Raw genomic sequence first — 221,564 nt, 5'->3', positions numbered from 1 at the left:
GGGACGGGGTCGGCGCCCGCGGTCTCTTGCGCTTTCTCCCGCCGCCCCCTAGAGGGGTGTGGGCAGAGGACGCCGGAGCCCTGTCCATGGTGCGCCGTGGAGCGGCGCGCCCTGCCTGGCTCTGCGCTTCCTCCCCCAGGTTGTGCTCTCCAGCCTTCTGGCTCGCTCCCTTTCTCTGGCTTCTTGGCCGCCTGGGTCCCGTCTTTCCTTTCTCCTTTCTTGGGTTTCTCCTTTTGTTCTTTCGTCTCCTGCTGGCTTCTCTCCCCTCCCCCCACTCGCCAGTCAGCCCTCCTCGGCTCTTTCCCGACTCTGGGGTTTCAGAACTATTAGACTAGTTGTTTTTGGCCTCTGCAGTTTTGGGAAGTGGATGGAATTTCTTCTTACTGGGGGAGGAGACCCGTCAGTCACTTGCTGACAAAAGTATCTCCTGTTATAAAACCGGCCTTTATTCTTGGAGTGCACACTCCTCATTCTTGAACCTCTCGTCGCTTCATTTATTGTTTCTTCTTTTCAAATGGGGTTTGCAGAAGAGGTTAGGCTGAAGGGGAAGAAGGAAAAAAAGTGCCACTTCAATTGTTTGAAGTCTGGGAGAAGCCAAGATAAACTTAGGAATCCTACGGACAAAAGACATTTTCCTTGTATTTATTTATATTTTTTGAACAGGAAATGTAGATCAAAAAACTCTTCTTTTTAAAAGTATTAATTTTGAACATCATTGAGTGGTCTTACAAATTTACAAGGAACTTTCAATAAATTTTCAGAGTGTGAGTCCATCAGTAGATGGCATGTTCACTAACTTTTTGATCTGAAAGTAAGTTTTAATTGAATACCGTGCGAGCAAGTTGTTGGTCATTAATACCATGGGACTAAGTGTGGTACCGCGGGAGCAATCCCATTTCCTCTTAGTCATCCGCCTTGAAGTCAGGTGTGAATTTTGGAAGGCGTTTTCTTTTTTGAGCGTTTAAAAACATAGCATTTATAAACGGCAAATAATGTGTTCATCTTTGCATTGTATTTCCTTTCTCAGTTTCTTCTAGGATGTTACCTTGACTTTTGTAAACCCTCAGTAAAGGGGAAATTATAACTCTGTCATCAAGTTTTTTGGCAATCTTCTAATTCATAGGTGCAAGTCAAACAATAACATTGAATGATTTGCAAGGTCATTAGGAGTGGAAGCAGAGCAGTTTATGCAGCATGAGTTTTAGGGTTAAGTGCACCATGTGGACTGTACGACTGAGATTAGAAATGACTTTTTGCTAATGGCCTGCTTTACACACCAGAATAACAAAGATCTATCTGCAAGGTGAAAATGGCCCCTCTGCAGTCATCTGCTATTAAAAGTCTAGTTTTTGTTTTGTTTTGTTTTTTTTCTTTGTTTTTTGGTTTTTGTTTTTTAAGGTCAGATTAAGAAGACAAGAGTTTTAGGAAGGAGAATGAGTAGGTTACTAGTGTAGATACAGAGCAATCTTATTTTTTTTTCAGACCAGTCAAAAAAGAATGACTAAATAATCAAAAGGACTTCATACCTTTGTGTTTAAACTGAAGTGTTTCCTGTTTTACTTTGAACATTTTTTACTTTGAGAGATTCTTTATTAGTTTAGTTATTCTATTAGATTTACATGATTCTAGGCAATTTTGCACATTGCGTTATTCAGCCTTAAGATTTTTCTCTATTCTTCATTTTAATTTACAGCATTAGCATTGTCCTTTACACTAAAAATGGAAAAGCAGAATTTGAGCATTAAATTTCACCGATGAAGGGATATCACAAAGTTATGACAAGCTTTCCTTTTGAGGTATACAAGTGACTTTCAAGTCCTTAAATAGATTTATCATCAGACCAAAAAAAAAAAAATCAATTTTACTTTTACTACCTACCCAGTAATTACTAGGTAAGAAACCTGTTTTGTTTTTCTAGTTCACATTGTTCTAATTTAAATTACACATGTATGGGTTATGAAGTATCAAGGACATCACCTTAATGTTTATAGATCTTCTGGATTCTTGATTTTATTACATAGGTCCTGCTTTCAATCCTGGGTGAGGGTATATGAAAAAAAGATGCATAAACCACATGTGATTTTTACCTGTTAGGTGTATAGACTTTGAAGAGATTAATATTCAACACATGAAACATATAAAAAGAAGCTTTATTTTAGGATGTAGAAAATCAAGGATGCAGTAATCATTTTAAGTACAAAACAGATTTATTCTCAGTGTTTATTTGATTTTCATGTGCCTTTTTAACAGCTTCTTGCAAAAGAAAGTAAGGAGAATTAACATAGTTCGTGTTCACAGTTTATTCTACTTAGCGGCCACAGTTATGGATATCTCTGCCCTTTTCTTATCTTGTAGCATGTGGTCATAACTCATAGATGGCACATTGCAAACATACTAGGTATGACCTGAAAAATAATAATTTGTGTGTCCTATGATATTTTATCTTAAAATATTTTATGGATATATTTTAAAAGTATTCTATATATGTAATTTTTTAGGCCCCAGTTGCAAGTTCAGAATTTACGTACAAATGGTACTTTTTGACTTTCATACCTTCATGGAGTCTGGTCTGACCTTCATTAAAAGTTGGGACAGATTTTAAGAGGAAGTTCTTTTTATATTGTATTTTTTACATATAGCGACGAAAGTCTTCTTGGAACAGATTATTTGGGTGACAGTGTTTTGCACCAAATGGTCCTTAATTTCCTTTTTCATTAAAAATTTTCAATTCTTAAATCTGTTATGCCTCATTAAGCTTTAGGGTTATTAATCAGGAAATGTCAAGACTTAAAGTAACAGTAAATCTTGCTTTAAAATGCCTTAAAAAAATCCTGAGTTCACTCAAATCCCCATCCTGTTTTCAAAGGGATATTCTTAAGTTAGAAGAGTGATTTTTAAAGAAAAATCCTAGCTGTTATTTAAGAAATGTAATGTTTGTGTATATACACTACCGTTTTGCCCAAGTTAACATTATTCAAATTTGTTCTTTTGGCCCAAATACAAAAAGTAATCAGGTTTAAGCACTGCACAGACTTGTGGTGAATTTTGTCAACCATTTAAAAATTACATAGAATTGGAATTTGGATTTTGTCATTTGAGTATTTCCTATCTGCCATTAGTATACCTTCTAGAAACCTAAGTAAGCATTTTCAAGTTGGGTTGAGAACTATAAGTTGAAATGTAGTTTGTATCAGCATATCATTATGCCTCACATTTCTGTCTTTTTTTTACCAAAAACTTATTTTTGTTTCAATTTTTTAGCAAATTAGATCAGTTAATTTGAGCAGATGCTAGTCTTCCTGTATTTAACTAAATGTAGATAAGTTTTAATTAAACAACCCTATTCATGCCAGGGAAGAGGTATATACAGATAAATGTTTTAGTTAGAGCCATATCTTCTCCATAGAGAAAGTGGTATGTTTAAAGTAGTCAGAAGAAGGTGAATTCCTGAACTAAATGGGATCTTTTAGAAGATTTGGATTTAAAGATTACAAACTTGTGTTATCACAGAGTTTTAAAAAGAAAATTTAGGTTATAAATACATGCTTCTCAGTTCTTATTTCTCGTTACTCTCTTTCATACTCTGTACGCTTCCCTGTCTGAATTTCCACTGTACTCCCAGCACAGCCCCTAAGCCCTTGGATCGCATGCATATGTATATGTGTATATATCTATGTATATATACACACATATATACGCTATATATACACTATATATATGTATACATACCTTTATGTATATATATACTCTATATGTATGTAGAGGATTGCTATCTACATACGTGTCTACTGCAACATTTATCACAGTTTAGCATGAAGTGTCAGTCAATAGCTAATTGATACCTTTGTGTGTGTGTCATCCAAGCTGATTTGGGCACCAAAAGTATAATAATTTTGTTCTGTGCAAATAAGCTGCTGTTACATAATGTCAAGGGCAAAAGCTAGTGTCAAGGACAGAAAGCCTGGGGTTCTAATCCAGTCCAGATGTAGTTTACTCCCTTAAGCTCTCATGACCTCATTTTCTTCAATAGTAAAATATTGGGCCTGGTTGGAGAAGTTGATCTCTCAGGGGCTTTCCAGTTCTATGACTCTTGGAGCTGCTTAACAATATCCCCCCAAATGATTCCTTTACAAAGACTTTGGAATGACTTTAATTTTTAACCTAAACTGGAAAGATCTTCATATTAATCAGAGTGGTAGAATGTCATTTTTGAAGGTCATTAACAATAGTTTATTATATATGCCAGGTTAGACATTATCTGTATTTTTTATCTGCTTGACTTTGAAAAATATTTTTCTTTCATTGGATATGTTGTGTCTACCACTAAAAGTAAATTATATTTTTGTGTTAGACTTAAAGGAAGGGAAAGTGTGATACTACTTAGAATAAAAAGTATTCCTTTTATTCCATTTGTACTTTTACGTTTGTTTGAGAGAAGAAAGCTTCTAGGAGAACCATTGAATTGAGTGATATGGGTCACCGCTAAAAATATAGCCCATTGACCTAGCAAGTCCTTCACTAGTTATTTTTCTGCAGATATGTCTGTATTCATGATGTACACCTGAAGTGTTGTTTATAATTACAAAGGATTGGATTTGTTGAACTCTGAATGTCATTAGTGGGAACCGATTTAATAAATTATGTGTAATATGCAGTCAGATTTGAGGACCCTTATTATGTGGAATAAAGCATTTTAGTTCTAGTTCCAAGGCAAAAATAAAGATGGTTAAGCCACCCGATATTTTGGGCATAGTCACACACCTAGAAAACCTTCAGAGAAGGGCAGCCAGAATAATCAGTGGGATCTTAAGGGTTCTAAACGAGGAGATACTGGACAAAGACCAGGATAGAAGTTATAACGGAATAATAGAAAATCAAACTGTGTGACTAAGATGAATATGACCTAAATTAACGGTAGAATTCCTAAAGCTGGGTTGAGAACAACCTGTAGCAGGTAGCGGACTGAGCTATGAGTAAGTCCAAGTGAAGATTGGGCAAGTTAACGGTTAGTTAAATAATAGATTAGTTTCCATGTTGGGTCATAAAATGACTACATTGTGCTGAGTTATTTGTGCCTGAGAGACTTGTTGGTTAAACTATTGTAATATTTCTTACATTCCTTTGACCGAATATTTAATATTTTATCTGTTCTGATGGTGAAAGTGTGGTCTAAAGTGTAGTCTAAAGACTTTACTGCCATCTAGAACTTGAAACACATAACAAATGTAGTAAAGGACTCAGATGTTTTGGTCTGCTGTCTTGATTAAATAAAGCGATTTAACTTTGGTTTTTCCCAGGTAGCACTGGGAGAATTAACTGTGTAATGTCTTCAAAGCAGCTTGAGCTATTTAAAAGGAAGTGCTATTATAAATACAATATGGCAGTCACATACAGAGGTGCTTGGAGAAGTGCTTGATCCATGATTAGTTCTTAAGTTTTCTTTTACAAAATATACCTATGATAACCAAAATAAACCAGTAAATACTGGAGGAATGATATATACTTCTGTGTATTGTAATTTTAATACTCGTTTTTATGTTAATTTATAAAATTTACTTGACTATAGTATACTTAATATATATTGTAGTTTTAATATTTGTTTTTGTGTTAATTAAAGGCCACCTGGATGGCTCAGTCAGTTGAGCCTTTGGCTTCAGCTCGGGTCATGATCTCACGTTTGTGAGTTCGAACCCTGCATCCGGCTCTGTGCTAACAGCTAGGAGCCTGGAGCCTGCTTTGCTTTGGATTCTGTGTCTCCCTCTCTCTCTCTCTGCCCCTCCCCTGTGCGCGCTCTCTCTCTCTCTTTCCCTCTCTCTCTCTTCCTCTCTCTCAAAAATAAGTAAACATTAGAAAAATTTTTTAAAAAATTAATTACTTAACTATCATGTTTGAAAATATTTGTACCCAGATTTCCTTCCTCACATTCTGATAAAATGTTTAATGTTTCAGTGTATTAGTAAAATAAATTAGTAGAACAAAAAGGTTAACTAAAGGGGCATGGTTTAGAATCTGTATTATTCCAGAAATTGCTGGAAATAGAAATGTGAAGTGACCATATTTCTCCCTCTTATTAAAGTAAATTTTTAGTTTATTCAACTTTCTTCTGTTGCATTAAATATTGAACTTTTGTATTACTGCAATCAGTAAGGAAGGCCCTTCAGGTTTGTTTTCACATATGTAGTTCTAAGACCTTTCACAATTTTTTTTATGATTGTCAGTATGTCATTCATGTAACTCAGAAGAGCGTATATACCAGAGAAAACCATTGAAACTTTAGGTATTTGCTGCCACATCTTCAGATATTTATTTATTTATTTATTTATTTATTTATTTAACGTCTGGTGGTACTAAAATCCTTAAAATAAAATATTTTTAATTTCAGTGAAGGAAACTAATATATTATCTCATTAATTATTTCTATATACCTGGGAGAGAGGTGGTTTTATTCCCATTTTAGAGTTGTTGAAAGTGGAACTCAGACAGTTTGAATAGTTCTGTTGAGAATCCAGAGTAAAGCTATATCTGTCAGAGTAGATAGAGTTTGACTGCGAAGTCATGGTTTTCTCCCTATTTCAGGGGCTGGGACCCTTCTCATATGGTACTCAAGGAATGAACACCATATTAGAGAGGAATTTCGATTTTTCTTTACTGAGTTGATAAGATTTTTTTTAAATTGTCACCTTATGAGTTATATTTTCTGTTAATTTTGACCTTAAATATTTTTATTTATGTTGGCATCTGAAGCCCAAATGTAATGCTTGGTTAGGGTTTTCACTCATTTTTAAAATATGTTGTCTTAGAGAAGAAGAAAATATAGAGAAAAGATTCATAATCAGTTTTACAATATTCTTCAAATTGTCTTTATCAGTAAATAATATGCTGATAAGTGCTCAAAATAATTTTTTATGGATGAATCCTGGAACTTAAAATATTTCGTAAGAGTCTTCTAGAAGACCTCAGGCTAGCATGTTTTTTCTTTTTTTCGTTACTACTTTTTTTTAAGTGTTCTTTTCTGTGCAAAAAAAAATCAAGAGACTCCAAGTTCTGAAATATGTTTAAGTGGCACATTTTCCATGTTTGAAGCATCTGAATTACTTTTTCTCCCGCAAATGAAGTTATTTGGGGTCTTTTAAAGTCTACATGTCCACATCCTAAAAGGACCTGCTGTAAGAGATTCGTGTGACTGTTTTGTAGAGGGATCTAGTACAGATAGGGATTTGTTTGCTGAAGAGAAAGCCTAGAACTATTTGGTTTGTAACTTGACCTTGTAACTGGGCGGATACAGTTGGCTTGACTATAACCTCCACCAAAATGTTGGTTGGTTGACTGGGAAGCTATTAAGTGAACTTTGAAATAAATGACTAAAAAGCCATTAATTTATACTAAGTTAAAAGGGGACATAATCCACTCCCTCTGCTTAACATAAATCTTTAATATAAACTAGAGACTGTGACCACTTTAATTTTTTTTTCTTTTGTTGTCTTAATTGGTTAACACAAAAAAGTTCAAAGTCTGAAGTTCATTCTTTATGGCTTTCTGGTCCAGTAAATAAAGAAAAATGTGTTTCATGCAGCCAAAATATTACCTTTTGCAGATCCTTTGGCATCTGCCCCTAGTGGAGTCCCATTTGGTTCTAACGTGTTCAAAATTAGCTTCTCACGTCCTGCTTCCGTTGTACTTCAGGGAATTCAAAATTCAGATTTGACAAACGTAAATATACACGCTTTAACTTTATGGAACTATCAAATGCATATAGAAAAGTGCTCGTATTGGGGTGCCTGGGTGGCTCAGTCAGTTAAGCGTCAAACTTCAGCCCAGGTCATGATCTCAAGGTTTGTAAGTTCGAGCCCTGTGTCCGACTCTGTGCTGACAGCTAGCTCAAAGCCTGGAGCCTGCTTCGGATTCTATATCTCCCTCTCTCTGACCCTTCCCTGCTCACGACTGCCTCTCTCTCTCTCTCTCTCTCTCTCTCAGAAATAAATAAAACATTAAAAAATTTTTTTAAAAGTGCTCATATAAGTAGGTAGCCTGCTGAATGTCCGTAAATTGAACATGCTATTGAATCAGCACCCAGTCAAGACACAGCATCCCCAGCACCGCATGAGTACCTTCCTCCAATTTTAACCATCTTCGGATGCTGAGTATTTACTTGACTTCTAGTAACATCTATTCTTTTTGCTTATTCCTCATAGAATCTTTGGACTTTCTAAAATCATATAGTGCATTCCCTTTTGTGTCTGACATCTTCCACCCAATTTGTAGAATTGTCCATATATATTTGTGTCATCGTGTTTTAATGGTCAGAAATTAGGAAAGATTTGTGGATGTTATGGAAATGTCCAGGAAGCTAAGGAAGTTGAACATAGATTAAAAAAAACAAACAAACAAAAAACCAGCAATTGTTTCATTGCAACTAAAATTTGCTTGCTTACTTCTGGTTTGTCAAGCCATGAAACACCTTTTGTGGGTTTTCCTACTCAGATTTCTTCTGAAGTTCTTGCAATTTTAGCAGTATTGTCTAGTCAAAAGCCAAAAACATTTGGAACTCAGTAAGTTATCGCCTCTATAGGAGGAGGATGGAGGCAAAGAACTAAATATCTTTTTGATTTGAAGTCTTCAAGCAGAAGGTTTGGGTGTTAACAGATTCTAATCTTTCAGTGATACTTCTTAATACCTTCTCTGAGCTTACTAGTGACCCACTTCTCAATGAGGTCTTACCCAGATTTATTCTTAATTTAAAAAAGGTTAAATTGATGGGTTATAATGCCACACTCCACTAGTTTTCCAGCTGTTTAGTGCATCTTTGGGTACAGTTGACCCTCTTTTGTGTTTGTATAGGTTTTTAAAGGTCATAGAGGTTGTCACAAAGGAAGCAGAGAGCCATGTTTATCCCAAGATCTTTCTTTCTAGGGACCTTTTCTCTCTGTTTATAATGGTTCCTTAGTAGATCCAGATTCTAGGTGGAGAATTCCATGCATATTGATGAGGACTAAAGAATCAAATTCCAGAGGTAAGGGCCCACCAAGGGTTTGTTTGCTTCAAGGCAATTCTAATTTATTTACATGCTTACACATATGGACTTTATTTTACAGGATTTAAAGAGATTGCACTTTTTGCGTGGCCTTAGCTTATTGATATATAATTTGCAGTTCACTTGTGTTTTGCCCCTACACATAGTTTTTCTCTCATTAAAGTAATTGTTTTTGTACAGTATTTTTGTTTTTGGCATTAAATTTTATTTACAGTTCTGTCTTTTCTGTTTGACAAATACTAAGAACATTTGGGGAAAATATCATAATCATTGATTTAATTTACAAATTGATTTATAATTAACTGTTTTGTAAATGAAACAGATATCCATGATTTGGTTTAGAGTCTTCCCTTTATTTGAGGCTGTCTCTATGAAGCTCTGTTTAAAGGGGTATACTCGTATATTTAAACGTAGACAACAATGGACTGTCTGCAGATGGCGTATAAAATTTTATGACCTAAAATAAAGACATCTTGGAAAATAGTGAAGTTATTTTTTTAGTATTTGCATTTGTAATAGATATTGTCCTGATTCTTATTTCTTATTTTCCAAAGTCTTGGTTCTTCATGTATATATGTATATATATAAATAATATATTTACATTATGTTTATTTATGTGTATATGTACACACATACACCATGCACACACATATGATGTGTTTCTGGACTTCTATTCTGGTATGTGCCAATATATAAATTGAGACCATCCGCTTCTGAACACAGTCTTCTCAAACCTCATGCTATGTCAAACTGTATTTATCAGTTTATATTTTCACATTTAGGTATTTACTTACCTGAAATTTCTTTTTGTATGTGGTATGAGCAGAGGGAGTCTGGCTTTACTCCCCCCCCCCACATAAAACACATACACCGTAACACATGAGGAGCTGTTATTTGTCAAGTAAAATTTCTCCATCTGAACTGAAATGCTCCCTTTAAGTTTAACATTTCCATAGACTCTTGGTTCTTGTTCTTTTTCTTTCTAATTGTACTGATTTAGTTGCCTAGAGAGGCAGTGAAGCACAGTGGTTAAGAATGAGGTCTCTGGAGCTCATTGACCTGTGTTTGTGCCCCAGTTCTGACACTTGGTTGTTATGTGAACTTAGACAACATGGCATTTTTATGATTGTATCTATCATAAGGTGTTTATGAAAAGTAAGTGGGCCAATATATATATATATGTATATATATGTATACATATAGATGTATACACATCACTTTAAAAAGTGCTTCCATATGGTAAGCAAGGTATAAGGTCTTTAACTAAAGACTTTGAGGCATAGTCATTACCACTGTTTTATACAAACACAGTCAAGAGATTATTTAATTATTTGAATAAATTTGAGCTCTTGAGATGTTCAAAGCTTTGTTCTGTGTTCACTGTTACAGCCAGATAATTTGTAACTCTGCACCAGTGTCCCTTAGACCCCACTGGAAAGCCACAATTAAAGTGTTTATATTTTAACATTCCTCCTTAAATTCTAACAGATGCTGTCTAGGCTGATAGGATTAGGGAAAGGGGTTAATATATACGGAATGTTACTCTGCCAGCAATTTGATTTGGGAATTACAAGTAATCGAACAGAGGCCATTCTGGTGTCTTTTAGGTCTGTCTCTTTGCTTCTGTGATTTAATTCTTTAATGTTCTGATATTGATGTGTGTGTGTGTGTGTGTGTGTGTGTGTGTGTGTGTTGAACTAGCCTGGAAGCAACCAGAAGGAGTTACTGATCTCTGAATGCTTTTAACATGATGATGAGGATCTACCTAACAGAGAGGAGGGGGTTGAAGGTACTGTTGGCTTGATACTGCAGCACAGAATCTGCAAAAACAGAGTCATTGTTTTTGTGATGCTGATGATTTATTGGTGATTAGATGCAGGAAATGTTACTTTTAACTCAGTTTCATCCTATCCTAATAATAATACATCATTTTTGAGTAATTACTATGTTCCAGGCACTGTTCTAAGTACTTTAAGTGTATTAACTCATTTAACTCACAAAGAATTATACTCATTTTATATATGAAGATACCAAAGCACGGATAGTTTAAAATAAGGTGCCCAAAGTGACTTCGTTAAGGAGAGGAACTAGAATTCAAATGCCAGCAGTCTGATGTCAGAGCCTGTGTTCCTAGTTTTGGTATCTATTTGAGTGCAGGTAAAAAAATTAAATCAGGATTTAATTTAATTTAATTTTTATTTTTTAAGTTTATTTATTTACTTTGAGAGACAGAGAGGTGAGGAGGTGGCAGAGAGAGAGAAGGAGAGAGAGAATCCCAAGCAGAGAATCTCAAGCTGTCAGCCTAGAGCCCGATGAGGGGCCTGAACTCATAAACCATGAAATCATGACCTGAGCTGAAACCAAGAGTTGGATACTTAACTGACTTAGCCACCCAGGCACCCCAAGGCAGGATTTTAAAGTTTATTTATTTTGAGAGAGAGAGAGAGCGAGCAAGTGGTGTAAGGGCAGAAAGAGTGAGAAGAGAATCCCAACCAAGTTCCATGCTATCAGAGAGGAGCCTGACTGGGGTTTCGATCTCAAGAACTGTGAGATCATGATCTGAGCCAAAATCAAAAGTTGGATGCTTAACCAACTGAGCCACCCAGACTCCCCTGAAGTTCCATCTTTCAGAAAAACCTTTTTTTGTTTTAAAATGTGGTACATGTAGAGGAGTATATAAAGCATATATGCATAGCATAAAAAGTAATTAAAGTACACAAATATGGTAGTGTAACTCTCAGACTAGTTAAGAAGTGGAATATTGCCAATACCTTGGTTGTCTCCAGAATATGGTTTCCATTCCCTTTTTCCCCCCAAAGGTAACCACTGTCTTCATTTTTCTAATAATTATTCATTGCCTTTCTTTATAGTGTATATTCCATATATATATAAGAAGAGATATGTTTATGTAAATGTATATAATGCATTTATGCATAAATGTACCATGCATATGTGTGTATTTATGTGTATTGTGTGTATATGTATATGTACATTTATCCAAAATGTATTTCTTGTGACTTCTGCACAGCATTCTGTCTGTAAGATTCATCCATTTGAGTTATGCAGCTATAATTTGTTCATTTTCACTGCTCTAGGGCATTGCATGTTAAGAATATGGTAGAATTTACGTATTCAACTCACTGTTGATGGGTTTGTGTGCATGTGTTTGCAGAATTTTGCTACTATGATCATTCTTGCCGCCTGGGCGTTAACTGTCAGGGATACTCCAGGACTGTGTTTCTCAAACTTGAGCTTGTGTAAGAATCACCAAAACTCTATTAAACATAGATTCCTGGCCCCACACCCTCTGAGCTTCTGATTCAATAAACTGATGGTGAAGTCTGAGAATTTGTATGTCTAGCAAGCTCCCAGGTGATATGAATTCTGGACTGTTCTGGGATATGTACCAAGAAGTAGAATTGCTGGGTTGCAAACCAGACTTTTCCAAATTGGTCTACCAGCACCACGTACGCATTTCTGTTTTTCCATAATTCTATTTATGTTATAGTCAGACTTAAATTTTTTTTTTACCAATCTAGTGGACTACATAATGATATCTCATTGGTTTCCATTTGCATTCTCCTGTTTACTAATGAGTTGAAGATTGTTTTTATATGTGTTTTGGCCTTTTTCTCTTCCTTGAGGTGTCTGAATGAATCCTAGCCTGTTAGATGAAGTTTGTCATTTGTCTATAGACTGGCCTTGCTGTTACTGCCTATTCGTTTTGCCTAACATTTTCAGTCATGGCTCATGTGTTGTGTGGTCAAGGATTGTGAGCCTTCTTGAAAGCTGACTAATGTAATTAAATCTAATATTTGCTGAGTGCTAGGCCAAGCCCTTTACCTGCATTGTCTTCTGTAATCTTCACATCAGATAGGAAGGCATTACCATCACTATCCATTTTACAAATATCTGAATGAAGCCTGACTTAACCCATTCACCCAAAGGCACACCTCTAGGATATCGCCAGTGGGGACTTGAACAGTGTTTTGTATTGCTGTTTAACAACCAGTTCCTTGGAAGTCTGCAAAGAAGACACAGCAGGAACAAGATAAGTCTATCTATTCTAGATTGTGAAGGTTGCAGCCTGGAAGAGGGTTTGGACTTTAGAATCAAGATTAAGGATTTCAGTTCCAGGGAGCAACTTTGGCCTTAGGAATGGGAAAATTTAGTAGATTGAGCCAGAATTAGGATAGGCTACCATGGAAGTAGGCAGTTTCTGTTACTGGTCACATGGCCCCATGGTGGTGATTTTAAGACATGCAAGTAACTGATGAGTGGTTGACAATTCTATGATTGCCCCTTTTTCCTGACTTCAAGCCCGCTTGGCCCAGCACCGTAGTCCCCAAGTAATTGAGAGGTACATGTGACTTTCTGTTCCCAGCACCTGGGCTACCCCAAGCACTTGAAGAGACTTGCTTATCTGCTCTCAGACCTTCAGTGTTCAGCCACTGTGGTGGGCTTGTGGCCCTGCTGGTCGTATAAAGATGTTACATAACCTGGCCTCTTTTTGATCTTTCAGCCTCAGCCTTTGAGAATATTCAGTAATCTTGAGATTTTTTGTATGCAACTTGGGTGGCTTTGAAGAAACCTAGTACATAGTGCTTCTTACCCTTCTGAGTTCTGGACAAATAAGACAAAACAGTCAACAGATAGCCAAAATACAACCTTTAGTACTGATGAAGACAAGGGTGGAGAATGTGGATTAAATGTGTATGATCTCCGAATTAATTCCCTCCTTGTCTCCCATCTTCAACAATCCTGGGTGAGGGCCAGCCAGCCTCCTACCTGGGGTCTCTGTTCTTGTAAGTTCACCTGCAGCATAACGATATCTACACTGTGTAGGCAGACTGGCTCCCAACAGAAAAGAGGTGATGAAGTTACTGGACTCTGTATCCCCAGTTGTTTCACACAAACCTGCCAGAGAGGTCAATATAGGGCAGGAATGCTATTCTAGTGTAGCTTCCTCTACTTCGAAGTAGGGAGCAAGGGTTCCACTAAACCTTCCCCAGATTTTAGATTAACTGTTGAGTTTATGTTCTTAACCACCAAGCATGTGCTCATCTGGAAGTGTGGTGATCGCCCATGGAGAGGGAGATGGGCCTCTGTCAGGTCAGTCTTACTTCCAACCTCACAAGGCCTTAGAAGATCAATAACTTGGCTTTTTTAAGATCCTTTAAACCTAATGAGGCATGCAGGATGATCATAGCGGTAGTTGCACAGCCTGCAAAGTTAGAAGGCAAACCCATCTGGATTCTAGAAGATTTTTCCCAGGCACAGTTATGACCCCACAGCCTGTCCCTAAGTGTCCCAAAGACCATAGTGGAGAACCCAGGATATCTGAGAGAAAGACTCACAGTGGGTGGAGAAAACCTTTGGTTCACAGCCTTACTCAAATGCAAATCAGGCTAAGTCTCTTGTCTATAATCCATGACCTTTTAACAAAACAGAGTTCAAAGGGGGAAATGAAGACTTAAAGCTGTTGAGTATGCTGGAGGAGAGTGAAAGGCACCTCAGAGAAGAACAGGGATAGCCACCGCCTTGCACATAGGTGATGTATCTCAAATGCCACCTTTCTCAAAGATAACCCAGAATGCATGTGGATCCACTCTCTCCAAGCAAGTACAAAGTCCTGAATATAACCTCCAAATGGGAACCTCTCCCTGATGAGTTTTGGTTTGCAACCAGCACAGTCAGCCTCCTGTTTTACCTTTCCCTGTGAGCCCCCTGAGACTGACAGCCTGGTGCTGTCACCAGTGTGGGCTCTGTCGGGTGGGTGGCTGTGGGACATAGAGTCTTGGGAGCAGGTGTTTTCAGTCTCTTGCCACTTGCCATGGGGTTGCTTTGGCCAAAAAGGCCATCTGCAAGGCAGGATTTCTCCCTCACTTGTAAAGAGAGTCCAGACCACTTGGTGGAGGCTGATCCTTGAGCCTGTGGACCAATTGTGAGAATCCAAGTTGCACCTTCATTTGCCTCTGACTGCAGAACAGAAGTAGAAGCGGCCAATACAGTGCTTCTTTCTAGACTAATTTCAAGTGAGAACTTTGATAGGGCTCTGGAATTCAGTGTCTCTTAAAAATAGCAAATATTATTCTGCTCAATAGTCTAGACAGTATGTGTTGAAATAATCTCCTTTTTCTGTGCCTCATCTGTCTCTGCGTATTTAGCAAGTGGCCCATTCAGAAGTTCTGAGCTGCATCAAGCCTCTTCCAAGGCCAAGCTGCAGTGGCCCTCACCCTAAAGTGTTCATCATTTGGCTAAGGTCACCACATGTCCCGCCTCTTTTCCAAGATCCTTGGCCAATAGCCTTTACTGAGGTCCACTGTCTTCTGCTCTGGGCCCTACCTCTGTAAACAGCTACTTTCCTGGGGAATAACCACCATAAGTTGCGGTCACACAGCAAGATCAAAATACCCTGTGGTTTAGGAATTAAAGCCTCTTGATGTTAAAAGCTACCTGCCCAGCTATAAAAACCAGCCACACTGCACAATCAAGGCTGCAAACCATCAAGTTGAAAAACATGTAGGGCCATAGTAAAGCATCCTTTCTCCTCTGCCTGGGACCCGGTACCTCCATGAGTATTTTCTTCCCCAAAGTTAGATTCCTTTCTTATTATTTGCCAACATAGATAGTACACCAAGTGGAAGTCTCTGAAGGAGTCCAATAAATAAGACCTCTCCTCCTGAACCCATTTCTAAACCAAGTGAAATATAAGCCAGCAGAGTCAACCGTGGGGAAAGGAAAATATCACATGGTTCTGATAAGGGCTGTGCTGAAAGGTGTGGCTTTGGTGAGTTGCTATAGGGGAACTCCAGAATTCCACAAACATGTGCACTGAGATGTAGGCAGTTCTGGATACTCTTCCCTGCCCCCACATGCTGCAGGGGACCTGCGAACTCCCAGCATGGACAATGAGATCACCACACTTGTTTTTTGTGGGCCTGTGACTCCCCAGTGGGAGGAGTAGGGGACAGGGCTGGGCACCAGCTGCCCAGATTGTTCCTTTGAATTCAGCCTTCAGTAAGTTTGGTCTCTCTTTCTCTCTAGGGTAGTAGGTCACAGACTTCTTGGTCTCAGGATCCTTTCACACTTAAAAAAAAAATTATTGAGTGCCCCCATGAGCTTTGGCAGTGTGGGTAATATCTGTTGGTGTTTAGCAAATTAGAAATTAAACTGAGAAAATTGTATATTTGATTCATTTAAAAATATTAAACCCATTACATATGTAACATAAATAGCAATTATTATGAAAAATGGCTGTATTTTCTAAAGCAGAAAAGTGAAATCTGTGGGAAGAGTAGCATTGTGCTTTTATATTTTTGTTAATCTCCTTAATGTCTGGCTTAATAGAAGACAGTTGGATTCCTGTATCTGCTTCTGCATTTACTCTGCTAAGGTATCACACATCACCTAGCCTCTGGAATATTTCCACTTTACACTTGTGAGAGATTGAGAGTGAAAAGACAAATAATGTTATTTTATTATGAAAAGAGTTTCTGCCATTTCGGATCTCTCTCCTGGAAGGATCTCGGGGACCCCTAGCGTTCCCTAGATCACACTTTGAGAACTGGCACTCAGGGTAGGACTAACTGATGGAATGAAAAGAGGTGGGAGTGTTAAGAGTTCCTTCCACATGGAAAGAAGTTCTGGAGGGGAAAAAGCATTTCCCATCTGTAGGTTACACAGTGAAACCTTCCAAATGCCAGCCTTGAATCAGTCACCAGAACTATGGGGGCGGGGTGGTGGTGGTGATGTGCTAGTCTTCAGCTCCTGAGTTGAGACCGGAACTGATGATATTAGCTCCGTAACCTCTGAGTTAGCATGCAGGACTCGTGGGTTTACTTCTTTATTGCTTCACCTGTTAGAACACTGCTGGATGGGGTGCTATGGGAGGAACGAGTTCAGGAATGACTTTGAACTCTGATGTTATTGACAGTGCCCTCTTCTCACTGCAGCACATTTCTGGAAGCTGTGCTGTGAATGTTATTTTCTCACAAGAATAATGGTATAATTGGGTTGGGTTTATCTTATCAAGGACTCAGAGTTAGATAAATCATCACTATGGGCAGCTATTCAAATTAAATCAGAGTTATGGGGACTGGAAACGTCTGTAACCATTTTTAAAAAGTGAAACCATTAAAAAAAAATGAAACCACGCTCTGGGTTTTATGAAACGGGCCTAATTGTAGATGAATACAAGGGAGTCTGGAGCATAGGAAGTGCACAAAGAGTCTGTTACTGGAGACTGTAATTATTTCCTCATCAATATTGCCTACTGAAAATTAATATACTCACCATAATATGTACTTGCTGATAATTTTCCATGTATACTTTTAGAAGAGTTGGAGGGGCTTTGATTTGGTAGCTTAAAAGAACAAGATGTTTATGCAAGTTTCAGCTGATGTCTTTTCCTCTCCTAATTTTTTTCCCTAGTGTACAGAAACATTGGAATTATTTTACTGACAGGTATCATATCCTATCAGAATCATTTGAGAATCATTTTAGGAAAAAATTTATCATGGTAGCAGATCCACTCAGTCTTAATTCATATAGGACAAGTTTCAGTCCTTAGCCAATCAGGTATTCTGTGTCAGTATGTGGTTAGTTTCTGATGTTTTTGTCCTTGACCCAGCAGTGGTTAAGGTGGTCCACAAAGCCATTTGGTGCTGGTTTGACTACCATCCCTAAATTTTTAGGCTAGTTAAGTGACCTAGGGCAATTTCCTTTCAGTTTGCTTCCATGCCTGCAACATGGCACTATTCTAGTACCTTCCTCATAGGGTTGTTGTGAAGACTGTTGAGATATAATGCCTGGAAAGACTGAAGTGCAGATCCTGGAACATGGTAAGCACTCAATAAATATTAGTAATCATCAATACTCGGTATATGTAATATACCCAAGTTGATTATAAACACAGTCTGATGCTAAGTAATACACTACTTGATATTTTGAACATCATATATGAGCATATTGCAGTCTCTGGTGAGTATAATGAGTTGATGGGGCAAAATCAATGTAAGCCAGGACTGGTTGTCCCTACTGAATTGCCTTAGGCACTTGTGGAACTGTTAACGACAGTTTAATTGCAGAACCCCCAGAGCCACTATCTCTTGACAGCGTTAAACTTTCACAGGCCAAGTCAATCAGTACATGTAGTGTTGCTACCCATTACAGTAAGTCCCCGACCAAGACAGTTGGTCAACTCATCTGTGTTTTGGGATTCCGCTCCGCAAAGCCTTGATGCCCAGGAAGCCTCTTCTCACGTGGCTGATGAGATAGGAGATGGCACAGGTCTCAGGTGAACTTGGTGTATGTTTGTATGTGGTCCTCAGCTTTGATAGGTTCCGTTTCTGAGAAGTTGACCCTCTACGCCACGTTTTGTATGTGGAATGCAGAGTTTTGTCCATGACGCGGTTGGACTGTGGTGCTGTCCGCTGGCTGTGAGTTCAGTGTCAGGAGAGTTGTCAGGTCCCTGGCCAACATTGACGCTGTCATTTGACTATTTGCCATTACAAGAATGAACATCAGAAAAAATAAAAGTGCCGATGCCTGAGATACTCAAGGACCTATCCTAATAATCGAATTGAGGCCACGATAGAAACCACCAGGTGGGTCACAGGGGGCACTGTGTGGCCTTGATCAGGAGTTCCTTGCATCTAAGCTAGTCTGGATTATATCACGAGTCTAGAAAGAGTTAAAGGACCAGTTCATAATGCTGGGTTCTCCCTCCAGCGTAGTACCTGGCAAATCAAAAATATCAAAGTGCAGGGATAAATTTCTGCACACTTCAAGCATGTTTCCAGGGATATGAAATTCATAGTGTCATCAGTGGCATGGCTGACAGAAAAAAATCTTGAAGGAGTGGCAGCAGCTCTTGAATAGTCTTAATGTAGCCTCCAACATCATGGGTGGAATCCTGTGAAATGTAGAGAATCTGGTAAATGTAATTGTCTGGTGATAAATTGGATTAAAAAATAAAAAATTAGTCATGCGGAATTGGTTGTCAACAGTCCATTATTCTATTACCCTGTACCCCATTAACCATTTAAAAAATGTCTTCACTAGTTGTTCATTTTTGCTTATAGCATTTGGAAGATCTAACCCCATAATAGAAGTATTGTGGTTTCCTCCCCTTTCCTTTCCCAACATTGCCACCCCCACCCCACAAATCACACATCATCAGGAAAAGGGTTCCTCTTGTTTTCTTAAAAAAAATTTTTTTATGTTTTATTATTTATTTTTTGAGAGAGAGACAGAGACAGAGCATGAGCAGGGGAGGGGCAGAGAGAGAGGGAGACACAGAATCCAAAGCAGGCTCCAGGCTCTGAGCTGTCAGCACAGAGCCCAGTGTGGGGCTTGAACTCACAAACCACAAGGTTGTGACCCAAGCCAAACCAAGCCGAAGTCGGATGCCCAATTGATGGAACCACCCAGGCGCCCCTATTTGTTTTCTTTTGTACACATTTGTGAATGAATTTTGATTTGTCACTTTGTTTTCCTCCAGAATTCCTCCTTCACAAAATGCTTTAAAAATATTTCTTAGGCACTCACATATCAAAGAGATAAAAGTCTCCACCACAGAAAACAACAATATCATAATAATAGCTAACCCTTGTTTTGTGCTGAATCAGGTATTATATTTTAGATTTTATATGCTTCACAACAATCCCATGAGGCTGATACTCTAGTAGTAGTCGTCGTCGTCATAGTGTAATAATAGTAGTAATAGCAGTAGTAATCGTGGTAGTATAGAGGAAGAAGCCAGGGTACAGGTGAACTTCTGTCACTTGTTAAACTCACACAGGTCACATAGGGAGTGGAGACAGGGTTTAAACCCAAGCAGGTTTACTCCAGAGCCCTAAGTCTTAACCACTACACACATTACTGCCTTTAGTTCCATAAAAAGCAAGGGAGAAAAACAAAGTAAGAGGAGTTTTCAGCCTTGTTGACTGCATGTAATAATCTACTTCACAGAACTTAAATTGTTACCAGATTCTGTCTGTAGAGTATCTGGAATGGAAAAAAATGAAGAGATTGATGCTGTGAGGGAAAACATCCAGTTGATTAAATTTGATAAACCAAGAGAGCCTGGATTTTAGTTAGGCAGTCTTCAGAGCCAGAAGAAAAGATAAGATTCTGTTAGGTTTGGGTTGCTCTCAGATGTAAAATTTTTAGCCAATAATTGTAGATAATCTTGATCGGGAAGAAGATGGAGAGGCGAGGAGACAACATCCACTGTGGCTTCAGTGGAATATTTAAAAGCTCAGATTGAGGAGTGACTTGCTGGAAATTGGAAAGTGCAGCCAGTGACCGAGGGGCCTATAAAAAAGAACCACGATAACAGGGACCTGAAAGACTAGTGGACTTAGTGCTATAAAGCTCACAGTATTGAGACTACTGAAAAATTTTAACGAGAACGAAAGTGACGTCATTGTGAGTTCAGGACCGGAACAGATAGACTAATACTAAGAGGCGAGCAGTACTCCTCAACTCCTATTACACTTCTGTCCTTTCTAGGCAAGGAGGTCGATCTTCATCCTGGGAAGAGTAGAGCAAATACTTGTAAGAGGAAATTGAAACTCAAGATAGGTGAACTGATTGTGTGAGAGCACAGGGCGGCTCTGAATGAGTTCAGCTCCTCTGGCCAGCATGAATTTCATCCTAGTGGGCCAAGCGGACTTTTGCTGCCTGCTTGGAATCTTTGACGAATTGTGGAGGAGAGGAGAATCAGTAAAGGATCAGGGATGGGATAATGCCCCAATTAAATGCAAAGGGAAACAAAAAATGAGGGAAGTGTTGTTTTCAGAGAAAAGAATAGAGAGCCCCATGCTGACCTGGGGCAGAACTCTGGAACCAGTTTCAATGTTCACATGTCCACGGTAGCTAGGAGACAGCATGGAATTGTTTAAAGCAGGAAAAATAATTGTTTCTCTATTGCTTTTTGTTGCTAGGTTATTAGACTCGAAGGCTGGGGCAAACAGGTATGCTGTGCCTGGAGTCCAGAAAGGTTTCAAGAGGTAGATGGGGGCCGGATGTGTGACAGCCGCCTGCACCAGTCCTTGTTAAGTGTACCGGTTTACCCGTCACATGTGTTGAAATTCTGGGTTAGTGAGTCGCGGTTTGGACCCAGAAATCTGCATTTTAGAAGAATGTCCCAGGTTACTTGCCATGCTGGAGAGCAAGTTTGGGAACTACTGAGCTGTAGGAGACGTGCCGTGAGTTGGATTTATGTTGTCATAATAGTGTTAATACTGTGACTGACAGCTAGCGCATCAAATAACCATGTGCCAGACACTATCCCAAGCGCTTTACACATACTATCTCATTTAATCCTTACACCTGCCCGATGAGTCTGTGCTGTCTTTATTGTCCATATTGTCTAGATGGGGAACTGTGTCGTCTCTTGACAGTCTTGGGCAGTCTAGCACTTTGAGAGTCCGTGCTCCACACCACTCTGCTAAGAGTCCCTCTTAAGAGCCTGGCTCAGGGCCCCAGGGTGGTGGGAAGGGTGATGTCTGGGCATGCATCATACCCTGTCTGTCATATCAGAGTAGTGTCTTTATGAAGACATTAGGGTGCCTCAGACTTTCTAGATGCAGAGAGCTGGAGGGGAGATGACTAAATCTAGGTGGAATTATTAATTTATCACCATCATATCTGGGAAGATTAAATGTAAATTGCTGCCCCTTGGGGCCCAAAATCAGCAACAAAGATACTGGAAGCCATGACTTAATCGTTTTCCAGTTAAAAAGATCAGGGTTGTTTGGGTTGACTACAAGCTCAATATAAATCAACAAGCCTTTGTCTCTGTGGCACCTTTTGCCTGGAATGCCCTTTCCCACTTCCTCCTCCTTCTCCTGGCAAATTTTTAATCATCTTTAAAGACAGAGCCTAAATGTCACTTCAGCTATGGAGCCTTCTTTGATTTCTACAGGCAGATTTATCATCCCATTCTTTCTGCTTCTTTAGCACTTTGTTCCTGGTGTTATAATTTTGCGATTATCTTTCTTAGTTTGTGCCACCCAAGTTCACAGTCACTCAGCTGGAAACGTGGGGGAGGGTGTCATTTCCTTCTTCCCTCTCCTCCACCATGAATCCCTGCCATCACTAACCCTATCAGTTTTAACTCACACTGATAGGATCTGCCCCTTCCTCATTCCTGCAGCCCCTGTCCCATTCAAGTCTGTGTCCTGACTTGTACCCCAGCTGTCACTTGTCACCTCACCCCCCACATTTTCCCACAAAGCATCAGAGACTTTTCTATCAAATGCAATCTGCTTGTGCTTTAAATCTGTGCCTGGCTCTTCATGGCCAAGAGAATAACCTCAAGCCCCCAACCATTTATGATCTAACCCTGTCTAACTCTCCAGCCTCAACTCTTGACTTCCTGCCTTGCTTCTTGGACTCCAGTGACACTGAACTCATTGTAATTCCCCGGGCAGTGTGCTGTTTCTTGCTGCCTTGTTCCAGCTCAACAGTGACCGCCTGGGATGGCTTCCCACCAACCCACACTGCCTGGCTACTCCTGGGTTCTGCTTGGGAGGCCCCCAGACCCCTGCCCTGGGTTCTCTGTATGTCCCTACCTCCTGGCTGCCACTTTCTATTGCAGTCAGTTTTTATTTTGCTCTAATGTTAAGCCTTGAACTTCTTAAAGGCAGTGAGGGTGTCTCATTTCCATTGGCAAATGGACACTCTGTACAAGTTTCTGGAAAGAATTGCACTGTATTTGTTCTACTTGGAAAGACTGTAGGGTTCGCATCATACTTCTTCCTCTTCCTGGATGTGAGGTCTTGAGTATCTTAACACTCCTCTGAGTGAGAACCCATTTGCACATTTCTAAAATGAAGATAATTTCACCCCCCACAAGGGACTATTGTGAGAATTAGGTGAGATAGCAATGTTCTATAACACTTAACACACTATTACAGGGATTACAGATGACACCCCTGATGCCCATTTTTTTTAAAAAATAATTTTTTAATTTTTTAAAATTTATTTCTGAGAGAGAGAGACAGCGTGAGCAGGGGAGGGTCAGAGAAAGAGGGAGACATAGAATCTGAAACAGGCTCCAGGCTCTGAGCTAGCTGTCAGCACAGAGCCCGACGCAGGGCTCGAACCCACAAACCGTGAGATTATGACCTGAGCCAAAGTTGGACGCTTAACCAACTGAGCCATCCAGGTGCCCCGAATTTTTGTATGGTCAAGAATGTGTTGTATGTTTTTAAATGCTTTTAAAACATCAAAAGAAGAAAAATATTTTTGATACTTGAAACTGAAATGAAAATTAAATTTCAGTGTCCATATGTAAAGTTTATTTGAATTAATGGAGCTGTGTTCATTCATTTCCCAGTGTCTATTACTGCTTTTGCATTACAGCAGCAGAGTTAAGTTTCAGCAGAGACACTGTGGTTTGTCAAGCCTCAAATGTTTACTGTCTGACCCCTTAGAGAAGAATGTTTGCTGATCCCTACCTTATTCAAATATTTGGGACATGCGCGTGATTCACCACCTCCCCCATGCACCACAGAGAACGGTTTGAGGAGAAAGTTTCTATCTTTGAACTTGACCTTCCTCATGGGTCCAGCGGACTCATCCATTAACAGTGAGGCAAAGCTACAATGGAACTGTTTCAGTTTTCAGAAAAGGTGGATGTTCCGGTAAGAGTTTGGTGGACTGTTTGAAAAGATGGTGGACTGTTTGAAAAGATGGTGAACTTTCCACTGCCAGGGATGTTAAAGGGTAGATGGACCCCCATTTTTCGTGAGTTGCTAAAGAATAGCGTGTCTCCCTGGTGGCCCTATTGACATTTTGGGCTGGATAATTCTGTGCAGTGGGGGCTGGCCTGTGCATTGTGTGATGACTAGAAGCATCCCTGGTCTTCAGCCCCTAAAGCAAGTAGCACCCTTCTCCCCAGCTGCAGCAACTGAAAATGTATCCTTACATTTCATAATTCTTGGAGCCCGTTTTTAAGGAAACACATTATAGAATAACAGGATGTTATGTTATGAATCCATTTTGTCTTAGGGAAGAAGAATTTAGAGAAGCTTGGGCTGTTTAAGATGAATAGGAAGATCTCATAAAGTAACACATGACCCCCGTGGATATTTAATATTGGTAGGCAGCTGTTAGAGATGTGCTTTAGACACATGGTATTAGAGATTCTCACAGCCGCCTTCTGCAGGTAGGTCCCCTTTCCTAGATGAGGAGACGGAGCAAAGGCGTTGGGCAAAGGATAACATGTTAAGGACAGAAATTCCCTTCTCTGAAATAAGGTGGAGACAGAAACTCAGAAGTGAACATTCCCAGCATTACTGACAGACTTGATTCGGCCTTGAAATTCCATTCCTGTGGGTTTGGATGAGGAACACGTTGCTGCTTATTCTCCTACTGTAGGGCAGATCCACCGGAAAACAAGAGACTAGCTGTGGAGCTGAAAAAAAGTTTACAGTTTCCCTCTAGTCTTTAGACTTTATTGATCTCTGAGTGTTTGCGTACACACCTGCCCACTGCCCTCACCCCATGTTGGAATGTGACCCCTGCTTACTACACGCCGCCCATTGTTGGCCTCTGTTCTGCTGCCCCTGCAGAACTCTGCTCCCACCTACCCTGGGTTGGAGGCCTGCCATGGCCTCCCTCTGCAGAAGTCTGGTCTGGAGATGAACAGGCCAACTTCTAACCCATCGGTGGAGCACAGATTTCTAACACCTTGGGCCATTTTACAAGTGAACCGGGGAGCTCCCTTTCATCCTTTTGGTTAACCAAAAGCAAAAGCTTTCACTTATTGAATGCCTGTCCTTTGCCAGACCTGGTGCAAGTGCCTGGATATTTCCAGAAGGCAAGAATCAAAATTAGCATCCAGTGTCCCTAATTTCATGGGTGTTGGAAGCCTGAATCCTGATATCCACTTAGGCTTTAATGTTTTCTCCTTCTTATTATGAAATACATAGAGCATACAGGATAAGTAGAGAATAATATAATTTACACCCATGTTCCTGTGCGTATCTTCACATTTTACTCTATTCGATTTAAATTATTTTTGAAAGAAATGAATTATTACAAAGAAAATCAAAGCCACCTGTACGACCCTTCCTGACACCTTTCCTATTTCACCCTCCCCCGGGTGGGGTAGTCACTGTCCTCAGTTTGGTATTACCACTACCTTGTGTGTTTTTATATTCCTGCTTGATGTATGTCAATAACTTCACATGATATTAAACTTTATGTATAGAAATGGCGTCATCAATCATGGTTTAAACTTTTTTTGCGAGATTCATGCTGCAGAGGGTACCGTCTTCAACCTGAGAGTTTGGAATGTTGCTTAAATAGGTTTCTGAACTTGCCTAAAAGTAATGGTCATCCCAGGTTGATTTATAATTAAGTTTCTATTGCAGGCTTACATGGAAGTTAAAGAAACTCTTTGTTTTGAGATGTAACCCTGGGGATAAATGTAGCTCTAATTCTTCATTCTAATGCTGTTGCATGTTCATTTTTTTGGCGGTGGGAGAATTTTGATGGACGTTTAGTTAGTCTTTGGGTCCCACTGTTGTAACCGTGCTGCTGTGAACATGCACATTGACTGGAGCACCCATAGGAAAGTTTCCATAGGAGTATACCTACCGTGTAGGCAAGGATGTATCCAGTCATCTGTATTAGAATTTTCCAGATTGCGCTCCGTTGTGCCTGTGCCAGCTTCCACTAACACCTGTGTGAGGGGCATGGCTGCTCTAGATCCTTGACTTGATGTAGTCCTTTCTTGCACACGACAGACTAAAACTGTTTGCTAGTTTGGAGGGTCTGAACTAATATCTCACCGTGGCTCCTAATACTCTTGTGCGATTAAATACTATGCAATATTTAACGACATTCAAATGTACTTTTTCCTTTATTTTCCCAGATCTGAAAAGACTAGTTTAAATGTTAGATTAGTGTGGATTATTATGGCTTTCGTATTTGCAAAACTTCTCATGCATAATCCTGGTAGCCCTTTTCATTATGAGGCTGAGCTGTATCGCTGTGACAGCAGCTTTCATGCCTCTCTCTTTCCAGGGCTTCCCTTCCTCCTTCCTCCCAATTTCTGATTCTCCTCACCAGTGCAGATTGCTTCTAATGCTAGCCCTGCCAATACTGCAGTCCCTCCCTCTGTCAGCTTCTGTACGCTCTTCCTCCTCCTGTATTTGGCTCCCCGTCACTGCAGGGTGAAGTTTCCTATAATTAATGTCAGCACTGCACAAGTCCTATTGAGTGCTGTGATGATGTCAGTAGGGCTGGAAGACATAGTGAAACTAACTTGGTGGGGTAAGTGGATAGAACTTGGTATGATTGAGTTTTAGTCTCACTGGGTGTTTAAAGGCGTATGTGATAACAGAGAGGAAGATGATAAGAGAGACTTTCTAATTTTTTTTCCTTAAATAGTTTATTGTCAAGTTGGTTTACACATAACACTCAGTGGTCATCCCAACAAGTGCCCTCCTCCATGCCCATCACCCCCTTTCCCCCTCTTTTTTTTTTAATTTTTAAAGTTTATATATTTTGAGAGAGAGAGAGAGCACAAGCAGAGGAGGGGCAGTGAGAGAGAGAGGAAGAGAGAGAGAATTCCAAGCAGCCTCTGCTCTGCCAGCACAGAACCTCATGAGGGGGCTCAAATTCATGAACCATGAGATCATGACCTGAGATGAAACCAAGAGTTGGATGCTTAACCGACTGAGCCACTAAGGTGTCCTGAGACTTTCTAATTTTTAAGTATAAAAAGGAAACATAATTGTATTAATCTTTATTTATATTTTTAATACATCCCTGCTCTTCAAGTTAGAGAAATATGTGCTTTTGATTAATTTTTTTTCTTGATACAGAATACCCTATATCCTGAAGTATGTTGTAGTTTTGTTTTTTAAGTAACAGAGTATATTGAAACAACTTCACAGAGAATTCTATGAGGATATAAAAATCTGTGTACTTGAACGTATACATGTTTCTTGGAAAGTTAAGATGGCAATGGTGATTTGTGGAGCCTGCAAACTACTCGGCTGTCCCCTACCCCTGGTCCACTTGATAATTCTTCAGTCACAATGACCATTTTAATGGAAATGTGCGGTCTTTAGAAGAACCTCAAGTGTATTATTTCGATTTTACTGGACAGGACAAGTGGGATTTGTTTCTTCTACTTCAGTTATCAAAAAGATTAACCCTTTGCCCTCTACATTCTAATTGTAACTGTTCGGATACAAAGGGGTTGTTTGTACAAGATAGCAGAAAAATTGCGGCTTTATGCCAAGTGGAATGTTTCTGAGTTGAAGGAGGTAGCAATCATTGCACACATTTTTTTCTTGTGTTGCAGGCGTCTGTAGAGGCTTCTGGTGAAGTCGCATTATGCAAGACTGGATTTCCTGAAGATGTTTACAGTGCAGTCTTATCGCAGGATGTGCATGAAGGACAGCCTCTTCTCAATGGTACTATCTCAAAAGATATATTTGTACATACAGTGTCTATGCTCTTGAAACAAATTAGCCATTAAAAAGTCTCTAAATCATCTCTACTGTATAACAAGTATGAATTTTTCACAATCACTATAATGAGACTGTAGGGACTTTATTTTAGGATTACAGAAGAGCTTATGAATCTCTTATGTACATAATTGGAAGGCGCCTAATCTCTTGAAAACTTCAGAATTCTTCCATTTTTAATTTATAGTAGAAACCATAATGCAATTAATTTTTAGTTTTTCTGCACACATTTTACTTATGTTGACGAATATTGTTTGCCAAACATCTGATTCTAATAGAAATTATTTACAGCAAAAATTCATTCAGTAGTTTGAATTTAAAAATAACTAGGATATTAACTTTGATAAAACACGTCAAACTTTAATATTCAGCCAAATTATAATAAAGGATCTACCAGGATGTCTTGAGGCAGGAGCGTGAGATCCATACTTTTGTTTTGACATTGTTGATAGAAATTAACTAGATGGCAAATTTAGTTGTTAACTTGTGAATTTCAGATATAGACCCGTCTCCTATTTAAGTGTCGACCAAATTCATTATGGTTATCATGCCATTAAGTCTAGATAAAATCTGAAATAAAACTTTGAGTATCATAAACAAACTTGAAAGCCCCTTCCTTTATATCTAATTGAAAGCAAATACAATTTTGGTTAGTAGTATTTTCATGGACTTATTTATCATTACACAAAATGTCATTGAAATGTGAATGCAAAAAGAATTTATTAGTAGGTTGTATTTAAATTGTAATTCCCCACAAATCGTGCATATCTCTAAGGCTGTTTTAGAGAGCTCTTTTTAGAAAAGCCATGCAACCTCGGCTAATTAATTTACACAGTACTCTACCACACAGCCTTAATTGAAGTGTCTCTGTAGCAGTGACAAACCTTAGTGGTATAATACTTAAGAATACCATAGACAGAGGACTTTGAAATGTAAATGGCCTCTTAGCTACTAAGGTTCTTTCGTGCAGATTATCATTTTATTTTCATTTCTATTCTAATGTGATTTGCTCACACCTATGTGATCTTTCTGAAGTTGATTTTTTTTAAAAGACGTCTTTCTGTTCTTGCCTTATTACGTGATATTTTAATGAGTAAATGTTAAATGAGTCTGTCTCAACACGGAATTGCTTATCTAGTGGGTAATGGTTGACATGTTAGAGGCTTAATTCAAATCAGAGTTTTACTTACCATGAGCCTTGGAGTTCTTCCATGCATATGTCATTTTCTTAAAATCTGTGAATTATTACGTGGTATCCTAGGGCCTATGGGACCTGTAAATATTATTTGAATTCTGAAAAAATAATCATGTTGATCACGATTCTCTGGAATAACTCAGCCAGAGAAAAAATACCAGTGGAATTTATTGAATTATTGCAGTGTTTCTGGGATTCCTTTTTAAATGGATAATCCTTTCTCTTAGTGTCTTTTCCTAAAAGCTTGCTGAAATTTTCTGGTTACAAATCAGCACATGGTCTGTCATTAGAAACCACTGATTTAAGATGAAGTACATTGGCATGTTGAATGGTTTTGAAAATGAAAGCCTTTTTTTCTAATTATTAGATAATGATGGTGAGGGTAAAAATTGGGCACAGTTGCTTGCCAGGGTCTTGTTAGTATAACCTAGAAACTGGGATTTTGCTAAGTTGTAAATATGAAAGATTGAAACTGCTTTTGACTTTGTGCTCCAGCCATCGCTGAGACAAGTGTGTATCATGGTCTTTGATAGAACTTCTATGCTTTGGTATGCCCAACTGTTACCGTCGTGATCTCTTAGCCTTGTTTAAAAAAACTGTTTCTCTCATGCCACACCATTACCTTTTTCCTTGTCACTCATAGTATATGTTAAAGGACACCAGTATCTGAAAGCTTAAAACATAAAGTTCAAAGTATTGATTAGTAGAAAAGACTGTTTTGGAGTGAGGAAGAGAATTGACACATGCTTTTGTGAAATATCCACTTTTTTTTTTTTTACAAGAGTGTTGTCACCAGTTAAGTTTCTTTGAAGAATTGTTATTTAGAAGAATTCTACATTTTTACTTTTTCTCTTTTTGGAGTCTTTAGTGGGATAATGATCAAAAGGTGCATCTATACCCTGAACCCGAATACAATGCCATGGCTATGCTCATGACTTCTGTGCACTGAAGTTTGCTTACCTTACGTATTTTAAATCTGAAAAAGATCTATTGCTAGGCCAACCAGAGTGATCACTTTTGCCAGGTTTTGTGGTTTATGATGTTTAAGGAAAGAAGCAATAGTCCATAAGATGCATGTAAACAGTTTTCTAAGGCTTTTGCCTCCTGGCCAGTTCTGCCATATTAAAATTTGCTTTAGAGTCTGAAGGCTTACTGAAACCATAATTCCTGGCTCTTGATGCCTCCTTTGATTTCTTAATGATGACATTCTGGGAGAAGGGAGTCCCAACAATATGTATAGCATGGTTTCATAGGATACATTCCTGACACAGCGGACCTTGTACAAAAGCTTAACATTGTGGTGTACTAATGTCAAATGGCGATTATTTTTCCAGCCAATAAAACAACATAATCTTTGTGAAAGTGCTCAGAAAACATCAAGCGTCAGATGAAGATAGAAGGTGGTATTAGTTACGTTAGTGAAGCTAGGTCGAAGACACATGAAACTATAAAAGCTGTGCTGTAATGTGGAGAGCATTCTCCTCTCTCCATCTGCCTTTTGAGTTTTTTGCTGTTGTGATGAACTTTATAGAAAGAATGGACCCAGGGAACTAATACTTTCTCTCTAGTTTCTCTTCCGGTTGTCACTGATACATTTTCTATAAAATCATGAAGAAGACAAGTGTATTTTGTGGTCAACCTTTACACTTCATGTTATATACCATGTTGACTATTTCCACTCTTTTGAAGATGGTCCAGTATTTAAAAAATGGCTATATAGGCCTTTGTTCCATTTTGTTAGCAAGACCAGATTTTGCTTAACTGTGCCTCTATTTTTGCACTTACAGGTTGTTTCCAATTTTTCTCTCTTAGATATAGTGCTGCTGTGGAGATTCTTTTTTAGAGAACTTTGATTTTTCTTTAGGGATATTTTTTAGTGGGTTTTATGCTCAAAGGTAGAATTACTAGGCCAAAGGGAATGCAGAGTATTGACTTTTTTTTCTTTTTACATTTTTGCAGGACTCTTCCTTCCAAGGCTCAGAGTATGTTAGTTCTTTGCTACATCCTCATGACCATTTAATTTTATAATGTTTTTCATATTTCTATTTCCCCTCAAGTGGAAAACATTTCTTTTTTATCCCGTGGTATTCTCTGTGTTTGCCTTTATAAATTGGGATCACTTTTAATATGTCGAGGGACTCATTTTTACCTTGCATTTTCCTGTTCCATTTTAAAAGCATTTATTATCAACCTCCCTCATTTTACAGATAAGCAAATTGGAGCTCAGAGAGATTATATGCTTTTCCTATGATTATGCAACTTTTTAGATGGTTAGCTGGAAATCTGGAATTAGAACCCAGGTTTCCTGATTCCTAATTTAATTCTGATGATGGCGATGATTAAAAAAACAAAACAAAACATTATGGTATAACTGAGGAAACAATGAGAGCTAATGAGAACTCACCTAACTGGCCGAGTATCTTGTGACAAGTTTATCTTAAACCTGGTATTCTTTATTTCCACTCCGCTCCATGACTTATGTGTTACCAGCCGTATTTGGGAATTGGTGACTATAAGGCAAACGAAGCCCCCTGTAATTTAAAAATACACTTCAGTTATTGTCACCATTGGTATTTTGCACACACCTGTTTACAAGCAGAAAAATTTAGGGCTTTGGAAAATAATATTTAGTCTCTAGTATTTAACTTCTACTCCACTGAACTAGAAAAATCTCTTGTGGTAGCACATTACCTGAAAGTAAAATAACTGCAATCATAAATTTTCATTTTGTCCCCAGCAGTGTAACTGACACTATGAAATAACCACCCCATGACATTGCAGAGAGGAACCAGGCTGTTTTTAGTATGGATGTCAAGAGTGATTTTCCTGTGTGTTGTGCATTGGTGGTCTGCATGCTTAGACATTTTACTAAGTAAACTCCTCCAACTCTGGTCAACATAAATAGCAACCTGCAATTACCAAGAATATTTTCAGTAATCCATTTATACTCACCAACTCAGGGCAGGACATGATGATTATTTTCAAGTGGAGGGAATTTGATTTAGATTAGTTTACTTACTGATTGAGGCTTGTCTGCATTAACATGCTCTGAGGAAGCTATAACAGTACTAAAATATTTTTTTATTAGTTTAGCAGGGCTTTACAACTGCACTACTTTTTTTAATAACATGAGTATTTTTGTATGATATGTGTTGCTGATTGGGGAAGCCATCTTTATTTCAAGTAGTTCTCTGTGTTCGAGGCTTGTGTGGAGTTCTTATGAAAACCTTGGCTCTGTTTTAATTTTTTTAATGTTGATACATATTTTTTGTTATGAATGTGTCAATGTTTTTAAATATTTGAAAGGTAGGTTTATAAATATCTTGTTTCTTAAGTGCACCACCCCCTTGAACTTGGATTTCCAATGGTTGTGGGAGAAGGCAGTAAGTACTGAGATTGTTCTCTGGGATGTTATGATAGGCTCTAAGGAGCTACGAATGAAATGCAGCCATGTGGATTGTTAGGGGAGGACACCTTGTTTTAATACTGTGTGGCAGTAATAAGATCAACGTAAGAACTAAGAAACTTCATCCTTGTCTTCATCATATCAGTTAGACTTTATTTAATACTTGGAATTTTTAATACCCCTTTTGATGTATTTTAGGTCCATCTTTCTTAATGTAATGCTGCAAACCAAGATAAGCCAGTTTGGGTGGTCGCTTTTTTTTTTTAAATCCTTTTACAGTTATTTATAGCCGTCAGTAATTTGGAGTAGCTGAGGCCTACTCTCTCAAAAACTTGCAACCAGGACTGTGTTAAAGAAAGTAAGTCACAGTTCACATATGCAAAAACACTGGCAAGCAGGCACCCAAATGGTTTAAAATCTGTCGTCCTAAGAACAGAGGGACCCTTTCTCACTGTCCTTCTAGGCTCTCTAGTAAGCATCTAGTGGGGAGTAGAAAATAGACATGGGAACTAAGTAAAATTTACTGTATGTTAGATAGTATAAATGCCATGGAAAAATAATGCAGAGAAGGGAACTAGGGAGAATGTGTGGTTTTGCAGTTTAAATAGGATGTTGAGGGGAGGCATCACTGCATAGGAGGTAGTTGAGTAACAACTGCTGTTGGAGATGGTCCAAGAGCTGTAAATGTCTGGGGAAGAGCATTCAAATTAGAGCAGACATCAAGTGCAAGGGCCCTGAGGCAAGAGTGTTTCTAGAATGTTGGAGGATAAGCAAGGAATCTGGTATGTTCTGTTTGTGGAGAGAGGAAAGGACCAAGCAGTAGAGGGGGAGATAACGATGAGATTAGACCAGTAATGGGTCACATTGGGTAGGACGTTGTAGACCACTGTAAGGACTTTGGCCTTGACTAGAAGATAAAAACAACAACAACAACAACAACAACAACAACAAAAAACTATTGGCTTTTAGTCAAGGAAAGGCATGATCTGACAGACAAAATAGCATCATTCTGACTATTGTGTTGAGAAAAAACAAAGGGGATAAGAGGGGACGAGAAGACCACTTAGGAGACTAGTAATAATATCAGTGAGAGACGATGGTGTCTTGGACCAATGTGGTAACACTAGAGTTAGGAGAAGGAGCTGTTTTCTGAATATTTATTTTATTTTTTTAGTTTTAATCTTTTAAAAAATATTTATTTTTGAGAGAACAGGAGAGGGAAAGAGACCAAGTGCCAGCAGGGGAGGGACAGAGAGAGAGAGAGAGAGAGAGAGAGAGAGGGAGGCACAGAATTTGAAGCAGGCTCCGGGCCCTGAGCTGTCAGCACAGAGCCCAACGCAGGACTTGAACTCATAGACCATAAGATCATGACCCGAGCTGAAGTCAGATGTTTAACCAACTGAGCCACCCAGGTGCCCCCTGAATATTTTTTTAAATGTGTATTTATTTATTATTTTGAGAGTGAGAGTGAGAGTGAGAGTGCAGGTGAGCCGGGGGAAGGGACAGAGAGACCAGAGAGGAGAATCCCAAGTAGGCCCCATGGAGTCCAATGCAGGGCTCAATCCCATGAGCTGAGCTGAAATCAAGAGTCAGACAACCAACTGAGCCACCTAGGCACTCCTCGGATTCTGAATATTTTTAAAAATAATTTATTGATGTGGAATTCATATAAACTGAAATTAACCATTTTAAAGCAAACCATTTAATGAAACTTAGTACATTGCAATGTTTGGCAGCCACCACCTCTGTCTAGTTCCAAATCATTTTCATCGCTTCAAAGTAAAACCCCTTATCCATTAGGATAAGGCATGTGTCATGTGTCATCTATATATATTATATATATGGTTTCCAATCTGTCTGTATTTNTTTGACTGTAAACTATTTAACTATTACTTATTCATTAGCTGATGGGTGTTTGGGGTGTTTTCAACTCTTGGCTGTTGTGAATAGTTAGTGTGAACATGTGTATACATACGGTTTTTTTTTTGAGTACCTGTTTTCAGTTCTTTTGAGTATATACCTGGGAGTGGAATTGAAGGGTCATATGGTAAATCTATGTTTAACTTTTTGAGGAACTTCCTAACTGTTTTGCATAGCACCATTTTGCATGTCCACTAGCAGTACACAAGGATTCTGATTTCTGCACATCTTTACCCAAACTTGTTATTTGCCATTTGCTTTGACTGTAGCCATCCTAGTGGGTGCAAAGTGGTACCTATTTGTGGTTTTGATTTGCATTTCCCTAATGACTGCTGATGTTGAGCCTTTTCATGGGTGTCATATGGGTGTGTTCTTTGGAGGAATGTCTATTCAAGTCCTTTGCCCTTTTTTAAATTGGATTGTTCACTGTCTTTGAGTTGTAGGAGTTCTTTATATATTCTGGATACTAGACTCTTGACAGATACATGATTTGCAAATATTTTCTCCCATTCTTTAGGCTGTCTTTTCACCTTCTTGATTATGTCTTTTTATGCACAGAAGTGTTTAACTTTGATGAAGTCCAATTTATCTATTGTTTTTCCTCTTGTTGCTCTTTCCTTTGGTGTCATAGCTTAAGATGGGGCGCCTGGGTGGCTTAGTCGGTTGAGCGTCCGACTTTCGCTTAGGTCATGATCTCGCGGTTCGTGGGTTCGAGCCCCGCGTCGGGCTCTGTGCTGACTGCCAGCTCAGAGCCTGGAGCCTGTTTCTGAGTCTGTGTCTCCCTCTCTCTCTGACCCTCCCCTGCTCACACTGTCTCTCTCTCTCTCCTAGAATTAAGTAAAAATATTTAAAAAAAAAAAAAAAAAAGAATCCACTGCAAAATCCAAGGTGATAAAGATTTGCTCCTTCTTCTAAGATTTTTATGGTCCTTAGTTCTTATGTTTAGGTCAGTGACCCATTTTGAGTTAAGTTTTGTATGTGATGTGAGATGGAAGTCCTAGTTTATTCTCTGGATCTGTTTTGACAATAGAGCTGGCAAGAGTTGATGGCTTGGATGAGTCGTGGGGAAACAGAGTCAAGGATGACTCCGTGATATTTTGCCTGAATCCTGGGAAGGATGTTAGCCACTGTGATGGGGGAAGATCAGGAATTTGGTTTGAATCTGTGTAGATGAATGTTAGAGATGTCGGCGGGGGGAGGATATTTAGATGTAGGTTTGGGGTTCAGTGGAGTAAACCAGGCTGTGGAATGGGGAGTCCAGAGTGTATAAATAGTAAGTAGAACCAGGACCCCGGCTGAACTCACTAAGGATCCCCATGTGAGGAGGAGAAAACCAACGCAAGTAAATAAATGGTTTCATATCAAGAATTTGAGCCCTCCAGTGTTAGGAAGTCAGAATGTAGAGGCAGAATAGAGATAGAAAAAGTGACCAGGAAGGTAGGATAAAAATCAGGAAGGTGTGGCGTCTTCAAAGGCATGTGAGGAAATGTTTTAAAGGTAGGGCTTGATCGTCTGTGTCCAATTCTACGCTGAAGGATCAACTTGGATGAGGACTGAGAATTCACCATTGATTCTGCAGCCCGGAGTAACTGGGCTCTTCGATTTGGGTGTGGTCAACAGTCAGGTGGAGGTGGATGCTGGATACAGATTGAGTTTTCCTTTAAAGGGAAGAAGAGAAGTGGGTGATGGTTGGAGAAAGAAGTGGGGTCAACCGAGGATATTCTTTTACAGAAGGGAGTGACAGGTTTGCAAGGGGACGCACAGACTCCAGTAGCGAGGGAAATGGCGATGGTGCAGCAGAGAGGAGGAGGAGCTAATTGCTAAGACAATGTCACGGAGTAGACGAGAGAAATGAGATCAAGTGGGACTTAGAAACCTGTGTTGACGACAAGCTCCACAGATGTTTTTTATGTACCTGCATTTGGGAACCACTCTAACACATTCTGTTGAGTCACTCCTAAAATGGTTTAAAATCCTTCATTTCAGCTTGATGATTTCATGTCAGCAGAAGGCTTGCTCTACAGAAATGGCAGATAGGATAAAAATGAAACCCTTGTGGTGTTCGATGATGTAAACAGTGTTTTCATTGCTGTAGCATCCTTGACAGATGGTTATCCAGTTTCTGCAAGAATACCACTGCTGCTCCCTCCCCCCAAATGAGGAGGAGATCACTCCCTTACAAAGTCTGCTCCGTCTTTGGAGAGCTCTAACTGTTAAAAAGTGGTTTCTTAAAAAGTTTAACTGGAGCATATGTTCCTAAAATCTTTACCCACTGGTGCCTGTCTCGTCTTTTGGCACCATAAAGACCAGCAAGTACATTCTCTTATGCTCCCAGGTCATTTATTTCATCACTGTTTCATTCTACACGTATTTTCACACGTTTGTCATCTGTCAGGACCTTTGCAAGGATCAGGCAGCGGTGGTCAACAAGACAGGCCAAATCCCTGCAATAGGAACTGAACACATAGAGAGGCTTCAGGTACCTGAACACACTCACCTTGGTTCCTTAGACCTTTGGCACAGGCTGAACATCAAATGGTTTCCTCAGCGGTGCTCAAGCATTCTGGTCTACTCCTTCTTTTCAATAGAGGAAACTGAGGTTCCCTCCACCACTGAACTCAGATCTTCTGTGTCCTGCCCTGTCTTCCTGCCATTGAGGTGGATGCGGCCCTTTCAGTGCTGGCCCAAGGTGGCCTTGGCAGTGTTTCCTGTTAACTCATTCTGTTGGCCCCTGTTAAGCCTGTGGTTAACTAAAACTCCTGGGTGTTTTTTCAGATGAACTGCTTACCGTCTTGCACTTGTAAAAATTGATTTTTGCACTCACATGTTAGACCTATAAGTTGATTCTTTTTTCAAAAAGGCCTTCGTTTCAACATCATCTGGAGACCCCACTGGCAACCCAAACATCTAGTAGCCTCAGAAATCAATGCCAGTACATACTTTAAATCCTCGTTTGAACAAAGGGTGTACGATAACATCTACAGGTCTTCAGATGACATAAGCTGCCAAATCGATGGAATAAACCATACCCCCCGCCCCCCTCAACTTTAAATTGTTAAATGACCAAAAAGTGGTTGATGAGTTTCAGCCTACAGCATCTTCAAGAGATGTGTTAAGACTATATTTCAGCTCATGGCCTATAATTTTCTTAAATAAGATTTCTTAACATCAGGCGATGGAGAAAAGGCCTATTGCAGATATATGAAGGTATAAATAACAAGGGATCTAGATCATCCCAGTTACTGTTTCAGATTCCTGCAGAAAAATGAATTTCATTAACTTTAACAAAAAGTAAAAAATCATCTATCTTCAAGAATGCATATATCTTTTAAAGCACATCTAACTTGTTACAAAGTCTCTATTTCATCTTGAGGATTTTTATGTCAGTAAATGATTGTCCCTTAAACTTCTGAAACAGAGAACAAAGGTGAATCAATCCATCATGATGAATCCATTACATTTTCCAATGGAAGACAATTTTTTTTTCTTTTTTGGTGGGAGAGGCCTTCAATAACTTTGTATTTTGAATCCTGTGTCTGCAGGAGTTTAAAGTTTTCTTTTTTAATTGTTCCTTGTTAAATCTTTCATAGATCACTCTGGTTGGGATTTACCCACTTGAAGGGGAAAGTCTCTGTCACCTTGACCTATTATTTTTCCTTCTTCAATGTAGATGAGGTTCCTTTCACAGATGCTTTATGTACTATCATTTTGAAAAAAAAAAATTCTTTTAGGCTTTGTTTTCCAAGTGGAATCATCTTTGATGCTAATATTTCAATATCTGAATTATATGAAGAATGAAATTGAGGGGCGCCTGGGTAGCTCAGTTGGTTGAGTGTCCAACTTCAGCTCAGGTCATGATCTCACAGTTGGTGAGTTCGAGCCCCACATCTAGCTCTCTGCTGTTAGTGCAGAGCCCGTTTTGGATCCTGCCCCCTCTCTGTCTCTCTCTGCCCCTCCCCTGCTCACGCTCTCTCTCTCAAAAATAAATAAACGTTAAAAAAAGAATGAAATTGAAAATACCAGCCACTTTTGAAGACATGTGTCCTTACACCAGGACATGCATCCCCGGCGTCTTCTTGTAAGAGCAGATCATTCTTTAGGACAGGGCATCATTTCATCTCATTTTGAGATTTCTAGTAGTGTAAGGGAGTATCCCTTTAACAACTGAACTCACCAGATTTTAATCGCATTGCCTACTAAATTGATTGTTACATGGTTCTGTACTATTTATATACTTTTATTATTTCCAGTTTAACTTTTGTTCTTAGTGTCTATATTAAAAAGTACAGGAAATAACTCTTCTAGAGTTCTCTTGCTTTAACTTTTTTTAAAGCCAAGATCCTTGGTTTTCAGATTTTGGGGTGATTGAGAGTTGCCCTAAGGGGAGCTTGTTGAAGTAGAGATTCCTGAGGCTGACCGCCGACTTTAAGGTCTTAGTCCTGAGTACATGCATTGCTACCAGTGAACTCCAGGTGATTCTAATAAAGGTAGTTTTTATTTTCCACCAAACTAACACAATTGGGTTCAGCATGTATTTCCATGACAGAAACACAGATATGATGGATTTTTAGACATCCTGTACTTGGAGGTTGTACATTACCGCTTCTTTCTTGTTTGTTTTATTTTGTTTTGTTTATATAGAAGCCCACTGTTGATCTTTGGACAAATATTACCTGCATTTAGAATAGTCATTGATTGGGGTGCCTGGCTGGCTCGGCCAGTTCAGGATCCAGCTCTTGATTTTGGCTCAGGTCATGATCTCACAGATTCTGAGTTTGAGACCACTGACAGTACAAAACCTGCTGGGGATTCTCTTCTCTCTCTTTCTCCCTCTCTCAGCTTCTCTCCCTATCTCTCTCAAAATAAATAAATAAACTTAAAAAATAATATAGACATTGATAAAAACCTTTGTTTATGTTAATGATTGATCAGAATATATCTTTAGGCACCGTTATTACATTTTTGTTTGTTTGTTTTTGTTTTTTTTTTTAAATTTTTTTTTAATGTTTTTTATTTATTTCTAGGAGAGAGAAAGACAGCGTGAGCAGGAGAGGGTCAGAGAGAGAGGGAGTGACAGACTCTGAAACAGGCTCCAGGCTCTGAGATGGCAATCAGCACAGAGCCCGACACGGGGCTCGAACCCACGAACCGCGAGATCATGACCCAAGCGAAAGTCGGACGCTCAACCGACTAAGCCACCCAGGCGCCCCCATTTTTGTTTGTTTTCAAACATCTTGACATTTATCTCACCAGATGCTCAAGTAAGGATACTAGTAAATTCTAGTATAAGTGTCAGTAAGTGGACTAAGATCCTGGACTGACCTGGTTAAAAAAATTATGGCAAAGAAAATGGCTCATAAGTTCTACTTCCAGGTAATTCTTTGTGCTGAAATCTCCTTCTTTCTCACTCCTTCAGTTACAGATATTATGGCTTAACTAAAGGCATTCCTTTCTGAGGAGAAACACCGATAATACTGCATTTGATTTTCCTCTGACATCAACTAGCCTTCCTAAAGTTCTCCTTTCATATTGGCACTTGACTTTGTTTACCAATTTGTTGAATTACATTTTAAAACCCTGCAAATAAGGGCCAGTGAATCATGACTTGGTCTTTTATTTAAGAAATTCACTTTAAATAACTATTCCAGATTAGCAGGTATTAGGAACCTAAGAAAGCATTGATATGGAAGTTTTCAGAGCTTGGGAAGTCTTTGTGTTCTATACATTTATTCAGCAAATATTTGGTGTAAGGAAGTCAGTGTGAATTTCCTTGGAAAATGTCAGTGTGTGGCTAACACTTATTAGTTGTGGTAGTGGGGAAAACAGTCATAATCTGTTGGAATCATTTAAATTGTTAATATTTCTGCATACATTCTCCCTTTGGTTTTAAAGGACAAAAAGAATGGGCCACCTTCATGAAATGATCAGAGAAAAATCTCAACAGAGCTGGATATTTATTCTCCTAATTCCCTTGTGAAATTAAATCCTGCAGATTTTTACATTATGCATCTATGTAATTATTCCTTCAGTTTCATCACTTAGATCTGCTATGGCATCTTTTGTTGACTTGTCATCTATTCTGTTGATGCCGAAGACATTTAGAAAAGTATCTTGTTGCATTTATGCATAGGAAAATGGTCCTTTATGAAGTAATTACTCAGACTGATGAAGCTCTAGCATAGTATTGTTGCTCTACTAATGGTTAGCAAATTAGCCACTAGCATGAATCATCCGACCCTACTAGGGCCCCATTGTCAGAGGCTTGATAGTCTTCCATTTCTTTTTCTTTTTCTTTTTTTTAGTGTTTATTTATTTTTTAGAGAGAGAGGCAGAGTGAGTGGAGGAGGGGCAGAGAGAGGGGGACACAGAATCTGAAGCAGGCTCCAGGCTCTGAGCTGTCAACACAGAGCTAGATGTGGGGCTTGAACTCATGAGCAGTGAGATCATTACCTAAGCCAAAGTTGGATGCCTAACCAACTGAGCTACCCAGGCACCCCCAATAGTCTTCCATTCCAATGTCCTAATTGTTTAACAGATCTCAAATAATAATTATAATTAATCATTTTCCAGGCAACCAGATAAATAAACGAGGCAGTTTAGAACAGATGCATCCTTTGTTTGGCTGGTCATTCATATGTGATGTCTAGTGATTTCAACATGGATATTTCATCAATGCTACATTGAGATTTGTAAGAATTGCCTTACCTTTGGCATTTACATTTTTTTCATAAATGTGTTACTTTGCATAGCCTTTCATACTTCTTCAGAAATTTAGTAAATTTTATTTAGCTGCTGTAAACTCTGAATCAAGTAGGACAAGGGAGTGCAGCGGGGGTGTGGTGGGGGACATTTCTGTTTTCACATAATGAAACTGAGTTCATGGAGGCAAAGTGATTCACTCAGACTCATAAGATTAAAGAGTGGCTGCATGTGATCTAGATATTTTCTTCTGATTTCTGTCCACTGTGCGGTCCTTTTCTTCTAGCCCTTGAGGTTGGTGCTTCTTATAAATGCTGGTTAGGATGAAGCATTTCATGCACCTTCCAACTTCTCATCCCCCACTTGCCAGTACTCTCTTGCTTGTCTGGGTTTTTAAAATCCATGTTGCCAGTACATATGCATTTGATCATTCCCTCCCCCCCCCAAGAATGATCACAAAACTTTGCTCAATTTCCTTGAGATATTAGTAACTGCACCTAGAGTTCTACCTTTTCTTCTACCCTTTTGGACTCTGGACATTTTATGCTAAATACTCTTATGCCATGAATGTTTTCTACTCAAGAAATAGCAATTCATTTCTATGGAGGATGATAGAAGATGAAAGTTACCCTTGTGAAATGGCATCTTGGTTTTGCCAGACACAGTGGCTAACAGTTAACTGGACATAGATATAGAGCTGATGCCTCTTATTTGCCCTCAAATACTTGTGAAGACCTGGTCTCTGAGAACACTAGGGAGAACCAGAACCAGAAGGCTGAAAAGAAATAAGTGACTTCACGCCCCTAGGGCTCCTGGGTGGCTCAGTTGGTTGAGTGTCCAACTTTGGCTCCAGTCATGATCTTACAGTTCAGGAGTTCCAAGCCCTGTATGGGGCTCCCTGTTGTCACCACAGAGCCCACTTCGAATCCTCTGTCCCCCTTTCTCTGCCACTCCCTCTCTCGCGCTCTCTCAAACATTTGAAAAAAAGAGAGATTTCATGGCCCAATAATAGTTGTTTTTTTGTTGTTGTTGTTAGTTTTATCAATTGACTATATGCACCAGGTCCTTAATAAAATGGCGGGGCAAAAGTGGTAATATATGTTATAGGTAAGGAAATTCACAGGTAAGCAATTTTAACATGATTTACAAAAGGCATACTTGGCAAGTGGTGGTACCAAGAGTTGAACCCAGGTCTGTGTGATTTCCATTCCTGTGTTCTTCCTGATATACCATGCTGTCTTCATAGGGTGTGCCTGAAAATTCAGGTCAGTGAAGGACCAGATCTGACAGAGATGACTTTTTGAGCTAACTTTGAAGAAATTGAGATAGATAAGGAGGAAAAATGGATAAGGGGTGTGTGTGTGTGTGTGTGTGTGTGTGTGTGTGTGTGTGTGTGTATATTGACATGGGAGGAAGATTTTTACTGGAAATTAGTTCCCCAGAACGTAGACTGATGGGACCAAGTCTTGAAGGTCCTGGAGTGAGGGATCGAGTTGGCTGATGAGCTGGGAGTCATCTAGAGCTGGGAAGGAGAATTAGGCAATTAGAGATTCTGGAGAGGACATTATGGATGAAGCTGCCTTTAAAGGCTTTAAAACGTAGGTGAATAATGTTTTATGTGAAGTCAGTTATTCATAGACATCATGGTGGCCTCTCCTGAGATTCCTTCCTCAATTGCTCTTTGGGTATCTACTCCTGGAAACCCCACACAATTCATAGCTTTAGAAAAAACTTAATTCACCTCTGGTTCTGGGAAGAGACATCATAGTCCTTGTCCTCTGACCACAATGGAACTCTTTGGAACAGTGAACTCCAGTGTAAAGAAATACTGTTCCTCTCAACCTGTCGATGTTGAGATCTTCTGCCCCCTTCTTCCCCCTGCTCTCTTACCTGCATCCTTTTTTCCTCCATGGCTCTCGCCCTCTCTGGATGGGGAGGAAATAATGCCAATAGTTCTTGTTAGTCATCCATTTCCAGGCAGACTGGAGAGAAGAAAAGAAACATGGATGCAGTTACTGAACAACGGAATTAATATAATCCAGACCTTTTCTTATTCCTGGACTTCTGGTCATGTTAGCTGATAAGCCCCATCGATTGTGTAAGGCAGCATGAGATAAGTTTTCTGTTATGGGCAGTGAGTTGCATCCCAGCTGATAGTGGGTTTTGCTGAAGGTCTCAGTCAGGATGGGAACACAGACTTCATAACTTTGGGGGAATGAGAAGCTGGTTTATGTGGTTATGGCCAGAAAGCAGAAAGATCAAGGTAGAGAAATGAAAGGTATTGCTTTGCTTAGGGGTCTGTGGTCTTCTGCCATGCTAACTGAGATACTGGTCATTTCTGTAAGGTGGGGACTGTGTCACTTATTTATCCAGTACCTCCAGTGCCTTGCGCAATTCCTGACAGATCTTGGCCATAGCACTAGTTGACAGATTAAATGAATGAATGAGTGTGAACGATAGTTTGGAGATTTACTAAGAAAGAGGAAATGAGGTCAAGGAGAGTAACATCTATTGTGGGCATCATCTGGAAATTAAAAGAAAACTGAAGTGCCTAGTAATTTAGAAAGGTAAAAATGAGATAATAGTTTGTGAATTGGTGGAAAGTATTTGGGAAAAAGGAAGTTTTAACGAGTCTGTAGATTCACACTGTGTGGGCTATAACAAACCGCTTTGGGAACAATTTCTTTATCCTTCATTTTTTCTCCCTCTAAATGGACCAATTTTTTTCTAAATGTGTTCCAAAATATTTTCATTTTCTTATAAGAATACATTGTAAGATAGAACAGAAAGAAAAATTAAGGGCTTTTTCTAGGTCAGATCTTAATAGAAAATCACCATGGCAGTGATTGATGTCGCTATGTGCAGATTCTATCAAAGTGTTCCTGTAACTTGCCTAGGTGGGAAGTGAGGTGCTGTCATTAAAAACACACAGTGTGCTTGCATAGGGACCTTGTGATGATTGTCTCACTCCTGTGGCCTCTTTTCTTACAAACTAGGGGTTCAGAAGTCTTTCAAAGTGTTAGATTTTTAAAAATTCACAGAAAATTCACTCTCTGAGAAATTTTTTCTTTAGCTCACTTGGGATGCTGTAACAGAGTACCATAGACTGAATGACTTGTAAACATTAGAAATGTATTTCTCACTGCTCTAGAGGCTGGGAAGTCAGAGGTCAAGACTCTGACTGATAGGGTGAGGGCCTCCTTCCTGGTTCATAGAGAGCTGTCTTATCCACTCTGTCCTTACATGGTGTAAAAGACGAAGGAACTCACCATTATTATTTAAACATTTTATTTAAAATATTTGTTTTTTGAGAAAGAGAGAGAGAGAGAGGCAGATAGTGCACGGGGGAGGGCAGAGAGAGAAGGAGACACAGAATCCAAAGCAGGCTCCAGGCTCTGAGCTGTCAGCACAGAGCCCGATATGGGGCTCGAACCGACAAACCGTGAGATTATGACCTGAGCCAAAGCTGGATGCTTAACCAACTGAGCCACCCAGGTGCCCCTATTTTTATTATTTTTTAAATTTAAGGACACTAATCCCCTCATGGGGGCTCCATCCAACCACCTCCTAAAAGCCCCCCCTCCCAATGTCATGTATCAGGGAATAGGTTTCAAGATAAGAATTTTGGGTGACCACAAGTCCATGGCAAATTCTTAGCAGAAAACATGCATTTCAGTACTTTTGAAAAAAACAATAATTATATAATACTAGATGTGTTAAAAAGGGAAAAGAAACTTAAAAGGAAATTATCACTGTCAAATAGTGTAGAATTTAGAATATCTTATTTGAATTATTTTGTGTAGGTCATTCTGTCACAAATTAGATGGTATTTATTGGTCCAAAATGACATTTGCTTCCTCAGGGGCACCTGGCTGGCTCAACTGGTGAAGCATGTCACTATTGGTCTCGGAGTTATGAGTTGGAGCCCCATGTTGGGTGTAGAGATAGTTTTAAAAAATAAAATCTTTAAAGCAAACAAAACAAAACAAACACAAAATGACATTTGCTTTCCCAGAATCTTGGACTGGTTTTTGTTTTGTTTTGTTTTGTTTTGTTTTGTTTTGTTTTTTGTTATCTATCTGGTTAGCTGAGAAAATGGTATGAAGGGCTGTTTTTAAAAATAAAGATTCCAGGAGCACCGGCCTTCAGCTCAGGTCATGGTCTCACGGTTTGAGGGTTCGGATCCTTCATCAGGCTCTGTGCTGACAGCTTGGAGCCTGGAGCCTGCTTCAGATTCTGTGTCTCCCTCTCTCTTTGCCTTTCCCCCACTCATGTTCGCTCTCTCTCTCTTTCTGTCTCTCAGAATAAATAAACATTAAAAAAGTAAAGATTCCATTGAATGGATGAGTGTGTATGCTCATATACATGTCTGATTGTAAATTTGTAATTAATTCTTAAAGGAAGCTTATCAAAATTTGGGGATTATTGAAGTCTCAGCTTCCCATGGAAATTTAATTCTTTCACTATTCTGGAGAAGTCATTGCTCTCACAGTCAAATTCCACTTTGGAAAATATTGGCAGCAGTACAGCTCTCTGTGCCCCAGAGGAGGTAACACAATTTTAGACTTCAGTCACTGGGGATGGAGCCCAAATCCTCTCCGAAGTGGCTTCCTGGAAGAGGCCTGCTCAGCTGCTATGCTCATATCTTGAAGCTCTCTGTTGTCTCAGGACTTTTGCCAATTAATTCTGTCTCGTAGACCTTAGCTAGGCTTGGTGTGATTACTTCACAGGTGTCCTACTTGGGGGGTATATACCCAGTCTGTTAGAGAATGGTTTTCAAATTCTTATGAATGGGAAACATTGCCACAAATATGTTTCACACTATGATTCTGTATTTACATATGTGTGTATGTATGTATGTATGTGGGGGTGTATACACACACACACGTATGTATATGTCACAAGACAATGCATTTACCCTTGACTGTGACCTACTCCATTTTCCATTTCATTTGAGGTGATACTAATAATCTTTTGTTATATCTGCACTTTGAAAAGCATTGCATTTACCCTGCATCCTTGGATAGAGGAATTACTCAGTCTCTGAGTCTCCAGAAATGTTTCTGTCTCTTTTCCAGCAGAAATTGGTCTGTGATAACTGCCTCTGATGTACCCACCAGTGCCCATGGTCCCTCTGTCAGCGTTAATCCAATCCAAAATGGTCATAATGCTTCTAACTAATTTTATTTATTGGACTAACTAACTTTATATATTGGACATCGTGTACTAGATATGAAAGTGGTTTTGCGTGTGTGTGCATTAGCACCTGTGTGCCACACAGTCATCCGTTAGGTGTGAGCACTATGATTGTAGATCTAATTTACAGATGGAAAGAGAAGTTTACTCTTCTGCCATGGAAGTAGCAGAGCCAGACACTATGCTTCACACCACGTTATTCCAAATATTCTGCCTTCTGACCTAATAACACTTTTCTTATGAAATTCTAAAGTCCTAAAAATGGGTAGTAAGAAAGTTATGTAAATTATGATTACTGACATAATATCATCATCATTCAGTTTTTATAGTTAATACTTTTGTGGCCAGGACTGGAGTCTTAACTGAGGTCCATCTGTTTTACAAATCATTGGCTGGCCTTTGATTAAGAAAAATAAAGTTTTGATATATTATTTTCTGTTTATGCTTATCAAAGACATCAAGGCAACTTCTTTCACATATTCTCTTTTCTTTCACATTTTTTTTGATAATTTTCACAGTGAAAGTATATTTTCTTAAGTTTTAGATAGTTTTTTAAATGCAAGTAATGTTTTGTTTATGAGTTTAAAATCTTGGCAGCTGTGATTTAAAAGTATTAAGGTGATGGACGTAAATTCTTTTTAAAAGAAAAATACCTTCACATTAGGAATATGTCAGTTTGTATTTAAGGATGTTTTGAAAGGCAAATTATAATTTTCAGTGGAGTAGCTATTAACCAGATCACACAATGGCAATTCTAAAGTCTGTCTGCAGGTGAAAGGGACAATAATCCCATAATATTGTGATGCCTAGTTGTTTCGAGTGAAGGATACATATGAAACCTGTGTATAAGAGTCTGATGTCATTAGCGATGAGTATGACCTGTCCAGTGTAGGCTGTATGTGAAATTAGTTTACAGATTATAGATTTACTTTCAAATATAAACAGAATGGCAATTCAAGATAGGCTTTGATTTGTACCACTGGTGTGTCTGCCAGAACTGAGCAAATAGTGTTGTGTTGAATGTGTGGCAAAGCTCGATCTATTTATTGTGTGTTTGTGTCCTTCTGTGGGAGGCAGCCTCGTTAATAATGGGGGTAACGCTACACCCAGCTTTCAGTTAGCTCCTTTAATTTATGAATGCTATTGAAACATATTAAAATAACACTATGGATATTATAGTTTAGCAATCAAGGTTCTTTGAAGGGTACCCAAATATATGAAAAATAAATATATGTACATCTGATATTTTAGCCACACACTTATTACATTGTACACATAGAGATCTTGATGCATAATTTGTGAAATAATAGAAGTGGTTAAGATTATGAGACTTAGTTACAATTTAGAAAGTTTTCTAGAACCTAATTATATATTCTGGTGTGGCCTATTAATTTCCTTTTATTTTAAATCCACTTTAATTTTACATTTGATTGTGGGAAAGAAACAAAAGACTGATGAGTTTCTTGATAATAGTTGTAAAGCATAACAAAAGTATAATAATAAGTTGCATAAACTCCATTTGGTTGTTGATGGTGTACTCACCATATTGTTTCACTGTTTCCTTTAATCACATGTCCTCGGAACAATGGCGGTGTCCCAGGATGGCAGCTAACTAGTCATCAGTCATTTCTTTGTTTTTTCATTTATTATCTAAAATATTTGTCACTGAGCAGTCATTTAGTTTAGCTGTGCAAAATATTTGAGGGCCATCCTTCTGGGCTAGTGTCACTTAATACTTTGATGCCTAAGCACATAGAGCTTTGCACTATATTAACCATACAACTAGCTGAGTTCATGTGTAGACAAGGAAAGAAAGAGGAAATGTTACACATTTTTGTTCTCTTATGAAACAATTTCTAATTGCATGTGAACTGAAATAGCCTTGAAGGACTATTTAGTAGGGCAGTGCTATCTCCAACCATAGTAAACCCCAGTTTTTTGCAGATCTAGTTCTATCTATATATTTATAGAAGATTTTCTTTACTTGGCATTATTTAAGCTACTGTCTTTTAATCAGTCTTAGTGCTCTGTTAATATATTATTTGCCTTATTAAAAAATGGAAGGAGAGTTAGTTTGATAAGGTTATATAACATCTTAAGTGTAGTTTTGAATACATACTGAAAACTTGTTGACTGTTGTTCAGGATAAAGTATTTTTCCTATACCTTAGGGCCCTGCATTGTTGGTTGCTTCCCAAAGTTTAGATAGGGCTATGATAACCTGTCACTATGGCTACCAGAATTTAAATTTGCTGTTATTAAGGGGAAGCTTATAAATTCCCAAGCCACTCAAAAGTTGAATCCATCAACTAAATCCTAACTGCTCCTCTGGGAACTGGAGGAAAGCCCTGTAGATTTTTGTATTATTTCCTCCATACCGATTTGGTGGATTTGGATGACTTGACAGGTTTTTTTTTTTTCCTATACAAAAGAAGATGATTAATAAGTCACATAGCACTTGTCTTTTTAAAAAGTTTCTAATAATGTAATTCCTCATTAAGCTATCTATCTCTCTCTCCTACTGCTGCTGGAATTCTTTATGCAAGGCAGGTATTGTGTCTGTCTCCTGCCCAAGGACTCACGATGGGCCTAAATGGGCCCACAGTACCTTGAGGAGATAGTCTAGCCACCTACTGTGGAAGACCCTTTCTTTCAGGATCTGGCTCTGGAGCATACCTCTGCAGTTTCTTTGCCCCTTAGCCTGGACATTCTGGGCTCATTGTGTTGATGGGTTCTGGCTATACCATTTGGTCACATTGCCCTTCTTTGCAGGTGCTGATCTGCGTCTCCAGAACCTACTAGCTCCTTCTGTCCACCTTTCAATTCTAACGTCACTTTTCCATACTTAATCTTGCAGTTCTGTCAGGATGGCTTCTGTCTTATTCACATTTCTTCTGTCTCCTGTATCCAGCACAGCACACCCAATAATCTTTGAAATCAGTGATGGATATCACTCATTCTCTTTTCAGATATTCAAAAATTGGGTAGATTTACCCAATAGTAAGATATTTTTCAAAGGTAATTATTTGTAGACAAAGAGATTAGAAACCTTCTGACTGTATTTTATATTTATGTCAGTGTACCAAGTTTGCTTGAGTTCCAGATACTGTTAGGGGGCTTTACACATGCTATTTATCTTAATTATCATAACAACCAGTTGGGGTACATTTTATATATATTTGAAAGTGCTTGAGTAAACAGATTTAGAAAAAGCTAGAGAATTTGCACGAGTACCCGGTTATTAATATGTGGAAGATTCCATGTTTTTTTCAAAGGCTACATGCCATCATCTTCAGGCTAGTGTGTATACTATACTGAACTTTAAAGAAATGATTCATTTTGATTTTTTAAAATTTACTATGTAGTCATATTACCTCCCCCAGTTACTTTATTTAAATCTTATTTCATATTTCCACTTGAGAACTATATATAATTGAGCAAATAGTTAGGATTTAAATATTATGATTATTATTATTTTAGAGAGATTGTATGCATGTGTGCATGCACATGAATGAGGGAAGGGTTGGGGGGAAAGAGGGAAAGAATGAAAATCTTAAACTGGCTCCACACTCAGTGTAGAACCTGACATGGGGCTCAGTCCAATGACCCTGGGATCATGACCTGAGCCAGAAGCAAGAGTCAGATGCTCAATAGACTGAGCCACCCAGGCGTCGCTAGTTTTGGATTTCTAAGGTCCATGTTTCTCAAGATGATGACAATCTTCAAACTAAAAATATTTGACCCGTTTTAGAAGCATAGGCATCTAGGTATTTCCCCTAGGATAACAGAATATGGCCTTTTAACAACCTCTTTTTATTTAATATGTACCTTTGTTCTGTCAGTCTTAGCAGCTCCAAGTGTTAGACAATGCAGTTGGCCATAGATTCTAATTCTTTCCCGATAAAGATACTATACTTAAAGTAAGTTGTCATTTTCCCCTACCATTTTCAGTGCAAACTTAAGGGAAAAGATTAAATTATCTTTCATATTTTCTACATCCCCCAAATATTTCTTAAATGTAAATGTATGTATTTGGTAAGCAGGAGCTGTGAGCTCCAGGTTGTACATGATACCCAAGATTTAGTCCCTTCACTTTCCTTCAGTTTCCTGAGGATAGTAACAGTCCCTATTTTACATGCCTGTTAGGATGAGTAAATAAGTTAGTATCTATAAAGTCCTTAAAATAATGCCCTCCACATAATAAGTGCTAATTAAATATTCACGTTGATCATTTAGGACTTTCTTCTTCGACATCTTCCTTTTCAACCTGAAACATTTTCTAAAGTGACTTTAATAGTTACATTTAATACAGTGATATATCAGGGTAAATACGTACACTTTTATAAAGGAAGCATTTGGGTTCACTTCCTCATTACTGCCCCTTCTCAATGGATTTCTGCTTAATCCCGGCTCCCTTTTGAAGAAGAAAATTAATTTAAATATAGTCTTTGAGCTTTACTGCCTTCCACCTCCTGTCTTCCTTGGAATCATTGCTGGCAGATACTAGTTCTTGTATTCGCTGTATTAATTGAGCAGCAGCAGCTACTTTATTAATTCTAGGTACTTTGTAAATATTGGTTAAGTGAATCAATGGCTGAATAGTAATATACTAGGTTTCTGGCTTCTTGACCTTCAGAGAAAGGAACTGGAAGAGTTTTCTCCTCTGTGGTGTACTGAAACATAAATATTAAAGTAGAAATCTCTCCCCTCCTCTTCTCCAACTAAAATGTCCCTAATATTTGTGTAACAGCTATGGCATTCTCCTGATAAAGTAGACATAAAGATGTTAGAATCTAAACCCTAGGCAGTTTTTGAAGTAACTAATATCTGTATCTAATGGTGTTTTCAAATAATTATCTTAAAATTTTAGAACAAACCTAGTGAGTAGGCAGTGTCTGCTCCTTAATACTGAAGCTCAATGGCATAGCAACTTGGCTAAAATACTGTATTCCACAGCCCTTTGGAGGCTAAACCAAGAGCTGGATTGCATTCAAGTTTGGATTCAGTCCCTGGGCTGTTTCCCCCGCCTTCCTCGCCGAACTACAACCAATTACTTTATTTCGTTAAATGAGTCATACTTGAATCATTATTCGTCAGTGAGGTTGAAAAGACAAGAAATGTAGGAGAGATTAATGTAGCGATTTAATACCGAATCATTGCCATCCTCGCTTTTAAATACCAAAATTTTGGAGTAGCATGGTGGAGTAATAATGAGTAAGTATGGTAGTAGGTCAGAGTACTTAACCCTTTGAATTTGGAAGGAAGGTGGAAAAGCTTTCTGGAAATTTTCCCTTGGCCAATGTTTAGAAAAACAACTAGGTTCTCCTTTTGTTTGCTTTAAAATCAAGAACTTCTTGAAAGTGTAAAGATGAACAGTAACGAAATTTGGAAGCACATGCTTGGCCTGTGTTCCAAAAACTAGAATAAAGGGGGGTGGTTTCTCTTTTTCTGAGAGTAGAGCCTCCTGTAAATTTTGGCAGCATTATTTTATTGTAATAAGATCAGTTTGCAGCACATTCAGGCTTATTTTGAATGAAAATTGAGTTTGAAGAAAATCATGTTCTTCCAAATGAAAATGAGCAGATGTACAAAATGAACCTTAAAATTAATCTTGGATTTGCCCCTCCTTGCATTCGGCTTTTTACAGTAATATTGAAAGTGACAAGGTGGGGGAGCCGCTGCGTATTTAGTGTGAAAAAAGTCATCACGGACATATTTTAGGGGTTTCAAGGGAACAACCGTATTAAGGAGACGAAATTGCCTTTCTGTTTAGAAATATGTAAAGAAAATATTCCTCTTAAAAGTCACTTTACCTTAAAGTTACTATCATGTCATTTTTAAATCTGAGAAATCTCTGAATTTAACACAAGTTTTATCTCCCTGCCTGTTCTCTAACTGAATGCTGTCTATTATTTTAATCATGTTAATCTACTACTTAGTGTAAAATGCTGCTCTGTGGCTGGCCAAGAACAAAAGTGCTTTCTGTTCTTCCTTCTTCAGTGAACCGGCTTTCACATCGTACGCGGTCCTGCAAACAGTTAGGGGTTTAATCCAAGCTGATCAATACATTTAGAACCCTTTATTTAGTGAGATCAATACAGTGTAATGAAGTCCGTGTTCCAGTTCCCTTCCACGCATCACTGCCGGGCTAGGAAGGTGTCTGTTTTCCTGTTCTAAAGCACAATCAAAATTATGGTTGAGGGTTTTTTTTTTTTTTTCTCATTACCCAGGACGGAGCAGCACTTTTGAGCCCCCTCCGGGCAAGCTCCACAGAACTCACTCCCCAGTCCTCCAAAATAAGGAAGGAGGAGTGAAGAGAAGCCATGTGATCCAGGAAAGAAAAATCAAGTATCAGCAAAATACTGTTTCATTTAATATCTATGATTTAATCACCTAAGATGATTGGTGCTTAATGGTTTTGACTAAAATCTTTCGTGTTACAAAAGTATGCCCACAGGTTAGCAGCGTGGTTGTGGGAAGTATATGGATTATTGAAGCATTGGAGAAGTAATCTGTCAATTGTCATTTTAACATAGATTCATTTATATGCAGCATGAATAAAACAAATTGGAATCTCTCGTACTTTCTTTTTGTGCCTTTATGCTTTGTTCAGGATTTTCTCTTAATGAGACTTTTTAATACTTTACATCTTAGCCTTAAAAGCCTCTATGTATTTGGAGTAGTGTTTTGGAGTATTTGGGGTATCATTTTCTAACACTTGTATTGAGATAGGCAGCACTGAGACGTGAAAATCGATTCCTTATATAAGGTGCTAAAACACAGTTTGTCACCTTGTTAATCATTATATCTTCGTATGTTTTTTTTTTAATGAATTCTCATCATCACCCAGAAATGTCTTAAGATTGTTTTCGTTGAAAAATCTTATCTCATTGCAGGTTGTCCTATTTATAAGAATTACTTATTTTCAGTAGGAGATAGTTAAATCATTAACATAAGGCCTATTGAAGAATTTCTGTTTTTTAGTTTCTAGTTAAGCATTGTAGGACAATGTTTATATTCTTAGGCAAGAATAAAGTACATGACTTCTAGTGTGCTAAGAAGAGTTCTGTTTAAGGAAGTTTGGAGAAAAAAAAGGAAGAAAGTTTAGAGAAATCTCCTTATAAAGTGTTGATTTAAAAGTTTACTTCTCAGTATCTTATAATTAGAAATCTTAACAGTAATAATTTGTAGTCAACCATATTTGTAAGATGGAAGACTAGAATTCTAAACTTGGAAGGAATTTGGCAAATGGCCTAGGCCCCCTTTCTTCCATGAAGTCCATTAATTAAAAAAAAATAAAAGAAAACTTAGCTAACTTAATTTATGATGACTTCGCTAATAGAGTGGTATGAGATTGTTAAAATACTCTCCTTAAGAAGAGACAACGTAGAGATGAGTGGGAAACAAAACCATACTTGGAAAAGAGGCAGCACCTTTGAGTAAAAACACTGTGGTGCAAATACAAATGTAAATAGTTATGCCCTCTGTGAGCTGCCTATGAAATCGTGGTGCTGAGTGCAAACATAGAACATGGAAGTATTTAGGGACCCCTGAAGGAGCAATTACTTGTGTCTGTGTGGAGACTCGGGAAAGCTTCCTGGAGGCATGGCAGTTGAGGTTGGCCTTAAAATGTAGGCATGAATTAGATGAAACTAACTGGGATTTTCTGCTTGGCCTTTGTTGGGCATGAGGTACCAGAAAGCCCATGATTTTCAAGTAGAAGTAGAAGATTACTGATCCTGTTACCTAAAATAAGGAAGCATCAAGACCAAAGATCAAGAGTGATAAAGGAGGACCATTCAGCTCTTCTGGCATTTTTAGTAATAGATCTGCTGAGCAAAATGTGTACAATTCCTGCCCATTCTCCTCTACACACCTCTGTACATATCACTTGCACCCTTCTTGCCCTCTATCCCACTCTGTCCTGCCGTCTTCTCTGCTTGTGATTTTTATAACCCAGGTCAAATGTTGCAGCTTTGTGTATCACCAAGGGAATAGGTGCTCTCATGCCCCCAGTCCAACCCTTTATGGTTTACCACACTAATGTGAGTGTGGTTTTGTTTTACAGCACCCTAGTGACCTTGTTTTTCTTGGTAACCCTAATCCAGGGCACTGAATCAATACTCAGATTTCTGTTGGATTGATGAAAAAGAAGAAAGAATTCTGACTGTTAGAAAGGTAACTGAGGGGAGAACATCCAATTGCTGTGGCTTGGACTAGAGTTGGAGAAGAGGTTCGAGAATCTAATCTATAGTTAGAGTTGGCACTTTGAGGCTAGAATCTAGAGCAGGGAAAAAAAAAAAAACAAGAATGCACAGGACTGAATCATGAGCCCCAAATATGGAGCTGAAGGAGATTGGAGGGAACAACAGAAGTTAAGGACAAGAAAATCTCAAGAATTAAGGAATGGCCAAAGAGTTGAAACACTGCAGAGGAGCCAAGAAAAACGAGACATAATGAAAAGGTTGTGTTCCGTGAAGGCTCAGTCCTTGAGGCCCCTGAGAATAGTGTAAATAGGGTGGTTAAGATGAAAATACGAGTTTCTGTAAGAAAACATTCACATGTTTTCACATGTCATTTGTAATGATGTGCTGTTCAATGTCGTTTATTTAGGTGTTTTCTATTGACCCTTCACCTCCGAGTAACCAAAAGGCTGAGGATTTTTTGTGGTCGTTTTTAGTTGATTGAAAGCAGGTTGTTGAGTAAAATATATTCTAGGTACTGACTACTTAGGTGAAACTGCACAGGATAACATTAGTGTTTCACTGCAGTTTCCATGGATTTCTTTATTTGTTCTTGACTTATAATGAGCCTGTTAGCTATCAGCTGACTTGGTGCCTGTGGGTACAGTTGAATTCCTTGAGTGAAAGTTTACACTCGTGGCCAAAGGGGTTTTCTCTTGAGAAGGGCTGAAACCTTTGATAAACAATTTTAATTTTCTAATCAGGAAATGGTTCTCAAAGGAAATAAAAACAATAAGACAACTTCATGATTGTCTGGGTGATATCTGTGTCCAGGGATGACCTGTGTATGTGTCTGAGTATTTCTTCAATACTGTTCTTTCACTTTTAGGTTACAATTTAGGACAGGATAGATGGGGTCGATGAAGTATCATAGGTTTTCTGTCTGACTTGGGCATAAATCATGCCTTCCTTTTATATCTATCTCTTTTATATTACTGCTCATCTGTCTTCTTTATTATGGTCGTGTCTCATCTTGTAAATACACACAGACTGTCTAGCCATGTACTGTTGGATGAAATATCAGTTTTGGTAATAAACAGGTGTATGTTTGTTTTATGTCTATGACTATATAACAGCAAAACTTTGGGAGAAGACTAAGTGATGCATACAACTTACGTATCGAAATCTGTATCTTTTAAATTATTGAATATTCTGTCAGTTCTTCGCTCAAATTCTCAACTAGTCATATTTTAAAGCATCCTGTGCAGACGAATGCATTAGGGAGATCGAGTTTATGAAATATGTTGGGCCTCTGAAAACAATTGGGACCTATACACACACATAGGACAGATGTGCGTATCTGTGTCTATTGTTCTCATTGTGTACGCGTGCATATGTGTGTGTGTGAGAGAGAAATTATTTAGTCAGAGTACTTAGGGATAATTAAAAAGAGTAGTTTTTCTTCACTTGGTTTATGAATTAGGTAATAACACAAATTTGGCTTTGGGAAACAAGAACTTGAAATAACAATAACTTAGGAAAGAAGCTTATTTCTCTCACATGTAATCACCTGGAAGTCAGCATTCAGGGAAGGTAGGGTGGCTTTCCTCCATGAAGTTGTCCAGAGATCCAGGCTCCTTCTTTGTTACTGTTTTGCCTTCCTAGAGTGATACTCTCATTTGCATTCCAAGATGGCTAATGGTCAAGTTCATAGTCCAAGCAGCTGAAAGGCAGAGAATGCCCTTTTTCTTTATAGGCATGATCTGGAAGTTGCACATATCACTCACCCCGGCATCCCATTAGCCAGAGGTTTCTTAGGAGTCACAACAACCTAGATAAATGCAAGGAAATGAATTCTTTATTCTGAGCTTCAATGTGCCCAGCTAAAAATTCTTTTGCTTTAGAAGATGAGAATGGATATTGAGTTACAGTTCTGTCCTAGGGCACAAAAGAATTGCTGTATATAAATAGCACATGCCATTTTTTATACTTGCATTATTATAGATCACTTATTGAATGTCCACTCAATATTACTCAATACTAAGGCATTATTGAATGGTTTATAAATTATGCATAAGATATCTCCTTTAATTGGAAAACTTGATGACCTCAAATTCCAGAATTTTAATCTCTGAGGAATTTGGTTGTGTGGAAGATGGCACTTAATTACTGATGGAGATCCATTTGTTTCCTAGCAGGTTAAGGGTGGTCTGTGTCTGATTATGCCTTGAATATTGCTTTACTTATTCATTCATTTCAGTTCTTTATTAAGCTCTCTTAAATGGGGTCCTGCAATCATGACATACACAATGAGTTGGGCACAAATTCTAAGCATTAAAGCTTTTACAAGTGTTCATACATCCCTGTGAAAAGCTGGCCTTTCAACAATGGTGGTACCTGGTAGAAATCAAGGGAAAATTGTGCCAAAGTCTCTTCTTTATTATTCTGAACATAATCCGCTGTAGACTTCATTTTGTGGTGGGAAACTTAGGATTCGAATTCTTTATGTATGTTCCTTGGATTGTTTTTTGGTTTTGAATTTTCTGTTGATTATGAAGTGGCCCCCAGCGCCGTCAGTCGGTCTTGTCAGGGAACAAGGAAAATAACTTTATTTATATTTATTTAAAAAGTGATTTTCAGGATTTGGAAAGTTCCTTTTTTTTTTTTTTTTTTTTTTTTACATAAAATGTTCTTTTAGCTAGTATTTATGCATACTCTCTTTTCTTAAGCAACTCAGATTTAAAATTTTCCTATTTAATTAGTCTATAACTTGTGTCCTTTTGGAATGGTCTTTAAGAGGTAAAAAGCTCAGGGAAGGGGAACTCCTGGGTGGCTCAGTTGCTTAAGCATCTGACAGTTGATTTCATTATCTTGTACTTTGTGAATTCAAGCCTCACACCAAGCTCTGTGCTGACTGTGTGGAGCCTGTTTGGGATTCTCTCTCTCCCTCTCTCTCTGCCCCTCCCCTGCTTTCACTCTCTCTCTCTCTTTCAAAATAAATAAATAAATATTTTAAAATATATTAAGAAGTTAAGAGCTGTGGTGCCTGGGTAGCTTAGTCAGCTGAGTATTCGAGAACTCTTGATTTCAGCTCAGGTCATAATCCCAGAGTTTTAGGATTAAACCCCACATGGGAGCTCTGTTTTGAGCATGGATCCTACTTAAGATTCTCTCTCTGCCTCTGCTCTTCTCCCCCCATTGCACACCCTCTCTTTCTAAAAAATATTTTTTAAATAGTAAAAAGATTGTTGTAATACATATTAATGGGATACATCAATAACCATTAAGGCGTTAAGCCTTCCTTAGGTATACTCTTTGGGTTTTATTGTTACCTCAAACATAGCAAAACCTGATGTGACCTTTATACTGCTCACAACCAGAAGTTGGTGCACACACACACTACTCATCAAACCTTAAATGCATAAAACAACAGCAAGAGAACACTGGTTCACCTAATTTTTTTTGTTTTTTTTTTGTTTTGTTTTTTTCCTGTCATTCTTTAATGAGAACTTGGAACTTCCTTCCTTCCTTCCTTCCTTCCTTCCTTCCTTTCTCTTTCTTTCTTTCTGTTTTCTTTAATGTTTATTTACTTTTGAAAGAGCCAGAGCACAAGCAGGGGAGGGGCAGAGAGAGGGGGAGACACAGAAGCCAAAGCAAGTCCCAGGCTCTGAGCTGTCAGCATAGAGCCTGTTGTGGGCCTCAAATCCATGAACCACGAGATCATGACCTGAGTCAAAGTCAGATGCTTAACTGACTGAGCTGCCCAGATGCCCTTATTTATTTATTTTTAAAGATTACTTGAGAGAGAGAGAAAGAGAAAGCATAAGCAAGGGAGAGGCAGAGAGAGAGAGGGAGAGAATCTCAAGCAGGCTCTACCCTTTCAGCTCAGAGCCTAGCAAAAGGCTCAGTCCCATGAACTGTGGAACCATGACCTGAGTCGAAACCATAACTAGAGTTGAAACCAAGAGTCGGGCGCTTACCTGACTGAGCTACCGACGTGCTCTGGAACTTGTTTTATTTTTCAATGGCATTCTTTTGAAATAGGTTGATCATTTTCTTTGATTACATTAGAACAATGAGGCCTAAAATTAATACTATTGAAAATCACATATAATAATGGTACCTGGCTGACTCAGTCTGAAGAGCATGTGATTCTTGATGTTGGGATCGTGTGTTCAAGCCCCATGTTGAGTGTAGATATTACTGAAAGAATAAATAATCTTTAAAAAATCCTGTATAATAGCAGATGGAATACCTTTCTTGGCTGTAAACATGTGTCAGGGCATGTGGCACAATCAGCATTTCTTCTGAATCACTTTTTCCCTCTCGCATTTCTCTCCTTTTGTTTCTTACCCTTCTTCCAACCTCAGTCTACTCCTATGTCTTTTAACACAGAGGTGTGTGAATATTAATTATCATACAGACAGTCTTGAAAGACTTTGTTTCATGACATGGGTAGAATCATATCATTGAGAAAAAACAAAACTCAACAGACAAAAAACAGGAAAAGAAAATGACTGTGTCGCCCCCAACTTGGTAGGAGGGCAGATGAGGTTTAAATAAGGATGGAGATATCACATCACTATTCTTTGCTTTTTTTTTTTTTTAATATATTAAGTCAAACAAAGTGCTTAGGTTAAGATATATGAAAGCTCTGAAACTCTGTTCACCACCCCCACACCTCCACCCCAGGATTGCACATATTAGTTAGATGACAGACAGGTGACCTAACCTGCTAGAAAGCAGTTATCTCGGAGTCTGGAAACTTGGGTTTCAGGGCCAGCTCAGCTACTCACTTCAGTATAATCTCACCATGGCATGTACTCTCTGTGGGTGCCTCGTTTATAAAGTGTAGGACTTGCACTATGTGGTCACTTAGATTCCTCTCAGGTCTGTGATTATCATTTTACTGGTCATCTTAATCTTAAAAATAACACAAAATAAAACAAAAAATATCTGCCTTTTTTTAAAGCCATGTTCTTCTACAAAAGCAGGATTTGTGCACAAGTCTGTGTGATTCATCTGAAGGCTGCATAACTTCCTTGATAGTTTAAACTCTCCATGAGTGGATTTTGTGACCTAGTGATGTCAAGCCTCTCAGTCCTGGGGTTTCAGTATGGAGCCCTTTGTGTATTCTAGGAGCACTTCCATAGAGTCTCCTCAAACCAGCTCTTAAGTGAAGCTGTTGGATGAGCTTGGTGCGTTCAGCCCTGCAGTTGAGAATCCTTCCTGAGTGAGGGACCAGCTGGCCAGCCTGAAAGGGTATCTCTGACTTCCTGACCTGCTGGTTGTGAACATTTGTCCCAGTTGTGGGCTTTTTTTTTTTTTTTTTTTGGTCCATATTCCCCTCAGATCCGATATCTAGGCATATGGACGTAGTTTACATAATTTGAGGTTGGTATTTCCAGTTTCAGTTAATCTTGTTTAGACCAATTTCGTTTTTACGAAGAGGTAAATGGATTTCTCTTTGTGTGTCATTGCTTCCCCTTTTGTTAGTAACAATTTTAATTTCAGGGGAGTATTAAATATCAGCATGAAGTACATGAGTAAGATAAACAAGCCACTTCTCAAACTTCAGAAGTTAGAAGATTAATTTCAAATACACTATCATTGGTACAGCAGGGAGAGTATGAAAACCAGATTGTGAGAGATGAAGATGTTTAATGAGCCCTACCCCGCCTATGGAAGAGTGTTGACTCTCTCATGTAACGCAGTTTAAGGTCTGGTTTGGTTCATGAAGTCAGGAGTTCAGACTTGGAATCACTTTAACATTGAGTGTCTACTGTCACACGGATCCTGGGCTTAAGATCAAAGATAAATCGGGAAATAGCATGAAAATCCCTAAGAAGAAAAAGAGTTGTTTGGGAAAAGTGTGTAACATACAGTCTTTGTTATTAATTGGTTTTATAGAAAAACCTTGAATGTCAGTGACCTTTGGTAACATCTTGGTTACCACTCTGACCTTTAGGGAGTTCTTTCCAAAATAGGCCCATGGCAGATCATTCACTCTCCATTTAAAATGGTGTAGTGATAAGGGACTCCCTTCCTACTGATCAGAAAATAAGTTCAGGCCAATAACATAATTTAAAACATAATGCAAATATATCATCTACTATCATTCTTCTAGATACTCAGGTTTCAAAGTCATCTGGTCCAAAAATTATCTGATTATTAAACTCTCTCAATAGTGATCTCTCCCTAATAACTCATCCTTTGTAGGGTAGCAATCTTGGGTCATCGGGATTTAAAAAGGAGTAAAATTTCAGAAAAGTTTGCCTTGTGGAGACTTTTGCTTGGGTTTCTCAACCTAGGTATTATTGACATTTTGAACAAGGTATTCTTTGATGTGTTGGACTGTCCTGGGCACTGGTGTTTAGCAACACCCCCAACCTCTACCATTGCTTGAGATACCCCAATTGTGATGCCCCAAGAATATCTCCAAAGATTACCAAAAGTTAGCTGAAGGGCAGAATCACCCACATTTGAGAACCATAGCTTTAAGTAAACAATTGTCATCACCATTTAATACCAGAAATACTATAGTAAAGGACAAGCCTTCTGAAGGAGGAAAGGATGGAAACTAACAAAAATGCACTATTGAAATTTTATGAGATTTCTTGAGTTCACTTGTTTTCGTGATACACGTTTGACAGATCTAGACCACGTTGTATAGGGTGAGGTGGAGTTCAGATGTCCCACTTGCTTTGTCACTTTAAAAAGGTCATCGTAGGAGCTGGCTCAGTTGCTTGAGCATCTAACTATTGGTTTCAGTCAAGTCATGATCTTGTGGTTTCATGGGCTTGAACCCCCATGTCGGGTTCTGCACTGGCAGCACGAAGACTGCTTGGGATTCGCTCTCTCTCCCTCTCTCTGCCCCTTCTCTGCTCATGCTGTCTATGTCTCTCAGAACAAATAAACTTTAAAAAAAAAGTCATTGTAAAAATTCCTGTTCACTTAGGCTTGCTTGTGTAAATGGAAGTAGACATTTTAACAGCAGTTACTTGACTTTGGAATATCCTGGGAAAACTGGAAAGCTGGCCAGCAATTGGTTGTTGTGGTGCTGGTGTGGTTCTAGTGAGAGCTATAGACTGGCTCCCTGGTGACCATCAGCATTACACAGCCAGAGGCCCTGATATCAGGAGATCCTCTGAGAAAGATACCAGTGACTGGTGAGAAGCTTTGTCACCAACCAGTGGGAAATGCTGACCTGTGTTTGAAAATCCTTAGGTGCTGACTAATTTGATTTCCTCTCCCAAGTCACAGATGGGTGCTGAAGTGGTCAGCCCCAGAAGAGCATGATGATTCATATTAAGGACACTCCTGTGTCTTCCACTTTAGAGGGTGTGAAGAATAGGGCAGGAATTAAAATGATATGACTCATGCCCCCTTCTCCCGTGGCATTTCTTACGGAAGTGACCTGTGGCACATAGTGTATAGGGAGATCTTTGACAGGAACTTTCTATAAGATCTTAGAGTCACGATTCCCAGGCTTCAAGTAGAGGCTGAAAACTCCTGACACAAGGTTCTTGACTCAGTGAATTTTAACAAATAAGACACATTCCCCATCAGCGACAGTGTGGGGGTGGCACTCTCCCCTTAGATCATCACTTTGAATCATCATTTAGGACTCCCTGTTATTCTTGGGGATTTGTCATATCCTCAGCTGGATTAGGCAAGATAATGGTTGAGAACCACTAAGGGCTGAGACGTTTTTGACAAACGGGTGCTAACCTTAACACTGTTCATTGCAAGATATTTTCCAAATATTTGCTTTCCTTTATGAAGGCAGCCTACAATTTAGATGGAAAGTATTCCATTGATATTTTTAGAAGACTGGAAGACAGACAGACTGAGCCAAAGGTTCCAATGTGCCAAAGGTCATGGCATATTAATAACAGATTCAAGGCCTCAAAATTTAGAAGCCACATAACTAAAACCTCTCATGACATAGTAACCTAAGTATTTTACTGATACCAAATCTAGAAAATGTCAGCACTGAACTATAGCTTGATAGGTGAGCCATTAGTAAAATCATCCTTGACAGCTACATGGCATAGAAGTTAAAGCAGAAGAACACAGTTTAAATGAAACGAAAGCCCATTTTATTGTTCCTCAGTTATCAACAAGTCATATAAAAGCTTAAATGATCCAGATATGAAATATTTAATCACTTATTTTTTTTCTTATTGAACACAATGTTTCTCTACAAATGTATGTTGGAGAATCAGTGGAAAAAATAAATTAGTGGGTGAATAAACAGGCCTGGAATAAACTGGAAATGCCTTTGGATCTTATCCCACCTAACATCTTAATTGTTGGAGCAGAGGATAACAGTACTAAATGCTATGAAATCTGATTTGTTTCCAAATGACTGCTCTTGTTTTACATAGTCTTTTCCCTTTTTCGATATACTGTCATTTTTCCTTTGTTTTTTTAAGAGGAAAATGCTTATCTTCACTATGTTCCTTTGCTATTAGTATAAACAACTCAGTCTTCTAGGGAAGGTAATTTATATACGTTAGAGGTTATCATTAGAAGCTTGGAGGAATATATAGCAGTAGTTTTCCATATTCCCTGTCTTGTTTTTTAGAGCTAATTCAAAGTTAGTTTTAAAAATCATGCTCATTTTATACAGTGTTCCAAGCAAGAGGATTCCATATAAATGCCTACAGTAAAAGTGTTTCAGGCCCAGTAGCTATGAAGTTCTTTCTAAAGTCTAAATTTAAATCATTCACATTTTGTTTATGCCTAATGTCTCTCTCTCTGTGTGTTACCTTCCTTTCCTTCTTAGGCAGCTCAAGCAGCAGAGAACGTTTGTGACACGTCTTTGGTAAACACATACAAATATTGACACTTCTGCATTCCAGACAATTGTGTATGTATTTCACTGTTCTGTTCAGTGTGATTGCCATCAACCACGTGTGGCTTTGGAGCATTTATAATGTGGCTGCTCCAGATTTTGAAGACTTGAGTACAAAAAATGAATATAAAATGTCTCCTCTTTATCTTAATTATTAATTGGAGTGATAATGTTTTAGATACGTTGGGTTAAATATCCTATGCTATTTAAATTTTTTTTTAATGTTTATTTCCTCTTGAGAGAGAGACAGAGCTCAAGCAGGGGAGGAGCAGAGAGAGGGAGACACAATCTGAAGCAGGCTTCAGGCTCTGAGCTGTCAGCACAGAGCCCAATATGAGCCTCGACCCCACGAACTGTGAGATCATGACCCAAGCCAAAGTCAGATGCTTAATCGGCTGAGCCACCCAGGCACCCCAACTATAATACACTATTTAAATTAATTTCACCAACTTCCTTTCACCTTTGTAAACTGGCTGCTGGAAACTTTAAAATTACACATGCAACTCATATAATATTCCCATTGGGCAGCACAGCTTTAGACTGTGTATGCTTAGCACCCAAATTCAGTATTTTACTCAAGGCCTCAAAAATACAGGTGGTGTTGAAAGAATACTTTCTTCACGTTCTATGACTACTTCCCTGTACTTTTACTGACACCTCTAGCAGTCTTAAATTTTAACACAAAAAAGATGTATATATTTACACAATTTTTTGTTGTTCATTCTGCATATTTGGCCTCCTTGATTTTCTTTCCTGTGTTGTCTCTGTGCCATTGGCTTTTCTTCCCTAAGAGAATTAGTGGACACACTTTGAATGTCTGTGTATTGTTTGCTTGCCAGACTGAAGAGATAAGGGGTCTTAAAGTACGGGCTTTGATCTGAGGTTTCTTTTTTTTTTTGATCTACTTGTTTGAGTTTGTAAACCTTCTACTTTGAATGTGGGCAAGGATCCTCAGGAAGTTGTGGGTTTTTTTCTTCTACTTCTTTTAAAATAAATCCTGAAGTACAAATTGGAGAGCATTTAGAAGAGGTCTCATACTTTACTTCATGGAAGTAAAGGTTATTGAATATTAAAAGATGACCAAATGAACATTACAATTTAGTCTTAAGAAACTTTATTTTTTTTTTTTTAAACCAGACTGGTAATTTCTTTTAAGAGTGTTTGCAGCTTTAGTGAAGCTCTCCATAAACTTTGCAGACTTTTGTGGAATCCATCACCTTGGTGCCTCCTTCAAAGGAATTTGGGTCTGGCCTCTCATTGACCATTTGGTGTCCTTACTGCTGAGGGCTCCATGGAAGGCTTTTCTGCTCAGTAAGATCACAGTGTGGAATTCTGCAGGCCGAGGCACCACTGACCCATTTGAGGACAGCGAGTGCAGAAAGTCAGGTTTTATTTTGGATCAGCGCATTTGTCTGTGACCATGGGGCTGAAATATGAAACAAACCAGCTCTGGAGACATGGCGTCTTGCATTCACAGTGGAAGAGATTAGACAAGTGGTCGGCTAGTGACACAGACATGATTCATGCTCTATCTACTGATGACGAAACTTTCCAAATACTTTCAGTGTACTGATAGTACATTTCTTAGATGCTAAATATATCTAACTCTTAACAGCTAATTGTCAGGCTCATTGTCCGTTACCCTTAAATGCTAAGGTCAAACTGTCCTTCTAGTTTTGTGGGTATAAAAATATGTATGTGTGACAGAGGCTGGGAAGGCAAATACGTAAGACATAAGCGTACACTTATAAAACTTGGTTCGCTTAAAATTTTGAAAGCACTCACTGTGAATGCAGTGAAGCTATTGACACTATTCGTATTGCTTATTCTTGTTCAGCATGGAACAGAATCACAGAACTTTAGGTCTGAGGGGAAAAACTCTAGAGATCATCTCATTCAAGCTCTTTGTCTTTCCATGGTGCCTATTAGTAAGCTGGGTTTAAAGAAAGTAAACCCGTACGGGGCACCTGGGTGACTCAGTTGGTTAAGTGACAGACTCTTGATTTCATCTCAGGGCATGATCTCATAGTTGCGGGATTAAGCCTTGTTCTGGGCACAGAGCCTACTTAAAATTCTCTCTCCCTCTCCCTCTTACCACCCTTCTCCCCTGACCCCACTCACATGCACACTCTCTGTCTCCCTGAAAATAAAGAAATAAAAATAAAGAAAGTAAACCCCTTTTTCACATCTCTGTGCTAAGGGACAGCACAGGTTAAGCCAAAATTTGAATCTCTAACACTGAAGTGTAGTGTTCTGCCTGCATTTGACTCTTCTCATTCAAAAAGTTGCAGGCGGACCAAGACATCTAAGAACTCAGTGGTTTTAATTTCAAAGAAACAACACCTGCCCCTCTGACCCTCAGTTACTTCATTTATGAAAAGATAGGTCTTGGTTGGATTATTCCTGAGGTTCTTTTTGCTCGCACAAATTATAACACAGAGTTGTTTCTTTTTTAAATGTGGACAGTGTTATTACCTCAAACACATATGCTTTTAATCTTCAAAAAAGCAACTTCTATTTCAAGGTTATGTTAAGTAACATCCAAAATCCAGATGAAACCAAAGAGAAAGGAAGGAATGTGAGATTGGGCCGCTGGGGTGGGGATGAGGGGCACACGTACACGTGCGCGTGCGACTCACACGCTCTGACGCGTCTCCATCTAGGTCAGCAGGCAGGCTCCAGGAGGGAGGGTGAGGCTGAGGCCGACCTGCCGAGGCTTTGAGATTTGATAATAGAAGTCCTGCTCTGCTGTTTTCTTCCCAGGCAGTGTTTGTCCTGCCTGTTTCCAAGGCCTGTAAGTAGGCCAGGCGAGCCACTGAAGAACCTTGGGAACTCATAAGAGAGTTGATAGGAACTCTCTTCCCCTTACAGAACGAAGCAAGAAGGCCCACCTTCTGTGACTCTGCCCAGACTGTCAAGATGGGCATGTTCGTTCTTTATCATCCTCTTTAATTTCTCTGCCACACTAACCCAGTTCAGCCTGACTTCCTGGAGTCCTTCTGCTTCTACAAAATGGACCTTGGAGATAGTGTGGCCAGGTGAAGAGAAGCCACAGTTTGGAAAATAGCGGTTGGGGTTCTGTAGCCAGCTTTGTCTGATGCAGCTGGATTCCTTTGGCCAAGTCCAGCCACCTCCCTCTGGCCTCAGTTTCCAATGCAACCGGCATAAGCATAGACTCTTTCCCGTTGAACTCGTGATATAGTAAATAACAAATTCGCCGTAGCACTTACTTTGCACATTTACTTCATGTTTGTCACTGTCCTTTTGACAGCAGAAGGGTATTGTCGGGCTACCATTAAGTACCTCGAGAGCATGTAGGTTCATTATCCCTCTCCTGATAACCTCCTGTTGCTTAGGGAGGTCAGCCCACCAGCTTGTAGAGCAGAGTCATTATTTTAGGATTGGGGAACAAAGGTGAAGAAGGTTTATTCTCAAGAAATAATTGACGCGGTGAAAGAATGTGGCTGGTTGAGAGTCCCATGTACGGAAACATGTTTTTATGTGAGTCTTTGGCTGGAACTAAAACAGAGTAGAATTAAACAGAGGACAATGCTACACAGTGGAGATAATGGCAGAGGTCCCCATGTGTGATTAGTACAGTGTGTGCGTGGTCTTATTTTATACGTTAACATGGGCAGCATCCAGTCCATAAGTCAGGAAGGGAATAAACTCCTAAGGGCATCAGGTTTATTGTCTTTTGCCTCTTATCTCAAGAAAGGACACCATATGGCCCTGTATTTGTATACCCTTGCCATGACTATTCCTTCTGTCAAAAATGATCTTCTCCAGAATATGGTATGTAAATTCTTGGCCAATCATTCAAAAAAGGAAGGGAATTGCATTTGTTAACCAGCATTTTCCAAAATACTGTTCTGGCCTCTGAAAAGAATTAATGCCTCCCTATTAGCGTTGGCACCATTTCTGTGCTTTTAATGATAATAAGGCATAAAACATAGTTTTATAAGCATCAGAGGAAGCTTTCCTCCTGATTTTGTGATTATCTAGACATGGAAGGTTTTTCCCCCAGAGTTTCATATTCCAAAGTAGGGAAAAGTGTCCAGGAGATTTTGACACCAGTTATTTGTGAAATCACCTTGAAGCTAAGACTTGGTTCTGTCTAGAATAATATCGAAATCTGTAATAATAAATCCCTTCCCAGTTCTTAAGAATAACAGTCCAAAATGTCTCGTTTGTATGTCTAACTCAAATGTTGTTTTCTTCTTTATTATCATCCTTAAAACAGGATGTGGCCTATATATTCCACTTTAACTTTTCCTTATGCTCAGTGAGCCTTTTTTCTTAAATGTTTCATGAACTGTGTAAGGAAGAAGAAAGTATTACTGTTTACTTCTAAATATGTGGGAATATAGGAATTTTCCAACTTAAAACTAGATGGCATTCCATTTTTTATTTATCAGTTCTTTGTAAAAGAAGTTTTACAACTTCTTTTCTGTCNCTAGTCTACCAACACGCTATGTGTTTGGGGGCATAGTAATTTTGTTTCTATGGAAAATTTTCTTAATTTGTATTGGGCATTTTAAGAATGAAATCTTTTGCTCCTTACTAGCTCCGTTAATAGGCATTTGTAGATACAGTATTTATGTCATTAGTTATCTAATTATTTGCCCATCACATGGTAGCCATGGTTCAGATGCTGGTTTAATAAGATTAATCATAATGCTTTTAGTACTGGAGAAGGTGCCGTCATGTTGTCAAAGTATTATTTAATGTTTAATGTTCTGAACAAAGCCTGATGACGTATGAATGGATTTGGATTTTTTTTTTTAATCTGCCTTTCTTGACCGGTCAGGTAAATCCCCCTTCTTGTTAAGGTGAAGAAAATTTGGGAAAAGTTGTTCTAATCTGTGACCTTGTTTTCTTTGTTTTTTTTCTTTGTTTTGTTTTTTTGTTTGTTTAGAATTACGTCTGATGTTTTCACAAAGCAGAGTGCGCACCCATAGAATTTAGCTAGTTAAACCTTCTGATAATGTGCCTAATGTGAAATCACCTTGTGATTTCATGTGCCTAATGTACGGTATTATCAGAGAATGAACTAGAGTTTATAATTTTGTAATTGAGGTGTGCATATATCGGGACGCATAAATGCATTTCGAAGACTTCGAATAAGCTTTATTTTCTGGAATTCTTCATTGGGCAAGAGTCGTGTTTGACCGTTAAAGGGACACAAATGTATCTTTGAGCAGCTGCTTGATTAAAAGCTGAGCCCCAGTCTGTCAGGGTGAGTTAGAATTGGCCAGGGCTCAAGTGTATGTGATTGCCTTTCATCTATTTGCTATCTCAACAGATGGATGTGTTTCTTAGAATATTTGCAGTTTGTCCTTCAACAATGACTAGCTATACCAATGACTATAGATACTATTGACCAGAGTTAATGATGCTTTTCTGTAGATGTTATGTTTCCCATAGTAGTTTTTAAATTTATGGATCAAATAAGCAACTGAGAGTTTTCAGCACTTTTTCAGATCTTTGGAAGTTGTCTCCAAAGCCTGATCCAAGGAAAATGAGGCCATTTATCTTTCCAGGGGTTTCCATGCCCTCTCAACACCTATGTGTTAATGGGATAAGTAAGAGTGGTTTTCACTTCTTGAAACCTAACAGGCTATCAAATGGAGAGGGGAAAAAATGGAAAGGTTACTGCTTCCTCTGTCTATCAGGTTTTATTATGGAAACTGTTCACCAGATAATTGGGTTTAATTTGTAACAGAGGGGAAGATTTGTATTGTAAACCAGAAAGTTCTTTGAAGATAAATCTTGTCAGTAGCTGTTGGAAGGATGCTGGAGGAAGCCTTGATATATATATATTTTTTTAATGGCCTGGAATGAGTGTTTTTCTTTCTTTCTTGTTTTTTATTTTTTATTTTTAAGGTTTTTTTCCCCTTTTCTGCATTTTTGCTAGACTCCAACGTGTTAGTGGGGCCGGAAGGTGATAATTAGTAGTCCTCACCTGATCTTTCTTTTGCAAGCTGGCTAATTAAAATCCATAAAAACTTTTACTTTTTTTTCCAAAAGGAAACATAACTTCTTTTGACATCTGCCTTTCTGAATACCTGTAGTCTTCCTGCCACATTCTTTGTTTTATTGACTCCTTCTTTATATAATTGAGAAGAACTCTAACGTGCTTATTTGTAACTCTTCAATATTAGGGGACATAATCCTACTTGTAAATACCAAGTTTGTACCAATATTAATCATTAATATAGCATAGCGTATGTATGATACTGCTATTAAGTCATTTATTCAGCTCTTCTATTTTTTTTATACATTGGACTTTTCTTATTTAGTCATGTGTCATTTTAAGTGTCCTAGGGAATAGTATTCCTACAACCTTCCATATTACAGTACACCACGGATTCAGCAGTTTTTATATCCATCCATCTCTCATTCCATACTCTGCTATCACCAAGAATCAACAAATCTGTCAACATTTCAAACTCAGTATCAGTAGGTTTTGGGTATGGTTTGTTGTAGATCTAGGCTCATTTTTTAGTTTAAGATACTCTGCTTCAGATAATATGTTATTATTAATATGTTATTATTGATAAACTTTGATTTTATAATCTAAAATGATGCTAGGTTTTTTATAAGATATTACAACAGCAAATTACTGTAGTAGTACATTCTATTGTTGCTCACTTTTAATTGTCAGAGCATATTTTTCAGTTTTATTGTTTCCACGTTTTTCATCATCTAAGACAATATACATCATAGAATTGGTAATGAATGTTTCATTTGTGTGTGTGTGTGTGTGTGTGCATGTGTGTTTTCTAATCAGCTGGGTTGGCTCTTTGTACATAATTTTGATTTTTGTGATTAGATCCAAAATAATTTTAAGTAAACATGTTTCACTAGATAAACTAAAAAAAATAATTATTTCATACGACCTATGGTATAAATAATAGAATTAGAGATGCTAAATTCAAATTATAAATTATTTTAAGGACTTGAATTTAATTTTTATTAATACTGATATATAAGATACCATTATATAGGAAAATAGTTTTAAAAATAACAATTTACTTGGGCGCCTGGTGGCTNCTAGAAATAAATAAAAATATTAAAAAAATAAATAAATAAAAATAAAAATAAAAATTTACTTTAGCCAGAAAAAAAGAGTATATTAAATGAGACAGAGACTACAAAACTCAGAGACTCAGAGGCTTCATCTTGTGGGCTTCCTCACTGTTTAATAGTTATATGTGACATGATTTTTTAAAAAAATCTATATATTTATAACTGTCATGAGTAATTCCTTAGATATTTTTCCCCCAAATGGAAAAATAAGTTCAGACCATCTATCTTGGAGGAAAAAGGACCGTGATAAATCGATGCCCATTAGATACATATAACTAACACTTTCCTACCCCACATTTGCTGATGATGACTGATGGCAGGAAATAAAAATTTTCAAGAATCTCATGTTCAAAATCTCAGAGCAGAGAACTTGTGAATAGCCCCGTGAGTGAAGTAATATTATGAATATTATTCAAGAGCATGTATGCTACTCATTTCCTATCTATTACAATCTGAAGTGATGGCTTTTACAATAAATTCTTAGCATGAATCCACATAGTGGAATTTTTTTTTTCTGGTGGAGTCATGAAGGGGTTAACAAGTAATTCATTTATATCCAAGGTTTGTTTTTAAACATCTTTATAAAATAGGATACTTTGGCTATAATAACACCATTAGTGAATGTGATTGTACTTTTAATTAAGAACTCTTCATTGAGCTGGGTGCATATTTTTCTGAATTTGAATTTTTATTTTAGAGTTCTGTGACATAGGCCATGCCCTAGAGGTTAGAAGAGAGGAAAAAAGGTTTATTGAATGACTGATGTAAATTTGTTCTGTGTCAGATTTAACTTATCTTCTAAGATTGGAATAAAAAAATAATTTTTATACTTTAAATGTATATAATTGATGGGTTCTGTTTAAGAGTTTACTGTATTTTGTTTGATGAAAAGCTTATTTTGAAAAGGATACAATGAATTTGGAACTATTCCAGAACTCTCTCAAATTCATACTTAATAATTTGCTTCATTCAGATTTTTTTTTTGATTGACATGCTATCCCCATGTTGTGTTCTGAAATATCTGAAATCACAACATCTTGATAGAGTCTACTCTATTTTTGAATTGTTTTAAATAGTAACTTTAACATTTGCATTAATTGAAAAGTACCTTGTCATAACATTTGCTTTGTGTCATGAAAGGTTATCTATATTTGGAAGTAACATTTTGGTAAAAGGAAGATTATGGAATATTTATGAACTTTCTCTCTCACAGATTCATAGGTTATTAGAACAGGATGGAACTTTAGAGCTTTGCAACCACAACCTTCTCAGTTTACAGCAGAAGGAAATGAGGTCCAGAGAAATTAAATGACTTGCCCAAGGACACACAGCTGAAGTGTTGGAGAAGAACGACTATAACCCTGGACACCTGGGTCCGGGTCAAGTATTTTTATCATCAAAATTTTGTTGCAGTAAAGTAATACAACTTTTCAAAAGATCATGGAGTAAGGGACCATAGAAGGGACTCATTATTATTTTAAGTATACTTTATTTTGGTAAATTTATTTTTGCATCTTTGTATATGTTTAGGTGATTAATTTTTCCTATTAATTCATTGTGAATTAATTACAAAAATGAGAATAATTATACTTATTCTTATAACCCAGTTTTAGGACTGTGGCCCTTAATAACATCTTCATAATGGGACCCTGTGTAAAACAGTTTAAATTCTTAGATTACTTCATGGTTTTTCAAAAACAATTATTTGAAGAAGGATGCAAGTTAAATATGGCCTGTTGATGCCCCTTGATTTCAAGATGGCAACAGTTTTAATCAATTTTCATGTAACTATTTTTTCATGTAACCAATTTATGGTATAGAACAAATACCTGTGCACTTTTAATTAACTTTATTTCAGCGAATTTCTTCACAAGGAAATGTTTGGGGAACCTTTTAATGAGTATATATGGTAAATATTTTCATAGTCTTAATATAGAACCAACAGAAACTCTTGATAACATTATTTATAGTCTTCCTTCATTATAAATCTGTTTAAGTAACCAAAATCAATAATATAACCAACTGGAGTTAACACTGATTGTTTTCTTGGAGAGGCAGACAGGAAGAAGTCATAGCCAGTTGGCATTCAGAAGGTACTGCAAGAGCTCAGTGCCACTGGCCACAGCTGGTAGAGTTTGCCAGAAAAAGTGCTGTTCCAGCTTCTCCTGGGCCATCAGTATTCACAGTGTGCAGCCTGTTTTCTTATTATAGAACCAAACTTTTTTTTTTGAACTGCATTTTAAAATCCTGTTGATTTTTTTGGGGGGGGGTAGGGGTCTATATAACTATGATAATGAGAGTTTATCAGTTGAGCTTAAGATCCTTACTTATATCACTCATTCACTTTTTTAATTGCTATTTACTGCCAGTATCTACTGTTAAGTAACTGGTGAAAACGGTGTTCTTTCTAGGCAGGTAATATTTTGATGATTATAGTCAGTTCTGCTGTGTGTGTGCATGCACATATTTTACCTGATTCAAATTTACACTCTGGATTTTTTTTTTTTTTTAATAATCTGCAACGAGTTTCAATTGCACTGTGAAGGATTCTTGGGCATTCAGCATTACTCATTGTATACTGATAGTCTATTTTTATACCTTATGTTTCCCTCTAATTTGCATTTCGGTTTCTCAGATAAGTAGTTTGGGGCTACCGCCCCCACCCCTTGTCACCTAGCCCACAAATAAGGCAAATAAATAAGGCCTATAATGACATTAATTCACTCCAAACCATCGGATAAGTGTTAGGATTTTCTATATTTAATTTACATTAAGTGCCTAAACTCTTGACTTAGAAAGGCAAGGGGATGATTTGCATTTTCATTTAAAAAAATAAATACTCTGCAATTGCCCTTCCCCAAGATACGAACTACTGTCATTCTCTCTTGGATACTCAGTGCGGAAATGGGCCACCTCTCCTGCATAGGGGCTGGATGTATAGAACCAGAAAGCAAGAATATTGGTTTTCTGGTTAAAACAAACAAAACAAAACATTTCAGAAAGTGATTCTGCAGAGACGGATCAGAAGACTGTGCTTGATGTGTTCATTTCTTAATTCTTTAAGCACTTGGCTGTCAGTCACTTCCAAACACAGGGGATTTCATTTCTTCATTTAATAAAGTAAGAAGAATGATAATAATAACATCTTTTCTAATACAATTAACATATGATGCTTTGGTTTATGGAAAACATAACCGTTTCCCCCAAAGACAGAGAAGAACCACTTACTTTTACTCTCTCTTCTCACTGGAAAGTAGGCCAGTTTTTTAGTAAAGGTGGTTTCAGCCCCATGATAAAGGTGAGTTGACTTTTGGGCATTTCTATACAGATGGCCTGAGAAAATGGGAACATGCTTTATTTAGCTTCTCACCCTGCACAGCCATTGCCAGTTTCCTCTTGAGCAGTTTGAGAAATAGGAAGATATGTAGGTAAAAATGGAGAGGACAGAGGAAAACTGAAACAGGTGCACAAGTGGCTATTTTTAGCTTTGACAAGATATTCATAATGGCCAAAGTTGGAAGTCTTTTGAGGATGAAGTATTTTTTTTTTTAATTCTACGTATGTGGAATCCTTAAGCAATCAAGGAAATTAGAATAGAAAGCCTGTTCCGCCTAGTGCAGATTTTTGTAATCTATTGTGTGCTTCCACATATGCCATTTAGTTTCCTGGATTCCAAAAAAAGATTATTCTTGCACTTTAATCAATTCTTCCTCTTTTTAAAACTCTGCCTCCCCAAGAACTATTTCAGGTAAACATAACATTTTACTGAAATTAAATTGCACATAGGTATTAAATAAACCGGGTGAGATTAAACTCCCAAATGTGTTATGGCATATTTGTTTATAAATCACAGGTGTGGTTCCAGTTAAGTCTCCAGGTGGCTTTTGGAGAAATACAAGTTAATAGGGTGCTGGTGAATAAATGGATACAGGTGCAAATGACTTGGAAGGGCAGGAAAATGTACCACTAACTTCATTATGATAGATGAAAATTAAGTTGTGTATGGTTAAGAGAGTCACACAAATAGCGACAGGGGTCATGTGACATGGCTAGGGAGGTGGAGGTTATGTGTGTGTGCATGGAAAGCCCTGGGATGCCTGGAACAAAAGTTTGGGTATATAAAATATTAAGTGGGAAACAAAGTACTAAGGTATTCTAGATAGAGCGTAACTGGAATTAACAGTTTTGATGAATGAATGTTCATCACAGAAGTTAAAGAAGTGAAAGTTTCCGTTGTATCAATCTGGGAATACTTCTGCTTTTGCTGGTTAAAAAGCCATAACTTCACAGATGTTTGAATTTTAGTATTCTTTGGCCATGGTGTCTAACATGTGAGCTAATCTGAAGGTCATTCCTACCTTTGAATACTCCAGAATATTCAAAAGGATCTAAACCTGTTTCTTCTCTGAAATTGCACATCTTTTTTCTTACTATTTGTTTCCTTTAATATCACACTGCCTCTCAAATTTTCTTACATTTCCATGGCCTCTTTTTCCTTATCAAGGAGATATTCAATATTTATATTCCATTTCATATCTTTATTTGTATTTATTTATATTTAATATTTATCTTCTTTCCTCCCCAACTCGTTTTGGCTGGTTCTGCCTTTATAAACTTCCGTCTAGTGGCTTTTTGCTAATTGCCTTTATTTTTACTGTGTTGATAATAACTTTACAGATTTTATTTTATTTTATTATTTTTTAAGTGCTTATTTTTGAAAGAGATATTTTGAAAGAGCACCATGCATGAGAGGGGGAGACAGAGGATCTGCACTCTCAGTGCAGAGCCCTGATAATGGGTCTCGAACTTAGGAATTGTGAGATCATAACCTGAGACAAAGTTGGACTAACTGACTGAGCCACACAGGCTCCCCAACTTTTCAGATTTCAATTGATGTAAAAGTTTTTGCTGAAATCCCATGACTGATGATAACCTCAGTGGTATGAATGCAAACAAAAAAATTGTGATACATCATCAGTATTTTGAAAATGAATTGTGTAGTCTACTAGTAACAAGTTTATTTTCTTTTAATCTGATATGTGCACCATAGAATTAGCAAGCTTTCTTGATTTGCACTCCTTTTAGTACCTACTGAATAGGTACCACCAGTATTTAGGGGACATGGTTAATGTCAAGTCAGAAAACTCTCAATATTACAAAATGCTTAGCACTGTAAAGTAGTTCCTAAAATATGATGGAAGCATCAAAATTTAAAGGATTTTGTTCACAATAATCTTACTCTTATCGAGAAGTTAGTAGGTTTGGGGCGCCTGGGTGGCTCAGATGGTTAAGCATCCGACTTCGGCTCAGGTCATGATCTCACAGTTCGTGGGTTTGAGCCCCATGTCGGGCTCTGTGCTGACAGCTAGCTCAGAGCTTGGAACCTGTTTCAGATTCTGTATCTCCCTCTCTCTCTGACCCTCCCCTGCTCACGCTGCCTCTCTCTCTCTCTCTCTCTCAGAAATAAAACAGTAAAAAACATTTTTTAAAAAAAGAAGTTAGTAGGTTTGCTGTCGGAAATTTGAATAGATAATCATGTATTTTTTTAACAATTGAAGTTTGTTAAGTTTACTTTGAAACAGAACATGAGCAAAAAGAAGAAAATATCTCACGTGGCATACCTACGTAGCTGCCACCTGGAGAGACTTCTGTTCCTAGCTGAGTTATACCCATCCATTTCTTCCCTGGGTTTGTGTATACGTATGTACAGTCGATCTTCATTACTCGTGCATTCCCTATCTGTGAATTCACTTAGTCCCTAAAATGATTTGTAACCTCCAGATCAGTACCTGCAGCCCTATCAAGGTCATTGGCAGACATGTGCAGAGGGGCGGAATTTTGAGTCACTTAGCACATACTGTCCCATCAGGTGTCGAACAAAGCAACACTGTTTTCTTGTTGTGGTTCTCATATTGTAAATAAGTGCCCTTTTTGCTGTCCATTTCATGCCACGTTTTCACATTTTTTTGCATGCTTGGTTGGTGATTCCATTGTTAAAAATGGCTTACAGGTGTACTGAAAAGCTGCGTAGTGTTCCTAAGTGCAGAAAGGCTGTGATGTGCCTTTTGGAGAAAATACAAGTGTTAGGTAAGCTTCACTCAGGTGTGAGCTGTAGTGCTGTTGGCCATGTGTCCAATGTTAATAAATTAACAATATATCTTAAGGTGTTTTGAAACATAAACAGACATAAAATAAGGTTATGTATTGACTGGTGATGAAAATATTGTCACCAGAGGCTCACAGAACCCTAACTCTGTTTTTCTCCTAGGAGCAAGACTTAAATATTTTGAAATCAGCATTTGCCATAACTTTTCAGAACGCTACTTCCTTGGACAGTGAAAATCAACTTTAATTTTTTTCTTTTTTCTATTATATGCAATTCTGGAATAAACATTCTTATAGCATAATCTTGATCATCAGATCCATGATTATTTCTTCAGGATAAATTTTCTGTAAGTGAAATTTTAGAACACAGAAGATGCAAATTGGGACTTTTGCTGTTTGCAAGATTCCTTTGTGACCTTTCTAATATATTCCTTTCTAGTTTTCTTTTTTGTCTTCTCTTCTCTTCTCTTCTCTTCTCTTCTCTTCTCTTCTCTTCTCTTCTCTTCTCTTCTCGAGAGAGAAAGATAGTGCTACCAGGGAAGGGACAGAGAGAGCAAAGAGCGAGAATCCAAGCAGGCTCTGTACTGCCCGCACAGAGCCTGACGTTGGGCTCAAACTCACAAAGGGAGAGATCATGACCTGAGCCGAAGTTGGATGCTTAACCATCTGAGCTACCCACGCGCCCCTCTAATATATTCCTTTCTAAATAAAGTGAAATTAACAATAAACTATCCATTTTATCAAATTTAAAAAATAGGAATTTGAAAGAAACAAAGTTATTTTAATCTTTTATCCCAGTGCTCATTTATGGCAAATGTGTTTTAATGTATGTAGCTGCAGTGCACTGTTTTTCAGATATTAGAGGGAATTATAGATTAGATAGATAAGAATGCACTTGCAGGAACCGTTAGGTTTCTTTCAGCCCAACTCCTCTTTTTTATTCATAAAGTGGGAAGCGGACTTGAATATTTTCTTGTGAATTCAAGTTTTTAAAAAGCGCCAAACAACACAGCTTTGTTTTATTATGAATATTTTAACCCATAGGTGTAGAAGATAACTCAGACTGCTCACTTCCATTTCCAACCCCTCTTTGATTTCTTAGTCCCAGCTTTGTTTCAAGTATCTAAATTCACTGTAGGTACAGATATGTAAATGAAGGAGGTGCACCCCACTCTCCTCACTACCAGTTAGAGCAGGTACTTGAAGACCCTCTGCTGAGATCCTCATCCTCCTCAGGAGGAATCACGCCTCAGGAGGAATTGAGCTGAATGCTTGGAAATACAGAGGTTGGCGCCCATATTACTTACTTCCTGCCCTGTTGCGGATTCAAAGAGGTGGCATGTGTGCGAGACGTTGAAAGATGACTTATGTTCATGGGGAAAATCATCTAATGCTATAAATTTGCATACTTCTACTACATTGGCACGTTTTTAATTTTCCTTATGATTTTTCTTGAGTAGGGAGTGCGTCTAGCTGATCCGTTTATTTTTAGCATTGGTGCTACAAGAAAGCAAATGTTGATTTATGCTATTTAATTCTTATTTACAGAATACATGTGGCATTTCATAGTTTGTACATTTCCTCTTAACAGAGTCTTTGGTTTGTTTTTGCAGAGCCTTTGTGATCATAAATTATCGAACACATAATATTAGATTTTGTCGATATATTTAATTTGTTACCATTCTTCCCTAATGATCATTTTGGATTTCGTTCTACTTTTTAATTGTGACATATAATGCCAAATGAGCAACATATTGTTTATATCTTTTTTTTTTAAATTTCTTTTGGGGGTATTTTTAGTACATGTATTCCTAAGAGCAGAATTACTTGGAACTACTTTATTGCTTTTGTCATGTGTTTTTATATTGCCTTCCAAAAATGTGTTGCTAATTAATAGAAATCCCTACAAGATTGTGTGTTATGTGTGGCATATTAAAAAGAAGAAGAAGAAGAAAAGAATCCTGCTTTCTTAGTGGCCAGAAAATGGCATCTCAAGGTTGCTTTAATTTATATATCTTTGATTACTAGCAAGGATCTATCTTTTTCTAATATTGTTTACTTTGGAATTTTGTCTTGTATAAAATCGTTGTTCATAATTTTTACCCAACTATTTGCCCGAAGAGAACCTTTTTTTTTTTTTTTTTTTTTGGTCACAGCTAAGATCGTTCCATTCTTCGTGGAGTGATTCCAAGTTAAATATGTTCTGTGTATGTAAAATTTAAAGCTTGTAATGTGCAACTTTCATAGGCCCACTAGTACAGAAGGAATAGCACCTCATGTTATTGGGTTCTCCCTTGGATGTAGACACTTGAAGGAATAAAAATATGTCAGAACCACCCTCGTAATGACCTGTGAAAGAAACAGGACTGGTACAAAGTACAGAATTCCCAAAGAGTTTGTTTTCTGACATGGGAATGCCCCCCAGTTATTCACAGTAGTAACCTCCTATGCTTCACACAAATTCATCCCCCCTTCTTCTATGCTGTTACTGTACCTCTCCATTATGGGGCTTACTCCCAGTACATTGTAATTCTTTATGTGCCCATGTTTTCCCTTCTGGATTTCTCTTAAGGAGTGGAAACCCAGTCAGATTCTTTTTTTAATTCTTCATGCCTAACACATTACAATGTATTCCCTCCTAAGTGTGCTTATTCATTCAGGAGGCACTTACTGGATGTCTGAATGTTGTCCTAAGCTTTACTGGGCATCGAGTATATACAGGTGAAAAAACCCTGGGCTCTGTAATCTGGCCAGATCATTTGCAGCAGGGGGAAATTTTAAGTCCCTAAGTAATTAACAGTGTGTGAAGTCTGAGTTTAGAGCGTAGGATGGTTGTTAAGCACTAAAATATATGGGTTGAGACACCTTAAGGCTTCAGTGATTGGGAATTATTGGGAAAAAACATGTAATAACATGCTGCAAATTTTTTAAACGTTATTTTCTCTAACTTGAGAAATTTTTAGTTAAATTGGCCTGGCCAATGGTAAATCCCCACCCTCTTTCATTAAAAACTTTGCCATAGGAATGTAGTATTTAAAACTGGCAGAGATCTTAGAAATCATCTATTTTAAAACTCCTTTTTACAGGTAAGGAAACAAAACTTTAAAGCAGTTGTGACTTTCCCCAGCCTAGCTGAGGTTCCCCCCCAAAAAAAGAAAATATTTCAAAAATGTAGAAGGATATATTTCCTCATAAATATGATGAGAACTTTATGCACCTCTTTGTACATTTGAGCCTGTGAGTTTTTAATCAGATCCAAGAAGGGTTTAGATTCACCCCTATGTGGGCTATAAGCACGTGTCTGGCCGGCCTGCCCCATCTCACTTCATCCTATATGTGACTCTAAAAATGCTTCAGGGATCTGGGAACTGTGGTGTTCCTTACATTTGTATGCTCTTTGATTTTTGGAAAGTCAGATTGAAATTTGCTTTTGGGGTTTATTCTTGATCCTCTTTGTGACAGAGATATCTATCAATTACTACAGGGTTTTGAGCCTTTGTTTTTCAATATAATATATAATATGTAAAGGGATGAAGTAGAAAATGTCAAGACAATTGTATTAATCATGCAACTGGCTGGCTATGCTAGTGTTGTTCCCAATGTTTTATCTGAACTCGATGGTCAAGTGTTTTATTGTTTTTTGAGAACAATCCAGTGCTTTCTTTTCTTTTATTATTTGCTTAGACTTTAAAAGATAAAAACAAATTTATCTTAATCATACCAGACAAAGCTAACGTGGCCTCCATATGGGATTACAGTGGTGTAAAGGACAGAAAGAAACCTTCAAAACTGTGTATTATCTCTTCACTGCATTATAAGAATTTAAAACTGCCACCTTATTACTTTATTTCATGGAAACTCATTCATTTATTACATGGAAACTTTTTCCACTAAGATGAGGGCTCTGGGTCAAGAAACTCCACGTAGCATCTTCTAACTTGGTCAGTGTCAGACACTTTTATTCTTGAGTACTTCTCGGGAATATTTGATTTCCCTGAAATACCAAATTTTATATATATGTGTATTTTTTTTCTGGAGGATGAGGTTCATAGCATCATCAACTATATTCTCAAAGCTGTCCTTGAACAAAAGATGATGAGGAGAGCCATTGCCCCAAACTCTGATGCAGTAACGAACAGTACGCCATAACTTAGGAAATGACAGCTTTGTTGTCACTGTCTTTTTATTTATTTATTTTTTTAAATATTTTTATTTATTTCTAGGAGAGAGAGACAGCGTGAGCAGGGGAGGGTCAGAGAGAGGGAGATACAGACTCTGAAATAGGCTCCAGGCTCTGAGCTGGCAGTCAGCACAGAGCCCGACGCGGGGCTCGAACCCACGAACCGTGAGATCATGACCTAAGCGAAAGTCGGACGCTTAACCGACTAAGCCACCCAGGCGCCCCGTCACTGTCTTTTTAAACAAGTCCTTCAGAATGACAGAAATCACAGTTCAGTGTTACCTACACTTGTCATTTTCCTAATACTGTGAAAATTATTCAAATTCATTAATTGTTATTGGAAAGAGCATGTAACTTAGATGGCGGGAGCGTGACCTCGGTTTGACTATTGACTGATTCCACTTGATTGCTAAGAAAACTTGTTTGTTGGACCTCCTCCTTCACTGTTAAAATGAAGGGACTGAGATGAAGATTTCTATGTTTGTGTCTTTTTCTATAATTTCATTCATTCTATGGAATATAAGTAAAATCAGAAATAAATACTAGAAGTATGATCTTGATACCACTTCGGAATTATGGGTTTTGTCTAGCTTTGGTTTCTCCAATGATAGGGTCTCCAACAAAAGAATATTATACATTAGGATTTTCAATTGATCAGTTTCTGTGAGGTTTTACTATTTTTACATGCTTGTATTTTTGTTTGTTTTTCTCTTCTGATCAATATTTTATTCCCATTTCCTGAACATAGGGCTATTAAAGGAGTTTTGATATGTGGATTGAGTGCTGTTTAATGACACTGAGCTTCTGAGTGGTGATGACTAGAATTCATGTGTCCACCAGTTCCTCTGACTTATTTACATTTCATTTTGTAATAATCATTTCAAATTCAAACACGAACATAATCATTCTCTCAATTTAAAACAGGCTAATAAAAATTTTTAAAAAAGGGGAAGGTTATAACACTACTAGCACCACTGATTGTTAGTTTGGTATCACAGTCAGTAATTTCTTTGACTTTCTCAGTCTTCTTTCTTTCCTTGGCCTTGGAGTTGAAGAAATAACATTGGGCTGAAAACCTTAAACATTGTAGAGCCATTCAGAAGTTAAGGGTTAATTTCTACTTAGTAAGGATATTGTGGGCCGAATTTGCCCCCCACCCCACCCCAAAAGTCATATGTTGAAGTCGTAATCCAAATACCTGAAAAATAGACTGTATTTGGAGATAGGGCCTTTACAGAGGTAATTAAGTCAAACTGAGGTCATCAGGGTAGGCCTTAATCCAATATGACCTCAGTCCTTATAAAACAAGATAAGGACACAGCCAGACACAGGGAAGACCATCTGAAAATATATGCAAAAGATCATCTATTAGCCAAGGAGTGAAGCCTCACAAGAAACCAATGCCACTGGCACCTTGACCTCAGATTTCCAGCCTCCAGAATTGCGAAAAAGTAAATTTCTGTTGTTCAAGCCACCCAGTCTGTGGTACTTCGTTATGGCGGCCCTAGCAAGCTAATGCAGGGGACCTTGTTTAAAGAGTGATTAAAACAGCTCAGTTAATCAAATGAAAAAATAGATCTATCATTTTCTTTGGAAACAAGTTTTTATTAATGTCGCTTCCTCATAATCCCTTTGAGGGTGTCCTAAAACCATCGGTATTTTGTTAATTAATTTTCCAATGGCAGTTCCTTCAAACAGCAGATCAGTAGGTTGTCTTTAAAGTATCTTTTTCTGTGAAGCTTCAGGAAACCTATACTTTGAAAAATAATTTGAGTTAATCATTAGGATTAATTGCTTCATTTCCATCAAAATACTATATTATCTTCTTTGATGTTAATAAAAATTAATGAGTTTTCCCCCCAATACTTTATAAAAGCATATTGGAGGGGTTGTGAATTGTTTGCCAGACAGACTGAAGGACAAAGTCTAGTGGCTAACTGAACTAGAGGGAATTAAACCCAATTAGTTACAAAGTAGGTGAAAGGTGTCAGGGGGTGTTTTCATTTTCTCCCTGTTTCTCAAAGTAATTTAAGAATAGTGGGGGGAAATGAGGGAAACGGGGAAGAGTGCAGTTTTATCACCTCTGCTCTCTATTTGGTCTCGATGTCAATTTCTGGTAGGACCAAAACAAAACAAAACACAAACAAAAAACACCTCTTAGCAATCATATAGGTATTACAGAAAACAGTACTCTTAAGTTTACTTTCTTCTTTTAGCTTCATATCAGAGTATATCTAGATCCTATCATTTTTACAACTTTGTCCTGGAAAATATGGGAAAGTCAGCCTATGCTGTTAAATGCAAAATCAATGTAAACTGCCCAGAGGACTAACATATTGGGTATTAGCTTGTAGAGACAAATGCTTTTTCAGTCCTCTTGTGATTCTGCCGCTATTGGATATAGAAATTTAAGGCTTAATCTCTATTATCTCAGTGTTCTAGTTGTAGGCAGAGTGAAAAGGAATAAAAGAACTGTTTCTTGCCTTCCCCAAACCAGAATGATACATGTTGCATTAGAAATATTATACTAGCTTCTGAGTGTTTTTAGGCCTTGATAGATACAACATTCTGCAGTACAATAAAAGAAAATTTGTCTTTTGCCCTGAAGTTATATTTTTGCTTTCGTTAAATTCTTATCTACCAAAGATTAGAAGGAGAAAAAAAATGTATACTATTCCAAGAGTTTTCTGGAATGCAGAAGATACTCTAATAAATGTGCACAGGGTTTACTTTTGAGTTTTGTCAGCGCAGGAAAAATGCACACTTTGGCAGGAAGGTTGTGGGTGTTACCTACGCCGATCTTTACAGTTACTATCTAGTGGAAGCTTGTAGACCTCAGTGTTGCCGAGTCAACCATGTTGCTAGCCAGTGGTGTGACCTTGGGAAGATGGTTCAGTCACCTCTGGCCTTCAGTAGTGACGTGAAGGAAGTGGATGAGATTTTTCGCTCTTTAAGGGACCTAGAATTATTATCTAATTATAAAAATCCATATGTCAGTTAATACCCCACATTTACCTCTGTTCTTCATATTAATTTAGATGTTATTGAGATCAGTGTAATAAGCATGTATGGGAACACACACCGAACTTAAAGAATTTTTTTCATTATACATGACCTTAGTTGACACATGCTCTAAAGAATAATTATTAAGATGTCGGAGGTAGTCCACAGAGTTATGTGTTTTTGTGTAGTTTTGTTTGTAAATTAAAAATTAGTACTTCTATTCAAACAGGAAAGGAAGAGCCAGACTAATTAATCCCTAAGACCCTTACGGCTATGGCATTTAATAATTTTTTTGAAGCATGCTAACTACAATTTAGTTTGTTATCACTGAAACCTCAAAGATATACTAAAAGAATATAATCAAAGAGTTTGTGAAAGCACAGTTTATGGTATTGAAGATTCTCAGTCTACCAGACATGGATCTGAAATGCGGAAAGCTTCATCAGGACAGGAATTGGCTGTCTTGTGTCCTGCTATATTCCTGGCACCTTTTAGGTACTGTGTGCTCAATAAATAAACATGTGTTACTGAATGTATCTCTTAGAATAAGACCTGGTAAGAGTACTAATCATAATTTCAGCTAACCTTACTTTCTCTAATCTTTCCTTAAAAAAAAAACAAAACAATTATAGATCTAACCGAATAGAAAATCAATAACTTGGATTTAACCATGTGCTTTAGAAAAGATTATTGGCCTTGAACAAAATTGTAGTTGAAATTGTTTTTAATTATTTCAGTAATTTGATGACATTTAAAATATTACTTTATTTACAGACTAACAATTTATATACAAATTTTTGGGGAAAAGAGATTGTGAAAAACTAGATATTCCTAGGTAGAGAGACTTACTAGCCATTTAAAACTTTCCTTACATCTTGGAAATGCTGTTAACTATAATTATAACATGAAGAAATGTATGCAATCGGTTATCCTTTCCAAGTTGAGACTGAATATTATTGCTTGATTTTTCTGTGGTAGTTATTATCTCAAAGGACATTTATTATATTTTGACTTCTTTATTTGAAGTCCTAAATTTTTTTTCCAGAAAGTTATCAGTTCTTGGTACCCTGATCTGCTTGAAGTCAAAATAAATTAACTTTATTTGGCATTTAGGCTTTTGTACAGTTAGTTTCCTGCAGTTCTTTATTGTAAAAGCTCTTTATTATATATTCTGAAGCGTATAGATGGTTTTGAATGGCAAGTAAAGGGAAAATACTTCAGATCTGTTGTCAGACTCCGTTCTCTTCTCTTTTCTGTGTATATTCAGTTATTAGAAAGAACCACTGAATAAAACTAGGCATGTAGATTTTTATTTGTTGGCAAAGTTCTTTCAGAATAGTATTTTGGAAGTTATAATACTTAAGTATAATAATATATATATATGTGTGTGCGTGTGTGCGCGCGCGCTTGTGTGTGTGTGTGTAAGTCAGCTCTAGTTTTTTTCTCTTTGAATTGACACTTTATTCTTTGCCCAACACTTAGCATAAAATTTGTGCTTTCTCTCATGGTACACAGTGTCTGCTTTCATTCTTTTTTCACTTACACTATGAGTTGTGGTTATCTTTTGATAAGTACAGACAGCCCCCAGTTTAGAAACACTTGACTTGCCATGCGAAGGTGACCACCATGGAACACCCCACCCCCACTCACCCAACCCAGGAGGAATCCTTCCCCACCACTGGGGGTGCTGTGGGTGCTGGAAATCTTTATTCCCCTGTCCACCCACTTTGGGAGGTACCCAGCTCACCAGAGCCCTCTAGACCAGACCTACACCAAGGACATTCATTCGCCATGACTCTGCTTGCCTTCGGTGCATGAGATGGAAGGCAATGTTGTGAGGTCTCTCGCGCTATAAATTCACCGTGCTGCCCTAGATTAGAAAAGAATCTCTGAGCTTGATTGGAGACATCCCCATGAGTTTTCAGTTTAGTCTGGAAAAACTTGTGATTCAAATGTCAGATTTATAAATTAACTATTTGCACGTTCAGGGCTTCCTATGTATGGCTTATTTCTGATAATAGATTTTCACTCTCATTGTGCAAGGACAGTTGTTTAAAAGTGCCTACAGATATTCTTATTTATATACTCAAAAATGTAGATCGTTTTTTGAGTACCAGTGTACTCAACCTCCCTCCCCCTATAAAATTATAGAAAGAAATTCTACTTTAATCTGATGTGAAGGTCTCTTTTTTCTTTAACCTATTTTTGTCAGCTTAGCATTATAAATTAGTTGCTTCTTACCTATTAAGCCTAATTAATCAAGGTAGCATTTAATTTTCTCTGACTTCCTGTCTGGTTTAATATTTTTGCCAAGCAGCCTAGTTACCAAGGAGTCATCTTTCCATTTTGACAAATCAGTTATATCTCCTGAGGAGCTTATGTTTGTAAATTTTATATTCTATCCTCTCTAAGGGGGAGGAAAAAAGATGAGACAAGCCATAAAAATCTTGAGTACTGGTAGCCTGCATTTGCCTGGCCTTCTGTGTAAGGCAGCTATTAATTTCCCTGTCCAGGGCTCTCATAATAAAGGTTTGGTCAGCATTATTTCCTGTTTTCTTTTCTTTTTGATTTTTAGATTGGAAGAGAGTAGAAGATAATGACAGTTATGTGGTTTTGCCACATTAAAAAATATTATATTAAAGGAATTTGTATTTGGGTATGGAAGTATTTGAAGTGTAGAGGGAAGATTCTTTTTTTTCTTTTTTAACCCCATGTAATAGAATGATTGAATGAAGATGGCCCCAGGAGTAAAAACCCAGTGCGTTGAAATGGTGTCATTGCAGGAGGGCATAATACCAGTGGCGTTCAGACCCTGTGGGTTATTTGTGTTGGCATGCCTGCACGTATAGAGGGCATTTTAAGAATACCTTGGCATGTGAGAGAGGCAGAAGATGCTTTCAGTACTTTATCCTGGTTACTGTTTCTGTTAGAACATGTGCTTTTGCTTTCTTCAGGCAGGCTTGTTGTGTTTACATCATTCCATCTTTGTCCCTCCTCGTGGCATGGGGAGAACCGCTTTATGCTTTACCACGCTTCTCTTCACACAGATGCACAGCCCTTTGTGTGCTTGGCATCAAACTTGTCTTTCATCCTGTCTTTTGTATCTTCTGCAAGGAAATTGATCTCATAAAGAATGCTATCAAATTCATCAACTGGCAAAAAATATCATTTCAAAGTATAAGGAAGACACATAAAAAGGATGCAATCGTAAACTTGACTGTTTCAACAGATCTGCTTAGCAGAAAGTATTAAATCTGCCTCGCATGCCATTAAATCACTCTGGGCATAACTAGCCAAAGAATTTCACAATGTGGATAACCTCCAGCCCTCTGACTGTATGCAAAGTAGGAGGCCTGAATAAGAGCATTGTGTTATAAAACCTTAAGCTGGAGGGAGACTAAAAAGCCCAATCTTGCTGGTTATTTTGGACATTCAAATGCTGTCTAAGAGAAAAGAACTCATTATGACTCAGTTCCGTTAATTAGACGTAAATTACCATCTTTTGTCCGATACAAAAGAAGGTAAAGGGAACTTTGCAAGACCAGAGGATACAGAAATTCTAATGAGATGAGAGCATGGGCTGGGAAACTGACCGAATACAAGGAGCCATTGAACTTGAGGCAAGCCCCTAGTGTGGCTTGTGTATGAGCAAAAAGCAAAAACATACATTTGTAATTGTCCAGATTCATATACTATTTAGAACTACGGGCAATGTCCCCACATTGCTATAGAATCCTGATTCTGACAGGATGTGAAGCTGACCCAGGGAATTTGCTCTTCTATTCCTGATTACACTCCGAAGGTTTTTGTTACGTACACAGTCTGTTCTCAGTGGTAGATGAAAGGACTCAAATGCGACTGATAAGTAAATGGACCTTTCACTTAGAGACAATAATGGCTTAATAAATAAAGGAAATTAGCAAAGTTTGACCAGGAGACTTAAGGAATTAAGCAGAAGTAGACGAATTGTTTAAGCATAACAATAGCCAGAGACTTACAGAATTCTGATGTTGGAAAGGACCGTGGGGTAATTCTGGAACTGAAAACGCTACTTCATTAGGCTAAGAAAATAGTAACCCCATTAATCCCTTCTTTGGAAATGTATAAACACATTTCCTTAATTGCATCAACTTCTCAATTGCAAACCAGGTTGTTCCAGAGTAAATTTAGCTTCACTGTTTCTGCCTGCTAGAAAGTTGAACTTCTTCCTTGTGTTTGGCAGAAATTAACATGGTCTCAAAGGCCTTGTAGTCTGGTCACTAAATATCATTAGTTTCTAAAACAAGTTTATAATACAGTGGTGAACACGTCTCCCTGTAGATGATGCTTGTATTACTCTTTGAGAAGATGGGCACAGTAGGAGTTTATAACCTGTGTCTTATGGCATTGACTGCCATGCTGTTCACATGATCCAAATGCTAATGTCATAGCATTATAATTATGATATTAAAAGAAATTAATCAGTTCATTCATTCAGTTCATTGCATATGTATTAAGTCCCAAATGCAGTGTTTTGCAGTAGGGATTGAAGGATTGTGATGACCCCTGTGCTGGGAAAAGGGATAGAGAGTACAGGACCAGATTGAGAAGAAAGTTCCCTCAGAAGTTTGACTTTGAGACGCCCGTGAACATGGCAGCATCAGGCTGTGCCAAGCAGAACACTGGCCATAGTTTTCTGAAGATGGAGGTTAAGTCTGGGCAAATAAGTTGAGATCTAGGAGCTGCTAGGAGGGACTTGTTTGTCTATGCCATGTGGTGGCAGATGAAATCATACAATGTAGGTGAGAAAAACCGGGACACGGGAACGATGCCACAGGGAATGAAGATATAAAGAGCAGGTGGGAAATTAGGAACCTGAGATGGGAAATGAAGCCTATTCAGAGAAGCAAGGTGGGAATAGGTAGACTAGATTATTGTGATCACTAGGTAGGAGAGTGTCTTTTCTCCGCATGTTTGAGTTATGGGATTGTGCGTATCTGTCGATATGTGTGAGGTGTATGTGTAGGGATGAGTGCAGAGACTGACCGTTAGAACTGCATGAAGATAAGGCCTGGGGAGAAAAATGACCATTTTTGAATAGGTTTATGTCTTAGGTACAAAGAAAGTGTAAAGACAGAAGCTGAAAAAGGAAAGGCTGCCTCTAGCTGAAGTCAAGATCAATGACACGGTTGGAAGGCTAGCCAGGAGCAGGTAGAAGACTTCCAAGTGGAGTCCTAGAATTAGGAATGGATGTGGATATTGATAGGTTTGTAAGATGAAGAGAGGGGAATTGAACTTTGACCATGATTGATATCCTCCATCTTCCCAGGAGACATACGATCTTGACAGATGAAGTTACCTATAGGTTGAGGGAATGGAAGAAAGAGGGATAACAAGGACAAAAACAAAATCATAGATACTCGTTACTCAGTGAAGACTCAAGGGGTGTATTGGAGCAGACGCAAGGTTATAAGATGTTTTTCCAAAAACGCTCAGGATCTCACCTGTGGATAAGAGATTGTGCTTTTGCTCTATAGATTCCAGTTTTTGAGGCTTTGCTAGGGGGATGAAATTTGAAGGATCAGGCCAAAATAGAACAACTATTTAGCTGGCCAACTAGCTAGCATGGGTGGCGTGGTGTGGGTGTGTGTGTGTGTGTGTGTGTGTGTGTGTGTAGTCTATGTGCTGCACTGTCCCCTTGCTTTCTCTGTGAAGTAGTATTGCAAGTGGCATCCTTCCTATGTGGCTTGGAGAAACCAAATAAGCAGAGAGATTCTCTGGCAATTTTTAAATGAAGACACAAAAGCAACTTCTGGAATGTTGGTGTCTCTTACTGTAATTCTTTGGTAGTCCTGACAGACTTTTGGAGGCCCTGCTAGGGGAGAAGGAGTCTGGGAAAAGTGGTGAAAAGTCCTGGGGAAGTGCTGAGTGGTGGGGACCACAGAAGGGTGAAAAGAAAGCTCCAGTTGGATCAACACTGTTGGCAGGTCACGGGTGGGACTCACAGTGACCCTACTGCTAACTCTCGAAAGAGGCCCTATTTGTGTTGTCAAGTGGAGTGAGAGCTATCCTCTGGTTCTTGGAGGGCACCCCCCCACCCCCGGGATACTGGACAGGAAGCCCATGCTGGGAAGTGCAATTCGGGATGAGGGCGAAGGAGAAGCAGGTGCTATGCAGTGGCCAGGAAAGGTCCAGACTTGGAAGGCGGAGCTGCATCCTGTTACATGAGTCTTCCTGTGAAAACAAAACAACAAAGAAACTACAATAAATGATGTGAGAAAAATCCCTCCCACTTTGTGGGACTTTGACCTCAGTGACTTTTTGCAAAACTAGCCCGATTGGTGTCCTTAGAATTCAGAGTCGGAGTTTAACTTTTGTCTTTAGTGCTGCTGGCCAGTTTTCAGGTGACATAAAAAATGTTAGGCACTGCCTTGGAGTGGTATTTGTAAAGGCTTAGAGGCTAACAGGTATACAGAGAAGTAAATAAATAGGATTCATTTATGCTAACTGCTAGCACTGACTCGTGTATCGTTGGTGGTTGGTAATTCAGATTTGTCAGACAAAAGTCTTCATGGCTGATTTGCTTACCGGCTACCCAGGCAAGCTTCAGATTATGTGTGAGCCCAGCTGGGGACAGCTCTCTAAGCTCTGCAAGATTGCTCCGCATGACGGATAGACTTAGAGCTAACTAAACCGAAATATATACCATCCCACCCCCTGTAAAAATGTGATTGTGAGGAGTTGATCACTTATGCCAATGTCATATGTCCTTCGAGTACTGAATTTAGCACAGTGATTGCCAACCCTTGACTTTGTGATACCTGTGCCTGCTTCCATTTGCCTCAAAGAAAATCATGGTTTAGTTCATTTGCCTATGCTGTGTGTATGTGTATTTTCAGTCAACTTTAAAATGTATCATGCCTGTTAGGAATGAATGAGAGAGCACATTGAAATAAAAGTTCGCTAAGGTGCGCAGACACGGTGAGTAAACTTTGCCCTGAACATAAGGATATCTGGGTTCTTGTTTTTGTTTAGCAACTAACCGGCTTTGTGACCTTGGGTGAGTCACTTATATCTGGGGTCTTACTTTCTTCACCCATAAAGTGATCTTTAATTTTCCCCCGGTTTTTAATAAATTATGATCCTTTAAGTTGTGTTTATAAGATTTTGAAAATTATTTCCCTTGCTCTTTTCTACTTAGGCCAAAGTGGTCCTGCTTTTTGTTTTTTCTTTTTTTTTTTCTCATGGTGCAACAGTACATATGATCAAACTGGATAATCCAAGTTTGTGTTGGGTCAAAGTGATTCCTTTTCAAATTCTTAGTCTTTTCTGTACTGTGTGACTTTTGGCTATTTGTCTCTTCATTAGCACCTCCAGCAGAAGGTGAGCAGGGACAATAAAATATGAAATTTAGGCAAGATCCTGCTGTAGTCTGAGTCCTGATACTGAAAATGAGTTTCTTGGGGGATGTTATCTTTAGTTACTTAATTATCCTATCTGTGTCTCCAGGAGCTAATTGAGGGAATGGCTTTGCAAACCGATCAACAGCATCAGACATGTTTTACCAGACCTTCTCCCGTAGGAAGTCCACAGGCAGGAAATTTAATATCAGCATTCTTTTCTGCTCGGTTGGCATAAATTGTTACTAGCTTTTAGGCTGCTCACGAAGTATTTTTAGACCCCCTTCGTTTAGGCCACTGTGAACAAGAACAAACCTAACCCTGTGGTCATAGACCGAGGTGAGAAAGAACCTTGTAGTTGGTATAGACCAGCCCTCCACCAGTGCTGAGATTCTCCCCTTAAGACAGGAAGGTCACTCCTCTTTTTTCCCTGTGTCCTAAATAATGAAAAAAATTTAAAACGTATTTGCATTAGATTCAAGAAACTAAGTACAATTAAGAAAACAACCATTTAAGGAACAGCTGTGTGGTCATAAAACAACATGTGTAACACCCTATTTTATGATCTAATATAAAGTAGAATTAATGAGATGATAAGAGTTGCTTTGTGAATCTTTGAACAATTTGTAGGAAAAAAATATAAATTAATTTCTAGATGGTGGTGCCTAATAAAATCCTTAGTATGACAAAAAATACTTAATAGGATTGTGATCCACTTTGGCTAGTCTACTTCAATTTACATGATGAAGCCTCCAGAGAAGAGCTATAGCCATGACTGTTAAGTATTGGTTGTCATTTTAAGAGCTCTCTTAAAACTCTAAGGTGACTGTGATCTTTATAATAAAGAAGTACAAAATATTTAGATCAGTCATTTGGTTACAGTAAAATTATCAGTAGTTCATAGCAAGATCTTACTAGGCTATCATCCTACTCTTGGACTTGATTATGTTATTCAAGGTGCTGATACAGGAAAACGTACTATTTAAAGAGATGAGCATGAAGAAAACTAAAAACTCTGCTTATGCTATGTAGGTACTTTGATCAAATGACATACCCCAATTCTAAAATGTTTCACCTTTGGCAAACCTTATTCACATATATTTCAATACCTTAATGCTGAATTATATGTGATGTTCAATAGCCACTAAGCCAACCATTTAACCATGCCGACAGGTGCTGATGCTTGTAGCATAGAAAATAATTAATCTTACAAATGCAGCGTCATCATTCTTCAGGAAAGTCTTATGAGCAGTACTGAAGCCAGATGGTATTTTCCTCATGAAGCGCTATTCTACATGGTAGTGAAATAATACAATTAATGTTGGACTTGACTCATATAATGGAGAATATTTACTTTTGCAAGATGATCTAAGAATTAAGATTTATACTATTGGAACTTGTGAAACGTTAGCAGATAAAATACTATAACTAGTTTGTTAAGAAACGTAAAAAATGCCTGTTTGTGAGGAATTCCTTATACGTTTAAAACATTACCTAAAAGTTAACATCTAAGCTCTTTGCTTTTTGAAACAATCACTTTATTTTTTTTTTTTACAAATAGTTTATTGTCAAATTAGTTTCCACATAACACTCAGTGCTCATCCCCACAAGTGTCCTCCTCCATGCCCATCCCCCCCTCCCCCCCACATCCATCAGTCCTCAGTTTTTGTCAGCATTCAAGAGTCTCTCATGGTTTGCCTCTCTCCCTTTCCCCCACCATTTCCCCCCTTCTTCTCCCCCTTGTTCCTCCGTCAAGTTCCTCCTAATCCTCCTATATGTGCAAACATATGATATTTGTCCTTCTCTGCCTGACTTATTTCGCTCAGCATAACACCCTCAAGGTCCATCCATGTTGCTACACATGGCCAGATTTCATTGTTTCTCATTGCCATGTAGTATTCCATGGTATAGATAAACCACATCTTCTTGATCCATTCATCTGTTGATGGACACTTAGGCTCTTTCCATGTTTTAGCTATTGTGGAGAGTGCTGCTATGAACATTGGGGTACATGTGCTCCTATGCATCAGCATTTCTGTATCCCTTGGGTAAATTCCTAGCAGTGCTATTGCTGGGTCATAGGGAAGTTCTATTGTTAGTTTCCTGAGGAACCTCCACACTGTTTTCCAGAGGGGCTGTACCAGTTTACATTCCCACCAACAGTGTAGGAGGGTGCCCGTGAAACAATCACTTTAAAGGCTCTTCTCTAGGCTTCAACACTAAATGCATCTGTGAGTATTTCTTTTGACTAGTTCTGTACAAAGTGCTTCCAGATGCAAGATGGGACCTGACCTAGAGGAATAAAATATACCTAAGGAGAATTACTTGCTTAAGTAAACAGCTAAGAAACAATTAAATGCTAAATTGTTAGAGATGAAAGATACCAGAAAAAGAGAGATTATCCTGACCATAAACGGACAAATAGCTTCTTGGGCTGGATCTGGAATGATGAGCATATGCATGAGTGAGTCCTCTGGTGGACAGGAAATCAGGCCGGGCCTCACATTGGCCTTTGCTCAATTTGTCCTTTGCTCGTTTAGTCCTTTACCCTTTATTACAAAGCTGCTTGCTTCTAGAGTAAGAAGACATTCAAAGAGGAAGCAGTGGTTGAGTAGAAGACAACAAGGGTCTTCTAAAAACAGCCTGTGTTTTCCTGGAGTTAGTAGGTGCTAAGCTTATAAGGAGTCTGTGCATTACTGGAAATCTGATTTAGGTATGAAGCATTACCTTTCTGATTACTTTTAAATATTTTTCCTTGTATTACAAGGCATGGAACATCCATGTATTCAGTGATATCAAGCCAATTGAGTGACAGAGAATTGAGAAATTTCCTAATTTACTGTATCATACTTGGGTTGGTCATTGGGTTAAAGTTTAGCATGAACGTGATTTCACAAATATGCTATATTAGATGAACAAAGTAACTTTGAACTCATGAAAATTTGTTTCGGCATTCTTTAATCAAGGTTTCAGGGTGTGTTTGTTTGTTTGTTTGTTTTTAAGTGTTTCCTCTGTTGTCCTGCACTAAGTTCATTTCTGAAAGATCTAATTATTACATTTGTGGGATATAATCTAACAACTTCAAAATTTAGAAAGGGAGGCATTTTACAGCACAAAGCAACTAGTTAGAATTATAAACTTGTGTTTTAACATAACTTCTGTGAAAATTTAATCTCTTTTTGAATAAGAATAGGGGATATTTCAAGTTGTATTACTAAATGGGAATAAAAACCAGGATTTCAGTGTTCTGGTATTATTTGTGGTTTTCAGAATATCTGAGAGGCCCAAATGTCTGTGTCAGATTTCAGGTAGTGACCTTCAATATTCATTGCTAATTTCGCTTTTGCCTTAGAGCAAGAGTCGGTTCGGTTTTTGCTTTGCATCAGGGTCTTGTCTTTCCTCCACCCTCTGGTAAATTAATTACCAGAATATTCTTCTGTCTCTTTTGAATATCAGCCCTGCGTCCCCTTTCTGAGGAATCTGTCATTCATCACTGAAAGCTCTCAGGGTCCTTGAATCAGACGCTAGGTAATGTCATTCTGGAGAATTTCACTTTGCGTATTAGATGTAAGAAGGTATTTTTCTCACCTCGAATTTCCCTTTGCTAATTTTTTTATTACTCATAAAATAATGGGCCAGTTTTTAAAAATGAGTTAGGTCCCTATGATCATGGGACACATTTTCTCTGGGGAAAAATAGTCACTTTTCAAAAAGACTACCCACTGTATCTGCCTGCATTAAAGTCTCTGTCATAAGGCATTGCCCTAGTAGTGCAGGCCTGTGGTTTCAGGACCGTGTCCTGTTTGACAGAGCTGTCTCCTTCTCAAGGACGTGTCATTTTGCCTTTGAATTAATAGTCAGGCTGGAATTGGGAATCTTTACCACTTTAAAACATTGACCAGAACATCTTTTCTTTTTCTTCTTCCTTTTTTTCTTCATAAATTGATCCTACAAAGAAAAAATTATCATTCATTGGGATTATGAAACTTAAATCTATGATCTCTGAAGAACTAGAATACTTTGCATCAAAGGAAAATGCACAGCTATAAAAACACAATTGGTGGGGTGCCTGGGTGGCTTAGTCGGTTAAGCGTCCGACTTTCGCTTAGGTCATGATCTCGCGGTTCGTGGGTTCAAGCCCTGCGTCGGGCTCTGGGCTGGCTGCCAGCTCAGAGCCTAGAGCCTGTTTCAGTCTGTGACTCCCTCGCTCTCTGACCCTCCCCTGCTCACGCTGTCTCTCTCTCTCTCTCTCTCCTAGAAATAAAAATAAAACATTAAAAAAAAAACCACACAATTGGAGAGACCCAAATAAAGCTGAATATGTATTTTGATTGTATACAGACAGGACTCAGACCTACACAAGAACGCAAAATAAGTAAACCCTCTGCTATGCCTCTGTGGTGTAAAATGTCATTTTCTGGATATATCGCCATGTTTTAAATACTAATGGAGAAATTAAATCATAGAATAGGATGAATGATTAAGGAGCAAGGGTATTTATAATCTAGAGCAAGGATGAAAAATGTTGCTCTTCCCCATCTATGGTTGATGAGGAGGAGAATGACTTTTTGATTACAGCTTTATTTTGAGAAATTAAGCTAAGCATAGGCGGGAGCCTTAGGTAAGTAAATGTTAGACAGTTTTAATTATTTATTTAGTACATATTTGTAAAGACTTACTAAGTTCCCAGATGCAACGATAACTAAGAAACATTCCTATAAGCTTAAGGAACTGAAAGACCATTAGTAAAACCAGGTAAGCAAATAATTATAGTATAAGGTGGATTCTACCCTCTAATTGGAGTATAGGGAAATGACGTTATTCATGTCCAGAGCAGTATCAGCAGGGATGATATTCAGTCTTTTTTTAAATTTCTGATTTGATAATATATTTCTTTATAAGTTTTCATTTTGTTCAATTTGAAGATTTTTGTAAATCTCTGACATAATTCATTCATTTAATATTTATTCCACAGATTATGGCTTCTGCCATTATAAATAAGCAGAATTGTATGTTGTTACTCACTGATTGGATTTTACTACCTTTAACATACTTAAAACAGCAAACTATATGGCCAGTGTACCAGAAAATGATAATTAACTAAAATAGGAAAGATAAAATTAACATGTGTTGCCAGTTTGACTGTTTGATGCAAATAGCACCCAGGTTTCATTCATAAAATGAAAAGATGGATAGATGCTTTTGTAGAATGTGATGATGATGATGATGATGATGAAGAAGAAGAAGATAACGATGTTGGTAGTGACAATGGTAAACCTTTATGAAAGGCTAGAGAGAGCTACTATATGGAGTTCTTCTCGTGCATTAACTCAGTTAACGTTCACAACTCTGCTTTTTCATCTATCAGTGATGGGCAGAAGATGGTTGGTTATAATTTTGTGAGTGATCTGATGAACGAATCAGTGCTTTCCCTAAAAATGGTGTTTCTCGAGCTTGAGAAATAAAAGGGCCCCTTTCAGTGAAAATTTAAATTGTATCCAGTGGTCATACATGTGCAAAATATGAAACTAGTTAAACCTTTCTAATAATATGTCTCATATACTTGTAAAAGCAAAGTAACTCCAAACATATACCAAAAGGGATGCCTGGGTGGCTCAGTCAGTTAAGTGTCGGACTTCAGCTCAGGTCCTAAACTCACGGTTCGTGGGTTTGAGCCCCTCATCGGGCTCTGTGCTGACAGCTCAGAGCATGGAGCCTGCTTTAGATTCTTTGTCTCCCTCTCTGTTTGTCCCCAACTAGCACTCTCTCTCTCTCTCAAAAATAAATAAAGATTAAAAAAAAGAAAAGTATACCAAAAAAACCCCAAAAGCCATTAGAATTGAAAGAGTATTGATTCATTGTCCTGGATGAAGATGTTTTGTTGAAATTATCATTGCACACAGTATGCCGGTATTATGGTAGGGAGTTCAATATTCTTATGTATTCATGTGTTCTGTGACGGCAGGCTTTTCTTACTGCTTTCCTTATTCAGACCAGTTCAGAACTTCATACAATGTGGTATGGCATCATTTCACCTTTGCTCAACCAGAGTATCATGCACATATTAAGTTCACTTTTCCATCCCTGCCTTGTATCTTTTTGTGTATGTGGACACGAGTGGGCATCATGTACTCTTGTTAACTTCAAAGATTATCCTATGAATAAAAGCAAAAGTTTAGTTTAAAAATTCCTGTAGAGTGAGAATTTGTGGTTTCCGAGAATCTGTTGGCCACTTGGCCCTGCCCCTCCTCCCTGAAACATGCTAATGAAATTAATGCAATGGAAATAATAAGATAATGAATGCCTAGGCGCTGTGCTTAGCTATTTATATGCACTATCTCGTTGAAACTTGCAGCAGCCCCAGGAGCTAGGTAGTCTTGTTATACCAATTTTGTAGGTAAGGACATTGAACCTTGGGCATAATAAATAGATTCCTCCCAAGGTCACATGATAGAAAATCAAACTGATTTTGCACCCAGGTGCTCTCATTCCAGAGTCTCTAATACCCTCACCAGAAGCTTTATATCTTTACTAATTCTATAAATATGCATAGTGTAATTTCTAGTGCACCAGATACGAGCCCAAATGCGTCCCATGTATTATAGTCTTAAGACAGTCTCAGCAGAGTGATACTGTCATCTGGCTTTAGAAAGGTAGGAAGGCTCAAGGTCACCCTTTTAGTAACAGTCCTCCCCACCCCTTAAAAGATATAAGCATTTCAGAACTCATAAGGGGCAATTTTAAAAGCAGAACTTAAAATAGTGTTTTCATTTTCTAGAGTTTCAGGAGCTTGATTTATATTTTTCAAAGAAAAACAATCAAATAAGAGCTCCTATATTTATATTGATTTTTTAAAAATAAAAACTTTAAAAAATGTCATTCGAAAACAGGCCTGTTAAGCTTTTTAAAGGCCTCCATTGTATGTGAACCTTGACAAAGGATATGAAATAGCCTTGTGAAATAAAGTTCTCTACATTAAAAACATTTTTGGTCAGCAAATTTTGTGGCAAATTTATTGATGCAGTAAATATTTCATTTACTAATAGGCCTATTTGGGAGAAGATTTGTTTACACTGGAGAACTGGAGGAAATGCAATCCAAATTACAGGCATAATGATTCTCATTGATATTCTTGCAGTACCCTCTAGCTTATATGCATCTATAAAATCATTATTTTTTTGAAAAAACAGTCTGTGTCACCATCTATATAATTTATGTAAGATTATTGACAATTAGTGTACTCATAGCTCAGATAGAAATAGGAACTCCAGGTGAGTGTGTCTATGTGAGTATGTGTGTATATAGGTAGACACATACACACCTAAGTGTGTCACCCACAGATCCAAATAAGGTTCATATGCTTTTGAACATTGATGGATTTTTATTTCGAATTTATGATAACCACTAATGTGGCCAAATACTGTAGTACTTTGCAGAGAGCAGAAATTATTGCCTTGGCACAATTATTGAAGGTCTTTTGATTACTTTTGTTTGGAGAATAATGCGTTGTAATAGTAAATACATCATAAAGCTCAGAAAGTCTCCCTGTGTTACACGTGAACATTTCATGCAAGTCTGTTGGTTTGTTTTATTTTCCGTCTATGTCATTTGGATGTGACCTTCTAATCTGTCTCATTACTCAGAACTCTGTATTAGTGACTTGCTGACTCCCAGAGGAATCTGATCCTTAGCTTGAGAGGGACAGAGTCCCGGACCTTGTGGCCTGGTAGAAGTAGTGGGTCAGATGGACATGTAAGAAGTACCTGGTTGCAAATTGTGGTGAGGATGGAGGCCCGTGCCGGGTGGGGTCTTCAGGGTTGAGGAGGCCTTTGTCAGGTGGGGATGAAGATACGGAAAAGGAAGATAGCTGCATAAATCTAGATGCTATTCAGAAGCTGGAAGGCACCAGTGTGGTAGTCACGAAGGCCACTATGGGGGGAAGGTAGGCCATAGCTGGGGCAGGAAAAGGGCTCTTTAAACAGTTCAAAGACATTCAAATTAGGAAGCCCTGGGACGCACCCACACTCCAGAGACAGGTTGGAGGAGGAGACTGATAAGAAGACACAAAAGTGGGAGAGGAACCTGACAGAGTGATAACCAGAATGATAACTGAGAGCCAGGTTGGTGAGGGGTGGGGTGGATTCCAGACGAAGGCATAGGGGATCTGGGGTGTCAAATGTTGCTGTTTCTTTCAAGAGGTGCACTCTACAGTGTCACTGACTTTAGCAATTAGGCGGTCATTGGTGGCCTTATCCAGAGCGACTGCATTATCCCTATTGTCTGCTGAATTCCTGGGATCGCAGAAGAGGAACTGTATGAGAGGAAGTCTCATAAATGTAGTCATTTCTTCTAATGATGGTGGAACTACTATAGGCACAATTATTGCCACTCTCAGGGCTATTAGTGTCATCTCTGAGTGTGAAGAGTAGCCAGATTGTGGACTGGAATGAGGAGAAATGCTGGAAGAAAGCATTTATCCAGCTTCTTCAAGGAAATGGACAGTGTACATGGGCTCATCTAGAATACTTAAGTGACAGGATTTATCTTAAGTAGCTTATAAACTAAATTACTTGGGTGGGTTGCTGATTAAGAAAATGCATGCCAGCTTGTCAGAATGCCAGCGCTTTGTTAATTATTTAGCCATAAAAAGGGTTTAAGTCTTTTCCCTGCTTTCGGGCTAATGGGAAGATAAGAGGTGGCGGAGGGGAGGGTGGGTCAGAGCCCTGCTGTCCAGTCCCAGGAAGGCTGAGGTTGGCCTTCTGTCCTCTGTTTCTGTTGTGGACTCATGGTGATGGAGTGACAGTGGACAGAGGTCCCTCCCGCCTGCCTGCCTGCTCCTTGTGCTCACTCACACTTGGCCCCTGTTACCTTCCTGCTTTGTCCTCCAAGGAGCTGAGAGTGACCTTCCAGCTGGTGCACACCTGCATTTTTGCTCACTAGCATTTTTACTCTGTCCCTTTAGGAAGCAGGAGAAACATGCTTTCCCAATTTCTTCCTCTTACTTAAAAGAAGAAAAGGAGGGAGGGCGAGGAAGGAGGGAGGGGAGAGGGTGAAAATTGGCAGAAAACCTTGCAAGAAAATGAGTTTGACAGATTTGTTCAGTTTTGGATCTCTCTCTCCCTGTTTCCCAAATCTGTCAGAAAAGCTAAGGCCCTGCCCCCACGATGAATAAAATCCCTAAGGCCACTGTCTGAAAAGAGGGGAGATACACATCATTTTCTCTCCAAATTATCAGAGGAAGATCCATGCAGACAGAACCAAGACACAAATCATTATCTTCAAATTATTGGCGGGAAATCAAATTAATGCTTGAGGCTTTAAAATGGGTGGGCTAATGTGAAGGAGAAAAAAAAAATAATTGAAAAACAGAACGTCTCATGAATAATAAATAAGTAAAATCTAGTTGTAATTTAATCCAAATCCTACCGCTAATGGATTGCTTGTGATTAGCAGTGTGGTATGCTTTTTACCATTTCCTGATATTTCACCTCTCTACCTCTGCTGTCTCTCCTAAAACATTTATCTTACGACATTTAATTACGTGTTTATGCTTTGTTGTCTCCAGTTAGCCTGTAAGCTCTGTGAGAGCTGGGACCAGGCTTAGCCCGTTCCCCAGTGCTCTGCTCAAAGTAGGTGGTCCAGAAGGTTCTCGGGTGCGCCAGAGAAAGTCACGCAGTTTTATTTTGCAGAGGTTGTCTGATCTAGCGAGGAATGGAGGCTAGACTAGTAGTACTGTCTTCTCAGATGTGCTGACTCAACACTTTCTCTCCACATTCTGTCCCTGGCTGCTTTGTGCCCTGGTTGATTGTAAGGTCCTGCCGCCTGACGGAACAAGCACCTGGCGTGTAGTCAGGGAAACCCCAGTGCAAATCCCACCTCTGCCCCACCCCAAGAAGGCACTTTGCAGGTTTTGCTCACTTTTCCCAGGCTTGGAAATTAAATCCGGTAATTATACCTACCTCTTTCGGTCCTAAGATGACTCAAATAAGATAATAACCATGAAAGCACTTTATAAATGATAAAGGCGGTAGTTGTAGTTGGATTTGTAAGAGGGCAGAACAAGAGCTCCAGATACTAGACTTCCTCTGCAGCTTTACTCCTGGCAAGATGCCTTATAGAGACAGGATTTTATGTATTTGTATGGACGCTTAGCATAAATTTTCTTGGCCTCCAGAACTCCTGCCTGCTTCAAAGCCATGCCCCCAAACCACACCCTGATTTCCCCCCATATCTGATCCTATGCAGACTGGGTCAGCTGTCTGGCTGTTCCTCCTGTCTCTTATTTGCCTGACCCACCCCTGCCTCCTGAGCTTCCTGCGGTTATTGATGCACTGGAGGCCTTGAGGTAGATCTTTACTTCTTTGCATCGTTCTCTGTTGGGAAGCTGATTACGTTACAATTTTTATAGAGTTCTCAGAGAAATGGAACCTTGAGGGCTATGGATTGTTCAAGTGGGGTTGAGGTCTAAGCAACTAGTCCTGGAGATATGTCCAGATGAGTTGAAGGGTCAGGGTCAGCACTGATTACAGCTCAGGCTCATTTTGGTGGTAACTCCACCTGAACATAATCATGGTCAGTGCCTTCCTGTGTCTCATATTCTGTTGGGGCAGCTGATTTCTCCTGTGTGTGCTGTAATAACAGGTATCAAGGAAGCCTGTGAGAGTCCAGAGACTGGGTGCTGATAATCTACAGGTGAGATATCAAAGGTTGTCTTTTATTCTTATGATCTCAGGGAGGAGTGTGTAAGACAATGCACATGAAAGAGGCTGTGGTACCCTGGAAAGTAGCATTGAGGTGATTTGTTGTCACTCACACTCTTGGTTCTGGACACGTGAAACTCAGAATGGAAAAAATGGGGTTACTATTATAGAAAGAAGACAAAACGAGGAGAATAGTTCCTTTGGGAAGAAAGAAATTCAGTATCTATTGCATAGGCGTAATATTGGAGGTTCAGAATACAATTGATTCTTTTTCCCACTTAAAGAGTAATCATATAGGCCTTTTCAGATTCTTGCCTCGAAAAATTTTGAAGATTCTAGATTAACAATACAAGCAAAGGTTAACACCATAGTGTCATCATATTTCCAAAATGGCATATACCATTCTGTACTCTAAAGATAGGTATACAACGGCGTGCATCTGAAGTAATGTGCATTTTCCAAATTAAAAACAAAAATGTGTCAAGATTACTGTAATTTCAAAGTGTTGGAACCGAATGAGTTTTCATAATGGTTCTACTTCATAATGGTAAATAAAAATATCCTCAGTCACTTGTAAGTCTTCATCTTGTAATTAAGGGAGAATCCAGGATAGGCCCCTTGTGTAACTAACATGTGTAACAATACTGTGCCTTTCTATTCTCCAAAAATAGTGAAAGAGAGAAAGAATAAAGATGGTTTATTATATGGTAGGGAGTACACTTGCCCTTTTCTTATTTAATCAAAAAGGTTTTATGTTATTAAATAGATTTCAGACTCAATAGTGTTTTACCAGCATAGCACCTATCAGGTTGTTGGAAATTAGTCTCAAGCTAATGGAATAGCATGGGATCTAGTTCACCTTGATGGGTAAGTTCTTGGTTCTGCAGCTCTTCTTTAGCTAGAGGGCATTTCTTGTCAGCCTTTCTGGGACCAAGTTTAGTCTTAAAGCTGCTCATACTGATTGATAGTAGCTAATGTTATTATCTTTATGTGTCGACATTAGGTGTCATAACCTTGCCTCAAGACTCAGTGAAGCTATTCTGGTCATGCTGTTAACACTTCTTCCACTCTTAATATTGGGTTATCTGTATCATCTGCGTATGAGTAAATTCACCTTATCTTTCATTTGTTGATAAGTTTTATACTGGTCAGGAACATTTATCTGTGTGTCTTCTCAGACTGTTCAAAATGTTCTCTGTAGTGACACTATGAGTGTTTGTATGTGTGCATTTGTTAATTTTGCTCCCTTAGAGCTTCAGAAATACATACTGATTACTAGCAGGTTAGAGTCTCTGGAACATTCCTTTATGGATGTTAATAATGTTGAGACCTTATAGCTAGCAACTCTAGTATTTTGATTCCCTCTTTATTTTACTCTTAGCTTCCAAAAATTAAAATGCTCTTTTTTAGTGCTTGGAGACCAGATGGCTTCTCATTGCCCCTCCATATCTACTCTCAGCTCCAGGAGGCTTACCTGTATGACTACATAAGTAGGTTCTTTTGCCCTCTGTATCTAGGTGGATTTAGTCAATGAAATCCTTGGCTGAGGTTGGAGGCAGAGAGCAGATGAATCATGACATGTATTATTCCCCCTTCAGTGGTATAGCTTTAGACCATAGCAGTGCCGTTATACTACATTTTGGGTTTTATTACACTTTATTTGGATAATTCTTTGCAATGCATTTTGAGCATCACTTTCTGGATTCCCAAAACTTGAAATTCAAAAATAACCTTTATTTCACATTAACTAGAGAATCCATCATTTCATAAATGAGGAAAATGATACAAGATGGTGGGTCTTGCTCATGAATACTACCACTGGACTCTCAGGAACATTTAGTGCATCTTTAATGTTGAACAGGAAATAAATTTCTTTACTGTAAGGACAGTATACTTTCTTGAAAGAGCTTGATAGGATGAATCTCTTTAGTCAAAAAAGTAAAACTAGGTAAGAAATACTAATTTTTGAACTAAGTAAAAAACTAGTCAATTTGAAGTAACTCAAATATCCATCAGCTGGATGGATGGATACATAAAATGGGGTATGTCCATCTAATCTAATATTATTCAGCCATAAAAAGAAAGGGAGTACTGACGCATTGCTACAGCATGGATGAACCTTGAAAATCGTATGCTAAAGTGAAAGAAGCCAGTCACAAATGACTACATATCATATGATTCCATTTGTATGTAATGTCCAGAATAGGCCTGTCTATAGACATAGAAAGTAGATCAGTGGATGCCTAGGGTTGGGTGGTAGGGAGTTGTGATGGGGGTGGTAAGATAGTTGGTGACTAAGAGGTATGGGGTTTCTTTCTGGGTAATAAAAATGTTTTAAAATTGATTGTAGTAATGGACATACAAGTCTATGGATATGCTAAAAACCATTAACTTGTATACTTTAAATGGGTGAATTATATAATATGAGAATTATATTTCAATAAAGGTATAAAAATGGTGTCACTAAAGATAAACAAAAAACACACACAAAAAAACCGAAAACATGTATATTGCATAATCAATAAAAGTTTGAAAATATTTGCTTTCAGATTTTGTGAATTTTTAAAATGTTTCTGATTATTACTACTTCCAGGAAGTATATAAATCTATGCAATCTGTTAGTTCATTCATAGAGTTTGTTTTCCTCTCCAGCTTATGAAGTCTTGTTTTCATAGGTTTGTTTGTTTACGAGGAGAAAGATCCAAGTAGAAAACTAAATTTATACAGTGTTCTTATTTTAGAGCTTTTATTTAAAGCGTTACTTGAAATTTACTTTCGGTTTTTATATTTTGTGGGGCTTACCAGTTCTTTCTTATTGGAGGAGCATATACATAAATATTGCAAGAATTGAGTCTTCTTCTGAATGCTAAATGTGCTCATATTGTGGATTTCAGATTCTGACAATAAACATTTGTGTAACTTACAGATTAATTTTTTTTTACCATCTGATCCAATAGTAAAACTTACCCTTTGTACAATTCAGATTCAAGCCGACTATAATAGAAATCATTATTCAAAGAGTAGAGTAGTTCCAGCTTTTCAGTGACACCTAACCTAAAAAGAGAATTAGTAAAATGGTTTTAATTACATGCTTGTCTGTTTGATAGGCAGTAAGAAAAAGAGAGTTTTGCCTTTGAAAAGTGAAGGGGTCTATTTGGAGAAGGGGGTTGTCAATACAATTCCATGCCTTGCTATCAAGAATTATTCCAAAAATTGTTGATGCATTAAACATAAGAGCCTTTGTTCGAACTCTTGCTCTCAAGGTGGCAACCTTAAAATCTAAAAATAGTCTGATGAGAAACCTTGGTTTTACTTTAATAATGTAAAACCATGTGTCTCTTTATGAAATATCTGCATTTATGAAGTTCATCTGTAGTTAGTTTTGAGGATAAAATTATTTTCTATTTAGAAGGCATATGCTAATGTTAAGTCTTTTCTTTTTCCTGTGTGCAATTCAAATACATTGTCCAGTTCAAGCCAGTTGAGTTATAGTTTTTCAGATAAACATTTTGAATTTAAGAATAATTACTATAAAAGCAGTGATTAAGTACTTTTCACATGGTTGTTATCAAAGAGAGTTGTGACATAAATTGACATCCAAATCCTGGAACAGGAGGCTCTCAAATAATTGAATGGACAAATAGTGAGAGTGGGGGGGAGGGGGTTGATAGCCTGTGTCCTATCACACTCCACCCCCGCTTTTAACTAGAAAGCTCTGGGATACCTTTTTTATTTCTTTTTTTTTTGGTCAGATTGGGTACTTATATGAGTGGGTAATCATCAGAACCTAGAGAGAGTGAAATTTAATCTTTTGATTGTCTTCAAACCCCAAGTCCAATATTGCCTATTAAGAAAGAAATGGTGGGGGGCACCTGGGTGGCTTAGTTGGTTAAGCGTCCGACTTTCGCTTAGGTCATGATCTCGCGGTTCGTGGGTTCGAGCCCCGCGTCGGGCTCTGTGCTGACTGCCAGCTCAGAGCCTGGAGCCTGTTTCAGTCTGTGACTCCCTCTCTCTCTGACCCTCCCCTGCTCACGCTGTCTCTCTCTCTCTCTCTCCTAGAAATAAATAAAAAAAAAACATTTAAAAAAATTTAAAAAAAAAAAAAGAAAGAAAGAAATGGTGGTGGGTGTCCTGCTTTTCTGAGTCATTAATCATTTCATCACCGAGGGGACTATTATTGGGGTCTTCCTATACCTCTGAGATCACCTTGCTTATAGTCTTCTACAAAATTTAATATTGGAGAATTATGACAACAATGATAATGAAGACAGTGGTGATGATGATGATGAATTAGGCAGGATGATGATATTGATGAGGACCACAGTGATGGAGGAGTAAGAGGCTGATGTAAGATTTCTCATAATGTCAGCACCCTGGGCAAACAAGGATCCGATTCTACAGCAAGTGACCATGGGTTTCCTTAGAGGTTGACAATGACTGGATTATCCATGTAGCAGCATTCTTAGCCCTTGAGCCAGTGTCTGAGAATGTAGAACAGTAATCCCTTTTCCATATTAGGAGATAGAAGCATTTGTAGTTGAAAATAGCAGTGCTTTCAAAAGATTCCTCTACTGCATTTGCTCTAGAATGGATTCTTCTTACCATATAACTCCAGTACCTTTTTTGAAAAGACATCTTCTGTAATCAAAATGTTTTGGGTACTCCTTAAGCAGCCTACTACCTGCACCCTGGTACATGGATGTTATGTTGTATAGGTAATCAGTTGTGAAGCCTAATGAGTTGGGGCCCTTGCTTAAGATCTTGGCTTAGATCTTGTCACCTTTCTGACAATGAAGTGTCAGCAGGTGATAATCCCCTTGGTGATTGAATTTCTGGCTCACCTCCCAAGAGCTCTCTTTATAAAAAGGCTGAAGACTGTTGAAATGAGCTACAAACTGGGGCAGTCACTGCAATTTATAGTTTTTTAGTAACTATTGAGCATAGCACTTGAATTGTCGTGTACCTTCATTTGCAACATTCTTGGGTATGAGAAATCTTATGGTGAGCAGCTGCTGGGAAGGAAGGGGGCTGAACATTCATGGTTCTTGGAGAAGACAAGTTGAGGGGATAGGAGACAGCAAAAGTGGGTTTATCAGGAAGCCGAGGAAGCCAAAAGTTTGTGGCCTTTCACTTTTAGGCCTCAAGTGATGGCTTTGCCAGGAGTTACTTCAGAGCCTCCTAGGAGGGAAAGAGAGGCCAAGTTGTAATCTGGAAACACTTCTGGTAAATTGCCCAAAGAGATCTCAGGAGAAAGAAACCCGAATCTCTCAAGGCTCTAGTAATTTGCGAATTTATCTTCTCATTTTAAGTAAATATTCACTTTAATTTATATTTTGCACCTTTGTTAGATAGGGTTCCAGTTTTCTCAATACTCTGGTTTATTTGCTCAGCACATGCATTTATTTGTTCATTTTCTTCAAACCACCTCAGAACTGGGGGAGTTTTGTTTGTTTTGTTTTAATTCCTTCCTCCCTCCCTCCCTTCCTACTTACCTTCTTTCCTCCCTTCCTTCTTTCCTTCCTCCCTTCTTCCCTCCCTCCCTCCCTCCCTGCCTCTCTTTTCTTGTATTGGCACTCTTCTTGTTTCCCTCTTTACAGGCTCTGATATATCCTCATATGCTGTGATTAGTGCTGCTTAGAAAAATTGCTAGTTTAGGGATGAGGGAAACTGTCCTAATTCCCAGGAATTGCTTCCATACAAGTATCATCTGCAGAGATGGGGTTCCTTTTGACACAAGAGAGGAAAAAATCTCCCTCCACCCCTTTGTTCCCTGACCCCCCTCCACCGCCTTTGAGAAATTCATAGTTTTAAGAAATCTCCAGATGTTTCTCATCCAGACATGTCTGGAGAAATAAATGAAGGACAGCATATATTTTAAGTTGTTTTGGCTGTTAACGCCTCTAAGGCAGGCAATAAATATTATATTACTTTTTCCTTTGCCTAAGTCGATCTTAACGATAGAATAAATTGGGGCTGCTTATATGCAATATACTGTGCTGCCAGTGATTTTTGAAGATTGTAGAATATAGATGGTTACCAATAATAATCTGAAGCTCCTTTAGGAAGAAAATGTAGAAAAGCCAGTTAATGCTTTTTGAAGCATGAAAGAGGGTACTTTTGTCTACAAATCCCAGGGATGTATAGCTTAAACGCTGTGAAGTTTTACATACACACAGTTATGCTGTCAGATGTGTCCTAGCCAAGTAAATTTGTCTCTGTAGACATCCTGCTGCAGATCATTACTGAGTTCAGGCTTCACTTTATGGCTTCCTAAAGCTCTAGGCCTCCTGCTGACATTTAGTTTTGCATGTAGATGAGAAAGGAGCCCCTGTGAAAAGTTTTTATTAGGATACGTTAATGATGCTTTCATGCTCAATACAATGGGTGAGAGAGATATGCTGTAGTGGTGGGTATGTGCCACCATAAATAACTTGCTAGCTTGCCCCATTTTTNACACACACCACACCACACCACACCACACCACACCACACCACACCACACCAAATAATGACTATGCTTTAGCAGTAGCATCTCCAGTAAAATGATTCAGATCCAANATTTGGGGGGGGGGGGATTTAAAGTATGTTTTAAAGAAGAAAGAATTTTACAAAGCCGTATGCTTTTATTTTTCCCAAAATCACCATAAAAAGACTTAGGAGGGCCGTGCAGTGCTACTCAAATCTAATAGTTAAGTAGCTACTTTCTAAAGGACTGTTTATTTTTTAATATGCTATTATAATATAGTTTTAACAGTCTGGGAGACTGTTAGACTTCAATGAAAGATGCATTTCACAATTTGTGTTGTTTCATTCCATTTTTCTGAATGCTGTACCATTAAAATTTGAAAAGTTTTTATATTCACATCTGCCTGATTTCGTGTTAATGTCATGAATATTTGCATTATTAGCACAGTTGCATGACAGGAACTACTTGATGTACAGCATCAGGAGCTGTTGTAGAAATGGTTTTATAATTTTTAAAAAGCCTAGGAATTTTAACAGTTTTCATCTACAGTATGCTTTAAAAATTGTGAAGGCATGCAAAATGGAGACTCGGTTGACTCAAGTTGAATACATTAGATTAAAAATTGTGGTCAGTTAGTTGAATAAGTTATTTATTTACTGTTGGGAAAGTTTAAATGAAAGTAGATTCTTTCATTTAAAAATTTTTTCAATGTTTTTATTTATTTTTGAGAGAAAGAGAGAGAGAAAGAGAGATTGAGAGAGGTCGAGCATGAGCGAGGGAGGGGCAGAGAGAGGGAGACACAGGATCTGAAGCAGGCTGGGGCAGAGAGAGAGGGAGACACAGGATCTGAAGCAGGCTCCAGGCTCTGAGCTGACAGCAGAGAGCCCGATGCAAGGTTCGAACTCGTGAATCATGAGATCATGATCTGAGCCAAAGTACTAAGCCACCCAGGTGCCCCATAGATTCTTTCATTTTAGTGGACAAGAGCGTGAATAGAGCCAGTAGTCTATCCTATTGCATTATATTACCTTCCTTTTGAAATATTGAAATATTTGTAGCCACATTTTAAATTTTATCTCACTTTATTTTTTAAAATGTTTTATTTATTTTTGAGAGAGAGAGAGGGGAGAGAGAGAGAGAGTGAACGGGAGAGGGGCAAAGAGAGAGGGGGACAGAGGATCTGAAGAGCAGAGCCCAATGCTATCAGCACAGAGCCCGACATGGGGCTCAAACTCACAAACCATGAGATTATGACTTGAGCCGAAATTGGACACTCAACCAATGGACCCACCCAGGTGCCCCCACATTTTAAATATTAAAAAGAAATAGAAACATGGCTAGAAAAAAATATTAAGTATCACTTGTTTATTGCAAAGAACAAGGCTGTTCATTGCAGCTGTTTGTAAAATTTAAAGACAGGAACAAACCAAACCAGTTCCCGTGAGTTGGGAACTGGTTGAATAGATTATAGTACAACCATCTGCAGATTAAAAAAGATCGAGAACTATCTATAAACTGCTGTGGAGAGATTCCTCCCATAGCATATTAAGTGACAACAACACAGCCGAGGAAACTGTACTTAAATCAGCAAGACTACTATTTATCTAAGGGAGTGTGTCTTGTGGATTTGACTCTGGAGGTGTGTCCATATTTTACTAAGTGTAAAACAAAACCAACAAAATGAAGACAACCATTAATGATGAAATAAACAAACTTCATTGTATAAAGCAGTTGCTGGCCTAACCAGTTACACAGAGAATCATTTCAAATCAATTTGATTGTCTGTCCTCACTGGGATATACTCTGAGATCTAAAAGAAAGAGGCAAAATATTAAACTGTCTCACTGTTGTATTCGGTAGTCATGTTACTCTTGGAAACTGTTGTCTGTGTGTACTGTGGAGGTAAAGCAAGTGAGTAGCCATGATTTTGATTGGGAGAAAGAGAAAGCAGGTGGATGAGTAAGATCAGTGCCATTGACATCCTGACATCCTGACAACCTGAATTTGAATGACTAGTATCCAAATGATTTTTTTAAGTTTATTTATTTATATACCTCTCCTTTGAAGATGCCTGAAAGCAATGACCGTCTAGTAGCACTGAGTAGCCCTGAGGTCCATACCGAGGTTCAGCGGAAGGAACCAGGGCTCTTTGAAGAAATGGCTGATTCCATGTCTGTGACAAGAAGTGTACTAGGTGACCTAGAACATGAACATCGTGTTGCTCTACCACACAGCAGCGGAACTGTCCGCAGTTACCTGTTTTATCAAAAGGTCTCTCCAAGTTGGGTCAATGTGGGCATTAACAAGGTTAATAACTGCAGTGGAAAAGAAAAACTAATCCTTTTTGGTCACTGTTTTGAAAAGTGTTAAATAAAAGGGAAATAATGTACTTATATTATTTTTTCCTTAATGAGTATTTCATGGTAGCCCTGGATATGAATAGATGATGAACATGGGCTCTTTTTTATAGAATTATTATTGCAACCAACAAATGAAGAAGGAATTATAGAAATCCATCATCACCATCTTGCATCTTTTGTTGAAGATAACCCTAGATATTGGGTCTAGGCAATGACCACCAATGACTAAAGGAAAGAAAATCTAGCATGTCCTCCTGATAGGAATACACAACATCATCTGTGAAGTACTTTGCACCTTCCCCCAACTCTGCCAAAAAAATAATAATAACCCTGGATCTGATCAAATGGAAATTTGATTATTGATTAAATATTAGGTAATTTTAATGAATTATAGTTTACTTTTAGGTGTGGTAGGTATTACTATCTTAAAAATGTTTAATACTTAACAGTAAAAAAAAAAAATTAAGGTCCTGGGGTACCTGGGTGGCTCAGTTGGTTAAGCATCTGACTTTGGCTCAGGTCTTGATCTCATGGTTCATGGGTTTGAGCCCTCACATTGGGCTCTGTGCTGACATTCAGGGCTTAGGGCCTCCTTCGGATTCTGTGTCTTCCTCTCTCTCAGCCCCGCCCCTGCTCACATTGTGTGTGTGTGTGTCTCTCTCTCGAAAATAAATAAACATTAAAAAAAATAAGGTCCTACTAACTTGCCTGATTATAAATGAAGGCAATGACTAATTTTTAGAGTTTTCTGCATTGCATAGTGTATTAATTTGCTAGGGCTGTCATAACAAAATACCACAGACTGGGTGGCTTAAACACCAGAATGGTGCTTTCTTATGGTTCTGGAGACTAGACGTCCAAGGTCAAGGTGTTGGCTCATTTAGTTTCTATTGAGCCCTCTCTAAAGAGAGAGAAGCCTGCAGATGACTACCTTCTTGCTGTGTCCTCACATGGTCTTTCCTCTGTATGCCTGTACATGTATCTCTACATTTTCTCTACTTACAGGGACACTGGTCATACTGGATTAGAGCCCACCCATATGACCTCATTTTACCTTAGTTACCTCTTCTCTCCAACTACAGTCTTTTTCTGAGGTACTGAGGGTTAGAGTTCGAACATATGAATTTGAAGGTAACAAAATGCAGCCGATCACACATGAAATAGTGACCCAAAGGAGAGAGATTAATTTTTTAAACTACAAAAAATAAGTCAGTTAGTTTCAATGAATTATTTCTTGATGCTGAATGAGTAGAAACACCCAGAAAACTTCCGGCCACTTCGTCATGGCATGTATTTTCACTTTCAGTGCTATACCAGTTTCTGCTTTGTTCCCGTGTGCCTCCTTTCTCTCTTCTTTCGATGCATTGGTGTCACTGAAGTTTGAACATTAATTAATCACTTTGAAACACTTCTCTCCGATCTTTGGAATTTCTCTACCTTTCCATATAAATACAAGTAAGACCTTATAGAGAAGCAATCCATTAAATAAGATGTTAGTTTTTCTTCAAATAAATTTAAAAAGGGGGTCTGTTAGAGTTCATCTGTGTATGCCTTTTAATGACCATGAACCCTGAGAAATTTAAGTTAAACCCAAATTTAAGTAATGATTTCTTTTCCTTTTTTCTGCTTAATTACAAGACTGACGTACATATTGATACCATGTCTTCTCTTAGTTAGAACTCCCTTACATAAATGGCTTTCCGTGTGTAAGAAATTGAAAATGGAAATTATTATTTTACTAATCACTTTTTCATTTCTTCATTTTTCCTTTTGGAAAACAATTATAGTGTTGGGAAATAGAAATAATTTTCTCTGTAAAATACATTATGATGGAAAAACAGACTTGCTTTAAACTTCATAGATTGGTGATTCTGTGACACCAGGCAGTAATCATGAATTGTATCAGGACTATGATACCATTGTGATTCTCTAAGAAAGTGTTCTCATTTTTTCAGACGCATACCAACACGATGGGGATCTGCTTTAAAGTACTTTACACAGTAACAAAAAAGGGACAGAGAAAGCGTACATGGTAACGTTCTAGTAATTGTCCAATCTGGATGATCCCTAAGAGTCCATGAACACTAATCTTTTTATGTATTTTGTAATTCTTTGCAGAAAAAGGTGCAGAGTTATCATTGTTACACACTGACTTCATAAAAAAGTACATAACAGTATTTACCACATTGCTGTGGTTGAGCCATATGATTTGTTTTCCTGTAGATATAGAGGCCTTCCTAACAGGAATCAGCTAAACGTCTGCTGGGAAGCTTAGCTCATGAAGAGTCTTGTGTCAAGGGCAGAGCAATTCTGCCCCTGGTAGGAAGCATTTTTGAGTATGATTCACCTATAGGCGAACATCAAATTATTCTGTGGTTTTTTTTAATGTTTGGTGCTGGATATCTTAATTTTTAAAAGTCAGGTACTCCTGATAGGTAGTGGGATGATTCTGACATTGAATGTATCATCTTACATGCAAGTCCCTCCTTTTACTTTATAGACCACGTTTCTAAGGATGAGCAGACATTTTTAATTGCAAGCCTGGTATTACTGTCTGTAGAGATAATATCACCCTATTAATTATGCAGAAGTTATTTTTGTGTATGTGCATTTGGCATCTTCCCAAGGTCATTGATACTCCTCAACATAATATCTAATTTTACCACATCCTAAAGTTTTGAAAGATCTTTGCCCAGTGACATGTTTGCAATATCTGGTTTCCACTACCAAGAAAAGAAGTAGCCTAACTACCCTGACATATTAGGAAATCTATCTGACAAAAGCTTTTATGAGCAACAGAAATATTAACAGAAATAACAGTTGGAAGGACTCTGCCTTAGCATCTTTTAAAAGCAACCTCAGGGCACCTGGTTGGCTCAGTCGTTAAGTTTCCTACTTTGGCTCCAGTCATGATCTCCTAGTTCGTGAGTTCAAGCCCCACATTAGGCTAGCTGCTATCAGTGCAGAGCCCTCTTTGGATCCTCTATCCTCCCCCGTCTACCCCTCTCCTGCTCATGCTCAGTCTCTCTCTCACTCTTTCTCTCTCAAAAATAAAGGCATTAAAAAAATGTTTTAAAGCGACCTGAAGAAGGTGCGCCTGGGTGGCTCAGTTGGTTGAGTGTCCAGCTTTGGCTCAGGTCATGACCTCGTGGTCAGTGACCTTGAGCCCTGTGTTGGTCTCTGTGCTGACAACTCAGAGCCTGGAGTCTCCTTTGGATTCTGTCTCCCTCTCTCTCTGCCCTCCCCCTGCTCACGCTCTGTTCTTTGTCTCTCAAAAATGAATAAACATAAAAAAAAAAAACTTAAAAAGCAACCTCAAGAAAAACATTAGTAGAAAGTGTTCATAGTTATCGATTTTTAAAATATGCCTAGGGTTTAGAATCGGGAAAAGAAAATTATTTGAGAGCATTAAGTGTTTTCAGTTCTTAGCATGACTCAATTAGGAATATACCTAGTTAGAGAGATGTATGTTTAAATAAAAGCAAACCCCAGAAAACAACTCTTGATTTTTCTTTTGCATAGTCCCTATCAAGACTGAATTACCTAGGGGCGCCTGGGTGGCTCAGTCGGTTAAGTGTCCAACGTCAGCTTGGGTCATGATCCCGCAGTTTGTGGGTTCAAGTCCCACGTCGGGCTCTGTGCTGTCAGCTCAGAGCCTGGAGCCTGTTTCAGTTCCTGTGTCTCCCTCTCTCTCTGACCCCCCCCCCCCCTCTGCTCATGCTCTGTCCCTCTCTCTCAAAAGTAAAATTCAAAAAAACATTTTAAAAAAAGACTGAACTACCCTAATGGTCAGAGATGAAAAGAAAGAAACTTTTTTTTTAAAGTACCCTCTTGAGCTAAAACTTATGGCTTTCTTAGGAATTTTCTAGGCTCTCCTCCTCCTCTGCAAGAAGAGAGCTTTCAGGCATCCCTAGAGGCCTCTCTTTGTCAAGTGGACCATCTGGGAGCGGGAACGGGAGAGCTATTTCAGTACCAGATGAGTCCCTACAGAGCAACAAAAGTGAAAAAGACATTATATCTCCTCTATGCAGTTGGCGCGTTCCTCCGTTAAACATTTTTAAATAGAAAAAAAAAAAAAACTTTACTGAAATATGGCAAGTATTAGGGAAGCACCTACTTGAAACCTGAGCTGCCACCTATTAACTCTGTGGTCTGAATTACTTAACCTCTGTAAGTCTTGATTCCCTTATCAGTAAGGGGGATAAAGTTACATTATGGGAATTGTTTTAAGAGTCCAGTGAATAGAAAGTGACTGTTTTAGTGCCTGTGACATGAGCCACAGTATTTAATAAATGGCAGCAGCTAATTTCTGTGGCTGTTGGAAAGGTTGGAGGAGGCAAAACTGAGAAGGTCCACTTTTACTAAGGCTTATAGCTGTACCGAATATTCTATCAGCAATAATGAAATCCCTGTGCTGTCATTTCCTCCTATATCATTTACTTACTACATAGGCACAGTATATGATGATATGTTAGCGACATCATTATTGATACTGCCCATCTCAGTTAGCTGTTGCAAGAGGGATGCCGCGTAACAAACCAGTCAAAACTCAGTGGCTGAAACAGCAATCGTGATTCTTGCTCATGTATTTGTGGACCAGGTAGGGCTCAGTTCATCCAGGCTGGGCTTGGATACAAGTTGCAGCCTGAGTTTAGATGTGCTTCCCCATTCCCTTCATCCTCCCTAACTAGTGAGTAGCCAGTATACGTTTCTTTGCTGGGTGATGACATCCTCCAAGAAGGCAAGCCTCACCGTACTAGCACATTTCAAGCATTGGTTTGAGAACAAGACACACTGGCAAGCCTGACATCAGTGGAATGGTAAAGTATCTTCCCCAATAGGGGGAGGGGGAAGCTAGTGAATATTTGCCGTACAATAATTCAAATTATTAAAATGATTTCCATCATCATAATTATTAATTGCATCCAGGTTACATTATATTGCATCTCCAAAAGCAGTGAGCGGTCTGTAGGATGCACCTGGGAAGGTTTTTAGTTTTTGCTAATTGTTTACCTTTTGACATTTAATGTGCATGTGGCCTTGTCACGGCTATTATTCAGTGATGAGTTCATCTAGTCACTTAGCTTCTGTGTGGTCAACACACCGGGCCTGATGAACAATGCATATAAAATTTTTAAAGCACATTGGTCCTTCTATGGTACAATTAATAGTCTAGTCAACTGGAGGATGTTTTCTCCCTGTTTTATCAATACGCTTTATCCCATCTAACTTTCCCTTTCGTCCCTACCACAGTGTGTATTTGTACTGTTCATTTCATCTCTGTGTGAAGAGTTTCCCTTCACACGGAAGGTAGAGTTTCAGGAGCGTGTTTAGCATCGTAACAGGTGAATTGTAAATCACTGTATAGCAATTGGTGACTGCTGTTTTGGTGTGAGCACTACATGCCCACAGCGTGTTTTCCTGTGTTCATCACAGAGGAGGCTTTGGAAAGGCATCCACCTTGCTGCTTGGATTTGCTACTCACCACTTTTAAGTGCTTCTTTTTTCCGGCTTTTCCTTTTACCTCCCCATGACCCCAAACAAATCAATCTGAAGCCCTCTGGTTGAAAACTTTTCCAATGTGTGATGTGACACTGGCAGAATCTTTTAAAGAACTTCAGTGTATTCCTCTGAACATGCAATAACTAGGGGGTCAGGCAATGAAATGGCGCCTAAACAGGCACGTGTGTCTGCTGGCGTGTGGCAAGTGGACAGACAAGATTTGTCCATGTACTTGTATGCAGATGGTATTGTCTGTTTGCTTTTTTTTTTTTTTTTTCCATACAGAAGTGGGAGGCCAGGGCTGTTTCAGCTACCGTTGATGAAACCCCAAGCCTCCCAATGTCTGATGGCAGGCTGCTATTTCACGCTCTGCCGTTTTTGTTTCAGCAGAAAATTTAGATGGTTGTTTTTGCTGGCAGTGTGTGCCTCCTCTGAAGTGCGAAGACTGCTGCATTTAGTTAGGGGCCTGGCGTTCTTTGCTTACATTCACATTCATGTCATGGTTATGGTGCTCCAGATTTATTAAACAGAAACACCTTCGTGTGTGCACTGGGAAATAGCATCATAACATTGCAGTCTTGAAGAAATGCCAAGAAACTTTAATGTCGGTCTCTAGGTACCCACTTGGAAGGCTTTGGGGGCATTTGACCCACATTACGTATCAAACACGGTTATTCTTTATAACAACCAGAATCATTATTTATCACTGTGTGAGGTACATTTGTGCGGGGTTGTGCCTATGTATACACATTTCACGTAATGAAATCTCTGCCCATAATTTCAAGTGAAAAGCAGGTAAGTGAAGCACAGATGTGATGGAAAATTTTTACTTCTGCTCCCCTCCTGTTTTAGTTTTTAGTACTATACACTAAATAAAGGTTAAAATATATCACAGTCCAAACTTACCAAAGCCTTATTCTTCACATGGAAACAATCTGTTTATGTCAGTATAAAATCTTTTAAGATAAGAACTTGAATAATCAGGTGAAAACTTTTTCCCCCCTTTCCTGATACCCACTGAAGTCAAGTCTAACTTGGCATCAGAAGGCAAGTTTTTTTGTTTTGTTTTTCCTTTATTTTAAAGAGGTAATCGTTAAGTATTTCAGTCTTTCGCCCGAATGCTTAGCAGGCCGATCTTAACCTCTAGTCTTAAAGCATCTTGAGCTGTAAAATGAAGAGCATTCTTGCTCAGCTATGAATACAGAGGACCAAGGCTTTCTATGATAGATATCTAACTTTTATCAGTATCTCATACCTTCTTCACTCCTAGCAAGCTTCTAGGTATTTAAATCTCAGTGCTTTTTTGTAACCCAGTTGCTCTTCCTAGGGAAGGGATGGTAATTTGTTTGTGAACTGCCTGGAGCAGGGCCAGTCACAAGGCCACAGAAGATCTGAAGTATAAAAGGATCCCTGTAGGAATCACATCAAATACAATCATTTGGTTTCTAACACATCCCAGTAAGGCATGATGCTTGAAATACATAGTCTTCCTTTTACAGCCCTTCCCCTTGATTTCACAAAGAAAATACTGTGTACCTGCCTTAAGGCTGCTTTGAAAGGAGAAATTTACTTCTCCTTAATCAGTCATGGCTCCTGCCGCTTGTATCCATTTCTCGAGTTCAACAAAAGTGAAATTTTACGTGCAAAATTACCATTGTAATCTGAGGGGAGTTCGTTGGAAAGTCCAAAGAAGTTTTTAAAAGATTACTGAAGTTAGAGTGTGTAGTATCTAAAAATCTATGAAACTGTCTCTCTTCTTTTCCCTTAGCTTAAATTGATTAGTTGAAAATTAATGGATACATTACATCAATTTTATTCTGGTCTGTGACAATATGTCACAGAAGATCTGTTACTTAGGCTACATCCTGCATGTTTGCAGAGCACTTTTCTTAGTACTGAGCCTCACATTACAACTTAATTTGATTCAATAATGTAAGATTTTCTTCAAAATTGTGATTTATATTTATATCCTTTCCCACCTGAATCACTTTATGTCAAAAAAAAATCCTGATATTTTGGTTTCTGACATCTTTACATATACTCTTAACATTTTAGTATGGCCTAACTGTCAACATTTATTTTAAGTTTATTTATTTATTTTGAAAGAGAGAGAGAGTGAGTGAGCACTGGGAAGGGGCAAAGAGAAAGAGAGAGAATTCCAAGCAGGCTCAGTACCATCAGCACGGAGCCCAACACAGGGCCTGAACCCATGAACTGTGAGATCATGACCTGAGCTGAAACCAAGAGTCAGAAACTTAACCAACCAAGCCACCCAGGCGCCCTTAGCTATCAACATATTTGAAGAAATCATTCTCTATTTTAATCCTCTATTAAACATTCTCCCAGTGCATTTTTGTCTCCCAGGTTTCTTCTAAACATTTCATTACTCACAAAGAAAGTTATGTGCAAATTTATTAAGGTTGCCCAAATTTCCTAGTAATGCAGAAGATATACTATTGGTCACAAATTATTAGACAGTAAATAGTAAGTTATTTTCTGGTGTTACTCAGTAATGCATCATCCTTAATTATTTAGACTTAAAGCATTTATAACTCAAAGTGTCGCTTATCGGCCATACCTATCTTACAAAAGTGAACATTTGACTAAGCCCCTTCTGAAACGTGTCAGCTCCATCACATACTTGATTGCCTTAAATAGGGTATTCTTAATAGCTGAGACAGAATGTTTTCATAATTAGTAGAAATCATTATCGCACTTAGCATTTGCTATACTGTTGTGGATCCTATGAGACACCGAATGTCTACAAATTCTGAAACATGCTCTGAACTTTGCTTCTCATTCTTAGAATTCAACTTGTAAATACCCTCCCCTGTCTCTTTCTGTTTGTTACCTTCATTTATTCAGCAAGCACATATGAAGGGCCTGCTATGTTACCAGGCCTGAGCCGAGTTCCTGAGCCTCTAAAGGAATAAGGCCCAGCTTTGCCCTTCGTCTTGGGAAAATATAGACACAAGCATGTGAAATACAAGTGGGAGTGCTATGACGGAAGTATTCAAGGATTCCAGCTGGAGCACAAACATGGGGGCGGGCTATATCAGCCGGGGCCTCGTGAAGAAAGTGATCCTGGAAAGATGGGTAGCCACTTGCCAGGCGCTGTAGCATGGGCGTTCCACTCAGATGGATCAGCATGAAGAAGGCAAAGGAAGCGTGACACAGTTTGACGGGTGCAGGTGGATTTGACTGGAGTTCACTAGCAAGGCATGGCCATGGCCACGTTGTCAAGGACATGTGTAACAGTCCAAAGAGTGCATCTTCATTCTCTAATCAATGGAGAGCTATTAATAGATTTAAATTTCATCAGCTTTGAGTTTTAGAAAGACTTACTCATTAGCTGTCGGGAGGGTAAATTTGGTGAGCATAGCAGAGGCAAAGTATATCTGTTAGGAAGTTCTCCTTGTATGCCTGATGAGTGATATAGAGGATCTGTGTGCCAGAGAGAAGCAGAGAGAATGTTATCTAGAGGATGATAAAGGTGAAAGTCCACGGGATGCGGAGACCAGCTGGGTGAGGCAAGATTCTAAAATTATGATACTTGTGGCTCTGTGACCAGCAGATGGGATGACACTTCAAGGTAAGGGATATAGGAGGACCCAGGATGTGAGGAATATGGATGTTAATTTTTCTTTTGTATTCATTTAGGATATGAGGTATGTCCATGTGGTAAGGTCATATAAACACTTAAGTCTGTGTCTCTGGGTGGCTCAGTTGGTTAAACATCTGACTCTTGGTTTCGGCTCTGGTTATAATCTCATGGTTTCATGGGTTTGAGCCCCACATTTGGGCTTTGTGCTTGACAGTGTGGAGCCTGTCTCTGATTCTCTGTCTCCCTCTCTCTCTGCCACTTTCCCACACACACACACTCTCTCTCTCTCAAATTTAAAAAAAATCAAAACATAGAAAATAGTTTTCCTGTTAAAAAAATTAATAAATCTGTGTCTCTGAATCTCAAGAAAGAGCTTGGGTTAGAGAGATAGATTTAAGTCATAATGAAATAAAAACGGTTTTTATTTATTGAAAACATTCCATGTTCTAGGTGATTATGTATATATATATATGGGTAATATAAATATATATAATAATAAGTGCATACATAAATATAATATAAAATTTACATATTTATTATAGTTTTTTCAAATCTTTGATGTAACTCTATAAGAACAAAATATTATTATCTTTATTATATTAAATAGAGTAAGTAAGGCTTAGAGCAATAAACTTGTGCAGGTTTCCATATCTAATAATTTGATGATTTGGTTTGATTTACATTGGATTGCAAACATATCATTAAAATAATGTTCACTGATATTTTCCAGTATCATTTTTAGTAAGAATGGGAAGCAAGGTATGAACATGGCGGCACACTATATGTACACTAAGACTGGGCTTTGAAAAAGGCCAATAAGAGTATCATACGGAGAATATTGGAATTTCACTTCATCTTATTGGCAGTAGGAAACACTGGAAGTTTTCAGCAGGATGATGAGAAAAAGGGAAGTGAATTAAAATGGGCCAGTGGGAGGGAATGTAATATTAATGTTCTTTTGGTTGCAAGTAGCAGAAACCAACCTAAGCAAACGGGATTGTTTATTGGAAGAATACCAGGAGAGTCTCAGAGAAAAAAAGAGGTTAACAGCCAAGAGTGGAGCAGTTTCTGGAATTTCCCCTTCAGGGTGCAGCCAAAAATTAACGCGCTATCAGCGGGTCCCTGTGTTTCTGTATCTCTGTTCAAAATACCAAGAGGCTGAGAAACAGATGAGCAGTGGAGCCGGGTGGGGGCCTTCACTGCTGATCCTGTCAGTTGTGATCATTCACATGTAAACATGGCATCTCCAGGTCCCACTTTTGACCTTAGGGAAATCATTCCTTCTACTCTTGACTTGAATTGTTAAAAAATGATATTTTGCAAAGGTGATGACCTTAAGAATAGTGCTCTTGGGATATTTATTTTATGAGGAAAAGCCATGAAATTTGAAGTGAAATGAGATGTAATGAAAACTCAGTGCCATCATCCACTAAGGAACATATTTAAGGGCCCTTAAAAATCGCATATCTCCCTCAGCTTCTCCAGATCAAACCTGTTTTCCAGGTCTGCACATTTTTTCTCTTGAGTGGTAAAGAGCTCTGAGCATCCTTCCATTCCTGTGTCAGGTCTAGTTTCCTGCCAGAAGTCACAAGTTCTAATTACTATTTTTTTCTTATCCTTTAATGGAAAATGGTGAAATCCTTTCATTTCATAGACTACAAACAGAAAGAAGGCAAGATTATACGTTAAACCCTTAATTTCCTGTAATAACTTGTCTTTTTTATTAATGCTTATTTGTTTTTGAGAGAGAGACAGAGAGAAAGGGGTGGAGAGAGAGGGAGACACAGATTCCAAAGCAGGCTCCAGGCTCTGAGCTGTCAGCACAGAGCCTGATGCAGGGCTCAGACTCAAGAACTATGAGATCATGACCTGAGCTGAAGTCTGGTGCTTAACCGACTGTGCCACCCAGGTGCCCCTATTAACTTGTCTTACAGTGTAAATGTTACCTTAATTTTTTTTCAGTGTTGTCTGTGTATATATTTTTGTTTTGTTCACTTTCTGTATCCGTAGGGCTCATAGCAGTGCCTATACATAGTAGGTGCTCAATCATTAATTGCCGAATGAATGAGTGAATTTATAAGACAAGTGAAATGACTTGTCTACTTGTTTCAACACAAAAATTAGAAAAGAGTTTATCAAAGTTTAAGATCTGCAAATGCTTTGGGAGTGTTATGTCAGACTGTCAGTGCAAGGCACCAACTCTAATACTGTCTATAAAGAGTGGGTTTAAGTATCAAAAGTTCATCTTAGATGTCACCTGAGGCAGGGTAACCATGAAATTACCAAAGAACTTTTAACCTAAGATACTCTTAAAGTAAAATAATAAAGCATTATTCCAGTAAGTCCAATGTTAGGTTATTGGGTATTATAAAAGCAGAGTATATTATTTATGAATAAACAGAAAAATATCAGTTGTTAAAAATATAATACCCACAATTTTAAAATTTAACAATAAAATGTATTAGCAAAATTTAAAAAAACATACGTTGTTAATAAAAAGTGCTTATTAATAATTTGGTATGCCAGATTTACCAGTGTTAGCTTTCATGTTCCCAGTTTTTATGGTGATGAATGTCTTCCTAGGACAGAACTATTTCTCAGTTCTGACTACAAAAGGCATAACAAAAGTTAAAGACAAGAATTTAAAGGGAAATTCAGGGGGTGCGTGGGAGGTGCCTGGGTGGCTCAGTAGGTTAAGCGTCTGACTTCAGCTCAGGTCATGATCTCAGTTTGCGAGTTCAAACCCTGCATCTGGCTCTCTGCTGTCAGCACAAAGCCTACTTCAGATCCTCTATACCCTACTCTCTCTGCCCCTCCCCTTCTTGCACTCTCTCTTAAAAACTACATAAATAAATAAAAACATTTAAAAAAATAAAAATAAAGGGAAAGTCAGGCACTTAGGCGGCTCAAGTCAGTTGAGCATCTGACTCTTGGTTTTAGCTCAGGTCATGATACCATGGCTGTGGGATTGAACCCTGCATTGGGCTCTGCGCTGAACATGGCGCTTGCTTAAGTTTCTCTTTCCCTCTCCCCGATTCTAGTGCACGTGCTCTCTTTAATTAATTAACTGATTGATTAATTCATTCATTCATTTTTACAAAGTCATTTCTTGTTTTAATTAATTGTTTCCATCAACAAATTATATTTAAAAACTTTCAACTATAAGATAAATAAGGTCTGAGGATTTAATGTATAACATGGTGACCATAGTTGATAATATTATATTGTGTAATTGAAAGATATTAGTAGAATAGAACTTATTTTCACCAAAAAAAATGCATGTAAATGTGTGTATATAATATACCTATATGTGGGTCATATCTGTGTTTATTAACTGGATAGGAGGAATATTTTTACAATGTACACATGTATCAAATAATCACGATGAACACTTTAAATACAGTTTAACAGTTTTGTCAGTTATACCTCAGTGAGCTGAAAAAATTATATTTAAATGAAATAAGCATACAATTCGTAAGGAACTTGGGAATATTTCAATGGAATGTATACTTCCACATATCATTGTTTTAGAAAATAAATGTATATTTTTAAATTATTTTATTCATACTGTTAGTGGGAACTTTATAAGTTCTTTATGAACTACAAGAAAATATGTAAAGTGTAGTATTGCTGACAAATGCCAGATGGGCTCCACTTCGCATCCAAGCCTTGTATCAATTCAGGAACAGGTGTCAAAGTGACAGGGAGGCAGGTCACATTGCTTCTGCAATGGCTCCTAATTCTGTTAAGAATGATTCATGTATAAGAAGGAAGGGAAAGAGGTAGATTGATCTCTGGGCTAATTCTATTCCTAATCTCTCTGAGCCTGCTAACAGTGTTGCTTGCACTGCTGTGGCATTTTTTCCTGTTGTCATGGACACTTATCCATTGAAAACACACAGACGCCTGCTGACTGTCCATTTTTTCACATTGCCTGGTGAGTCTTGGGTCTGATTCAGGCTTTGATGAAAGTGGAAAGTACTCAATAGAAATTCATTCTTCTTATTTCATGTAAAACTTGATGTGTGATTCCAGTGAGAAATTAAATGAATTCTGATTTTTTTTCTCAGAAATGTCAAAAACAATTATGGAGCCTGTGGGACCAATGGATACCTTATTTTAAGTAGAATGGGCAGATGCGTACTTCAGGAAACCACTCTTATAAACGTAGGAATTAAAATGATACTGTCTCAAGAATGCACAGAATGATAATGATGTCATTATTTTATTAACGTATAATCTAGTCCAATTCTTAAGGGAAAGACATTTTTATTCATCAGGATATTAACTTATGGCCTCCTCCCCCATAACTGAAAGGCAGTGAAGCATTTTGAAAATGCATACTAGGGGACGCTTGAGTGGCTCAGTGGGTTAAGCATCCAACTTCAGCTCAGGTCATGATCTCACAGTTCGTGGGTTCGAGCCCCGCATCGGGCTCTGTGCAGACAACTCAGAGCCTCGAGCCTTCTTGGGATTCTGTGTCTTCCTCTCTCTCTGTCCCTCCCCTACTCATACTCTCTCTCTCTCTCAAAAATAAGTAAAACATTAACAAAAAATTTTAAAAAGAAGAAGAAAATGCATACTAAGCTTTGGATTCACAAAGCTGTGTTTAAATACTTCTCTACTCCTGTGTGACCTTGGACCTCTACTCCTGTGTGACCTTGGACCTGGTACTTTATCTCCCTGTGACTTTTTTTTTTCATCTCTAAAATATCATCTCCCTTTTATAGTTGTTCTTCGGATTAAATGAGATAGTGTATATAGAGGCATATTTGACATAGATGCTGAGTCAGTGGACCAAAGATCTTTCTATATGAGAATAATGAGCTAAAATCATTGGTACTTGTTTGTCCTTCAGGATACTGTGAGTCTCTGGAGAGCCAGGACTGGAGCCATCTGTCTTGGTATTCTGTGTTTAATATTGCTGCACTTAGTAGGACAGCATTTACTGCAGTGAGGGTTTGCAGAGTTCTGCATCAGAGCTCAGCTAGATTCTGTTGATTCGGCCTCTACTTCTACTGTTTTCTCTGCTTTCTGCATCTGATATTTTCCAAGCAGTCACCAGGTTTGCTCCCTAAGGATAATTTTGTTCCTGACACTTTTGTTAACAGATTAAAAACTTAAGAGTTTTTGTGTTGAATGTTGTTGTAGGAGTACAGGTTTTATCAAGGCACTGACCTAAGAAAATTAACGTGATCTGTCCATCACAGAATTTTAGCTGCTTGGAAGAGAGTTAATTATTTTGCTGCTGTGGTGGGCCCTGCCCCCTTGGTACTCAATTTTTGGAATACTGCCATACCAGAATTCATACTTGGCCTTCTGCTTCTGTGAAGGCAGTTTTGAAGCTGTTCAGGTGCTGTAAAGCTCTCAGGTAGTAAGTGGTCTTATTGCTTTCCTGGTCAGACAGCTAACATAGTGATATAGCTCGCTGTGCTAACAAGCAGCATCTTAACTATATAACAAAGCAAGTGGAAAGGACTAGAGTGTGTCACATTCTTGCTTGGACGCTTAACTCCAAACTCTGTGCACAAATGCTCAGTCAACTATCAGTCAGCCTCTCTGGCTCCAACTAAGAAAACATTTATTTATTTCTCAGTAATACCATTTTAAGATATTATCATAATAAAAACCACCTACAACTCTTACTTATGTTTAATTGGTCAAAAAGAGATTTACTTGTGTTTTTGGCAATCAGTTGTGGCCAATCTTAAAACATGTGTTGTCATCAGAATATAGTTTAGAAGACGTTGTCTCGTTGTTGCTTGTCTCCACACTCTCCTTTATTTGAACCATACATGTTGACGGACCTTACCTTTGCTTCACAGAATCACTATAAAATGCCAAGATCCATTTCATAGTCACACAAGGCTCTAAATTTTGCAGAACTGCTTATTCCCACAACTAGTAGAACTGGGAGAAAATTATCTTTACAAATTAGTGGTGAGAACTTGACAAAAAAACACATGTGATACAGACTGTGAAATCCAGACATGGCAGTGATAGAGCAGAAAATAGGTAATTATAACAAGCCAGAGCATAAATGGGAGCTAGAAACCCATCATTATTTGTAGTTCATTTGGTCCCTAATAATGGTAGTTTGTTCTCTTTGACAGTTGTGGGACCTGGGCAGGTTGCTTAATCTCCCTGAGCCATAATTAATCCATTTATAAAATGGAAATATGAGTTGCTGAGTCGCTGCCTACTTGGGTTGATGCGAGGATCAGAAACTATCATGTCCGTGAAATCATGGAAATATCAACACCAGTGTCTTAAATCTAAGAACACATTGGAAGGCGCTCTGGACAAATGCAGCTAGCAAAGAGTGCCTATGTGCCAGTATGCCTAGAACTCAAGCAACTGACATCCCCATGCATCATAATGTCCCCATCCTCCACCAGGTCCCAGAATGCTCAGAGGACAGAAATGTGGATTCATGTGAGAAGACAGTTAGTGTAGGTTATGGATCTACCAGAGGCAACAGTCAGTGACCTCACTCCAGTGACTTCAGTGAGATAAATGACGTGTGTGTCTTTGTCATGGGACTAAGTGCTTCTCCAGGGATGGCCAGTGGCGGTCCTGCATGAGTTCTCCACACACCCTGTGTTAGACACTCTGAAGATGCATAATTCATTTATAAGTCATTTTATTTTAATTTTTTAATGTTTATTTTTGAGAGAGAAAGAGAAAGAGAAAGAGACAGAATATGAATGGGAGATGGAAAGCGACAGAGGGAGACACAGAATCCAAAGCAGGCTCCAGGCTCTGAGCTGTCGACACAGAGCCTGACGCAGGGCTCGAACCCACAGACCATGAGATCGTGACCTGAGCTGAATGAAGTCAGACGCCTAACCAATTGAGCCCCCCAGGTGCCCCTATATCCCCTACATAAGTTTTACTGCTAAATTAAATCAGCAGTTCTGACAAACAATCTTTCACAAAACTATTTCCTCCTTCACGTTTAATGCATTTCCACTCATCTTTCCACTAGTCAGACTCAGACCACTGGAATCCTTTTTTAAATTTCATTTTATTTATTTACTTTGAGATGGAAATAGACAGCATGAGTGGAGGAGGGGCAGTGAGAGAGGGAGAGAGAGAATCCCAAACAGACTCCAGGCTGTTGGCACAGAGCCCAAGAGATCATGACCTGAGCCAAAACCAAGAGTCGGACACCTAACTGACTGAGCCACCTAGACACCCCTAGAATCCTTTTGGACTTATTTGTCATTCATAGGTAGTCCTCATCCTTATGTCAGACTAGTTATCAGTTCCTCCACATTCTGTCTTCACACCCCCTATGGGTATATGTTTCTTTTGAGATTCCTGTTTCCATCACTCTGGCCCAGATCCTCCATTCAGGCTCCAACGCTGACCTCTTCAGTGCTTTGGCAGTCTTTGGGTTTTCATTCATGTTTCCAGCCTTTATGTTTAAGTTAGGTCACGTGTCCCAAAACACCACGTGCACTTCCCTGGCCCAGAAGCCCTCAGCATCTTTCTCTTAAATGTTTTCAAGTCCTCTCTGGTATGTCCATACTAAATTTAGAAATGTATCTTCCACTTCTTATGTGAATTATATTTTAAGCATTGACTGCTTTTTGCCTTTCCTTGGACATGTCATCCGCCCTCATTATTTGGCTCAATGTTATTCCTCTACTTACTGGAATCCCCTTTGTTCCTCTCCATGCCTCACAAAACCCTCCATGGTTCAGCATTGTCTCCAGAGTATTTCTGTAGACTTTCTCGCGGGTTCCCACAATATTCTTAGGCTGTCCTAGACTGTTTATTGCGTGGTGTGAACTGGAAAGCTAATAGTTGAAAAGGGGATGCTTAAGGACAACACAATATGTGACAAGCCATTATAAAAAGTAGCTGTACCCTCATGGAGGAAGTCTATCTGAAACCCCATAAAGTTTCATGTGGTGTGTTTAATGTCTATCTGGGAGGGAAAGTATCCTTTAAGAGTCTTATATCTGCCCATTAGCAAAATTTAAGGCACATTTTGCACTTAGAATATCTTTCATTTTACATAGGGTGCATTTCCTTAATTATGAAATTTTGTATTTTAGCAAGTATTCGCAGATATATTCTCTTGACATTTAATCTCAAATCTGTACCCAATTTAAGGTATAAAACCAATGACTCCTCACCAGTCCTAATTATCTTATAAGCACTTTGAGATGCTGCTGGGTACACAAAGCACATTTACTACCGACTTTTTATTTAAGTTGCTTCTTTAGAGAAAGCCAGGAGAACAACAGATTTTTTTTTTTTTTGCATAGCAGATTGCCAAATAATAGATGATGGATAGTTATTAGCCAAAAAAACTAGAAAGAACACGAATCTTAAGGTAATCAAAAGGGAGATAATTGTCCAACTAGAAATGCTGTTTTACCCCCTAAGAGTTTATTCTTATGTTGTATTTTGTTTTGCAAACAGACAAAAGGACCCGCAGAGCTCAGGAAGGTTTTGTGTTGTTCGAGGTTGGGGGCAAGAATTTGAAAGGGATCAGTGAATCAGATATAATATGGGCTCTGTTTGAGCCACCCAATCTCTGTTTTGCTGACGGTCAGTATTCCAGTTATAAAAGGCTGCATAGGCATTTCCGTCAGCTCAAAAGAACTTTATCCCTGTTTTCATTCTGACATACCTATTATGACTTTGTTCACTAAGCAGAAGGAATTATGGGAAATGGAAACTCGATGGCATGTTTTTATTAAAGACCGATGTGTGTATCTTCACTGAGAAAGTAAAGAACCAAGCAGAATCATATGTTTTCCTTTCAGGTAACAAAAATCGCCTTATTTATTCCCTCCAACAGTGATTTAGTGAAATTGGAAAACAAAGTAGCATAAAATGAGAAGGCTTATGTACAAAGCATATTTTTGTATTTTAAACATTCAGGGATACTATGAATTTCCGGTACTCGAAATCAAACTAAAACATAATCACAAGAAAACTGTGCACATATATTCTATGGGGGCAGGAGTGGTGGTTTAAGGAAGAAATGCTTAAAAGTGGTATTTCCACTTTGCCTTCTTTAGAGTGGTAGGTTTAAAGAATTGCACATTTACATTTCAAAGTAAGGTACATGTTTTCAAATCCAAGTAGCAACACTTCGCAACGCACTGCATTTATCCCTTTCCATATATTCCAGACTAAGTCCTGAACACTGTAGGTCAATTAAAATTTTACAAAGCAAATATTTTTGTGGTTACTTTATACCTCTTGTGATACTCTGTTTAATCATGTCATGAAGTGTCAACTTTAGCTTTTAAATTTCTTGGGCTGATTTCCCTAATCCCCACTCTGTAGCTCTTAGTTGTAATTCACATAATTTGCTAGAGAAATTTTTAGATGAGACTTTCACTTCTTGATGGTAGACCACTTGCTCTGTTCACTTTTATATTTCTAGTTCTTCTCCCAGTACTCGTCTTGTAGTAAGACATATTTTCAGGCAGAATATCACGTAGCTACAGAAAGGAACCTTATAAAGTAAAAAACATTATTACTGTCTCTTTCAATTTCAGTTCAGATGTCTCTCTTTTCATAGATCTAATTTATTTTAAGTGGGATTACTCTGTCTTTAGTTGCTTAAATGTGTTTAAGAAAGTGTCCCATAGTTCTCTTTATCAAGATCTGCTTTGAGCTTAGCAGATTTTCCCAAAAATAAAGTCAAACTTAAAAGTCCTTGACTGTGAGTCATCTTTAAACAAGAGGTCTATGGTAACATAAAGTAACTCTACACGTCTGGAAAATGAAGGTTAACCTCATTAATTTTGTTAAAATTTGCCAAACTTCAAGGGATTTGAAACCGCCTAGAAAAACAATAAGGTATTCAACAAAGTTGCTCGTTTTAAATTCTGCACTATAATCCATTAAAGAATTATCAGAAGGTACTGTGTGCATATAAAATAGGCTGTTTAAAAAAGATGACTTTGAACCTGAGAAACAGAATGCTACTCATTGGAAACCAAAGCTTGCTGTGGAATATTTACATGTGGCTATTATGATACGAACTGAATAGAGGATGCTTCTCTTGTAACAATCAGTGAGTTTATTTTATTAGAAATGTTTATATGTTTTAAAGTTTATTTATTTATTTTGGGGGGTGCAGAGAGAGAGGAAGAGAGAGAGAGAATCCCAAGCAGGCTTCATGCTGTCAGTACACAGCCAGACAGAAGGCTCAATCCCATGACCCTGAGATCATAATCTGAACCGAAATTAAGAGGTGGATGCTTAACCAACTGAGCGACCCAGAGCAACCCAGACACCCTCCGAGTTTATTTTGTTAGAAACTTTAAGAACTAAATATGATGTACAAAAGTTAAAGGAGCACGTTTTCTGTTGTAACTTAAGCCTGGAATATTCATGTTGGCTTTCTGGTCATGTATCACCCAAGGAACTTTGTAGGTCTTCAGTTTGTCTTCCGTGAAAAACATGTACGCCATCAAGCCTGGAAACGTCGGAGATGGTAGCCTTAGTTCTCTCAAGTGCATAATTTTATTTTCCAGAGTTACAACAGTTTTGTGCTCCTTACTAAATAGTTCTAAAGAACTATTCCACAGAAGTTTGAGTTTACCTTTCCTCATTGACATTCAGTATTTAAAGGGGATGAGCCACAGAATGTGTAGTTTGAAATACTGGTAGTATCTTTTGATCATCAAGATTTGTACCTGTTGTGACACTTAGTGCCGCAGTGACTGAAATCTGTTTCGTGCAGAGAAGGTGCCTGGTCTGTTCCAGGAGGAGTTGTGAGCTTCTTTTCTTTTTTTCTTTTTGTGAGGACATACAAAGTTTAGTGAAAGAAAAGCACCTAGATTATAAATTACAGTTCATTAGCACCGATGTAAATTGTTAACCTATTGAAAAGAAGAGTGACCATTGAATAATCGCAGTGAGTTTTATCACTGTACCTGTTGCTACCCTTTCAGTTGTAATTACATGGAATGTGATATATGGACTTTAACTTTGCTTTGGGATTTATAGCTTTTTAAAAACCAGAGAAAAATACATGAGAAAAAACGTATTCCTGTGTGAATTTTCTTGTCCTTTTTGTCCAGAGAAGCCATTATATTTTAGTGAAAAGCTGGTCAAACAAGAAAAACAAAAACAAACCAAAATAACTTGAGTACCACCTTCAGTGGTGATATTAACTCTGGAACTTGTTATGATACCAAATTTTAGATTATGTGTATGCCATGTTTGTATGCTGTAAAAGATGTTAGCAGCCACCCAGTGAAACTCCCTCACATTGCAGCTGAAATGAAAATTGAAAGCTGTTTAGCGAATTATTCAGTATTAGTAGAACCACAACCAGAACTTAGTTTCCTGGCTGTAGTCCACTGCTCTTTTTATTTTTTTTGTACCAAACAAGAACAAAATAATAAAAATCTCATTATTAATACCATTTGTTCCTATTTGAAGAAAAGCACACTATGTCAGACTAGTTGAGGATATAGTTCAATTGAGTATAAAATGATAATGTTTTATTGAAGATTACTTATAATATACATGAGATTAGATTGGCTTTTATACAAGCAGATTTTTTTAGTATCTTTTAGCTTCATTAATAATTCATCTCATTAGATAGTAAAGTTACTTCTGTATTGTACTCTAAATTAAAGTGCATATTTAGTGCCCCTGTTGGTTGGACTATAATTTATACAAAGCATGCTTATTATGTAATGAATCTGATTTTTCGCTGTGACTTGTGGAATCAATCCCATTTCTTTATAATCACATCTTGCATATTATATTGTGTGTTTTTGAATAATTCTTGTATCTAAAAAATACCACTAATGGTCTTCCTCATATAAATAAATCTTAACCCATGGATCAGGAAAAGCACAAATACTAAGCCTTTGTATAAAAACTACAATGACATTTAAATTTTAATGCTTAATCTTACTATCAGATATGCATGTTACACACATACATAGATACACACACACATATTCAGTCCCTGAATTCTGTGAACCAGTTCATGTGCATCGGTAATTAGATCTTTAGTTTGTGCCTATGCTGACTTTTCTTCTTCCAGCCTAATGTATTTCAGTCTACCTGGAAACTGCAGTTAGAGACTTTAGTCCATAAGTATTCCTCCCCCACAGAGATAATATATCCTACAAACACTATGCCAAACAAATTTGTCCCAGGAAAAAACCCTTTATACTCCTCTTTAACAAAGGCACTGAGTGAGAGACAGTTGTGATCCACGTACTGCTCTTACACAAACACCGATGCCTCTGTCAAGGTGCCATCACTGCTGGGTTTCCATGCCCCATTCATGCTGAGGCCACCACCATGCCCCTTTCTCCGTGCAGCCTATTGGAATCCCACGCTTCCTTCTATGTTCAGATCAAAAGCAGCTGCCATTCCATTATGTCTTCAGTGATCCCCTTCCTCCCCATTCAAACGTACTTGTCAAGAGCTTTGGCTTAGCGCACCTTATTATATATTGTTTTACTTTACTATTAGTTATTGAAGGCCTTTCCTCCTAAATTTAAACTCCTAGAGATTGGGGACCTTGGCATATCCATCTCTGTATTTACCTTAGACGACAGAGTGGGAACTATTTGGTTATTTTTCATTCAGTAGAGGCACTTCAACAAAAAATGGAAATTTCCCTTGGTCCTGAAATATAGTGGGTGCTTCCTAGGCTGTTGCCAAGAACTTCAGACAGCTGTGTCACCACGTTCAATGTGACCAGGTAACTTAACACTCTGTGGCCTTTTGTTTCCCTCCGTGTAAAGGTCAGAAACTATGGTACAAACAGGAAAAGGGGGGGAGAAAGTACATGAAAGTATTTGTCTCATTGGAAGTGATATCCAAATGAGATACTAGATCTCACACATTCTGAATCCTGGACTCCTGACTTAGCAACAGCGGTAATGAATTACATGGTTGACTGCATACTCTGTTCAGAGTATAGTGCAGAGCACTCTTTTCACGTTTATGTGTAGATCGACAGACAGATTCACACATACATACAAAACAAGTTAATGTGATATTAGTAACTTTTGCCATTGGATCTGAGGAAGTGGGTGCAATGCCCACCTTTGTCCTTGGTTTTCTTATATCTAGAGTGATGCTATACACATTCTCATTGAAGCAGGATTATAACTGATGGTTGAGATGCTGTGGCCACAAGTTTATGTTAATGGTTACGAGGCCCCAATCTTGAGAAGACCTAATATACGTATGAATGAACACTGGCTCAACATTAGACTGTTGTTATCGTTGACGTTGACCTTGTCCTTTACTACTGAAGAGCTGGTTGGAATTTGTTCATTCCTCCTACAAGTTGTCGAAATCCAGTGTTGTTTGAGAGGCTATGTGATACGGCAGAGCACAGACTCTGGGTGAGCCGTAGCATCTCAACCATGACTGGTGGTTAGATCAGTGAGTAGATTACAAATATCAAAACACTTTTGTTTGCTGCCTCTCTATTTGCTTAGCTCTTGCTGAAATGTGTAATATGCCACACCCTACCCTATGCATTCTGTGATTCATATCACTTATCGCTAGTCAAACCAGCTAATTAATGAAAAAGGGTCTCACATTCCTTTTATTCATTAATTGGTTTGAGTGAAAAAAGTCCGCTCTAATTATCCATTGCTACCAGTGACGTGGAAAGAAACAACAAAGGGAAGAAAGTTGGGAAAAATTAATGAAAGGTAACTTTAATAATAAAGACTATAAAAAGACCAATAAACATTTTTAAAAACATAGAGCTGATAGGACCTTTGGGTTGATTCATTTGGAATAACATAGGAGTCAAACTCAACAACTAGACTTGGGGTCTGAGCATTTGGGTGAGGGGTGACACCGTTAACCATGAAGTTAATTATTGGGGGCAGGTGTGTATCAAGAGTTGCTTTTGGCACTTGCTTATTTGAGTTGCCTTTTACATATCCTAGTGGAGATGGCAAGTTGAATGTAGGAGTTTAGATTTCAGAACAAAATTTGTACATACATATTTGATAGTCATCTTTGTGTGGGTGGTTTTTAAAACCTTGGGGCTAGCCGAAATCCTCCAGGGTGAAAGTGTAGAGAAGTAAAGGTCCTGGGCTGAACCCTGAGACATTTTTAGAAAAAGAGAATGGTCCGTAGGATCTAGAAAATCAGAATGGTCCGTGAAGTTAATTTGATGTTAGATTCCTATGTCCCAGGTGCTGTACCAGTCTTCCTCTTACATTCAAGCCCCTTTGCTCCACAGACGCTGAGCTTCCGTGGCTCCTGCTTACTTCCTATCCAGATGACAATTTACATTAAGTTTATTTCTGGTCTACTGGGACATTCATCGGTTTTTGAGCCTGCCTAGGTTTTACATCGTTTTGCTTTGTTTTAATATATTTTATTATTATGGTTGTGTATTTGGAAGTAATACACCAAAAACACAGACCCTGCCGCATCATGCTATCTGGAGCCTCCTTCAATGCCTAAGCATTTCTGCCTGTTGTTGGTTTTTATATCCCTCCTTTTAAAAGAGTAATGTTTTTTTAAAATGAAAACAAATATTTAATAAGTCCTTCACTATTACTGCTAGGTGTGTGTGTGTGTGTGTGTGTGTGTGTGTGTGTGTGCGTGCGCTTCTGTCATTGCCCCATTTATTTACATCTATTGTTTTACTTCATTTTCATGCCTCTAGCAGTCAGGTATCTAAGTTAATTTTTTTTAAATAACATTTTAATATATTATCCTAAACCATTAGTATTGCTGGGGCTTTTAGGCAAAAAAATATCATTCAGACTAGTCTGCTTATTGCATCTGCTTATCAGCACAGGTTAAGGATATTGGTTTAGCCTAACTCGATTTATTGTAGCTAATACATACGGATTGGGAAATGGTAAAGTTGGAAGTAAATAATAGGTGCACAGAATATTTGCCTTGACATCATCACAGTTAATGTAATGAAAATCCTTTATACGTGCTCATGTGTTTTCATGAGGTAAATGAAATGTGCAAAATCTTTATCTCTATAAAATTTTAAAGATATCCTGACCCTTCATAGGTGTACTTAAGAGCTGGACCATGAGTGCTGTAGTGGCATTTGGGGAGGGGGAGGGATGAGATTATTGCTCCTAGACACAACACTCATGCACCTCCGATGTGTCTAGAGAAGTCACACAGAGTGGAGCATACGTGAGATGGCCATAAAGGTACAGTATATGACAATTAATCCCATTCATTTTGATACAATTAATGTGAATGGTAAAATAGAAGTGTAATCATTTCTCCAAAAGAAAATGTCAACCCATTAATGAGGATAAGGCTTATTAGTGGCATTGAAGCAGCAGATTTTTGCCTGGCTATTCAGACTGCCGAACTGGTGTGTTCATAGAAGTAGATGTGTGTTTCAGGCTGTGATAGAGGGAAGAAGACTTTTGAAGAAGATTTTTTTTATTGTTTGTTTTAAAACAAGCAACATTTTGAAATAATCCCAGTTCTGGACACAATAATAAAAATTTAATAAGTGTAACATATAATTTCTAAATATAAGTAATTGGCATTTAAAAAGAGTATTACCCCACTTCAGTTTTTATATGTTTGTGTAAATCATAATCTTTAAATAGCCCTTTATTACTTTTCTGTTAATGTATCAAAAGATCATAGGTCATTTTTTTAGTTGTGTGTCATAGATTACTTACCCTAGTTTTCCTCATGGTTATACATGACAGTTCAAAGTGAGTGGAGGTGGACCTAAGAAATACTATCTGTGTAGGTTGTTAGAAGAATACTTTGTGCCTCTGGAACAGCTTTCTAGGGTTTATACAATAATTCTCTAAAATGTTGGACAGTGAAGGGGCACCTGGGTGGTTCAGTCTGTTAGGTGTCCAACTCTTGATCTTGACTCAGGTCTTGATCTCACAGTTAATGAGTTTGAGCCCCATATGGGACCGGCTCCACGCTGGGTGTGAAACCTACTTAATAAGTAAATACATGCATACATAAATAAAAAGATAAATAAATAAAGGTGGACAATGAGTTGCTGAGATAATAATAACAGGATGGACTATTTTTGGTTATATGGTGATATTTCCCAAGTAGAAATACATTAATTGAATTCATATTAGAATTGATAATTGCCTTACTACTTAAATTTTATTGTCAACTTAGGGATTTTATATAATTGTTTTTAATAACTCATTCGATTTATGAAAAAAGTAGTAACATTGATGAAATTTTTATGGAATCCTGCATATCTTAAATACTTAATACACATCATGTTCCGAAAGTATAGGCAGCCTTCAGAAATAACGTGTTTGTGATATTGTGTGGGTTTTCGTATAATTTTGTTATGTTTGCATAGCTTGTGTTCTGTAGAAAGCCCAACTTCCCTGTTTATACCGTTCTTTATAGTGGCTGGTGACCTGGCATATCTTTTGAGGGGATTGGCAGTAATAATTGGGAAATCAGCTTTTCAGCTATGAGTTATGTATTATTATGGTATCTTTTCAAGAGCTTTTTAAAATACATTGTTATTTCTTCATATATGACCATGATCTTTTTCTCCTAATAGCCAGTAAAGGAATAAATATTTCTTAAATTGTTTTACGTATTTAGGATGAAACCTTATACTCTATTTTATAACTTTACTATCAGCAAATGGTTTTGGATTTAATAGTGTAATAGTTCAATGGATTTTAATTTCAGTTAATGTGGTATCATGTAATACTGGTAGAGCTAATTTGGTTAATGAACATTATCTTCTATGTGCCTCTTTCTTTTATTCAAGTTTCATGGAACATATAACATCCTTTTGTTCCTTGTCATAGTAAGCTGGGCATTCTGGGGAGACACTGGCTCTTTCTGGTTTCTGTGGAACATTTGGGGACTGCATTTTCGAAACTGGTGTCGACACACAATTAGTTTAGTTCCCCTTTTTCCTTTTTCAGTGGTGTTTTTGAAAACTCCAATTAGCAGGAACCTTTGTTTTCAGTAAATGTTATTGAGAAAACTCTGTTTTCTTTAAAAATTAACAAAAAACCTGTCACAAAAATTAGGAATTAAGATTCCTTCTTTGTTGACACAGTAGCCGATAACTAAATTTAGGGGAACTAAACTGCATTAAATTTCAGAAACTAATAATCATACAGTCGAGAAAAGAAATTTCTACACGACCTGCGCTCTGTCAGAGTAATTTAATTAGAGGTAGTGATATTTTAATGTAATTTGTTAATGGGCACATTCTGCAAAAGAAGAATAATTCTGTTTGAGCACTGATAATTTTATATATTTTAGGTGCAGTCTGCCAAAAAGGGGGGGACGGGGTTCATTGAATTTCATGCATAGAGATGCCTGGAGGAAGAATATCAATGAAGTGAAGAACAGCTTTAAATTTTCTAAGTTATTAGAATGCATACAAGAGAATGCAATAATCTTACTGCTTTTCCAATAGTTTAATACATAAAATTATATACATATCATTATCGGACTACTGAATATCTAAATTTCATATTTTTAATGTCATAATCATTTTCTATATCATTCCTACTGCATGTTTTGATTTTTTTTCAATTTCACATCAAAGAAGAATATCATCATAGCTCTGTTCCTTTCTTTCATTTGCAGCAACTTGTATACAGAAGTTCATTAAATATTACGTGACTTTACCTAGACAGGAAATGAAATAACTCCTTCTCTAAGAGATTTCATTACATTTTAGAGAACATCATAATAAAACTTTTCTCTTTTACTGGGAAAACACCAAGAGTTTTAGGAATAAGAAATATTTGTTTTATTTTGTTTTGTTTTAATTAGAGAGAGAGAGAGCACGCCTGAGTGGTGGAGAGGGGCAAAGGGAGAGAGAGAAAAAATCGTAAGCAGGCTCCACACTCAACACAGAGCCAGATATGGGGCTTTTTCCCATGACCCTGGCATCATGATTTGAGCCAAAATCAAGAGTCGGACATTTAATCAACTGAGCCACCCAGGCTTCCCAAGAAATACTTTTATTTTATTCTACAGTATGTTTGATTCCAATTTATTTTATTTTATAGACACTTCACCCTAGTTCTACTGTACTGAGAGGGTTTTAGGTCACTGGAGGTGAGGTTACATCAGACCTGATAGACTGGAATGTGCTGCAAGAACAATCACCTCCAGTCTTCTGTGCCTAACACAAAAAGACAGCAATTTCTGTTTCACGTGAAGTCCATTTTGGAACAGGTGACCCTCCAGAAAAGCTCTCTATAGGGTGGTTCACTCATCCTGGGAGTTTCAGTCTCGTATTAGCCACATTTAACACCTTCTTTCATAATCGCCACTGCTGGGAAATCGCCTTCTTTCATAATCGCCATATCCGCTTTTAGAGGCTTCTGCTGAGAAGGGATGTATGTCACTTCAGTCATCAGATTTATTGGCCAAAGCAAACCATATAGTCATAGCTAAGGTCAAAGGAGATGAGAAATGTCATCTTGCTGGATGTCCAGGAAGGGAAGAAAAACTGAAAATATTGGTGACCATTAGTAATGCCTGTCTCAGCCTTACTATTTCAGAAGTATGGCAAAATAAATCAATGTTTCCCAACCCAGTGTCAAGAATGGGGTACAGTTGTGCTACAGGTACACATGGTTGAACTTGCTTATAATGTTAACAAATATGAAGGCATTTTTATAATAAAAGAGTTTGCAACACTTAGCATTATATTTGAGTGCTGTTTTATGGCTTTCTCTAAAAACTTACTGACAAGTTTTTATTATTTTTATCATTTTCTATTTGCCTGAGTAAGACTTGTGTAGACCGAAGTCTACACATAGTATTTCCCCAGATCTTCTTATTGATCAAGAATTCACCAACAGAGCTAGCACCACTGTGTCCCCTTTCCCATGGAATCCTCCTAGTTATCTGGTCATACTTCTGAATGTTTGTTTATTGTTTTATTTTGAGAGAGAGAGAGAGAGAGAGAGAGAGAGAGAACACACGCACGCCAGTGGGGGAGGAACAGAGAGAGGGAGACGGAGAATCCCAAGCTAACTCCATACCCATCGCAGAGCCCGACACAGAACTTGTGAACTTTGGGACCATGACCTGAACCTAAGTCAAGAGCCAGATGTTCAACCGACTGAGACACCCAGGCACCCCTTCGTAAATGCTTATTTATTTATTTTGAGAGAGAAGGGTCGTTACTTTTCTATCGTTGTGTTTATCCCAAGTGAAGACTTTGTGTGACTATTTTTTTGCAAGTATTAGTTTAGTTATCTTTTCCATTTCATGTGCTTGTATTTTTTGCTCATAACTTTCCCTGTTTAATTCTGAAAATAGAAGGTATGCATAAATTTTAAGGTACCAAAGAATTACTAATTTTATTAATTTTCTAAATTATTATCTCTCCCTCTTTTTTTATTTTCCTCTTTCTACTTTTGCTAATTTTCCTTTCTTTCTATTGGATTTTAAGGTTAACAATTAACCAAGTCTTATTTATGATGGAAATCAATAATTTCTTTTTGATTTTAAGAATTAATGTGTGGGGCACCTGGGTGGCTCAGTCAGTTAAGCATCTGACTTCGGCTCAGGTCATGATCTCACAGTCTGTGGGTTCGAGCCCCACATCGGTTTCTGTGCTGACAGCTAGCTCAGAGCCTGGAGCCTGTTTCAGATTCTGTGTCTCCCTCTCTCTCTGCCCCTTCCCTGCTCACGCTGTCTCTGTCTCTCAGAAGTACATAAAACATTAAAAAAATTTTTTTAATTAAAAAGAAGAATTAATGTGTATATATTGTGTTAGAGTTATGTAGGTTTTTGGAAACAAATCCCTTAGAATTAAGTTAGCTTTATTTTCTGGACCTAAAAGTTACTGAATTATTAAAGAGGACTGTTGTTTCCAGAAATTGGTTATTTTCAACATATTTTTTGATTATCTAGAAATATAATGGGCATATTTTTGTACACTTTGTATACCTTTTAAATGAAGTGAAAGTGTATATTCCATATTCTAATTTATAGTATGTTTAATTATTCAGACTTTTCGTACATTTATTTTAAAGTACTTTAAAAATGCAGAAGATCTTTTACATTATGTATATTATATATACTTATTTGTATGTCTTTTATTTCATATAATTACATATTAATACAGTACATTATATATGTATACCTTCCGTGTATATTATGTTATTTTACAAATGAATTTCTAAAACTGAATATGCCACAGTCTGTTTTTAGATGTCATTTTTACATATGTTTACTTTCCCAACCCAATGGATAATCTGGGATGAAAGCTAGAAAGACTTCAGAATCACAAGAACCCCCTCAAATGTGTAAGATATTAATAAGATAATATAATAATGATTTCCTCAGAGGGACAACTGGGTGGCTCAGTAGGTTGAGCATCCGACTCTTGATTTCAGTTACGGTCATGAGCTCTGGGTTGTGAGGTCGAGTCCTCTGTTGGGCTCTGTGCTGGATGTGGAGCCTGTTTGGGATTTTCTCTCTTCCTCTCTGCCCCTTCTCTGCTCTCTCTCTCTTCTTTCTCTCAAAATAAATAAATAAAGATTTTTTAAAAATGAGTCCTTCAGATTGGGATTCATATCTTCTTATAATTATCCTCACACTTGGTCTAAACATTTTACTTAATGCAAAGTGATCAAGTGAAACTACACGCAGGACACATTTTGTAGTCACTGTATCCCCAAACAGCCATTTTAGGCAGATGAGATTTTGAAGTCTCTTAAGCAGAAAGTAGGAACATTTTTTATGAGATTGAGTGCAACGCTATATGATCAAGCTCTTAAAGTTATTTATAACATTTCACATTAAATGCTTTAAGCCAAATGCCTTACACAAATGTAGAATTCCTTGTTTTACCAGTCTATATATCCCTCATCGATGCTAGGAGAAATAGAAAGTGAGCTACTTTTGAATAATACACTTAGGAGGGGTAGTGAGGACATGTCACACATCGTAATGACCGCACTAGTCAAAAAGATTATTGAATCAAAATGGTTATCATTATATGTCGATGACTTTAAGGAATTAATAAATATGTTAGTTAATAGCAGTGGTTAGAATCCTTGAAGAATATTATTTATTATGAAAAAAAGCAAACTTCTATAAATTATATATTCAAGGAGACAAATATTTTACAGCAAGATGTTAAGCAAATATTATGTGAGGCCAATACTCTCACCCTGATGCTGTGAAGGTTATAAAAGCTATAAATGACACGGAGATAGAAAAACCAAAGAGTTTAATCTGAGAATCTCAAGATTCTGTTAGTTTTACTTATGTAGAAGCTCTTGTACCTAAAAGATTGCTCATAAATCTTCTATCCACATAAATTGGAATTATGAAAATAAATGGCTATAGCTCTGTGCAAAGTTAAGGGAATGCCATATTTGCAGATCTCTACCAAATACACAAGCTATCCAAAAGACCTTTTTTTTTTTCCAAGGGTCTGACAGCTAATAGAAAAATGATTGTGTGTTTGAATGTTGTTCACTGCAGATTTGTTGAAGGAGAGTTATTCACTTGAAAAAATAGCTTACTTAACTGACATTTTGGAGCACCCGAATGAACTTAATTGAAAACTGCAAAGGCCGTGTAAAAATATTACACACAGTCACAGAGTTTATGGATTTGAAGCAAAAATTCAACCCCAGAAAAGGATTAAAGTGATTCATTTGTGGTATTTAGTTGGTGTTATATTTTAAAACCTAGAGAAAAATTATTGAGACGATGAGAATATACCATACCTGTGTATTCTTGAAGTAAGCTCTATAATTATTTGAAAATATTAATATGAAAAAAATTTTTTGAAAAGGTTTTGCATTTCCACAAGGAATTTCAGTGTCATATCTGTCAGTGCAAGAAAAGGAAGGACCATGAAATTTAATAAATGTATTCCTCATGGTTCATGACAAGAAAGAACTTTCTGTCAAATGGAGAAAAAGTGATGAATTCGTTGCTATCATTTGCTACCACCAACTTTTGTAAGTAAAAGCCTTCGTTGCTGGTAATTATCAAGAATTTGATATCCAAATCACAAAACTTTTTGTAAAACAGATCTTCCTTGAAAACAGGCTCAAGTTTGTCATTAAGGATTTTTAAAGTATTTTGGAAGCGTTATGTATATTGAAGTGTCAATATGTGTACTAAAATTCGATATTTCCATTTTCTTATTATAATTATGTGTTAGAAAGAAAATGTAATGACCTTTCCCGCCAAGGTCCATATGGACATTCCTGCGCTACCTCTACTGGACCCCATTGTACAAGTGCGGAGAGCGTTGGTACACTCTGAAGTGGCTACTCGAGTGTTTCAGGAAGAATTGTTCCTCAGATTGAAACTCAGTAGGGGTCTGGGGTGACCTAAGTAGATTTTTCAGATTTGTAAGTGAATTCGCCGCTGGGTAACCATTCTCCGTTGGAATCTAGAAGTAAAATCACCATGAAAATCCCTGCTGTTGAGACAGCTCTCCGTACTTTCCCAGCTCTCATTTATTCATTTAGATGTTAAGTTCATTAATTAAGATTGCTTTTTGCCTGTGGAAGAAGAACTTTTCTTAGCACTGTGAAACTTTCTGTCTTCTTTAGTATGCCTTCAAAAATAGCAGTGATTGTGGAAAAAAACAATATTAAAGGCAAAGGCGTATTTAGGCTCAAAAATATTTTTGCAGTGTTCTTTTATAATTGTATTCCAAGTATGGTGTGATGTTTTATGTGAGCAAAAATTATAAGCCATATGTGAGCATTTTGCACACTTTCATTTACATGGTTTATGCAGTGCTATTAAGTGGTAATGCATTTAATATATAAGATCTGTGGTTTCCTGTTAATATTTTATAAAGACATTATGGCTTTATGGTTAGCATTAATTTGAGACATTTCTTTAAGAGTCAAAAAGTACTTTAAAATAATTATTTCCCTGATATTTAATTTTGTATTAACCATGTTAACAAAGTTTTATGTAGGCTAGAACACATAACTACGTATTATGTATGTAAACTATGCAATAGCTCTAATAATAAACTTCTTGTTTAATATTGTAATATTTTTAGCCACATTTAATTGTGTATACAGTTGTTTTAAATTTGAATAATCTCGTGGATCAAGCCTGTTTTTTTAGTTGTCTAGGAAGTTTATTTCCTTCTACATTATGAAATTCAGTTGTTTCTACTTGAAGTTTTTTGAGCATTTAAGCAAAATTAATGTTTTAACGTAAGGAATATTGTTCTGTCAGAAAAATATTTCAAGTTCCTTGATTTTTTTAAATAACAGAATTTCTGCTTTATTACTTGTGCCTAGTAAGAAACCATGACTTTTGTGAAACACCACCTCAATATCTCCATACCTAAGGTATTTATGTCATGTATCGATTCAGTTCTGTAACTCCAACTAATACCACTTTGAGGCAATTCACTGGAACTCATGCTTACAAGAGACTGAGGATATTGACAATTTTCCATTTCTTTCAAATATCTAATAATATAGTAGGTTAGATCATCACCTGTAAGGAAGTTTTCTCTATTATTAACATCGTGCATTACTGTGGCACATTTGTTGCAACCAATGATACATTAAGAGTAACTAAAGCCCATAGTTTACATTAAGATTCACTCTGTGCTGTGTAGTTCCTTGAGTTTTGACAAATGCATAATGTCATGTATCCACCATTACACGATCATACGGAAAAGTTTAACTGCTAAGGATATGTTTTAATTTAAAATAAGTGTATCATCACCTTTGCTTTAAAATCCTTTATGTTAAAAAAGTGATTAAACTGATTCATGTTTTGGAAGATAAAAGTTGAAGGTTGTATTATGTTATTTGAAATTCTTTTACCTACCATTTATCAGAACAGGTTATTTTTTAAAGTTTATGTATTTTGAGAGAGGGAGTGCATGGTAATGGGGAGGGGAGGAGAGAGAGGGAGAGAAGGAGGGAGAGAATCCCACACGGGCTCTGCACTGTTGCAGTGTGAAGTCCTACTCAAGGCCCAAACTCACAAACTGTCAAACTGTGAGATCATGACCTGAGCCAAAACCAAGAGTTGTATGCTTAATCGACTGGGCCTCAGGAGAATTTTTTCATAATAGGAACACTTTGGTTCCAGCGAACTACTTATTTCCTAACGACAGTAACATGCCTATGGTATTTGCCTTATTTTCCTCCTCTTTAAAGTGAAATCTGAAATCTAATTTTAATAATTAAGCCCTACCCTTTGAATATTTCTTTCTTCCTTTCAAATGGCTTCTAACCACTCTCCTTTTTATTTTCAACCAGTTTTTTTGTACGTATATTTCATCATAGTCCTCCTGAAAACTCCTTTGTAATGCTATAAATTATAAGTAAATTTAATTTATAAATGACATGAATGCTGTAATTAAGATTCTATAACATAGCTGTTTTCCACTATTGTTTTTCCATAATCCTCTTGAGTAAGTTTCAGTGCTTCACTCAAGAAGAGAATTTTGTCAAACTTGAGAAAATATGCATAGCTGCATATAAGTTGTAAGTGGAACAAAATAGTAGACAATAAACAGTGACCAGTGGTTAGAAGATGGAATCCATGGAGGGCACCTGGGTGGCTCAGTGGTTGAAAATCTGATTTCAGCTCAAGTCATGATCTCATGGTTCATGAGTTTAAGCCCCATTTTGGGCTCTGTGCTGACAGCTCAGAGCCTGAAGCCTGCTTCAGATTCTGTGTCTCCCTCTCTCTCTGCCCCTCCCCCACTCATGCTCTGTCTCTCAAAATTAAATAAAAACATTAAAAATTTTTAAAAAATGAGAAATGGAATCCATCCATTTCCCATTGTTTTAGACTACACACTGCATGGTTTAAACAGCAGAAACTTATTTTCTCAGAGTTCTGAAGGCTTAAGTCCAAGATCAAGGTGACAGCAGGTTTGATTTTTCTTGAGACCTTTCTCTGCTTACAGATGGCCACCTTCTTGCTGTATCCTCACAGTTTGTCCTCCCGCAGATCTATACCCAAATTTCCTCTTCTTGTAAGGACATTAGACATATTGAATGAGCTTTTTAAATCTTTTTTTAATGTTTATTTGTTTTGACAGTGCAAGCAGGGAAAGGGAAGAAAAAGAGAGAGAGAGGGAGAGAATCGCAAGCAGGCTCTACACTCGGCATGGAGCCTGATGTGGGAATGGATCCCAAGACCCTGGGATCATGACTTGAGCCAAAATCAAGAGTAGGACACAACCCAGTGAGCCACCCAGGTGCCCCTTAAATCTTAATTACCACTTTAAAGACCATGTCTCCAGTTACAGTCATATCCTAAGGTACTGGGGGTTAGTGCTTCAACATATGGATTTGGGGGAACATAGTTCAGTTCATAACACCCATTAAAATTGGTAAACCTTTTAATTTGTGTGACTTGAAAACAGCAAAATGTGGTTGTCATTGATTCAGCATGTCACCGTGCACCAGGCACTCCTCATGCGTTAACTCAAAACCACAGGATGAAATCAGGACTAATACTTCACCAAGAATTTTTTCAGTTGGCAATGGACATATTTTCTGTTAAGGTGGTGTTTCTAATAGTTGAATGCACAAAGGGGATTATATAATGAAAAACATTTCTTTAAACCTGAACAATCCCCCGCCAAAATGTTACTTAGTTTAGTATTTGAGCCAGTGCAGACTAACACTTATTTTTAAAACCCAGAAGTATTTAATAACAGATTTATTAAACCAATTCACGTTTGTTATAGGCTAGGAGCAGAGGTGATAGAAAACTGACTTTATTTTTTTTTTACATATACATATATATTTGTTGGCTTCTTGACATTAATTCAGCTCTTTTTTAAAGTGTAATTTGCAAAAGCTTTACAGAGGTGGCTGTTGGGAGACATTTTTGTTTGTTTGTTTATTTTTACAAAATAGTTTATTGGAAAACTGACTTTAAATAACTCACCTTTATGCAGTTTCTGTCAAAGTGTGTTCCCCAGTGTCAGACTCTCTGAGGTCAACCCCTTCTCATTCATAGGATGTGCGGTGACCCTTTATAGGAAAAAGAACATTTCCCTTTCTTTGCTAGTGAATTTTTCTTTAAAGGCCTTCATTCCCTTCCCTGCATCATTGTGACACCTGAAACCAAATAGGTGGCTGAGTACCTATTTAACAGAATACTCAGTCATTGTAGCAGTGAGCGTGAATTTCCATCTTCTGCCTGCTGCACCCCACACCCCACCTCCAGGGGCACCAGCGACCCCCCTCTACAGGCGTGTAGGCTCCACTCCAACTTAAGGACTTCTTTTTAATAATACACATTACGTTGGTACATTTGGAGATCCAGGTATGACATTGTTCGCTTCACAGGCATTTGTTAAGCCTCTTTGTCACTGCTCCACATTTATTGTTTACTAAAGGTTTAGGTTTCAATCACTTACGCGTCATGAATGTAGTTAGATTCCGTTGTGCTTTTGCAGAAGAATCAGTAGGAGTCAGACAGCCATGGGCACAGATGGCTCTCTGAATTTGCTGTCTCCATTTCTAGAACAGAAAGAACAATTGTCACTTCAAGAGGTTCTTGCTAAGGCTAAAGTAGCTAACCTAATCTTCAGTATCTTGTTCAGTGCCTGGCATGCAACAAATATTAATTCATTTTCATTCACTCCCAGCAACCAAATCCATAGTCCACTTATTTAAAGTTCCTGGGTTTTGTTGCAGAATGCTGTTGCTATAGCAGGGTGGACATATTTCTAAGTTTCCCATCTATTTTCTGGTTTTTTGAAAAGTTGTAAGACGTTCATCTGTACAACTGGCCTGTAAACATTAAATGATCATTTATACTGTCTCTGTCATTGCTAAGTGTCGTAGGAAACAAAAGAACCGAGACTCACTGCCAGGAAGCCAAAACGAGTTTACAGTCTACTTACAGAGAGAAGATCTAGTCACATGCAACCATTACTATCTAGACATTATTTATTAAAATCATGATTGTAATAAAAATAAAGTGCTAACATGTGCTTCTATGGACAGGGAATGTAAAAACAAATCAAAGTTAAAATAAATTAAAATTCAAAATGTGAAGCCTTCCCAAGTGAGGGCATTGGCTCATCTTCCGAAGGTCTGCTAGGTGGACCCTTTAACCCCAAATGATGACCTGGCTCTGGAGCTGGGGCATAGAGAATGGGCGGGAGGAGCTTTCTAGAAAAGGTGGTGAGTGTGGGGTGTGGGCTGCAGTGAGATGGGGGAATGACTGAGAAATCCGACTAGGCAGAATATGTCTTAGAAGGTGATGTATGAAAAACTAAAGAGACCAAGTACCCAAGAGTGAGAAGAGCATTGTACGCTAGATGAAAGCGTACATATAATATTATGGATATTAAATGAGGAGGAGACGTGACTAAGCAACAGAGGTTTAGTCTAAGAATAGATGCTCAATGACCTGGAACAGGGAGAAAACCTATTGGAGGCAGATACAAAAATCCAGGTGTGAAGTGATAATGATACACATGCTAGAGTGGTAAAAATGAACACACAGAAAAAAGTGCCAAAGATCTCATCAAGATTCTATGTTTTTAACTTCATAAATGCCTTTTTTTGATATCAAAAGGTACTTTTAGGGTTGCCTGGGTGGCTCAGTTGGTTAAGCGTCCGACTTCTGCCAGGCCATGATCTCGTGGTTCCTGGGTTCAAGCCCGGCATTAGTCAGGCTCTGTGTTGACAGCTCAGAGCCTGGAGCCTGCTTCGGACTCTGTCTCCCTCTCTCTCTGCCCCTCCCCTACTCGTGCTCTGTCTCTCTCTGTCTCAAAAATAAACATTTAAAAATTTTTAAAAAGAGAGGTACTTTTATACAAGAAGATGAGAAAAGTCTTTCGTTTTGCTATCTCAGCAGGCTTCCCCCAAAACAATTTTACTTTTCATTTTGTCTTTAATAAAAAGATTAGAAGTTGATGGCACTGTTCTATAGAAGAAATCTAGTTTTTCACTTTTAAATCACATGGCAAGTAAGATGGGGTAAATGAGTATCTTTTGGGATACTTCTACTCCAAAGACAAATATTTTGGCTTAGCATAATTTAGCAAGAGATAAAACTTTTATTTTGAGATGTTTGAAAAACGAAGGATGATGTATGTGGGACTATGTGGGAAATAATATATTCAGTAGTTAAAGTATTTTATTTCTGTTATCAAGGATTTTATGGTTACTAAGGGAAATAGCATGCATGTTATTTCGCTGTGATCTTGTGCACATCTCAGTGAATTTATATTAATGGAAACAAAAGAACTCCTCAATCTGTATGTGGAGTGGGAGTTTGGAAAAATTTACTTAGATCCTTAAAAATTCAAAAGGTAGTAGGTATACGATTATATTTTTTGATGTGTACCAAGTTTTTTAAAGTTTATTTATTTATTTTGAGAGAAACCGAGAGAGTGCAAGTGGTAGAGGAGCAGAGAGAGGGGAGACAGAGGATCCCAAGCAGACAGCCTGTTGCGGGGCTCAAACTCAGAAACCCTAAGATCACGACCTGAGCTGAAGGCACACGCTTACCCAACTGAGCCACCCAGGAACCTGTAACGTGTACCTATTAATTACTTTCCAAAATGTATCCTCTGTAATTGTGTTTAGGACATAACATCACATGTGTACAGAAATTTTAAAAATGTTTTTTCTTTGATCCTTTCATGCTATTCCAATAGAAATTTCCCTCATAAAGAATGATTCCAAAAGAACTGATCTTCCTTAGAGAATATTTTTGTTATTTTATAATTTTATTTTGGCTTAAATATGTATGGTTCCATGTTTCTAAGTAGGTAGTATAACTTCTGCGTTGTTATGCAATGAGACATAAGCTGATTGACATTGCTTTTAAGAAAGCATTGATTTTTTTTCAATTTTAAGACATTAAAGATAAAGATAAGTTACTAAAATCTTTTTTGATATTTTTATTCTTAATCCATAGGTATTTTTAGTTAAAATTTATTTTGAGATATATCTTTATTTTTATTTGCTTGAAAATTTATAAATTGTTACTGCTTCATAGAACTATTCTAAGTGCCAAGAGGACTAGAGATTGCAAATTATTCCCCTTTTAATTACTACTAAGGTCTTGTAATTTTTGAGCAAAGTGGGCATTCAACATTAATCAAAGTAATTGCTTCCTTCCTTAAAGAATTTATTCAAAAATTATATATGAAGACTATTTGCAAGATATACAAGATAGCAAAGAAAATTTGTTCTGAAGTACCACTCAGAGTGAATGTCAGGCATGGCTATAAAACTGTGATGGTAGAGGGGCGCCTGAGTGGCTCAGAGGGTTAAAAGCGTCTGACTTTGGCTCAGGTCATGATCGCACAGTTCATGGGTTCGAGCCCCACATCGGGCTCTGTGCTGACAGCTCAGAGCCTGGAGCCTGTTTCAGATTCTGTATCTCTCTCTCTCTCTCTGCCCCTCCCCCCTCAAAAATAAACAACCATTAAAAAAAAAAAAAAGGCTGATAGTAGAGTTCAGATTACTACGTGAAGACTGAGAACAAGGGTTCTACCTTCAGTGACTGTGGAGCTGGGACCTGAAGAATGAGTAGGAGTTTGTTAGGGAGTAGCAGATGATGGCATTGAGAGGCACGGGGAGAAAAGGCAGCTATAGCCAAGGGCTCAAGATCCAGGGAAATGTGAAGGGAGGGGGAAGGCTTTGGAACAAGGAGATTCTGGGGTACAGCTCGGCCCCACCATCTGTTATTCTCTAGTATGAGAATGCCTTTAATAATGTAAAAATAAAACTTTTGTGTTTCATGCCTGCTAAAACCGAAGCGGGTCACGGACTTAGTTAGATGTTGTGTCTCTACCTTTTATCATCACTAGACTTATATATTTATTATCTTTTACAGTAAAGTTCAGCAACTGCAATGGAAAAAGGAAAGTACAGTATGAAAGCAGTGAGCCAGCAGATTTTAAGGTGGATGAAGACGGCATGGTGTATGCCGTGAGAAGCTTTCCCCTCTCCTCCGAGCATGCAAAGTTCCTGATATATGCCCAAGACAAAGAGACTCAGGAAAAGTGGCAAGTAGCAGTAAAACTGAGCCTCAAGCCTGCCTTACCTGAGGATTCAGTGAAGGTAGAGTATCCAAATAATATCTTCAGAGTCATGTTTAAAAATCTGATTTATACGGTTTGAACGAAATAGATACTTTGCTTTAGACGTCATCTTGGCCAATGCTTGAATATTTATCAATTTCAGTCATTTCAATAGTATTTTGTGGGTTTTTTTAATCTTATAAGATATACTAAATATATATTTAAGCTATCTCAAATTGTGTTTGAAAGGGTTGTTTATACTTTGAGATTTAGAACTTAACTTAAAATTAGAAGTAGTTGTTTGTTTTAAATTTTTCGGGAGCTTTACAAGCTGTTAAATGTAGCCAGAAAATAAACAATTCTTTGCAAGATGTCACCAGTCAAGTGTATTAACTGGGATACTCAGTAGCAATAGAAAGCATTTCTAGCTAGAAGTACTGCATTCATGTCTGGCCCCTGAATAATCAAATTGGGGAGTATGAGTTATTTATACTACTGGCACAACTTTTAGGAATGATATGCTCCCTCTGGTGGAAGCTGCTGTAAGCCATGATAAAATAAATAGATACACTTCAACAAAAGTACAATTTGATTAAATGTGACAGACATTTATTGAGCACTTACTTTGTATAAGTCACTATATTAGGAATTTTTAATAAGACACAATAACTTCTTCAGTAAAGCTATGATAATGTTATTAGTTTCTGAATTTCTATTTCATGTTAAGTTAATTTGAAACAAATGACGGGGCACCACCATCATCTATTTTGAAGTCCATAATTTCATGAAGTAGAACTATTACATTTTATGTATTTATTGTAGTTTGGGAAATAGGAATACACACATTCACTTCTGCTGGTTCATTGTAAATGTACTATACACACCCATAATCAAATATGAAAAAGTGTATCAGTGGAAAAGATAGCATTTTTCTCTTGCACCAATGTTTGACTTTCATTCTATGAGATGTAATTTATTAATCTATTAACTGTTAAGGGGAATCATGTCATTTGGGGACTGTTAAGGGGAATCATGTCATTTGGGGAACAGAGTGAGAAACTGGTAACTAATTGAATGAAAAAAATGCTTTTGTTGTTGATGGTTCGCTGTGGTCCAGCAAACCAGCTTGGATATTTGCACTGAAGCAGCAAGGGCTAATGGCTAAAGTGCCTACAGATATAAGGAAAAACAGAAGAAAATGTTGACATCCAGCAGAGATTAATACCCAGTGTGCAAAGTGGGTCATCTACAGCATCCATCATGGCTGACATAGGTTTAGAATAATTACAGCATTAATTCTGTGGGATTTAATAGGGTCATAAATATTTGAGACATGCCTTAGCAGTATGTATTAAACTTCTCCTGGAATTCAAATTATATTTTAGCACATCAAGATCTAAATTTAATGTACAGTAGCACATTACCTGAACTGTGGTTTAAACTAATGAGAGATATATAAAAGGGTACTATTAAATTGTGCCCAATATTAACTCCTATCTAAGATGGTTTATAGAAACTGCAAACAGTTTACACAGCTGTGCTACATAATAAATTGTTTGGAATTCAGTTCTTTAATCATCATTGTAACCCCTAAATTTTATGGTGTTTTCTATTATTGTAATAGAGGGATGAGGAGAGGGCCTCCAGGCATGTTTTCTTGTTCCTAACCGTGAGCCCTACACTGGCAGGTATCCATTGATTCTCCTGTCCTTTCAGAAAATGCTTTTTCTCGTACTCAGCAATGTCTTGTTGTATTTTAATGCAAAGGAATCACAGGAAATTGAAGAAATAGTATTCCCAAGACAAGCAGCTAAGCACAATGGCCACCTACAAAGACAGAAGAGAGACTGGGTTATCCCTCCAATCAACTTGCCAGAAAATTCCAGAGGACCTTTTCCTCAAGAGCTTGTCAGGGTAGGCTAGCACAAGTTTAATTGTCTCCACGGCCTGTGTCAAGTGTACGTTAGAAATGCTTTTGTCTATTTTATCACAAGATAGAGTTAACAACGTGCATTAAAAATATACATTTATGTGTGGATGAAATGTCTATAGTGTTGCAGAAAGCCTCTTTTTTTTTTTTTTTTTTAATAACCTCAGATTATTTATAGTAAGAACTAGCTCTCTCTGGGTCCCCTGCACCGTGGACAATGGAGTTTGTTGAATGTGTGAATCCATAGCCCTAACTCCAACATGTATCCACACCCATACCATACCCTTTCTCACAACACACATACACACCTTCACTTCCCTGTCTGAGAGCCATGCTCTCTGTGATGATCTTTGCCCTCTACAGATAGCTTTTGAGCCAAAGAAGAAATAAAGGGACAATCATTGCTAAAAATGCCAGCACTGAGTGCATTTGAGAGTTCTTTAAAGAAAAAGGAAAATGACCTCTGATACCATTAACAGCATCCCTGGGTCCGTGCAAAAACATAGGCTTTTATAAATCTGAAGAGTAATTTTTTTCCAGTTACTCTAAATGCATGCCATCAGATGTAGCAAAAAAGAAATCACAGATATTCATACATGTTTAGTAAAATTAACAACCCACTATTTATTGCAAAAGGAAAAAGGACAAAGTTATTGTACATCTGTTTATTAGAATGTACATGTTTGTGTGTGATTAATTTGGCATTCCAGTACCTACTTACTGAAAGTTGCATTTTTAATAAGTCATTTATTTGTATTGCATATTTTATTTTAATGCACATTATAATTTGATTTAGCAATGAACAACTTAATCCCCAAATACAGGTTTTTTTGTTTTTTTTTTAATTTTTCTACTTTAATGGACAATGAGCCGAATGAGAATTTTGTCTTCAGAAGAAAATGAATAAACTAGATTCTGCTACTGGGTTAAGTATATTTACCTAATACATAAATATCTGTTATTATCACCTGCCAGGATATTGCCGGTGGCCTTTTCTCTGTGCTATTCTTCTTCCCTTTCTACATAGCCTATTCCTACGACCGTTCACCTATAAACTTATTTTTCCTGAGAATATTTATATTTGGAGGGGAAAGCAGTAAGTCTATCATGGGTATAATTTTTGAGAGTATAAAAATATATTTTAAAATCCTTTCTTGTATGTTTCGGTATTTAACAAAGAATTTTGAGTAATAGGTGCCAACTTAAAATGACATGGAAAGTTTGGGTTGTAGTGAATATTGTCCGTATAATACAAGTGCAAAAACCTGACTTCCTAAACTCACTATAATATCAGAGTTCCCACATAAGGCTATTTCACACTATGGCCTACACAGTTCTTTCTTCTCCTGATACAGAAAGGTAAACAAGTTTTACTTTAATTAAATTGGACACCTGTTCCCATGTTAAGTATTCTAACCCACAAACTCCCTGGATTGAGTATGATTCTGTTTAAACACTGACACTCCTTAATTTCGACTTCTTACACAGTTCCTAGTGAGTGTTCTTTTAGATGTTAATGTTTCCCCCAGTCTTTCTGGTGCTAGGTGACATCTCTTTTTGAAGCCTATCACCAAGAAGCAAGGATGAGAGAAACAGGACTGGTTTTCTGGGAAGAGATGCTATAAGTTTGTAACTAAAAAAGGGCACGAGGTGTGACATGCCCTGTCTCTGATAATGAGCTCATTTAGTCTCTAATTTAATAATATGATTGTCTTCTTGTTCCTCAGATCAGGTCCGATAGAGATAAAAACCTTTCACTGCGGTATAGCGTGACGGGGCCAGGAGCTGACCAGCCTCCAACTGGTATCTTCATTATCAACCCCATCTCAGGTCAGCTGTCGGTAACCAAGCCTCTGGATCGTGAGCTGATAGCCCGGTTTCATGTAAGATGTCAGCCAGCTGATGATCTGTTGTATTAATACTCTTCTGACTGTAGAGTTCAACATTTGCCTCTACTATTGGTCTTCATGCTTTGATACTGAGAGTTTTCACACCAGAAATGCACTTTGTAGCCTTTTCAATTTGTTGTAATAATTTTACTGTTTTTATAGACTTGATGTGTACCTATGATAAAAAAACAGTGCCAAAGCAGAAAGTGAAATGGCCTAAAATCTCATTACCCTTTGCAAGTCTGTGTGGCTAAGGACTTAAAAGAACAAATTTACATGAAGGAAGTCAAAATTGTTGTGTATAAATTATATGGAGAACACTTTTAATGATTGCATAGTATTCCATTAAATGTATAGACTATGAGTGGGGCTTGATCTAATGAACTATGAGATCGTGACCTGATCAGTTATCAAGAGTTGGACGCTTAACCAACTGAGTCACTCAGGTGCCCCATCTTACTATATTTCTTATGTTCGTTTTTATGTTCTTTATTTTTTTGTTTTATTCATTTTCTTACTGGGTTATCACAAGTTTTTATATATATATTTATATGGTCATATTTTTAAATATAGTATATGTATATATTTGAAACTGATTTTTAATCATTTTAAATATTAATTGTGAGTATTTTGAAACTCAAGGATTGCCTAATATTAATATAAATTTCAGGAAGTATTTTTCATTTCTCTTTTTTTTTTAGCCATGCTTGCATATTTCCCAGAACAAGATTTCAACCATTTTTTCATGACTTTAATTAGAAAACTAAGTCTTTATTACTTCTCCAATTTCTGCATGAATAACTAAAACTTTTAATGAAATTATCATTTTTTAGACAGAATGTATGCACATTGCAAAATCTTTTCAAATAATGCAGTATTAATAAGAAAGTAAAAAAGATTTGTAATCTCAGTACATAGAATCAACCTTTTTTTTTTTTTTAACACTGGTGATATGCTGCAAGATGTTTTTCTTTGCATAGATTCATAAATGTGTTTCCTTGAAATTAGCATCATTCTCTGAAACCAGCTTTTGTCACTCAGCAATCCTAATAAGATTTAGCATCTTTCCAAGTCAGGAAATAATTACCTATTTTTCTCATCATTTTTGATGGCTTCGTATTATTTTATTGAATGAATGTAATGTAATTTAACTAATTACCTATTGGTAGATATTAGGGTAATTTGGTTTCTTTTATTTTATTTCACAACTACAAATAATATGACAATGAACACTTTTCTGTGCATTTTCCCATATATCCTTGGAAAAAATTCCTGAAATTGGAATTATTTTCATAAATATTGTGAAATCGTTCTCTAAAATGGTCGTATTTTTTTGTACTGCTGGCCCATTATATAGGAGATATACTTTCTCCACATAATTATCAATTTCCGGCATTATTTATTTATTCAGTATTATTTGCAAAATAAAAAGCATTACCTTATTGCTTTAAGTTGCCTAAGTTCTTTTTTTTTTTAATTTTTTTTTAATGTTTTATTTATTTCTAGGAGAGAGAGAGAGAGAGAGACAGTTTGAGCAGGGGAGGGTCAGAGAGAGAGGGAGTCACAGACTGAAACAGGCTCCAGGCTCTGAGCTGGCAGTCAGCACAGAGCCTGACGCAGGGCTCGAACCCACGAACCGCGAGATCATGACCTAAGCGAAAGTCGGACGCTTTAACCGACTAAGCCACCCAGGCGCCCCTTAAGTTGCCTAAGTTCTAATCATAGTGAATTCCCTACTCCTGTTCTGTGTTGAATGTTCTTTTGGATTGTTTACCTTTTTTTCTTACTGTTAAGAACTTGTTAACAGTAAGGAATGTTAATATTTAATTTGTCCCATATTTTCCCCTTTTGTTGTTTGTTTTTAAACTTATTAATAATTTTTACCCCACTATAGTTCATGATTCTTACATTGTAAAATTGTGTTTTTCAATTTTATCATACAGTCTGGTTTTACAGATGATTATTAAAAACCTTCTCTACTCCAAGATATTAATCCACCCAATTTTTTTGTATTTTTTTTTTTGCATCTATATTTTTAACCTCTGTGGAGTTTATTTTACTAAAAGGAGAGAGGTATATATAGACCTACTTTGTTCTTCCTTTAAATAAGTTGTCCCATGTATTGAATTCCCAGTATTCCCAGGGATATATCATCTACACTTAGTCATTCAAAGCGTTTTATTCCACATATGTATGTGTTTGTTTCTAAATTCGTACTTTGCGCAATAACATAATTGTTGAATTTGCACTTATAAAACTTTTTTAAATGATTGAAGTTTTGAACATTATTAAAATATTGATATGTAGAGCTTAAAATAAAAAAAAATGATATGTAGAGCTTAAAAATAAATGAAGGTTACTCAAAAAGGGGGGCGGGGGTCACCTGGCTGGCCCTGTTGGTAGAGCATCCAACTCTTGATCTCCGGGTCGTGAGTTTGAGCCCCACCTTGGATGTAAAAATAAAACAACAGTTTTTTCTGTCTTGAATATTACTTAACACTCCCTTCTTCCAAATGCCTTGATTGTTTCATCAACCAGTTCTCTTAAAATCCTTAAGGAATATATAATGCTAATGCTTTTTATATTGTTCTAAAGGATTAAGAAAGAAGTAAAATGTCCAAACCTTCCATAAAAACAAAATCTCATTATTAGGGGAACTTGATAAAGATATCACATGATAGACTAGTCTTTAATTGGACTAGTCTCAATTTATGAATATAAATAATATCAATACAGAAATTCTAAATAATTCTTCCTGAATAAATTCTCATTATTTGAACTCCTGTCGTTGAGACCAAGAAATAAATATTTCACTTCAGTTTTGGGGTAAATTCTTGCTCTGCAGATTCTTACTACTAGCACATAATTAAGTGACACTCATAAAAAAAATAGAATCAATTATAGAATTGCAAGAATGTTTCATTATTAAGAATCTACTTATGTAATGTAGATTCCTTCACTTAATTAAATAAGTGAAGGAAAAAATGATTCTTTTTATTAGTGTTGAAAGGCAATAATAAAATTTGCATTGCTCCATGTATTAAATAACTTCTAAATTAAGAAAAAGAAGATATGTTGATACTTCTTTAACTTGATGAAGCCTATCCAACAAACAGAAACCAAAAGGCAGCACCACATTTAACAGGAAAACCACAGAAGCATTCCAGTTAAAAAGAAACAATTCAATGGAATACTACACAGCCATTGAAAAGAATGTAATAGATCTTTATGCACTGGATTAAAAGATTTTGAGAATATTCTGCCAAGAGTAACCTAGTGACTATATTTATTTAAAAAGAAAAAGAAATAAAATATTTAGAATACCAGTAAAACTGAAAACTTAGGCTTGGGAGAACAACGTCTTATATACTCAGGCACTTTTAATGTTGATGAGTGACTTTACAATTAAAAAAACAAAACAAAACACCTAGTGTCAAAATTCCCTATGTGTACTTAATTCTTTCTAAGTTCTCTTCTGTTCTCTTAATCCCTATGACTACTCTGTGCCAGTACATTTTTCATTATGCGGACTCCTATGTACGGATTTAGCAAAAGGATTTGGGAACTGGACAGGACTGCCTTTAGATATGGGCTCTGTCAAGAGACAGAGCAAAGTTACTTAGCTTTTCTGAATCTCAATGTCTTCACCTTCAAGTGCTTATCGTTTCTGTCTCACTCTTTTGTATGTGGATTAAACGAGTTAAAATCCATAAAACTCTGAGCACAAAGCCTCGCAGATAGTATTTGTTGGCTTTTTACTACTGTGTCTATCCTGGTCATACGAAGTTTGGCTAAGTTAAAGTTTGATGGGGAAAGTAGCTTTTTTTTTTCCTTCAGTTTCTCTGTACATCCTTGCTATTTTGGTAGCGCAGTGATTATCTATTTTATCTTCTCACTCGAGACATAAATCTGTTAAGTAGTTTTGTCTTCTAATTACTTTTGCAGTTGAGGGCGCACGCAGTGGATATTAATGGGAATCAAGTGGAGAACCCCATTGACATTGTCATCAATGTTATTGATATGAACGATAACAGACCAGAGTTCTTACACCAGGTTTGGAATGGGACAGTTCCCGAGGGGTCCAAGCCCGGTAAGTTGGAAAACGGAGATTCAAGAAATGCAGTGGAATACAGAACTGGTATATAAGCAAAAGAAGGAGAAATCATGTGAGCCTTGTGGTTCATGTTATTTTCTTTCACGCAAAACGATTTTAGGGGAAAAAGAAGGCAACGGGAAAAATCCCACCGAAGAGAGAAAACACTTCCCACCTTTGAAAAAGCATGCACTGCAGTATTTTTTATTCTATTTTATAGGATCCAAGAATTCTTTCATTTGGCTGTGGTTCATAAAGTCAGTGCAGCAAAAAGTGAGCACCAGAATACCAGGGGCTTTCTGTTCATAAAGTACAGATTTTATCATATTAGTTGGAGCAGCACGTGAAGCACAGTGGAGAGTCTGAAAGGGAGTTGGCATTCCTGGGGCCAGGCAGTGAGGTGAAGCCAAAAGCAGAGAGGAGGCCTGGAGGCAGCTGCAACGGCTGCTGTGGACACACTGGCTGTTTACTTGGGCATGACCCGAATGTCTTCTGCAGCCTGAGCTTTTCAGCTCAGTGTCATGGAAAAGTGTCCTAGCCTAGAAGCAGCAATTGCCAAAGCTACCCACCATTGTGAAGTAGTGTTTGACTAAGATTCTTGATTCCTGTACTGAGAACACTGTAGATGTCAGAAGAACAAGGCTGGAGAGGAGGAGGGCAATTTAGTTTGAAAAACTAGAAAATCCATTCATAGGGAGATCGGAAAAGGAGAGAAGATTTCTCCGGGCTTCCTGAGATGATTTGGTGTCAGAGGGACTTAATTAGCTATATTATTATTATCCTGACTTTGTATTTAAAAGAGCGTCAATATTTAAAATTGTGCTACATATTACCATTGTATTCTGTAGCAATTAATACTGGTGGCTCTCTCATGCATATGCTAATTTATGGGTATAACTGATATGCCTTAAATTGGCATTTTTTTCTTTTCTTTTTTTTTCTTGAATTGGCATTTTTTTTCTTCATCAAATGCACTTGTCTGTATCTTCAGGAAGGAAGAAGAGGTGGGGGTGAGGGGAGCTTCAGGGGAGGACAGGGCTGTGTGGGAAGTTCAACCATCTGTGGCTTCTTCTGAGTCACATTCCAGAGTAGCTTTCTTTGGTATTTTAAAATACTATACAATCAAAGAATATTAAACATATCCTTACTAAAACACAAGTCTTTCACACATATCCTAAAGATAAAGCTTTTTTACATGCGGAAATTTGGGGGAGGTTAATCATTTATTTTTTCCCTCTATTATTTCTAACTAGTAGAAAGTACTGCTTCACAAAAATTGTCCAAAATAAACCATTAAAGAAATATTTATTATGCATTTGATCATGAATTTCCATTAAAGCCCTCCTCCCTAAATGAAAGACGCAGTCTTCATGAGAAGTAAAGATGCTTCATGCATATACTTCTTGTGGTTGTTCTGTAAGAATCTTGATTTAGACTGCATTGTAATCAGTATTTTGGTTCAGAATTCTGGAATGTATTTTTTTGTTTTAACCATTCATTTGTTCATTCAACAAACGTGTATAGAGTCTGTGCTGTGTGCCGAGCACTGTTCTAGCACTATGAGTAACAGCTCTGGCCTTACTGGAGCACAACACATTCTAGTAGGGGAGAAGCATAAAAGCCAACCAAGCAAGAAAATACTCAAAGAAGTTTTAAAAAATACTAACAATAAGGGCATAGAGGTAGCACATAATAAAAGCGTCTTGTTTAGAGTGGCAAGGTCTGAAAAGATGAGAATAATGTGATCAAGCCTTTGTGAATTCTGGGGCAAACACGGTGCCATGGAGAGGTTCTAAAGTAGAACTGGGCTTAGAGCACTCATGAAGAAGGTAAATTAGCGATGGAAAAATTTACATTCCAGTTCTTCTAAATTTCCCACAGAACAGACCTTCCTAGGCAGTAACTACTTTGCTCTCTGCTTCTAAATTATACAATTTGTGTAGCTAGTTTGAACTTATTTGGTTCTGATGCTTTGTAGATTTCCTTTCCAAAATATCTAATAAGTTGAAGTCCCTCAGTTTGTTACAGTGCTCTTGTAATCTCCTAGGAAATAATGAACCACAACGCCAAACCCCCATTCAATGTACCAAAACAGTAATGCATGGAATGATTCCTTATGACCTGAATAAATGGAGTGTGCCTCGTTATGCACACAGCTTACTTTCAGAAAGTGACTCAGGCATTGAGGAGAATGATGCTCACCATGTCATTTCTGATGTTACTGTGTAGCAGAAGGAAATATGACAAAGGAAAAGGTTTCAGTGGTCATAAAATATGCTGCTAATAGAATCTATATTATTATTTGCACTTTATATGAATAAAGGTCTGAAGTGATCCTTTGTTTGAGTCATATAGTGAGCTTCTAAATTATGGAAAAATTGAATCTTTATAAATGTATACATTTTTAATAATTTTTCTTTCAAGTATGTAAACCATGTTTTATATTTTTTAAAGTGAGTACTGTTCTTATGGGTAGCATTTTTAATCAAGTCTAAATGATTACATGTTTGTTTTGAAGAAGTAAAATGAAGATTGATCGAAAAGGCAAATATACCGTTTAGGAGTATCTATTTGGGAGACCGACGTGAAGGGTGACCATTCATTTTCCATGTATACTGTGTCTAGGGACATACGTGATGACGGTCACTGCTATTGATGCTGATGATCCAAACGCCCTAAACGGGATGTTGAGGTACAGAATCCTGTCCCAGGCTCCAAGCACCCCTTCGCCCAACATGTTTACAATCAACAATGAGACTGGTGATATCATCACCGTGGCAGCTGGACTTGATAGAGAAGTAAGCCAACCAAAAACTATTTGAATTTGTTTTTAATCATAAAGGTACACGGTATCACATGCAGTTTATCTCCAGGTAATAATACATCCACAATATAATTCGATGTTAGTTTTTTAAAGAACTCTTGTGCTATTTTCTGCCGAACTTCACATTGGTTAAATGATGTATGCTTACTGGATAAATCATTGCTAGGCTATGTAATAAATAGTGTGCAATTGCCTAAGTTAATCAGCTATATCTGGTATCTAATTTTTTTTAATTCTTGGCATTTTCTCAGTTTTCCCTTACATTCAAAGGTATTTGTGAAGACTTAAATTAAAAATCATGCCCAAATGTGTGCATGAGTTTAGGATAATTTTTAACATTAATATCTTAAGAAGCTACATATAACATGTGTGTACTGGGGTGTTCTCTAGCCTCTGTGGATAGACTGGTTTACCAGAGGAGATTATCCCCTTTATTAAAACTTGCCCCTTAACTCTAAGTTTAACTTACTTAACAGGATTGAAGACTAGCAATGGCGTTAATTCCACTGGCAAGGCTTTAAAGCTGTAAATGGAGAAAAACAGACTTCTGGCATAATTTTTGTTGAAAAGGCATAAAATGTTGACAGCACTGAAATACCATGTAGTGTCACAGTGTGAGAGGGCATGCGTATTTCGGTTAATTCCAAATGTTCATCTCACTGTGACAGACCTTAACCCACTATCGTCTTACACACCTCTGAGTTTCTTTGTTCATGTAATTTCCTTCTACCGGGAATGCCTGGCACCTTTTTCTTGATCTTGAACCTCCCAGTTCTTCGTGTTCAGTGTAAGCCCCACTTATATCCTTTCCTGAAAACTATGTCCCTAATGAATCTTTTACACTCCTTATTCTGTTCTGCCCATTTTTCTTAAGAGATTCTCAAGGTCATTATGGACCATCAGTAGTCATCATGTGAGTGAATTATCAAAGTGCTAACTCATAGACATTTGTGCTTTGTAGGTTTCTGGCTGAGCCAGCTTTTATAGTAATGTGACCTCCGATTGTCTATGTCAAAAGGAAACATTATACTTACCATAATAAATAATATTGACAAGGATTTTAGGAGTTGGTTTTTATGATGCTTTATTTGCCTTAGCATTCACTTGAATTGGATCGAAGGGAACATTGATACTGCAATTAATTTTATACGCAAGATGGTGCTAGCAGAACCTTACTAAAGTAGTACGAACAATTGAGATCACTTTATTCACAACTGAACTGAGCTGAGAGCCTTACTTTCGAGTTAGATGTATGCCTGTTACATTGCACCTGTTAACTTCCAGGTTTCAATGATTCTTTTTCCAGGAATCTTCTAGGTTGGAGACGGTTGAAATTTAGTTTTTGCAATAGTACTTTTAGTTCAGTGATATGTAGAACATGTATGTCTTTTCACCTCTCCTATTACCGTAGGAAGTGCAATTCTTAAATGCCAATAAACTTAGCGCATGTGCATAGTTGGTATGAGAACCTGGGGTATTTTTTAATATTTTCTCTGGAAAATAATATTTTCTCTAGAGTGCCAGGTTGTGCACATTCTATGTAGGCATAGCTCATCCCCCCCAACACAAGTATTTCTCTTTCATTCACATTCTTCATTGTGAGATATAGAAATAGGTCTTCATCTTGTGTGTACCCAGAAGTATTCTTATCTCATTCAGCCTGACTGTTTCATGACAAGAAAGAGGCATCAAGGATTAAAGATAGTTTTACTAAAGCAGACCGACCATATTTAAAAGCCAGAGGGACTGCATTTAGTTCAGAGAATGGAGGCCTGAAGTCCTACCATCACGTGGTTGAGTTTATGTTGCGGTGGACAGAAGCAGCTAGGCGCCACCCCCTGATGAAATGAATGTGGAAATGGATTTGCAACGATAGAATCATGTGTGAGCAATAGCTTCTTGACAGTGAAATTATTAAACACAACAATGAGTTACTAGGGAAAATTATGGAAAATCTTCCATTTCTGAACGTCATTTAATAGGAAAAAAAATGTATCTATCTCAGATGGTTTATGGTAATTCTGCCTGAGGCCAGGGATAAATTACTCTGACTTCTTCAGGCTTCGTGCAGGCCTGAAATTCTTTTCTTTCTATTAGAATTCACAGTTTTCTTTCTGTCAAAAATAATTTCAGTTGTCATTCTCCCAGGATATATGACACCTACAAGCGATTGAACTCCTAATCATTGAAATGCTTTCTGAGATTCAGTTTTTTATTTTACTTTAATCTGTAGGTTTAGAAAAATATCCCTTCTTCAGGTTTCCAGGCCTAACGTGGTACCTAGTACATACATGCCAGTCCTCAGTGTTTTATCTCCACCTCACTTCTTGTTGGGTCACTCGGTGGTGCCTATTCCCGGCATTTTCTTTTCTCCACTCCTTTCTCTTTATGTCCATCTCCTGCCCTTTTCGGGTAGGACTACTGAGGACTCACGCTCTGCTTCAGGAGGTGTGAATCCCGGCATTGCCCATTATGGGCTCTTGGACCTTCAGTGTATTAACCTGAAACCTCAGTTCCTAGATCTGTGAATGGGGCCGATACTATGACCTCCCTCGTGGGATGGTTGCAAGGGTTATGTGACACGAGGTATAAAGCACCCAGCACTGTCCCCCTGTCGCCATCATCAATCCAGCCTCCGCATCTACTGAGTGGGCGCTATCGCTTTCACTCCTCCTCCTCATTTTCTCTTGGCAAAGAAAGAATTCTACTTCTTGTTTTCTAAGCCTCCCTGTTTTCACGTGTGCTCTCAGCTACATGTTCTCCTGCATTCCGCTGTCTTGGTCTTCCCTTCTCTACAAGTTCTTTTCTACAAACCCCACAAATTTCTCTATCTCTATAAATATGTTGTGTACCCCTCTGGTAAAGCGGTGCTCCCTCACCCATAAGATGACCTCAGAACCCTTTAACATGGCGCTCCAAGCACTCTATGACATTGGCCCCAAAGCCGCCTTTGGGTCTAACCCCCTGGTCTTCCTTACCTCCTGCTGAGGAACAAATAATGCCCAACACTCCTACAACCACCTCCTTGTACAAATCCGAAGCTCTGTGTTCTTCTGTTCCCATTGTTTCCCCCTCCTGCAGGTTTCCTTTCCCATCTCTGTACAGCAGGATGATCCTCACTCTTTGAGAGTCAGTCCTCAACCCCTTCCTGGGCTCCCATCCGTAGTCTCTGCATTCCCTGAGACAGGCAAAGACTATGTTACATAGACAATATATCTGCCTTCTGGCTCCCAGTATTTGGTGAGGCTAGTGTGTGCCTTTTTACCCTAAACAGGAACTCTGAAGGAACCGTCACGTTCCGAGATTTTCTCCTTCATTTCAGCACCACGCTCCTCGAAAGGAGCCCACATTCATGCTCAGCTCCCACTTCTTACTTGTCTTACTTCGCACCACTCAGGATGCACCGTGCCATGCACATAGTCACATTTTCTTGGAGGACCCTACTACAGTGGAGCAATTAATGGTACAGACTCTGGAGTCCAAGGGACCTGGATTCAAATCTTGTCTATGCTGCATATGGCTGCGTGTCAGTGGGCAAGGTCCCTTACCTTCTTAAGTCTTGGTTCCTTATCTGGAAAATGAGGATTAAAAAATCCACCTGCCTTATGTGATTTTTGTAAGGACTGAAGATAGTGTATAGTGCTGAGCAGTGTGCCTGGCACATAATTAATACTCAACCTCAATAAATGTTATTTTTTTCTCATCAAAGCCCTTAGAACAATGTCAGCATACAATAAGCATTCAAAAAACTTTTTTATACCCCAGGCACACCAGGTTGATGGTGCCATCAGCCCCATTTCACAGATGAAGGAACTGGGGCTTAGCATTTAAGAATTTGAACAGGACCACCAACCTGTACTTATCCTCTAAGTTCTCATAACATTATTACTTCACAGTTCATCCAAACGTAGTGCATCCAAAGCAAGCTATCTTTCCCTCAACCTGTGATTCCTGATCAATATCCTATTTCATGGGACAGTATCACCTCCCCAGTCTCCCAAAAGCATGGTCTACTTGCCTTTACCATACACTGCCATCCATTTACCACCCACTGCCAACTATCCACTGATAGGTTCAGTTATCAGGTTCCTCTCATTTTGCCTCCAAAATATCTCTTGTATTCATTCTTCCCTCCATACTTTGAGGACTAGACTGGTTTGGATGCCCCAACTTCACTTCTTCCTACTCTTACTACAGTTGCTTTGTACTGAACCTTTAGCATGACCTATCAATATCAAGGCCATCTCTGGGTTTGTGCATTATCTTATCCAATTAAATACGACATCACCAGGCATCCAGTAGACCTTCGTTAAATGTTTGCCACATCAAATGACTGAATGCTCTTCCTCATTTGCTTATATCACTCAGTTCAGTGCTTCAGAAGTGCACAGGTATAATGATTTCAGTTGATAATGTAAGGGAACCTCTAGAGAAAACTAGAGACCATAGTCTTTAGATATTTCTCCATCAAGTAGAGGAGCCAGAGTGCAAGGATTATATTATGTTTATTTTTAAAGTTATACTTATGGTAGGTGATGCTGGCTTTCCATTTACTGTTCTTTTATAATATTTTTTTTTAAAGGGAGTGAATGTCAAGATAAATGTTAAGTGACTCATGATATAGAACTATGAGGATATGGCAGCGTTGGGAAGATGGTGTATGAATCACTGCAGTTTGGGAAACTGAGCTACTTTATACTCCCAGTATATGATTCAATAAAAATATAATAACTACCATGTAAATAAGATGCTTTTTTCCCAAACATGGAATGATTTTTATAATGTAATACAAGGCTGAGGGTTTCTCATTCATTCACCCATCCAACCACCAAGTCAAAAGCATTTATCACTGCTTGCTCTGTGTCAGGCATTAGGCCGTGACACAAATGTTGACAAAGCAGGGCCCCTGAGAAGGGGTGTGTATGTGTATACATAGCCAGGAGGACAGACATACGGACCAATAGCAGCCATATAATACTGGAAACAGTGATAGAGATGTGTCCTGGACAGGCCAACAGCTCTGCCTCCAGAACTTTCAGAAGTCATCTAAGGTGACTTTTCAGCTTCGTGTTTGCCAGGCTCAGGGTGAAGGAAACAGTATTCAAACCCAGAGTTTCTCACTCAGCATTAGCACCCTTGACATTTTGGATCAGATAAATCTTTTCTGTGGGGCCTGTCCTATATATCACAAGATGTTTAGCAGCTTCCCTGGCCTNCCCCCCTCCCCCCCAATTATGACAACCAAAAATGTGCCAGGAATGGCCAAATGTCCCCTTGGGGGACAAAATTACTTCAGTTGAGAACCACCTTTCTCACCTGAAGGAAATGCCAGATGTAGTGGTGGAGTGTCACAGTAGGCACTTGAAAGTAATTACCAAAAGCTCAAGGTGTAGGGCAAGTGGATGAAAGACGATACAAAGCTTTGGTAAGATAGGTGAGTCACAGGGAGAGAAGGATGGATAGATAGCAAGCAGATGAGTCAATATTTTACCCATCTGGAACAGGGAGTAAGGAAACATTTTTAAGTAAAAGCCCCTGGATCAGATGTGGGATTGAGGATGGGAAGTCAAATTCTTATGGAATCTAAATGTCAGTCATTCAGAACCAGATGCCCAGGACTAAATTAGTCAAGAAGCCCTAAATAGTTTGGTTGTCTAAAACAGGCTGTCATGTCTTCCTTACTAAATGTAAGAACATTTTACCAACAGAGCATATGAAAATGGAGATACTATTATTTACCAAGTTGGAATTCTTTTATTTGAAGAGACATTGTATTTTAGAAATAACAATGGTCTTTTATAACTTAAGGATTCTAAAGGAACTTGAAGCAGTAGGAAATTTCATGTTTTAGCTACTGATCCCAATATTTCAGCTCAGTAGAAAATTGTATATATTACTTTTACATAATTTTAAAGTAAACATTATAATTTAAAGAGTAGACATTACAAAGAGCTATGCGGGATTACAATATCTGTGTGGGATTTTTTATCTTTTTTAACCAAAAAAAAAAAAACCCAAAAAAAACAAAAACAATTTTTTTAAATGCTCATCTGCTTCTGCAAATAGCAGCTAACAGAAATGGCATTTGAAAGTCATAACAAATTTTTATTTTCATGATTTTCAGCTGGGAAGCTGAACTGAATGCCCTACAAAATTCTCTCACTAACCATGAGAGGATTAAACTGAAATGACACTTGATTGGGAAAGTAAATCATTGAGAAATATTTTAGCCTACATAAGCATTATGGTGAGGTGCTATGGGCTAAGAAAATTTTAAATGGTTCAAATAGCACTATGCCTTTGTTTCTTTTTTCTTTTAATAAGTATGGTATTTTCTTTTTTAGGAAGACAAATAAGTAAATAACTGTTAGAATTTGGTATTTGGGTGGACAGAGACTTAAAAACCCAATGTGTGGGCTTTGGCTTTTTCTCCTCCTCACTTTTTCCTTACCCTTCCCACTAACAACTAAATCAAAAGCTACAATTTGCGTCTGCTCTAGCCAAGCTCCAGAAATTCTTTAAGAATGGCCATTCATAATGTTAGCTATATTTAGAATCAGAGAAAACTGTACTTTGCAGTGACAGTTTATTTTTGTATGAAGCAGTGAGTTTTGTTGTTCAGAGTGTTTTAACATTTATGAAAACGATCTATGTTTTTTATCTGTGTTAATTTCCATGGAGATTTCAAATGACTTTAGAAAATCATTTTAGTTAGATTGTCCTAATATAAAGTATATTTGTCAGCTAGTGCTGTAGGCTTCTCAGGCAGTCTCTAGATATTCTCTTAGATACAGTGCAGCTTAACTTGGCTCCCCTTTTAAAAATTCAATTAGCAATTTGACAGCAGTGATACTTATTTGGTAATAATCATGTACATGCAGATGTATCTATATCCATCATAGGTATGTGGACACAATGAGTATTAGGTAGAAATGGCATTCTGTTGAGTATGCAACTATTAAGTACCACTGTGTTCCTTAGTTATAACGAAGGACATAAACCCTTTAATTAAGTTTTAACTTCATTTAAAAATATATCTTTTCTATACAGTTGTGAACAGTATGTACTAATGGGAAGTAGCAGAAAGTCTTTTATGAACCCTTTTAAATTTGAGAGAACATATGTGAGAATATATTCTTAAAAAGCATATATATGTGTGTGTATATATATATATATATATAACCTGTAAAATAAAATATATGAAAGCATATATGTATATGTGTATGTGTGTGGGTGTATACTCACAGCTTTCAAGATTTTTCATTATCCTAAACTGGGTAGAAAGTAACATAGGAGAAAGTAAACACAAACGAAATGACTTGAATGCTTGATCACAGTGTTGCGAAGTTCAGAAGAGAGGGAAAGGTTGAGACCAGATGGAAAGTTTCAGCTTCTCTGTGAATTCACACATCTGCAATGCGGTCTTTTATCTTTTCCACAAATAGCGGCGAATATACAGTCACATCTTTCTAGACAAGAACCAGACCTGTGCTTCTCAAGTTAAAGTCCATTTTTTGGGAAATTTCAAGTAATGCTAATCAGAATGAATGATGCTGTGCTTTCTGTGTGTAATAAAGAGTGATTTACAAAACAGTTGCTATGTCTTCTTGAGGAATTAGTTTCATGTAAGGTGTTATCTTTTTTGTCTTTTTAGAAAGTGCAACAGTATACATTAATAATTCAAGCAACAGACATGGAAGGCAATCCCACATACGGCCTTTCAAACACAGCTACGGCTGTCATCACGGTGACAGATGTCAATGACAATCCTCCAGAGTTTACTGCCATGACAGTAAGTACAGACTGCCATTCACAGAAGTTAGGGCTGTGGTCCATTACTGAAAAGTTTTGTCATGAATAATAAATGCGTTAAATAGAGGTGTGACTTGCTTAACCCAATTATAGACTGGCCACTCGCTCAGACGTTTTCTGTCACCAGGGCTTTTAAATGAGGTACCTCAGTAATCTGTTCCCTCCTAGTCTCCACATCCACTGATGAAGTGGTTGAAATATGCTACTTGGAAGAAGTGGCCTAAAAATGTGCTGTTATAACAAAATGTTTATAAGTATTTTGAGGTACATGAAATTGAATAGATGTTACATGACTGATTTATGCAACTTTGGCAGCATACAGATATTACCTCTTGAGTAAAATTATTTCCCTCAGACAAATCCTTTTCTCCAACCCTGCATGAATCACCCAGAGACTCACAAATGGACACTAATTTTAATATTAATGAAACCATAACATGATTTGGAAGAAATTTTGTCTGCTGAGAAAATTTATAGTATTTTTAAAGTCAAACATAAATGCTGTGATTACCTGCATTACTGATTTCCTCATTGAGGGTGGGTAATAAAGATTTAATGGGGCAGTAAAATCAGGGCAGTGTGGTCAAGACGCACTGTCCTTCACCGGTCCGCGTCACTCCTCTGACTGAGGTTTGTTTTTCTTGTAGTTCTATGGTGAAGTCCCTGAAAACAGGGTAGATGTCATAGTAGCTAATCTAACAGTGACCGATAAGGATCAGCCCCATACACCCGCCTGGAATGCCATGTACAGAATCAGTGGTGGGGATCCCACAGGGCGATTTGCCATTCAGACGGACCCGAACAGCAATGACGGCTTAGTCACTGTAGCCAAGGTAAGTGCCGCTTGGGTCACTGATCTCTCTGACAGGCCCATAGTTTATTATTTAGTCGTAGGGTTTTTTCTTTTTCTTTCAAACATCTTCAAATCTGGAATTAATCTATTTTGGGAAATCACATTTGTTATTTAAAAAAAATTTTTTTAATGTTTATCTCTGAGAGAGAGGGAGAGACAGAGCATGAGCAGAGGAGGGGCAGAGAGAGGGGGAAACACAGAATCCAAAGCAGGCTCCAGGCTCCGAGCTGTCAGCACAGAGCCCGATGCAGGGCCTGAACTCAGGAACCGAGCTTGAAGTCGGATGCTTAACTGACTGAGCCACCCAGGTGCCCCCATTTGCTATTTTTCAGTTTCTGTTGAGGCTAGGTTGAGGCCAACAGAACTGTTCTCACAATATCACTGGAATATGATTGTGTTTAAATCATTCGGGGTCAGTTTTAACATTCTGAAGATAGGACTGCCCTCCACAGTGTTAACTGTGAGTGCGGGTAGTGAGGTAGCACATCCTGAAGTATTAATGGATCACCAGTTGATAGCTATTAGGAAAGAGGCCCCATGCCTAATTATTCTCAAGTTGCTCTTGGAACATTGGCTCGGAGAACAAACCAAAAAATACCACAAAAGTAAAATGTGTTGCATAGGCAGGAAGAGGACCTACATCATGAAAACATTGTGAGTTTGCACTGCTGTTTTCAAATGCTATATTCAAGACTTTAAGAAATTGGTTCTTCTGATCTTTAATTGTCAAAAACGAAACACACTGAGTGCTGGAAGGAAGGGGTTATTAACTGCAAGTGTAATAAATACGTAATTGTAACATAAAATGTCTTTAAAGTGAACATCTCTTCGTTCAAGCCCCCCCAGTGAAGAGATGCGTTCCCTTGCCTCTCATCCCAACACTGTAAGTGAATCCAGATGTGGGTCTTGCGTAGAAAGGTGCACCGAGGTGTCAGTTGCCTAGAATCTTATGAGTGTGAGTAGAAGGGGAATTTGCCCCAGGAGGTGGGCGTTGAATGTTTCTCTGAACACCCCAGAGCCAGATCGGGTGTTCAAATCCCAGGTCAGCCTTTGATAGTGTTGTGAGCATGGCAAGTTGTTGAACCTCTCTAAGCCTCAGACTCCTCATACAGAAAGTAAGGAAGATAATAGTACCTAAGTCATACTATTCTGAGGCATACATACACTTTAATATGCATTTAAGGACAAAACTCTGCATAAAAATATTAGGTCGTGGACTTCTCATGCAGCAAATGAAACCACTCTAAGGAATTCTGTCTTACTTTTTGTCTTCTCCACTGTCTTGTCTAAAATAATTGACAATGGGAAGTTGAATTGGTGATTTTAGAGCCATAGAAAAAGAAACTATGTATTTGAAGGTTTGAGTGAGTGGTCTAGGTTAGGAAACTGGTGCAGTTTGTGCTAACAATGTGGCTTTCTCATTAGCTTCCTTCTTAGACCATCTATGACATCATGAGAGCTCTCTAAGCTCATTTTCAAATTAAGGCATGGTAATACTTATTTGCACCTCCACTAGAAGATGATCAGGGGAAGTCAAGAGTGAAATGAAAGTCCAGTCTGATCACTTGACTCCTGGTAACTCTTCTATTGACAGTAGGATTCAATGGAACTTTGGAACTTAATGTTTATACTATGGGTTATTTGTGCATCACCTTTATCTAGAGTGTTGTTGTTAGAGCTGAGATTTTTACAAACCAGTAGAACACCTAAAATTCTTTTGGGAGACAGCCAGAGTTTTAGTTTGCTAAGTAAGGAAAAAACAAAAGCAAGACAAAAGCCCTTCTCCCTACAAACACTGTTATTTTTTGTAAGTGTGTGTGTACATGTCTTTAAAATGTGTTTCAAATTACAAATGATAGTTTTAAGTAGAATTAAGTTTTTGCTTTATGAAAAAATCAAATTCTAATGGTTTCTGATTTTGGTTTTGGTTTTTTGCACTTCATCACAGATAATAAAAGCTTTCTTGGATGAGGTGTGGTTTTGATACCAATGTTTGAGAATATAATCTAGACCCTTGGGTTCTCAATTGACCTCAGATTATTTAGCATTTTTAGTTCACAATGCTGTTCTTAAGGATAATCAAGGTTTTAGATGTAGCTGAATAAATGTAATCAGTGCAATAGTAATATGCATTATTTTGTGAGCATAAATCTTTGAAGTACCCAAGATTAATAAATATCTTATATAAATAGGCTCAATTGTGATAAATATTTTAATCATTGACCATGCTAATGCATGTTTTCCAGAAATTTGAGAGGAACCTCTGGCGTTATGAATGAAAAATTAATGTTTTGGAAATGGAGTCTTAAAGAAGAATTAACTGCAGAATGCAACTATTCTTATTTCCTGCAAAAATATGGTTTCCTTTTTTTTTTTCCAGCCAATTGACTTTGAAACAAATAGGATGTTTGTCCTTACTGTTGCTGCTGAAAATCAAGTGCCATTAGCCAAGGGTATTCAGCACCCACCTCAGTCAACTGCAACCGTGTCCGTCACAGTTATTGATGTGAATGAAAACCCTTATTTTACCCCAAATCCCAAGGTCATTCGCCAAGAGGAAGGCCTTCATGCTGGTACTATGTTAACAACATTTACTGCTCAGGACCCAGATCGATACATGCAGCAAAATATTAGGTATCAGATGCCATTCGTAGCATTTTTAAAAATTTACTTTATGTTCTATGCTGTGCATACAGTGTACTTACATTTGAATGAAAAATTTGAACTGGAACCCAAATCACTTACGACAAAATTATTTTTAATTCCTTGATGAAGCTTCCTCTCAGTAAATAAATCAACGAGAGCATATTAGATAGGAAATAGAAGAATGGATCTACTCATGTAATTATTTGAAGAAAAAAATGTTCTCTGCCTCTTTCCTTCGTCCACCCCTTTTATCTTTTTATATTTCATATGAAGAAAAAAATGTTCTCTGCCTCTTTCCTTCGTCCACCCCTTTTATCTTTTTATATTTCATAATAATTTAGCCTGTGCTATTATACCAAATAGCACAAAAAAGTTTTCACTGTAAGTAAAGAGGGGACTCTCAGAAGCTGTAACATTTATCCCTTCTGCACATGTCAGGAAAAAAAGAAAACTCATGCCAAAAACAAGATATAAGAGCTAATTATTTTTGCCTCTTACCTGTACAGTAGTTCTAGGACTTATAAAACATATCTGTAAAGATTTCCAACCTCAGCACAATTTAATTTATCCTTCCTGATGAGGGAGTAGATTGTTGGCAGAGCACAGCCTACATGACTATTATCCATTGCTGGTGATGATAATTTTTTAAATTAGCTCATATTTTATTTAACTTCTTTAAAAACTGCTGCTAGCAGATAATTGCATATCTTTCATATTTCTCTATACATTGACATCAAGATAGAGAAATAGCTCATTAATAGGCATATTGAACCTCTACCACTTTTTACCTTTCAAAACAGGATATTTTTTCCAATCTGTATATTGGTTATCTGAGCTTGAAAAGCTTATTCTCTACCCAGAATAAAAAAGGAGTTTAAGTTGATAAACCTACAGCTACATATAAATCTACTTTATATAGACTCAGATGGTGGGACTTTCTTTGAAGAGTGTAGTTCTGAGGTTTGGCCCTGTGGGGAAAGTCATGATGGGTATAGGAATGTAGGAGTGTCCCCACTGTGACCTCATCTCCCCTATGATGCATTGGTAAATGTTTTGGGTGTGTTCCATGATAGAAAATTCAACTTCTATTTATAATGTCTCTTAAGTCCTATAGATTAGGGCTACTGTTTAATTAGGAGGTATAGTTGAACTGTTTTATTGGGATCATTGTTATCCATTAAACTAGACAAGAGACAAGAGTTTAACCACTGCAACAGAAAAACTTTTCCATGTTAACACTGTATTTTCAATCAGCACCTACAAAAATGCAAGTTAATGGACTGGTGACATAAAATATGCTTTCTTTTTTTAAGTATATTACAATATTTAAACTTACTAAAGCTTTCCTTTTGTAGATACACAAAATTATCTGATCCTGCCAATTGGCTAAAAATAGATCCTGTGAATGGGCAAATAACAACAATTGCTGTTTTGGACAGAGAATCACCAAATGTGAAAAACAATATATATAATGCCACTTTCCTGGCTTCTGACAATGGTACGTAATTAAATATGGTCATCGTATTACCCAATATGTTGTTAAAGAGAGTAGAGCCTCATCATGAATGCATCGTTAAGAAAAAAGCTTTCCTATGAAACCCAAGTGACTAGAAAACTGACCTTTACCAAGCCAAGGCCCCTACTTCTAGTTTCCATTTCTGCTAGGTTTTCTCACATAGTCCCTGTCTTCTGTAATGAATGTTCCCGACGTCCATACGCCCTTCATGGTGCCTAGTACTATGATGACAAACCTTTGTAGTTCTTCTGCCCTACTACACATTGATGCCTCATTGCTATAAGTTGAGGATAGCCTCAATGCCTCCATGGCCCAGACACTGTTTTTTTGAGGTGATCCTTTTACAGCTCTTATGGTCAGCCTATTTGCTGACATCAGTTGGCCTGTCTCCAGCGTTTTTTTCTCTTTGTAATTCTCTGCCTCTCATCTGCCATGGCCTAGGTAACCCTTAATTTCATGCACAAATTGAAGTAAGTGAGTACAACATGTTTTTGTGTGTTCTTTGTACCATATAGTCTAGCACCTATTTTTTCCTTTCTNATCTTCATCGTCTTTGTCTTCATCTTCATCATCTTCTCCTTTTCCTTCTTCTTTTGGTTATATAAGACAAAAATGACCTACATAAACCTGGTGGTGGATTTGTTTTGCTTTGTTAGCTCTCAATATGACGTGTGTTTAAGAGTGTAAGCTTTGAAAGTCTGCCTGACTGCTTGGATCCAGACTCCAGTTCTACCAGTTTCTAACTGTGGATTAGCAATAAAATTTTCAGTATGTTCAGTTTCCTTTTCTATTTTATTTTTTAAGTTTGTTTATTTATTGAGAGAGAGAGAAAAAGCACGTGTACTTTAATGCAAGGGTGAGGCATCAAGAGAAAGAGAGAGGATCCCAGCTGTCAGTGCAGAGCCCAACACAGGACTTGATCCCACAAACTGTGAGATCATGACATGAGCTGAAATCAAGAGTCAGATCCTTAACTGATTGCACCCAGCTATCCCTCCTTTTTCTCTTAAACAGGGATGGTAGCAACACCTAAGTCATGGTGTATGGAAGAAGATAAAGTGGCTTGTACACATAAAGTTTTTTAAACGGTGCCTGACATAAACACTCCAATAAATATTTCCGTTATATGTTAATAGTTTTAAAACTGGATCATAACCATATTTTAGAGTCATTTAGTGCTACACTGTGAATGCTAGCATCTCATAAAACTAGCAGGCTTCAGTTTGGTGGTCAAGAAATGCGTTTGAAAAATGTTACCCATCAACACTTTTGATAAGAACAATTTCTGATGGACCTTTCTGAATCTTATATAATAAGATTCAATGAGAATATGATTTATTCTAAATCTACATGGTGTGACAAGCTAAAAGCAATAGTTCTTATCCTTTCTAATATCAGACCTACTGTTCAAATATTTAGACTTGAAATGTAGTAGGGACAGCTTCTGCCACTGAACATCAGAGCACGGCATCAGTGTCTATTTTATGCTCTCACTGAATGTAAGGCATAGCTTTCCTCCATGAAGGAACTTAAAGCGATATATCTTGCGCTATTATGTTGAGATGTAAAGGGCTATAAAATTATATGTATGAGTGTTGGTTGTGAGTTACAACCAGATTTGTCATTCACCAAGGTGTATTTTTTTCTAATTGAAAGGGTGTTTAGTATGCGAAAGAAGTAGATGGTTGCATCTGTGTAGCTATGATGCTTTGCAAATGTACTTGACTCTAAACCAAGGCTGGATATGGAGCCCCTTAATGACTGGGCAAGCTCTTATTCTTCCTGTGCCTTCATTTCATCACTGAGAATTTGTTTTTGCAGTTGCCTCTTCTATAAAGTTGTTATGAGAGTCAAATAATATTATATGTGATAAAGAGTGTTGGGGCGCCTGGGTGGCTTAGTCGGTTAAGTGTCCGACTTTAGCTTAGGTCATGATCTCGCGGTTCATGGGTTCGAGCCCCGCATCGGGCTCTGTGGTGACTGCCAGCTCAGAGCCTGGAGCCTATATCGGAGTCTGTATCTCCCTCTCTCTCTGACCCTCCCCTGCTCATGCTGTCTCTCTCTCTCTCTCTCCTAGAAATAAATAAAAATATTTTTTAAAAAAAGTGTGAAAGATCTTCAAACCATGGAGTATCACAGAGCTCCTGGTGCTATGGTCATCATTAGAATATTCTTCACAGCCACCTTGTCCCTACTTCCCCCACCCCCATTCTCCCTGCTCTCAGCACCATCTGTAGCCTCAGACAGGTCCATAGAGATTTCTCCTTGCCTCTTCCTTAGCATATATGTGTGCCCCTTTCTAGTTGCATGTTCTTGGACAGGTCACTTTAACCTCTGGGTCTCAGAATTGTTATTTTAACATATTTTATATTTCTATTCTACTATATTTAATGCCTACTATATAATTAAATTAAATTAAATAATTTTGTCACTATAAATAATAATATTATAAATACGTTTAATCTCACAGAGGCTAAATTATCACAAAAAGTAGTAGAGAAATCTTTAGGGTGGGTTTGGGTCAGGCAGATCTATCTTTAGTAGCAACTGCAGCACTTACAAGAGCGTGTGACCATGAGCAATTTACACAGACTTCGGTTCCCAATCCGTTCAAAGGCACTTCATAGGATTACAATGAAATAATGTATGTAGAGCAGCCTAACACTTGGTCAGGCAGGTAGTTGGTTGATCAATAAGTGCCATTTCCCTTCTCCATGGCATGTCTTCCCGAGATGAGGTATATGGGTCTGTGTGACCTGTAGATTGAATATTTCATAGCTGTGTTGAAGCTTTACCATTTCTCTTCTCCATGGCATTTCTTCCCAAGGTGAGGTCTATGGGCCTCTGTTACCCTTAGATTGAATATTTCATGGCTGTGTTGAAGCCTTAGAGGCATTCTCATGCTCTTTCATGCATATGTCTTGGTCCTCCATCAAAAGAGTAAGGTCCACAAGATCATGAGCCCTGCGTTCTGCTTCTCTTGTATTCCCCACAGTGCCTAGCAGAGCGTGGTGTGCACAAGGCCCAGAGTAAGGGACAGGAAGGGCAGGGAAGGTGCAGAAGTACACTCTGCAGGGGTAGCACGTATTGTCACAGAGCTCAGTTCTCCACCCCAACAGCGACAGTCGTCCTAGGAAGCAAGAAGTGGCCTTGTTGGAAAAACAGTGTGCCAGATGCTGTGACAACTAGATTTTTTCCAGGGTTATACAACAGTAAGGGCAAGCAGGCTAGAAGTTTGGAGAATTCCACCGTAATGGAGACTCATGGGAAAGAATTGTTCAGCGTTGGTTTGTGATTTTTCTCCTTTTAAGGAATCCCTCCCATGAGCGGAACGGGAACTCTGCAGATCTATTTACTTGATATTAATGACAATGCCCCTCAAGTGTTACCTCAAGAGGCAGAGACTTGTGAAACTCCAGACCCCAATTCAATTAACATCACAGCACTTGATTATGACATCGATCCAAATGCTGGACCATTTGCTTTTGATCTTCCTTTGTCTCCAGTGACTATTAAGAGAAATTGGACTATCACTCGGCTTAATGGTAAGAACAGGTTAATTATTTGACTGTATGTGCAGTTGAGAGGTGTTGAAGCTTGATATGAAAAGTTAATTTTAGGTGCTTTATAATCTTATCATTAAATATATTTTTAAAGCTACTTAAAGTTAAATAAGATACTAAAAGCTTCTACAGCTTTAAAAAAAAAAAACCTTTACAAGGCAGCATAGTTGTATTGCTCACTATATGCTGTTAGTAGTAAATGCAGTTCTCGAAAATTTTGTGTATTTTTACCATATTATGTATTAACTGTCAACTGGTGGGGTTTTTTTCCCCTCTTTTATATAGGTGATTTTGCTCAGCTTAATTTGAAGATCAAATTTCTTGAAGCTGGAATATATGAAGTCCCAATCATAATCACAGATTCGGGCAATCCTCCCAAATCAAATATTTCCATCCTTCGCGTGAAGGTCTGCCAGTGTGACTCCAATGGAGACTGCACCGATGTGGACAGGATTGTGGGTGCAGGCCTTGGTACAGGGGCCATAATCGCCATCCTCCTTTGCATCATCATCCTGCTCAGTGAGTATTTGTATTGTCTCTCGGACTTTATTTGTAATGTTTTCTATTTATTTTGAGAGAGAGAAAAAGGGAGAGCACAAGAGAGGGGTAGAGAAAGACGGAGAGGGACAATCCCAAGCTGACAGTGTAGATCCCGATGCAGAGCTCAAATCCACGAACTGTGAGATCATGAGCTGAGTGGGAATCGAGAGTCCACTGCTAACCAATTGAGCCACTCAGGCGTCCATGTCTCTTGGATTTTAAATTCTTTTCCCACCTAAAATGTTTTGCAAAGTAACTTTTTGCTGTTGCCTTTCGAAACAATCTAATCTCTCTCTTCACCTCTGAGCCCATTCTTGCCAAATTGTATGTGGGGAGGCAGGTCCACTTCCGAGTGAGAAAAACCCTGAGCACTATTTGAAGCACTTACATATTTGCAGCAAACCCAGCCGGCGCACCCTGTTTCTGGCTGTTTTCTGGCACCGTGGCTTGGTGAGCTGTAGCAAACTCTTTTCATGGGAAAATGTTAGATGGTCTTACCAAGTTTGAGCACTTACGATTTGAATATGAATTTATGGCACTGAGTTGATGATTTAGGAAAATAAGTATATTGCTTTCCTTAGTTTTCCTTTGTATAAAGCACAGTCAGCAGCTAACTCCAGTCATGCAGGGATCAAGGTATTTGTTTCTGAAGGGCTACATAAAATAGTGAGATATTGTACTTCATACAGCACATTTGATAATAGAAATGATTACACAGCTCAATAAATTATCTGTCTTCAGAGCAAATCTAGATTAAGGAATTGCTCCTTCTTCAGACACTTTGCAATCTTTGGTTCAATGGAATGCAAGAAATTAACCACTGGAAAGTACTTTAGGAGCCCCTTCTAAGCATGCAGGTTAAAAGGATAAATTGCCTGGCCCTGTGTTTTATTGTTAAATAGCAGCAGAACTTAGTTTATTGTGTGATCACGCTACGCACCAATCACTTTCTTGAAAATGTTGGCCATTTCTTTTATGTTTTCTCCATTTACAAGTGTTCTGGTAATTTAGAATTCTGTCCCTTTATTCTAAGCAATTACGGTAGAAGCCTGAGCATTTTTTACTTCCTGTGTGGAGACTACTTTAACTATAATTTGAAACCTGCATGCTGTACTAATAATCCACTTGCTAGATTTAGCCCTGGAACAATGGCAAATGAGATCATGTATCTGGCTTTAAAAGGAGGATATTTACTTTTATGGCCAATAATAAAATGTGCTCAAATAGGAGTCATTAAATCTCTTGCTTCAGGATGTAAACTGATATCCTCAGATTTTAGAGAGAATGCACTCCTCAATGTGCACTTAGGGATATGTTTCAATTTGAACCAAAATGTGGCATATATGCTAACCTTATGAGGAAAGACTTCGACATGATGGACTTTGGCATGAAGAAGTGATTATGGCATTTTGAAGGAAAATGAATTGGTGCTGATTTGAACATCAACCCTCTGAAAGATTCATGGTGCCAGACCTGGCACAGAAATGTAAAGCCTGAAAGCCTAATGTTATTTCAGTGCTCCAACATATCTTCCCGTCCACTTCTTACTTGAAACATGCAGTTTAAGAGGAGCGGGAATGCAGAGTGGTGCGGTAGAAAAGTACAGCCTTTGGGAGCCCGAAGTCCTTGAGATCCAGTTGCTGATCCAGTGTCAATTTACTCCCCAAGTCGTCCTGGCAAGCACTTACCTTCTCTGGGGAGTGCTGTTCCCTCTTGATTTCCGAGGGTATAGTGATGGCCCACCAGCCTCAGTGAAATAACAGTTACATAACAAGTAGCAATTTAACTTACCATTGTTTGTTGGTTTAGAATTTACAAACCGTTATATTAGGAGTATCCTATCCTCCAGCAAGCAGAAGGGAGAGAAGGAAGTGATTCTCATCCCCATCTGTAAATGATACTGTTGAGGATGGACACTTAGCCAGTGAGTTCACAGGGCACCAGGTTCTGGAACCCAGGATTTCACTCTCAGTACCCAGTGCTTGGGTCCTGCTTTGTCTTCTCTCTGTTCATGGGAGGCCAGAAAGAAAGAACACAGAAGAAGCTGCATGACAAGCTTTTGACCCATATAAGTATGTTAGTAGTATTAAAGTCTATTATTAGAAAGGTCATGTTTTAAAAGTTATGCCATTATGCTTTTCTTTACTCGTTTTCTCTCTAGTCCTCGTTCTGATGTTTGTGGTATGGATGAAACGTCGGGATAAAGAACGCCAGGCCAAGCAACTTCTAATTGATCCAGAAGATGATGTAAGAGATAATATTTTAAAATATGATGAAGAAGGTGGAGGAGAAGAAGACCAGGTGAGCTATATTTAAACCTTTAAAGTGGAATTTTGTCATCAGTTAGTTTCAGTGGTAGGACAGATGTTAATACGTGCAGTAAGAACATGGTATCAAGGTTCCTTTGCTTATCACATTATCAAATACTTGGTGGGAATTCTTCCCTAGGTGTGCTGCACATTTCTTGAATTTTTTTTTTCAAAGTGCCAGATGTCATTATATTTATTTTGTAAGAAAATCACTAACATTATTTCAAGGAGCTAGGATTTAAACCCAGTTTCAATTATACTACTACTAAAAATGTTTCCCTTTAATAGAAGTAAAATTAATTTCTACAATGGGATTTATACAGTAAGAGCACAGAAAATCCATTTTACAAATGGTTACCAAGTAAGTTCCATATTCCAGATACTATGGTCCCTGGGGATAGAGAAGTGGGCAGACCCAGCAAGTACTTGCCCTCAGGAGTCTTATATTCTTGAGAAGTATTTGAAATTAAAGACTATAATTTCTAGTTCATTTTTGTATCCATAGTGTCTTTCATGCTGCCTGACTCATAGTAGCCATTCAACAAATGGTGAAGTTCCCATCTGGCTGTAAAATAATGTGAACTTCCGTATCACTGTGTACCTGAGGCACTGCATACAAGTTCACAGAGATGAGAGTGATCAGTAGGTGAAACACAAAGCTCTTTATGTGTAAATTTTAGGTATTATCCTCGCTAACATTTATAATGTCTGTATCACATGCCAGGCATTCTACTAAGTACATTATATGCTATCATCTCTTAAATCTTTGAAACCTGTGATATTATTCTATGAATATCTCTCTACTTTTGTGACAGAAAACAGAGCTAAAGATGATTGGGCTCTCATAAACAAGTAGGAGGTGATAGACGCAGGATTTGAATCCAGGTTCGTCTGGACTAAACTAACTCCCCTGATATAGTTCCTCTTGCAATTACCTCGAAGATACTAATGTAATCCATAAGAAATCACCATGACAGGCATTTTTTTAGGTTATTATCAAATAACCTTTGATAATTAGGTTATTTCCATGTACAAATGTAACCTTTAGGGCAGTGGTCAAAAAAGGAACCCAGAGGAGCACCTGGGTGGCTCAGTTGGTTGTGCATCTGACTTCAGCTCAGGTCATGATCTCTCAGTCCATGAGTTTGAGCCCCGCGTCAGGCTCTGTGCTGACAGCTCAGAGCCTGAAGCCTGCTTCGGAATCTGTGTCTCCCTCTCTCTCTGCCCTTCCCCTGCTCACAGTCTATTCTCTCTGTCTCAAAAATGAATAAACGTTTTAAAACGTATTAATAAGTAGATAAGTAAATAAGAACCCAGAATTCTTGGGTCTTGGATCATTATCAGTAAACTCAAATGTACTTTCTTAAATATATATGTGGACATTTGTGATAAGACTGTTAACTTGAATACTGTGTGGACATTTGTGATAAGACTGTTAACTTGAATACAAGCAAATTTCGTGAACATATTTTCTCTTTGCTTCCCTACTCATTTGAGGAAATAATGTATCACTTTTTGTTTTACAAAGCAGTTCACATCCTTGGTGTGTTTAATTTCTATGGCCACCCGTTAAGAGTTTTCCATTTTACATTTGTAGCAAGTTGTGTGATTTGCTCTCAGAGTTTGTAACTGGCAGAGCCAGAACTGAAACCCATGTTTTCTGATTCCAGATTCCATGCTTGGTTTACGGAACCTCAACTCTTGCATTTAGAAGAGATGCTTATTAAAATACGTTGAAAACTTGACTCATGTGTAAAGCTGCTTTGAATACTGACTAATTAAAGTGGCCCTATAAATATGCCTCAGGGTTTCTTGCTTATAAATGTCTTCAGATATTAAAATTCATGTTTGGCTTAATACTTAATTAATCTATCCTTTCACTTTCCTGAGCTATATTCTAGATCAGCAAACGTGTATTGATCACGTTATCTCCTAAATCTTCCATTTTTGGTATTTTATTTTTCATGTCATTGTGCATAATTTTCTAGGCATAAATCTAAACCCAACTCCATGAAGCTTTGGTAAAAATAGTACTAACTGGAAGGCCACCAGTCATAATGGGATGGTGTGTATAATTGGAGGCCCAGAGGCAAGAGTCATGATCATTCTCAACATCTGAGTTTGGACCAAGGCCTCCTGAGCAGCCTCTCTTTCTCCCTCCTCCCTTCTAGTTCTTTTGAGAAATTGTTTCATGAGGTTTTATTGTTGTAGCTATTTTACGAAAGACTGACTTCCTTTTTGACTTTATCCAGATAGACTGAGTCTTGAGATCAAATAGTCAAAGTTACCTATTGCAAGATTTATTAAAACCATCACCATAAATCTTCAGCTTCTTCTTTTACTGACCTCTGAAGTTTCCTTTGCCCCCAGCCAAGCTCTTAGGCATGAATGTTTTGTTTCCTACTCACTGACCCAGTAATCCAAAGATTTTTCCGGAACTTTCTCTATATTGTCTTCTGTGTCTAATATATTTAGTACTGGTCTTCCAATGGTATCTTTTGGTAGCCACTTGGTTCTTTGGTGCCTCACTCATCTAGATCAAAAGCTTCTGTCCATTTGGGATTCTGTCTTATGATTTCCATTTGCAGTCCTCATTATAGGAAGCTGTGAGAAAATTACATAGCAGGCTTTTTTTTTAAATTTATTTATTCATGCTGTGATTTACCTCATAAGAGCAGAATGAAATATGCCTTGTAAGAATGCTACACCAAGGGTACTGTCTCCTCTACCTCTGAAGTAGTTCATGAAGTCCATTTGCCTATCTCCACCACCCAGGCTACTGCCTTGACTTAGATCAGAATCANGTGTGTGTGTGTGTGTGTGTGTGTGTGTGTGTGTGTGTTGGTGCATTTCTGTTGGTATGTCCTCGGGGACTGGAATTTGTGTATCCTAGAATGTGTCTATGTGCAGCTTTAGCACAAACCCGCCAGTTTTCCGAAGAGACAGTGCCGGTTGACCCCTCCCCTCTCCATGGTGGTGCATGAGCGTCCTGTTGCCCTACATCCTCACTAGCACTCGGCTTTTTTCAGTCTAAATTTCAGCCGCTCAAATAGTATGTGTCTCTCTATGATCTAATCAGAGTGTTCTTACTGACTGATTTACCATTTTGATCTCCTTGTGAGGTTTCTGCTTGGCTTTTTTGTCCCTTTTTGTATTAAGTTGTCTGCCCCTGTCTTATTGATCTGTTGGCGGTCCTTATATATTATGGATGTCATTTCTTCATCAGATAGATGTATTGTCAATATCTTCTCCCATTCTGTAGCTTGCTTTTTTATTCTCTTAATGGCGCCTTATGATGAATAAAAGTTTTTAATTTTAATGAAGTCCAATCTATCAATTTTATTCCATTATGGTTAGTCCATTTATGTCCTGTTTAAGAAAACTTTTTCTACAGAGGTAATGCGCTCTCCTTCCCAAGCAAAAATAAATAAATAAATAAATAAAACAAAACAAAGCACAACAACTTTATGTTGTCCTCTTGAAGCCTTATTGTTTTACCCATCACATTAAGTCTATGATCTGTCCCTTATGGATTATTCATTTGGTATAAGATATTTATCAGAATTCTTTTTTGTTTTTGTTCTTGCTATGCAGCACTGTTTACTACAAAGGTGCCCTCTCCGCTGGTCTGCAGGGCGCCCATCAGAAAGCAGGTTGTTCTATACGTGTGGGTCTGTGTGTTGGCTGCCTGACCCCGCGCTGTTCTACTTGCTCTCTGCCTGTTCTTGGGCCACTACCACCTGTTTTCATTGTGTCACTTCACAGTGTCTTCATATCTTCTTGTATAAATTCTCTAACTGGATTTAACAAGATTTGCCTCAACGTTTTTGGTGGACTTTATCAATTACTTTTCTTTTTTTCCCTAAAGGAAAAGAAACCCTTTGTTTAATACTCTTCTTTATGGGGTGCTTGGGTGGCTCAGTTGGTTAAGCATCTGACTTCAGCTCAGGTCATGATCTCATGGTTCTTGGTTTCGATCCCCGCGTCGGGCTCTGAACTGACAGCCTGGAACCTGGAGCCTGGAACCTGCTTCGGATTCTGTGTCTCTCTCTCTCTCTGCCCCTCCCCCACTCATGCTCTGTTTCTCTCCGTCTCAAAAATAAATAAACATAAAAAATTTTAATACTCTTTATTATTTTTAGGTTTTTTTAAGTTTATTTATTTATCTTGAGAGAGAGCGTGTGTGAGCAGGGAAAGGGCAGAGGGAGAGAGAGACAGAGAAAGACAGAGAGAGAGAGAGGAAATCCCAGGCAGGTTCCACACTGTCTGCACAAAGCCCAAGGCGGGGCTCGAAGTCAAACAATGAGATCACGACCTGAGCCAAAATCAGTGGTAAGGCACTAGCCACCCAGGTGCCCCAATACTCTCTCTTTCTTTTTCCTTCCTTTTTTAATTTTTTGAATGTTAATTTATTTTTGAGAGAGAGGGAGGGGGCGAGACAGAGGATCTGAGGCAGATGTGGGGCTTGAACGCACAAACTTGTGAGATCATGACCTGAGACAAGGTCAGAGGCTCAACCAGCTGAGCCACCAGGTGCCCCTCCCCAGTACTCTTACTTTCTAAGTAAATTTAATCCAAAGACTTCTCCGTTTTCCAACTAAGATATTATTGATTTAATGTTTTTCTTTATTTGAGAGAGAGAGCATGAGCAGGCAAGCGGCAGAGGAGAGGGAGACAGAGGATCTGAAGCAAGCTATGTGCTAAGAGCAGAGACACCCATGCAGGGTCATGACCACAAGATCATGACGAAGTCAGACACTTAACTTGAGCCACCCAGGCACCCTGTTATTGCTTTAAATCTTATGCTCAGTTCCTGAGAAGTTCAGTTTTGTGAAATACATTCTATTTCTATTTTTCATAATTCACATGTGACTCCCTGTTACAAAGTGTATTTATTTTTTCTGAGTCTAGTTGATACACAATGTTACACTAGTTTCAGGTGTACAACCTAATGATTCAACGAGTCTGTACGTTATCACGTCCAGTGTATCTACCACCTGTCACCATTGGTCACTGTTACCTCATTGATTGTATTCCACATGCTGTGCCTTTTATTCCCATGACTTACTTCTTTGTAGTGTGCATTCAGCCTTTTTAGCAACTGAATATGATTCATACATTTTTATTAGTTTTGGGGGGCACATATTATCTCTTTACAGGAGTAGGTCTCAGAAATGGGATTACTGCCATGTTACACTCTCAACAAGTTTTAATCGATTTTTATTACACATAGGTAGTATTTTACAGACAATGTGTGCTGCCTCAAGATGTGCATGGAGACTATGCCATACCAGGCAGACGTGGCTCGTCGTAATCAGGCACTGGCCTGCCCGATGTCTCAGCTGGACAATCCCAAAGAATTACCAGCTTGTTGAAAGGATGGGCAGGTCTCAGAAGTTAGTTGAGGTAGCTGGTGAATGCCAGGTAGCGACTGCGGTCACAGGTGCTGGGGAGCCTGAAGACCTAGCCTCAGGCTGGCTTAGCCAAGATTCCTGTTTTTTCTGCCAAGAGAAAATATCCTTCTTAAAGAGCTAACTGATTAGAAAGAAAACAACATAAAGTAATCCCTTACCAGGGTAGTCCTGACCTTCCCAGCCATTGATTAGCATCTCTAGCTGTCTAAGCTCTGTGCCAGGACACAGGTTGTTAATTTCTTTAACAAAATAGCTAAGAAGCCTAAGAAAAACAACAACACACCTGTGCCTTTTGTCTTCTGTATAGTAGACTTTGGCCAGTGCTTGCAGATCCGCTGCTCTGGTTTAGGTTATCAGCACCCCAGGTTGGTCACATATTGGAACCTAGCACTAGATGCAGAGCAGCTGTTGGCTGCTGGACAGACAGACACTTTTAGTATAATGTCTGCTCTCTTTTTAGAGGATCAGGTTCCTTCTTTATCTGCTTCACCGCTATAATCAGCAGGGCTTTTGGTGGTTATCAAGCCATGTTTAATTACCCTCATTAGTAAATGTTCATCAGTGCACTTTTTGGCCAATGGGACTGGTTGCAGACACTCTGTAGCTTTTGATGTTCTTTTCAATGAGTTCCCTCCACATTAGCATCACTAATAAAATCAGGGTGAATGTACATTACAGCCAGTGGTTCACTTTTCAGGGAGCCATCCCTTTCGCCCCAGGATAGGAAACAGAAACCGTTAGCGTTCTGCTCTTTAACCCTTAGACTTAATTACGATTGCTTTTATATTAAACAAACATTGGTGGAGTGCATGTTACGTTTACAATACTCACTGGTGCTCACTTTACACAACTTAACATTATGCAGTTTCATTCTCCAGAATAATAGCAAAAGCTATTGTTTGGGGTACCCTATGAGTTAGGCGCTGTACTTACTAAGTTTTATATATATTTGTTTGACACTCTCCCTCCCCTCGCCACAGCACAGCAGAGTAGGCACACACTGTTAGGAAGTGAAGGGGGATTAAGTCCTGTCCATCTGAGTCCCAAGAAAGTGGTATGTTTATCGGATCCTGTACCATCCTTGGCAAAGGTCAGGATCAGCCAGGCAATTAAAACAGTGCCTTTCTGAAAGTCATTTGAATTTATCAGAAGTGCACACTGGGACATCCAGAAGCTTCCTCTGCCCTTAAAATTTGACTTGAAAATTTTTCCATTCTGAGTTTGGGGCCGAGGGACTCTTATGGGGACTCTCGATCTATGAGAAAGGATGCCGCTGTCCATGTTGGGAGGCTTCACAGATGACAGTGAGTGGTCACTGGGATCATTTGAACCACGGCTCCTGGCTTGGGGGCAGCATTAGGAGAGCAGGGCTTGCCCTATCCACAAACAAACTCAGCTGAGATGAAAGCTGGCACTGGTCAGAGATGGTCATCACAGCAAGTGATGTGGCTGCTTAAATGTTCCACATCGGATTTCTCATGGTCACACTTGGCCTCTTGGCCCCGACTCTCCCCTGCATACCAGGCCTGTCTGCGCACACAGCTGCTGCTGAGTGTAACACTCCAACCAGTTAGAATCTTGCCTCTCACTTTCTTTAGGCAAGGCCCAGCACCTCGAGCTCAGGAGCTTTATCACATCCCAGGACACTGAGGACTTCATCTAAATTCCCAAATTTGGTTTCTTAAGTTTTAGAGCTTTCCTATAGAGCTAGTTTTTCTTTTGCATCAGAGATGGTTCTGAGCTCTCAGAGAAAGTACCTGACATCAGCCCTGATGATTTGAAGACCATGTCTGAAAGCTGGATTCTGTGTCACTGTAAGAGTCGTGCTTCAGGGGTGCCTGGGTGGCTCAGTCAGTTAAGTGTCCAGCTTTTGATTTCAGCTCAGGTCATGATCTCATGGTTTATGAGTTCGAGCCCTACATCAAGCTCTGCACTGACCGTGCTGAACCTGCTTGGGATTCTCTCTCCCTCTCTCTTCCCCTCTCTCTCTGCCCCTCTCCCACTCTCATGCATGTGCTCTCTCTCATTCTCTCAAAATAAATAAGTAAACTTTTAAAAAACTCATACTTCAGGGGTGCCTGGGTGGCTCAGTCAGTTAAGCATCCAACTCCGGCTCAGGCCATGATCTCACAGTTCGTGGGTTCGAGCCCCACGTCTGGCTCTGTGCAGACAGCTCAGAGCCTGGAACCTGCTTCCAATTCTGTATCTCCCTCTCTCTCTCACCCTCCCTTGCTCATGCTCGCTCGCTCACTCTCTGTCTCTCTCTCTCTCTCTCAGAAATAAATAAAACATTTAAAAAAAAGTCATACTTCATAAACTAGGGGTGGGGAGAGAATGGTATGTGTTCATAAAAAGTCCATAGCTATGTTTTATTTAGCTTGCAGGGTATAAAAATAATTTTAAAAGTCACATAAATTTTCAATCTCCCAGTCCTCTCCAAAAAATTGAAAGATCTAGAAACATGGTCTGCATTCTGCCTTGACAACAGTTACTGGATACTAAGTACTAAGTAGAAGGCTCTCTCTTTAGGCAGAGCAAACATGTTCTGATCATTGTTTTTGTTTTCTTGTTTTCATCCCAGGCCAGCTTTATTGACTTATGTTATAAGCTAATCCTTTATAGAAATCTATTTTTGCTGACTCTGATTAAATTATACAGTAATTATTAGGCTTTGGATTAACAAAAAACAGATTTCTACAAGGAAGAGGTACCGTCATGCTCTGAAACCATGTAACAATTTTGTTATACTATTTTTTTAAGGAAAAGAAAACGGATTGGCCACAGATATATTTAACCAGATGAATTAGTTAAAATTGGCTAGCTGTTACAGCAAACTAAAATTTCAGGGACCTCAGCCTGGTTGGAATGTATTTCTCACTTACTTAGTTGTAATTGGATTTTAGGTCATGGGAGTGGGGGGTGGGGAGGGAAGGTCCATTCTATTCCACACAGTCATAAAGGACCCAGAGGACCAGAGGCTCCCTGACTCTCCACATGTGGCTTTCAGGGTCTCCCCAGCCGTACATGCAATCCCTGAATGACCAAAGGGCAGGGACAATGATTTGTGGAGACTTTTATGGGCTACACCTGGCACACATCACTTCCACTCCCCATTCCCTAGGAAATATCTGTTGGCTGTGTACCTAGTAAGAAGAAGAAATGAGTTCTGTGACCAGCTGGCAGTCTCTGCCCTACCCTGTTAGGTATTTGAGTTTAGAGAATCTTTTCAGAGATTGAGAATAGTTTCCTCATAGAATCCACCCACACTAGATTTCTAACTCACGTGCATTGTTTTGTGACCCATCAAGATATGTTGGAAGGAAGTGGGTCCCTGGACACGGGGGACACACAACAGGTGCAGCAGCTCATGAAAATGAGACAGTGTAGGTAAGGCTCATAAAAACCAGGGAGGGCAGCTTTCCCTTACCTGGTGACTGCTCCTCGTATATCCCAGACAGATAGTAAAGTCTTCTTGAGCAGGGACCAGCACTTGCACGTGTAAGGGATCACATGCAATTTCAGTCATGATAGGAGCTCTTTTTTTTACAGGTTTTTTTAAATGTTTTATTTATTTCTGAGAGAGAGAGAGAGAGTGTGAGCAGTAGAGGGTCAGAGAGAGAGGGAGACAGAGAATCTGAAGCAGGCTCCAGGCTCTGAGCTGTCAGCACAGAGTCCGACACGGGGCTTGAACTCAACAAACCGTGAGATCATGACCTGAGCCGAAGTCGGACACTTAACTGACTGAGCTGCCCAGGCACCCCAGGAACTCTTTTTTTAATGCCCAGGATTTCAAAACCCAAAATATCCAGATGTAATTGCTGTATGAGTTACCATTGCCTTTTTTCTTTAATGAAATTGATTTCTTATGTGATTTCTGGAAATTAGTGTCAGTGTTTCTGTAACTACAATCCTTGGAGTCTCCATTGACACCAAAAGCACGTTCAGTGGAGCTTAGGTGCCTGAGATGGGGTAAGACCCCACGGTTCCTACGACCCGGAACTTGGCTTTGAGGAATGGGGACTCTGAGGGTTGCTGACAGCTTCTCCTCACATTGCATGTTAAACTGCAGTAGGATTGAACTACCTGTACCTCTATACATATGACATGTGACTTCACACTTTTCGTGGCATTAATCTGTGGTCTTCACCGCCCAACCCTTTTTGGTCACCAAGACTCATCTCAAAACATCTTCCCTTGGAATCCCAGTCTGCATCAGGTATCTCTGCTCTATGACCCGCAGCATCCCGTGTCTGCTTTCTTTTGAACTTTTGTGTCTAGTCCTGCTCTTGACCTTAAACTCTGTAAGGGCAGAGATTTGTCCAATTCATTGTTACTCCTGAACCTAGGACATTTCACACCTAACAGGTGCTTACAGAATGTATGTGCATTGGGTCTTCTTAATTAAACTCTTAGGTTTTTCTTTTTTTAATGCTTATTTATTCTTGTGAGAAAGTAAGACAGCATGTGAGCAGAGGAGGGGCAGACAGAAATGAGACACAGAATCCGAAGCAGGATCCAGGCTCTGAGCTGCCAGCACAGAGCTCAATGTGGGGCTTGAACCCATGGACCGTGAGATCATGACCTGAGCCGAAGTCTGATGCTTAACTGACTGAGCCACCCAGGGGCCCCTGAACTTCTCAGTTTATAAATCTATCTACATGGTTGATTGAAGCAAAATACTGATGACGATTTCACTTTTGTTACTTGAAATCTGATGTCTTCAGGAAATGATGATAATATTCGTAAATGCTAGCCCTCATTACATACGCACAGTTCTGTGTCAGGCTCTGTGCTGTGCCCTTAGTTTGCATTTCTCTTATAATCTTTCCAGCAGCTCTACGTGGTAGACCTGTTCAAACCCAGGTCCACATGGCCTGAGAGACCAGACTCCTAATGCATTTGCTGGTGGTCATGTGATAGATGTTGTATTTAGTGGTGCTGATTTGTAGCAGACACATGTTACTGGTAGGACCAGTGAAGCTGGTCACTTAGCCACAGCTTCTTTTTTTTTTTAATTTTTTATGTTTATTTTTGAGAGAGAGAGAAACAGCATGAGTGGCAGAGGGGCAGAGGGAGAGAAAGACACAGAATGTGAAGCAGGCTCCAGGCTCTGAGCTGCCAGCAAAGAGCCCAATGAGGGGCTCGAACTCACAAATTGTAAGCTCATGACCTGAGCCGAAGTCGGATGCTTAACCGACTGAGCCACCCAGGCACCCCAGCCACAGCTTATTAGAAGACCAGTGGTAATCTGGCTTTAGAACAGACAAAGAGTAAGACTCATTTAATTGGTTAAGCATGGCTTGCAATATTGAACACATTTTAGCATTAAGAAAGGTAGAATCTGGAGATGTATTCTGAGCAGCCAAGTTATTACAAAAAAAAAAAAAAATACCTCCAAGTAAATAATGAGTGACAAGAGCTAAGATTTTAAATCCAGGCTGGATGCCTAAACATCAGGATGGAGTACAGGTGTTAGGAAACCCCTTGAGACCAAAAGATCCACTTCTCTGAGTCAAGGGATCTTTGCTTGAGCCAGTGGTCTCCATAGACTTCCTGCCAATCTCAGGAACCAGCCCCAGCGAGAACAACCAGACCCTCTGACTCAAGCAGAGAATGACTTTATATAATTTAACTCTGGTATATTTGATTCTTTGAAATAATCGTTTTACAGAATCTTTCTGCTGTATAAGCAAACTGACAGATAGCTGAATCTGGACGTCACAGTGGAGGCCACTTTCCACATTTTTATTGCTGGCTAAAGCACACTGTTATGTTCCCACGTTATTCGTCCTCTTAGATCCACCTGCAAATACTAGAATAAGCGAGTTATCCAAAGGCTGATACACATTTCATAAGAGGAAAATTTCACCAGGGATTGGATGAGCACATTGTCATTCCCTTTGTACAAGCTGTCCTCACCACCCTTACCCCCAGGTGACATGCATTGCTAGGCTACAGTCCACATCTTCTGAACTGGTCAGGACCCATTCATTCCTGACTGGGCATTAAGTGTTTTTAATGTGCACGTGATTTGCACATGAGCTTTTATTTGTTATTCCTGTCATTTGGTGTGAATGAACAAAATATTTATGGAATTCACTTCAATACTCATTCTTCCTGACTAATCATAAATTTACTAGATTTAATTTTATTGGAATAGAAAGTTATCAAGATCCCAGTAATAACAGTGATAGAGATATTGAATGCCAGCTATGTGTCAATGCTATGCCAGGAGGAAAAAACTAAGATACTAAGCAGTATTTGCCAAAGTTCTGCCAACTGGCCAAATCCACCGACTTCCCATTTTTGTAAATAAAGTTGTATTAGAACACAACCATACACCGTGTCCATTGTTTATGTGTTATCTGTGCCTACTTTTACACTGCAGCAGCAGCAGAGTGGAGACGGTATAACAGATTATACGGCCCCAAAATACTGAAATAATTTACTATCTGGGCCTTACAAAGAAGGCATTGGCAACCCCTTTCGTGGTTAGGGAATATGGAGCCCTCATTCGTATTTTGTCCAAAGTTTAAGTACTCTGAAGGTCAGCATAGGAAATTTATGGAACTTGCCCAAGGTCATGCAGTTAGATATGGTGAATTCAGGATTTGAATCAAGGCATTTTGATTTCAGAATCTATCTTTTTCAGTCACCATACTATGCTCCCTTTATATTTACATTTGTCCTAATGATTATGTCTCCTTAGGAAATTCCAAAACAATGTGACTTAAAGTAGTGAAGGATTTTTGATGCTCTGTCACCATATTTCCAACCAAATGTCTTTTTCTCTATTGCCTATTTTTAGGTTTCCTCTAAGATAGACTACAAGGTCAGGCTAACATAGAATGACTTTGATCTTGTCTGAATGGTGACTTTTGTATTTTTTGTAAGAAGTTGGAGCTTGGGGTGAGAAAATGGCCTGAAGATGCATTTAGAAAGTACTCTCTATGTCTCCCCAACAGACGTGCTTGAACTGGTTAAGAAGTATGTTCATCAGGGGCACCTGGGTGCCTCAGTCGGTTAAGCATCCGACTTCAGCTCAAGTCATGGTCTCGCGGTTCATGAGTTTGGACCCCCATGTAGGGCTCTGTGCTGGCAGCTCAGAGCCTGGAGCCTGCTTCAGATTCTGTGCCTCCCTCTCTGTCTGCCCCTCCCTTGCTCTCGCTCTCTCTCGTCTCTCAAAAATAAATGAACATTAAAAACATTTTTGTTAAAGTGCATTTATCTTTATAGGGCTGTACCTGAATAGCGTGGAAAGGGTGGGAAATGACAAACATTATTATAAAAAACAAATTTCAGATTTCAGGAGAAACATCTCTGTGAAGCCCTATTACTCTGCTTAATCCTACAGGCCCTTCATGGCCACATGCTCACTTCCTCCAGAAGCCTACACTTTCTTTCACCTTCCATATTTATATAATTATTTATACAGGTATTCTACTAAGTTGCATCATTTTTTAATGCATTCTTATAAAACACTAGACAAAAAGCTCTGTGAATAAGTGCATCTGTGACCCGAGACCCTCCAGAAAGTATTTGTTTAATCAAATCCAGTGGAACTGTATTTGCAACCTTTTTCCAAAAGAAGACTCCCTCATTTTACAATTGGAAGTGAGTTGTGATAAAATTTCCACAATGCCGGTTTCTGCAGAACCATAATTTTGCACCAAAGAATGCAACTGGCTCATTCAAAATTCTGAAGACAAGTTTTGAAAGAAGCTATGACAGGGCAGCGTGAACAGTAAACCATGGAGACAGAAGCTGCCGATGTGTTCGTTCCCTCTTCATGGGGACTCAGCTCCATCCCTTGTGGGAAGTAGAGACTGGCTCTCTGGTGAAATTACGATGTATATGAAAGCAGAGATTGAGGTCCTTCATTTGTCCCCAAGTTATTTTATCTCTATTAGGTTCATGATTCCAATCAGAAAAGCTTTTAGCAAATCTTTTATTGGGGGGGGGAGGAGGGTTTAATAATCCCCAGACTCTACTTAGTTTTCCACATCATTTCACCTGCGTAGATCGTTACCGTCATAACTGTAACTCCATAACTATCTCGCTGAGGAAGAAAATCAGGTCGTAATGTAATTTACATAAAACTTGTAAGGGTATTTCACTTACTTGTGAGCAGTTGTATGGTAATGTGTTGACACCTTATCACTATTTTATTCAATTATTTTAATGCCAGGAGCTATAGGGGTGAGATAATAAAGTTCTTGTCCACTTTCCATTCCTTTCTGGGTCTGTCTGAAGTTTCTTACCTATGTCATAGTCAGCCTTTTTCCAGATAACTTTTTTTTTCCTTCAGAATTGTGTCCATTTGCTTTCATGTTAGTATTTTTATTTCTTACAATCACTTAGTCTTGAAGCATTAAAAATGTCTACCTTATCTATATGGGAATTTTTTAAGTTACTTGCCTTTGCTGCTATAAGGAAGGCTTCCCACTTGTACCAGCGCTTACCTAGGAGATAGTGAAGATGGCTGTCCCTCCACCGTCTCCCTCCACTGGCCTCCCCAGCGCAGGCTGACAAAGGACCAGGAACTTTCAGTGCCTCCGTTCGGGCTTCCCTTCCTGCACAGGCCCGCCTGTTGTTGGAGGGAAATGAAGACTCCTAGTTCTGCTTAAGTCCATTGTTGTAACCAGCTGTGCACAGACCAGAGTGCTAGCTAGGCCCCAGCACCTAGTTAGCATAACCACCCTGAGCTCTTCTAGCACGTAAAACCCCTCACGTTTTCCCCCTCAGCAAACTTCTGTGCATTTCTTCACTGGCCCCTTGGCAACACGATGCAGCTTGCTTGTTTTAATTTTGCTTGCTCTGGTGGTCTCTGTTGCATCCTGCCACACTGCTTACGGCCATGACCTTGGGCCAATAATTAACCTCTCTGACCTGTGGCAATCCATGGGACAGAACAACACCCACGTAGAAGGATCTGTGCTTGGAATATTTGAGGTACCACCGAGAAGGCACCTCGTGTCATTGCTGACAGTGAGGGGCACGAGAGGAGGGCTGGCTTCCTTCCTTCGTACGTCCTCTGAGCTGAAAATGGCATCTGGCACTCAGTAGGCTCTCCTTAAATTCTTGTGAAACAGTAAATGAATATTTTCATCACTCCCTAAAACAGATTTAATTACACGAATCTACAGATTCTTCCAGCAATATAGCTTTCTAGATTTTTTTCTTTTTAGCTTTTTGAAGTTTTTACCTAGATACCAGAATTTCTATCTATACCAATGCAGAATTTTAATTTATTGAAACATACAAAATGCCTTAGGGTAGATTCATGGTCCTTTACTGAACCAATTACAAAGCATTGCAAGTCAGTGGAATTTAACACGAAAAGCCAAAAGCAGAGTGTTAGCTGCTAACTGACTTTTTACTAACTTTCCCATAATTGTATCACCCTTAATGACATTTTAAAACATAGATGAGGAAAGAAAGTGTTTTTAGTTGCTTGCAGTGTTAACATTCTAAAAACCATAATTCCATGCCTACCATGAGTGGGTGTTGCCAAGTAACACGTGTTCCAAATATTAGTTAAAATAAGATGTTCCTTGGCCTTCCTTGGCCTTGAAAATTAGGTTTCTTTAGGAAGTTAACTTTGCAAAGAAAGGTTGACAATCGTAAGAGAATTTTCAGATCTACTTTTTCTCTAGAGAGCTTTAGGAACCAAATAAAGATTTCTCCCTGGATTGTTTCTTTATAATCTTCAGAAGTAAGACCATGAACCCAATGACCTTGAGAATGTTTTTGGTCTCTGTAATTCTCTTTATAATTCTCATCCTACATGTTGTAATTTGTGTGTTTAACTAAAGTATTATGGGATTGTAAAGATGTATAATTTAGGAGGTTTGCATAGAATGACCCCTTATCAAAAGGTTTACAATTGGACCCTCAGGTCAGGACCTCTGCCATACAACACCAGAGGATGTGAACAGAAAAACCTGTCCCTGTGACCCAAAGGCACTTCTGCCTACTTCCTACCATTATCAGATTTTTTTATATATTCCATGTTTGTAACAGACGGGGGAAGCCATCTCAGAGAAACATTAAGCCACACGTTTTAACCCAGTTTCTGGCTTCTTGTAAGTCAGTAGTTTTCTGCCTTTTTTCAAAAGTAGCAAAGCTGAGGAACGTGACACATTTGCATCATTACAGAGGACTCACCAGGGCAGTGAATCTCATTGATGGAACGGGGGGGGGCTTTCCCCTCCCTCCCCATTGTGAATTCCTGCCATGGAGTGCAATGTGATCCAAGGCACGCTTCTTGAATCAGTTACTCTTTTGAACATCTGGCTTGAATATCATCCCTGAGACCTTATTCAACACATTCTTTAATGAGCACTTCCTATGGGTTTGCCATTTTGATCGTGGAAAGGACTGAACAGGACCACAGCCCTTTTAAGACTCTTCCTGCTATCTGGTTCTTAAGATGGTAGAAAAAAAAGGCTATCAAAAGAAAAATAAAAACTTATCGATTAATATGCGATTATATGTATCCTTAATACAGGAAGCAGTCCAGGAGAAGGTGCTGTCCTTGTCCAGAGGAGACAGCTGCAATCAGCTGTAACAAATTACATCAGAAGTTAACCTCTATTTTGCCAGATCATTCCATTTTCAGGCGGACTATCCCTGTGTCTGAATGTTGGCAATTTATGAGAAAAATCTTTACAACACTGCTGGCCTGTCAAAATGCATTCGTTTTTGTAACCTTTGGGTATAGTGGGAGCTGTATAAGAAAGCAGGGAGCACAGGTTCTTTCCAGGTAAGAAGTAGCACAAGCAAGGCCAGCATGTCTGCTTTGTCTCCAGTTATGCCAAGGAATTCTCCGTACTCTTGTACAGAACCATCCTATAAAATAGTGAGGAGTATCAGGCAGTTTGTCACCTGGTAAAAGACAGTCCTTAACCATAAGATCCAATTACTTAATTTCATGTAATTCAGACTTCTGATAAAGTATTTTACACCCTTAGCATAAAAATATTTAACTGTGATCAGTGTACTTACAACCTATTTCTTTTTCCTTTTTCTTTTTTTTTTTTAAGTTTACTTATTCATTTTGAGACAGAGGGAGAGTGAGTGTGCGCAAGTGGAGGAAGACCAAAAAGAGAGGGGGAGAGAGATTCCCAAGGCTGTCAAATCCCCCGCTGATGGTGGGGCTTGACACGGGGCTCAATGAGAGATCATGACCTGAACTAAAATCAGTGGCTTGCCCAGTTCAACCACCCAAGTGCCCTTGTTTTTCCCTTTCTATATAAAACTTGGATAATTGTCAGAAGGCAGAGTTATTCACTCTCTTATGCTTGATAGTTCTGCAGTTAAACATCGTGCAGAAAAGCATGCTTCTTGTTGTGTGAGCATTCAGAAGTCTCTAAATAAATCCCTGTTTTTATTTTGTATGACATTTTAGCATTTCAAAGGCCTTCGCATCTGTTTTATCATTGTATGTCTTCAAGATAGTGTATAAATTACTCATAAATTCTATAAAATCTAAAGTGGAGCACATTTGTGCACTCTCGAGATGTTTTCACTGAAGTTTTGTATAGATAATCTGAGGTATTCTATCCTGACAAGAAAAGCAACATCCCCATGCCTTTGCTCACGTTGTTAGAAATCCCAGAGAGGTCCTTTCTCCCTAGCGCATGGATTGTTCAGGGTTCAAGTCTAACGCAAGTTTTCTCCTCCGAGCATTTTATTTCTTAGCGGTTTACCAAGTTTACATGCCATGGTGGCTCGTCTTGCCCTGTGTACCTGCTTCACCCCCAGTTTCCTCCTGCCCCCTCCCAAGAGGAGGAGCTTTTCCTCAGTGCCTTCAGCAGGTAGGGTAGCTGAATCTCTTGGTAAGGAGATTTTTAGGGGAGGGTGGTCAGGATGAGAGCGTCTCAGGGAGCAGAGAGTTACTTTGTGGATTGACAGTGTGTAGTCTGACACACCTGGTTTTGAATCCCATCCTAATCACAGACTAGATGTGGGACCCAGGGTGAGTTACTCAGGCTCTCTGATCTGTTTCGTCACCTAAAAAGACAATAATAAAACATCCTCCACAGGCTTGTTAGAAAGTATCTGTGAGAAGACATTCTCAAGAGGCTGCTATCATGAGTGCCTGGTACATAGCGGGTGTGAATGCCAGTGACCTTCCTCCCCCTGGTCTCCTTTGTTACTTTCATCATCCCTCACGTTCCTGCCCCCCACACTTATCTGTCTCGTTCATCACTGTTTAACTCTGGCCTTGTAGTTTGGACGTGACTCACTCTCCTACATGACTGTCAAAGAGCTACACTTTGAAGTCAGTCTAACATGCGTCGAGTCAGAGCCTGTCTCTGAGTCTTAGTAGATCTGGGGCTGGGGGCTGGTTACTTGGGTTGTTTGAGACTCAATATCTCAACTCTTAAATGGGGATAATAAAACTTAACATCAAACAGTACTGATCAGAGGATTAAATGAGCAAACATATGTAAAGTATCTACAATGCCAGTACATGGTAAGTATTCAAGTGTTGAATAAATAAAAACCACTATAGAGATACTACAAATGGTTTTAAGCTGGTTTTAGACAAAAAGATGAAGCCTAAACGATGAAGAGCCCCAGAAAGTCTGCACTCTCTGTAAATGTCAACATTAAATTGGAGAATTTTCTATCATCAGGATTTAGGGGTTTGAAAACTACAAAGTATCTGCCCAAACCAAATATTCTGATGCATTTCCATTATAGTCCGCTTCTTTATTCCTGTTTAGCTGCCTGATGTTAAAGCCGAAAATAGTTCTGAGGGCCCAACCTATGCCTGGAGCATCCTTCTTCACAAGTTCGACTGTGCCTGTCTGAAAGCGGACGGGCTGATTTTTCCAGGACATTCCCCCAGGGCTGTGTTGGGAGGGAAACCCCTCTCCCTGGCCTCGCGCTGCTGGGCCAGAGATTGGCAGACTTTCCGTGAAAGGCCTGATAGTAAGGCTCTGTAAGCCACAGAGCATTTCTGTGGCATATTCTTCTAATTTGTTATTATTGCTTTTTAAATATTCCTTTAAAACTGTAAAAGCCGTTCTTCGAGAAAAATAGGAAATGGGTCTGGCTGGGCCCACAGACAGTAGTTTGCCTACTTTAGACCACTGAAGGGAGGGAGGAATGGAGACTGGTTTTGAAACCCTGATGAACTAATGCCTTACTCTAAGGAAAAGGAAAACACATCTGCATCATTTGTTTTTCATATTAAAGGTATTATAAGAGGAAAAAGTCTTCCTCCATCCTCTTAGGGTCCCAGAGTCGGTCTGAAAATTAAACTAACAGAGACAGATTAACAGGAAAAAAGCATATACATCCTATTAAACTTTTACATGTACATGGGAGCTTCCCAAGAGCCTGAAGACCCAAAGAAGTGTCCAGAGTGGGCACCTTATATACTTTTAGACAAAGAAACAGTAACTCTCTAAGGACTGACGAGACCAAGGGTTTGGGCTAGGGCTAGAAAATGGTGAAGAAGTAACTACAGAAACAAAGGTTAGTTTAACAAAGCTTGTTTGTACAGATTTCTTGGTCCCCAAATTCTCTGTCTCTGATGATAAGAATGTCTTCCCTCCTCCCAGTACAGGGAGAGGGCCTTTCACATGGGGGTTTTATGGCCTGTTTCAAGGAAGAAGGGCAAAATGAGGGGGGTTAGAGTGACCTTGTAACTCTGCCGTTGGGTTTTTGAATTCCTTCAAGTTGAGACATGTAATATGCTAAGGTGCTCCGAGTTAGGGGAGTGTGTCCTGAGCCCCCCACTCACCTTAAGTTAGTGCCTTTGCTTCTGTGGTACAACTCCGTCTTCTAGACAGTTTTTCATCATTTTATAGTGGAGCCTCATCTCACTGCTGTTTTCCATTGGAAACTGATGAGAAACATAGGAAAGCAGATGGAGCACAGACTGTAGAAATGAAAAGCACAGAAGAAAGAGCTGTGTGAAAGAAATATTTAATCATAACATGAAAAACTCATGGTGGCAACTTTTCCATTATGTTAAATTTCACTCATTTCTATGCATTCTGGGTATGTGTTTAAAAACAAAGGTTGTAATTTTCTATCTTTATGCCCATCTACCATGAGTTTGATTTTGTCTTTTGCAGGATTATGACTTGAGCCAGCTCCAGCAGCCTGATACCGTGGAACCTGATGCCATTAAGCCTGTAGGAATCCGACGATTGGATGAGAGACCCATCCATGCCGAGCCCCAGTACCCAGTCCGATCTGCAGCCCCACATCCTGGGGACATCGGGGACTTCATTAATGAGGTGCAAACACAGGCTCGCTTTCCTTATAAGGGTCTTTATTTTATGCTAATCGTCAGCCATACATAGAGCACAGTGTTTAGAATACAGCTCTGTAGTTCATTAAAACACACTTGATTTTTTTCAAGCTTATCTTTGTGTTGAAGCAAATGTAGCTTCAGTAACAGAACAGATTTAATTGCTTTGGTGGGCCAAAAAACAGGTCTATCAACTAATATTCTGTATTTGTAAATGACATTCATATATGTTATCAGCATTGGTCACACTGTCTCCAAAAGTTTTTTTTCCCCCCTAGATTACAAGTAATAAGTAGACTAACAACATTCTAGTGTATTCTAATTTCATTTATTAGCACTGATGAATGTAATAATAGTTCACTTTCATTTTCCTGACACCATACCCTTTGAATCCCACAAACATTGAGAATCCAGTGCCTACCCAATGACTAGAGAGTTCCATCAAATGAAATTAGTAGGAAGAGGGGCTAAATTAAATATTATGTAAGTGATTTAAATACTTGTCTAGTTGAGGAGTTTTAAGAGCTTCTGCAAGAGGCAGCTAATTCTCTGTTGAATATAACAGATATGATTTCCGCCGTCAAAATTATTATGGCATTCTTTTATTTCATTACTGACCAAGAGTCCTGTTACATTTAATACTTCAGTGTTGAAGTAAAATGATTTGTGCTGCTGCTTTTGATCATATCGATAGTTTTACTGCAGTTCTCCTTTTGAATTTTTAGTGTAAGTGTAAGAGAGCAATACATGTTGATTGTGAATAGAGGGCAGACTTAGGTTGTCTCTGGCCATGTCCTGCAGCTCAGTATTTCCAAGATCAGAATAGGTCTCCGTGCATTACAAAGTGGACCACATCTGTCATCTATCGCCTTCAGTCATGCATGTGCTGAAAAGACTCTTATTTCCTGCACTTCCTTGTAGTCATATATAATATATCATCAATCCACTTTAGTTTTTTTAGATGGAGTTATAGGTTGTAAAAAAAAAAAAAGTTTTGAAGCAAGATTAGAGTATCTTCCCTTTACAACTATTCACTACTGTCTATTACTGAAATCCATGCTGCTTTCTAGACAAATGCATTTGCTTCTGTTCAGCAGATAATAGATTAATTTGTCTTAGTTGTGATTTAAAAACAGATGGAAGGCCGGGGCGCCTGGGTGGCTCAGTCAGTTAAGCATTCAACTTCGGCTCAGGTCATAGTCTCATAGTTTGTAGGTTCGAGCCCCGCATCAGGCTCTGTGCTGACCACTCAGAGCCTGGAGCCTGCTTCAGATTCGGTGTCTCCCTCTCTCTGCCCCTCCCCCTGCTTTTGCTCTCTCTCTCTGTGTCTTTCTCAAAAATAAACATTTTTTAAAAAAGCAGATAGAAAGCAGAACAACAGAGTGCAAATAACTCCTTTATCTACAAAACTATGCTTTGATTTTTCCAGTTTATTTATGTAGAGACCTGGTCAGGGGATTTACGGGAATTTATATTTATGACTACATCTTTTTGAGCTTTTAAGAGTGCCTGATGATTTTACTTCTGATTTAGCGTTTGTGGTCTTGAGAAATTTCTTAGTCCTGCGGTTGTCGGGTTTCAAGATACAGCGAATCTTTTGAATGCCGGTGCCAAAGCCGACTTGCTTTTTTTAAAGCAAGAACTTTAGCTTCTGTGTACTTCAGCAAGTACTTAACTGTGTCTGCCTGTCCCTGAAGCGTCAGCATCCCATGGGACTCTGCGCCATCCATAACACTGTTCCTTTCGCAGTGATTAAGTTCAAGCACGAAGCATCATGTATAAGACTGTTTTCCTAATCTGACTCCTGCCCCCTCCCCCATGACAGATGCTTCCAGTGCTGCAGACCCGCCGACTGCAGTTCCTCAGAAGCATCCCAGCTATGACCATAATGTAACTTCCGCAAACTTCTTAACCATCGGGGAAACACCCACTTAGCCTTCAGAGTCACCTCAAACATCTTCTTCTCTGGGAGGCCTTCTTTGATAACTCTGGGAAGGGTTAACAGGACACTTTCCCCATTATAGCCCTGGCCCCTGAGGTACAGCTGTCCATACTTCTCTCTCCCATGTGAGCACCTGCCTTCTTTCCAGGATAGAGTCTATTTCTTGTTCTTCTTTGTGTAACCTAAGCACATGGTGTGTGGCCTACCTCTTAGATGTTGTTGTTTTAAGGAATCCCAGTTCTGTGGCAGGTGGCGTGAGGCTCTGAGCACCGCCTGATTTGCAGTCAATTGGGATTCATTGGGGCCCAGGTCTGGGGCCTTTCATTCCGCTGGAGCCGACCAAATTCAGAAAATGAGGATATTGGTTGTTCTAAGTTGCGTTTTAGTGTATGCTTGGTGTTTGTGTGTATGTGTTTGTGTCTGTGTGTGTTTGTCCATCCTTTTTACAGGAACTGCATTTTCTTCAGGAGGTAGGGAAGTATATCTGGTTTATTAACTAGATTCCATTACCCAGCCCTTCCAGTGCCACAGTAGAAAGAGAGTCAGAATTTCATTTGGAATTTTCTTTTCCTAGAACAGTGCCTAGCCTAAAAAGTAGCTCAGGACCATAATGAACATGTTTCAGTACTTACACAAAAAACTTTGTGCCAAACTACTGACTTGCAAATTAACTTCTAGAATGCAGTCAGTTCATAATCTGAGGATTGTCTGCATTTGCTAAAAATGCCTCATTTTGAAATGATCTTGAGCTTGGTTTAGGATCATTCATTTCAGCAAATAACTATTGAATGTCTACTGTGTGTACATATCTGTGCTAGTCACATGTAGAAAGACAATAAATTAGACCTAGATTCTCTCTTAGTGTTTGCTCCCTACTTGGCTGCAAGCATGATCTTCGTACCAGACACACATTTCCATATCCGAAGCCTTCCTTTGCTAGACATGGGAGGCCCGTTGGCCCATGGCCAATTCTTACTTGGCTTTACAGTCTCATCTCAGCCCCTGCCCCTGCATCTTACAGGCCAGGGACAGAGACTCTACTTGTAGCTTCCAGGCTCAGCTTTAATTCCAGGTCAGCACGTGTTCCCATGCTGTGCTTTCTGCCTGGACTGCCCTCCCTTTTTCTAGATATTAGCTCCTTCATTAAGTCTTTACCAAGCCAAGAAGGGGTCAAGCACACAGTTGGGGCAGGGACCATGCAGTGGCATCCCATCGTACCCAGGACTCACCTTCCTTCATAACTCCTCATTCAAGGTTCTGTTCTGCCTCCAGAGGAAGAGGGGCTCAATCCTGGGAGGTGGCGTAAGGCCCACTGCTTTGGCAAGAACATGAATGGACAAAAGAATCACATTTGGAAATGTTTCTCCAAATGACCACAAAATCCATTACATTGAATATGATCATAAGATAGAGAAGTGTGCACAAGATGCAGAACCAAACACTTACACCTAGAAAGGCCCTACATAGGAAGGACGTCTGCAGAGGTGAAGGTGTCACAGAAAACAGCTAAAATTGGGGGTCTGGGGATGAGATGATCAGGTCTGTGGGAAAATTCACAGGGATGAAACTGTCAAATGGCTAAGTCAGATTAACATTCAAATACACGGTATAGATTCTTCCATCTAAGACACCCATTAGGACTTATTCAATATCTTTCTATAACTGGGCAAATAAAAATAAATACATGTAAAATTTTAAAACAGTTAAAAACACCTAGAAAAAAATTCAAGCATATTTTATGAATACATATAAGATGCAAACAGGTTTCTTTATCCTCAGACCTTATTTGATTTAACACAGTACTGAATGTTCCAAAGGAAGAATAGTATAGCGTAATTATAATTGGAGTGTTTTTATAATGTAAGGAATAAATAAGCTCATAAGAACATTTTCTGGTTTGTTTATTTAAATAACCAATGAATGTTGCCTTGAATATAAGAAATACAATGTATTTACAGATGGTAGGTAGAGTAAAACAAATCACAAATTTTTTTTTTTAATGTTTTATTTATTTCTAGGAGAGAGAGAGAGAGAGACCGCGCGAGCAGGGGAGGGTCAGAGAGAGAGGGAGCCACAGACTGAAACAGGCTCCAGGCTCTGAGCTGGCCGTCAGCACAGAGCCCGATGCGGGGCCCGAAACCACGAACCGCGAGATCATGACCCAAGCGAAAGTCAGACGATCAACTGACTAAGCCACCCAGGCGCCCCACAAATCACAAATTTTTGAATTTAAACCACAGAATTTCATTCTCTTTTGAGGTTTTAAGTATGACCTTCAGAGGGTGAAAAGACGAAACAAATTCATTTAATCTCAGCCTGACAGGAGATGTTAGCATACCTCTAATGACTTCACTAATCTTATATATTTCTTTATCTCAGAAATATAGAAACCAAGGGCATATTTCTGTTAAAAGACCAACTTTTGACTGATATTTAAAAACTTAAGAAAAGTGCTTCAAAAATAACTTGCAAGGAACTACTGAAGTTTAGAACTTTTGCTTTTCTTCTCCTGTTAAATTTATTTGTCCTTTTCAAAATATCTTTGTCCCCTCTTTCAGTAGTTGGACGTTTCTTTGCATTTGTATCCAGCTGCCACACCTAACAGCTCTGTTAGCTTGGAAATCCTGATTTCACCTTTTGAATTTGCAGTTTTCATATGTATACATAAAATGAGGATAATAATAAAATCCTCTTTTAAGATTTCTAGAAGGACTAAATGAGATGGTCCACATTATATTAGTTATTATTCCAAGTAACTTTTCAGGAAGACCATTTTTCTTCTGTTCTCTAGGTATAAATCAAAATATTCCTTTCCTTCCAAAAAATTTGCTTTAAGTAAAATGAAATTCTCAGAAAGGGACATAGTAATGTTGGCATTAAAGTCACAGAATTCCACTGTCCTATAAACCTGGTATACTTTATGTCTTCATATATTTTAAGCCTAAATCCTAGTTTTCTTATTATTTTTTTTCAAGTTTATTTATTTGGGGAGAGAAATTAGATCATGCATGACCAGGGGAGGGTAGAGAGAGAGGGAAAGAGCATCCCAAGCTCAGAGCCTAATGAGGGGCTTGATCTCAGGAACCATGAGAGCATGACCTTATCTGAAATCAAGAGTCGGTCGATTGGGGCGCCTGTGTAGCTCAGTTGGTTAAGCATCTGACTTTGACTCAGGTCATGATCTCAGGGTTTGTGGGTTTAAGCCCTGCGTTGTGCTCTGTGCTGACAGCTCCGAGCCTGGAGCCTGCTTGGGATTCTGTGTCTCCCTCCCTCTCTGCCCTTCCCCACTAGTGTGCGCTCACCCCCCATCTTCAAAAAGAAAAAAAATAAATTAAAAAAAAAATAGGTTGCTTAACCAACTTATCCACCCAGGCACCCCTCACCCTAAATCCTGGCTTCTTCTAAAAGGAGTATATATAAAGATGAACAAGGTGATAAGGTGAAAACCCAAGTCCAGAACAGGAGTGCAAAGCTACCTTCTAGTATCCTGCTGGAGGTCAGGCACTGTGTTGGACAGCAGGATACGAAATGAGTATAAACATCCTTAGCAGAAAAGGATGTCATAATCTAGTGTAACCAAAACATGGCAATAAAAGTAAAAGGGACCAAAGGAATGACTCCCAGTCATGGGAAAAATCCATGTAGTGGAAGTGACATTTTTAATGGGCTTTGATGGATGGATGGATGTTAATCAAATGAAAATTTTTGAGTGAGGAAGTTTCAGCCCATGGAAATCACATTTCAGCCAGCAGGAAATGAATATGCATGTAACATAGCGGTATACAAAAACATGACGTTTTTAAGTTTGGGGGGGCTTTTGGTGAATAATTTAGTTGTGGTTGCTGGATCTGGGAATAGCTGAGACATAAAAAGTACATGAACAGTCCAGGTTTACTGACTGTTCTGCTAAAGAGGTTTAACTGTATCCTGTACGTTACCCAAACATCAGGCATTTGAGTAATAATGTCTTGTAGTTTTTCCAGGTCCACACACCTCTTCTATAATTTACTTAAACTTCTAATTAACTTTTAATTTTTCTGTTTCATAAAGGTAATCGTTTTAAAGTACTCATGCACCAATTAAAAATCATCTTGCATACCTACCCCCACCCACCCCCCACCCCTGGGAACGCCTCCCTAATTTGGGAAACACTGCAGTAGGTAAGAGAGAGCAATCAGTAGCGACTTCAAATGCTGTCTGAAAGAGGAACCAGGTGTAGTTTGTAGAAAAGAAGTAGGAATAGTACTGGGGACTGGGAGGCCAGTTAGAGAGGCTTTTGCTATGGTCCAGGCAGCATATAAAAAGGACCTGAACTGAGGCAGGGGCACTGAGAGAACAGAAGATGGGATGTAGGGGAATCAATGGCCCTCTTTCCTCTTACATCCCTTGTGTGTTCCCTCACTGAAGAATGTGGACTTTTTATAGCTCCTGTAAAAGCATCTCTCCATCCATAAAGCATAGGATCAGAGGCCTATAAATATAAGCTCAGCAAGACTTCAGCCAGAGCCACAGGCTTTTTCATTTTACAGAGACACCTCAAACTATAGAAGATAGTTCAGATTTATCCAGAGTTCAAGATCTGCCTCTCCAGGAAAGGCAAAAAAGGCACATACTCTTCCAGATTTAGTCAAACGGAGGTGGAGAAAGAGAAACACATGCAGTCCATTTGTAGATTTGACAACAGTACATTACACATCATGTGAAACGGTGTCTATACCTAAGAATAAAGGAATCCCATAAGGGAGGGTCCAATGGGTACGTGGCCCACCGGATTTCTTCCATTCATTCACTCTGGTTGCATGTCTGTCATTTTCAGTCTCTCAGAACTTGACTGTGATCTTTTTAGAATTACCAAAATAGTACCCAGAATTTATATAATACCTCATCCACAAGAGTTTTTATTCTCAGATAAAAATCAGTGCTATCTGAGTGGGAGGGACTTAGGATACTTAACCTTCAGACTAGAAAGATGGCTTGCCTAAGAATTCCTGAAAAGTTGAGTGATTTTTTTTGCCCTTTTGCGATTATCAAAACCTGAGACAGTGTGCGATGTTCTGGCATAGCACAATGATTTGCAATGGATTGCATGGCCTTAACACTGAAAGGAAGGAAGGAGGGAGGGAGGGAGGGAGGAGAGGAAACAGATTCAGAGTGATCTAAAATCCAAAGCAAGAGCTAAAAACAATTTAGAAGAAATGAATATATTTTAGAATCTCAGTAGTGAGTAAATGACTAGATTATCAGCAGTTTTATACTTATTTTGAGGAGCTGAATTAGGTGGCTTAGGCATTCAGTGAAGGGTCTCAGGTCCTTTTTACACAGTGGTGAAGACCAGACAACTTCCCATGTTTGTCCATAAGTCTTAGTAAATACAGGCCATTGCTTTCCTCTCCACTGAATCCAGACACACTTGACACCTTGCCATTGACTCTTTAGAACTAATTTTAGTCTTAACCTTTTCATATTTCCAGTTTGGAGCTGACACCATAAAGATTGGGCAGGGCTCCGCATGTATTTCGATTTAAATTTTGAATTGTGATAAAGCAGATGACCTGAACATGGTCATTGTCTCTGTTCTCTGTCTTATAAAGCAGTTTTACTCAAGGTCATAATGAAAACCTAATACAGGTATGCCCTGCTTTTCAAAAGTTCACGTTCTGCCACTTCTGTCGAAGACCTACATTAGTACTTGTTTTCACTAACCGAAAGAAAGCCAAAGAGGGGTTTTGCTTTTATGAAAAAAGGTGAAAAGCAAAAAGTAGTGTATAGCCTCTGTTGTTGGGTAGCCGTTATAGAGACAGTGTGCCCCCCAGGCAGAGAGAGCAGGCCACCAGGCTCCTTCCCCAGAACTACACTCAGCATCTCAGCATCCAGCCGCATAGCTTTGAACTGTGTCTGTGAACATCTCTGCTTCATCTCCATTTACTTTGTGCATCCTTTAGCGACATGTGTCCTGAGGTATCAGAAAAGACTAGGAGGCATTATTTTTGGAATCTGGAAATGTTCAAAAGATTCCCCATATAAATGAATGTTAATTGCCTCTTTGCTTTCCATCATTCCAGGTTTCAAAAGGTTTCATTGGAACGTTCTTACTTTCGGATAGCGTGGGAGACCTACATTTGTCTTCAGAAACCTATTCTTCTATCAGGATTTTCTTTGTTTTCTTGATTTCCCCCCAGATCTTTCTTGGGTCCAGTTCTTATATGAACCCAACTTAGACCGTGCTGAACTGAAAGAATCACCTCTTGCTTAAATTTGCAGTTGCTAGATTTTGTAGGGAAAAGGAAAAAGGATGCATGCTAATATTTGAATATAAACTCCATGAGGACAGGTGTTGGATCCAGCTTATAAATAGCTGTGTCCCCACCACAAAGCAGAATATGTTTAATACACATACTCAATAAATACATCTTGAATTAAATACATAAATATGAACAAAATGAGCAAAGGTGCATTGTTCGGCTTTTACCAACGAAGGCTGCAGAAATTAACAACTCCAAAGTATCATCGGCTTAAATAGCTAAGGTTTACTTCTTGCCCAAATTCTGGGTTAACTGTGGGCCAGCAATGGCTGGGTCTTCATCTCTTCTGTGTTTCAGGATCCAGGCAGGAGGAAAACTCCCAGCTGGGGCCGACCATTCTCCTGGGAGAGGGGGCAGGAAGGAAGTGATAAAAACACATTAAACAGAGAGGTCTTGAGGTGTCTTCTCTGTACTGCTACTTACGTTGTACAGGACAAATCCAGCTCATAGCCAAGCCTCACAGTGGGTTTGGGAAGTGAACTCTGACTCCGGAGAGGCACTTGTGGTAGTGGGGGCATGTGATCCACCTACAAAGACAGGATAGTGAATCATTGAGGACAGTAACACGGTCTACCACAGAAAGGAATTTCTGCATTTGAGAAATTGCAGTTTGTATTTTCAGTCTTAGCAAAATTGCCTCGTAGCTTATTCTATAAATATGATAAATAAAATCCTTTCTAAAATTACTTCTGTTTTATACACTGAAGTAGTTTGCTGAAGATGTGCTTTATTTTATTTTACACTGGCTTTTCTGGGTTATATGTAGTATAACCGGACATGGGGGAAAGTAGTGTTTAATTTAAATGGTTACAATGGGTGGTAAAAGAGACTTGGAATGGGAAAGCTGGTAGTATGTACTTTTCTCTCTTGGTTTTTTATGTTTTTAATGTTTATTTATTTTTTGAGAGACAGAGACAGAGTGTGAGTGGGGAGGGGCAGAGAGAGAGGGAGACACAGAATCCAAAGCAGGCTCCAGGCTCTGAGCTGTCGGCACAGAGCCCGACGCAGAACTCAAACTCTCAAGCTGTGAGATCATGACCTAGCCAACTGAGCGACCCAGCCACCCTAGTTTCTCTCTTGTTGTTGATGGAAGTCAAGCAGCTGCCATTTTATTTCTTAAAATATTATGTCTTCACATTTATTTTTAATTTTATTTTTATTATTATTTTTCAAATAATATTTATTATTTTTTTATTTATTTAATATTTTTATTATTTTATTTTATTTTTATTTTATTTATTTCAAGTTCTTAAGCATGACATTTTTCACTAAACTTAAAAATGGATTCTTTTTAGATAATATGCATTAAGTGCCAACAGGCATCAGACACTGTGATGAGCCCTTGGGTGTCTTTATTCCAGTAGTCTCCATAATAATCTTACTATTGTTATTACACCTACAGATGAGGAAGTGAAGCCTGGAGAACTTAGCTGAAATCCTACAGCTAATACCGGGTAGCGCTGAGGTGTCAACCCAGGGTATAGTGGCTAAGAGGTCTGATTTGTTAACCACTAACCACTATACATACTGATTCTTACCTTAATTTTCATGCTCTTTTGTTCTCTTCCTCCTCTATAAACTTGGAAGAATAAATAGATGAACACATACCAATTAAAAAATCCCACATATACATGTGTATAAAATACATGTGGATTGGAAGGATTAAGCGTTCTAAGGATCTTTGCCTGGACTTTATGGTTTTATTACTTATCATTTATTTCACACAATAGCAATGCCTGTTATGCTAGATTACAAGCTCATAGAGGGCAAGGACCACATGGGACTCGTGTATAGCCCTCTCTTTACCTTGACTGTATAACCTCTTCAGCCTATTCACTGTCAGAATCCTTTGACTCTCACTCTTAGGGTCCACATATGACACGATGTCATAGCCTCTGTGTTATTTCATATAACTTACTCCAGCAGTAATTACTCAATGCAGTATTATACAGTTGCATTACCAGACTTCATCTGAGATCCTTCCTTCTCAGCACCCAGCAGTCGGCCATTCATTTCTGCTACCTGCCAAACACAGCCTCCAATGAACTCCCCTTCCATCTTGGCCTCACTGAGCTAGACGTCCTACGAGTCTTTCCTGCAAAGGAAAGATGTGCTAGTTTTTGCCTAACTTCCAGCATGGCGGCAACCCCAATTCCTGTAGGTAGAAGGTGTTGTGGTCTGCAGGTGGAAACTTACTAACAAGTGTTTGATCCTGTGGACCCCTAGGATCTGCCTGTAGCTCGCACATTGTAACCCCTCTCTGCGTTCTTTCTTTGTCTTTCCAAATTGTAGGGCCTTAAAGCTGCTGACAATGATCCCACAGCTCCGCCATACGACTCCCTCCTAGTCTTTGACTATGAAGGCAGCGGCTCCACCGCTGGGTCCTTGAGCTCCCTCAATTCCTCAAGTAGTGGTGGCGAGCAGGACTATGACTACCTGAACGACTGGGGGCCACGCTTCAAGAAACTTGCTGACATGTACGGTGGCGGTGATGACTGAACTTCAGGGTGAACTTGGTTTTTGGACAAGTACAAACAATTTCAACTGATATTCCCAAAAAGCATTCAGAAGCTAGGCTTTAACTTTGTAGTCTACTAGCACAGTGCTTGCTGGAGGCTTTGGCATAGGCTGCAAACCAATTTGGGCTCAGAGGGAATATCAGTGATCCAATACTGTTTGGAAAAACACTGAGCTCAGTTACACTTGAATTTTACAGTACAGAAGCACTGGGATTTTATGTGCCTTTTTGTACCTTTTTCAGATTGGAATTAGTTTTATGTTTAAGGCTTTAATGGTACTGATTTCTGAAACGATAAGTAAAAGACAAAATATTTTGTGGTGGGAGCAGTAAGTTAAACCATGATATGCTTCAATACGCTTTTGTTACATTGCATTTGCTTTTATTAAAACACAGAATTAAACAAACACAAAACAAAAACTCATGGAGCGATTTTATTATCTTGGGGGATGAGACCATGAGATTGGAAAATGTACATTACTTCTAGTTTTAGACTTTAGATTTTTTTTTTTCACTAAAATCTTAAAACTTACCCAGCTGGTTGCAAATAAAGGGAGTTTTCATATCACCAATTTGTAGCAAAATTGAATTTTTTCATAAACTAGAATGTTAGATACATTTTGGTCTTAATCCATGTACACTTTTTTTATTTACTGTATTTTTTCCACTTCACTGTAAAAATGGTATGTGTACATAATGTTTTATTGGCATAGTCTATGGAGAAGTGCAGACACTTCAGAACATGTGTATGTATTATTTGGACTATGGATTCAGGTTTTTTGCATGTTTATATCTTTCGTTATGGATAAAGTATTTACAAAACAAAGTGACATTTGATTCAATTGTTGAGCTGTAGTTAGAATACTCAATTTTTAATTTTTTAATTTTTTTTTATTTTTTATTTTCCTTTTTGTTTGGGGAGGGAGAAAAGTTCTTAGCACAAATGTTTTACATAATTTGTACCAAAAAAAAAAAAAAAAAAGGAAAGAAAAGAAAAGAAAGGGGTGGCCTGACCCTGGAGGCACTGCTAAGTGTGTGTTTTTAAAAAAAAAAATGAAAAAAAAAAAAACCAAGCTTTTAAACTGGAGAGACTTATGACAGCAGCTTTGCCTCTGTACTGTGTACCAGAATATAAATGACACACCTCTGACCCCAGCGTTCTGAATAAAATGCTAATTTTGGATCTGGTGACTGGTTTGAACTTTTTCTTTTCTACCTGAGCTGCTTTAAGCGTTGCACAACCCCCAAGTATGGGAGTTTTGTTGAGAGAACAACACTATATGTATTTGTTCTTGCACTGTTCACCACTGAACCCCCCTTAGCATGGCGGCCATGTGTCCAGTGAGCAACAGAGAGAATCGCCATGGATGCTACCGACATAGGAGAAAAACATCAAGAGATGCAGGAGGAGACACTGCGATGATGGTATACAAATCACTTCAGTGAACTTTGTGTAATTCTTAATATCACTTGTGCTTTAATTCCTTTCTGCTCCAGCTTATGGTTACACTGCCTCTAAGGGCCTTTTTCATTAGAGCACCAGCATGAGGAAAACGTTGGGGAAAAGTTACAGGACTCGCCCTGAAAACTGCTCTGGACACCTGGCATCTCAGGCAATTCATTGAAGCCATTTTGTGTCCTCCATGAAATCTACTCTAGTACTTCCGTTCAATGACTTGACCATTTTTTTCTGGCTTCATTGGGATACAATTGATAAATAAAATTGTATGTATTTAAGATACACAACACGATGATTTGCTATATGTATAGATTATGGAATGATTTCCACAGTCAAGTTAATTAACATATTTATCATCTCACATAGTTAACTATGTGTGTGTATGATGAGAACACATAAGGTCTACTCAGCAAATTTTAAGTATACAGAACAATATTAGCACAGTATAAATGGCCACAAAGAACAAAAAAGGGAAATGGTCCTACTAAATTTTTTAAAGTGATTGCTGTATCTTACTATGGCTCATAAGTGAATTTTAAGAGACATGAAGAAAGTCTCACTGTATTTTCTATTTTCTTCATGAGGATTATCACACCATATTTTCTTTTTTTTATGTTTTATTTTTGAGAGAGAGAGAGAGAGCACAATCGGGAGAGGCATGGGTGGGGGACAGAGGATCAGAATCAGGGTCCCACGTACAGCAACACGGTCGATATGGGCCTCAAACTCACAAGCCTCGAGATCATGACCTCAGCTGAAATCCAACAGCTCTACCAAATGAGCCACCCAGGCTCTCCACCCACCATATGTTCTTATCTGTCCAATTCGGAAAACATTTATACAACACACCTCCTCTAATTAACTCTGTGTCTTTTTGCTTCACATGAGGATTATTTTATATTAGGGAAACTCACTTTTCTATTGATTCACTCTGTAAGTAATACTTTCTTGTTACTTTTCTAATCACCAAATGCCAGAGATTGCCTCTGGGAATTTCCGTAATGAAACTTACTAAATTTGCTAATTGGAATAGTCTTTTTAAAAATGGATTCTTAGACTGAGCCACTGTGCCGCTGTACATCCAAATGAAAACAACGATTCTTTTTTAATTCAAACACGGAACTTACATTTGCATCATTTAAGTAAACACTTTTCAATTAGTTATGTATTCCTGACGTACAGTCACAGACCATATCTAAAATATATGAACTTTGCGCATTACTAATAAGCATTCTATACTTACACAATCAGTAAATGTAAACAATATTTTTCAAAACTTCCCTTTTTTGCTCTAAGTAATACATGACTATTTCCTTTGTGAGAACACTTCTCAAAGCAGACAAAAAGGAAAAAAGAAATCAATAAAAAGTAGAGGCCCCGTCTCTGCCTTGCTACAGAAATAACTTTTGTTAACTGTTTGTTGTGTAATTTCTGGTCTTTTCCAATAGGTATTTTTACACACACATTTCCATTAAGAAATGTTTCCATTGTTTTTCATAGAAGTGGGACTGTATGCTACAGGTTTAACTTGCCTTTTTCATTAAGCCGTGTGCCTTGGAAAAGTTTCCATATTAGTATACCTACATACATATGTAGATGTATACTGATATATATCAGTCTTTCTAATTGCTATATGGAATTCATTAATATGGACAAATGTTTATTTAGCCATTTCCTAACTAATTTGTCATTTCCAATTTTTCACTACTAAAAACAGTGCTACAATTAATATTCTTCCACTTTGCGTGGGGTATTTCTCTAAATGACGTACTTGGAGATGGAATTGCTGGATTAGAACATGTGGAGAGAAATGAATTAAACATAGCCAAAATTACAAATATTTTAATGTTATTTCAAATGGACACTTAGCTAAAAGTAGATGAAGCTCTCTAGAAGCCAGCCGCTTCTTCCTTTGGCAAAAGGACTTCATGCCACCCAAAATAGTAACCACAAAATGTAAGACAATCTAGTCAAAGCCTTATTCTTTTTCTTTGGAAGGTAGTCTTTGAGTCGGGCCACAGTACTAGTTTCAAGTACTTTGAAATGCCTGTAACGATGTGATGTAATAAAACCTTGAAAACTATATTTGTGAACATGGTTTATGGACCCCAGCCAGAAACATCTTTCACTAGGTTGCTCCTAGTGATTTGGACCTCTACTGCAACGGATCTCTTCTCACAATGTGTGCACTGTGCTAAAATCTCTGTAGAATGGGTTGTTTTCCATGATAAAACATGTGCATTTCACATTTTAATGAGATCACAGTCAAGTTCCCCTCATAAAGGGTAAGCTAACAGATGCTCCACCAACACAGTATACAAAACTCTATAGACCTCCATCCTCACCCATCTGGACATGACACATGCTTTACCAATAAGATGAGAAGCAAAGATACCTCGTGCTAACTCTGACTTTCCTGATACTAAGGAGACAGAATGGTGACTCATGTTTTTTAGCCATTGGTGTTTCTTTGAATTGTTTCTGTTTCCCTATTAAATTACTTGGTTTTTCCAATTAATTCCTAAGAACTACTTATATGTATTTTTTCCCCTGGTCTTTTGCTAACCTTGTCAATTTGTCTATGGTGTTTTTACCTACTAGAAGTTTTGTTTTACATGGTTTACTTTCAGTATTTTCAGCTATAGATGTTTGAGGTCTTCCCACCTCTAAATTATAAAGGTCGTTATTCTATATTTTCTGGGTTTTTTGTTGTCTTGCATTTATTTAGCTCTTGAAGTCACCTGGAAATTACTTTATGTGAGGTAGAAACCTAGCTTTTTAGGGGCACCTGGGTGGCTCAGTCGGTTTAGCATCCAACTTCGGCTCAGGCCATGATCTCACAGTTTGTGAGTTCAAGCCCTGCATTGGGCTCTGTGCTGACAGTGCAGAGCCTGGAGCCAGCTTTGAATTCTATGTTTTCCTTTCTCTTTGCCCCTGCTCGCTCGCGCTCTCTCTCTCTGTCTCTCTCTGTCTCTCTCTCTCAAAAATAAATAAACATTAAAAAAAATTTTAAAGTCTAGCTTTTAAAAAAATTTCTAGATTCATGATCTATTTTCTAAACCTCACTTGTTAAAATGTCCATCCTTAATTCAGTTATGTGAAATAACACCTTCATATATACAACTCCCATCTAGGTGTATGTTTGTTTCTAGATGATTAATTCTGTTCCATTTGACCTTTTATTTAATTCCTGCATGTACTAAATTGTTACTCCCGACTATCAGCTCAATAAACCACTCTTTACTCCTGTACAGAATTTTCTGTATTCTTTTTCCACATTTTCTTTTGTGCATAAATTTGAGAAACTTCAAGTTCCATAAGAAATGTTGCTGGAAATTTTTATTAATTTGTGAAAAGTTAGTAGTTTCATCTATTATCCCATTCAATACTATGTAAATCTTTCAATTTTCGGATCACATATATACTTTCAGAGACTTTCATTAAACATTTTATTACACTGTGTTATCATTTTAATTGCTATAATAAGTGGGATCTCCATTTCACAGCATTTTATGGATAATTGTTTTACTGCTGTATTGGAAATGTATCCACTTTTATTTATTTATCTTATTTTTGTCTTATTTTACTCCTATATTAGTTCTAATTGTTTTTTGGTGATTCTCTTGGATTTTCCTGACAGATAATCATGTGCAATTCATGACAGTTTGTTTTCTCCAAGATGAATACTTAGTTCATTTTCTGTACAACTAACAGTAATGATCATGAGCATTTTGTTGTTTTTGACAATTAGGGGATGATTTGTATAATTCATCATTATATATAAGTCCTACTATAGATATAAATATATTTCAGGGTGTAACTGGATTACTTTGAGATTTTATGGATATACATGTTGAAAATTTTCTTCACCTACAGAGATGATGATATATTAACCCATCAATAATAGTGAATTATCTAATATTGAACCAAATTTTTTGTAATAAACCCTATTTGGTCATAATATTATTCTTTGGTTAATTTTTTTAAAAATTGAAATTCTAGTGTAGTTAAAACAGTGTTATTAGCTTCAGGTGTACAATATAGTGATTCAACAATTCTGTACATTACTTAGTGCTCATCATGGTAAGTGTACTCCTAATCCCCATCCCCTGTTTCATCTATTCTCCCCACCCACCTCTCCTCTGGTAACCATTAGTTTTGTTTTCTATAGTTAAGAATCTGTTTTTTGGTTTGCCTCTTTTTTCTTTGTTCATTAATTTTGCTTCTTAAATCCCACATAGGAGTGAAAACATATTTGTCTTTTTCTGACCTATTTCACTAAGCAATACACTCTTTAGATCCACCTATGTTGTTGCAAATGGCAAGGTTTCCTTCTTTTTTTGTGACAGAGTAATATTCCAGTGTGTGTGTGTGTGTGTGTGTGTGTGTGTGTGTGTATCACATCTTCTTTAGTCCATCCATCGATGGACACTTGGATTGGGATACACAATTTGGTTATTGTATATAATGCTGCTATAAACATAAGGGTGCATGTTATCTTCTTGAATTAATGTTTTCATATTATTTGGGTAAACACCCAATATTAGAGTTACTAGATCATATGGTAGTTCTATTTTTAATTTTTTTATGTTTATTTATGTTTGAGAGAGAAAGAGAGCATGAGAGAGAGAGAGTGCAAGCAGGGGAGAGGCAGGGAGAGAGGGAGATGCAAAATCTGGGCTGTCTGCACAGAGCCTGACATGGGGCCTGAACCATGCAGCAGTGAGACCATGTCCTGAGCTGAAGTTGGGTGCCCAATCGACTGGGCCACCAAGGTGCCCCAATTTTTAATATTTTGAGGAATCTCCCTACTGTTTTCTACAGTGACTGTACCAGTTTGCATTCCCATCTAAATTCACAAGGATTCCTTTTTCTCCATATCCTAACACTTGTTTCTTGTGTTTGATTTTAGCCATTCTGACAGGCATGAGGTGATATTTCATTGTCACTTTGACTTGCATTTCCCTGACGATGAGTGACTTTGAACATCTTTTCATGTGTCTATTGGCCATCTGTATGTATCCTTTTGAGAAATGTCTATTTGTGCTTTCTGCCCATTTTAATTGGATTGTATTGTGTGTATGGAGTTGTGTAAGTTCTTTATATATTTTGGATACCAACTCATTTTCAGATATGTCATTTGCCAAAAACTTCTCTCATTCAGGAGGTTGCCTTTTAGTTTTGTTGGTTGTTTTCTTTGCTGTGCAGAAGTAGTCCCAATAGTTTATTTTTGCTTTTGTTGCTTTACATCAAGAAACATATCTAGAAAATGTTGCTATGGCCAATGTCAGAGAAATTACTACCTGTGTTTTCTTCTAGGATTTTTATGGTTTTAGTTCTCACATTTAGTCCCTTAATCCATTTTGAGTTTATTTTTTGTGTATAGTGTAAGAATGTGGTCCAGTTTTATTTATTTTTTTTTGCATGTAGCTATCCATTTTTCCCAACATCTTTAAAAAAAAATTTTAATGTTTATTTTTGAGAGAGAGAGACGACAGAGACAGAGTGCAAGTATGAAAAGGTCAGAGAGAAAGAATCTGAAGCAGGCTCCAGGCTCTGAGATGTTAGTACAGAGCCTGGACCTGGGGTTTGAACCCACAAACCAGAAGATCATTACCTGAGCCAAAGTGGAGCATTTAACTGAGCCACACAGGCACCCCTTTAGGGTTTTCTATATATAGTATTGTGTCATCTGCAAATAGTGGGAGTTTTACTACTTCCTTACAGAGCTAGATGTCTTTTTTTTTTTTTCCTTTTCCTTGTCTGACTGCTGTGGTTATAACTTCCAGTACTATGCTGAATAAAATGGTGAGAGTGGACATCCATATCTTAATCCTGATCTTAGGGAGAAAGCTCTCGGTTTTTCACCATTGAGTCTGATCTTGGCTGTGGGTTTTTCATAAATGGCCTTTATTATGTTGAGGTATGTTCCCTCTCAACTTACTTTGTTGAGAGTTTTTATCACAAATGGATGTTTTACTTTTCAAATGCATTTCTGCATCTATTAAAATAATCCTATGGTTTTTATTTTTTCTCCCATTGATGTGATGTATCACACTGATTGATTTGCAAATATTGAACAACCCTTACATCTCAGGAATAAATCCCACTTGATCATAATGTTATTCTTTTAATGGGTCGTTGATTTTGATTTGCTGATATTTTACTCAGAAATGCTAATTTATATATCATTTTCTTGTACTGTTCTATTTTTTCATAGTCTTGCTCAGTTTTAGTCAGATTTATGCTGGCCTCAAATTAAAAATTAGGAAGACTGCCATTTTTCCTATGCTCAAATCGTTTATATAAACTGTGATTATCTATTTGTGAAAATTTATTAGAATTCTTCTACAATTTTACCTTTGTGGGGTTAGGTGTTCCCCAGTAGAAATTGGTATATTCAGGCATTATGCTTCTTTTTAACCAATTTTCACAATTTACATCTTCCTGAAGAATTGTCTATTTTATCTAGCTTCTAAAAATGTTGATAGAACATTATGTACACTATTTTAAAAATCTGTTGTAAAATATGCTTCCATTTTTCTTTTATTCCCCCCCCCCTTTTTTTTTCAGCAAAGCAGTTAAAAGTGACTCTTTATTGTTCTGTTAAAAGAACTAGCTTTTAGAGCACCTGGGTAGGCTCAGTTGGCTAAGTGTCTGACTCTTGATTTGGACTCAGGTCATGATCTCGTGGTTCATGGGTTTGAGCCCTGCATCAGGCTCTGGGCTGACAGCACAGGGCTTGCTTGATATTCTCTCTCCCTCTCTCTCTGCCCTTCCCCTCCTTGCTCACTCTCTCTCCCTGACAATAAATAAATATATAAACAAACAAACTTTTAAAAAAAGAGAGAGAGAGAGAGAGTACTAGGGCTCCTGGGTGGCTCAGTCAGTTTAGCATCCAACTCCTGATTTCAGCTCAGGTTATGATCCCAGGGTCATGGTATCAAGCCTTGCTTCTTGGGATTCTCTCTCTCTTCTCTCCTGCCCCTCTCCTCTGCTCATGTTCTCTCTCTCCCAAAATAACTAAATAAACATTAAATAAGTTCATAAATAAATAAATAAACCATCCTTTTAATTTATTGATTTAGAATATTTATTCATTTGCTTATAGTACACACATTTGTCTAACCCTATAACTTTTCTATTTAAAGTAATTACTGTTTTATTTATTTTTGATTTATCAGTGTCTGAGAGAGATTTACTAACATTTCCCACGAGCATTTTGGATTTGTGTATTTCCAGGCCATATTGATGTGTGCTTAAAACTGTTTTAATCTCAAGTTTTGATTGTAGTTTTTATCAAATGGGAAATATCTTGCTTGGCAACTTCTAGTGCTTTTGACTCTAAAATCTATTTTGTCTGATATTAATATGTGTATAACCATGCCTGTCTTTTTTTTCTTTTCCTTTTTTTTTTTTTTAGCTTTTGCCTGAGGAAGTTTGTCCATCTCTTTATTAAAGACTTCTGAAATAATTTTGCCTTTTATACCTTTGGAAACAACATATAAATTAGAAGTTTTTATTTCACTGCCGTTTTTCAAACAGGTACTATTACAGGAGACTGACCAACACATCAATCTTTATGCTTTGGTTTTTGCAGTTCACCATCTTTGCACCCACTAATCTCCATTCATGCATTTTTAGAGGTGACCTCAGTGAACTGGGCATGTGACAAGTCACTCTCACTGATCTTTCACACTGTCATCGGGAATCTCCCATCTACCAGCATGTGACTTGATCTCAAGGATGTAAAAAGCAGAAAAGCCACTAAAATGCCAGGTTTCTTCCCCCCCTCATTTTATCTCATAGTTTTACAGTTATTTAAAATCCACTGTGTTATTTTTCCTCATTAGGAGAAAAAAAGTACCATTTTCATGTTTAAGGAAAAGCTGAAAGACCTAAGCTAAGAGATTCATTCATACATCCTGAACTTCAGGGTGATAGTGACATGAAACAAATATAAAATATGGTATTTTACTATGTACTCAACAACAACAAACAGACAAAAACACTTCTTCCTGGAAAAGGATCATTTGGTTGACCCACGTTAAGAACACACTTGAAGGGAAGGCAGCAAGACCATTTTTCTTTTTCTTGATGCAGCAAATTCAGTCTTACTATAGATGCTTCTTTTTAATTGAACATTAGTGCCTCTGCAAGGTTGGTAATAAAATCTCCTATAGGACCATTTTTTTTTCTGTTTATCAGCCAGTCTGATTAAGAGTTCAGTAGTGGGGAACCCTGGTGGCTCAGTAAGTTAATGACTCTTAATCTCAGCTCCAGTCTTGATCTCAGGGTCATGAGTTCAAGCCCCACATTAGGCTCTGCACTGGTCAAGAAGCCTACTTAAAAACAAAAACAACAGCAACAACACCACCACCAAAAGAGTTTGGTGAGTGGAAGAGGTGATGATAGGTGCTACCGCAGCTACTATGAGTTTGGGGGGAGATTATTTATAGACTTAAAGTTATTTATATTCCCTTAATTTCTCTTACAACAAATGATGGTGCTGACCATAAGTCCACCTTAATGTTGGAGAACATATTCACTCTATAGGTTGTTTTAGCAAAACAGGTACACATAAGAAGCATGATGCTGGGGAACCTGGGTGGCTCAGTTGGTTAAGCATCGGACTTTGGCTCAGGTCATGATCTCACTGCTCGCATCAAGATCTGTGTTGACAGCTCAGAACCTGGGGCCTGCTTCGGATTCTGTGGTCTCCTTCTCTTTCTACCCCCTTCCCCACTCATGCTCGTGCTCTCTCTCTCTCTCTCTCTCTCAAATATAAATAAAACATTAAGAAAAAGAAGTATTCTAAGTGCCTGCTCTTAGATGGAGGTGGGATGGGGTGGAACAGGTCTTTCAACTCAAAACAGTTTTGTGAATCCGAAATGTGATGGTGAATGGTATTTTGAGGTATTCCATTACTCTAGACGAATGTATATTTAAAATATTGGATTCATCTATTCAGTTTTTAAAGTTTGAGCATGTTTGTCTTAAGAATGATTCCTTTTTTAATTTTTTAAAATGCTTTATTTATTTTTTGAGAGAGAGAGAGTGTGCGCGAGCATGAGCGGGGGAGGGGCAGAGAATGAGGAGGACAAAGGATCCAAAGCAGGCTCCCTGCTGACAGGCTGACAGCATCCAGCCCAATGCAGGGCTTGAACTAATGAACTGGGAGATCACAATGTGAGCCAAAGTCATAGGCGCAACTGACTAAGCCACTCAGATGCCCCTCAATAATGATTCTTAAAAGTATTCACATGTTTAGGATTGCATGATGAACTGAATTACTAAACGGCTGTCATTTCTACAGTAATTTGTTTCTTGATCTTTCCTTGTAACTAAGATACTTTGAATAAGAAACCTCAAGTTTAAGAATGTTGACCTTTATCGTGTATGTCAGTACATATACATTTATCAGTGATTGTTTATTTTTTTCAGTTTCTACTGTGTGAGAAAGCTAGTTTGCATGATACAATTTCAGAGTTTATTGCCTCTTTCTAATAGGGTATTTGATTGTGTTAAAGAAATTTACTGTAGTAACATGCAGGGTCAGTGAGCAAATATGACTGTATTAGATAAGAATATTTCCCAACTTAGTTTATTTTATAAACTGTATTTTAAAATGTTTTTTCTTGTTTCATAAGATATTTTTCTTATCTTCCTATTTGTTTGATTGTATGTTTGTTTTACAGAGAGAGAGAGAGAGAGCAGGGGAGGGGCAGAGAGAGAGGGAGAGAGACAGTCCAATGCAGGCTCTGCACTGTCAGCACAGAATCCAACGTGAGGCTTGAACTCAGGAATCATGAAATCATAACCTGAGCTGAAATCAAAAGCCAGACACTTAACTGATTGAGCCACCAGGTACCCCTCTTATCTTCCTGTTTTAAATCCACTTTGGCCATTAAGTATCTATAAAGGCATCAACAACCACACACTAAAAGAAACTTCCCATTGATCCAGAGTTTTTCACCTTCTGCACTTAGCTCCTATCACTGCCCTAAGATCTCTGGGACCTTCAGAGTAATTCCCACTGAATCGTTGCCCTATTTTCCAGGCCCCATTATGAACATTATAAATTGAAGTTGACTTCGTTTGTATTTGAAGAGAACATGGCCTCATGGACTATATGAGCTAAAACTGGTGCCAGTCTCCAGTAAACCTATACATGCATACATATTCAGAAACATGGATGGACTTGAGGAACACTGAGTTCTTTTTATGTGTAAAGATTCTATTCTCTTCACTAGGTCTATTAGCTCATTTAATCCTTACAGTAATCACCTTGTTTCATCAACTCTAATGGACTTCACAAGCATGTCC

At 38.3% G+C, this 221,564-nt stretch overlaps 1 protein-coding gene across 1 annotated transcript; it reads left to right on the top strand.

The window, feature by feature from the left end:
• Positions 1-20,680: 20,680 nt before the first annotated feature.
• CDH2 (cadherin 2) lies at positions 20,681-210,967 on the top strand. Its single transcript, XM_077778166.1, has 20 exons — positions 20,681-20,761; positions 20,983-21,246; positions 22,502-22,602; positions 24,150-24,212; positions 26,226-26,326; positions 27,325-27,477; positions 149,167-149,393; positions 151,121-151,267; positions 153,011-153,166; positions 157,118-157,262; positions 159,891-160,063; positions 167,744-167,881; positions 168,549-168,734; positions 171,135-171,388; positions 172,756-172,898; positions 176,228-176,461; positions 176,765-176,998; positions 179,181-179,320; positions 198,839-199,003; positions 209,554-210,967. The coding sequence occupies exons 1-20, from the start codon at positions 20,681-20,683 to the stop codon at positions 209,758-209,760; spliced, it is 3,312 nt and encodes a 1,103-aa protein (XP_077634292.1). The 3' UTR covers positions 209,761-210,967.
• The last annotated feature ends 10,597 nt before the right edge of the window (positions 210,968-221,564 follow it).

The sequence above is a fragment of the Crocuta crocuta genome, unplaced genomic scaffold (assembly GCF_008692635.1).
Source record: "Crocuta crocuta isolate KB4526 unplaced genomic scaffold, BGI_CrCroc_1.0 scaffold26, whole genome shotgun sequence".
Classification (NCBI taxonomy): Eukaryota; Metazoa; Chordata; class Mammalia; order Carnivora; family Hyaenidae; genus Crocuta; species Crocuta crocuta.
The sequence above is the reverse complement of the archived record's forward strand: the minus strand, read 5'-3'. Positions and strand labels throughout refer to the sequence as shown.

What these genes read in the sequence shown, in the direction of transcription:
- CDH2 (XM_077778166.1), top strand. Translation starts at nt 20,681, where the DNA reads ATGAATTTCATCCTAGTGGGCCAAGCGGACTTTTGCTGCCTGCTTGGA. An exon ending in CAGCTGGACTTGATAGAGAA is followed by an intron (nt 160,064 to 167,743) that starts GTAAGCCAACCA and finishes TTGTCTTTTTAG; the next exon opens with AAAGTGCAACAGTATACATT. An exon ending in GACTATCACTCGGCTTAATG is followed by an intron (nt 176,462 to 176,764) that starts GTAAGAACAGGT and finishes TCTTTTATATAG; the next exon opens with GTGATTTTGCTCAGCTTAAT.